This window comes from Biomphalaria glabrata, chromosome 1 (assembly GCF_947242115.1).
Source record: "Biomphalaria glabrata chromosome 1, xgBioGlab47.1, whole genome shotgun sequence".
Lineage (NCBI taxonomy): Eukaryota > Metazoa > Mollusca > Gastropoda > Planorbidae > Biomphalaria > Biomphalaria glabrata.
Window position 1 is genome coordinate 13,644,601 of NC_074711.1, and position 288,358 is coordinate 13,932,958.

A 288,358-nucleotide genomic window follows, 5' to 3' on the forward strand; every position below is an offset into this window, starting at 1 on the left:
TATTGAACTGAAAGATAAGAAAGTGAATAGATTTATAAAACGCAACAAAATAATCTCCCCTGCCTCTTTCTTGCAGACGATCAATTGCTGTGAAGGTTTTAATATTTCATTCTGTCTGTCAGTGACGACCGTCCAGGGGACGACAATCAAAAGTTAAGAGTTGGCAACTCAGGTAATGTCACCGTGGCTGACACACGGCCAGCTCGTGGGGCAGATAACTCTAATGACTCATTTCGTTTTGTTTGTTTGTTGCTGGCCTTTCCATAGAAGCAATATATTGCCTCCCCTTATCTTTATAGCTTTTCCAGTTTTCAGGTGGAGACCGGAAGGGGGGAAGAAACAGGGGGGGGGGGAAGGGGGGAGGGCGAAGGTTAAGTGTGGCAGTGGGCTATGAGAGGGGCGGGAAGATATCCAACACTTAAGATTTGCACTCTGCTAATTTTGCGTTTGACCCAAGTTATTGTTTTCTTATAATTCAACTGTTGCGAAGAGAAACCCGTCTGCGTGTAGCTTCATTCAGTCTGTGGTCAAGTGATTACAAGGACACAACATTCACAGACACGCCACTGTGTCACAACATTCACGGACACGCCACTGTGTCACAACATTCACGGACACGCCACTGTGTCACAACATTCACGGACACGCCACTGTGTCACAACATTCACGGACACGCCACTGTGTCACAACATTCACGGACACGCCACTGTGACACAACATTCACGGACACGCCACTGTGTCACAACATTCACGGACACGCCACTGTGTCACAACATTCACGGACACGCCACTGTGTCACAACATTCACGGACACGCCACTGTGTCACAACATTCACGGACACGCCACTGTGACACAACATTCACGGACATGCCACTGTGTCACAACATTCACGGACACGCCACTGTGTCACAACATTCACGGACACGCCACTGTGTCACAACATTCACGGACACGCCACTTTCACACCGTTTTACGAAAAAGAAACAATGTATGGTACCTGTTTGATAACTTCCCACAAGCAATGAGTTCCCTGTATTATTATTGTTATGTTATTATTATTATTATGTTAGAAACGAACGTGTATTCATTCTCTGGCACTGCCACCAGTCTGCCAGGGTCGAGTTTCGTTAAAAAGAAACAAAACTCATTATAGTCCTTTAATCATTGTCCACTGAAGAATTTTATGGTGATTTGACATGTCTGCAGCCATCTGACAGTCAACGAGAATCTTATGAATGTTAAGGGCCTTGAAGGTATCTGTGAGCTCTGTTGTCATTATCCCCTCTAATGAAATAACAATTTATTGTTATATTAAATAACTTCCATAAACGCTTTATCTCCAAGCCTAAGTTCACACGTTTTATTTGTTTTACAGTTCAGTTTTGCTTATATTATGAGACAGTGGTACGGCAATGTTAATGATGGTAGCGTTTTGTTTTTCTTTTATCAATAAACAGCAGATCAGGGCGATTAAAATCCACCGTTTTTTTTTTCGGTCAAAATAGGCCTATCCCAGTATAATAAGTGATTAGTAGATTCTAGAACCTTTTTTGGCGAGCATTTGTAATAAGGAAGAGAATCCTTAAAGATCAAATTATTTGTATTATTATTATGATCCCAACTCGGAACTTTTGCGTTACCCCACCTATGTCATATCACAGCGCTATATACGATTGCTAAACTTTAAAATCTAAGTGTTACTAGAATCAGATTCCTTTTGTTGAATGACCAAAGACCAACTTAAAATGTATACATCCATCTATTCATGCCAGTGGCGCTACAGCCAAGGGAGGGCTCTAGCAATTCAATCAGATCTCTCTTGAGCTTTTCGTCTCCTTGCCCTAACTCTAACTTGTTGTGTATCTGCCTCTACATCGTCAATCCATCGTATTCCTGGTCTGCAGTAGCGGCCTTAGGGTGTGGCAAGTGGGGCAACCGCCCAAGGCCCCGCACCTGAGGGGGGCCGCGCGATAGGAGATTCCCTTGTCACAGTCAGGTTCGAAAACCAGACAAGTTCTCATAAACATGACATTTTAGGCTTCGAAATACCGTTCAGTTTCGGTAAAGACAGCATCTTATGACCTGTACATTCTAATCGTCTATCACTGTTTAATTAACAGTTCAACTTGGCATTAAAGAAAAACAAAAAACAATCGAAATGATTTATTCCAAAAATAAAGAGTCTTACAGTACTGTTATGTTAATAAAATTCAGCATTCAGTAAATTACCTTAAAATGTTTTGAATGTTTCGGATGTTCCTTCAGATTTGAAGACAATCTACATCCTAGCCCTAATCTCCCGCAAGACAACGGGAATGGCAGCGGGCAGGGTATGAACCACCGAGACTACAGAACAAAAGCCAAGCGCGCATATGTATGTGTCGGCATGGTTGGATTAAGCTCTGAGAATGTTCAATGGTAGCGCAATGGATGACTTGATGCTAGAACAAAGTAGAAAAGAAAAACTGCATGGGCGTGCAGTCTTAGCAAGAATTATTGCAATCGTTTACAACATTCCCCCCCCCCCTCCAAAAAAAAAACACAAAAAAAGCACAAAAACACCCGCGTTTCGTGGGAGAACAGAGAAACTTAATGCGCCTAACAACGGTCAGTTTTTTCAGCTTGCTTTGAGACAAATTCGACCCCAACCATGCAGAAAGAACATCTTCGGCGAATTATGAACGCCGAGGCTCACGACCAGTACCTTTAGTATAGGATTCAAAACGAACTCATAGACCTGATGGCATAATATGCTGTCATCCTTGACTGCACGCTTGATGATAGACACAAAGAACATATGTCTTTTATATAGCGTTTTGTGGACGTATCAGATCCAGAAGTTAAAGTAGAGAACCCTTTGTGCTTGTATAGCTAAAAAGCCAATAGAACAAACTTACTTAAGATAGTATGTTTTGTAACAAAAATAAGACTATCCATTCATCAGTCACCAGATTCTATGAGCGTAGCCTAGATGGGTTTGTGTTTAAAACAGCGGAGTTTCCAGCTAGAAAATACCTCTTCAATACAAAAAAAGCAAATTACGCACTCAAAATAGCCAAAGGGGTTTAAAGTTCAACTCCCCTCTAGCGGGGTTTGAAGCTAAAAAATACTTCTTCAATATAAAAAAAAAACAAATTACTCAAAATTCTATGAGCATAAATTTAAACCCCCTTTCAGAGGGGTTTGAAGCCAAACAATACCTCTTCAATATAAAAAAAAAGCAAATTAGTCAAAATTCTATGAGCATAAACAAAGGGGTTTTAAGTTTAAATCCCCCTTCAGCGGATTTTGATGCTAAACAATACCTCTTCAATATAAAAAAAAGCAAATTACTCAAAATTCTATGAGCGTAGCCAAATTTTTTTTTTTTTTTTTTAAATCCCCTTTCAGCGGATTTTGATGCTAAAAAATAGCTCTTTAATAAAAAAAAAAAGCAAATTACACACTCAAAATGAGTGTAGCCAATCCAAGGGAGGTTTTGAGTGTAAACCCCAACTCCCCCGCCTCCAGAGGGCTTTTTTAAAAGTGTAAAACCCCTCCAGATGGAGGATCTAAATAAGTAAGAATAGAAGATTAGGTTTTTGAAATAAAACTTTTTAATAACAGGAAAATGCATTGTAGATACCTCAGAATATGCATTGTGTTGGCTTTTAATACCGGAAATAGTGCTTGGCGGCGGGGCCCCGCCCCAAACCCCGCTGGGGAAGCTCACAGCTCTCCCCCAGACCCCCTTGCTGCCAAGGACGGGGAGTCTACAATTTTTTCACAAACTTCAGGAAGAACCTACAATAAACGTCTTCCTAAAGAATGAAGGGTTAGAATGTAATAAAGATTAATTAAGTGTGTGTGTACACATACACACACACACACACACATATTTTTTTTCCGGGCTACGTCCATGTGTACTAGCAATTTAGACAGAGTAAGCTGGTATAAGTTTTGTAAAAATAAACATTTCTAGCAGTCTTATTTCTTCCACACCTAATACAACTGTCGTTTCGAGAAAGTCGCTAAGATATGTGAAATGTCTTTTAAAGTCAAGATTCAACCTGAGACATTCATCCCCCCCCCCCACCTTTAATTTTAAATTTCTTTTTTTTTCTGCAAATGCTCTTTAAACTATTCAAGTGTATGTGAGCCCCAGTCATCATTAAGCACTAGGTAAGAATTGTTGAAGTCTCTCCTTAGGCTGAACTATATCCAATCCAACATTTTAACTTCTTTTTTAATGACATTACAACTAGACTGAATAACAATCTTTAAAGATAAAATAACCTTTTAATTTAAATCTTGATATGATAGTATCAAAACGTCATCTGGATATTTAGACCTAGCAAGCACATATCTATTTGACAATCGGCACAACTAACTGCAGAATGCGATAAGATTTTTCAAAAATAAATAATACGTTTGTTTAACGAATTCTGATGAATTTTTATTTCTGTAAGGAATACTTACATTCGATTTTCATTTTTAGAAATGAGCTTGTATAGACACGGTCTTTAAAGATAAAGTTACTTTCAGTTTACTGAGTCTCTTTGATCCCTCCTTTCAAAACAATAAAATAATCTATTAAATTCCTCTTTAGAAGTCTTTTGAAATAAAAAAGTATGCAAGGTATGAAAACGTAGTCACGTGTTTGAAGAGGTTGGGACATTTTTAAGCGGTTTAACGGTTATGTCCTTTGTTCTCTGATGTCAAAGGTAATGACAACGGTACTTAGGGGGGAGGCAACCAATAATTTAATGGTTCCTAAAGGGAACAGCCACTATTGGAAACATTGTTTATATCCAACTCAAGTGGCAATAACTGAGTTGTTCTTTAGCACAGCTATCGACTAATTCTGATTACTGAGCTCTCCTCTCGCTCGCCGCTCTCTTGGGCCCATTTGTAGGCCTGTATTTTAAATGTTTTTCATTTCCCGCCATTTTTAATATAAAAAAAAAGGTTTTGGCTTCAATTGCGTCATGTCTATGCCACTGTCGGTAAACTAAAGAATTTAAGAAATATAATCTTTCTTCGGCTGCCAAAAAGATTGTAACAAACTGATGGTTTCTTTAATGAAAGAATTTTTCCATGACAATAAATATATGTGGAAATCTTTTAATAAAAAAGAATAAGCTGTATTGCTGAAAATGTGCCTCAACATTCAAAATACATTATATTATAAAATATTGTAATAATAATTTTACTAAATAAAGTAAAAAATTTACTAGGGAGTTTTTGAATATTTAATGATTCCAGAGAAATTATAGTATAAAAATAATGTATGGTAAATGTTTAGATCTTAGATAAATTGAGATACACACAGTCTCTGAAGTCATATAGGGCTAATCGATAAATATAAATTTTTTATTTTTTTTTTAGTAAGTCCGGTCAACAGAATACGGCAATATTGATAAGCGAAATATTTTAATTAACCATATGCTTTAAAAAAAAATAGCTCTGTAGAAGCAAATTTCTAAACCCTTTCGTCTGCAGCACAAAGTGATTTTCACTATTTAGTTGGCAAGAGTGATCTTTCCCTATGGCGTCCTTGACATTTTTATTTTTTGTCTATTTTAAAATCTCTCCCGATATTTCTCTCTTTTACATTGTCTTACGTTTTTCTTAATGGTTCCATTATATCGTCATCACATGTCTTCAAATCGCTTTCTCTTTTTTTTTGTCTCTTACTGTGTTTTAGTATTTAATGAACGCAAATAAGATCTTTAAAGACAGAAGGAACAAATGACTGCGATGAAATTTTAGTGCTGAAACCACAATAGCTCATCACCTTACATATTTTTAATATTGTTCTTGATTTGAATCAGACAAATTTATTTTTTTAAATAATAAGACGCTAGAGAATTAGTTACAATATTTCATCTTTTTTGTTTGTTTGTTTCAATGACAAATTATTTCTCAATCTAAATAAAACGAAAGACATTTCGGACATGCTATGGGCATGCTTCATAGAAATTCGAACATTCATTAAAATGTATACATTTATTTGTTAACTTTTCAACATTTGCTTACAAATAAAACCAGAAATGATTTTCAGCAAAGTGAGGATAATTGTGTCTATCTTTGCGCTCTACAGATTTAGTGTTCCATCTGTATGAGACCTTGGCTAATATTAAGAAATATATAGTTTCATTAAAAATAAAAATAAAAATAAGGGAATTATTTAGTTAACACATTTTTCACATTATCCTTTTATCCTCGCTTGCCGACTCTGCCATCTGTCTCTCTCTGGATATATGTTAATGTTAATTAACTTTCCGTAAGCATACTTTCGTGTTTGTAAGAGCCGGGAATAATAATGCATATCTTTCCTTTAAAGAAGGAAAACAAAATCGCTCCAGCAAAAAAATCAACATATATTTCAACTATTTCGACGTATCCAAGCACGGGTATCACCTAGTATATATACTTTAAATAATGAAAAACTTAAACAGTTGGAAATCCATTCATTTAAATGTATATTTCAAGGAGTAGATTTGTAGAAACGAAACAAATTTTCTGTAATTCATTATTTCGATACATGGCTAAAGCTTCCTTAGCAACACAGCCATATTGTGGACATTTCACGGGGCGCGAGGCGAGTGCCGAGTTTGATCTCACGGCGCCGTAAAAAGATTGGCCTCGCGTGTTGGGCACGTGCCTGCTTAGCAACGAGGGGACGCCACAATCTGTCGTTAAGGGAGGGGGGGGGGGGGAGAAAACACTTGCCAAGATTTTTGTTTGAAGGAGAGGAAGAGCAGATAACCACGACTGCGCGCCCCATGTACACAGCTCCTAGATTATCTCAGCGGGCGGTCTGAAACACCTCCTGTCTAAATGTGCGTGTACTATCGCTGTATTGCGCCCTGTCACTCCCGCCCTGGCCATGTGAGGGGCAGTAAGTGGCTATTTGTTCACTGTGGGAGTTATCAGGTCAGTGTCGACACAAAAGTTAAAAGTTAAAAAGTTAATTTGTTTAGTCACAATGGAATTTTAGGGGGGGGGGGGGAAGGAAGGTTGTAAAGTGGAGGTGGCCAAGAAGAAAAAGCGAAAAAAAAAACAACTAAAGAATTATTATGATATACTGTATGACTTTGTTACACGCAAGGCTCGTAAAGTAATTCTGTACGTAGTAAAGAAGGAATAAAATGCAAAGACGAATTTATTTTCTAATATAAGCTCTTAAATTTCACTTATTATCCGCTTCCCTACCCAAACTCGGCCCCACGAAATCCGTTTCGAATCCCCACAATGCCTAAGTCCGGCCCTGCTATTTAGTGTTTGTAAAATGTTTGCTTGTAAAATGTTTTACATGTTTCGGATGTTCCTTCAGAGTTGAAGATTGATAGTTTACTTTTTAGTCCAAACCTCCCGCAAGATGAATGGGGATGGGAGCGGGCAGGGTTTGACAGTCCAGCGCGCAGCCATCCATAGCGACGTTTGAATACCCACGTGTTCTCCCCCCCCCCCTCATATTTTCTCATGAACTATCTGCAGAAATAAAAGTGATTTTTCCTTTACTCCTTTTCTCGTTTAAACTGTTGAGGGAAGAAGAGAATTATATATAGAGAAGATACATATTTCCAATTAAGATCAATAAAGCGATTCGTCTTAGTCTTATGTGACCAGATATTGGGGAGTGACCACGGGACACATGTCCATCAAGGGACGTAAAAAAGACAGATTCAAATTTTTCCGAGTAATATTTGAATAGCACGATATTACAAAACATCACAATGTACAGACACCAACACATCTTACGCACAATGTAGGCCTACACACACAATAATTTAAATAATCGCAGGCTTTCTGAAACGTTTTCCAAGATAGATCATCTTTCTGTACGATCTATCTGTAATCGTTAGCCGTCAAATAGGCGGCTTCTCTCTCTGAAATAATCGGCACAATTTTCGTAAAAGTTTACTATTGTGGCTTTTAGTAACCAACTCGCTTTATCCAAAAGTTAGTCACATGCGTACTTCTTTACGGAAGAATACTTGACTTATCAAGTTATCATGCTTATTTTCATGCATTTCTAAACCAATTCGTCAATGGCAGAAGATCCTTCAAGAGCACTGACATTCTGTCCATCAAGAAACTTCTGCATGGAATATGTCTGAAGGCTGTGTACAAAATGCAGCCAAAATTCAGCACACGGGTTTTCAAAGAAACTTCTCTTGTGAAAAGAAAAACGATTTTAACTCTTTCTCTCCTAGCTCACGATACCAACGTTGATTCTACCAGAATGTGGTAAATAATTACGGAGAGAAAGAGTTAAAGCAGGATATAATTCAAATAGTTTCTCCACCGAAGGCTTCAGAACTAACCACCTGGTCTGTCCATAGCCTGAAATTCTGCTATATTCTAAATTTACGTTTTTTTTAGCGGTCCCCGAAAGGGGAAAAGACGCTATTAGTTTTGTGCGAAATGTCTGTCCGTCCGTCCCGTTTAGATCCCGTAAACTAGAAAAGATATTGAAAATCCGACATCACAATATTTTAGACCATTCAAAGTTCTGATGCAACGGCTATTTATTTTTTCTGAAAGCAAAAAATCTAATTTTTAAAATCAGTTATGCAAGCAGTTTTTAAAAGAGAAAAAGCTAATTAGTATGCATTATAAGTTAGACCTAGTTTAAAATGAATAGTGATCTTATAGATAAACTTCATTTTTCTGAAAAGTACAGACGTTAGCAAAATGATTGTTCTTTTTTTTTTTGAGGATTCGAATAAGAGATTGAGCCTTTTCAAAACAATTAGATCAATTATAAGACATCAGTTAGGCCAGGGGAGGCGCGGTGGCTGAGCGGTAAAGAGCTTGGCTTCCGAACCGGGGGTCCCGGGTTCGAATCCTGGTGAATACTGGGATTTTCAACTTTGGAATCCTTGGGCGCCTCTGAGTCCACTCAGCCCTAATGGGTACCTGACATTAGTTGGGGAAAAGTATAAGCGATTGGTCGTTGTGCTGGTTACATGACACCCTCGCTAACCGTAGGCCACAAAAACAGATGAACTTTACATCATCTGCCCTATAGACCACAAGGTCTAAAAGGGGAACCAGTTAGGCCAGGTTCACATTTAACTTTACATTCTCTTACACATATCCTTTGATCTGCGGGACCGTTTGGGCACTACACAAGATCTGTTAACCTTCTTTCTCCATTCTTATCTCTCATTTGTCTTTGATATAATTTCATTTGGATGTTCTTTCTGAAAATATTGAAGCCTGCCTGGGTGGACCTCTTCGGGGGCCGATTTTGAGTTTGTGTTTCCACACAAACTGTCTTTTGTAACCTTGTTTTTCTTATAAAGATTCCAGCGAAGTGTGGCGCAAAGAATTGTATCATCAGGGGAAACAAGTTCACTTTATTGCGGGCTCGAAGCACCCGTCAACGCTGTCAGAAACTGGGCATCACTAAACCTGCTACTTGACTTTGTTCATTATATAGGCACCAAACATTTAGTGTTGATTACTTCTCATTGGGTGGAAAAACTGTTATTATGGAAAACTGTAAGATGGACAGAATTAACTTGACCGGCTGCGAATTTATCTTCGATCTATTAACTATTTCAAGGCTGGACAAGTACCTTAATGGAGGATTACAAAATTAAAATGTTTCTATAACAAAAGAGTGATTTTTTTTTTATGAAAGCGGGACAATTGCTGTTCCGACCGGACATTCTATGAAATGCGTGACAGACGGTACAAAGCGGTACTGTCACGCCTCAATCGGGACGTCTGGTCACCTAATCAATATGTCTTCTGGTTCTTGCCCAAACAGCGAAAGTGACAAAGAAGGTGGTTCAGATCTAGATCAAGTCCTCCTCCTTTCTGTAGAGTTCAAAGGGAGACTATCTCTTCAACTAAATAGAAATAAACTAAATAAATGGGGGAAAAAAATTGATAGTTTCATTTATTTATTGGCTCAGATTGGTCAATTTTACTATTACTATTAGCCCGCCACCCCCCGAAAAATACAATTTATACTTATTATTATTGAATTTAAGATTCGCTCATTATGCTACACTGTACACCGCGATTCTTTATCATGTGACACACCGTGACACTTTATCCTGCGACACATCGCGATACTTTATCCTGCGACACACCGCGATACTTTATCCTGCGACACACTGCGATATTTTATCCTGCGACACACCTCGATACTTTATTCTGCGACACACCGCGATACTTTATTCTGCGACACACCGCGATACTTCATCCTGCGACACACCGCGATACTTTACCCTGTGACACACCGTGACACTTTATCTTGCGACACACCGCGATTCTTTATCCTGCGACACACCGCGATTCTTTATCCTGCGACACACCGCGATACTTCATCCTGCGACACACCGCGATACTTTATCCTGCGACACACCGCGATACTTTATCCTGGGGGCTGTGGTACACCACGACACTTTATGAAAACCATCTTCTTTGGGAAAGATTTTATTTAGATTTAAAAAAAACGCCTGGAGTACTAATTAGTTCTGATAACCTCGCGGGTAAAATCAAAGGTAAGATGTCTCCCGACGTAGATTCGGAGAGTTCCATCGCTCCACGCTTTTGTCGGAAGTAGCCTAGTCGCCATTTTGCAACGCGAAATCCACGAAGCCTAGAACTCTGTCCACTTCGGATCGTTTCTTTCCTAGATACTTGTACACGTTCTTATACCGGCACCACTAGTGTACTAAGCAGTTGTGTGTTTTAGTAGACCTCTAAGTCGTATATATATATATATATACACAGAGAGTGAAAGAGAACAAAATGTATAGAATGTAATTATAGTTGTGACATAGCTCAACTTATCTAGAGGAAAGTCTGAATATGGGACTTGGATAGTGAGAAGAAGAAATAGAAGGAGAGAAGAAAGATTGCTAGAGAGAAGGAGAGATTGAAAGAGAGATTGAAGGAAAGAGAGAATGATTTAGAGAAATAGAGATTGAAGGACAGAAAAAAAAGATTGATAGAGAGAGATAAAGATGGATGGAAAGAGAGATGGATGGAGAGCAATAGAGATTGATAAATGGTAAGAGAGATTCAAGGAGTGTAAGAAAGATCAAAGAAAAGACAGAAAGATTGATACAGAGAGAAAGAGATGGAAGGAGAGAAATATGAATTTATGGAGAGAAAGACAAATAGAGAAAGGGAGCTTGAAGGAAAGAGAGATTGATGGAAGGAGAAATAGAAGGAGAGAAAGAAAGATTATATAGAGAAAACGAGCTAGTTAAAGAGAGAGACAGAAAAAGAGAAATCCATGAAAGGACTTTTTGGTCTCACATTCTTTCCTTCTGTTATTTCCTTCCTTCAATTGAAACATGTTTCTGAACATATGGAGACAATGCCAGTATGTGTCCACTATACAACGCGGTAGCGGTCAAGTATATTTGGACACCACTGAAGTGTCCATCGCTTCCTCACTCTTGGGTACTCCAGACGTACACCATCGGGAGGTCAGTAAAGTGACCACTCCACATGATAAAAAAAGGGGTCTGGCGACAACAACAACAGTTCTCATGTTCTATCTTCTGTCCCCCCCCCCCCCAACACTCGTTGAAGTGATAATAATAGGTCGTGCGATACGGCCAATAAGAGAGGCGTGGACACTGACTAATAGCCCTCGTTTCCGTGACCGCGGGTCGTCAGTGTTGGCCCCCGCCCCACGACACCCTGGGGCTGCTTCTTCCTTTTCCCCTCATTCTTGTGTCTTTCCCCCAGTTTAATGTTTCCGATTTTAGCAAGAGGGCAACCAGCCGTCAGTTCAACGGGGCTCTCGGCGCCCTAACACCTTTTGGACGAGCGTAAAACTAATCCCCGACACCTCACGCCCCTTTGTTGAGCAGCGTCCACCTTCACGCCACTTTAAAACGTCACACCATGTTTACTGACCTCTACTGACCAACTGACCACACATAAGGCACACACCAGTTGTGTATTTAATCTTAAAACCTCTGACTTTTGGTAACATTCTGAATTTCAATCTTTATCTAAGCTGATGCAAATGGGTTGCCATTGAGAACAGAAAGAAGGGAGGGGTCATCCAAGAGTACTAACCAGTAGCTGACCAGCTGACCTTCTTATGTCCCCCCACACCAAAAGTCCGCGGCGCCTTGAAGACGAACTAAAACAATGCCGGGGTTACCAAGGATCATACCTAATTTTCACGTCTCGCATTCTAAGAAAATCAATTTATAATATTTCACCCAGCCTGAGAGGGTGGGAGGGGGGCGTGGCGCGGAGGGAGGATGTGGCAGGGCAAATACTGACAGATGGGAGCAGACGTGGGCCTGGCGGAGTTTACTGGCTACTACGATTATTTGCATAATAACTGGCTTTACTGCGCATGCGCGCGTGAGCAAAAAAAAAAAACAGTATGAAGATGGAAATGGTTTTAAAAACTCTTGCTCACGACAGAAATAGTTTGTATAAAGTGATCGGCCACAGGGAGCAGGACATGCCTCAAGCTTTTTCTAGCTAAGTTTTTTTTTTTTTTAGAACTTCATGTTTCATCACTAAACAGAAAAGTCACACTTACACTCTGATGGATGTATACTACTAGGTCACGTGATTACAAGGAGTTCATGTCTGTAGAGTTTATTTAAAGCCTATAGGGTCTATGTCTTTCATAAATTGATGAATAAGTACCATTGGTCATCGCTGTAATGGTGAAGTTGACCATACAGGTCTATTAGATTAAGTTGGAGTCATCAGCTGATCGAGACACTTGAACGACAGTAAGTAGGTATGTAACCTTTTTTCCCTAATGTTGATATTTTCTTGTTATTATTTTTCGTTGTTATTTTTTGTTGTTGTTGCTAAAGAACAGAAACGCAATTGAGATGTTTGTTAAAATATTCAGCACTAATATTAACTTTATTTTTTCAGCATTTTTGCTACCGATAACTGAAACATAATGAATATATAGATGAAAATATGTATGATTATTAAAATTAGTGTCCTGTTCAACTTATTAGTCAACTGGATAGTTAGTGCATTTATTAATTACTTTTTTTTTGTTTGTTTGACGGTTTCTTAAATGTACGTCCCATTGGGTGCCGTCTGAAAGGTTTGTCAATGTATTCATTAGTTTATGTGTGTGTGTGTGAGAGAGAGAGAGAGAGAGAGAGAGAGAGAGAGAGAGAGTGAGTGAGAGTTTATAAAGAAATAAAAGGAAACTATTTGTATTGGACATTTCACTAAACATTGTCAAGGGCGCTAAATCAAACTTCAAATGTTAACAACTAGTGAAACAAACTAATTGAGCTCCAAAGAGTTTAGAGAACTCAACTCTGTAGTGTTAACTCAACTCTGTAGTGTTAACAAGTGCATGACACTCGTCCTATACATTAAAAACCCATAGGTTACCGCCGCTTCCTTTAGTCTGTACACTGGAGACACCAAAGAGCTACCTATTTATTGTTTCCCGCCATAGATGAACAGTTCGCATACATAGTAATTAGAAATATACTTCAGCAATCTGAATGGCTAGACAACTTACTAAGTTTTTGTAAAGATGTATTTATTGCGTAGTTACGCTTACGGAATTAGTTTTTACTGGTAGCACTCGAAACACTACGTGATATAATATATATCGAATGGTTATATTATATAATGATATATACACATACATTAGAAAAGTATAATGTAAGTTCTAGATACAGTGTTAAGTCATTTCCCTTACACATCCTTCGTGTGCATGTCATGACGATCAGGGAAAACAAAACATTGAAGATCAAAGAAATCTGACTAATACCTTGCCAGGATTTAAAAGTTGACAGTTGACAAATAAAGCTGTACGATTAATTGATTCTGAAGAAGAGAATAGCAAAGAGATTAGAATACATTCATCCTTATTTGAAAGTATTTCTTCGTTAGAATACATTCATCCTTATTTGAAAGTATTTCTTCGTTAGAATACATTCATCCTTATTTGAAAGTATTTCTTCGTTAGAATACATTCATCCTTATTTGAAAGTATTTCTTCGTTAGAATACATTCATCCTTATTTGAAAGTATTTCTTCGTTAGAATACATTCATCCTTATTTGAAAGTATTTCTTCGTTAGAATACATTCATCCTTATTTCAAAGTATTTCTTCGTTAGAATACATTCATCCTTATTTGAAAGTATTTCTTCGTTAGAATACATTCATCCTTATTTCAAAGTATTTCTTCGTTAGAATACATTCATCCTTATTTGAAAGTATTTCTTCGTTAGAATACATTCATCCTTATTTGAAAGTATTTCTTCGTTAGAATACATTCATCCTTATTTGAAAGTATTTCTTCGTTAGAATACATTCATCCTTATTTCAAAGTATTTCTTCGTTAGAATACATTCATCCTTATTTGAAAGTATTTCTTCGTTAGAATACATTCATCCTTATTTGAAAGTATTTCTTCGTTAGAATACATTCATCCTTATTTGAAAGTATTTCTTCGTTAGAATACATTCATCCTTATTTGAAAGTATTTCTTCGTTAGAATACATTCATCCTTATTTGAAAGTATTTCTTCGTTAGAATACATTCATCCTTATTTGAAAGTATTTCTTCGTTAGAATACATTCATCCTTATTTGAAAGTATTTCTTCGTTAGAATACATTCATCCTTATTTGAAAGTATTTCTTCGTTAGAATACATTCATCCTTATTTGAAAGTATTTCTTCGTTAGAATACATTCATCCTTATTTGAAAGTATTTCTTCGTTAGAATACATTCATCCTTATTTGAAAGTATTTCTTCGCTAAGAACCCACCCCCCCTATTCCCCCGTCTCCCGAAAAAAAAAAAAATGGGATTGGAGTAAAAGAATAATATTTCCTTTCTTGTTCATGAATGTCAGAGTGGAATGAAAATGTTTCTTTAGTTAGAAAGTTATCTTCAAAGAGTTTGACAACATTAGGACACTACAGCACGAAGACATTTGAAACATTAAAAATTCACATAAGATTTTTACACATCTTCTTTCAATGGGAAAAAAAGACAATAAGAAAGAATACCACATCTAAGCAATTCACAAAGTCTCAAAGTGTAGCTTAAGTTCCAAACATTAAATGTTAGATATTTTTTTTATTGAGAGTCAAACGAAAAAGAAACTAGTATAGTCAATGGATAGCGTCACTCTTTGAATACTATTTGACAAGGAGATCCCTAGAATGATGTCATGCCAAGAAGAAAACAATTTTTTCTTCTTTCACTTTTGGCCAATGAGAACACGTTATTCAATGCTATATTTAGCTACGAAAACATCCTCTTTCTTATTTGCTTCCCCAATACCTAGAAAATCATTTACTGGAACTTCTTATAAAATGGAGGCGAACTCGTGGCAAAGTTCTAACATGTACATCCAGTCAATAGAGTACGGAAGTATGGAGCACTAAACACTTTTACAACCTTGGATAGAGTTGTGTACTCTTTTATTTGAAAGCAATGTAGAATTCAATGAAATTAAAAAATAGCAGACATCGTAGGTCTAGGAACATCTACAATAAACTTTTTGATATGTATTTAAGACATTTGAATCTTGCTTAGATATTTTTTTAAAAATTATTAAATAAATTTGGATGCAGTAATTTTTTTTAATTGTGTAAGATAAATATTTTTTTTTGCCTTTTGTTTCTATCTACTATCTTGTGGATAAACTAGTTTATTATTAGTCCACATAATCCGTCCACAATTAGCACTTCCGATTTATGGGGCAGATGATATAAAGCTCATATATTTCTATGGCCGACGGTTAACGGGGGAGTCATGTGGCCAGCACAACGACCTACTTTACTTACCAAACTAGTGTCAGCTACCTATTAGAGCTAAGTTGACTCAGGGGCGTCCTAAGAATCCTAAAGTCTGAAATGCTTCTCGACTCTCGCTAAACACTCGGTCACCACGTTCCATCCCCTCTACCACTCTACTCTACGTTTTGTCTCGCCAAGTCAAAGAAAACAATAGTCCTTTAGTCATCTCAAGTTTTTAGAACAAATACATAAAAGAATTGTTCTATCTATTGATACTGCATTGTTGTCCATTGTATTCTTTCTGTGATCTATACATTAGGACGTCACATAGTTATAATAAGGTTCAAATCTTGGCGGAGACTGGGATTTTGAATTTCGGTATCTTTAGAACGCCCTGATTGTATTCAATGGGTATCAGACATTAGTTGGAGAATGTAGAGGCTGAAAGTCGTTTAAAACGTTAATACAGGAATGTTATATTAAACTCGTAATTCACTAAATCAATCATGATGAAAAAAGAATATATTTGTAGAATCTAAAATACTCAAGGTTAGGTTTAGGGTTACTTTTAGCTTAGAGTGCATTACGATGTTAGCAGCCTCTTCCCAGATGGTGTCAACTGCTAAAGGCAGTCAAAGTCAAAACAGTCAGTTTTAGCTCCAAGTTTATGATCCAATGTAGGAATGCAAATAGGACACTATATTTAGCTCCTTCATCAGGCTCATTGCGTTTGAAAAGACTCAACTGTTTTAGTGTGCTGACTTAGATTATTCCAGAGAAAAAGAAACAATTGTGAACAGAATAGAATGATTATAGGAAAATATCATATCTGATTATATTTTTTTATATAACATTTTTAATGTTCAACAAAATTTTGTTATTCCAGAAACAAAACAAACAAACAAAGAAACAACGGTGAACAGAATGTTAAATATTTGCTTATGGGAAAATATTGTATCTGCTTTTATTTTTTGTTCACAAGAAAACTTTCCATGTCGAACTGAATGTAAATATTGGGGACAGAAATCTGCCTAATCCAATGAATTGTTGATTGTTGTGTCCTCATGAAGGTGAGAGTAATTAGACGAAATTCCATTAATGTTAATGAGAACGTCCTCCAAAGTGAGTCACGGGCAGGGGAAGGGAGTGGGAGGACAAAAGGGCGGCGGCTGGTGGGACAAGGGCCGGCACTGCGACACACAGTACAGATTTTTTGTTCCCCTTGTCTGAAAATTAACTCCCCCTCTCTTGGGAGTTGCCATTTCGATTGCGCCCCCCTCCCCCACTTTTGCATGCGGACATGGCGAGTGAACAAACGACACAAATAGAAGTCTTCTGAAAAACAAAATAAACGCGATCGTGAATTCTGAGATTAATTTTTTAATTAATTGCTAAACCCAGTCACGTGTTACCGTTGTAGGCGCATAGGGCTACACTAAACCCTGACATTATCAGGTTTTAATTTGCAAATTGGTAACAGAAAAGAATCATAGATTAAAGTGATGCAAGAAAGACGCGATTTCCAAACACGAGCCGCGCTATTTGTGAGCTGCAGAGAAATTTAAAACAAACAAATTCGACACAAGTCTGAACTTTTTCTTTGATAGTTTCCGCTCAAACTTTTAGCCTTCTACCACCACCAGTGTTATACTTTTAATTTTTTTGGGGGGCTATTTATGCTACAAGAATTTCTGTTCTTACCGTCCTTACCCAGAAAATAGCGGCGCATATCTTGTGGGAGAGAAATCACAAGGTGAATGTCTGCACAGTCGCCAAACCTTTCAACAAGCAAAATATATATATAAAAATACTTTAAAACAAAAAAAAAATTATGTAAGTGAAAGGACCGTGCAATTACTGTCATTTCTATTAAAACTGCTATTTTTTTCTTATTTTTCTATATAAAACAATTTTTTTTTAAATTAAAAATAATTAATTAAAGTCATTTATTAAAGTGTCTAACATTATAGACTATGCTATATACTGTGTAATGATATGCGGTGCTAATTTTAGATTGATTCACTCATGTTTTATTATCCACAATGAATAATGGTGCACAGTTTCAACCTGATCCGAGAATAAGAAGTGGGAGAAATGTACAAGATTTGTACCAGGTCACGTTGATATTAGCCTTGTAAAAAGTTATCAGGTAATACACAGTGCAGTAGTTTCAAACGCAAGACAAATGAATTAAACCACAGTCATTTACTTCATTACATAGCTTATATCAATTCACTCTGTCTATCTGCGCCTAAATTTGTACACCTTATATATCCCATACCCATCGTAGTATCAATTGTGTATGACACGCGAAAGTATGAAAAACTACTTAGTAATTGTTGTTTAATAGTATGTTCCACTTATATGTATATTAAATAGATTTTTTTTGTAAATGTAGTTTGTATGATAGAACTTACTTATTGTACGAATAAAAAAAAATATTTTTTGACAAAAAATAAAAAATGTTTACATAACTGTGTTAAAAATATGGTAAATTACTATCACTCTTGCTAAATAGCCTCCCGTGTTTGTAACTATTAATAGTGAATAGTTGTAAAAATGGTGTATTTTTATGAAAAAAAAACTGCTTGCATAGTTGGTTTTTAAAATTAAATTTTTCGATTTCAGAAAAGAAAAAAAGTAGCCGTTGCATCAGAACTTTGAAAGGTCTAAAATATCAGGATGTCGGATTTTCTAGTTTACGAGATCTAAACGTGACGGACAGACGGACAGACAGACAGACTACAAGAAAAATAAAAGCGACTATTACCCTTTTGGGGACCGCTAAAAATTAAGGGCTAGTCAAGTTTCATTGGTAATCAATTATGTTGATTGATACCAAAAATGATAGTTGAACCTTCGTTAGTATAGATATGGCTAAATTTATAGGATTTTGTCTCATTAGATAATTGTAAGCTATTTCTCTCACACCCATTCTCGGATTAAGTCAAAACTTTACACAATTATTTACTGTACCTAAAAAAACACACGAATTAATAAAAAAAACAAACCCAAAAAACAATTAGCCAATTTATTACTGATAATTAATGAATTTAGCTGAAGACAATTAAATCGTTTTGTATAAATGGATATAGCTATAATAATAATAATAATAATAATAATAATAATAATCTTTATTATACATGTAAAGTTGTCTCCCTTATTCAAACTTTATTTACTTTAAAGGTTTTTTTTTTTTTTTTTTTTTGCGAAGTTCAATTTCATAGTCATATTTTATTTGTATCGATGAAATCTCTGGTTTTGTTAGTAGACTTAACAGTAAATAGAATTAAACCTATACCTTCAAGTCGTGTACAGACGTGAACTATGAAATCAATTTTATGTTTTGTTTACTAGTGAGTAGGCAGAGTTATCATTATATTACCTCCCTTTTGTTGAACTTGCACGCACTAGGTGACGATGCTGTGTAGATGTACAATGAACCAAGTAGGTCTAGTACATATCTTTTTGTAGACTAACTTGACTTATAAAGCTTTAGAAGATAGTGTTGTGCCGAAGACTGACCTTTAACCTTTTGGTTGGCATGCCTAATAAAATATGTGTGTGTCTTCGTTTGAAATGTCTGTATGTGTTTATGTCAGAACATGACTTCTGTCTAGCAGACGTATCTTTAAACCAGATGATAAAACTCAATCGGATCGTCTCTATCTACTTGTCAGTGTCATCTGTCACATAGTCTTGGCAATGCAGCGCCTAAGCAAAGACAGGTGCATCTGGACGAGTTGGTGCGTGTGTGCGTGTTTAGTGGTGTCTGTAAAGAAGATTTTTTAAACTTCTGTTTTCATAAAGTTTAATAGAAAGTGAGTTCTAGGAACAACACAAAAATAAACAACTTAACAACATATAAATAGAAGTATACTTATAGGGAACAAATTACGAAATAAATAAAAGGAACAAATTAAAGAAAAAACTAAAAGGAATAAAACAAGTAAACAAGAAAAAAAAGAAAGAAAAAAAAAGGATGAAAAAATAGAAGGAGAAAAGGAAGAAAATAAAGGGAGGAAAACAAAGAATGAAAACAAATTGCAAAATAACAAACAAAAACACAACAACCACAAGAACAGGCCAATAAATAATTAGTAACACATTTTGAAGCCTTTTATTAAGTCTTCTAATTTGACCAGGTCATTCCCAATAACGCCATACATAATTAAATTTTAAATACACAAGTGTCCCACAAGACAATCTTTGTAAGTCGTACGATATTCCCAAACAAAGAAAAGCTTACAATTTTACTACCGGGCATTAAATAGAAAACAAACAGTTTTGACACCAGAGGGCGTTAGGTTAGAGCTACACAGCAAATGAACTATTCTTATCATGGCTAAAGAAGGTTTGGGCGCGACAAAAAATGTGAAGAGATTGTCTTAATCCTCATCGATCCAGGTGTAATCCAGACATGTGACACAATAAATCCCGTGTCAACATGACAAGTTCATAAAGAACTGTCCAATACAACTCCACAAAAACACTTAGTCGCGGCACAATGCTGGAAAGGTACAGTATCTTGGACAAAAGAGAAGTAACTCCATCATACAGAAATTCCACGGTAGTTGCCCTTTTATCTGTGAGAGTTTAAAAAAAAGTATGTGGGGGAAAAAAAGGGGGGGGGGCTTTACCAGGTAATTTAGCTTCCGCCGAGAGGCCGAGGCTTTCAGGAAATGTCTCGGGGTAACCGCAATACAGTTCAGATATGATGTCATTGTATTTGTTTATCAATAGTTGGTCTTTTAAAGCCTGTCTTTTGTCAAGTTTCAGATCGATAGTTCTACTTTTTATCCCTTGTTTTTTTCTAGAGAATTTTTTGTTTCATCCACATTTAAAAATATTCCCCCCCTCTCCCCCAGTATTTCTCTTTTTGAATCAGAGCCAATTTAGATAACACAAAATACAGGGCTGCTGGCACCTAGAAGGTTGGGAGAAGGACAAGAAACATTTGAAAACTGTTTAAACATGAGAGATTGTGTAATAGCCATCATCCAAGAGATGGTACAATATTCGCAGTCTCTTAACAGATATCATCATCACAATGACAATCATCAAAAGTAAAATTTAAATTTACGAATTAGACAGAAACATAAGGTTTAAAGTATTTCCTTTCGAGATACCATATCTTGTTTTATGTGATGTTAAGAAATGATTTGGTTGTGAATTTTGGTGATAAATATATGCCACGTTAAAGGCTAACCCTAACTCCATATCAATGGAACAATGATTGGTGCCAAGTTTGATAGAAGCCATGTTAAAGGATTTCCCTAATTCCATTTCAATAGAACAATGATATACACTTAAGTCTTTAGATCTTTATCCTAACCTCACGTTTGTCACTTAAGGGAATATTAGCTAGATCTAATTCTTATACTTCTGACTCATCTCCAGGTGAACCAGAGATGCCGATAAAATCTAGTGACAGTGACACTGACGTACTGTCACTGTCAGATCAGTTCATTGACATCTACGACGATGATGACGAAGAGGAAGACGATGAAGACATTTTCTCGTCAGAACCGGATGACTTGCCGGACTCTACCACGGGGGAGGACGGGAAGACTCACAGGGATAGGAGCGGCGAGGACACAGGCTCGGACGCTGGCAGCACCAGGAAAGGTGACCAGAGCTCTGGTGAGGGCGGCGGTCAAAAGAAGAGGGGCCCCAAAAAGAAGGCTCTGACCAAGACTAGGCAGGTGAAGCTTCGGGTGAGAAGGGTCAAGGCCAATGCAAGAGAGAGGAACCGAATGCACGGACTGAATTCCGCCCTGGATGAGCTGCGAAACCACGTCCCTTGTCACTCCAAGACTCAAAAACTGTCCAAGATTGAAACGTTACGACTCGCCCGGAACTACATTCACGTATTGGCTGAGATCCTCAAGTCGGGCATCAGACCGGACAGTGTGACGTTCGCCAAAGCTCTGTCCAGAGGTCTATCCCAGAACACCATGAACATGGTCGCAGCATGTCTTCAGCTAAACCCTAGAACACTTCTGCCAGAGTCCACCTACTCCAAGCCTTTTCAATTCATGTACGATAACTCTATGGACTTTTCAGGCAGGTTTCCGCAAGATCCTTACGGCATGTTTGCATTTCAACCTATTGGATGCAGCCCTGACCTTACAATGGTGGGCCCACATCAAAGTTATGGACCATGCCAGCAGATTATGCCTTTCGCTCCTGTGCCAAGTAGTTGCTCGCCAACAGCTACTATCCCATACCAATATCCGATGATGGACCATACAAGCCCCTCCTTTCACAACAATAATAACGCCAATGCATTGATGGGAAATGTGTGTGCAAATCCTTGTCAGAATCCAAATTTTTTGACATGCGACATTCGGGAGTCAGAGAGTTTCGTTAGAGCAAACTTCAATTCACATCCTGGGATGGACAAGAGGAGACAATCTCCACAACAATCATCAGCAGCAAACGCATGTTTATCTCCCCCTGCACAACGTCTGGGAAGTGAGGCACAGATGTCTACATGTTCTCATTTTATCAGCAGCACTGCAGACATGCATTCAACATCTTTAAACCAAGTGCGCTCAACTGCGCCCAGCTGTTTTGCCGATCCATCAATGTCTCAGCTGTCACCTCATAGAGTTTCCAGCAGTGTCCAGTCTTCCTGTAGACAGCTGCAAATAAAGACAAGTCCCAGATACCCGAACACGGTCAATCGATCTAATTCATCGTGTGCCCAGAACGCTCCACACACGGTGCCCGAAGACTTGCCCCTGGACACGGAGTGTTCAATTGAAAGTGATTTGGCTATGATCACATCTTCAGACAGTATTTTTCAATTAAACTTGCCCTGTTGACTATAGACACAAGTCAATTCCACTAGTAGGCAGATAGATGTAGCTCAGTATATGAGATTTATGATCGTTGTGTATTGGAAGGATGCATTCGATGAACGAAATATTGCATAAAACACACAACGTACCCCCAGCACTCCGCGCTTTTATCAAGTCGAAAGCAGAAAACTATTTTACAGTTAGAGAGTAAACTTAGCAATTTGTTTTATGTTAGCAATTTGTTTTGTGTTATAGAGACGTCTTAGTAAAAATAGCAGTTCACTTCTTATTTTCGTATAAGACGAAAGTGTGCAATAAGCGAATGTATCGTAACGAATAAGAAACACTGTAGAAGGGTAGAACCAAATGTCAACATATCTGGCAATGATCTGTACACACATAGTCACAACGTATTGTTCGTAAAATGTTTGCTTGTAAAATCTTTTACATGTTTCGGATGTTCCTTCAGAGTTGAAGATAGTTTACTTCTTAATCCAAACCTCCCTCAGGACGACGGGGGATTGGAGCGGTCAGGGTTTGAACCCTCGACCATCGATAAATCCGAACGACAGTCCAGCGCGAAAACCGCACGACCAGGCAGCAAGTCTACTCCTGGTGGCCTGACATAACTTTCTTAAAGCATTGCCTCTTTTAGTCACACTAACAGATAGAACAGTTCAGAGTTTGTTAGTTTTATATTTATTGTGATTCCTTGTAGTTATCTTAAATATACGTTTAATATTGACGGTGTAAAATACATAAGTTCATTCGAACATTAATGGTAGTAATTATTGTATTGTATTGCAGGTTATTAATCAAGCTTTTCTCACAGCTGAAATTCTTTTATCCATTTTTGTAATAGCTGCGCATTTGGCAGGTTAAACAATGCGTGTTTTGGGGAGCATATGTCTGTGTGCTTGATTGACATAAAATACGCTCTCTGTGGTGAGCTGTTTAAGGACACACATAACTTTCACATTTTTGTTCTTCCCATTCTGACCTAACAATATTATACAGTACAGTGTATGCAATTAGGTCTCTATCTGCATGGTCATTAGAAATGTTTGATGACCTACAGTATAGTGTATGCAATTAGGTCCCTACCTGCATGGACATTAGAAATGTTTGATGACCTACAGTATAGTGTGTGCAATTAGGTCCCTACCTGCATGGACATTAGAAATGTTTGATGACCTACAGTATAGTGTGTGCAATTAGGTCCCTACCTGCATGGACATTAGAAATGTTTGATGACCTACAGTATAGTGTGTGCAATTAGGTCTCTATCTGCGTGGACATTAGAAATGTTTGATGACCTACAGTATAGTGTGTGCAATTAGGTCCCTACCTGCATGGACATTAGAAATGTTTGATGACCTACAGTATAGTGTGTGCAATTAGGTCCCTACCTGCATGGACATTAGAAATGTTTGATGACCTACAGTATAGTGTGTGCAATTAGGTCCCTACCTGCATGGACATTAGAAATGTTTGATGACCTACAGTATAGTGTGTGCAATTAGGTCCCTACCTGCATGGACATTAGAAATGTTTGATGACCTACAGTATAGTGTGTGCAATTAGGTCCCTACCTGCATGGACATTAGAAATGTTTGATGACCTACAGTATTCATAACTTGTACATCATGGTTCTTGTTGTTTACACTTGAAGTGCAATATCCTCCACTGTGCAATTGTTTACTCAATCTTTGAGTTTACTTTATACAATCTTTGTTTCTTTCATCATTCCAATGAACATATTTTAGATGGAATAATATTTTTACTGTTTTTTTTGTGTGTGCCTAGATTTGTTTACTTTATGCGATTGTGTGCGAAAGATTCGTTATTCATTGACCATTTACAAATCACAATAAACATTTGTGGTCAACTGTTATATTAGAGATCGCCTATTTGAAAACGTTTTTTTTTGTGTATTGGAAGTGTTTAATTATTATGTTTTATTAATAGTTTTATTCATATATCTAATTATGTCTGTTAAGCCTTATACAAAGTGATGTTCAGTTTCGGGACGCTGGTAGAGGTCTACGCTAGAAGTGAAATGAATATTTTATAACTGCAGCTAATCTTTGAAGTTTTGGTTCCAAGTGTTTGGTTTTTAAATGTCAGAACATTCCAAATAAGTCCTAACCTTTAGATGACATGAACCAATCTATGGAAACATGTATTATTATACAAATAAAATAGCTTAACAAGGAGAAGGCATTCAATAGAAAAGCTCATATGGAGGGTGAATAAGTTTTACTAAAAACAGATTTACCCTTGCGAGCTCAGACTTACATATACACTGTGCCCATTATTATAAATTAGAGATTCATCCGCGACTTTACAGCTAGAGGTTCTGGGTTTGGGTTAGCGCTGCGGTCACTAAAAGATTTCCTGCATTAAGAGCTGCAGAAATGTATTATTTAGCAGAAAAATATTTGCTCTGGGTATATATTAAGTAAAGTCACGGTGCCTCTTAAATCTTGAGGCCCCACAAACACGACTTTCTACACTCTACGAATGTGTTATATGAATCAAGTCCATTCAGAAATATAGAAACGCAAGAGACATATCGAAATTTATAATTTTGTTGATATTTATAATGCAGGACAAAGCAATGCATACTGTTCAAATTCATTATATTTGTTATATTTACACCAACTTAGAAAAACTTAAATCTCTTGTGTGTTGATCACTTTTGCCTATTTTCATTGTTGCTCTCTGAAGACTACATGCTGCATGCCAACTGAGAACTGAGCGTTAAGTGCTTAAGGTTAGGTGTTAGATGTAGAGGTTCTACACTAAGTGAAGAATTGAAAGGAATATATGATGGAATTCTATTTATGTCTCACGATGTACTCTACGAATTGATTGATGTGTACATTTATTAGTACACAATGTAAGTCTTGTGCAATAGAAAGTGTTTGTAGACCTAGCTTTTAAAAAAAAAATTGATGGCTTGTAGATTTTTGTGATTTAGTTAAGGATAGCCAAGTGTGGACACATTATTTACAATTTTAAACACACCTGCCATCTACATGTGCAATTCATTCAATACATGTCCCCCATATGTATCATAAATGTATTCCCTACCTTGATTCAGTTGCAACTTGACGTGTTATGTTGTTAGCGACTATCTCCTCTTTGATGCCTGTAATAACCCGTGCCTGTGGTGAGTCTAAATAAAATCATTGGTATTGGTGTTGCTAATTTTCATTTTCATTTCCTGGTTGTTTGACAAAATTGTAGAGAGTTTATTCACATTGTTTGGTCTCAAATAAAGCTGACACAAAAAATTAACATTCTTGTGTTGTTGAGTTCAACTGAAAAATCTCTAATATTTTATTTTTACAACGATATGTAACAAAAAAAAAGTATATTCACCTTTTCCAGATGCGACGATTGTAATTTGTATTTTAGCTTTATTTTTTTTATACATTCAACCTATGGAGGATCAAAATAATCTGTATTATTTCCTTCAGAATTCAAAATAACTTTTCAATATAATCTGATGCTAGTTTTTTAATGGAAGTACAATATACTTCCTCTTTTGTCTATAATCTAAAGAAAGAATAAATAGATCTCTACCAATATTTAGATATGTTGGGATAGAAAAAGGCAGTGTCGAGTGTGGTAACATTATCTTGTCGCCATTGGAGCGTAGCAGCTGTGAAAGGCTAACAATTAGTAGTCTCCCTTGCCAGTACATAGCTCTCAACAGCAAGTCCTGTGCAGCACCTCCTCGTGGTGATAGATAGAAACTGATGCTGTGAAGCCCCAGGCCAATCTGCAAGGGTGTCGAAGGAAGCTTGGCCCGAAAATGTAAGGCAGTCATAGCCCTTCGGCGTTCAGACACGCCCTGCTGTCCACAAACCAATATCTATGGGTTAATAATCCCAATACCTTGCTTGTGTCTCTGTAAGCACTGTAATGCTAAGGGAGCAAACCCTAACAGAAAATCCGGTTTTGGATCCCCATATGTGGTAAGACCGCTGGCCTCAAACCAATTCCTCCAGCCACCTGACCCCAAATTCCGATGGTTTTCCATCCCTTTGGACCCGGTCAGTATGGAAGGAGGCGAATGTTGACGTGTGGGCAGCTTAGCACTTCCAAATTTCCCGTCAAGGCTTTCCCCCAGTAATGGAAAGGTCACCCCATCACTAGCAGTAATGTATCGGAAAAAAAAAGGAGAGAGTTAGTTTCCGGTGATAAGTTCCTAGCTGATTGGCGTAACCTGGAACGCTAAGAAGACACTTGACGGTAGAAGGGGCTTTTAAGCTTCATTTGAAAGCTACTGCCTGACCTAGGCTGGAACATACGGACAATGAGTCTTGGCCATAATACTGATCCAAACCTCTTTTCTTTTATGTGTTAAACAGCTATTCTTGACAGATGGCTAAATGTTGATGTAGCTTGTCTGCAGCCAATCAGACTGGAACGTATTGGATCTGTTACAGAAAGTAATTCTACTGGCAAGGGAAGACCCAGAATAATAAGAAACACCTTCCTTCCTTGCTTTGCGATGTTTCCCATAGGCAATGAAGGGATAGTACACATGAAATCATCCTTCCAAGGTAAAGTAATTATCATCTGTGCCTACTAACCAACCCTAGCTGTACCGGAAGAGGACAAAGGTTCCTCCAAGCTTTGGAGGAGGTCATTAAAAACATCACAAAGACCGAGCACGTCTAAATTAATGGAGATTTTATTGCCTGAGTGGTTGCTTATAAAAAAGCGTGGCCAAAATTTCTAGGTCCTCATGGAGTTGTCAAGATTAAAAAAAAAACGGCTGAAGTCTATTTCAGTTCTGTAGCTCTCATAAACTATGCATAACAAACGCATACTTGTCTGGCAAGGACTGTCAAAATGTCTCTTAGCAGAACCCAGCTCAAAAAAGGTGGCATCAGCTTGACCTCTGCATCACTCGGAGGATGGATCTGAAAAGTATCATTCGCAACCGCTAATACCATAGTGCGGACTGTAACTCTGACGATTCGCTAGTGTTAAACAAGGTAAAACTAAAGAAGGTCTATTGCCACTTCTTAAAACCAAAATCTAACTTATGAAATAATTTGTTGGCTAGGAAACATTTCATCTAAATTGTTGCGCCGCTTAAACAACCTTATAAAAAGAGCATCTTCCATCTCCAATGCTTACGGAGCAGTTTTTAAATAAGGTGGCAAGATAAGATAACAATGAAGAAGCGTTGCGGAAAGCAAGGTGCCAGGTTATCGGCGCTGTTGTCAGCAGTAGACGCATTGGCTAGCTTGGACATATTCACAGAATGCCATGGGGACATTCTGTATGTTGACCTAATCAAATGCAGGAGAGCTGCGGGTCGCCTGCTTTTAAGGTATACCGATGTATGCAAACGCGACATGAATCTTTTCAAAATTATCACCAACAGTTTGGAAAATGAGACACTGGATAGATCCAGATGGATATCAAGCATTAAGGAAGGACACTGGATTGCAGATGGCGTACACATCGGATGTTTAAACGAAGGGTGGAAGTGCTACAGCGTCTAGTGATTACAGATGCCCAACCCATGACGCAGTTGTGTATTAAGGATTGGCCTCTTTAGTCTTTAGTCACATGAGAAGTCTAAGTCTCCAAGTCTAAGTCTCTAAGTCTAAGTCCCCAAGTCTGAGTCCCCAAGTCAGAGTCCACAAGTCAGAATCCCCAAGTCAGAGTCTCCAAGTCTAAGTCTCCAAGTCTAAGTCTCCAAGTCTAAGACTCTAAGTCTAGGTCCCCAAGTCTGAGTCTCCAAATCTAAGTCTCCAAGTCTAAGTCTCCAAGTCTAAGTCTCTAAGTCTAAGTCCCGAGAAGTGAAATGTTACAGAGTAAGAAAAAAAATAATTCTACACCATAAATAATTACTACTTTCTTCGAAAATTCATGCCTATAAAATAAAATCTATCAATTTATCATAGTAATAGCTTCAATAATTTTTTTTCAAGCATATAATAACAGTACTTTGTGACAAAAAAATTTACCAAGGGACTTAAGTCAATACATTTTTATAGCTACATTTTTCATATTCATCTCCCTTGATATATTTATGTTACGCTAGGGGCTGCAACAGTAGATTTCCCCTCCATCCTTTGGTATATTTTTACATTTCGTTTCAGATTAGCTATCAAATCTCCAGATATATTGATATTTTGTTGATTGCTAAAAGGTAAAAAGTTTTAACATAAATCATAAAATATATAGAAACATACATATTTATTTACAATATCAAGAAATCTCAGACTGTCTTACTGCTGACTAGTGCTGACTATGAATGTTTACCATCTTTTCTAGCTAGGTTACAGTGAATATATACTATTCCAAACTATCCACAAATTATAGTCAGACAACACATGCTTGCAAGACATGTCTATTCTAATCAAATTTATAACTACATTAATTGTATTATGTAAAAATGACTCCATTAATACGCGTGTGGAACGAGGTTATTAACAACATTTGAAATTCTATAAAAGTGATGCCCAAACAACGATCAGCGGGCCATATCTGACTCGAGACTCGGAGCTATCCGGTCCACTCAAAACTTGTGCCCAAAATGTGTGTGCGCCAGCCAGACTAGTCAGTCTTGAGCACTGTTCATCATTTTGTTTACGTTACAGTATTACAATTAACTAGTTAGTTAAAAAAAACTCGTAGAAAACAAAGGTTAGCTTATTTAAAAATATTGACATTACAATAGAATTATTTCCAAAATTAAACTATAAAGAATCATAAAGAAATGAATAAACTAAGACAATTGTTTAGAGCAAGAGTTTAGTAATATATTTGTAAACTCTATATCTAGATTAAACCAGTGGACTAAACAATGAAGTACAAAAAAGGTTGGCCTATCTTCTTCTTCTTCTTTATATTACAGAGCATTGATCAGTGTAGTAACAACATGTACCGTGTGTCCGAAATAAATCTAGTAAATTAGATTCAAACTATTCTATAGCTTGGATTCGATAAAAAAGTTTGTATTTCAGTGGTACGTCTAGTAATACCCGTGCGGTAAGCTAATTTGGCTGCAAACGGAGAAAAGTGAAGCACTACCGTACTGTTCCTACAAAATGATCCACATGATCTCCTTCATCAAAGAGCTTACAACTCCGAAAATTGGAGCACAGTAATCACAGGGGCAGAGATATTACAGCATCATACAATATGTACATATTATGTAATCTGACAACAAATGAGTGACTGTACAACATGTACATCATGGTCTTAACAAAAATAACAACAAAGGTAGCAGTATTGGCATATAACTAATTCTAAAATAAATGCTCAGTATTTATTGTTGTACATCTCAAAATGTTAAAATAAACATTAAACGTGTGCATATCACTAAAGAAAGTAAGACGTCTGGGCAGTAGATTGACACTAAGGAAGATCGAATGTGACCAGGGGACACATAGTTCCGCGCATCGACACATCGCCTACTCTCCACACGCTTGTTTTAAATCAAATGAGATATGAAGCGGCTATTGACAAAATAAACATGAGATCTATTTAGTAGTCAAGGTACACTCACCGAATGTTAGGTATACTTTTAAACTTGAAGGTACAAAATGTTCTTAAAGTCCCTCTCAAAAAGCATAACAAATAACCTGTGTTCAAGTGACTATAGTATAGGTACCATACGTAGAGTAACCTTGTTCAACTCAACAGTCACCAAGCCATATTGAGATGGTAAAAGCTACAACAAAAAAACGGAAAAAACAAACAAAAAACAAAACAAAACAAAACAAAACATGGGAACCTTGTGAAATGAGCCAGTCGCTTGTATTACGTACATGAACAGAGGTGTGAACCCAAACCTTGTCTCTCATGTTGCTAATGTACAGGCCATAGAGGTTCACGCTGTAAGGTGAGAATAGAATCCAAATGGTGCTGACACGCAGATGTTTATTTTGTCCATTCATTTACAATTTTAAAACGTGTTTCATTTTTATTTATTTATAAATTCTTTAAAAAATAAAACTATTTCAATAAAAAAAAAAAAAAAAAAAAAAAAAGAACCACCTTCTGGTAACATAACATTGTGTAGGCCCTAATAGTAATACAGATAATTGGCCATCTGGTAGTGTGGTCTGCGCTTAGGACCGTCGCTCAATGGTTCGAAGCTCCCGGGCCCGAACCCTGCCCACCGCTATCAACACTCATCGTCCGGGAGGTTTTTGAGGCTGCTTAAATCCTTAAATCTGATTGAGGGAGAGTTAAAGAGTTAAAAAAAAAAAAAAATGCCATTTATAAGGGACATAACCTAATATTTTGTTTTCATTATTCACTGCCAACATTTTCTTGATTTACTTCCCTTCATCCTCCTACCGTCTACTTTCTCTCTCTCTCTCTCTCTCTCTCACACACACACACTCTCTCTCTCTCTCTCTCTCACTCTCTCTCTGACTTTCACCCTCTCTCTCTGTTATTTAAATTATTTATTATTTCATGTGATAGTTTAATTGCACTGTTAAGTTGGAACATGAATCATCCATTTAACGCAACAAATGGTTCTATTGCAACGGAGTGTATACGCACACTCTGGATCCACGCAAGGAAAACTATTGTGAACATATTAATCTTTGAAGGAGTATCTATAACATGAAAATAAAAACATAGCGACTATAGAATAGCTTTATCATGTTCTGCTTTGATTGGTTATAAACATAGACATATATATATAGACAGGACGATAAAGAACAAATTATTATCGGAAATATTTGGGAAAAGATAAGTTTGTAGATCCACATCACAAACCTATATATATTTGCCTATGTCTATGATTATAAAACAAAGACAAAATATTGGGAATATGGCAGTTTTGCACTTTTCAAAACTAAAGATCAAAGGTATATATTGGCTGAAATGTTAGTCCTAGAATTTATAGCTCAATCGCCGCCATTTTTTTTTCACATAGATATAGTACATAAAACATATTGACTCCCCCCAAATAAAAATAACTTCCTACTTCCAGTCTATATTTATTTATGTCTATGGTTATAAATCAATTATCTCCTTTCACTCTGTGTTCAACTCGGTGTGCATGCAAATGAAAATAATTCCAGTTCGAAATAGTTCATGAACTGGAAAGGGAGATTATCATAAGACGTATTTATACAATTAATTTTGTTCATTAACAATGACCAGACTTGACGCACACCAAACAAGAATGAACAAAGATGGCTGCCTGGTCGTGTGGGATGGTTTTAGACTGTCGTTCTGTCGTCTCGATGGTCAGGGGTCGATACTCTGCCTGCTGCCATCCCCCGGCGTCCTGCGGGAGGTTTGGACTGGGAAGTAAACTCTGAAGAAACATCCAAAACTTGAAAACATTTGACAAACATTTTGTAACCACCAAGTTGTGATATGGTCGTTCATAGCACCCTAGTTAGTATACCATCGCATTAGACACCAGTCGACAGAGACTTCTGAATGAATGACTGAGGAATTCTTCTTCTTTTTCATTCCCATAGTCTATGTTGGACCTCTGGGGCACCACACATGACCTGTTGACTGTCTTCATTCCTCTCTGACTTTCGTTCGGATAGGAATCTATTCCTAAGGGTGCAAAAAGGGCAATTCTTTGTTTCGCGTGTTATTTCGCTTTTTTAATTAGAAAACAAACAAAATATGTATTCAAGGCAGTAAACATGTGCACTCTAATTGTTAATGTCGTAATTATTTACAGAATGAGAACAAGGAAAAAAAAAATGTATTAAAATTTTATGACAAAAGTTTGTAAACTAAGGACAGTAAAAAATCCTGCAGAGATTTATATTTCTTTCTCACCCACTCTTTCTCCAGCTTCTCTGTTTCTATGTCTCTCTCTTTATATCTCCTTTTTTTCTCTCTCTCTCTTTCTTTCTCTCTCCTTCTCTTACCCACTCTCTTTTATTAACAAACATACAAACAAAAAAAGAATTAATGATCTCTTTCATAGGCCTAATGATTGTCACGTTAAAAGAGGAAATCCTTTCGTTTCATTCCATTTTTTTGGCACATTTCTAAATTTTGAAAAAAAAAAAAAGAAAACGATTAACATAGCTCGTGCTGTTGGGCGTGTCGTCATTGATTTTTTTTTGTTTCAAAACATAAAAGCTTTTCGGTGTCATCATTCCAGCTTCTTATTATATGTATTTCTTTTTCAATAATGAAATTTTAATTAACTAACGAAATTTAAGTTGATTGTCTAAGTCCTTAAACAACTAGCTTGATAACGTTTTTTTCTTACACCCCCCACCCCCCAAAAATGTTGCCAAATCACGTTAGATATAATGAGTTTACAAGTGCGAAGGTTGTCTGTTCAGCAACAACCAATAAAAATTGTAGGACAGCTATCATTTTTATTTTTGGGTTTCCTTCCAGGAAATGTTTTATTTCCCCCCACCCCCCTTTTACTTGATGCACATAGAAACAATGAAAAAAAAAAGTACAAGTCAAAGATCTCAGGTTGCATGTTAAGTTGAAAGCTAAAGAAACGCTAAGCATGTCCCATCCTTAGATTTGATTCCAACTGTGTTTTAAATACCTCCATGAACTGAAGTCGTTGAGTACATTTCATCTGATTACAATGAAACGGATATACATTGTAGAAACTTTGTGATCATTTCAAACATTAGGTTCAACCCAATGGTGGGCTGTGTGAATAATCAACCCTGGCATTATAATACAATCTGCCCCACGCTGGGTGCTGTATGGTGTGTGCTGCATGGTGTGTGCTGTAAGGTGTATGCTGTTTGCTGTATGGTGGACATCGAATCGGAACTTTCGTCAAAATCTGTAAATCATTATGCAAAGTTTGTAAAGTATGTAAAGTTGGACAATTTACTGAACAAAAAAAAAACCCAACAACATATAGAGAAAAGGCATGCAAGCATGGTTCAACGTTAAGTATTGCAATTCTATAAGTCAGTACGCTAGGCTGGTTAGCTTTATGAATAATGAATTACACGATTGCTAAAGTATTTAATATTACTACAAAAAGTAAATCCTAACTTTCACATGTGTGTGTATTATGCCACGCTTGACAGGACAAATAACGGCTGACAAGTAGTAGCCAGTAGTATTAGGTCATATAGAGTGTACGGGGGATAATTCTGCAGATTTTTCTAAAAGAGACATTAATTTGCAAAAATTAGAAAAAAAATGAAATGACGGGAAGCTAATAGTACTTTCTAGCAGTATCAAAAATTATCCTGAAAGATCCATATAGGATACTATATGAATGTGAAACAAGCTATCGCAATGGTCAGTCAGTCGTTGTTCACGGTCAGTCGCTAGCCATCAGTTATTGTTCCAGGTGGATTATTTAGTGAGCTTATTCCTAAATGGATTACTTTGGGTTCGCTTGTACCTTTATTGTGTTTTATTTCAACTGTAAGATTTTATTCAAGTATTTTGGAACCAATTTTATTGAATTGAATTTGAAAATGTCAAACTCAAGAAAATTATTCAATGTAGTCATACTATAGTCCGGTGGTGTGTTGGTTAGACTCTTAGATACCTCCGAATCCGCATAAGTCGGATGACTGTGGAGACAATACAACTTCTTCAAAATAACATCCTGACAATAACATTTGAAAAGGAGTTCTTGCTACTGTGTACATTAACATTTCTGAGATATCCGCTACCCACATTCATAATACAAAAAGATCACACTTCAAAGCTAATGACTGCGTCCAAATGTGTTTGTAGAACAGCAATATGGGCAGCCATCAACACCAAACCTTTTAGGTGCCCTGTTTCATGATGGCCTACACCCTATTCTTTACAAACGTCAACGTGTAGAAACTTTTTCTTCACAAGACAATTTAATGACAACTACTGTCTGCCAATAAAAGCAACATCTTTCCAATTCTGTAGCAGAAGTCATCCTTTGTCTCCTCCCTTTATATTCATTTTTAATCCTCGCCATTTTCTAAGGCAAATTAAATTCAATGTCCAAATCTTTAGCCTCTATTCTTTTAGAATTCAATTCCCCCAAGTCGTCTGCTACGTTTTGTGTGTCTACATCTAGAAGTCTAGACGTTAGTAAATGTGAAAGAAGAAAAACTACCATTCTATTGTACGCTAAGGTACCGTGTACTTTTATCTCAAGTTAATTTTAGTTCAGATGTTTTAAATACGATGGAGATAATGAGGAAAGACGGAAGAAGTGAACGAGAGAGAGAGAGAGAAAAGAGAGAGAGATTTAATGAGACATGAAAAAGAAAACACACAAAAAAAAGAGCTTTGTTAAAAAAATCGTAGACAAGAATCGAGATTTAGATCTATATACATCTCGTTTTACTGGTCGTATTGGCTTTATTTTCACAAAAGAAAGTAGTATGTTTCTCTTAGGACCAGGCCACTTGCCAGATTCACTCAAAGCTGGTGATATCTAGACAAAACTTGATGCCTGGTTGGAGTTTGTGCAAACAGAAAAATTGACTTCAAGTATAGAAATAAGGACTGCAGAAGATATCGGAAATGTGTTGGCGTTGATCAGGAAAGAACTTCATGAATGCAGACACACAGACAGACATAGAGACTGACAGACGAGTTAACACAAAAAAAGGTGAAGAAAGCATTAAGACAGGAACCAGGTCTGTTCATTAATTGAATCAGTTGAACCCGAGTCCGGCATATTCTTTGTATTGACCGTAACTAGCCACGTAGATTCTCTCTAACTAGCCATGCTTCGTCAATGTCAAGGTCGGCCTTATTGGTTGACGTCTATTTTGGGCAAGACAAACAGGATTGTCTGACGTTTGGTATATTGAGACAAAGAAGAGCAACTCTTGCTTCTATGTAAAGCGTTGACCTACAAAAGTGAAAGTTTTCTTACATTTACTGCAATAACGGAATTTATTCCAAGTTTACACTTATATCAGAGATAGTCCTTCTTTAGGAAAATACAAAAAAAAAAACAAAGTTACAAAGACAGTTTGTGTGGAAACATAAAACTTAAAATCGGCCCCCGAAGTGGTCATCAGGATTCGAACACGGGACTTCTGGTTCCAAGTGCTTTACCACTCAGCCACAGCATCTCCATATATTCATTTAGCGTACAATTATATTTTTTAAAATAATAATTATTAACCTTATCAATACATTCAAAATTAATAACATGTTACATGTAATAAAGAGAAATTAAAAAAGATTTATTCTTCTAACAAAATTAGATAAATTGGCAACACGAAAAAAAAAATTCTTGACCTATTTTAGTTAGGTAGTTAGCTAGTTAGAAATGACTTGAAAGACTTGGAGTAGGTCTACTTGGACCAGATATTCCCCTTGCAAAATAAAAATTAATATCCCCATTTTAATTTGTCATACAAACTAGACATAGATCTAGCTAGATCTAGACCTAGTGTTAGATCTAAATCTAGATTCAAGATCTAAGTCTAGTCTAGAACTAGATCTAAGTTTAGATCTAGATCTAAGTGTAGATCTGATTCTAGATGTAGATCTAGAACTAGATATAGAATCTTGATATAGAATCTACTATATCTAGATTAGAACTCTTATGAATTTACACGTTTAATCATAAAATTACTAGACCTATGCCAATGTTATGATCATGAATAGTAGGTCTTTTATTACCGGGTAATGTCATTACTAATGATGTACTATGCTGTTCGTATTAATTTCTTAGTGTGATACTATTGTTTACATAATAAATAAATCTGCACCCCTAACCTGTCAGAAGATAAGTTATTGCCTTAATAATTACATTTTTTGTTCAAATTATAAATACATTTATTATAAATAGATCTAGATCTGGGCTCTATTTAGTCTTATTTAGACTGTCAAGTGTAGGCCCCTATAATGAGGATATGTCAAAACTGCGCGCTATAAAAGTAGTTCGTTATTTTTGAAACTTATAACTAAAAAGAAGTTCGTATCAAAATTCTTTTTTAAAACAACATTTTAATCAGTATTCTATTCAATGAGTTCGTTAATAAATGGTAAATATATATTATAATGAACCATTGACACTTTTACCATTGTGACATTAGATGCAATTTTTTTTGTACCAATTCGCGAATCTATGAATGAAGATTGACTTATTAATGAAGAACCCTATGATTTTTTTTTTAAAAGTTACTTTCCCTGAAGTTTTTCTGTGAAAAGTGGTGTAATTTTTTGAAAAATCTGCTTGCATAAATAATTTAAAAAATTAGATGGTTCACTTTCGGAAAAGAAAAAAGTAGCCGTTGCATCAGAACTCTGAATGATCTAAAATATCACGATGTCCGATTTTCATGTTCTCTTCTAGTTTCTGAGATATAAACGGGACGGACGGACAGACATTTCGCACAAAACGAATAGCGTCTTTTCCCTTTCGAGGGTCGTTCGGTATGCGCGCTGAATGGTCAGTTGGTCGTCTCGATGGTACCGGGTTCAAACCCTTCCACTGCCATCTCCCGTCGTCCAGTGGGAGGTTTGAACTAGGAAGTAGATTATCTTCAACTCTGTAGGAACATCCGAAACATGTCAAACATTTTACAAACAAAGGTCAACCTAAACAACGTATCTCTTGTTTGTATTACTTTACAAACTACCTGAGAGGTCTGTGAGTAGCTTGCTACAATGTGAACTTGCCTGAGTGATACACAACTTAGTGACCTTCTGCCAGCTGTGCTAACCGGCCCCTTGAAACATCTACCCACAGTGCTAGAAAAAAAATTATTGAATGTATATGTCCCCCTGTGCTAAAATGGTTAGGAACCATTGTTCTATCTTAAATATTTCATTTCTTTAGAAATAAGCTACAGAGTTACAATTCGTCAAGTTTTTACAAAGCTTATATCAACTCTGTCTGCCTTTCTGTTTGGTAAAAAGTGTGTACACGTTATTTCTCCCACACACATTCTCGCATCAAGTTGAAACTTCGCACAATTATTCATTGGAATTGACAAAACGAATCAAGAAAAAAAAGAACTAACCGATTAGTCAATTAATGAATGGTAATTAATTATTTGATTTGATACTGACAAGTGAAATTAATCCTCCAGAATCAATTTAAAAAATTAAACAATTAGTCAATTAATTATTGGCAATTAATTATTTAGTTTGATATCAAATAAGGAAAATAACTTTCACATTACCGATATATATATATATATATATATATATATCTAGTTGTACGTGCGGATAAGCCGTCTTCTTTTAAAAAGGATTTGTTTCTATTTTGCTTGTAGCTAGATCTAGATTTTATCTTTACACACTTTGATTGACCAGAACGAAGAAGACTAGAAACGTGAAAGCGAGGAGCTACTATTAAGTACACGTGAGTCCAAACGAACAAGCCGGAAGCTATACATTTATACTTTTCCTAAACATGCGTTTCTGACAACACTGCAAGAAGTGGTCGTGTCCAATAGGGATGACCCCTCTGCGGCAATGCGGCCAAGGAGGCTTGTAATTGGCTAGTGAGCACTGAATTGAGTTTGGCGAAACATGTCTCCTTGTATGACATTTGTATCATGATATGTTGGTGAAGACTTATACTGGAAGCTTAAGGTCTATTGGTATGTGCCAGTGTTGTAAATCTAGACACAAATACTGAAAAGAGTCAAGGGAAATGACGATGTTGATTTCTACAATAATGGAAAGAGGATCAGTCAAACAAACACGCACTCATAATTGTTTTGTATATACAGAGAGAGAGAGAGAGAGAGAGAGAGTGAGAGGGGGCGGGGGAAATGAAGAATATATACTAAACATATTAAATGAAAACCTGATGTAGCTCCGTTGGCCTCTATTAGATAAGAACAATGTAGGTGATTATGACAAGTCAATTAAGGATTCATAAATAGATGAGACAAATATGAATAGATCTTCCTTACGGTGAATAAATGAAATGGTTTGGAGACGTCGTGAGATATTCGAGACCACGGTTGAGACGACCGGCCAAGACTCATACAGAAGTGAACGCCACAAGAATAATTTACTGAGATGATTTATTGACTGTCAGTAACTGTTGGTTCCCTGGATTGGAGAAGTGGGGAACCTTGGTTGCGTACAGCGTTGCAACACCCCCACGAGGCAGATCAGGTTTCCGAACTGAACAAAGATAAGGTCACTTCTGGCTATTTCACACATACACATTCTCAACTGACCCAAAGCAAACGGACAAACCTTGATGTAGTTTCAGAAACACTTCTACATAGCAATAAATATATGGAGAGCCCAGTTGTTTGACATTGTTGTCCATCTGAAAAACAAAAGGCTGATGTAATAATCAATTTATGTTGCATTTCATAGAGATGCATCTCAATACTGTATGTTTGAGAGCTTGTGTTTCTATCGGAATAATTCAGTTTTCTATGAGGGGGGAATATATTTCTAAGCAGCTCCGGACAGACAGAGATAATGTACAGCCCAGAAATACGTCTTGCTTCTCTCACAAATCTAATCAGCGTCACATTAAAAGAGAGAAGAAAAAAAAACTTAAATAATTTATACAACAAATTGTCTAGACATGTCCTTGAACACAGACAAAACACATAACATGTTCTGTGACTAAACAAGGAATATCTTTAAACTATATTGATAATAGCTAGATGTGATAGAAGCACTTTTATTTTCTTTGAATGAATGAGACTGAAAGGAAGATGTCTTCCATACCATAGTCCTATTTCTGTTTCAAAGAAGATGAATCGCTTAATTTACTCCTGTCTTCCTGTTATTTTGTCTTCTATTAACGGCCGCTAAACAGAATTCAGAAACATTTCCTGGAAATTTAAAGACATTTATACGAAATTCTTTTATCTGTACCTTAAGTATATTCCTGGTAGTTGGTTGACAAGGTTACCACGTGACCAGCACAACGACATTTACAATTACACGAGCCATGGCAGAGTATTTATTTCGAATTGATTGACTTCAAGGTCGACCTACGCTCGCGAGAATTGGAAATCACCCATAAAAGTCATAAAGAGGCTGAGCATGTTTCAGCCGCACTAGCTTAGAAAGATCCTCGGAATAACATTCTGACATTATGTCAACAATAGAAAAATGTTCTCCCCCACGGACACTTGCCCACTACTTGCCCCCTACTTGCCCACTACTTGCCCACTACTTGCCCCCTACTTGCCCACTACTTGCCCCCTACTTGTCCCCTACTTGCCCCCTACTTGCCCACTACTTGTCCACTACTTGCCCCCTACTTGTCCCCTACTTGCCCCCTACTTGCCCCCTACTTGTCCACTACTTGTCCACTACTTGCCCCCTACTTGCCCCCTACTTGCCCACTACTTGTCCACTACTTGCCCCCTACTTGCCCACTACTTGTCCACTACTTGCCCACTTCTTGCCCCCTACTTGTCCACTACTTGCCCCCTTCTTGCCCACTACTTGCCCACTACTTGCCCCCTACTTGTCCACTACTTGCCCCCTACTTGTCCACTACTTGCCCACTACTTGCCCACTACTTGTCCACTACTTGCCCCCTACTTGCCCCCTACTTGCCCACTACTTGCCCCCTACTTGTCCACTACTTGCCCCCTACTTGCCCACTACTTGCCCCCTACTTGCCCACTACTTGTTCACTACTTGCCCCCTACTTGCTCCCTACTTGCCCACTACTTGTCCACTACTTGCCCACTTCTTGCCCCCTACTTGTCCACTACTTGCCCCCTACTTGCCCCCTACTGGTTCACTACTTGCCCCCTACTTGCCCACTACTTGCCCCCTACTTGCCCACTACTTGTCCACTACTTGCCCACTTCTTGCCCCCTACTTGTCCACTACTTGCCCCCTACTTGCCCCCTACTTGTCCACTACTTGCCCCCTACTTGCCCACTACTTGCCCACTACTTGTCCACTACTTGCCCACTACTTGCCCACTTCTTGCCCCCTACTTGCCCCCTACTTGCCCTCTACTTGTTCACTACTTGCCCCCTACTTGCCCTCTACTTGTTCACTACTTGCCCACTTCTTGCCCCCTACTTGCTCCCTACTTGCCCACTACTTGTCCACTACTTGCCCACTTCTTGCCCCCTACTTGTCCACTACTTGCCCCCTACTTGCCCACTACTTGCCCCCTACTTGCCCACTACTTGCCCCCTACTTGTCCACTACTTGTCCACTACTTGCCCACTACTTGTCCACTACTTGTCCACTACATGCCCCCTACTTGTCCACTTCTTGCCCCCTACTTGTCCACTACTTGCCCACTTCTTGCCCCCTACTTGTCCACTACTTGTCCACTACTTGTCCACTACTTGCCCCCTACTTGCCCACTACTTGCCCCCTACTTGTCCACTACTTGCCCCCTACTTGCCCACTACTTGCCCACTTCTTGCCCCCTACTTGTCCACTACTTGCCCCCTACTTGTCCACTACTTGCCCCCTACTTGTCCACTACTTGCCCCCTACTTGCCCACTACTTGCCCACTTCTTGCCCCCTACTTGTCCACTACTTGCCCCCTACTTGCCCACTTCTTGCCCCCTACTTGTCCACTACTTGCCCCCTACTTGTCCACTACTTGCCCCCTACTTGCCCCCTACTTGCCCACTACTTGCCCACTTCTTGCCCCCTACTTGTCCACTACTTGTCCACTACTTGCCCCCTACTTGTCCACTACTTGTCCACTACATGCCCACTACTTGCCCACTACTTGTCCACTACTTGCCCCCTACTTGTCCACTACTTGTCCACTACATGCCCACTACTTGCCCACTACTTGTCCACTTCTTGCCCCCTACTTGCCCCCTACTTGCCCTCTACTTGTTCACTACTTGCCCACTTCTTGCCCCCTACTTGCTCCCTACTTGCCCCCTACTTGCCCCCTACTTGCCCACTACTTGCTCCCTACTTGCCCCTAAATGAAGTGAAGAACGAACATCGTATGAGAATCGCAGGACATACTTTCAGACAATATATGAAAAGATAACCTTGACACGAAGGCCTAAAAGAGGCAAGTGAAAACAGGGCATCCACGTTTAACATGTCGTCTTAGAAGACCTAAAATCCAAGGGCACTGGCTGGGCAGAGACAGTGCAAGTCTCCTTTGTCCGATATCTGTGAAGTAAGCATCCCGGGTTATGCGCGGCACGTCACGGGATGGTGTACTCAAGTCTGTTTCAAATCCATAATGTTTTGTTGAGTGACACGTGTCATAAAAGTGTCACAATTGAAAATATTTTTTTTTTTACTGTTTTAAGAAGATCTTTTTTCTTTAATGTCACCCTGTGAAAGTTTCATCTTTAATTTAAAAAATGTTTTAATGGAGCACCCCATTAACCTCGTCCCCATTCCCCCCTCCCCTCCACCAAGACACACAGCAACACCATAGAAGCTATACTGATTTGTTCTATAGTTTCTAACTATAAACGTTTAGTTTTGATTGCCAGATTGGGACTGGTAAAGTTTCTTGTCAGCTAATACCCTTGAGACTCAAACCGCTGCAAAGTAATTCTTCAGATGTGCACTTCTGGGCTGTGATTTCAGTAGACTTAAGCAAAGCTGTGACTTTTTCTTTGGAAATGTGGGGGGGGGGATGTCTGGGGCACCAGCAGACTTTGAACTTTGCACCAATCAGGGACTTAAGGAACCAGGTGACGTTTATCCTTAAAGCCGCCAGATAAGAATGAGAGAGAGAGAGAGAAGAAAGAAGGATAGGGAGATTGAGAAATGAAGAGAAAGAGAGAGAGAGAGAGAGAGACAAAAGCACAGAGACAGGGCACTTATGTTGGAATATTTCTTCTTAGAAACACAATTATCGGTTGGTTTCAATTCATGAAATTATTTCAACACTAAGTCTCTCTCTCTCTCTGTCTGTCTCTCTCTCTCTCTCCTATTCCCAGACATAAGAAAGGTAATACAACTGCCTAACCATCTGGATTTTATTTGTGTGCTACCCCATGACTTCCAAGGAATAAACTCTCACAGCGGGTACATCACTTATTCCTAATTATTGCTAATAGTCTACTACAGAGTTCTAGAGGCAAGGTTAAGGATTTACAACCATCGCCGGCCCTGGACATAAGGTCTAGTCAAGCCAAATTTTCCCTTTTCTTTTTTTTTTTTACTTTGAAAAATTATAACGGTCAAACTAGAGTTTTCCCCATGTGGCCAACGAGCTAATAATTCTTTTCTCAGCAATATACATCAACTGTTAAATTTCTAGGAAAGTTGATTTTGAAATCAGCTGTCTACCCACCCACCCTGGTTCCTCCACTAAGAAGTGAATTGTATTGTAAAAAATGTAAGGATTTCCAGACAATGAGTCAATATGTAGGTCTTATATCACTCGTAGTCAAGTGAAAACACATTTTAAATGGTAACAGAAGAAAAACAATGTGTCGCACATCTCTTTTAGTATTTCATAAAGGAATCAATCAACATATTTATATATAGATAAAGAGAAGAGGGAAATAAAGAAAGAAAGAAAGAGAATACGACAGAAGTGAGAGAGAGAGAGAAAGAGTGAGAGAGAGAGGGAGTGAGAGAGAGAGGTAGGGAGAGAAATGAGAAAGTGAGAAAGGAAGAAAAAGAGAATAAGAGAGAAAGAGATTTAAAGAAAGAGAGAGAGAGAGAACAAGAAAGATCAAGAGAGAAAAAAAAGAATGAAAGAAAGAAAAAGAGAGAAAGAATAAGAAAGAGAAGAGGAAACAAAAATGCAACTGTAACATTTCTTTTAGCTTTTCATAAATAAACGGATCAATCAACACATTTATAGATAAAGAAAAAAGAAGGAATGAAAATGAGAGATAGAAGGGAGAAAGAAAGAGAGAAATAGAGAATAAAAGGAGAAAGAATGTGAGATTTAAAGAAAGAGAGAAAGAAAAAGAAAGGAAAGCGAAAGAGCAAGAGAGAGAGAGAGAGAGAGAAAAGATAGAGAATGAGAGAAAGAAAGAGAGAAAAAGAAAGTCAGAGAACAAAGCAAAAAGAGAGAGAGAAAGTGAAGAGAAAGAGAGGGGAAGAGAAAGTGTTTTACGTCTGCATTGGATCGTTCCCTACATTGCCACGTCACGTCACAAGAGTTCACCTCTCTATTCCATGTAATGTAATCTACAATAAGTAATGTCTTCTCCGTATTTGCTCTCTGGGACAGAGCCGTCTCAATCATCACATGACCTTCTTACGCCCTTCCACTCCAGTAATCACTCCGCCAAATACAACTCTATTCCTACGCGGCTCACTAGATCTTCCCATTCATCCGGAGACCTCGCTCGCCATCACAAAAGAGTCCAGGAGATCAGAATTATAGGTCAATTTGTCCCACTGCCAGGGCACGGCCAGAAGATTTGTTTGATCGTCTCGTTGACCTGTCCTAGATATAAGCTTACATGAGCAATGGGAGGGTCCAGAATGATCATAATGCTGGCGGTGGCGGTGCAGTAGAAGAATAATGATCTACTACTTCAGGGCGTATCAATAATGAAGAAGTGTTTTTGAAGACCCCTACGATGTTCGCAGTTCTTGCTCTATGTCTGTTTCCTGCTTCAACTATAGGACGGATGCATCACTTCAAGATTAGCATACAACTGCACACACAACTGCACATATAAATGCACATACAAATGCACATAAAAATCACATATAAATGCACAAACAAATGCACATATAAATACACATATAAATGCACATACACATGCTCATATAAATGCACATACAAATGCACATATAAATGCACATACGACTGCACATATCAATACACAGACACCTGCACATACAAGTGCACATACACATTCACACATTCACATACAAATGCACATACAAATGCACATATAAATGCACATACATATACTCATACACATACAAATACACATACAAAGACGCACATCTTAAACATATTTGTACAGATGTCATGAACCGATTTTTCCGCTTAACCCAAAAGGACTAAACAATGGTCGTCTAACGTTTGTATACTATGTAGTGTAACAAGTAGATCTAAACACTTTTCAAGAAATTTTGAATCAAAGTAGAGCCCTGTGCGGGGCCCTCACCAATTGGAGGCCCTAGGCGGTCTCCTAGTTTGTCCAGGCCTAAGACCAGCCTTGACATACATATGCATATACAAATTACTTGCTACTTCGCCTAATAAATAAGACTGAAAACTGTGAGATTGTCAGTTCCGGTTTGGGTTTATACAAAATCATTTTTTCTTCTACCGCAATAGTCCTTTCAAGAACGCGATAGACCTTTCAATAATGCGATAGACCTTTCAAAACCAATGTTGGATCTAGACCTAGATCTAGTTCTCTAGCCAACTTTCAATTTATTTCTTTTTTTCCTTTGAAAATCTATAACGGTCAAACTAGAGTCTTTCTCTTGTGTCAGCGATAAAAATCAACTGTTAAATTTGAAGGAAAATCATGAGAGCCGTTTTTGAGATCCGTGTCCAGGTTCCACCGTTCACTCTCAAGCCTCCAAGTTCCATTTATTTCTGACTTGAATAGAGGTATTGCAAAAAGGTGAGATTCTCTGACTACATTTTGAGGTCTAAAAAAATTAAGTGCTGGTTTTAATTTATTGATTTCTTCGTTAAGACTTATTTTTAGTTGCCCGCATTGACTTCCTCATGTGATTGATAAGGCTAAAAATGGCACTTGTGTTCGCCTGTGTGTACATAGTTACTTTCGCACCAATCTCTCCTTTGTCTTTTGACATGAAACTCTCGTGATTTGAATGAACTCAAGTATCTCCACGTTTCTGTGGTACAGGGGAGATAAAGACATGCCTCGAGTCTTCACAAAATTAATTTCAAATGGTTTCATTGCCGAGAGAAAACATTCAAACTGCAATAAACGTTTATAGACCTTTAATTAGCACCCGATCAAAATGTTATTGAAAATTGTGTGCCTGTGTTAGCGTGCTAGTGTGTGTATGTGTGTTAGTTTGAGTTTGATTTTTGGGTTTTTGGCACATCGGCACAATTCAGGCCATGTCGTGCCTGTAATCCTTCAAGAATTACTCTCCTTTACAAAAGCTAAATGCCATACAGTTAAATCATTAGAAACAAGGTATATTCACAGTTAGTCTATTTGTGATTTGTGCAATAATATATTTTGTAGTTTCCTCTAAATAGATTATCATTTCGCCATTTTGTAGTTTGTCGACATTAAAATAATTCTATAATGTCATTAACTCCGAAAAGATGAGACCATTCATGCCAAAAATATGCAAATTAAATATAAAAAACAAAGAGATAGAATGTGAAATTGAATGGACAATTAGTCTAATATCTCATAATAATAATTTTAATTGCATCTCCTTTGAAGTCTTCAACAGAGTTTTGAGGGCCTTTCACAAAGTCTATAAAACCATTGCCCAAGGGTTGAACATGCACTGTATTCGGCAGACCATAGTCTAACTACTCTTTGATCTTTACTAGTTTACTGTGTTTCGTTATTTATTGACTAAAACCATGACATAAACACAAATCAAACAAATGAACTTATTCGATTATTGAAGTTGGACTCTAGCGGGATGTAATGTTTGAGTTTTTGTTAGTGTTGCGTTTGGGTTAAGGTCTGTTCTTCTAACCAACACTGTGTAAAGTGTAGAGCAGTGGTTCCCAAACCTTTTTGTTTCGTAGACCCCTTGTCATGTTTTCTGGTTTACGGTAGACCCCCCCCCCCTTGCTTAACTTGTATTGTATTTTTGCAGATCCTATGGATATTATGTTTCATATAGGTATTAGTTTTTCTGTGAAGTAGTCCTTCAAACATTAAATGTTAATTAATTAATTTGCCTTAAGTATCATTGTAAAAGTTTTCGCAAAGATTTTCTCGTATATTTCTTGATCTGTCACGTCTGGCTCACATAATGGATCCACGGTACTCTTTTCACTAGCAAGAGAAGGGCCGAAGGTGAGTTACTGGCGCCTAAACCAGTAAGCTTCGGCAGGAGAAATTCATTTTCCTTGACTTGCTACCCACCTATCAGAAGGAAAACTGAATTCAAACCTCTGCTGCCTTGCAACTATACCAAAATATGGGAAAGGATTCGTGGGTCAACCCTGAGGAAAAATCAGGAGCCGGCGACCTTAAGGCGATTTGCAGCACACAGCGCTACACCCTGTCAGAGCCTGTGACGTCGCTGATCCCAAACTGTATATGTCGTTTGTAAAGAATCAAACAATAAGCTTTTAATATTACAGCTTATACCACCGATGTGAAATTCGTTTAATAATATCGGACGTAGGCTTGTGTATTAGTTTTTGAAACTACTTCAACAGCTGGTAAAATAAATATTGTACCTACTGTTTTCCGTATTAGGCTAAAAAGTAAAAAGATCTTGTAAGAAGCTCACAAACCACAATCTTTTCTATATGATGGTAAACAGAAATTTTGTGGGTTTATTCTGAACTTTATCTCTGAGTGCTCAAAAGTTGTTTTTTTTACACCTGTATCTATTTTATCAGAGTGGCATTGTCTCAAATGATCCTCCAGCGTAATTAGTTTCATATCGTCATAAAAGGGACCTAGGAACCGCTTGTTTGACAAGGAAGGAATGAATCTTAATTTTAAATTATCAACGCTGTAAAATTTCTTTTTGTTAAACATTAGTTGCTCGCAGACAAAGTTAAGCAACTTAAATTAGTGCTGAAATTAAATAAAACAATATTTCGTTTCATAAGCAGGATAAATATTTAAAGGATTAACTAAAGAACTGCTTAATGAAATCCTTTATCGTAGACCCCGTGGACATTTCATGGACCCTCAATTTATTTTTTCACTTTCGTGGACCCCTTGAAAGTCTTCGTAGAACCCTAGGGGTCTATATAGACCTCTCTGGGAATCACTGATGTAGAGTATTAGTAAACTGCGTGGTACTCTACGTCACGTGTCTATGAACCAGTTAGTATTAGATGTGCATGATAGGGGGCTTTCATTGGATCATGTCTCCGGGCTATAAACGCAAGGAACAAAATGTAAACCATAAGGCGTTCTCACATTATGGTCCTCATTAGCCTACAGCATATTTATGTAATGGCCAGTCATAATATTTGTACTTATGTACATATCACGGTGATAATACATCTTCATTAAACCTTTTCTGTCCTTAAAAAAGATAGTTTGAAAATTGGTTTTCGGGACAGCGGGTCTAACCATATTAATATGTTGTTCCTAGCTCTATAATTTTGAGACTCACTGGTTCAGTCTTACAGGTCTTTTATCTTGTCTTTTCTTTTACGGTCTAACGCTCGACTTCATCTCTTAAGTCATCTCAAGTGTCATCTTACATTTCTTTTTCAATAACTGTTTTAGTTTCCCCCTTTGGCCCATCGAGAAAAAAAAATCAAGGGAACTAACCCTTACCATTATATATTGATCTTGTAGTGTTTGATTGAATTCTTATTTGAAAAAAAAAGTTGTCTTTTCTTGTATAGAGAAAAATGTGCAGATTTAGCGCTAATGTTTGCACTGTTGTTCATTTAAGATTCTGTTAGATAAGATAAGATAATTTTTATTGGTCCAAAACAAATGAAAATTCAGTTTAACTACAACTGACCACCTCAGCGCTACTGCTGTTGCAATAAGAATATTGATGCAAATCAGACGCATAGACTTATTGCAAATATATCAGCATACATACATTAACAACCAGCGCTTTATGAAGTACAATTACTTATTACTTCTCGGTGTCGACAAATGACATTGTTACACTCTGGCCAAAAGTGAGATGAAGGAGTTTTTAAATCTTTCTGTTTTAGTTCTAATGGAAAGGAGACGACCACTTCGTCCAGATCTGATGTAACAGTGGTTTAATGGGTGCAGGTTGTCTTTGAAGATCGTGTTTTATTTTGGAAAGGCATATTTCATGAAAAGGTTCTTCAAGAGATGGTAGCTGTGTTCGAGGGATATACGATGCTTTTTTATTAATCTGTTTAGTCTATGTCTTTGTGCCAGTGAAGTATTACCATACTAGCATTAATTGCACCAGACGATGCACGAGGGATATAAATATAGTCCATTTGAAAGAAGGCCTGTACTCTATCTGCCTCTCTCTGGATATCATTAAGTAGTTCACCAGTCTCCTACATTTCTGAAGGTAGATGATACAAAGGTCAAATACTTCAACGGCTGAATGATAACCCACCGCTTACAGTTTCCCCAACCAGGCTCCCATTAGAATCCCGAAATTTAAAATCCCTATTTACATCAGGATTCGAACTTGAAACCCTCAGCCACCTTCTTTAAACATCTCAATAGATTTTTATTTTGATTGCTCTTATAAACTTGGACTCTTCGTCCCTCTACTGGGCTAACCAAGTTCCATAACCCTGTCAAAGTTAAGCAATGCAGGTTTTTAAGTCTGGTCATTGAATACTGTAACATCAGATCATTTTAGTTTCTCAAAAGCTGGACACACTGCTGGACTCTACAAAATAAAATAATGTACTTTGACTATCAGCCCAATTTATTTTATAATTTATTTTTACAAAGCTCATATCAACTCATTCTGTCTGTCTGTTAAAAAGTGTGTACACGTTATTTTTCAAACTCTTGATCTTGGATTAAGTTGAAACTTCAAACAATTATTACCAAAGACAAGACATGAATCAGTAAAAATAATTAACCAAAACCTCAGTAATTAACTATTTTCTTTGATACCAACATGGGAATTTGATCTTTCAGTACTCACAGATACGGCTAAATATGCAGGTTTCGTCCCCTTAGATAACGATCACGTTAGTTTCCCCCCCCCCCCCAGTCTCACCCAGCCTCGGATCACGTTGAAACTTAAAACAATGAATTGTGTACCTATAAAAAACATAAATCTGTTAAAAAATTAACCAATTAATTATTTTTTTAAAATATTTCACGTGTATAAGTTTTTTTTTTCCTAATGTGGAGCTGTGTGTACATATATTTATCGATGTGTCATTGTACCTGTGTGTGTGTGTTTGGTTTAGAGAGCGGAGCTAAGCGCTATGCAATACTGTGACTCCTACATTAGGCAGGGCACAAAGGGAACACAGCTATAGAGAAGTTGAACTTGATTGGAACACTGAAAAGTGTTCGATAAAAATGGAGGAGCTCAATGCAAAGGGAGGGGTAATACTCCCACAGATCTCCCCCATACACACAACGCCCCTCACAGCTGTTTATAAAGTTGTTTTTTTAATATTGTTGTTCTTTTAATTTTAGTTCAACATTTTCACGTTAAAGATATGATTGTGATCTATGATTGTGCTCTATCATTGTGAGGAGTATTTTTTTTATTATTGTGCTCTCTCTGTCTGTCTGTCCTCTCTCCTCTCTCTCTCTCTCTACATATATATATTCATTCTATTATTTCGTTTATGATTGTAATCTATGATTGTCATTTGGATTTTTTTTCTATGATTGTGTTGAGATTGTGTTCAATTATTGTACTCTTTGAGAAAGGCTGTGAAATTGCCATATATTATTGAGTTATGCCATTGTGTTATATATAAACACAGTTTCAACAATTGTGCCATATCTACAGACAGGATCTGGACTTTGTACAATCTATTTCCAAATGGTCGCTAACGCTAATACATTTTTAAAATATAAAACTAGATCTCTGTTAACACGACGTTGGTGATTTAAAGAACCTTTGATAGTAGCATTTTCCGCTCGTTGGTAGGTAAGTACTAGTAAGCTCATCTTACCGTTAGTTTAAAACATTTACCTTACCTTTTCCTATCCCTTAGTCTGTTGGGGCACCAAGCAAGATTCGTCGACCGTCTTTCTCCATTCCTCCCTGTCTTTTGCCTTGTTTAGAACCTCATTCAATGACAGGCCTGTCCATTCTTTTATGTTGTCCTCCCATCACTTTCTCTGTCTACCTCTTCTTCTTTTTTTTTTTAAACATATAACATTACAATTACAAACTAAATTTTATTGAGCTAAAGAGTTTATTTAACCCTCCAACAGTCTAGTACCAAATAAACACCTGAAGTTTATCCAAAGACTTATATTTCCTCCACATATGAGCCTTCAGCTAAGCTGCTCCATAAACATGGCCCAATCTTTTCCATGAAGTTTTTTTGATTTCCCCATTCTATTTAGGCTGTATTTTCCCCCCCCAAACAAATGCAAATACTGGAGCCAATGACACTGTGTTCTGGCGTCAATGTCGCTATGTCTTTGGCCCCAAGTTTACTCAATATTCAAACTTGGCTTAAATATTAGCGTTTATCTCCCTTTGCAGGAGTATTTCGTCTATTTGCTTAGTGCAATCTCTTCATTATTACTATAGCTAGCAACAACTGTTCCGCAGATACAATAGTCTTGGTTCATACTAAACATTCACGCATAAAAACAGCATAAAATAAAGGAATAAGATAGCTCGGCCCTGAACTATCTGTTAGTAACGTTCAGTTTTCAAAATATTTATATGAACGTTTTATTTATATGTCTGTACATCTTTTTCAATTGATCTACGTAATCTGTAAAGAAAAAGTTCATTATCGTAAACTAACACTGCCACGATGGGATTAAACCCTCAAACTACAAGGGAACATTCTATAAAACTTGGTGGAGTATTTGTAGAACTTGGAGTTGCACCACTTGCCTTTTTTGTTTATTTAGCAATAGCCGAGGTGTGAAAACAAACGCAATGTTTATCAACTTCTTAAAAGCCATGTCTAGAACTTACATTTTTTTTTCACTAATACAGACCAAAAATAGGATAAAAAAAACCAGTTGAAATAGAAACTTACTGCAACAGAGGTAGATGTACCAGCAGATGTATTTGTAGTTTCTCTGGTGTTTCAAATACGTGAAATGATCCATATCAAGTACCTAGACTAAGATCTAGCTTCCGACCGGAAGTTCCAGTACCTGTATTGGAGCTGTACGATGGTATCTTTCAATGAGGCTTCAGTTATGTTACATTTCAGTCTTGTGTTTCAAGCCTCTAACATTATTGACAAGACACTGCCAGTCTTGTGTTTCAAGCCTCTAACATTATTGACAAGACACTGCCAGCCTTGTGTTTCAAGCCTCTAACATTATTGACAAGACACTGCCAGTCTTGTGTTTCAAGCCTCTAACATTATTGACAAGACACTGCCAGTCTTGTGTTTCAAGTCTCTAACATTATTGACAAGACACTGCCAGTCTTGTGTTTCAAGCCTCTAACATTATTGACAAGACACTGCCAGTCTTGTGTTTCAAGCCTCTAACATTATTGACAAGACACTGCCAGTCTTGTGTTTCAAGCCTCTAACATTATTGACAAGACACTGCCAGTCTTGTGTTTCAAGCCTCTAACATTATTGACAAGACACTGCCAGTCTTGTGTTTCAAGCCTCTAACATTATTGACAAGACACTGCCAGTCTTGTGTTTCAAGCCTCTAACATTATTGACAAGACACTGCCAGTCTTGTGTTTCAAGTCTCTAACATTATTGACAAGACACTGCCAGCCTTGTTGTGTAGATACGCTGGGACGTGTTCATTTTCTAAGCTTCTATAATCTGAGACCGAAGATTCCTCTGAGTAGCTTGAAAACCTTATTTCTTGGTATATTGTGTCAGTTCTTTTTGTGTTTTTGAGTGGAGCTTTAAAATTGTAATTTTAAAAGATACTATGTACTTATCAATATTCCGAAAAGGTATTATACATATTTTTTAAATATTATTTTGTGTAAGTATGTTTGTATGTGTGTTTGTGTGTGTGTAATTTTATGTTGTATTACAGTAAGAGCTTCACAAAATCAGGCGCGTAAAGATAACAAAAGATGGCATGCTCCTGGTAATGAGTTCATCAGTAGACCTACCAGTGATACTAAAATGTAAACATTAATTCAAAATGTCCTTTATATAGCTCTTCCTTCTTGTTCGAAGATGAGCACATTTCTAATTTCCTATGGACTCGAAGATGCTTCTAAAAAGCTGGCCGCATACGTGGCATGGGTGGGTTTGGTCAGTTGTAGATAGGCCTGCTTCTTCTCTCAGCTTTTTGTTGGTTCGGCGCTCTTTCACCCTGGCCACTCTTCTTGCTTCAAATCTTGAGACTCCGAGACTCACAGCTTCACGCCAAGAGGAGCGATCGAGAGCTAGTGCTTCCCAGCCGTGAAAGTCGATATCGCATTCCTTGAGCTCTTGAGAGTGTCTTTGTAGCGCTTGTATTGACCTCCCTGGGAGCGCTTTCCTGCACACAACTCCCCGCACAGAAGTCGTTTGGGAAGGCGATTGTCTGGCATGCGGACCACATGTCCCGCCCATCGAAGTTGGGACCTTTTTACTATCGCATTGATACTGTGCATGTTGGACAGCTTTAAGATTTCTGTGTCTGGTATGTGGTCGGACTAACGCACCTTATGATTACTCCTTAGACAGCGTAGGTGGAAGGAATTTAACTTTTTGATGTGGCGGGAACATAGGGTCCAGGATTCTGTTGAATGTAAGAGTGACGGGAGAACTAAAGCACTATAGACTTTCAGTTTTGTGGATAAGCTGAGTCCCCTCCGTTGCCTCACTTGTCCTTGTAGTCTGCCAAAAGCAGCACTGGCACGAGCAATACGGAAGTCTACCTCATCATCTAGGTTGGCGTTTGCTGATATGGTGCTTCCCAGATAGACAAACTATTGGCGTTTGCTAATTTCTGGCCATCTATGAGAAAGTCTGGTCCTGTGACAGATTTATATGGCTCCAAGCTAAATTTCCTCTATTGAATAACTGGCTATTTTCTTTTCGCAGATTTTAGCCTCATAATGACAATGACATAGTTCCGTCGTGGGTTTCAACCTTGCCAAATGCACATTTCCTCTGACAGCACAGTCGGGCTTTAAACTTTGCTAGATAAGCATTTCCTTAATGTTTACATTTCTTTAAAATTTACATTTAATAGTTATTGCTTCATGTATATTGATTTCGATTTGATAAATGTCACATCATTATTATAATTCGACCTTTAATAGTCTCGGGGTTCTGTGATGGTTGCGTGCAACAACATTCCTCCAGTCCAAAAGCATCCCCCCTAATCTGTGTATACAGGGACAGACCAGTCCTCATCTGTGTATACAGGGACAGACCGGTCCTCATCGGTGTATACAGGGACAGACCGGCCCACATCGGTGAATACAGGGACAGACCGGCCCACATCGTGTATACAGGGACAGACCGGCCCACATCGGTGTATACAGGGACAGACAGGCCCACATCGGTGTATACAGGGACAGTCAGGCCCACATCGGTGTATACAGGGACAGACAGGCCCACATCGGTGTATACAGGGACAGACCGGACACATCGGTGTATACAGGGACAGACAGGCCCACATCGGTGTATACAGGGACAGACAGGCCCACATCGGTGTATACAGGGACAGACCGGTCCACATTTGCAGTCCTGTTTTTATTATATCAGCTGTATAATTGAATACGAAACGCTTGGACCTATCTCTAAAATGTAGATCATGAAAAAGTAACAAGACATCTGATTTCCGGTGCAAGCTCTAAAAACTATCCAATCAAAACTCTTATTGCTTTGTCTGTATTTGTATTCGGGTCAATATTGAATAAAGATCATTTCGTGAATCCTGGCCAAGCCAGAGAGACAGTCATAGAAACTAGGTAATAGAAACTATGGCTGCTCGCTATTTTGTTGGTGAATGAAACTGACATTTAGGTCGCTAACTCTGTTTTTCTATGCTCTTTGAACCAGTGTGCGACTGTGTCTTGGTGCGTGGTCTCTGTATTGTTTTAACTAATGTAGTCGATTGGGAATAATAATAATAAGGCTTGTCTTCGAGTCCGAGAAGATCAGTGAGGAATGCAGTATTTCCCATGAATGCGCAGCCCCAACTGTGACCTACATATTTTGCCACATCCAGGGCAAGCATAACCATTGTCAGCAGGTGGTCGATTTAGATTTTCTTTTCGCAGTCTGCGTCTGTCCTCGGCAGCGGATTTTCTTTTGGTCTCCAATGTGTATCCCGCGGCCTTTGTGAGTGACCTCAGCACTAAAGTATGCAAGAAGGGCGCAGTCATCAGCTCTGTAGGTGCAGAACTGAATGTAGAGATCCTCACATCAGCTCGTTGCTTCATTTGTTGGAGTGGGCACACACTATGCTTGACGTATTTCTCTAGAGAAATGAGCGGTCAGATGACCTGTCTGGCTAAGGCCAACAGCGTTCATGTGAAATACTGCACCATCTTTAATGCTCGTAACTGAAGACCGCAATGGAAGACCTTGCCTGGTAGAGTATGTATTGGTGTTTGTTTTTATATTCCTAGTAATTTTTTTAAAATTTTGAGCATTTAGTAAGTAATTTTGGGTCCGGGCGACGTAGATCTGCCAGGATATTAAGGTAACTAGATGTATATTCAAAGTTACCATTGCGTCTGTAGACTAGCGGTCTAGTTTTTATGACATTTAGTTTAAAAGATTTAAGATTATTTTTAACTTCAATATTTAGATTTTAAAAATTTCAAGAATTTAGAACCAAATCTGAAAATTTCAATTGGTTACTCCTACGCGTGCATAATGTGGATGTGTAGATGCTTCGTGCATAATGTGGATGTGTAGATGCTTCGTGCATAATGTGGATGTGTAGATGCTTCGTGCATAATGTGGATGTGTAGATGCTTCGTGCATAATGTGGATGTGGAGATGCTTCGTGCATAATGTGGATGTGTAGATGCTTCGTGCATAATGTGGATGTGTAGATGCTTCGTGCATAATGTGGATGTGTAGATGCTTCGTGCATGATGTGGATGTGTAGATGCTTCGTGCATAATGTGGATGTGTAGATGCTTCGTGCATAATGTGGATGTGTAGATGCTTCGGGCATAATTGTTAGCATTTTTTTTAAATTGGCGTTTTTTTTTTATTAATTTCTTATTTTTTATTTTTTTTTATTACAATAATTTTTATAAGTACCGGTATTATTTTGATGCTAGTAAACAGTTTTTGTAAATGTTGGACTTTACTACGAGGATGTCTACAATTAATTTAAAATTGTAACGGCATTACTTTCCGTTACTTAAACTTGTAAATATTAACACGATACAATCACATCAGAAAGATCGAGTAGAACATACAAATAGTTAAAGAGTTTCATCATGTTTATTATATCGATGTTCGAACTGTCTCTTTGTCATCAGGTGCATCTAGTGACATCTGTAAAGGTTTCTCGACTGTCATCAGGTGCATCTAGTGACATCTGTAAAGGTTTCTTGGTTGCTGTCATTAGTCATTTCAGATATCGGAAAAGTTTGGCGTTGGGGGGCAGGGAGATAAAGGAGGAATGGGAATAGACTTGAGGTCGTCTTGGAGTCTGTACATCTGAACTGGAAGCAAACTAAATATGTCAATTGCGCCAGTGCATCTGAGCAGATGTAGATTAGGGTGTCCATTGAGTCAGTGTACAATTCTGGGCTGTCATGGTGTCTGCACATGTTGCTTCCGTTCAATATTCGTTCCTAAAATCATAAATAGATATACATTATCCATACAGTTGATTTAGATCTAGTACTGGAGAAAATAAATTTTATGGCAAGCTAGATGTGTTGAAATGTAGTATTCTATTGTGCACTCCATTTGATATTAAGGATTGGTCCCGTCGAGAATATTGCTGGTATAGAGGGAAAATTACTATTATACTAGCTTGAATTAATTCGAAAAACCCACAAGATCATTGCTGTCTAACTTAAAACTATTCAGCTCTCACAATCATCGGCTAAAACTGATGGAACCTCATAGGTGGAAACGCTTCTCGAGAACAGCTGTAATGATTTTTTTTTTAGAAATTTGACTGTTGGGAACAAAATTACTAGCTCGTTGGGCACACTGGGATAATAGTTTGACCCTTAGAGTTATTGAAATAATAAAATAATTGGCAAGAGGACTAGAAAAATATGGACAAGATGATGTCATCAAGTATTTCCGTATTCATTAATACATTAATGTTCAGTGACATTTTTGCGCACAATCTTGTAAGTCTAGTCTAATATAAAGTCTAGTAGATTTATACATTCGCTTACAGATTTTCCTCCGTAAATGGAATTGTTTTGTTTATCAAAAAAGACATTTCTATTGCTCGTTTCATATTAGGGAGGCTATAAGAGTCTTCAATAATTTATATCTTCACCTAGTAGCTTTATTTAAAGCATAAATTAAAGTCTAGACAACATACAACAAAAATGACAGCAATCTTGTTTCTTCAGCCATATTGTAGACCTAGAACAGCCATCTTGTAGACATAGATCAGCCATCTTTTAGACCTAGATCAGCCATCTTTTAGACCTAGATCAGCCATCTTTTAGACCTAGATCAGCCATCTTGAGACCTAGATCAGCCATTTTGTAGACCCAGATCAGCCATCTTTTAGACCCAGATCAGCCATCTTGTAGACCCAGATCAGCCATCTTGTAGACCCAGATCAGCCATCTTGTAGACCCAGATCAGCCATCTTGTAGACCCAGATCAGCCATTTTGTAGACCCAGATCAGCCATCTTTTAGACCCAGATCAGCCATCTTGTAGACCCAGATCAGCCATCTTGTAGACCCAGATCAGCCATCTTGTAGACCCAGATCAGCCATCTTGTAGACCCAGATCAGCCATCTTGTAGACCCAGATCAGCCATCTTGTAGACCCAGATCAGCCATCTTGAAGACCTTGGTCAGCCACTTTGAAGACCTTGGTCAGCCATCTTGTAGACCTTGATCAGCCATCTTGTAGACCTTGATCAGCCATCTTGTAGACCTTGATCAGCCATCTTGTTGACCTTGATCAACCATCTTGTAGACCTTGATCAGCCATCTTGTGGACCTTGATCAGCCATATTGTGGACCTTGATCAGCCTTTTTGTGGACCTTGATCAACCTTCTTGTGGAACTTGATCAACCTTCTTGTGGACCTTGATCAACCTTCTTGTGGACCTTGATCAACCTTCTTGTGGACCTTGATCAACCTTCTTGTGGACCTTGATCAACCTTCTTGTGGACCTTGATCAACCTTCTTGTGGACCTTGATCAACCTTCTTGTGGACCTTTATCAACCTTTTTGTGGACCTTTATCAACCTTTTTGTGGACCTTGATCAACTTTCTTGTGGACCTTGATCAGCCATCTTGATCTTGATCAGCCAACTTGTGGACCTTGAGCAGCCATCTTGTAGACCTTGAGCAGCCATCTTGTAGACCTTGAGCAGCCATCTTGTACACCTTGAAGAGCCATTTTGAACGCAATCTTGTTAACCTTGATCAGCCATCTTGTTAACCTTTATCAGCCATCTTGTTAACCTTGATCAGCCATTAGGAACTTCTAACTTGTTAACTTTTATATAACATTAACATTCGTATTTACTAGCCATATTGTAAACCTTGATCAGACGTCTTGTAGACCTTGATCAGGCATCTTGTCAATCTTGATCAGCCATTTTGTAAATGATTAGCACTTGAGCTTTCAATTTGTTAACCGTGATACTGATAAGGCATTGATAACCTTGATATGCCATTTTTATCGTATTTAACTTTAGTCTAGTTCCAACTCTAGACTGACCTTAATTACCTAGTCAATCTAGATCTAGAATTTTAGACCTTGATGTTTAACCTCTACATCTAGATCTAAATACAATAATTTACTTTAGAACCAGATCTTAAGTCTAAATCATTTACTCAACAAGATCTAGATCTGGAGTCTATAGCTTACAATGCTTTTACAGATAGAGCAACAAGATCTAGATCTAGATGTAGATTGGCCAATCCAAGATAGTATAATTTGATATAATCCCTATTTTCTAGATGTAGATATAGATCTAGATCTAGTTTAATTGATAAACGTGCATGGCTAGATTGACACATGAAATGTTTAGGACTAATTTTCTTTTTCGAAGTAACGTCTGTAATATAAAAGATAAGATAATCTAGAATACTATATAGATCTATATAGAATATTAGAATGTAGATCTAGATCTAGATTAATCAAGATTAAAAGTTTTTGAACAACTTGTGCTGAAGTATAGATCTAAAATTTAAATTTAAAAAATTACCTTAATAGCCTTCAGAAGTCAGCGTCGATCATGTAGTATACTGGGTCCGTCTAGCTGCATCCGCACGTTTTCTTGACCTGTCCACAAGTAGAACACTTGGGTGGTGGTGGAGGGCAGGCAGGCTCTTTGGGTGGGCACTCAGGCGGTGGGCAGCACGCTGGAGGTGGTGGGCAGCAAGCTGGAGGTGGTGGGCAGCAAGCTGGAGGCGGTGGGCAGCATTTCTTCTCAGGGCAAGCGGGTGGATCCCGGCAGCCGGTGTTACATGTAGACATGATGAAGATGTGGTGGAGAGATTTCTCTTTGAAGAAATAGCAGGAGATGATCTTCACTGCTCCGAAGGCTATGGAACGACTGAATGTTTGGTTACGAACTTGGACGTTTTAGCCCCATAGCAACTTGAGTTTAGAGAGTAGTGAGCAAAAGCTTTGACGTAAAAGTGTAGAGAATAAAATCAAATCGACATCTTCTTAGTTTACTAATTTTAGATTTTAGCGCGTAGTCGTATTTACGGTAAAACTCCTAAAAGGCTGATAATTTATATTCTTTTATATTGTTTGTAAGTGCGCTATTACAAATTTGTTTCATGAATCGAACATTACGAACTAGATCTAGATGTATTACTCCATACAATTGGAATTACGTCATATCGTGTTTTCATTTCCTGTTCCGTTATGTTTATTATTATTATTTTATTTTTACAAGTACACATGGTCAAAATAAGCTATACACATTTTCTAAAAGCAAATTGATAGATTTTGTTTTTTGAGAACTCAAACTCAAAATACCTACAGGAAGAGCACGAGTCCAATTAGATTAGAGTAACCCCATTAGTAGAATCATTAAACTTAGAGTCACTTCAGAACAGAAGGATAAAAAGTAAAGTAGCTATAATACATAAAACACTAAACAATAACTTACAAATAGAAAAACAAATGTAATGAAATACTCAGAAAGACACAAAGATAGAGGCACATTTCTTATTCCATGCGCTGGAATAAATTCGTACAAGTGCTCCTTCTTCCCGAGTGCCATTAGAGAATGGAATGGGTGGCCTGAATCAGCCAGGAAAACCAACAACTTAGCAGAGTTTAAGTCGTTGATTAACAAGCATGACAATATTGACATATAAAGTGCGTAGAACTTACTGTTCCTCTGTATTGAAGTAACGTCTGTAATCTATAAGATAAGTGAGAGTTGGTGAATCTACTATATATTTGTATGTTGTCACTCACTGACATACCACTGGCCCAAAATGTGAGACCGAAGGCCCATTTTAAAGCGGGTCTTTCCAAATCAAGACTATGTGGGAGAAATTATGATGCGCAGGGAAAGGGGGTTCCAGAGAGCGAAAGAGAGAGAGAGAAAGAAAGAAAGAGAGCGAGCCGTGAAATTCATTGTAACAGATACACTTATTCACGGGCTAAAATGTATGTTGGGTTAAGCGTTAAAATGTGTCTCGTTTATTAAAAAATAAAGGCTGTTCCAGTCGTAATAAACAATATAAAGCTTAGGAACAAATCAATGGGCGTAGCCGGTGCGTACTGTTAGTTTACTTTGTATGGAAGGAACACTTTGTAACACCAGAATATGTCTGTATTTCATAAGATAAGGCTACTTAGCTCCTCCTTCGTGGTTGAAGATGATAAGATAAGGCTACTTAGCTCCTCCTTCGTGGTTGAAGATGATAAGATAAGACTACTTAGCTCCTCCTTCGTGGTTGAAGATGATAAGGTAAGACACTTAGCTCCTTCTTCGTGGTTGAAGATGAGTACATTTCTCATCTCCGATGGACTCGAAGATGACTGTTAAGTCCAATGCCTGCTTTAAAAAGCCGGCCGCATAAGTGGCAAGGGTGGGTTAAGTCAGTTGCAGATAGGCCTGCTTCTTCTCTCAGCTTTTTGTTGGTTCAAAGCTATTTCGCCCTGGTCACTCTTCTTGCTTCAAATCTTGAGACTCCGAGACTCACAGCTTCACGCCATGAGGAGCGATCGAGAGCTAGTGCTTCCTCCGTGAATGTCGATATCGATAAGATTAGATTTAAAGGGAAGAACAATAAATAACTAATGCCATGTAGAAGTGCGTTGCACAGTCATGTCAAAGTAGTGTCCCTCTCCAACTGTTCCACGTTAGGGGCAAAGCTTTAAGTGTATGTAAGAGCATTAACATTTAAAGTTTAATTTAAAACGTCCTCCTATCAGACATTGCGATCTACAGGGCAGATGATGTAAAGGTCATCTTTTTCTGTGTCCCACGATTAACGAGGGTGTCATGTGGCCAGCACAACAACCAACCACTTTTATTTTTCCCCAACTAATGTCAGGTACCCATTACATGTGGCCAGCACAACAACCAACCACTTTTACTTTTCCCCAATTAATGTCAGGTACCCATTACAGACTCAGATGCGCCCTATAGATTCCGAAATTAAAAAAATCCAGTCTTCACCTGGATTCGAACCCGGGACCCCGGTTCGGAAGCCAAGCCAAGGCAAGCGCCAATGTTCAGACTTTGTTTCAACAGGCAGAACAAGACATGGATAGAAGCTGCGGTGGCTTTGTTCAAATCTTAAACGAATTGGTTTGGGACATTCAATTTTCAAGCATACTAAGATAGGTCGGGATTTAGCCAGAGGGTAATGTCCATACAAGTCAACTCCCCTACCCTTATTTACTAAAATTTAGATCATTTCGCGCCGTTCGACTTATCGGGCGGCAAGTTGTCACCATAAAGATCTGTCACTGTCTGAAGAGTCCTCCCACCTAGTGTCCACTCCTCTGAGATCCTCCATGAAAATGTGGCACCAAGTTAAACGAGGACCTTCCTGTTTGCTGGTATTGGTCTCCATGCCATTACAACTCATGGTATGCGTAATTCATCCGGTTGGAGGACATGCCCCGCAAACCTCACGCGGCACTCGGTCACAATATTATTAAGTGTTCGAGTCCCATAGGATTTCTTAGCCTGAGACCTTATCTCTGTAACTGACTCCTAAAATCCGACTCAGCTATTTTTGTTGAGCCCCAACACACACATCACTACTTCGTCTCAGAATCAGCTTGGCACTATAAACCACCACAAGAATCAAACTTTTCGAATCAATTGAATGTTCTTTTTTTTTTCGCTTCTATTGTTATTATAATCTACACATTTTTTAATGACGTCATTTTACGTTTTCATTTCCGCTATCTTGTTTTAATGAAGTAGGTCCGATAGGACTAAACAAAAACACTTAATAAAAAAAAAGGGATATTTCCTTTATTTTTTTTTTAACTATTGCACGTTCGAATGTGTAGACAATATTATTACATCTACTAATGAAAAAGCATCTTTAGCATATTAGTAGATATTAAAAACTGTATTTTCTAAGGATTAGATATAGATTTACATCTAGATGACAGTTAATTGATTAATTATAAGAATGAACAGTAGTTCCTATTGACAGTTTTATTCTAAAGGGACATGGAGGATTTGGTACTTATAGAGCAGTGGTCTTCAACCTTTTTTGGCATACCGCCCCCTTTTCATATTTTTTCTATTAAAACATCCGCCAGCGCCTCCTCTAAGAAAAACACTTACAAAGAATCTTGAGAAGGCAAATATGAACAAAATGTCATCTATTTATTAATTTGTATGGTGTCAGTAACACTTATACCGAATGGAAGACGTCCGCATACAAAAGGCGATCTTCTTTTGCGAGCTTACAGTAGGTAAGTGCCATAAAGATCCACTCAGGCGCCATTTCGCCCTCACTGGCATAGAGGAAAGTACCTGGCAGCATTGTCTGGCATCAGATGGCCTCTGAGAGAGGCAGTTGGAGAACTCTCACAAAAGCTGCGGGACAAACATTTGAGAATCAAAGAAAAGCCATTATTGAAGACAGGCGCAAAAGACGGAAAGAAAATATTAAATAGACCGATAGCAGACGGCTTTGTCTGCTTGAAATTCGGGATAATATGCAGGTCGCAAGTGGGTTTGCGTCGTTATGTGAAACACTGCACCCAGCCTTAATATTCGTAATCGAAGACATTGCCAATATTATCATTATACTGTTGTAAACTTTATCCCCCCCCCCCCCGACTGACCTTTTGTTTTCCCACGTGAAAAACTTTTTGAGTTGTGTTTGTGCTTGGAGGGAAACTGACAGGAGGGCTGTGTTGATGTGTTAACGGGGGAGTTATGAGTTTGGATTTCTGGATTGAGGATTTGTTTTTTTTCTATTGTGTTAGTAAATAGGGACATGTAAATTCGATTTGGAGATTGTGACATTATTTCTTTTGATCGGGGATATTAATTGATCATAGTTGGATTGTGCTTCTGCAATCGGAGAGATACCAGCGACCCTGAGAGCACGGTGAGTTATTTACTTTCGTTCAATCCCACGTCGTAACAGTACAAAAATTAGAAATTTCAAGATTTTAAATTAGTCAAATCAAGGTGAAGATCTCATGTAGTGGCCACATCCGGCCTATTTCTTTGCTTATTCATTAAGTTTGTTACCCACTAAATCTAGGTTAACCATGTATGTTGATTGAAAAGCTAAAACATCATTCCACTTTCGACCAAAGTTTTGAAATTTTACTGAAACATTCAAATGCAGCCACATCTCTGTTGTGCTTCCTGTGTTAACATTCTTTTAAACTGAAGACATAATTTTGTAAACCTTTTTTTTCCTGCAACTCAATTTGAACATCGGTAACAGATGTTTAATAATTGTCATTTAGATTTTTTTTTGTTTAGTTACATCCTAGAAGCGAATCGTAATTTCTTGAAAGGGCATTGCTATGTGAATTGCAGATATCTGTGTCTTTAGGCAGTAATTCATTTGTTAACAAACAAGTTACATGAGATTGTAAAACTATTTGAAGTAGATTTAATAGATTTTTATATCTCTATAAAAGAAACAATGATATAATCAGTGAAAGTCCATTTCTGTCCTAGCATTCGGAGGTTGGTTTCATTCATTTGCGTTCCATAAAAAAAAAATAGTTTTTAGTCTGCGTTAAGTTATCGCCAACCGTTAAATCTTCCTGTTTCTCAAAAAAAAAAAAAAAATATTTCTAAATTGTATTTAAGAGCTTAACAAAACGAGCAATAACAAATCCCTTTCAAAATCCATCGAACTTCAGTTTACAATAAGCAGTAGCGGCCTTAAGGGGTGGCAACTGGGGCAACAGCCCTAGGCCCAGCGCCTAAAGGGGATTCACTTGCCACCGTTAGGTTCGAAAACCAGACCAGTTCTCATAAACTACAACCTGTTGCTCAATATAACTGGGCATTTATATACCAATTACCTTTTAAGTTCTTAACACGACATTTTTGGTTTCGAAAAACTGTTCGGTTTCGATTAAGACATCATCTTATGACCTGTACATCACTGTTTAACAGTTCACCTTGGCATAAAAAAATGACAAAAAAAAACAACAACAAAAAACAAACAAACAAACAAACAAACAGCGCATTTCGTAGCAGAACAGAGAAACTTTATGCGCCGAACAACGGCCAGTTTTTTTTCGCTTGGTTGAGGTGCTTGACAAAATTGACCTAACCATGCAAGAACTTCGACGAATTAAAATGCTCACGACCAGTACCTCGGATATAGGATTCAAAACGAGCTGATGGACCTGATGGCATTACTTCCCATCATCCTTGGCTGCACGCTTGATGTTAGCCACAAAGAGCAGATGTCTTTTACATAGCATTTTGTGGACTTAATAGATTCAGAAGTTAAGCTGGAAAACATTTCAAGTTTATGTAGTTGAAAGGCCAATAGAGTACAGTACTGACGTAAGACAGTATGTTTAGTGACAAAAAAAGGCCTTCAGTGTTAGTGGCATCTTTTTCATCATTGTTTTTTATCTAGTGGCAATTCACTAAAACTTTTAGCAATATTCCATGACATACCAGCGAGTTTTCATAACACTGTCAATGTTTTTTGTTAAAAAAATATTAAATTATTCTAATTGAATGTTAGCTTCAACGTTTTCCTAATTAACATTTACATATCAATAAATTAACATATGTTGATAAAATAAACTTTAGTCTAAAAGGTGTATTACCTAGTTTGTTTATCAAATCATGAACGTTTTTACGCGCAAGATCTAAGGACACTAGTTACCCTCCGATTACAGCAAAAGAGTAAGAATTTAAAAATAGAAAATGGGATTCCCGAACTCAATTTCTAACGCTAAATTAGAAGCAAACTAATTATAATTTGTCTATATTTAGTTTGCCAGCTTTAATTTTGAAGAATTTTTTTTATTTGTTTTATTTCAGTGCACCTTTAGTTTCTTCTTTCTCCCTTTATGCCCAGCGCCCCCTTACCTCTCCCTATTGTGCCCAGCGCCCCCTACCGCCCTTTGGCTTCCAGCGCCCCCCAAAAGTTCGAAAACGCCCCCCTGTTATAGAGGAATGTCACAATTTATTGGTATAAATATAAACCCATTGAAAACTAAAATGATTTATATTTAATTTTCATGAAATAAAAACATTTTTCATCCTAGCGATTCAAGGGTTTGGGTTAGGGTATATAACTGTAATATAACATTTAATGTAAAACAAAAACTTCAACAAAACATAGGGTAAACTATTTAAAACATAATTCAGAAGTCAACACTGAGTTCTGACCAGATAATCTGATTCTACATTTTGGAATTCGGGTTACTTCACTCAGGTTGATACGATTTGGTTCACATTAGTTGACAGTTTTTCTCGTCATTCTGTTCTGCTACTAGGTTTTTGATCCCAACCAATATGTTTAGGATAAATATTTTTTTTTAAACTAGTGCAGTCCTTCATGAGCTGTAGTGATCCAATGGACCTCCCACCGTACACCCGTACAACAAGTTACATTGTGGGCTCCCAGTCTGTGCTACAAGAGGGAAACATAACACAAGCTAAGGTAAAATTTAATAAAGCGTTCAATTGGAATCAGGTGTGTAACTAAAACTGTCTAGATTTGGGGGTCGGGAAGGTGTTTCGCTACAGCATCGTCCTAACGTCCTCACTTTGGCCAAAGTGGACTTTGTGTTAGCCACACCGTTTGATGGACGTTGTATGTCTTTCTTGTACAAAATAAAAAGTCTACATATTAAATCTAGTTGTGGAAACCTTGAAAATATTTAAACTCTAAATCGAATAGTCGGAGGATGGTGGATGGAGGATGCGGTTGGAATTTCGAATTTCGGGATCTTAAGGTCAATCCAACTTTAATGGGTACCTGACATTAGAAGTTACCAGACATTAGAAGTTACCAGACATTAGTAATTACCTGACATTAGTAGTTACCAGACAGAAGTTACCAGACATTAGAAGTTACCAGCCATTAGAAGTTACCAGACATTAGTAGTTACCAGACATTAGAAGTTACCAGACATTAGAAGTTACCAGACATTAGAAGTTACCTGACATTAGTAGTTACCTGACATTAGTAGTTACCAGACATTAGTAGTTACCTGACATTAGTAGTTACCAGACATTAGAAGTTACCAGACATTAGAAGTTACCAGACATTAGTAGTTACCAGACATTAGAAGTTACCATACATTAGAAGTTACCAGACATTAAAAGTTACCAGACATTAATAGTTACCAGACATTAGTAGTTACCAGACATTAGAAGTTACCAGACATTAGTAGTTACCAGACATTAGAAGTTACCAGACATTAGAAGTTACCAGACATTAGTAGTTACCAGACATTAGTAGTTACCAGACATTAAAAGTTACCAGACATTAGTAGTTACCAGACATTAGAAGTTACCAGACATTAGAAGTTACCAGACATTAGTAGTTACCAGACATTAGTAGTTACTAGACATTAGAAGTTACCAGACATTAGAAGTTACCATACATTAGAAGTTACCAGACATTAATAGTTACCAGACATTAGAAGTTACCAGACATTAGAAGTTACCAGACATTAGAAGTTACCAGACATTAATAGTTACCAGACATTAGAAGTTACCAGACATTAGTAGTTACCAGACATTAGAAGTTACCAGGCATTAGTAGTTACCAGACATTAGAAGTTACCAGATATTAGTAGTTACCTGACATTAGTAGTTACCAGACATTAGTAGTTACCTGGCATTAGTAGTTACCAGACATTAGAAGTTACCAGACATTAGTAGTTACCAGACATTAGAAGTTACCAGACATTAGTAGTTACCAGACATTAGAAGTTACCAGACATTAGAAGTTACCAGACATTAGAAGTTACCAGACATTAGAAGTTACCAGACATTAGAAGTTACCAGACATTAGTAGTTACCAGACATTAGAAGTTACCAGACATTAGTAGTTACCAGACATTAGTAGTTACCAGACATTAAAAGTTACCAGACATTAGTAGTTACCAGACATTAGAAGTTACCAGACATTAGAAGTTACCAGACATTAGTAGTTACCAGACATTAGTAGTTACCAGACATTAGTAGTTACTAGACATTAGAAGTTACCAGACATTAGAAGTTACCATACATTAGAAGTTACCAGACATTAATAGTTACCAGACATTAGAAGTTACCAGACATTAGAAGTTACCAGACATTAGAAGTTACCAGACATTAATAGTTACCAGACATTAGAAGTTACCAGACATTAGTAGTTACCAGACATTAGAAGTTACCAGGCATTAGTAGTTACCAGACATTAGAAGTTACCAGATATTAGTAGTTACCTGACATTAGTAGTTACCAGACATTAGTAGTTACCTGGCATTAGTAGTTACCAGACATTAGAAGTTACCAGACATTAGTAGTTACCAGACATTAGAAGTTACCAGACATTAGAAGTTACCAGACATTAGAAGTTACCAGACATTAGAAGTTACCAGACATTAGAAGTTACCAGACATTAGAAGTTACCAGACATTAGTAGTTACCAGACATTAGAAGTTACCAGACATTAGTAGTTACCAGACATTAGAAGTTACCAGACATTAGAAGTTACCTGACATTAGTAGTTACCAGACATTAGTAGTTACCTGGCATTAGTAGTTACCAGACATTAGAAGTTACCAGACATTAGAAGTTACCAGACATTAGAAGTTACCAGACATTAGAAGTTACCAGACATTAGTAGTTACCAGACATTAGAAGTTACCAGACATTAGTAGTTACCAGACATTAGAAGTTACCAGACATTAGAAGTTACCAGACATTAGTAGTTACCAGACATTAGTAGTTACCAGACATTAGTAGTTACTAGACATTAGAAGTTACCAGACATTAGAAGTTACCAGACATTAGAAGTTACCAGACATTAATACTTACCAGACATTAGAAGTTACCAGACATTAGAAGTTACCAGACATTAGAAGTTACCAGACATTAATAGTTACCAGACATTAGAAGTTACCAGACATTAGAAGTTACCAGACATTAGAAGTTACCAGACATTAGTAGTTACCAGACATTAGAAGTTACCAGACATTAGTAGTTACCAGACATTAGTAGTTACCAGACATTAGAAGTTACCAGACATTAGTAATTACCAGACATTAGAAGTTACCAGACATTAGAAGTTACCTGACATTAGTAGTTACCAGACATTAGTAGTTACCAGACATTAGTAGTTACCAGACATTAGAAGTTACCAGACATTAGAAGTTACCAGACATTAGTAGTTACCAGACATTAGAAGTTACCAGACATTAGAAGTTACCAGACATTAGAAGTTACCAGACATTAGTAGTTACCAGATATTAGAAGTTACCAGACATTAGAAGTTACCAGACATTAGAAGTTACCAGACATTAGAAGTTACCAGACATTAGAAGTTACCAGACATTAGAAGTGGAAAGTAAAGGTGTTTGGTGGTTGTGCTGGCCATATGACACTCTCGTGCCATAGAAATAATTGAACTTTACATCATTTATCCCATAGATCGCAAGGTCTGACAGGATGCTAGGGAGTTTGTATACGTATGTTTCTATGGTGACGGTGAGAAGAAAGCAATTGGTTGGTGGCTATGCAGTGTGAATGATGCAAAGTAAACGGCATAGTCGTAAGCTATCTTGGTAGGCCTGACGACTTCAGAATGCCCAAGTGAAAAGACGTGTTTTTGTTGTGAGTTAGATTTTGTTTAAAATGCCATTTTACATCATTACTGAAGCCTACTACATTTTTCTCATTTCAAGTAAATTAGTCTATATTATAAAGAGTTTCCTCCAAGCGACTTGGATCTGAGCGAGTCTCTCCAACTGTCCCCAGGTTTAATTGCTTTCGAGAAGTCCAGAGTTAAAACTAGAAGCCCAACAGCGCAAGACATTTGTGTCATTTTTGGTCATTAGGTCAACAAAATGTCACGCTTGGTGAAATAAAGGTCACCAGTCTCCAGTGACTTTTTTTTAATGATTTGACACAGACTCACGTTTGTAACTGAAATCGATAAATGTTACAATCAATGTGGGTCCATATTTGAGAAGCAGTTTATGTCTGGACAAGTGAGTTATCAGAACAAGGGACTCCTCCATTGCATGATAAACATTTTCATTTCAAGCAAGAATTTACACTTAACGTGGTACTCGCAAACAGAACTGAACTTTACTATTTTAACTGTGAATAAACCTTGATTTTAATGATTTAACTGTAGAGAATTTAGCCCTTGTTATGTAGAGAGAGAGAGAGTAGTCCTTAAGGGACTGCAGGCACGACATGGCCTAAATTGTGCCGATGTGCCTAAAAACAAAATCAAATCAAATCAAATCAAACTGAATACAATAAACACAACACTGAAGGAAAATTGATAAAATAAATTCTATTCCGGAGGGTTTACCGTGTATGAGTGATAGGAAGAGACCTACTTTTTTTTCTGAGAACCACTGATGACGTGATAAATCTCCAGACGATAGTAAAATATACTCTCGCTACCAACGTTTCCATTTTTTATGTCATCTTGCGTGTCTTAATAAAAGCCGATGTCAACGTATCTTGTCCTTCAATTTGCTCTCATTATTTAGCAGGAGCTGCAATTTCCTTGACATCGCTTCCCAGAGAACATTCCAGACCATCGTGAGGGGGGTGGTTACAGCTCTGTCGGTCAGTTGGATTGCGTGGGCTTTGTTACAACGCCCCTTCCTATTCTAGTCATCCCTTGCGAAAGACCGGTGAGCGTAAAACGGTATTTGGTACTAACAGCAGCAGACTATCATAAACGGATTTATGGGTCATGAAGACATTGAATGAGAAACTGCTTTGTCCCTGACCCGAAGTCTGACACACTCTCTAGTACAATTTCACTTTTTAACAGTAATTGTTTAAACTAGTTTGAAAGTATCGATATAGATAAAGAAAAATAAATAACGGGAAATCATGCTGGTGTAAATGAAAGCATAAAGGCTCAGGCCACAGGATCTTCGTCAGCCGCAAAAAGAAAGAACACAAAATAAAGTCAAAACAAATCCGACTTCATTGATTTTAGAAACAAAAACTTTGATATGATTTAAACTCCTACCCCAGCAGGAGTAATTGTGTACCTGTAAAATGCTTTAATTCTACTGAGCACACAAATTATTACATGACTAGCATTACTCACCGTTGACGTCAAGCTGTATTTTTATTTATTTTATTTGAGCAATTCTAATAAAACTATCCGCTTTTTTTTTTATTGCCCTTGAATTCTAGCGTCTATTAGGTTGACTCTAAAGAAGCACCTTAGACACGCTTGAAATTACTTTTATTTATAGACCGTAGAGATTAAATATCTAAACACTAAGAAACTTAATTTGACAAAATCCCCCCCCACACACACACACACATATACATATATGTATATATATATACTTTTAATAGGCTCTTACATTCACTGTGACAATTAAAAAAAAAACACCTTATCAACACATCCTATATTTTGTACACCTGAGATGAACTCCAATTGGTGACAAGGCAGGGAGACCTAGATATTTTGTACACCTGAGATGAACTCCAATTGGTGACAAGGCAGGGAGACCTAGATATTTTGTACACCTGAGATGAACTCCAATTGGTGACAAGGCAGGGAGACCTAGATATTTTGTACACCTGAGATGAACTCCAATTGGTGACAAGGCAGGGAGACCTAGATATTTTGTACACCTGAGATGAACTCCAATTGGTGACAAGGCAGGGAGACCTAGATATTTTGTACACCTGAGATGAACTCCAATTGGTGACAAGGCAGGGAGACCTAGATATTTTGTACACCTGAGATGAACTCCAATTGGTGACAAGGCAGGGAGACCTAGATATTTTGTACACCTGAGATGAACTCCAATTGGTGACAAGGCAGGGAGACCTAGATATTTTGTACACCTGAGATGAACTCCAATTGGTGACAAGGCAGGGAGACCTAGATATTTTGTACACCTGAGATGAACTCCAATTGGTGACAAGGCAGGGAGACCTAGATATTTTGTACACCTGAGATGAACTCCAATTGATGACAAGGCAGGGAGACCTAGATATTTTGTACACCAGAAACACCAAAATAGCTATTAATAGTTATCCCCCGTAGATGGGAATCTCTACGAATCATTGCTCCAAGTTTTGAGTTGAGCTTGGCACGGAATGAAGAGAATCATTGCTCCATGTTTTGAGTTGAGCTTGGCACGGAATGAAGAGAATCATTGCTCCATGTTTTGAGTTGAGATAGCACGGAATGAAGAGAATCATTGCTCCAAGTTTTGAGTTGAGCCTGGCACGGAATGAAGAGAATCATTGCTCCAAGTTTTGAGTTGAGCTAGCAAGGAATGAAGAGAATCATTGCTCCAAGTTTTGAGTTGAGCTAGCACGGAATGAAGAGAATCAATGCTCCAAGTTTTGAGTTGAGCTAGCACGGAATGAAGAGAATCATTGCTCCATGTTGTAACTTAGAAAATACACATCACTTGTTTATAAACAGATCTAAAAGTAACTAGACAAGCCATCGATGGCTCAGTGGATTTAGATTAGGGTCTATAAAGTGGCATCTCAAACCGAGATCGATCGTCAGTGCCTGAACACTGACCTGTGACGTGGCAACCTATAGTCGGGGGGAGACCATTATCTTGTTGCCACGTCATAGGTCTCCACTTCCCACTGGTTGCCACGTCATAGGTCTCCACTTCCCACTGGTTGAGACGTCACAGGTCAGTTTTGATGCCTACTACAACGACTGGTCTATGTCCAACCAGAGCCGGGTAGAGAACAGATTTCATGGTTTTGATGTGACATAGAAACACATTATTAATCTAGTTTTTTTATGATGGGCGCCTAATTGGTTCTTATAACATCCTAGTACGTTATGGTTCAATCACTTTCGACATGTGAGGGGGAACGGGAGGTATCTGGAAGAAGATTTCTTCGACGCTCGACAAGAAAAACACAGCTCGAGTAAAATCTTAATTTTAAAAACGTCTCATTTAAATAATGAGTTTAACTAGCACCCGCCCTTTTTCCTTTCTGAGTTCTTCAGTTAAGTTTTTTTTTTCACTCTGCCACATATTCAGATATTTCTTTATTCCGATACTAGCCGGTTATGACCTTGAGGGCCTTAGTTTGGGTAGTACTGATGTAGTGGATTGAATTTAGATCTATGTCAAATTTGGAGAATGTTCCCTTCACATTTTTTTTTTGCCATGAAAATAAAGGTAGAGTGCGAAAATAGGTTTACCCTTTCAGCAAACATTCAAAACAATATAAAATTGTGTTAAAACGGGTTTACCCGATTTGTTAAAACGTTTCGTACTTTAATAGAGTTACAATTAGGTACTTTTTGTCTATTTTTTAGTGCCCTCCAGTTGTGGAAGTAGCATTAAATATAGACCACGGTCTCTGCCATGCAAGGAACATTTATGCCGAGTTTTATCAAGATTGACCAAACGTTTTGATTTTCACTCGGGACATACATACACACATACGCCTAACTTTCTGCTTAACATGGTATGATAATCGTTCATACTGTGGGTTTGTTAGTTAGATATAATCGTTAGTTAGATATCAACGTTTGTTTGATATGATATGATAGTCATAGAAACCCTTTCTGTTCAAAACGTTTAATTCATTTGAACCATACCGTGATTTGTTTTTTCTTTCTTTACTTTTTCCTTTCCCAGGCTCTAAGTTTGTCTCACGTACCATCTCAATCACTGTCTCTTCCTGGCTGAAACTCTTTCACTGCTCTCTTTAATATCTTTCACTTTTTTTTGTTGAGTTCTCTCCCTTGAGAAACATTATGTCTGAGCGTGGGATTACTAGAAAAAATAAAACAGCACATATACAAAATGTGTGACTGAGATAGAAAACTTGAGTTTTTGTAAGGCAAGAAACCAATAAAACACCAGACGGCAACTAAACAAAAACTTAGGAGCATTTATTAACAATAACAACAAAAAAAACCTAGATCTCTGATGAAAACACTAAATGATATAATGTTGTGCTCCAGTAAGCAACCATATATTTACACACACACAAACAAAAATGCCCTGGATTATTTGTTTCCTATTTTCTTAGGTTTATGAGTTTTATTCGCAGGAACTGGGGAAAAAGGTTTTCCAGAACTGGGAAGTTTATGAGCAGAAAAAAAAAATCCCTCTGATTCATAGACTCACGCTCAGCTGACCCCTAACTCCGTACAATAATAAGAAAATATGGGAGTCATCAAGAAAGAGACTCTTTCGATTGATAGCTAGAAGTAACTTGATGTTGATCTCAAATAGACTATAATATGTAGCTATATATGTACGATATATATATACCACATACAGCAAATGAGAGAGAAAGAAAGGCAGAGATACCGAGTGAGAAAGAAAGGTAGAGATACTGAGAGAGAAAGAAAGGTAGAGATACTGAGAGAGAAAGAAAAGAAGAGATACCGAGAGAGAAAGAAAGGTAGAGATACTGAGAGAGAAACTAAGGTAGAGATACTGAGAGAGAAAGAAAGGTAGAGATACAGAGAGAGAAAGAAAGGTAGAGATACAGAGAGAGAAAGAAAGGTAGAGATACTGAGAGAGAAAGAAAAGTAGAGATACAGAGAGAGAAAGAAAGGCAGAGATACTGAGAGAGAAAGAAAGGCAGAGATACCGAGAGAAAGAAAGAAAGGCAGACATACTGAGAGAGAAAGAAAGGCAGAGATACCGAGAGAGAGAAAGAAAGGCAGATATACCTAGAGAGAAAGAAAGGTAGAGATACTGAGAGAGAAAGAAAGGCAGAGATACCGAGAGAGAGAAAGAAAGGCAGAGATACCGAGAGAGAGAAAGAAAGGCAGAGATACCGAGAAAGAGAAAGAAAGGCAGAGATACTGAGAGAGAGAAAGAAAGGCAGAGATACTGAGAGAGAGAAAGAAAGGCAGAGATACCGAGAGAGAAAGAAAGGCAGAGATACTGAGAGAGAAAGAAAGGCAGAGATACTGAGAGAGAGAAAGAAAGGCAGAGATACTGAGAGAGAGAAAGAAAGGCAGAGACACCGAGTGAGAAAGAAAGGCAGAGATACCGAGAGAGAGAAAGAAAGGCAGAGATACCGAGAGAGAAAGAAAGGCAGAGATGCCGAGAGAGAAAGAAAGGTAGAGATACTGAGAGAGAAAGAAAGGTAGAGATACCGTGAGAGAAAGAAAGGCAGAGATACCGAGAGAGAAAGAAAGGCAGAGATACCGAGAGAGAGAAAGAAAGGCAGAGATACCGAGAGAGAGAAAGAAAGGCAGATATACCTAGAGAGAAAGAAAGGTAGAGATACTGAGAGAGAAAGAAAGGCAGAGATACCGAGAGAGAGAAAGAAAGGCAGAGATACCGAGAGAGAGAAAGAAAGGCAGAGATACCGAGAAAGAGAAAGAAAGGCAGAGATACTGAGAGAGAGAAAGAAAGGCAGAGATACTGAGAGAGAGAAAGAAAGGCAGAGATACCGAGAGAGAAAGAAAGGCAGAGATACTGAGAGAGAAAGAAAGGCAGAGATACTGAGAGAGAGAAAGAAAGGCAGAGATACTGAGAGAGAGAAAGAAAGGCAGAGACACCGAGTGAGAAAGAAAGGCAGAGATACCGAGAGAGAGAAAGAAAGGCAGAGATACCGAGAGAGAGAAAGAAAGGCAGAGATACCGAGAGAGAGAAAGAAAGGCAGAGATACCGAGAGAGAGAAAGAAAGGCAGAGATACCGAGAGAGAAAGAAAGGTAGAGATACTGAGAGAGAAAGAAAGGCAGAGATACCGAGAGAGAAAGAAAGGCAGAGATACCGAGAGAGAAAGAAAGGCAGAGATACCGAGAGAGAGAAAGAAAGGCAGAGATACCGAGAGAGAGAAAGAAAGGCAGAGATACCGAGAGAGAAAGAAAAGGCAGAGATACCGAGAGACAGAAAGAAAGACAGAGATACCGAGAGACAGAAAGAAAGGCAGAGATACCGAGAGAGAAAGAAAGGCAGAGATACCGAGAGAGAAAGAAAGGCAGAGATGCCGAGAGAGAAAGAAAGGCAGAGATACCGAGAGAGAGAAAGAAAGGCAGACATACTGAGAGAGAAAGAAAGGCAGAGATACTGAGAGAGAAAGAAAGGTAGAGATACCGAGTGAGAAAGAAAGGCAAAGATACCGAGAGAGAAAGAAAGGCAGAGATGCCGAGAAAGAAAGAAAAACACACACAGAGAGAGAAAGAAAGGCAGAGATACTGAGAGAGAGAAAGAAAGGCAGAGATACCGAGAGAGAAAGAAAGGTAGAGATACTTAGAGAGAAAGAAAGGCAGAGATACCGAGAGAGAAAGAAAGGCAGAGATACCGAGAGAGAAAGAAAGGCAGAGATACCGAGAGAGAAAGAAAGGCAGAGATACCGAGTGAGAAAGAAAGACAAGAGATACCGAGAGAGACAAAGAAAGGCAGAGATACTGAGAGAGAAAGAAAGGTAGAGATACCGAGAGAGAAAGAAAGGCAGAGATGTCGAGAGAGAAAGAAAAACACAGAGAGAGAGAAAGAATGGCAGAGATACTGAGAGAGAAAGAAAGGCAGAGATACTGAGAGAGAAAGAAAGGCAGAGATACAGAGAGAGAAAGAAAGGTAGAGATACTGAGAGAGAAAGAAAGGTAGAGATACTGAGAGAGAAAGAAAGGTAGAGATACTGAGAGAGAAAGAAAGGTAGAGATACAGAGAGAGAAAGAAAGGCAGAGATACTGAGAGAGAAAGAAAGGCAGAGATACTGAGAGAGAGAAAGAAAGGCAGATATACTGAGAGAGAGAAAGAAAGGCAGAGACACCGAGTGAGAAAGAAAGGCAGAGATACCGAGAGAGAGAAAGAAAGGCAGAGATACCGAGAGAGAAAGAAAGGCAGAGATGCCGAGAGAGAAAGAAAGGTAGAGATACTGAGAGAGAAAGAAAGGTAGAGATACCGTGAGAGAAAGAAAGGCAGAGATACCGAGAGAGAAAGAAAGGCAGAGATACCGAGAGAGAGAAAGAAAGGCAGAGATACCGAGAGAGAGAAAGAAAGGCAGATATACCTAGAGAGAAAGAAAGGTAGAGATACTGAGAGAGAAAGAAAGGCAGAGATACCGAGAGAGAGAAAGAAAGGCAGAGATACCGAGAGAGAGAAAGAAAGGCAGAGATACCGAGAAAGAGAAAGAAAGGCAGAGATACTGAGAGAGAGAAAGAAAGGCAGAGATACTGAGAGAGAGAAAGAAAGGCAGAGATACCGAGAGAGAAAGAAAGGCAGAGATACTGAGAGAGAAAGAAAGGCAGAGATACTGAGAGAGAGAAAGAAAGGCAGAGATACTGAGAGAGAGAAAGAAAGGCAGAGACACCGAGTGAGAAAGAAAGGCAGAGATACCGAGAGAGAGAAAGAAAGGCAGAGATACCGAGAGAGAGAAAGAAAGGCAGAGATACCGAGAGAGAGAAAGAAAGGCAGAGATACCGAGAGAGAGAAAGAAAGGCAGAGATACCGAGAGAGAAAGAAAGGTAGAGATACTGAGAGAGAAAGAAAGGCAGAGATACCGAGAGAGAAAGAAAGGCAGAGATACCGAGAGAGAAAGAAAGGCAGAGATACCGAGAGAGAGAAAGAAAGGCAGAGATACCGAGAGAGAGAAAGAAAGGCAGAGATACCGAGAGAGAAAGAAAAGGCAGAGATACCGAGAGACAGAAAGAAAGACAGAGATACCGAGAGACAGAAAGAAAGGCAGAGATACCGAGAGAGAAAGAAAGGCAGAGATACCGAGAGAGAAAGAAAGGCAGAGATGCCGAGAGAGAAAGAAAGGCAGAGATACCGAGAGAGAGAAAGAAAGGCAGACATACTGAGAGAGAAAGAAAGGCAGAGATACTGAGAGAGAAAGAAAGGTAGAGATACCGAGTGAGAAAGAAAGGCAAAGATACCGAGAGAGAAAGAAAGGCAGAGATGCCGAGAAAGAAAGAAAAACACACAGAGAGAGAGAAAGAAAGGCAGAGATACTGAGAGAGAGAAAGAAAGGCAGAGATACCGAGAGAGAAAGAAAGGTAGAGATACTTAGAGAGAAAGAAAGGCAGAGATACCGAGAGAGAAAGAAAGGCAGAGATACCGAGAGAGAAAGAAAGGCAGAGATACCGAGAGAGAAAGAAAGGCAGAGATACCGAGTGAGAAAGAAAGACAAGAGATACCGAGAGAGACAAAGAAAGGCAGAGATACTGAGAGAGAAAGAAAGGTAGAGATACCGAGAGAGAAAGAAAGGCAGAGATGTCGAGAGAGAAAGAAAAACACAGAGAGAGAGAAAGAATGGCAGAGATACTGAGAGAGAAAGAAAGGCAGAGATACTGAGAGAGAAAGAAAGGCAGAGATACAGAGAGAGAAAGAAAGGTAGAGATACTGAGAGAGAAAGAAAGGTAGAGATACTGAGAGAGAAAGAAAGGTAGAGATACAGAGAGAGAAAGAAAGGTAGAGATACAGATAGAGAAAGAAAGGCAGAGATACTGAGAGAGAAAGAAAGGCAGAGATACCGAGAGAGAGAAAGAAAGGCAGACATACTGAGAGAGAAAGAAAGGCAGAGATACTGAGAGAGAGAAAGAAAGGCAGAGATACCGAGAGAGAAAGAAAGGCAGACATACTGAGAGAGAAAGAAAGGCAGAGATACTGAGAGAGAGAAAGAAAGGCAGAGATACCGAGAGAGAAAGAAAGGCAGAGATACTGAGAGAGAAAGAAAGGCAGAGATACCGAGAGAGAGAAAGAAAGGCAGAGATACCGAGAGAGAGAAATAAAGGCAGAGATACCGAGAGAGAGAAAGAAAGGCAGAGATACCGAGAGATAGAAAGAAAGGCAGAGATACCGAGAGAGAAAGAAAAACACAGAGAGAGAAAGAAAGGCAGAGATACCGAGAGAGAGAAAGAAAGGCAGAGATACCGAGAGAGAAAGAAAGGCAGAGATACCGAGAGAGAAAGGAAGGCAGAGATACTGAGAGAGAAAGAAAGGCAGAGATACCGAGAGAGAGAAAGAAAGGCAGAGATACCGAGAGAGAAAGAAAGGCAGAGATACCGAGAGAGAGAAAGAAAGGCAGAGATACTGAGAGAGAAAGAAAGGCAGAGATACTGAGAGAGAAAGAAAGGCAGAGATACCGAGAGAGAAAGAAAGGCAGAGATACCGAGAGAGAAAGAAAGGCAGAAATACTGAGAGAGAAAGAAAGGCAGAGATAACGAGAGAGAAAGAAAGGCAGAGATACCGAGAGAGAGAGAGAAAGGCAGAGATACCGAGAGAGAAAGAAAGGCAGAGATACCGAGAGAGAAAGAAAGGCAGAGATACCGAGAGAGAAAGAAAGGCAGAGATACCGAGAGAGAGAAAGAAAGGCAGAGATATCGTGTGCGAAAAAGATGGAAAAGAGTAACACAGAAACAAAACAATAGAGGTGAATTAGTTGTCAGGGAAAAAGTAGCGAGGGTGAAAGAGAGACGAGAGGACAGAAAGAGAGACGAGAGGAAAGAGAATGTGTTGGAAGAAAAGAATGGAAAGAGAGAGATAAAGAAAAGAGGAAAACAGAAAGTGGAAAAAAATGAAAAAAAAAGTTAAGAGAGAGGGAGAGATAGAGGGAGTAAAGATAGAGGGAAAAAAAGAACGGAGAGGTCCACGGAGGACGGAGAGAGTGAGAGAGCTGAAAGAGGGAGAGGGATGAAAGAGAAGAGAGAGAGAGAGAGAAAGATACGAATACAAAGTAATAAGATGACATCGGTGAGTACAGCAAACAATGTCCAGTCTATCTAACTGTGCACGAATTTTGAACCAACATTTGCAATAAGCTTTTCCAAACACTACATACATTTTTGTTTCGGACTCTGGTAACTATTCACAGGGCCGGCCCTAGCATTTGCAGGGCCCTATGCGAAACGGATCGCGCGGGGCCTAGTCTGGGTAGGGATAAGCATAATGTTAAAATTATTATTTTTTTAATTAGAAAATAGGCCTACTTTCGTCTTTGCAATAAATTTTTATCAAATGAAAGCTCGCAATGCCACTTTTTATTTATTGGCACCCCAAAATGTCAATTTCGTCTATTCTTTAGGAGATTTGAATAAATTCAAAAAAGTTCAGGACTTTATCCTATATTTTGCCTTTTCATGAGATTTCCTGGAGGCCCTGGAAAATCAGGAGGTCGCGAAAACACTGTTATTTTATTTACGTTATAATGGTTTAATTTAATAATGTACACTTAGAATTAGCGCGGGGCCTATGAAAGCGCGGGGCCCACTGCGACCGCATAGGCTGCAGTGGCCTAAGGCCAGCCCTGACTATTCCTATCAAATTGAAGACAAGACGACCAACAACAGCCTCAAGTAACTCTTCCTTCCAATTAGACATTCATCTTTATAGTTCATCTTCACTATCTGTGAGTCCTAGTGCTTTGTGTCATTATTTCACTACTTCCAGAGTGACTTACATAAATGTATTTCATTGATCAGCTCACACAAATATTGGATAGCCCAAAGTCTTCTCCTATAGCTATACAAGAAACGGTCAGTACAGAACTTCTTCTGTAATGATTCATCTCTAGATCTCATGATGCTACAGCAGAAACCGAGCCCTATGTGACTACAGTTTGGGTAACAAAGTTGAATTCCATTGCTGGAGCCCATTCAAGTCTCATGGACTGCAGGGCTGGACTAATGGTCCTGAAATCTTTGGCTATTCCGTGACTCTTGTATGACCTGTTACATCCAGTTAAAGAAACGCTTGGTCACTTGTCACGTGACTGGGAAGGATTGTCCTAGTTACACAATAACAATTGGCTGAATTTCCCAATAGCATAAAGAGAGAGACAGTCGCTGCAAAAGAAAAAAAAAGAAATTATAATTTAAAGCACAAACCACAAATTAGGAGAGAGAGAGAGACAGAGAGAGAGCGAGAGAGAGAAAGAGCTGTTCTTTGGAAAGTATTGTAGTCAATTAAAATGAAATATAAGAGAAGTACAAAAGATTCTATTTGATTGACGAGATGAGTCATCGAACTTGGCATTTATCAGAAATATGTCCGTTTTCTTGGTACAAATGATCTCATCTGATTGGGTTTTTTTTTAAACAAATTGAAACCATTAAAGGAATATACTTCTATCATGCTACTATTCATTAGCGTTTGGCTCTAGTGTGTACAGCCAGTTCGTTGTGTGCTCGTAGTAGACACTTGACACATATAATAGTCTTTGTAAACAATGCCAAAAGCTAATTTAATGTATAGATTTATAGTTCATGTATATCATAAAGATTATTTTCACTATATATCACTTTTTTATGGTTGAAGAAATGATTTTAAACTATCATGCTTTAAATGTTCTAATTTATATTTAAACTTTTCTTATATTGGGCTCAAGGAGTGAATGGCGCCTACTGTAGGTCTACTTATAAAGATAAGACAGCTCTGACGCATAACTTGCAGACAATGAAACTATAGTCGACGTCCATTTGGTAATATTACAATAATGTCCTTAATGTGTATGTCATTATACTTTAAGAAACTGATACGCCATAGCACATCTCTACTAGGCTTCTATTGCTTCACGTACGCTGCCTATTGTCCTGACAAAATTCGTTGTATTCCATTTTTAATTTAAAACACAAAATCTCTACGAATCCCAGGGATGACATATACGTGCTGAGTTAATTGTGACTTGGATTTCAACAGAATAGAAACAGTGTACAACTTTTCCCCCAACTACTAGAAAAAAGAAAAACTCGTACAAAAACATAGACTGTCTAAGCGCTAAGATGTTTTGAATCAAGATTTTTTTTTAAAAACTACAGCCAGTCGACATGTGTATTGTGACACCTATTGTATATTGTTATAAATAATTTTTTAAAGACTTTTATGCCTATCAGATTACTATTTAAAAAGCCTGCGGATACTACGATCTCACAATGTGGCCAGTAAACAAAAGAAAACTTACAAGGGTCACTTGAAGTGAAAAGGTTACCGAGTTCTGAAGAAGCCGTAAGAAAACACCCATTGACCAAGTAGGTCACAGAATTATTGGGACCAGAGGCCTGGTGGGGAGGCATTCAGGAGTTAGAAAGGAAGAGGTTTCAGAGTTCGATGAACTAAACAATGTCAAACAACATTTGATCTGTGTCAGAGGTGGATGTAGTCTCACTTAGTCCTAGACTTAGAACATTAAACCTATTACGATGTTGTGACGGTGGGTGGTCAGAATGTATTTGGAAGTTCATACACGTTGGAAAATAAAGAGATTGACACACATTCGCAGTATTTTTTTTTTTTAGAAAGAGTTGAAATGTACTTAGCACCAGTACTCAGAACTCAGTCATTCATTCTCCCTATCTCTCTCTCTCTCTCTCTCTCTCTCTCTTACTTACTTAAACAAGGATAAATACACACGCACATATTTGTAGGTACGGGTTACGGGTGAATTATCCGTCATTCTGAAGAAAATCATTGCATTAGTAATTTGCTCTTATTTATAACAATGTAACATCTAAACATTGTTCTACTCATTAATTGGAACAACTTGTGTAAACTATTTACAGACATCTTTTTTAAAGCCCCAATGTTCATTATAGTCTTTGTTAAATTAAAAGCTCTCCAGTCTTCAGAAGCTTATCTTATCTTATAAAATACAGACGTTACTTCAAAAAAAAAAAAAAAAAAAAAAAAAAAAAAAAAAAAAAAAGAAGACGATTACGCCCTACGTGTCATGTATCTAGTCATGCATGTTAACCAATAAAACGACCTACCTGTCAGAATGCTGTCCGAAATGTCAATACTTTCCAATTCATTGGACCAATAAGACATTTTTGTTATCTCTTATCTCAGGTTAGGTGGATTTTTAAAAAAAAATAATTCTTACTATTAGCTTGTAAACTAATTGGGGGGGGGGGGCTCTAACAGTTTTCCTAGAAATTTAACATTTTATGTATAACTGTGAAAAAAGTGGCCACACAGTGAAAACACTTGACAATATTCACATCTAAATACAATTTGGCTTTCGTCTTTTGATTGTAAACACAACTTCAGCTTCAGTAGGAATTCCTGCCCTCGACTCAAATGTTACTTCCGGTAAGAATTTATATCAACAAATAGACGCAACTGAACATTTTACGCACCGTGTCCAGTCCACATGTCAAATCATGAACTGAACTGTTAATAGAAGAAGCTGATTGTGTACAACTCTTTGGAAAGTGGCCAGACACCTTGCAATAGTGAAACATGTATAACTGCTTGGGTTTATTTATTGAGACTTAAATTTAGTAGAAATACTATGCGATTATTTGGCAATCAACTTTCCATCTGATTCTGTTATGAGGGAAAAATTGGAAATTAAAAAATGTCAACATATACGTTCATTATAGACCAAGCGACTAATTCTGTATGACAATAGAATTCATTCCAACATTAGATCTGTGTACACTCTCATAGTTTTCTAAACCAATGGACAGAGTATTTATAAACTCCTGGAAACTGAAAGCTACTTAAAGAAGATATTACACTTAAGTGAGACTTTTGTCTAGGATGTAGGTCAGTAGGTCATTAGGAGACTGTTATTAACCGAATCTCCAGCTCTCAACATCTTAGTTTGTGTATTTGTGAATAATGTAACAACTGAAACGAAAGCAAGCCAGGGGGACAATTGAAATGACTTTGACATTGGCGCCCCTAAGGAATTCCGAAAGGAGGGAGGGGAGGTAATGAGTGCTGTACCTGCATGTGCGTGCTATTCTTATTGGTTTAAGATTCTCATTTCAAATGTGTTAAGAATTGAAAAGAAATGGCCAGTGTTCAGGCAAGTGAAAAGAGACTGGCCAATATGACAGGTGCATGGGAAAGTCTGCGATCAAACTGATGAATCATTACATAACTATCTATTACAACAGACAAAATGGCCGTCTTTTTATATTTTATTATAATAGTTCACGTTTATCGTTTCTGGTAAATTTAACATTTATTACTATCATCTTCTGATAATGATGAAATTTACCGTGGATAGCGCGGCCTTCGACCGCTTATAGCGAGAAAGTAATTATTTATAGGTATCTTCGTTCCACGTATCTGATCTGCACACACTCTTAAGATCTAGTCTAGATCTAGATCAACATCTAGATCTAGAATATAGACCAAATCCACATTAGATTGACGTAAAAATATAAATAGGTCAAAATATAAGCAAAGCTTATATAAACTTAAAGTAACTTTAAATTTAATATTTAAAAAAATTAGTTATCAGTACACTACGCCATGTTTTCTTAATCTAATTTATAGCCAAATATAAATTTATTTCATTTTTTATTTGATAATTAATAACGGTCAACGATCTAGAATTATTTTTTTTCCAGCGATATACATCAACTGTTTAGCGCCCAGGTTCCGCCCTCCATGAAATTATGACTTGAATAGAGGCATTTTAAAAAATGGATTGAGGTTGGCGTGTACAACTTGACCGTTGTGAAAAACAAACAAACAAACAAACACTCACAACTCGTTGGTAGTTTACCGTTAGTGCCAACTTTTTCCAAAATCAAAGGTCTTTTCTGATACCATCAATAGATAACAGCTGTTGTTGAAACGTAATGTAACGCTAAGTACTATCTATCAGTATGAAAAGCAATTGTCTCCTCTAATTATACAGATCTTTATGTTCCTAATACTCATGATGACACCAAGACCATTCATTTGGAGAACATCATGGCTAAAAAGATTTTAGAAATAAAAATCACCATTTGGGTCAGGATGTCGTAGTTTTACCCTCAACAAAAGAGATGCAAGACACCCGATAGCAAAGACAAACAAACACAAAAACGCTTTTTTTTTCCCCCTGGCAATCAAATCATTAAATACAATTCAACTATCTGATATAAACATTTTACATGTAAATTATGAGTAAGTCCGGTATGAATGTACATTTTGGTTTTATATAGTTCATAGACTTATATATGCTATATCTAGACTGGACATGGAGATTTTTTAGTACTACAAAAATGTCGTGAAACAAGGCGTTGTTTTGTAAAGTAGTTATAAGAAGTTAAGTTGTTTTTTTTTAAAACGTAACCTATGTAACATATAAATTAGTTTTTAGATCTAGATCTAGTAATTGAATATCAAAAATAAGAGTACTGTCGTCCCATAATTATTATTTTGCAATTTTTAGATACATAATCTAGAAAGATCTAGGTAATCAATGTATTTAAATGTACATAAGATGATTAAAATCAACAGACATGAATTATTTCGATCTAGGATTTTTAAAACATTATCTCAATGGAAACTAACAGGAAATGGCTTTGTTTCATATATTAGCGTGGATATATAGTTCTGTGATTAATAGACTATTCTAAAGAAAATCCGAGAAATGATTTTGCATTATTTCTAAATTTTGAAAACTACAGAACATTATTTTTCTAAGACCGAAAATCTTGAAAAAGAGTTACGTACATAAAAATCTATATATATAGGTCTGTGAATCGATCAATCACGGATAAGAATTAGTTTCCGGTTTCCAGTCTAGATATTAATTCAAGTCTATGATATAGTTATAATGTTTTGTTTAGTGTAATGCACAAATTGTAAGACTAATTTCCTTATAGATAATAAAGATTATTATTATGCTAGCAATGAACGAGAATTCATTCTCTTGCACTGCCAGGGTCGACTTTCGCTAAAGAGAAACAAAATTCATTTTAAACCATTTATCAGTGTCCACACAGGAATTTTCTGGTGATGTGGCAGGTCTGCAGCAGTACTGCCCTCTGACAGGCAACGAGTATGTTCTTCTTCTTCTTATTATTATTATTATGTTATTATTATATATTAGGTTGGCAATATACATCACATACTGATTTTTAATGCATATTTTTTTGTTTATTTCGTTGAAATACTGTGTATTAAAGATTTTAGTTATTTAAATCTGACATCAAATGTTATGACGAGAGAGCTCATTATTTCCTTTGCCAACCAACTTTTAAAGAGATTAAAGGATTACCTCTGTTCAGGGGACACCCACACGCCCACAACTACACTATGTCAAAAGCAATAGAGTGAGTTGACATTTTATAATGGCACTTTAAAGGCAGGCGATTAGCACGTTGTCACGACAAGAGGTTGGCACGTGCAATAACAGCTTCTATCGCGCCCTCTGTTGGTCAGCCAGTGGTCCTTGTTGTCCAAGTACTGTGTCTGTGTGTGGGAGGGGGGGTGAGTGTTTCCTGTAAAATTGATAGCAAGGCCATTCGATAAGATTGGTTTGTCTTAGACAATTGTGGGTTTTTTAGATTTTGTCAGACATATTGGGAGGGGGCGGCATTTTATTCTTACAGACACTGGACCAGAGAAGAGTATACCTATGAGGACGCTCTCAAGGTGAAATTAGACGCCATTTTGCCCTCATTAGAATAGAGGAAAGAAGCTGGCAACAGATGCCCCCTGAAAGATAACTGGATAACTCTTATGAAAGTCAAAAGGCCACACACTCGAACCGAAAAAGAAGGGTCCGAAGACGACGAAAGGAAAACCCCGCGGATAACGGCTTCGTCGGCACAATTTGTAGCAAAATATGGAGGTCACTACTGAGTTTGCGTTTAAATGCGAATTATTGCACTCATCCTTAATCTTCGGAATTAAAGCCAATGTCATATTAATATTTGCAATATCTCTATTCAAGTCACACCTTTCAAAAATGGCCCTAATGATTTTCCTAGAAATTTAACAGTTGATGCATAGCGCTGAGAAAAGAATTACTAGCTCGTTGGAAAACTCTAGTTTGACCGTTATTTTTTTTTCAAAGTAAAAATAAATAAATGCGAATTTCGCTAGAGACTAAATCTATATCTAGATCCTACAATAGTTTTTAATAGAAAAACAATCGCTCAATAAGTTGCATAAAGGAGGTATTGTCTTTTTTTTTTTAAAATATTTTTAAGGTTTTACTTGTTTTTATTATTATAGGCAACTAGACATATGTTACCCGCGACCCGCGGGTCTTTATTTGCGCATTACTGTCGATATAGTCACTGAGAGTGTTTTGTAAACAATTAAACGAAATAATAATGTAATAAGTAAAGCGAATGTGTCAATGTAAAAATAGTGTGAATGAAGCTATCAAATCAAAATAGCTAATAGGCTTAAATCCATTTTTTTTTCAAATTAAAACATTTGCTTGTAGGCCTACATATATTTGATTAAAATTTGAGATGAATAGACTAAATTTCGTATGTTCATGTGTATAAAGTATAAAATAGATCTTGAGGTAGACATAGATCTAAATCTACACTAATCTAGAGTTAAAAATTGGCTTCTATAGAGTTCATTCTGTGCTGTGCATGCGTGAATTTTTTTTCATGAATGAATATAGGCCTATCTCAACACGGCTACGCAGCTTTAGCGAACAGCGAACGAATGTATTAAAAATGCTTTAGAAGAACAAATTTGAATGTTAATTTGATTAAAATATAAAATGAATGGTCAATAATTTGTATGTTTATGTGTTAAAGCATAAAACTATCTTTGCGAAAAGAAGTTTTATCATCTTAGAGTTCAATAAGAGTTTTAGACCTAGGCCTAGGAATAGACTCAGAAGAGATGTGTTAATGTGTAACCATTTGGTAATGTCTAATGAAAGAATGTTCGCCAGGAAATCTGTAGTCACAGATATCAGGAACTAATTTATGTAAAAAATGCTTTTGAATAATCTAGTGGATTGGATTTAGATATATGTTAAACTTAGCTAATGATCCTTTCACGTTATTTCTCTTTCGCTACGAAAATAAAATTAGGTTTGCGAAAATGGGTTTACCCGAAGTCGATACATTCTTATCTATTAAAAACGAAAAGAGCGATAGCTTTGTTAAATGAATGGGATTATAAAGTGACCAATTAAACGAAATAATTTTTAGTACGCGATTCATGAATGAATATAGATCTAGGCCTATCTCAACTCGGCTTCGCAGCTTTCGTAAACGAATGTAGCTTTAGAAAACCAAATTTGAATGTTTATTTGATCAAAATATGAAATGAATGGACTTTAATTAATATTTTAATGTATTAAAGTATAAAACTATCTGTGCGAAGAGAAGTTTTATCATCTTAAAGTTGAATTAGAGTTTTAGATCTAGGGATGGGATTAGAAAGTAAACAATTAAACGAATTAATTTTTAGTACACGATTCATTACGGTATTGTCTAATGAAAGAATGTTCGTCAGGAAATCTGTAGTCACAGATATCAGGAACTAATTTATGTAAAAAATGCTTTTGAAACACAAAATTGAAGGTTAATTTTATTATATAATGAAATCAATGGATCTTCTTTTGTATTTTCATGTGTCAAAGTAAAAAACTATCTGCGCAAAGTGTATTTCTTAAAATTAGATCTAGGTCTAACTCCTTTCGATCTTTTCTCATGTCAACATTGTTAACCATGGCCTAGATCCATAAAATACTATAGCTGTAATAGAGTCGGACAACTTTATTTTTTTTTGAGGGTCTTAAGTTTGTTTTAGGGCTACAATACATACACTACGGTCTAAGCTGGTTCCCAAGGAACATTCCTGCCTAGTTTTATCAAGATTGGTCAAGCGGTTTTGATGTCTATAAGTAACATACATACATACATACATACATACACCTCACATTCTACTTTATAATATAGATAACTGGATCAAATATTTTGCTATGTAAATATCAAAGTAAAGAAATTATTATTATAGCTTTTATATAGCACTACTTTCATGCTTATAGCATGCTCATGCTCACAGCGCTTTGGTCCAATCTCATTTGTGGACCGGTGGGGGTGGAGGGGGTATCTAGGAGTTGGTTTTCCGTGCTGCCTTTAGGCGCTCAGTAAACGCAACTCTGCCCGAGTCGGGTGTCGAACCTCGAGCCCCCTTCTAGGTAGCCAAGACAAGCGCACTAAGTTAGCGCTCTCGACCACGCTTCCCAGAAATGTCTTAACCAATGACTGTATTCGTTTTCTCTGCTTCACTGCAGAAACAAACACACAAAAAACGAAAAGAAATAATCAGTAGTTGGCATTCACTAAGAAAGCATCTCTACTCATCAGCGCAGAGAGCGTAGTAAAATCAAGCTTCAGGGCAAAAGAGACCTTGAAAATGGTGGCTTGACAAACTAAATGCGAAATTACAAAATCTTACGCTTCACCAAACGTTACATCTAGAAACAGAATGTCTGCAGCATCGCCCCCCCCCCTCCCTCGCAGTTATCAAGTAAAAAGGAAGTCTTTGTAGATGAAGCTAAATGAGAAATATTTTTCTCTCCACTTGCTAAATCAATAACGGAAATGAAGTGTAATACTTTACCCAGCTCCTTCTACACATAAATCATAGACCTCAAAGTATTTATTCAGAATAGAAAAATGTGTTTTGATGTAAGAAGACAATTACTCCAGAAATCAAATTGAACCAAAGACAATGCAGTCTGCTGTAATAGTTTCCACTTGATGCCCTCAAAATCCTTAATGAAAAAAAAAATGGGGGAGAGAAAAAAAAAAGAGTTCTAAGGATTTTTCTTTAGCGTAATGTTTCTGTTTTAGATTCATTTATTAAGACTTCCGTCTTATGTTGGGGAGGAATATTACAGACGTTCTGCTGCTAGATGTGCTAGAGTGTCTACTTTCTCTTTCAGTCAAATCACCATTTACTGGGAGGGCGGGGGGGGGGGGGCAAGAGGAAGAGTCAGGCAAAAGAAGCGATGGGAAGACAACATCAAGGAATGGACGCGGGCCTGTCAATGGAAGAAGCTTTAGCCCTGGCTAAAGATAGAGAGGAATGGACGCGGGCCTGTCAATGAAAGAGGCTTTAGCCCTGGCTAAAGATAGAGAGGAATGGACGCGGGACTGTCAATGGAAGAGGCTTTAGCCCTGGCTAAAGATAGAGAGGAATGGACGCGGGCCTGTCAATGAAAGAGGCTTTAGCCCTGGCTATAGATAGAGAGGAATGGACGGGCCTGTCAATGAAAGAGGCTTTAACCCTGGCTAAAGATAGAGAGGAATGGACGCGGCCTGTCAATGAAAGAGGCTTTAGCCCTGGCTAAAGATAGAGAGGAATGGACGCGGGCCTGTCAATGAAAGAGGCTTTAATCCTGGCTAAAGATAGAGAGGAATGGACGCGGGCCTGTCAATGAAAGAGGCTTTAGCCCTGGCTAAATATAGAGAGGAATGGACGCGGGCCTGTCATTGAAAGAGGCTTTAACCCTGGCTAAAGATAGAGAGGAATGGACGGGCCTGTCAATGAAAGAGGCTTTAACCCTGGCTAAAGATAGAGAGGAATGGACGCGGCCTGTCAATGAAAGAGGCTTTAACCCTGGCTAAAGATAGAGAGGAATGGACGGGCCTGTCAATGAAAGAGGCTTTAGCCCTGGCAAAAGATAGAGAGGAATGGACGCGGGCCTGTCAATGAAAGAGGCTTTAACCCTGGCTAAAGATAGAGAGGAATGGACGGGCCTGTCAATGGAAGAGGCTTTAACCCTGGCTATAGATAGAGAGGAATGGACGGGCCTGTCAATGAAAGAGGCTTTAACCCTGGCTAAAGATAGAGAGGAATGGACGGGCCTGTCAATGAAAGAGGCTTTAACCCTGGCTAAAGATAGAGAGGAATGGACGCGGGCCTGTCAATGGAAGAGGCTTTAACCCTGGCTAAAGATAGAGAGGAATGGACGCGGGCCTGTCAATGGAAGAGGCTTTAACCCTAGCTAAAGATAGAGAGGAATGGACGGGCCTGTCAATGGAAGAGGCTTTAACCCTGGCTAAAGATAGAGAGGAATGGACGCGGGCCTGTCAATGAAAGAGGGTTTAACCCTGGCTAAAGATAGAGAGGAATGGACGCGGACCTGTCAATGGAAGAGGCTTTAACCCTGGCTAAAGATAGAGAGGAATGGACGCGGGCCTGTCAATGGAAGAGGCTTTAACCCTGGCTAAAGATAGAGAGGAATGGACTGGCCTGTCAATGGAAGAGGCTTTAACCCTGGCTAAAGATAGAGAGGAATGGACGCGGGCCTGTCAATGGAAGAGGCTTTAACCCTGGCTAAAGATAGAGAGGAACGGACGGGCCTGTCAATGAAAGAGGCTTTAACCCTGGCTAAAGATAGAGAGGAATGGACGGGGGCCTGTCAATGAAAGAGGCTTTAACCCTGGCTAAAGATAGAGAGGAATGGACGGGCCTGTCAATGAAAGAGGCTTTAACCCTGGCTAAAGATAGAGAGGAATGGACGGGCCTGTCAATGAAAGAGGCTTTAACCCTGGCTAAAGATAGAGAGGAATGGACGGGCCTGTCAATGAAAGAGGCTTTAGCCCTGGCTAAAGATAGAGAGGAATGGACGGGCCTGTCAATGAAAGAGGCTTTAATCCTGGCTAAAGATAGAGAGGAATGGACGGGCCTGTCAATGAAAGAGGCTTTAACCCTGGCAAAAGATAGAGAGGAATGGACGGGCCTGTCAATGAAAGAGGCTTTAACCCTGGCTAAAGATAGAGAGGAATGGACGGGCCTGTCAATGAAAGAGGGTTTAACCCTGGCTAAAGATAGAGAGGAATGGACGCGGACCTGTCAATGGAAGAGGCTTTAACCCTGGCTAAAGATAGAGAGGAATGGACGCGGGCCTGTCAATGGAAGAGGCTTTAACCCTGGCTAAAGATAGAGAGGAATGGACTGGCCTGTCAATGGAAGAGGCTTTAACCCTGGCTAAAGATAGAGAGGAATGGACGGGCCTGTCAATGGAAGAGGCTTTAACCCTGGCTAAAGATAGAGAGGAATGGACGCGGGCCTGTCAATGGAAGAGGCTTTAACCCTGGCTAAAGATAGAGAGGAACGGACGGGCCTGTCAATGAAAGAGGCTTTAACCCTGGCTAAAGATAGAGAGGAATGGACGGGGGCCTGTCAATGAAAGAGGCTTTAACCCTGGCTAAAGATAGAGAGGAATGGACGGGCCTGTCAATGAAAGAGGCTTTAACCCTGGCTAAAGATAGAGAGGAATGGACGGGCCTTTCAATGAAAGAGGCTTTAACCCTGGCTAAAGATAGAGAGGAATGGACGGGCCTGTCAATGAAAGAGGCTTTAGCCCTGGCTAAAGATAGAGAGGAATGGACGGGCCTGTCAATGAAAGAGGCTTTAACCCTGGCTAAAGATAGAGAGGAATGGACGGGCCTGTCAATGAAAGAGGCTTTAACCCTGGCAAAAGATAGAGAGGAATGCACGGGCCTGTCAATGAAAGAGGCTTTAACCCTGGCTAAAGATAGAGAGGAATGGACGGGCCTGTCAATGAAAGAGGGTTTAACCCTGGCTAAAGATAGAGAGGAATGGACGCGGACCTGTCAATGGAAGAGGCTTTAACCCTGGCTAAAGATAGAGAGGAATGGACGCGGGCCTGTCAATGGAAGAGGCTTTAACCCTGGCTAAAGATAGAGAGGAATGGACTGGCCTGTCAATGGAAGAGGCTTTAACCCTGGCTAAAGATAGAGAGGAATGGACGCGGGCCTGTCAATGGAAGAGGCTTTAACCCTGGCTAAAGATAGAGAGGAACGGACGGGCCTGTCAATGAAAGAGGCTTTAACCCTGGCTAAAGATAGAGAGGAATGGACGGGGGCCTGTCAATGAAAGAGGCTTTAACCCTGGCTAAAGATAGAGAGGAATGGACGGGCCTGTCAATGAAAGAGGCTTTAACCCTGGCTAAAGATAGAGAGGAATGGACGGGCCTGTCAATGAAAGAGGCTTTAACCCTGGCAAAAGATAGAGAGGAATGCACGGGCCTGTCAATGAAAGAGGCTTTAACCCTGGCTAAAGATAGAGAGGAATGGACGGGCCTGTCAATGAAAGAGGGTTTAACCCTGGCTAAAGATAGAGAGGAATGGACGCGGACCTGTCAATGGAAGAGGCTTTAACCCTGGCTAAAGATAGAGAGGAATGGACGCGGGCCTGTCAATGGAAGAGGCTTTAACCCTGGCTAAAGATAGAGAGGAATGGACTGGCCTGTCAATGGAAGAGGCTTTAACCCTGGCTAAAGATAGAGAGGAATGGACGCGGGCCTGTCAATGGAAGAGGCTTTAACCCTGGCTAAAGATAGAGAGGAACGGACGGGCCTGTCAATGAAAGAGGCTTTAACCCTGGCTAAAGATAGAGAGGAATGGACGGGGGCCTGTCAATGAAAGAGGCTTTAACCCTGGCTAAAGATAGAGAGGAATGGACGGGCCTGTCAATGAAAGAGGCTTTAACCCTGGCTAAAGATAGAGAGGAATGGACGGGCCTGTCAATGAAAGAGGCTTTAACCCTGGCTAAAGATAGAGAGGAATGGACGGGCCTGTCAATGAAAGAGGCTTTAACCCTGGCAAAAGATAGAGAGGAATGGACGGGCCTGTCAATGAAAGAGGCTTTAACCCTGGCTAAAGATAGAGAGGAATGGACGCGGGCCTGTCAATGAAAGAGGCTTTAACCCTGGCTAAAGATAGAGAGGAATGGACGGGCCTGTCAATGAAAGAGGCTTTAACCCTGGCTAAAGATAGAGAGGAATGGACGCGGGCCTGGCAATGAAAGAGGCTTTAACCCTGGCTAAAGATAAAGAGGAATGGACGGGCCTGTCAATGAAAGAGGCTTTAACCCTGGCTAAAGATAGAGAGGAATGGACGGGCCTGTCAATGAAAGAGGCTTTAACCCTGGCTAAAGATAGAGAGGAATGGACGGGCCTGTCAATGAAAGAGGCTTTAACTTTGGCTAAAGATAGAGAGGAATGGACGGGCCTGTCAATGAAAGAGGCTTTAGCCCTGGCAAAAGATAGAGAGGAATTGACGCTGGCCTGTCAATGAAAGAGGCTTTAACCCTGGCTAAAGATAGAGAGGAATGGACGGGCCTGTCAATGAAAGAGGCTTTAACTTTGGCTAAAGATAGAGAGGAATGGACGGGCCTGTCAATGAAAGAGGCTTTAGCCCTGGCAAAAGATAGAGAGGAATTGACGCTGGCCTGTCAATGAAATAGGCTTTAACCCTGGCTTAAGATAGAGAGGAATGGACGGGCCTGTCAATGAAAGAGGCTTTAACCCTGGCTAAAGATAGAGAGGAATGGAGAGAGACAGCTGACAGATCATGTATTGTGCCCAAGCAGTCTAACTGACCAGAAAACTGACTTCAAACAGCTGACCATCATTAAGTCATTTCACCTATTCTACTAACTCAACTCCCCATCTCTCATACGACCTTATTTCCGGTCAGACATAATCCGTGTTCACTAGTTACGTTCCGTGTTCACTAGTTACGTTCCGTGTTCACTAGTTACGTTCCGTGTTCACTAGTTACGTTCCGTATTCACTAGTTACGTTCCGTATTCACAAAATTCTTCAAAGTCCAATGAGGTAACTAGTTTGTCCGTGACAGAATTATGATGAGATAGAAAATATGACCTACGTACACCTAACCTTAACAAAACTATTAAAAGTATCCCTTCCATCTACTTAGACCATGACCGCTGCAGCCCAGACTCACAAGTATTGGACTTCTACTGTTTCTTGACATTTGATTTCAAATGTTGACAAGAACTATATTTCTTACCAAGACGTCATTAATCATTGTGGACTCCGTTTTCGTGAGTTTCTAGAAATGATCGTCTTGGAATTTTTGATCCAACCGTTGAGGCTGGCAAATGACACCCGTAGGAAGCCCATTAATCAGTTGATCATTTAGTTTTAAAACTTGTTTTCAGTGACATTATTAAATAACTGGATACCAATGTTTTCTCTTTAAAAAAAATAAAAATCCTAGTCTACACATAAATTAATAGACTGATGACAACTTCCGATCGGGTTCGCCTTGTGTAATAAATAAAACTTCCGTAAAATAGAGAAAAACATCACACTGTTCATGACCAGGCATTGTGTGACAGTCGAAGCTCATGTGTTACATCCAGTTAGTGGACAACTTGTTTTGAAATAAGTTTTTATTCAGTTTTAAGTCCAATGTTTCCCCAATAATGTAAGTGTTATGCACTTGAAATGAAGAGAGAGCTAGAACCATAAACATTTGATTCCGCAGTGCTAAAAAGTGTGCTAAATGAATAAACACCTTTAATAATAGCTTATCAAAACTTCCTTTAGTTTGTACACCAAATAGAGTTTTTTGGTGCCCTATATGATCATCTAATCATGGAACTATACTAATGAGAGTTGAGTGGAGACTTTCATACGTGGAAGTGAATCCATACATAGCAAGCTTTCTGGTGTATCCGGTGTACAAAACGGAAGTCACGTGACGGGACGGAAGCGTTGATAAGCAAGTATGTAAATTAAAATTATAATTTTGTTGCACTTTTCAGCCTTGTAAAATCAAATGTCTCGCTTATACCACAAAGTCATTTCTTTTATTTAGCTTGCAACGATGATCATTCAAAATGGCGTCCTGGACATCTCTGTATTTTGTCTATTGATTTCAAAATTGAGGTCGATCTTCCTTTTGTACATTTTTTATGTTTTTTTCTGTAGGTTCTATTACATCGCCACCACATTTATTCCAATCGATTGGCCTTCTTTTTATCTCTTACTGTATTTTATTTATACGGATCTTAAAAACCAAAGTGTAAACAAAGAGTAGATTACTGCGATTAACTTTGAGTGTGAAAGTCCCCAACGAGGTTTAACCTCGATAATCGTTCCTTCAATTTGTGTTGCCTCTTTTTCGATTTTATGATTAAACTACTATTTGTTCTGATACGTTGATCATTCTATGGTTGAAATTGGAATGTGATGGATATATAAAAAAAAACTTTAAAAAAAAAAAATTCCAGAATAACCTGCAGATAACGGATAAAGATTTCATTTCCTTTTCCGGTATATTATTTATATAAACCCATATCGATTCATTCTTTCTAATCATAGAATCAGAAGAAAAGAACTAGATTCTATTTGTCCTAGGTAATAGATACCAAGAGGTAGTCCAACTGCCAACTTAGAACCAGAAACTAGACACAATGTACTTTTGTCCAATCTCCTAATAATCAAGGAAACTAGGCTAGGTAACGGAAACGAAACATCACCGGAAGTGACGCCATGAGTTGGTGTTAATTGAATATCATATTATTGGCGACGGTACCAGGGTTCACTAACATAAGAAGCTATGGCGTGAGTAACAGACATTGGCTTTGTCTATGTCAAGCTAAGGTTACATTTTGAAATAATGAAAACAGCAGGATCAATTAAGATTTAGTAGACAGTATATTCATAATATTGATAATAATAATGTATTTATAATAATAATGTATTTATAATAATAATGTATTTATAATAATAATGTATTTAAAACAATAATGTATTTATAATAATAATGTGTTATAATAATAATATTCTATTCGGTACTACGAATCCAAAAGAAAAGATAAAGAGGAAAGAGGGAAAACAAAAAGAGAAGTTAAGATGAAAAAAAAAAGATATAAATAAGAAAGGAGAAAAGAAGGGATAGAGAGAAGGATAAAAATAAAAAGTGAAACGACTGACAAAAATATGACAAGAAAGAAAGAAAGTGTCAAAGAGAGGAAGATACAGAAGTTTAAAAAATAGAAACATTCACAAATACCTACACGGAGAGACATACACACATACACACAAAAAAAGAGTCAAGCCCCAAGTGGTCCCACATTCCTAGCTACGACACGGTTATTATACCCATTTTTTTTTCTGAGACATATCTGATAACAGTCTCTGATGTATATTTAAATATTTTTAGCGGCCCCCGTAAGGGGAAAAAGCCGCTATTAGGTTTGTGCAAAATGTCCGTCTGTCCGTCTGTCCGTCTGTCACACTCAGAACTCGAAAACTAGAAGAGATATGAAAAATATTATTTCATCATTGAATGCGGCTTGAAAAGTTTAGGTGCAACGGCTACTTTTGGTTTTCTAAAAGCAAACCGTTTAATTTATAAAATTAATTATGCAAGCGATTTTTTCATAAAAATACACCAATTCTAAAACAATTACGTAAATGTAAGGGAGGCAATGTTACAATATGCTAACAAAGATGGACAATTTTTGTGTATTTTCAGTATCACCAAGTCAAATATATTTTAAATATGTACAGGAAATGTTCACAACAAATATAAATAATAGTTAAAGATGTTTTTTCTGGTCAACTAGCTGCTTAAATTAAAAGAAAACATTTCTGTTTGTTTATAAATGCTAATAATGCATTTTGTATGTAAATATCACGCACATTTTTTTAATGGACTTTTTATGCAGCGATTTTCGTGCAGTAGCGTAACGTCGCTACATGACCAGGTGCTAAACCAATTCCTTAAACTTTAAAAAAAAATCAGATTTTATTTATTTTTTGTTTAGTGCCCCATCCGAATAAAAGAATTTTTTTTTGTGCGTTTTGTCTGTTGGTCGGTCTGTCCGTCACGATTAGATTAAAAAAACTAGAACTCTAAAAGCTATTGAAAATCTGATTTACACTTTAATGTTCCTCCCGTAACATCTCAATAGTTTTAAGTATCTAAAAATTGATTGTTCCGGATTTTTTTGTGCAAAACTAATCAACCCCAACAAATTTTTGTTTGCTCTTCCAATTTATATTATATTCAATTTCCATGCTTAAACGTTGCAAAAACACATTATCAATAATATGTTGTTCCGTTTTTTATGTAAATAGCATATTAATGCTAAATCAAAATCTCTATACTGACTTATATTTTATTAAGTGTAAAAATGTTCCGGATATTGTTTTATAAAACATGAATTATGCCTAATGATTGTTTGAAATCGCATAATTTACTAATATTACACTTATATTATTTGACAATGCGTCACTATAATTTGGTTATCAATATCAAATTGTTCCGTATTTTCATCTTTAAACAAATTTTTAAAATATCGACAATAGGTTGTTCAGGGCTTTAAAAAAAAGTAATTTACTAGAATTGATTACTGAAAATTACTTTTTAGACATTTAATTTTTTTGCTAAAACATAACATAGAAATTTTGTAATCGATAAAGAAAGTTCCGGATTTTGTTTCTTACAAATCGTCGCCAGAAATTTCCGAATTTATTTAAAAATCTACTAACGCCAAATAATTGTTTGAACTCCCTCTTCTAATTAATAAACAAATAATCTTCTCATTTACGAAATAATGTTTTTACGGATTTTTATGAAAAATATTTTAACTCACCAAAGTAAGGTATGAAAATCTCTCCACATGGCTGTAGTACATCTAATTTTTATACGAGACCATCCAAAAAATTTAATTAACGGTATTTCATTTATCTGAAATTCTCTTTTTCTTTTACTATTTATACAAACATCCGGAACAATCTATTATATAAACTTTTCAATTGTGTTCATACCTAAAAATTATTGCGATGTTTTGAAACGTAGAATAAAGGTTAATCAATTTTTAATAACTTTTAGTTGTTGTTTTTTTTTATATCAAGATGACGGACAGACCGACTGACAGACAAAACGCAAAAACAATGCGGCTTTGATCCTTTTTAAATAAATTCTATTAGAACTCAGTGCACCAATGTCTATGAACCCTCGTTAAATATCTCGTGTAAATAAAGACATTTTTTTTATGGTACCGGTACTAGCCTATTGTGAGGTAATGGAATTTTTTTTTCTTTGACGTCATATGAATGGACTCTTTAAATGTAATGTTAAAAGAACGCACTCGGTGCACCAATGTCTATCAACCCTCGAAAAATTGCTTGTATTAATGAAAACATATTTTAGTCTAACTAAGCCGTGTGACGTAGTGTTTTTTTTTCTTTGACGTCATATGGAATGAATTTTTTAAAAGAAATGCTAAAAGAACGCACTCGGAGCACCAATGTCTATTAACCCTCGAAAAATTGCTTGTATTAATGAAAACATATTTTAGTCTAACTAAGCCGTGTGACGTAGTGTTTTTTTTCCTTTGACGTCATATGGAATGAATTCTTTAAATGAAATGCTTAAAGAAAGCACTCGGTGCACCAAAGTCAATGAACACTCGATAAATGGCTCGTATCGATGAAGGCGATTTTTAGTCTAGCTAGGCCGTGTGACGTAGTGTTTTTTTTTCCTCTGACGTTATATGGAATTAATTCTTCAAATGAAATGAAAAAAGAACTCGGTATAGTAATGTTTATTAAGCCTCGTTATGTGACTCGCGTTTAAAAAAGGAATGATATCTTGATTTAGATCTAATCTAGATTTTTTAAACTAGATCTAGATTTTTATTACAGTATATCTAGATCTGGAATTATATTCTAATTTAAATTATTTTAGAGTCTATATCTAGAATTTCTAGATCTAGTTTAGACTAAAATAGACTAGATTAAGATGTAGAATTTCAATTTCTAAACTTAAAGTGTAAAAAAAAGTGCAGATTTTCATTTCCAAACGTTTTGATCAATATTGTAATGTTTTAATATACTAAAACTAATCTACTATTTTTTATTTAATTTAAATTTAAATTTACGGCAAATGAATCTTTGAAACATTATTACTTTTGACCATCGGATGGCTGCCTGGTCGTGCGGTTTGCGCGCTGGACTGTCGTTCAGATTTATGGATGGTCCAGGGTTCAAACCCTGCCCGCTCCCATCCCCCGTCGTCCTGCGGGAGGTTTGGACTAGGAAGTAATTATCTTCAGCTCTGAAGGAACATCCGAAACATGTAAAACATTTTACATCAAAATTAAATCACCTCTTGAATATTATTTGCGAATATGCAGATCCGACAGGGATCCGACTTCGACGGGGGCCGCCTCTGAGTTTGTGTAACACAAACTCTCTTTGTAATCTTGTTTTAGAAATGTTTTGACATCAATTTACTTGAAATAAATTATATTCACTATGACCAATGGTTTATGTTGTCTATATTAGAACTCATGGCCCGACTTTTTGAACAGACACAATGTGTTGCAAATAATTAAATGTCGACATGAAGTTTAACTGTTGTAGATGTGTAGACAGGGCCACAAGGTTAGTCGTAGGTTGTTGCAGCATCGTACCGGGATTTGAAACATCAAGTTTACTGAGCTCTAAGACGAACACTAATTATTTATTGTGTGCAGAAAATATTTAAATGTTCAATTCTCAACGTGAATCGTCAAAGTACAGTAGACACACTTAGAATAGACAACACTTAGTGAATAGGGCAACAAATATTTGTTCAGCATTTAAATAACACAGTCATGTGATGTCTTGGTAGCACAGTGATATCAGTCATGTGATGTCTTGGTAGCACAGTGATATCAGTCATGTGATGTCTTGGTAGCACAGTGATATCAGTCATGTGATGTCTTGGTAGCACAGTGATATCAGTCATGTGATGTCTTGGTAGCACAGTGATATCAGTCATGTGATGTCTTGGTAGCACAGTGATATCAGTCATGTGATGTCTTGGTAGCACAGTGATATCAGTCATGTGATGTCTTGGTAGCACAGTGATATCAGTCATGTGATTTAATGCAATCCTTTCTGTCTTTCGAAATTCATGATATTGAATATACTTGGGCATCAAAACAATAAATGGAAATTCATCATTCTGACAATGAATGGAATTTCATCATCTCTTGTACTTTGTTACGATTCTTGAATCCGATGGACTTCTAATTAAAAAATAAAAAAATAAATAATGTTTTTATTTCAGCTTTTTTTTTTCCAAAAGATATAAACAGGCAAAAGTTTAGGTCTAAGTTTTCTATGTTTACATCGAACGTCCAATAGATATTGAACTAATGAGTGGGCGTAACCATGAGTAGGGCGCTGGGAACGTCAACAATGTGGTTAAAGGAAATCAAAGGATGATGGAAAAGAGACCAGGGCAGATCTTGATCTCAGACTCAAATACAGTCATTTAACTTTGACATTTGGCTAGAGAAACATCTAATGTATAATGCCATCTCCAATGTTGCTCTGATAAATAGCAACTAGTTAATTGTCATCGAAGATATACAGGCAATGCGTGACAATTTATTTTCTTTGTTGGGTTTTAGTTTCTCTAATCTCCATTATTTCGTCATAAACAGTTATTATTCATATCATATATACCTTTTTTTTTCTAAGGAATTCTTTATTTTTAGCTGAAATTTTGAAAAGTAACAAGAAGCAGAATGCACACCACATACAATACATTTAAAAAAAAAAGAAAAAACCTCTTTTATACAACTTATAGAGCGATAACGTTTCTCTCAATAACTAATGAATTGTAGATTTAAAAAAAAATAATTTTATAACCCTATTGGCGGCGCGATAGGGTTAACTGTAGTTTCAGCTGACACACGTGAACTCAGCCAAATCACTCAGGTCAACGGCTGGCGATGGACAAGGGCAGGGGCGGACTGGCTGTCAAAATCGGCCCCGGTATTTCTAAACCATTCGGCCCAAAACTTGAATATCATAAAATAGGCATCCAATTCTAGTTCTACTTGTCCTAAACATCAATTTGTTAAGTTTGATGATGGATGAAGCCTACTACGGGTGTTGGCTATTAGATTACATTATTTCGGAAAATGTGATAAGATAAAAGTAGCACTATACTGTAAGAGTCTGTTAAAGTTGTTTTTTAAACACGACGCTCAGATGGTCCCTTTTGCAACAGAATGCTATAAAACCTTTAAAAATTTATTACGCTCTATAGTGACATTCGTGAGGCCCTTTAGGTGGCTCTACTGGCCCATTAAGGTACCGGCCCACCGGGCATTTGCCCGAATGCCCGTATAGCCAGTCCGCCCCTGGACAAGGGACAGTACTGCTATCACACGCATATATGACCCGTGTTATTGTCATGTGGTCGAACCCTGCACGGACGAGAGACAGTGTGTGAGAAAGGACAGTTGAGTCCAGGACAGCAGGGCAGTAAGGACAGTGTGGTACAAAGTGAGTCCTCGAGAATGTAGCTGTACGAGTCTAGAAGTAGACAGAGAGAGACCTGTAGGCAGTTCTATTGTGTTAAAGCATTTGAAGTTAGGGTAGCCAATAGTGTATTATTGGCTGTTGATGTACTTGTAATGGACCTCATTCACCAATCGTAAACAAACAACATTTAGCCACGTGGTGCTCTATCTCTTCTATATAATTTACGATCTCATGTTTAATTCATGATTGTTGTCACGTGACAGTTTTTTTCGTTGTTTTATCAATAAGATCACATGACTAAATGTTGTTTGTTTACGATTGGTGAATGAGGTCCATTAAACCGCCACATTGTTACTGGAAACTCGTGTTGTTAAGTTCTTGTGTTAGATGTGCTGTGTTGTGTTTAGTAGCGTTTACAGAAGGCCTGATAGGGAAGAACGTAACATTTTTTTTACCTCGCCCCATCTACTCCAACCCCCGAGAAATAATCAAGTTCAAACGAATGTATAGATCTACTAGACTAAATACTACTCCAATGATAGTCATTGAGATCTAGATTTAGAAGACGATGTGCTAAATGTTGCTGAACATTCATTTATTAAACTCTTGAACAAATGCGGAATATCCGAAGACGTCTCTTCATAAAAACTATGTTCTCGTTCTCTAGCCTAATTTAAATTAACATAGTTGTTTTACTTTGAAAAATTATATCGGTCAAACTAGAGTTTTTCTAGTTCGGTCAAAAATTAACCAATTAGTTAATCAATAAGGCGTAATTAAATAATTTTTAATACAGAAAAAGAAAGCTTATTTCTACAATGTTGAAATATATGACAGTGGTTGTGCGTTTTTTCCCCTTATATACTCTTTGTTTAAATTTTTTTTTTTTATTTTGCTCGTTTACTATAGCCTTGTTTTAGAAAGAAAAATTTCTTTGCCCTTCATTCCTCTACAGGACAAATGCATCACCAGAACTAAATGTGACTCTATGTACAGTAGACAAGGTTTACAAAGTAAAAAAATAATTAAAATTCTAAACTTTGTTGTAACAATATATGGTTAACATTGTGATCAAAGAGCCATGAGATCTTTATTAAACAAGAGTCTAAAGAGAGTTGGTATTATCGCATAGTCTCAGAGGCGGTACCCACCAGATCCGCCTACGGACGAGGAATATTCAAGTCATTGACTTGTTTTGATTGTCTAACATTGCAAAGACACTGTTAAAGTTGTTTTTACACTTGACAACACAATGAAACACGTCTAAGAAGAGCAATGTCAAGGACTTATTTGGTGTGTTGTTTTTCACAATTATTGATCACGAGATTTCTAACTTATATTTACTTTTTGATTTTGCCCAATACCTTTTCTAGTTTTTCGAGCTTAATGTGACAGACCGACAGACAGATAACACAAAACTAATAGCGGCTTTTCATCTTATGGGGACCGCTACAGAAATAAATACAGAATATTTGACATTTTTGTGTGGACTAGCCTAGCCCACCATGTACACGGACGGCACGCCACTGCCTGAGCCTCGTGGAATTATTTTTGGATCTTAGATTTGATTTTTGGCACATCGGCACAATTTAGGCCATGTTGTGCCCTTAATTCTGTAAGGATTCCTTCCTTTATTTATTGAATACAGGCCGGGCGCTAAAAGTTATACAAATTATTATTAAAAACAGTTTATTCAAAGTTCAAATATTGGATCTTAGAAAATGAATTTTTCCACTTCTGCCAGATCTAGAACTACAAGGAACATATTTGGTCCGTTTGAATTTTTTTTTTCAATTGTAACATGCATGCTATAGCAAAGATCAAATATTGGTTTTTGTTGACCACTGGGGTAAGGGGTATCTGGGAGAAGGTTTCCTTACTGTCTTTACAAAAGTTAAAAAAAAATACATATCTGCTTAAGTCGGGATTCGTATTCGTAACACTCCCCCTTTTTTCCCCCCGATAAGTAGCTTATTGTTAAAACTTACCTCCCTTGAAGTTTTTCATTTAAAAAGTGTATTTTTAGGTGAAAAAACTGCTTGCATATTAAATTTAAAAAATTTAATGGTGTGAAAACTTGCGACCTACAAAGTTTGCCATATGATCGTTGTTTGCTTGTTATATCTAGCTATGTCTATATTATGAATAGTGTTTGTGTGTAAGGTCCGTGACGAACAGAAGGACTGTTGATGACGATCCCTACTTTAAAAAAATTACTATAATGGCAATGTCTTCGATTACGAAGATTTAGGATGAGTGTAAATCCAATAGAGACCTGCATATTTTTTTTTTCACTTCTGATGAGACCAAGCCGTTGTCTGCTGGAGGTCTATTTAAGTCTTCTTTTCGTCTTCTGCGCCTGTCTTCAATATAGACTTTTCTTTGGGTCTCAAATGTGTGTCCCGAGCCTTCGTGAGATCTCTCCAACTGTCTCCGAGGCCATCTACTGCCAGCTATTTTCCTCTTTACCAGTGAAGGCCAAATGGCGACTGAGTTGATCTTTATAGCGCTTCTGGGGGACACCTTTGTTACGCCATCCTTCTTTAAGCTCAACAAAAAGGTCCGCACTTGTTATGCCGTTGTCCTCATGCAGGATAAGTATGCGCCCCAAAGCAGCTGTCAAATGATTAGTAGTCTTCTATATACGCCTATTAACTCTGTATATCTTTATGATGTGTGAGGTCGCTATATGTCTCACAGTATGGTCTCCACAGAAACATAAACATTCCGCAACCTTCCTTAATCCTGGGGCTAGAAGACAAGTCCGTTTCGTGCTTTTTTTGTGTGAATGTGCGTGAGTGTGCGCGCGCGAGTGGTGCTGGTACTTATTATCTTCATTGACTTTCTTGTGTTGGTAGAATGAATCAGACAGAATTGCATTGACTGGTACAAATAGATAAGATCATTTACATAAAGGCCACCCGAGGAGCAGGGCACCATTTGTATCTGAACGAAACACTTTGCGCGCTCTCGCTTTTCTACAGACATGGCGGCAGTGACCTACTGGACTATGGCGAACATCAAGGGACAAATAGATCAATGTCAACGAACTGAATCTACGCCGCCTGTGGGAAATAAGCTTAAATGAGTCGGTACTAAAGAGTTGACCCCCGTCCATTTGCACTGACCTCCAACATTTCTGAGTGCTGGTCAGAGAAGACTGTCTAACATTCACAGCACTAGTCGACAATATGGAATATAATCGCAAACCCAAGCATTTAACTTTAGTAGGTCCATCCAGGGTGGCAATTCAGGGAAAGGGGCGCCCAAAAATAAAGGAGGGGGGGGGGTCGTTAATGGTAGGCTTGTAGCTCCAAAAAGCTTGTACAACTAAACCGATATATGTAAAAAAATATTTTTTAAATAAATTAAATTAATAATTAATTATTATTACTTCTATTACAGTATCCACAGATTTAACTTGAAATGAAATATAGATCTAATCATTGGCGTAGCCAGGATTTTTTTTCGACGCTCTGTCACAACCTTACTAAGGGGTCGACTCCTAGTTCGGCATAGGATTTCCTTGATTGAGACCCGATCTCTATAACTCTCTCCTAAAATCTGTCTTAGCCATCTTTGTTGAGCCACATTTAGTCTTTTTCAATTTCGGCAAATGACTATTCACTTCACTTTATTAATGGAGCTCAGCCGCTGGTAGAAATGTGTAACCTCTCTTGACTACGCTCTTGGAATTAGGTGACTGTAGTTTGCTTTAGATTTTATATCAAAAGAAAAGTTTTATACGTCAAAATCATTTTTCGGGGATTTTAAACTAAAAAATCTGTTTGTTTGTTTTTTAAATTCAAAACCCCCTTAATAAATAATAAACCCCCTGTATAAATTGAAGACGTATTTTTTAGCTTCAAACCCCGTTGAAGGGGGTTTTAATCTCTAAACCCTTTTAGCTACGCTCATAGATGTTTGAGTGTGTAGTTTGATTTTTTTTATATCGAAGAGGTGGTTTTTAGCTTCAAAACCCCGCTGGAGGGGGGTTTTAAAGATAAATCCCCTCTTGGCTACGCTCATAAAATCTGGTGACTGGTGTATGGATAGTCTTATATTGAAGATGGGGTTTTATCGTAAATTTCGGTGGGGGTTTTAAAGTCAAAATCTTCCTTAGCTAAGCTCTTGGAATTTGGGAATTGTGGTTTGCATTCTTTTCTTTTTTTCTATGGAAAAGGGGATTCGACTGCAAAACCCCCTAGTAGGGGGGTTTAAACTCAAAACCCCATGGCAGCGCTGTGGCAAGTGATGGTTTAGTGTTAAAATCTCGTTAAATAAACGGAATCAAAGCAAAAAATCAGTCACTTAATTCCGATCTCCCCTTGCGGGGGGGGGGGGGGAGGTTGAACTCCAACCATGGACCTAATAGTAAATTGTCTGATATTTAAACAATATGTAACTCACAAAAAATGCGCTTTTTTTTTCTAGTCTCTAGATCATCTCAACATTTGCATCACGAGAAATCATCAAGTAATTTCATCCTCCTCTATGCATAGCCACCAACCAAGCTCTCGTCCCGTCAAACAGAACACACACACACACACACACACACACTCCATAACAAGAGAAAAGACTAAAACAGGGAAAAAAAGTTATTTCAATTTTTATTTCAATTTTACAAATTTTATCAAGTCACTTTTCAACTACTTCATTTTCTTTCAAATGAAAGTGTGCAAGTCTATTGTGTTGAAGACATCTTTTTTGTGTTCTTTGGATCCCTAATAATTGTATAAACATTGTATAACAAACTAGGAGGACCCCCCCCCCTAAACTCAGCAGCCCCTAATAAGGATAAGCCAGTAATGTTTTTGTGTTGTCTGCCCGTCCGATTCTCACGTTTAAATGTAAAAGCTAAAAGCTCTTTTAAAATCCCTATCGAATGCATGATGCTCGAAACAGATACACCGGCTACTTTTGGTCTTCTGAAGAATATGTTGTTGTTTTCTTTTTAATTTAAATGCAATAATTGAATTCTTATACATGCATAGATCTACTTACGCATTTTGAAACAAAATTTCAGTATTATATACAAGCTTTTACGACACAGCCTAATACTCTACACATGATTAATAAATGTATCCATAGATCCATCTAAAGAAGATCCACATTACCGAATGAGCTTTGAATAAATATTTAATGAACATGCCTAGATAGATACAATATTATAGTAAACCTTTTAACCTCTGGTTCCTGGTTCACAATTTTGTGTTATGAGCATTTTAATACGCATTCTATTTTTTGTAGTTTTTTTTTTTCTGTTGTGTACTGTGAGCAAGATTGTGTTTGACTTCACTGTGACTTGCTTCAGTCAACATTTTTTTTTGTTAATTGATATGAAACATACACATTCGTTCTGAATATACAATTTTTTTTTTCCTATCGAAATATGATCTTTCAATTCACATTCAAGACCTGTTTAATGAGCCAATAGTCCTTAGTCCTTAACTATAGTGTTAGATCAACCCATTTCAGGAACACACCGAAGGGAATGGTAGAACTATATATTTTTTTTTATGTTGGCTGCCAAATCTTCGCTAAAAAATGCACTAAAATTTAATTCAATCATATTAAGGATGTGGTATTTCACGTCGCGAGAGACGACCTCTTCTCTTTGCGGCTTATCGAGTGACTAAAGAGGCCATTAGATAGACATCAGCAATCACAGGTTAGGCGTGTTTTGTAATCAACAGACATCGTTTTGAGTCTTCTTTCTACTTCTAGTGTGTACACTATCTGCAAGCCAATACCTCTCCGTTTTGCTTGCCCTTAATGTAGTTCTATACTTTACTTCTTTCTCCCAATTCGGTGTGTGCCGGATGGCTGACTGGTCGTGCGGTTTGCGCACTGGACTGTCGTTTGGATTTATCGATGGTCCCGGGTTCAAACCCTGCCCGCTCCCATCCCCCGTCGTCCTGCGGGAGGTTTGGACTAGGAAAAAAACTATCTTCAACTCTGAAGGAGCATCCGAAACATGTCAAACATTTTACAAACAAACTGTTGGTGTCGATTCTGAAGAGCTTCATGTCGGACTTGTATCTTAGTGTATCTTAGAAGTGAACTACTTGCAGATTTCCTGCCTGCTATTCCATCAACATACAATGTATCTTGTTGGAGTCGATCTTATGGCATTCAGTGAACATGTCCTAGCCAGCCAATGATCGCCACATTTTTTAAAATAGAAAATCTGCCTCAAGCACCGGAAGTGGAATATATTTTGCTTTTTTTTTCTTGCCAAGAGTAGGTGGACCATGTTTCACTATCGTAGAGGTGAGTACTGAACACAGGTCCGGTAGACTAGGGCTTAGGTCTTAGGAGCTAAGTATTGTGATAACTCTAAGGAAAGCAACTCAACAAGGTACCCAGGAGAAGATAATGATGTTTAACAACTATTAAGACAGATGTGAGCCATTACACAGCCATTTACAATTAACTGAAACAGCGACCGTCAAGCCTTGGGTTTACACACAGCCTTGGGTTCTTACTTTTACGTGTCCTTCCCGTCAGCCCACTGCTCAAGCAACACTTGCAGTGCAGCACCAAAACAAAACACATAGTGTTCACACGCCAGTCGTCAGGCAGGACGAATACTGTATTTCCTTCTTGTCGCTTCAGCCGGATATGAACTCACTCATCCGTCAAGTTTTTGTCGTGTACCATGAACATGACAGTAGAGCTAAGAGTTATTGCACTATTGTAGAAATTTTGTACTGTTCACTTTATGAATGACTTAATCTCGTTGGTATTCTGGACATGTACGATTATCTCTCATTGACTTTTGAAAGTTTCTTTAACTACGCTTAGCTTGGGTAAATGGATTGATTAACACTGCCAATATTTCTAAAGATAATCGATGTCCAGAACAATGTCCTAATGCATTGAAATTTTCTTAACATAATGTGTTCGCCTGGTCAAATATATTTTCAAAGTCGGAGGAAAAAAATATTGACAGTACAGATGAAGACTCGAACCCAAGTTCTCCGTAACAAATCAAGACATCAACCTGGCGCAAGCGATTTCTTTAGTCTATCACGTCGAAGAACAGAAATATAATCTCAGTTCATCAAATATTCACTTCTAGATTTCTGCCTTGACCACCTTAATACCACAGTTATTTCTCCCACAACATCCATCAATTCTTCTTTGCCCACCGAACGGCGCCCACCAAAAATGCCGATCTCACATGTATGGACAAAGTGAATCAAAATTCGTCTCTGCTCTCATTTAAGCCTCACAAAGTCCCGCTACTCAAAGCCTGCGCAGCAGACATTCTTACAGTGATCTCCCCTTTTGCTCTCGCCAACCTTTTGGACAGTCCTCCCCACCCCTTTCTCTCTCTCTCTCTTTCTCTCTCTCTCTCCTTTATTTGTGTAAGAGAATCAACTTGAAAGGGATTATTTCAATGGTAGATTCAGGAGGATGTGAAACTGTGGGGCAATCCTGTTGTGTGACCGTCATGTTAAAGTAATTTCAATCACCCCAGCCCCCGTATGACTTGCTTTGGTAAACAGGGAATCAGCGGCGAAACGAAACATAACTCAAGTTTTGCAATTCTGGTTTTGATTTTTAATCGAAGTGGTCAATTTGAATTCAAAGGAGGTCTCATTGTTTCAAATTCATAAAGGTAGGGGCCTAATTATTTTTTTATTACTATTATAGATCTAGTATATTTATCCTGGTTTTATTAGGCCTATTATTATGGATTTTGTTTTTCAATAATTTTAACTTCTTTAGTCTTTGACTCTTATATTTCTAGAGCATATGTGCGTGTGTTTTGTGTGTGTGAATGTGTGTGTGTGTGTGTTTGTGTTAGCTTTCGAGAATGAACTTCGCTTACTATTGATTTTGACGTTATCATAATTCAAATGTCCTTTGTGTTCCCATTAAACATAGAGCCTCCAGAAAACATGTTGCTTGTTTTAAATTGACTTCTGACACCATTATTGTAAATGAGACTATTATGTAAATGATGACACTCTATACGTATACAAGTCACATTCTTTACCTCACGGATTTGATTAAAATATACATGATACAAGATTCAATGATCCAAATGATCTGATCACATTAAATAGACTTATGACTTAATGACAATAATTCTATGTTCATAACAATATAACACAGTCAGAAAAGTCGATAATAATCCAATAACACACATTTACAATACATTATAGAGCCATTCTTTAAACCTGGTACTAATTCCCTCTGTCCATTCTACCCAAAGAAGCAATGCACAGTAAGATTGAGATCCGGCGAGTCCCACTGATAGCTGCTCTAGCATTCACTATCAGGCGAGTCCCACTGATAGCTGCTCTAGCATTCACTATCAGGCGAGTCCCACTGATAGCTGCTCTAGCATTCACTATCAGGCGAGTCCCACTGATAGCTGCTCTAGCATTCACTATCAGGCGAGTCCCACTGATAGCTGCTCTAGCATTCACTATCAGGCGAGTCCCACTGATAGCTGCTCTAGCATTCACTATCAGGCGAGTCCCACTGATAGCTGCTCTAGCATTCACTATCAGGCGAGTCCCACTGATAGCTGCTCTAGCATTCACTATCAGGCGAGTCCCACTGATAGCTGCTCTAGCATTCACTATCAGGCGAGTCCCACTGATAGCTGCTCTAGCATTCACTATCAGGCGAGTCCCACTGATAGCTGCTCTAGCATTCACTATCCGGCGAGTCCCACTGATAGCTGCTCTAGCATTCACTATCCGGCGAGTCCCACTGATAGCTGCTCTAGCATTCACTATCCGGCGAGTCCCACTGATAGCTGCTCTAGCATTCACTATCCGGCGAGTCCCACTGATAGCTGCTCTAGCATTCACTATCCGGCGAGTCCCACTGATAGCTGCTCTAGCATTCACTATCCGGCGAGTCCCACTGATAGCTGCTCTAGCATTCACTATCCGGCGAGTCCCACTGATAGCTGCTCTAGCATTCACTATCCGGCGAGTCCCACTGATAGCTGCTCTAGCATTCACTATCCGGCGAGTCCCACTGATAGCTGCTCTAGCATTCACTATCCGGCGAGTCCCACTGATAGCTGCTCTAGCATTCACTATCCGGCGAGTCCCACTGATAGCTGCTCTAGCATTCACTATCCGGCGAGTCCCACTGATAGCTGCTCTAGCATTCACTATCCGGCGAGTCCCACTGATAGCTGCTCTAGCATTCACTATCCGGCGAGTCCCACTGATAGCTGCTCTAGCATTCACTATCAGGCGAGTCCCACTGATAGCTGCTCTAGCATTCACTATCAGGCGAGTCCCACTGATAGCTGCTCTAGCATTCACTATCCGGCGAGTCCCACTGATAGCTGCTCTAGCATTCACTATCCGGCGAGTCCCACTGATAGCTGCTCTAGCATTCACTATCCGGCGAGTCCCACTGATAGCTGCTCTAGCATTCACTATCCGGCGAGTCCCACTGATAGCTGCTCTAGCATTCACTATCCGGCGAGTCCCACTGATAGCTGCTCTAGCATTCACTATCCGGCGAGTCCCACTGATAGCTGCTCTAGCATTCACTATCCGGCGAGTCCCACTGATAGCTGCTCTAGCATTCACTATCCGGCGAGTCCCACTGATAGCTGCTCTAGCATTCACTATCAGGCGAGTCCCACTGATAGATGCTCTAGCATTCACTATCAGGCGAGTCCCACTGATAGCTGCTCTAGCATTCACTATCCGGCGAGTCCCACTGATAGCTGCTCTAGCATTCACTATCAGGCGAGTCCCACTGATAGCTGCTCTAGCATTCACTATCCGGCGAGTCCCACTGATAGCTGCTCTAGCATTCACTATCCGGCGAGTCCCACTGATAGCTGCTCTAGCATTCACTATCAGGCGAGTCCCACTGATAGCTGCTCTAGCATTCACTATCAGGCGAGTCCCACTGATAGCTGCTCTAGCATTCACTATCCGGCGAGTCCCACTGATAGCTGCTCTAGCATTCACTATCAGGCGAGTCCCACTGATAGCTGCTCTAGCATTCACTAAGAATAAAAACTTAATAAGGATGCTCCCTTAAAACAAATTACAATGGTTAGTTCTGCACGTTATTAGTCTCTAATCTCAACTGTCGTCATTTTATCTCTCACCCGAGCAACTCTTTTGGTTCCAAGATTACCACCCACAAATAAAAGTAATATTTAATTATACTAATTGAACCCCTTAACACCTTAGTCTCTAACTGACAGAAGACGTTACCATGTCATCTTAACTACATCTGCATTCTAGTGACATTGAGGGGCAGGGTGCGAAGTTCCAAAGTTTGCATGGTTGTAGCTTCATCTTCAACTTCTTTTTGACATGAATACACTTATATGTCTGTGTTGAAATATCATCTGACGATTTGGAGTGTAAAGTATTATTGCATTACTATATTTTTGTTTACTATGAAGCACATGTTGGATAAGGTCCGTTTCTGTGTAAGATTTCAGGGCGGAAGGGTTTTATCTGTCTCTATACTTTGGAGCCTTCAGCTAAATATTAATGCTTTCAGATTGGAGTTGAATATTTTAATTTTATATATGCTAGAGGCGCGAGAACACTTGCATGTTGACTGAAGGGGAGAGAATACCTGTCGCTCTTTTTTTCGTCGTCCAATGTCTTCCACTTTTTCATATAAATGAGACCTGACTGATAAGGTCAATTCAAGTTCATTTCTGAAATTTAACATTTTGATGTTACGCTCTCTCTGTTCTTTAGTTTGTAGTTAATTTATTTTTTTAACATTTTGTACATTTTTCTTAAAGACTTCGACCTTTTTTTTCTGCATTTATGAAATAAATGTTATTAGGTTTGAAATATTATCTGCAAGGAATGGGAGATTCATGCAGAATGAAATGTCCAATACAACTATAGTTTTAAAGATGTGTATTGTTAGAGTTCGCGACAAATTCATTATTTACCGTAATGAATACCAATGACGCACTTAATATCATAGATAACATGATTCTTAGTTCACACAGATAACATGATTCTTAGTTCACACAGATAACATGATTCTTAGTTCACACAGATAACATTATTCTTAGTTCACACAGATAACATGATTCTTAATTCACAGGGCCAAATGTCCTCTAGTGTAAAACCAACATTTCTAGTCAACACAAATCCTCTGTCACTTCAATAAAACTGTCGCGTCATTAGCTTCTGTCATATTTAGTCTAAACTCTTATGGTCTTACATTACCGTCAGAGATATCTTTGCATTCCAACACCGTAACCTTACAATATACATTTATGTTTGTGTTTAATTAGTGAAGTCTTTCTGTTGTGTGCCTTGTTCTGGTGAACTTACAGATCTATCTTGACCGAACATATTTTAAATCTCCACAAAGAATGATTGAATGGTTTATATATAATATATATATATATATATATATATATATATATATATATATATATATATATATATATATATATATATATATATATATCTACTATTACGTAGCAGTACTTTGGATTAAAGCAAGTAAACTGTCTCAAGATGTGATGCTCTATAAACAAAATTTGTGTATTTTGTAGCAACTTGACTTGTGCTGGTAACGCGAATATCTACTTGTAAATATATTGTTATGTATTTTCGATGCTTATTCTAAATGTCAACTGGGCTGCCTACAGACATATGATGTATCGAGCAAGTTAAGTCTGTCTCAGGGGGTTCGTTCCCAGGGAGGCGTCTATGCTAATATGCCTAAATGTGTAGGCCTATGTTTTTTTTTCTCTGTCAAACACATCCTGCCTGATAAGTTATTTCTATGACAAAGTTTGTCTATATTAAGAGCTGTAGGTATATGTCATTCTCTTTCGATTCTCACATTCTCCCCTCTCTTCCTTACTTTCTCTCTCTCTCTCTCTCTCTAACTCTCTCTGTCACTCTCGTCTTCTACTCTCTCTCTCCCTCCCCCACTCTCTCTGTTACTCTCTCGCTTTCTCCTCGATCTATCTCACCATTTCCTCCTCTTTCTAATTCTCCCCCTCTCACTCTCTTAGCTTTTTGCTCTTTGCATTTCTGTAATATTCTGCTTTTATTCTACTCTGAATACAATATTTCCACACACAATTACACCAACAGACGTACACCACACAATTACACCAACAGACGTACACCACACAATTACACCAACAGACGTGCACCACACAATTACGCCAACAGACGTACACCACACAATTACACCAACAGACGTACACCACACAATTACACCAACAGACGTACACCACACAATTACACCAACAGACGTTCTTACATACAACAACAAACACAACATGCGCGCACTGAGAACGTCTGGTCCACATCCCTCAATTATCCATCTCATTCCACCTCACAAATTGATATCAAGACTCAGAACGAGACTAGGGTGAGTTTTAGTACACCTGTGTTAGCCCTCACACGATATGCTATAGAGTAATGAAGAGTTTTATCACCCCTCTTTTACAATCCATCCCCCCCCCCTTCCCACACACACATACAAACAATGGCCGTGTGAATTAGTTTTAAATTCAGACAGGTCACCAGGTTCACTGCAACAAAAATAAACAACTTTATTGCTGAACTATTACTTACGTTGTTTTTTTGTTGTCTTGTTTTTCCTTTGGTTCACGTAAGTGCTAGCTTGAGGTCTGGATTGAACTTTGGACAATTAATCAAAACCGTTCTTCTTCCTTCATGTCATTCCGAATCTTCCAACTATTTCTTCCGTAGTAAAATTTTTTATCCATACCAATACTTTTTCTCGTTGTAGTAACTTTCGCTCGTAATACCTTATCCGTAGTCATAACATATCGGTCTACGAAAGAATAACTCATATGGACTCTGTGGTGGACTGGGTGTCGGCCTTGGCATTGCCTTACCATAGGATTTGGCCCATCAATTGTTGCCCTATCAATAAATAATCAATTGTTGCCATATAAATAAATAATCAATTGTTGCCATATAAATAAATAATCAATTGTTGCCATATAAATAAATAATCAATTGTTGCCATATAAATAAATAATCAATTGTTGCCATATAAATAAATAATCAATTGTTGCCATATAAATAAATAATCAATTGTTGCCATATAAATAAATAATCAATTGTTGCCATATCAATAAATAATCAATTGTTGCCATATAAATAAATAATCAATTGTTGCCATATAAATAAAAAAATCAATTGTTGCCATATAAATAAATAATCAATTGTTGCCATATCAATAAATAATCAATTGTTGCCATACAATGGACATCTATTTGTGTTTGTCCTTATAATGTGTTCAGTTCAATTATGCATCGAAAACTGAACACATGGCTGTGTGGGCTTAAGTAACGCATTTTATTGTATATCTTTAGGCTGGTAGGCTAGTGTCATCTCTTATTATCAAACTCCATTTTCAATTCACCAAACAAGAAAAACATTTAAAAATACTTTTAAAAAAAACGAAGTGTAATTGTACCAATTACTTTCTAACAGTCATCTAATTACATTTGTAATAGATCTAGACTTAATATTCTAGACCAAAAACAATTAATCTGTGTGATTAATAATATTTTTACCAATTGCTTTTTGTTTAGCGTCATTTCATGCTTTTTGCTTTCTCAAAATGCATTTTAAAAAAAAGGGAACGACCTGAATTTGAACTTGTGGCTCACACCTCCTCGGGCCGACGTGCTAACCGCTCTTCTTGTGAATTACTTATGAAGATTGCATAGTTATATATTGTTTCAATTTAGAGCGGCAACCTGTAAAGGGGACTAATTCAGCTTAAACCACCCTTACAATTTAACTTCAATCAAGTACCATTTCTTTCCCTTGTTCGATATACCAAATAAAATAATACATTACCAATAATTAATTTACTAATTTGTTATATTTTTAAAATTGATTATTGTTTTGTCAGGTAAAAGAAATAATTGTTCAAATTTCAGTTTGATCCGAGATTGGGTGTCCGAGAAATAACGTGTACAAACTTTTCGATAAACAGACAGACGGACAGAGTGAGTTGATATAAGCTTTGTAAAAAAACAGCTCTTTATTTGGTCTTTGTGTATTTTGAATGGAATACTTGACCTGACTCTGGTCACACTCAAGTAATTTGATATGACTATAAACTATAAATCTACATGCCTTACATTTTATTAATCAGTTAGTCTGAATAAGGGATTGTAGCTTACCCACCAAGTCCGACAATTATTAATAAGTAGAATCAGAATGAAATGAAAGAAAATAATGATGAAATATTAATGATCAGATTTACAAAAGAAGCTGTCAGGGGGGAAGCTGACATGTTAATGAGATTGGTCAAGTGAAAATCCATTGAATGTTTGAAAGAATATGATCAACTTTGTATTTTTTTGATCGCTATGACTGGAACTCACACATACGCACCACGACAAATGACCAAACGTTTGGTGACCATTAAATGGTCCTTCGGTAATGAGGTCATTAGTGCCTAAAGTTCGGATGTTCTAGCGGGTGTCAGTTCTAACAGTGTTAATGACGCTATTCCAGGGGACAGACGGCTGGTAGTCTCATAACTACTTGGGTGTACGATGGGGAGTCGTTGACCACTGGTCACGTTTAGTGCTCACTCTGACCCTTCTTGTAGGTGATGAGTGACCGGAGTCTATTAATTATAGACCTTTGTCCATTTTATAGTTCAACTGAAAACCTAAAGTATATACTCGTATTAATGAGACATCCCTGGACTTGTATGTATCAGATATTAAACACACACAGGACGATGTCTTCTTTGTAAGCTAAATGTCCGATTCCTTTCTTTGAAAACATACTTATGTGTAATGGTTGATAAGCTGTGTACAATTATATTGTCTCGTAAAAAAAAAATAACTGAGATCAACTGACTACCGTGAGACAGTGACTCGATAGGTAGGAATCAAATTATTAAATGGACATCTAACACATAAAAAGTTAACTGACTTACGTCATCATCATCATCATCATCATCATCATCATCATCATCATCATCCTCTGTTCCTCGTCGTAGAGCGCTGTGACAGCGTAATCAAACCTCTCCACTATTTCCGGTCAGCAGCTGCTCTTAGCAGGATCTCAAGCAAGAGGCCTGTTCATTCTTGGACAGTGTCCAGCCAACATTTCTTTATATTTCTTCTTGCTCTCTTCACTGACCTTGAAGAGTAAGCTTTGACATTGAGTCATGTCTTACTGTGTGACCAAACCAACTCAACTTTCTTCCCTTCACAGTATTGAACAGTTTCTCCTTTTCGATGGTCTGAGTGTTGAGGTCTACAACTACAAACTCTTTTGTTTCCATTTCCTTGTATCTGATATCCAGCAGGTGAAAAGAACAAACTCGCAATTGTTTGTATTGGGAAATGTTTGGGAGAACGTTGAACTAGACGCACCTTCATGCCGCACCTTCATGCCGTACCTTCATGCCGCACCTTCATGCCGCACCTTAACAAAAGCTTTTTTAAAGTCTATGAAGTTGTGTACCGACAATGTTTGCATTGGTCATAGAATCATCATTTAGTAAATGACCCCAATGAGGGAGTTTGAGGAAGCGGGTCAAAGTAATTGAAGGTAATTGGACCATATTGTTATACATGCTGCCTGAGAGAAACAAGCACTGGCTTGATAGGAACTGGGATAACAATGGTAAGAATCCATTGTTTTGTAAACGTGCCTGGTAGAAAAGTGAATGAGTGATATCCTAATGAACAGGTGGAATTAAAAATGTATTTAAGAAAAAGAGAGAGTGAGAGTTGTGTATAGTGCTATATATTATAGAGTTGTACTGACGGGCCTGACATTGAAAGAGATTCTAACCAAGGCAAAAGACAGAGAGGAATGGAGAAAGACGCTCTACAAATCTTCTTTTGATGCCCCAAAGTTTTGACCTAAGTTCTTAAATTAAAAGACAGATGAGGGTGAAAGAGTGGTCATACTAAATGTTGAAGTTGTAACAACGAATTAAAATCTTTGATTTTGAAAAATAAAATTAAAAAAAAACGTGCCCCATACCAATTAGCGACACCAAAAGAAAGAAGAAATGCTTTATAGATACAGACATTTAGAATATTGTTGACGAGCTTATTGATTGATTTCTTCATTAAGATAATGAGCTAGTGGTCAAACGATGTTGTTATGGTAACCTTTGATACTGACAGAAGGCATGTGGAGAGTTGTTTAAAGGTAAAAGGTCAGGGAGGTCACGTGGCGATACTAGCAACTCGGCCATCGTACAGCTATCGCTCATAAGATTCATTAACATGCAATTTGCCGTGGATCCCATGTTTCATGTATGACTTAAGTATTTACATAATGTTATAACCCTGCTCCCGCACCGACACTGATGGTGCGCACCAGCACACCGTTCAACACGAGGGATAGACGACAGATTCGAGAGGAAGGGCTGTTTCAGATCCGGCTGAGGCGATCTGCAGGTTATGGAAGTCTGGGACTGTCCTTCGTGCTACCACTGAACTGTATTGTGGACCTGGAGAGACACTGGGAAGTGTGTCGGTGGTCTGTACTAATGTTTAGGTAGAAAAGGACTTGTAGAGCTTCAGACTCCCTGTGACTTGATAACTGAAGTCCATGTCTCACCGTCTATTCTATAGCTGTAAATACATACATTGTCTATTATTACCTACTTTCGTAGGGTGTTTGTCTTAGATTTACTACAATAATTATTCTTTCTATGGTCTGTATATTTTTGTTGTATAGGAACTGCGTTTGTACAATGAAAATAAAAAGTTTTCGTCCAGTACCAAAATATGGTGGCTATTGGTTTTCATGTGGTAGCTAGGTGGTTGCTAAATATTTTGTGGACCATAAAAAAAGGAGCTTTCTAATGAACTCAGTCACTAGAAGCATTAAGATATCTAATGTCAATATTAGGACGCCGACATGCAGATAGACAAATCAAACCAAAGCACCACGCAGAACTGTTCTTTACTTTTTACAAAAGAGAGATTTATGTAATCACTCCAGGGGAGATAAGCCTTGTCGTGAGGCCAGAGTTGTTGTTCTTAGTTGTTGTTTTCTTTTTTTTTGTTAAAGTTTACTAGCATTGGGGCATTCGAACCAAGGGGACTCTCTATCCGGCCTATCAAAGTCTTGCTGGCTTATCAATTCATAACTAATAAATGACAAACTGGAGATTACAGGATCTGAATGATTTTTGTAGTTATTGTTGAAAGTCATGTAGTCTTTTATTGTATTGTATCGACAGCCATTGTTTAGATTTTGACTCAAGTATAGATAACTGTTCAATAGTTCCTGGTCTGCTATTTACTTTAAATCTTGACATAAAACAAAGTAAAGAATCAGACAAATGTTGCATATAATTTTAAGGTGTGGCTTAAGTTGTACAATGCAATGTCGTAAAATTTAACAAATTAAATATATATTTTGACAAATACTTTAAAAAAAAATACCACTTTGATATTGAATTAAATTAATTTAGAAATATTTGATCACTGCGTTATGGTCCAATTACTGATGTGGACCAGTGTGTGTGTGTGTATGGGAGTATCTGGGAGAAGTTGTTTTTCCGTGTTGCCTTATTAAAAGCCATTAAAAAAAAAGTTGCTCAAGGCTAAATTTGAACTCGAGTCTCCGTGATCGAAGGCCGACCATTTTGCCACTGAGCTATTCAAGTACTTATAAAAAATAAGGTTCTATAGTTAGTTTAACATTGTTAGCGCACGACCTAATTCACTACGAGAGGTCTATCTCTCCTTAGCTTAGTACATATGTTGTAGAAACGAAATAGACTAAATACGAAACTAATTGGTTAATTTTTAAAAAAATCAATTCATGTGTTGTCATTGACAACAAATAATTGTGCAAAGTTTCAACTTGATCCGAAAAGTGGAAGAAATAACGTGTACAATATTCCACCCAGACAGACAAACAGACGGAGTGACTTGATATGAAGCTTGGTAAAACAATTCACTATGAAGCTCTGTACACATAGAATCATAAACTAAAAAGACACGTTCAAAGTGGGACAACATCGGGTTTCGATCATTTTGATCCTAGAACCGAGTGGTTCAATCAACTAAATTTAACAGTGTAATAGGATTTGTTTCGCTACTTTTGGGTCCAATCCTAAAAATGTGTCTGGTCCAATGCACCTGGTTTGAATCTCAATACAGAAAGAGAGAAAGAATCAGAAAGAGATAGCAAGAGAGAGAACAATAAAGAAGAGATAGGGAAAGAAATAGAAAAAGAGTGAGAGAAAGAGAGAGAGAGAGAAAGAGAGAGAGAGAGAACTAATATTCTAGATCTTTAGGGTGCACCAATTAAATTACCCTGAGATCTAAATAATGTAGAATATGCTTATGCCTCAGACCTTATTTCTACTTATGTACCCCTCACACAATTGTCCAAGTGTTGTCAAGCCCTTCACTCCTGTTATCAACTTAGCTCTCTTTGCCATGGACAAACTCCAAAGGCACACATGAGCTAAGCAACTGATCCCCTGTATTCATGCTTTATCTCCTTGATTTATTTTGGAAGACATAAATTGATTTCAAACCTAAATAAGGAATGAAGACACTGGCCTATAAAACTCCATAAATTGTAAGCCAGGATCGCTGGTGCAGACAGAGAAGACGCGAGGGTGTTGTCGGGGTCTGCAGGAGACTGAAATGAATGTTGATGTCAGCTGACCTGCCTCTAACGTGGACAGATGGAATTGAACAATTTTACATTTCACAAAGAGAAATATAGTGTTGAGTTTTTTTCTATATTTTACTTTACACACACAATGCTAGGGCGATGGTTTATAGCAACTAGTTTGAGGCATGTATTGGGTTGTCTATAACTTTCCATGTATTGGGATGTCTATAACTTTCCATGTATTAGGGTGCCTATAACTTTCCATGTATTGGGGTGCCTATAACTTTCCATGTATTGGGGTGCCTATAACTTTCCATGTATGGGGATGTCTACAACTTTCCATGTATTTTGATGTTTCTATAACTTTCCATGTATTGGGATGTCTATAACTAAAGTTCTAACTATTCCAAAAAAGACGCAGATTATCTCCTATTTTTTCTCCTATTATCTAAGTAACTGGAATCTTGGTCCGTTCCCCATTATCAGCTTTCACTTACGCATACACAAAAATATACAAATAGATGTCCACTCTTGTCCACCTACGCATACACATCCCATTCCTGTTCTATAGACTTTGCATTGTCTTGTAGAATATTCAGCAGTTCGTACTCTCGTCTCGTGCTGGCCTTAACGAGAGTTCATCTCATGGTCCGCTATAAAAGAACGTTTATAGCTTGCACACCCATGTCTACAATCAAACACATTTTAAAAACATTTATCGCACCCTGATATTTTGTATCCCAAAGCTAAAATGATAAGCAAAATGAAGTCCTGAATTATGTTACCATGTTACCTTGTCGTATATGACTTCAAAACCATAGACTCTTATTAAGACTATCCTTCAGATAGCCACATCAACAAAATGTCTTCCATGAATCATTAGAGTTCTGGTTGAGGACAGATCCGTTGAGGAAAATAACAAAAAAAAAGAATGAACATCTCATCTTCTGTACACTGACCTTTACCATCCGATTGATCTTTGCAATCAGACTGACCTTTGCACTCGGTTACATATTAGTCTGTATTCAATGGAGAGCGTCACAAACTATGTAAGCCAAGGAAACATAATGGACTCAGAGCTGTAGTGTACACCGCGGTCAGTGGATATATTAGATTTCTATCATGATAGGACTCAGTATGAGATCTTATGCCTGCTTTCAGACAGCTGACATTCCTTTGAAAATAGTTTCAGTTTAAACACATTTTTTGTTCTCTTGTTGAATTAATTTATTTGGCTCTTTGCGTCATTTTCACTTGGACTGCATTATTGTAGCGTTTTATAATAATTATTAGAATTGTATTTTTTTATTATAAAATTAATAGCGCTACTCTTTCTGCTTATCTAGGTGTGATAACAAAGAATAATTATTTTGCCATCTCCATAATGATGAAATTAAAAATGAAACAAAGCATTTGGGTTTATTAAAAGAAATTTCTACAGGAACATACAATTAAAAAGCTATTTAACCTTGGTTATGCCAATATTAGAATATCCATTCTCTGTTTAGGACCCCTCAACCGAAGAAAACATAAAAATACAAGAACAGTCGCAAAATAGAGCCGTGAGATTCATAACAAACGCATATTACCATTTGATTAAAGTAACACCATTAGTAAAATATCTTAATTTAGAGATCCTTCAGGACAGAAATCTATAAAAGCAAAGTAGCAATAATAGGCCAACACAAAACACAATCATAATTTACAACTAAAAAAACAAAAACCAACTAAATAACTAAGAAAGACACAAAGATATGATCACTTTTCTTATTCCATACACTAGGACACGTGCACAAGTGCTCCTTCTTCTTAGAGCTATTGGAGCATGGAATGGGCTGCCTGAATCAGCCACGAAAACCAACGACTAGTTTTGTTAAGTCACTAGTTAACAAGCATGACTAGATTGACTCATGAAATGCGTAGGACGTAATTGCCTTCTGTTTTAAAGTAACGTCTGTAATTTATGTAATTTACAAGATAAGATAAGATAAGATAAGATCTTTACAAGTGAGAAGCTGTTGATGTTGTACTTGACTCAGAGGCGCCTTCACCAGGATTCGAACCTCGATTTGGAAGCCAAGCGCTTTACCACTCAGCCACTGCGCCTCCAACGTAATACTGAAGTCAACAAAACTAAGTCCTGTTTAAAGCTTACAGGGCGCCTTGACCACTGTATCAAAACTACATACTGGCCTTTTTACTGTTCAAAACATTAAGGAGTCCTGCACTTCAAAGGTCGAATTGTAATTATCCAAACAAAAACGTTACATTTTATATGATACAATTTAATAGAGCGTGAATATACTCTCATGTGGATTGAGACATAGGAAATTAAAATATTTACAAACCATTATTACAATCTTACTTTTTTTTACATTTTAGGTTGAACTTTATAAAATTAGCTTACAATTAACGATACAAATTGTATCATATAAAAACATAAAAAATATCACTTCCTATATGTCCTTATACTATTATATGATATACACCCTGTATGTTATTATCGTTTTGATTATGTATTGATGCATCAATTTGATGTTTACAAGCTGACTACTCAGATCTACAAGCTGTCGATTGTTGTTTGCAGATTTGTATGGAATGAACTGATAAAAAGACTTGACCTAGTCTACCAATGAATGAACAAGCTGTTTCCCCCTTGTTAGTGATTGTATAGTAATTAACATTGTCAGATGAACCATTCATATTATTTCCGAAGAAAGTCTCAGGGGGAGATAAATCGAACCGTTGATTTTTGTCCAGACGATATTGATCGTCTGCAATGTCGAGTCAAAAGATTGGGGGGGGGGGGGGAAAGAGAGAAAACGAACGTTCCTTGTACTTGACATGGTCAACGTAGTGGCAGACAACGTCAACAGACTGTTTTCATTAAGTAACTGGCCAGGACTGGAGATGGAGTTATCTAATTAAAAGTGCGTGACTACAAGTAGCACTAGGCAGTTGACGTTTCATTGAAATTTTCTAAAGTAACCAAAAATTAAATAAGCCAAAAAAAAAACATAAAAAAGTACTTTTAAACATACAATACCTCCTGTATACAACTTATGATAAGTCCGGAGACTAAAGGCGAGCAAAATGATTAAATATTCTTTGTTTCTTATAGAGCGGTTATTTTGCATAGATTGGAAAAATGTTTATTGCGTCATCAAAACTTAATGCTCATTAGCAGACGGTGCGTAAAATTATTTTTTATTGAATTAATAATGCCTTACATTCGCAAATTTCCGAAAGCGGTAGTCCTTTCAAAACGCGATAGTCTTTTCCAAACCGATGCTGGATCTAAATGTAGATCTAGTCATGATCTAGTAAAAACAAAACGAATGGACCTCATTCACCAATCGTAAACAAACAACATTTAGCCACGTGATAATATTGATGAAACAATTTTAAAAAACGTATCACGTGACAACCTTTATGGATTACGTAATTTATATAGAAAAGATAGAGAACCAGGTGGCTAAATGTTGTTTGTCCACGATTGGTGAATGAGGTCCATTGAAATGTCTGTATTTGTATACTTTTATACATTATATACTTCAAAATAGGGTTTTCCCGTTACGGCCAACGAGCTAGTCATTTATTTTTTCCGTACAATATACGTTAACTATAAATGGATAGGAAAATCGTAAGAGCCGTGTTTTGATATCTGTCTCCAGCCAGGTTCCACCCACCCGGGTCTCTTTTGGAGGTTCTAGCTTGAATAAAGGTATTGTACAAATAAGTTAAAGAACTGTAACAGTCCAATGCTTCAATTTCTAATCTTCATTTTCATTCATAATGGTTAGGACATAATTAAGAGTTTTATCATCTAAAGACATAGCGTTCCACTCGGCCCCATCCCCACCCCCTTTTTTCACACACATTATCCTCCTCCCCCTTTTTTTTCTGTTTTTTTTTTTTCATTCATTTTTTTGGGGAAAATATATAAAAAGTTATAAAAAGTTGTAGAACTTTGGTGATTATTTCAGCGTACATAGACATAAAGTAGTGAACATCTAATCTCGTTCTCGTAGGATTACTTATAGAAAAATATTATCGCCATTATCCCTTATCTTAAATAAATAATAGAAATTATTAGAAAGCTTTTTTTCGGTGATTGAATCACAGGGACGTAATTATATTTGAAAGAGGAAATGCAAAAACAAATGCATTAATTAACATAAAAATATGTTCTCGCTTTCTCTCTCTCTCTCCCTCTCTCTCTCTCCCCTCTCTCTCCCCCCCCCCCTCTCTCTCTCTCCCTTTCTTCTCTGCTGTGGGCTCTCCAAAGCTTCCTTCCATTCATTGTTTTATTATTTTATTTTTGTGTAACTACTTCCACAAACTCTGCCGAGTCAGAAACCCCATTGACAACGAAAAACATGCTGAGAATTACTCCCTTAGAGCACGTGAGAGGAAGCGAGCAGTGAGTCTTAAGGTTGTCTTGTCCCCGTACAAGGACAACCTCTGTGTCGTACATGAACCAGTATTTTCTCTATCTATAGCTTGTCCCAATCGTCCTTCGTGCAGAACTCTGCATTCGTAAAGAATGTGTTCTATTGTTTCGTCGTCCTCCATGCAGTGGCGACACCGTGTGTCGTAGTTCTCCTTCCATCGTCCGAGGTAAGCACCAATTGGACAATGGCCGACCCGGAACTGGGCTAGGACTGCCTGTTCCGCACGATTAAGTTGCCACCATGCATCCCTTCTGTCTGGTCTCCTCATTGCCCGATAAAGCTCACGCCCCTTGTCCGAAGAATCCCAGCCGTCGTGCCAAAGTGTCAACATGCGCTGGTTGACTAGGGATCGTACACTTTCATATGAGTACGGTTCATCATTTTCGAGCGCCGTTGCGACCGCGGTTTTCGCGAGCTGGTCAGCCAAATCGTGGCTGACCACCCCACAATGGGCGGGCACCCATTGCAAAGTAACGTTCACGCCGAATCGTAGGAGACGCCCTCCGACCGTTAGGACGTCCCATACCCTTCTAGCACCTTCATCCAGCCGTTCTATGGCCTCCAGTGCGGCCACCGAGTCCGTGAAAAGAACTATGTCGTGCGCTGACGCAGTTCCGTTACGTACCATCGTAGCCACCCAGTCCAGTGCTTGGAACATTGCTTCGAGTTCAGCCTCGAGGCTGCTTTTCTGCTGACAGGGACCACTGAGCTCGTCACTTTCGGGATTGCCAGAGAGTCGAACTACCGCTCCGTACCCAGCTTTCACAGTTCCCTCGAGCGTCCGCACAGAACCGTCTGTGTAGATGGTGGTTACTCCGGCTGGATATGATGCGATAGTCTCTCTGGCTGCTTGTAGTAGCCGTGTGGTTGGACTCTGCTTCGTCACCACTGGGTCAAGTAGGCTCTTCCGTATCGTCGGCATGCCGAGAGCCTCCATCGGAAAGATAGAACCGGACGGGGAAAGAGCAGCCCGCTCCACCGGCAGATTCGCCTCTCTGACCAGCCCGCGTGCCACATGCATGAAACAAGGCCGATTTTTGAGGCGTCTCCTACCCTCCCAGTTGTCGACCAGACTTCTGAGTGGGCATCCATCTTCCAGCCGCATATATCTCTCGTGAGCTAGTATGACGGCTCGTTCTCTGCGCAATTTCAACGGTGGGATGTTTGCCATAATCTCGCCAGCGGCAATTGGCGTCGTCCTAAAGGTTCCACAGATTAGTCTTAAGGCTTGGTTCTGAACAGAGTCTAGGCTTGCTAAGGTCGTTTGCGAGGCCCAGACCTGAACAGGAAGACTGTAGTCCATGTGAGAGCGTACTGCACCCATGTACAGTCCTCTCAGCACGTCAGCTCTCGCTCCCCACTTCGTTCCAGCTAGTTTCTTTACGATATTCAGCTTCTCGGAAGCTGTTTCTTTTACCTGCTGAATATGATCGCACATAGTCAGTTTCTGATCGAGAATTACTCCAAGGTACTTGGGCTTTTTATCCCATTCCAGAATCTTGCCATCCATTCTAAGCTCGACAGGTTCCTTCAATATATCACGGCCCAGCGTAAACCATGAGTAAACCGACTTCGAGTGGTTTACCTCAAGGTTCCACATTCTGGCGTAGCAGGATATAGTTGTTAATGCCTGCTGGAGAGTGTCAATGAGTTGTTGACGGTCTCTCCCTGACTCCCACAACACGATATCATCTGCAAACAACAGCTTCTGACATTTCAAAAGAGCCGGCAAGTCGTTGATAAAGACCAAAAACAGCGTACAGCTGAGTGCCGATCCCTGCGGCACCCCCTGCTCAAGTGGAAGTTTCCTCGACAAGTGCTTACCAACACGAGTCTGTACCGTTCTTTCCGTGAGGAAATTTTGGATCCACCTAAGCATATATGAACCGACACCTAAGTTCATCAGTTTCAACAACAAGCCGGGCCTCCATACTCTGTCGTAGGCCTGCTTGAGATCGATAAATACCGCTAGCGTCGACTGACCAGGTCGATTTGTGTTGCCCCACTGGAAGCCATCCGCCACTTTCTGCATGAATAACGTCACTTGATCGATCGCATTTCGTTGCCTCCTGAACCCGCCCTGTTCAGGAGCAATGAGACCCTTCGTTTCTAGAAACCATGTGAGCCTTCTGTTGACCATGCGTTCGGCCGCCTTCCCGACGTTGGACGTCAACGAGACGGGTCGGTAGCTTTCTGCACGATCTGGGATTTTCCCCTTTTTGAGCAGGGGAACAATCGTTGCCACTCGCCAAGCCTTGGGGAAATCCCCCTTAGTCCAAGTACGATTGATCAAATCCAACAGTTTCCTTCTGCCTATGGGACCGAGATGTTTCAGCATTTCGTTGCTGACCCCATCTGGCCCCGGTGCCTTTCGCAACTTGCACTTCCGAAGTGCAATGTTTAGCTCTCCGTAGGTAAAAGAGTTGATGAATGTGCTCGTCTCATCCTCACCATAGACATATCTGCGTTTCGCTTTCGCCTTCCTGATGCTGTCTAGAGCTTTCGACACTTCGCTCCTCTCACCCGTCCTAGAGATAGCCGCAAAGGCATGGTTTAGAGCGTCCGACCGTTTAGAGTCAGTGACCACCAAGCCTTGAGCCGTTTGCAGGGGCGCAGCTGCTTTTGGTTCTTTCGCCCTGGTTAGGTTATTGAGAAGTTTCCATGCCTGTCGTCCGTCCGCAAGATCCAGGTTAGCACATGTCTTCGCCCACTTCTGTCTCGTACCCTCCGCAATGGCTTCCTTTACCTCCGCCGTTAGCTTGTTGTAAGCTCTTCTGGTTTCATCGGTTTTTCTACGACTATGCTGCCTGCGTGCAGCCCGCCTTAGTCGGATTAGGCGTGCCAGTGCGGGAGACCAAAAGTGACTAAACTTGCGCCCCCCGTAGGACCTCGGGATAGCTTTTCGAGCAGCACCTAAGATGGCTTTGACAAAGAGTCCGTAAGTCCGGTTAATGCAATCTGCTTGAATATCCAATCCGTCCAGAGCTACATCCGATGCACTCCTAAACAGATCCCAGTTAGCACGTTTATACACCCATTTTGGTTCTGTATATGGGGTACTCACGCTGAGCTTTCCGAGTTCGATTGTGACCAAGACCGGCAGATGATCACTACCGACATCGTTGAGCACGTCCACTCTTGACTGTGACCTTAAGTCAGCTGACACCAGGGACAAGTCTGGCCGCGACATACCCCCATGCCCGGTGTGCAGAAAGGTCGGGGGGCTGTCTTTGCCCTGCAAAACAACCAGATTTGTTTCGTCACATATCTCAAGTAGCCGGCGCCCTCGGACATCAGAGTCCGCGCATCCCCACGCTGGGGACTTAGCGTTAAAATCACCCGCAACGATCATCCTTGTACCAAAAGGCTCTTGCAGTTTGAATTGCAACTCAGACTTAGGTGGATTGTATAAGTTTACGCATGTGAATCGCTGACCATATTTGTACACCTCCACTGTCAAAGTGTCAGTCCCACCGGGTCCCGCAGGGGCGCTGGATTCCACTACTCGGGCTGTAAGCGTATTACGTACGAACGTTACAAGTACCTGGCACCTCGAGCAGGAACACCGGTAGGCTGTGAAGCCGTAAAGAAGAGGTGGCCCCTCGTCTGAGCGTAAAGTCTCTTGGCACAGTAGGACATCTGCCTCATATTGCTCTGCTATCGTATAGACCTCAATCCGTTTCAGCGAGAACTGCCGATTCAGATTGAGGTGGATAATTCGTAGCTGTTTGCTTCGGTCGTAACCGGGTGGGGGGGCACCACTCCCCCCTGCCTTGCCTCCTGGTGCGTTCACCTTTCGGGTTCTGGTGAATGAGGGTGTACCACGTCCTCTAGCTTTGCCTCCTGGTACGGTCACCTTTCGGGTTTTCGTGGGGGGCACAACTCCCCCGTTTGTGCGTGAGGCCATCGTGGCGCTCTGGGCTAGTGGGCTGGGCTCAGGCGTCGTACCTGAGGGATGCTGGCCACCTGTCTCACATCCTATGGTATTGCCGGTCTTTTGGTGGGGCACGACTCCACCGTATGTGCTTGAGGCCATCGTGGCGCTCTGTGTTAGTGGGCTGGGCTCAGGCGTCGTACCTGAGGGATGCTGGCCACCTGTCTCACATCCAGAGGAAACCGTTTCCTCCCGCGTTTTCTTGTCCGATAGTAGCACATTTTTCGACCACAAACCTATCGTTGCCGTTGTGTGGTCGGAGCCTGTTAGACCGGTAATGCTCATACCCGCGTTTTCGACACTTGACTTGACTTGCATAGATAGAGAGAAATTTTGCCCCGGGGGGGGCGGACTGGTTGCATGTATGACACACAGGCTGTCCCATCGTTGAGACAATAGCTGAATGTCCTGGACTGGTGTCCAAGACCGCTAAACCCATTGTCGGCACTGCGAGCTTGCCCTCGAGAGAGGGGAAATTTTGGAGACCGTCTCTTTCAACGTTCGTTACCAATGCCGTCGGCGTGGCGGCTTAGTGCGATGCCGGTGTCTCCGGAAACACTGGCCCCGAGGTCCCCCAACGTTTATGGCGCGCCGTATCGTAGCACGCTGGACTCCGATCTTTTCACCCCCGTACTCAGCCTTGTGAGCCGAATGCAGTGGCTACTAAGTTAACCATGCTCCCCCACTCGGTGGGAGGCGGAGACGTGTGGCTGTTTTTATTTTATATTGATCACCTGGCCTTTAAAACCTGTAATCAAAAACCAGTTCCTCTTGGCCACCCCCACATGGGGTGTTCACGCGACAACCACGATGAGGTGGGATCTGGAATTGCCTCGACAAACTCTGCCAAGGTTGTCTCTAAGCTCCAGTCCTCAGAAGCAGAAAGTAATCCAAGCGATGAGCCTGTCTCTTAGTTTATCGTTTTGTTTTTCCTTTTGTTTAAACGTTCATGAAGCAAAATTTGTTTAAGCTAGTTACTAGAACAGTTTCGTATTTCTTCCTCAAGTCACTGGATGTTCGATCTAGTCCAGTAGTAGGCTAGGATTAAAGAGAGAATTGTTCAGTTTATTTATCTGTAAAATGCAATGATTGAAATGAACACGGAATAGAGATAGAGTTATGTCGTACATTCAGCAGTAAGCTAACGCCAAACATCTCAATCTCAGTAAACGTAACACACCAAGATGTGTAGACAGGAAACACTTGCTCTAAAGAATATGTTATAATATATGTTTGATATATAAGAGGATGTGGACAAATCACACGTAGAGATAGTGTAAAAGTAAAAAGTAAAGTTCCCCTCTCAGACCTTGTGGTCTATAGAGCAGATGATGTAAAGGTCATCTGTTTCTTTAGCCAACGGTTAATGAGCAGGGTGTCATGTGGCCAGCACAACGACACAACCTTTACTTTCCCCAACTAAAGTCAGGTACCCATTAGAGTTGGGTGCACACAGGGGCGCCCTGAAATTCAGAAATTCAAAATCCCAGTCTTAACCGTGATTCGAACCCAGGATCTCGGGTTCGTAAGCCAAGCGCTTAACCACACAGCCACCGTGTAGTGGATTGAAAGTCACACGTATAAATGCAGATGTGTCTTCATTAAGCCATTAGTTGTCCAGCTATCGGTCAGTTGATCCACATCGGTCAGTTGGTCCCCATTAAACATTTAGATGTCTAGCCATCGGTCAGTTGGTCTACATGAAACATTTAGATGTCTAGTTTCTGTCACTTTTGATTTAGTATTCTATTTGTTTCGGAAAATTTTTTAAATTCAATTTACAACACGATACAAAATGAAACTTCTGCAAGAGAAACTAACGGCAGTTTCTCTATTTATTTAGTATCAAAGTGTTTTACTTTTGGCTACCAACTAGTCGTTGTAAAATAGCTTCTGTCAAATCTATTTCTCTCTTTCTCTCCCAATTTCTCTCTCAGATTCCCTCTCTCTTTCACTCTCTCTCTCTCGGTTTTGCTCTCTCTAAGAATGTATATTTTATTAGGCATCCCTGCACACGAAGACCATATGTTGAGGCAGCAATTAAGAAATGAAAGATGTGTCCATAGTCTTTTGTTTGTAGTAGGTTTTGTTTGATTTTTAAAAAAAATCTACATTAGGAAGTATGAGATTCTCAGAGAAGGATAAAAAAATGGGTAGGGAGGGGGGATTAGTAGCATTACAAGATATTACAAGATATTACAAGATATTACAAGATATTACAAGATATGATATTACAAGATATTACAAGATATTTCTTTATGAAAGGTACAAGAAAAAAGACTTATTAGAAATGGGAATCGAATTGGAGCATGTCTTTCCACCCAGAAAAATGTCAGTTATTAAGAGTAACAAAAAAAAAAAAAAAAACTAAAACAAATTAATTCCACTTATCTTATTCATGGTAAACCAGTAACACAGACTAAAACCGCAAAATACTTAGGTGTTATAATAAATGAAAAAACTGTCATGGAATCCCCATATTGACGAAACTATAAAAAAATCAAACAAAGCATTAGGGTTTATTAAAATAAATTTCTATAATCAAATAAGAACATAAAATTAAAATGTTATTTAAACTTGGTTAGGCCCATTATATAATATGCATTCTTTGTTTGGGACCCCCCAACTCAAGAAAACATTAAGAAGCTGGAACAGACACAAAATAGACCAGTGAGAGTCATAACATTTGACTAGAGTAACACCTTTAGTAAAATCACTAAATTTAGACAGCCTTCAGGACAGAAGACTCAAAAGTAAAGTAGCAATTATACATAACACTGAACCAGAATCTTCAAATACAAAAACAAAATTTAATAAAATACTCAGAAAGACACAAAGATAAAGGCACATCCCTCGTTCCATATGCTAGGATAAATTTGTACAAATGCTCCTTCTTCCCTAGTGCTATTAGAGCATGGAATGGGTTGCCTGAGCTAGTCAGGAAAACCAGTGACTTGGCAGAATTTAAGTCATTGGTTAATATGCATGACTAAATGCATGACGCGTAGTGCGTAATCATCTTATTTTTTGAAGTAACGTCTGTATTGTATAAGATAAAATAAGATCTATACTGGCTTATCTATTAACTTATCTATACTGAATTATTTAAAGATTAATTAAACTATGGTCATGTTAAGTGACGCTTAAACATATTGCTATTATTATAGTATTAAAGCAAATCTAGACAACAATGGAATAGGTTAGGACAAGGACATTTAAGAATATTTTCATTAAAAGTTCAATTATTTAAAAAACCAAATCGGTTTTCTGAAGAATCCTTCGAAACAAAAGAAAATCAATGCATTCGATATTAATTTTACAAGCTCTTTAAGCAACGTAATAAGCAAATTATATACAAAACACATCCATTTAGTTGACATTTTGAATTTTTAAAAAGTTCCCCTTTCAGACCTTGCGATCGTTAGAGCAGATGATGTAAAGTTCATCTGTTTCTGTTCCCGAAGGTTGACGAGGGTGTCATGTGGCCAGCACTACGACCGACCGCCCTTAATTTCCCCAACTAATGTCAGGTACCCTCAAGAGCTGGGTGGACTCAGAGGCGCCCAATGATCCCGAAATTAAAAATCACAGTCTTCACCAGCATTCGAACCCAGGACCCCGGTTCGGAACCCAAGGGCTTTACTGCTCAGCCACCACGACTCCGGGATTAAATGTCTCAAACTGTACGGCACAAATTCTAGACCCGATGGAGACTAACATTTTTTATTTGAGATTTTAAAAGTTTTTTGTTTTCTTGAAATAGTGCAACAATGTTTTCACTGAGAGGAGATTGGACCAGGTCGATGTTGCATGTCAAGTTGCATGGAGTCGAGGTTTCAAATAGCAAGGAAAAAAAAATTGAAATTCTAATAAACACTAATCGTGTTTTTACCGAAAAAAAAGGATAAGATAAGTAAATACAATTTTATTGTTATGAACTATTCGAAATGAAGTTTGTCTACAATGGTCCACTCTATCACTACTACTGTAACGATAGTGATATAGATTTTTTTTAATAGAAAAAAAGCTATAAAGAAATGACATACCACACAAACACACACACAGATCCAGCTCTTGATGAATGGGGCTCCTATGTACTTCTTGATGAATGGGGCTCCTATGTACTTCTTGATGAATGGGGCTCCTATGTACTTCTTGATGAATGGGGCTCCTATGTACTTCTCGATGAATGGGGCTCCTATGTACTTCTTGATGAATGGGGCTCCTATGTACTTCTTGATGAATGGGGCTCCTATGTACTTCTCGATGAATGGGGCTCCTATGTACTTCTTGATGAATGGGGCTCCTATGTACTTCTCGATGATGGCATTGAAACACTCTGGCTTAAAATGAAAGAGAAGATTTTTAAAACCACTTTTAAATTTATATTTAATAAAACATGATTATTTTAAATATTCGTTGGCTAAATTACCTTCCCTTCTCTCCAAACATTTTTGTATGTATCCATGATCAACAAGCTAATAAAGCAAGCTTAACCACATCATGTGACCCAGACAGTCTGTATATTATCATCTATTGTCATTCCAAAGCTGTTCATATCCAGAGTTAAAGTGTTGTAACTGTTCTCTAGCTCAGAGCTAAAGTGTTGTAACTGTTCTCTAGCTCTGACTATTATTCTTGATTATTGGCTATTACGTGATCATTTGTCTTCATTATTGTATATTTTTATTTTTAATGTCCGCCTTCACACGACTGAGATTCAGAAAAAAACAACAAAAAAAAAAACGATTTCCTATTTCTAGCCTCCTGACTGTCTCGTATTCTTGGACTCTGGAAGTTCTCTTAAAAAAACTGTCAAGTGCGTTTTTTGATTTTATGTTTTCATGAGCATAGATCAACTGATCCCAGTTAGAAATGTTTATTTTTGTTTATTTTGACTGAAACCACATTTTTTTTGTCAATCCTCTGTTGGAACGTTCCAAATTATAACGCCCCTCTCAAACCACAGACTATTCGACCCGTACTTTGTAGTAGACCTTAAGATTGAAGCACCTTGGCCTTGCTCTTCTCATGGACAGTCGAAAAGGGAACATTTGGTCCAACTCTCCACACAAACAAAATCTTTTTGATTCATCAGCTGTAGTGGAAATGGAAAAAATAAACTTTTAATGTGTAATAATATACTTCTATTATAATTCTATTTACTCCTATATCTGATGTTATGTTATTTTATTTTAAAAAATTGCAGATGTTCCTTCAAAAGTGAAGATAATTATGTCCTAGGCATACCCATGTGCTAATCTTGTTGATGGTTAATTTGGGAGTCTACTAAGTCATTGCTTGTCCTGGCTGATTCAGGCAACCTGTTCCATGCTTTAATGACACTAATGATGAAAAAAGCACTTTTACGAATATATTCTAGCATATATAATAAGAAATTCGCCTTTATCTTTGTGAATTTGTCACTATTTGATTATGTTCTGTTTTCGTACTTATAAGTTAGGGTTTAGTGTTTAATGTATTATTTTGTAAGTGTCTAGATAGTTTAGAGAGTACATACGTTTGAACATAATAATTGTGCAATTTGGTTAGCGAGAGTAAGAGTAGTCACGTGATCGCACAGACTTATGACGTTTTAGAAGTACACAAAGTAGAGAATAGGTTTTGGGGGTTTTGAGCAAGGAGCATGGAGACTTGACTGCTAGGAAACTAAAGACGGATTTACAGACAAATGACTCTCATCCCATTATGTGAATAAATATAGTTGAAGTCTTCAATCAGCTTTATCAAGTATGTCCTTTTACCTTCAGTGTTAATAGATGAATGTGTTGGATTCATGTTTAGCAGTTATCAATTCAATGAAGTCAATTATGTTGTGTGGTCAAGTCAAGAACATCAAACATATGAGTACATTCATCCGCACAATGGCTACTTTATTATTTCGTCCTCTGTCCAAGAGTGTCTCTAGTCTTAGTGAATCTGCTAATGGTGTTACTCAAGTGAAATGTGAATATTCTTTGGTTATAAATCCTACCGCTCTTGTATGTCAAACGTTACTAACAGATAATCTGAAGACAGCGCTCTCAGTCTCCTCACACTCCATTGCTACTTGTTACAATTGTATTAGGACGACACCATTCGAAATAGAAAGCTTCAAGACTGACCTGCGAACGTCGCAACCTGTGGGCAGTGGAGACCAATAGCTCGTTTCCAGGTCGTACAGACCTGTGACATGGCAACGAGCTATTGGTCTAAACTGCCCACATGTTACGACCTTGCAGGTCAGTGTTCAGGGCTTCTATTACGCATGGTCTCGGTTAGGAGAGGTTAACATTGTCTCCACTTTTACAAGACCCTTGTGTAAGTCGTGTAACAGTGTTTATATCGTTTAGACTTGTCTAAATTGTCTTGCTTCATGTGGACATTTTTATCTGTGGCATTTTACGTCTCGAGAAATGATCTTTTCCCTTAACAACTTCTTGTGTGACTAAAGAGGCCAATTCTTGATACACAGCTGCGGTCGCAGGTTGGGCATATGTAATCATCAGGCGCCTTTTCATTTTCACCCTTATTTTTGCTTCTGTTGTGTATGGCATCTGCAATCCGAGACCCTTCCTTTATGCTCTCTCTCCATGGGGATCTATCCAGTGCCACTTTTTCCCGGCTGTTAGTGTCGATTTTGAAGAGCTTCATGTCGCGTTTGCATACATCCATATAACGTAAAAAACATGTTTATACACGGCGACAAATCCACAAATAGCTTTTTGGTTGTACAAAATAAGTGAAGTATTTATAAGCTATGTGTTTTTTTAAATTAATTTCTAATTAAATGATAATTTGTTAGCACTTTTTTAGCCCTGCAATTTCTCTAAGTTCTAAGCATTTAATTGTCCTTGACATAGTTTAGTTTATCTTAAGAACCCCGTGAACGTGATTACCACTTATACATAGGCCTCTAAGTCAGCCTTCTCAAACTAGTAAACATACGGCCTAAGTCAGCCTTCTCAAACTAGTAAACACACGGCCTACGTCAGCCTTCTCAAACTAGTAAACATACGGCCTACGTCAGCCTTCTCAAACTAGTAAACATACGGCCTAAGTCAGCCTTCTCAAACTAGTAAACATACGGCCTACGTCAGCCTTCTCAAACTAGTAAACATACGACCTACGTCAGCCTTCTCAAACTAGGAAACATACGGCCTACGTCAACCTTCTCAAACTAGTAAACATACGGCCTAAGTCAGCCTTCTCAAACTAGTAAACATACGGCCTAAGTCAGCCTTCTCAAACTAGTAAACATACGGCCTAAGTCAGCCTTCTCAAACTAGTAAACATACGGCCTACGTCAGCCTTCTCAAACTAGGAAACTTACGGCCTAAGTCAGCCTTCTCAAACTAGTAAACATACGGCCTAAGTCAGCCTTCTCAAACTAGGAAACATACGGCCTAAGTCAGCCTTCTCAAACTAGTAAACATACGGCCTAAGTCAGTCTTCTCAAACTAGGAAACATACGGCCTAAGTCAGCCTTCTCAAACTAGGAAACATACAAGGAGAATTTAGCGTTAAACTTGTTTTTAAAGGACAAAGAATATTTTATTTTCCCTCCAAACATTTCAACCTCACCTTTTTGTTTTTCAAAGTTGCTGTGGCTGGTACGAGCCCAACAATAAATAATGGTAGGTATCAATTGGCAACATCCTTCCTGGACATCTGTGTTCTTTTTATTTATTCCTAGTGGACACTCAGTCGAGCAGACAGTCTAATGGTAGCCTGAGGTCATATCATAGAGGAGGAATACCGGGCTCTACATTAGCACAAGGCTGTGGCAGGAGTGCTGTTAAATCTACCGTAGAGCTCTCAGACTTCTCACACTGATGAATACAGTCTCAACTAATTAACGCATTTATTATTAGTTTCGCTATTATTTTTGTGTTGTCTTTTCTTTCAACGGTCGGTCTGTCCTGTTTAGATGACATTGACTAAAACCCAATTTGACAATTTGATGTTAACATAGTGTGCTAAAAGTGATGCGACAGCTATTTTTATTTTTTTTTGTAAGCAAACTCTTTTTAAAAATTAATTATACATTCTCTAATTTTTTCAATCAAAACCAGATTTGAAAAACAAAATTAAAATAATAATTTTGTATTATACTAAAAGTTGTAATAGAGACTCTAACAAGGCCGAAGATTAAGGAGGAGTGCAGTAGTCCAGGTGGAATGAAGGATATACTATGGAACTATACTATACTCAGTCTCACATGTCAAGTTTTGACGATTGTCAACATCAATGGTGAATTTACAGTAAATAGAAATTATTTTGCACTCTTACTTTCGGTAAATCAAAATTATTGTCTAAGCTTTCGAATGGGAAATGTTGAATTGAACAAATGAAACGTTTTATTGATGATCTGGTTGTACAAACTTTTTTAAATATTGGAACGGCAAAGTGAGGCAAAAATTTTTGTCAGGAAAACTAATTCCTAGTATCTCCTGATATTACAATACAGTTTAAGATAATTTTTACGAAAATTGTTATATACTGATTATAATTCTTAGACTTCAGGCAATTTCATTCATTCTATAGCCTTTCATCTCTCTCTCTCTCTCTCTTTTGTCTCGTTTCTTTCTATGTATCGTCTTCTTTTGTTTCGTTCTCTCTCTGTATTGCCGCCTCTCTTTATTTCTTTCTTCCTTTCTTTCTCTTTTGTCTCTTTTCTTTCTCTCTCTATCGTCACCTTTCTTTCTCTCTCTCTCTCTCTCTCTCGTCTCTTTTTGTTTCTTTCTCTCTCTGTATAGCCTCCTCTCTTTCTTTCTTTCTCTCTGTTCATTTGTATTTGGTCTTTTTCTCTCGGCCTTTCTATTTCATTCTCTCTCTTGCTAACTTCCCTTATTTTTTCTCCCTCCCTCTCTCTCTCTCTCTCTCTCTCTCTCTCTCTCTCTTTGTCACACACATACACACACACACACAACTCAAATTGCTTGAATAGTTTTTCTTCGACTTTCATTCCTCTCTCGCCTTTTCTTTAATTTTTCTCTCTGCCAGTTTGCCTTTCTTTCTGGTAGAAGTCGTAAAATACTCAAGTTACCTACAAGCTTTAATCAAGCGCCAACTACTGCTTGAAGACATTATTTACTGATGATTAAAACTTTAATGGCAGATTGACAAGCGGCTGATGAAATCTCGTCTCTACCAGAGCAAGTATTACGTCTGGAGTTTTTCAAAGTAGTGATGAAAGTTTGTACAATCAGTAATAAAAAAGGAACTACTTTTTTTCAGCGTAAATGTAGAAATTATGTTGGTAAGGCGCCGAACCATTCGACAGTGTTTGCGTCATTCGATAATCCTTTTGATGGTGCAAGAGGCCAGGAGGAACAGCAAATGGAAAGAAAATAAACTTGGCTTTTAATGTGAGCGGGAGGAAGGAAGAAGACGTTTGAAAGGGCGCAAAGTGGTGGCTGTGTGGAGCGTGAACCACCTGGCACGTCCGTCTGTCCAACACATGGGTGAGTCTGAGAGTGTCAGGGGATCCGGGATTTTAGTGAGTCTAGGAGAGTGAATGAAAAAATGAGATTGAGAGAAAGAGAGAGAGAGAGAGAGAGATTGAGAGAAAGAGAGAGAGAAAGAGATTGAGAGAAAGAGAGAGAGCGCGATCGAAAAAAATGGAGAATGAGAAGAGAGAGAGAGAGTTTAAAAAAAAAGAGAGGCATGAAATAGAGAGAGAGAGCGAAAGGGAGAGGAGAGAAAAAAAAAGAGTGAGAGAAAGAGGAAGAGAGAGGGAGGCGAAAAATGAGAGAGAAAGTGAGCGAAAGAAAGAGTGAAAAAGAGAGATAGACCAGTATTTGTTGTGGTGGCTGAAGAGACTAAGCCCCCAACACAATATGAATGTGAGATGTAGACCCAGGAATGCAAAGCTAGCAAGCAAATCAGGGCGTGTGTCTGGACTCGTAGTTCTATGTTAAATGTCAGATGAATTCATTTTCTTTTTAACATCTTGATTGAGATCTTTCAAGATATTTATTTTAAAACAGAAACTTTAAACAACCTTCACCATCTGTTCGCATGTCACTTTGACCTGAGCGCCATTCCTTCTGTTAAAATGGAAAAAAAAAACTCTAACGAAATATTGTTGTAAAGAGCCTCAATCCGCCAGAGAATACAAGAACTGTCAGCTCATGATTTCAATAATGATAATACATTTGAATACCCCGAAGGAAATACGCTTTACAATGTCAATTAAATACAAACATGAAATACATTGTGCATTCGGTACATTGAAACCTTAACATTTCAAAATATATTATGTACGGAATTGCCAAGGGAGATAAACATTGTGGCTTTTGTTTTGGTTTTTGTATTTGACTTGTATGGGGTTAAAGGATACAATTGACGTCACAACGTTCTTTAGAACTTTCTTTGAGATTTTATTTTTAATTTAAACTACAAGATTCTTGTATATGAAAGCTTAAGATTTGCGATTTATCTCCCATATTTGTGTTCTTTCATTAGCAACTCCAAGATAATTATATCCAACAATAGAAAAATGTGTCTGATTCTATCATATAACGAGACATAATAGTAATAAACAAAGCGTATCTTTGGGGGAAGAAGTCCACATGTACAGCTATATCTCTCATTAATGTAGCAGTTATTTCCATTGTCTATATCAAATTTTAAAAATGTAAATTGATTCATGTTTTGTTAGGTACTATAAAATAATTGTTTAAGGTTTCAACTTGATCCGACAATAGGCGTGGCGGGAGTGACATGTAAAATTATGTAAGGGAACAAAAAACCCCATATTTAGCCATATCTCCGGATACTGAAAATATATAAATAATTAATTACCATTAATCAGATTACTAATTGGTTAATTTGTTTTTTAATGATTCGTGAATTGTCTTCGTCTATGAATAATTGTGCAAAAGTTTCAACTGGATCCGAAAATCGTTGTAGAAGAAATAACGTGTTCAAACTTTTTACCAGACAGACAGACGGACAGACAAAGAGTGAGTTGATATATGTTAGTAAAAAGTAGTCGAATCAATTAATGTACATGCACTTTTTAGAATGATAAGTTTACGCTCAGAAATGTACAATTTATTAACTTACAACATTAAGCTATATAAAGTTGTATGTAATACTCATAAGAATGTATGATGAGGAACTGGCAACTCCGCGACATAATCGTTAATCTTATTATTTTAAAAAGTTAAAGCTCATTTCAGGTGTAAATATTTCTAACTTGAAAGTCTTCGAGTCCAGAGATTAGGGATGAGGAAAGTGTTTACATGCAAACCACTTGCGACCAGCATGAGCCATTGCGCTGTTAAATGAGACTTGATAGATAACAATATGACCCAAGAATCTGATGAGTGGCTCTTCGACGGTGACTCCATAAACCATGAAGCTGTTAAATGATTTTTCATACTTAAGTGCATGAGCCATGAATGTATTGAAAGATGAGAAGAAGAACTCCATGAGCCATAGAGTTGTTCCACTTAAAAGTCAACGGAAAAACCTGATAAGTTAAAAAAAAAAGTATCTTTTCATTGAATGTCTTGAGTTCTCGAGCACCCGTCAAAATGACGGAAACAAGTTGATAGTACATTTGATTTTTTGAAACCATTAAATTGTTGGAAGTATCAAGTATCTAATGTCTATAACTTATATAAATGTCTGTCAGAAAAAAAAATTAATAGATGTCCGGGGATAGGGTGGGGGCAGCTGTGGTTGTGGCTCACGGGAGGGAAGGCTGCAATGTATTCGGTGTTAATATCTCATAAGTAGGCTATTCATTTTAAAAGTATTTCTAATTGTTGAAATACAAGATTTGACATCAGACAGACACAAAGAAAGGATTCTGTGGAATGTCCACCATCGCTGAGATATTCTTGAATGACTTGGATGTAATCTCGAGTCTGTCATTGTTTCTAAATGTCTCCAGCACCTCGACACGCTCTACCTCTACTTCGTCCACATCAGCTCTGGGTTCAAAGTTTCGTTGAATCAAATTATAGTCGATACCAACCTAATACTTGAAAGCCTAGATCATCAAAGTCGTGGACTATATCACGATTCCCCAGAGTATCGATACTTCGTGTTAGATTTGTTTGAATAGTTGCCAACAATCAAGTTTATTTGCTTGTATCTCCTTTTCCCATTAAAATTAAACTTTAAAAAACCCAAGGTTTCCCTTGAGACCTTGTGCTTTACGGGTCAGACATATAAAGCAAATGTTTCTGAGACCCAGAGGCCGCCATGAAATACAAAACAATTTTTGCGTTCTCTATGAGCCTATGCTATTCATTATACGTGTCTGCTTTAACTCAGGTTTGAATTTATAACCGTCGGCTCCGAAACCCAGAAGTATTAAGTTCTTCTTCTTCTACTAGCTTCTTCCCGCTGAGCTGTAAGTATTAAGCTCTTCTTCAACTAGATTCTTGCTGCTGAGCTGTAAGTATTAAGCTCTTCTTCAACTAGATTCTTGCCACTGAGCTGTAAGTATTAAGCTCTTCTTCAACTAGCTTCTTGTCGCTGAGCTGTAAGTATTAAGCTCTTCTTCAACTAGTTTCTTGCCGCTGAGCTGTAAGTATTAAGCTCTTCTTGAACTAGCTTCTTGCCGCTGAGCTGTAAGTATTAAGCTCTTCTTCAACTAGCTTCTTGCCGCTGAGCTGTAAGTATTAAGCTCTTCTTCAACTAGCTTCTTGCCGCTGAGCTGTAAGTATTAAGCTCTTCTTCAACTAGCTTCTTGCCGCTGAGCTGTAAGTATTAAGCTCTTCTTCAACTAGCTTCTTGCCGCTGAGCTGTAAGTATTAAGCTCTTCTTCAACTAGCTTCTTCCCGCTGAGCTGTAAGTATTAAGCTCTTCTTCAACTAGCTTCTTGCCGCTGAGCTGTAAGTATTAAGCTCTTCTTCAACAAGCTTCTTGCCGCTGAGCTGTAAGTATTAAGCTCTTCTTCAACCAGCTTTTTGCCGCTAAGCTGTAAGTATTAAGCTCTTCTTCAACTAGCTTCTTGCCACTGAGCTGTTAGTATTAAGTTTCAATTTCCGTTGTTCTCGTGACCCTTTTACTCATTTCAAAATGAAATCATTTTTATGATCTTGTAAGAATGTCTACGTAACGATTATGCTTAAATGGAATTATTCATGCTCCCCGAAACCATCATTCCATAGTACAAAAAAAAAGTAATCCATTAAAGAGTTATCTCCTATTAGCGCAGCACATCTTCTATATAACACAAAATTAATCAATTACTACTAATTGATTAATGATTGGTTAGTTTGATTTATCTTGTCATCGACAATGAATAATTGTGCTAAGTTTCAACTAGATCCGAAAATAGAAAGTATGAGAAATAACGTATAAAAGACTTTGACCAGACAGACAGACAGACAAAGTGAGTTTATATTAACTCAGTAAAAATTTAATATCATTGGTTTAAAGACAAGCTGAGAAACTCTGTTGAAATAAAACTTACTCTCATAACAAGGTTACGGTAAAAAAAAAATATAAAGCATAGAATGTTGACATAATCTTCAGATGTAGAATATGTACTTCACATTTTCGTATTGAGTATCTCTCGAGGCTGCACTTTTTCAGCATAAAAGTAGTAGGATATTTGAAGAAAACAACAAAAAATACAAAAAAAAATGATGGACGTTTTGAGAAAATCGTAGCTACTTAACGGCAGCCGTCCTATTTCTTCGCCTCTGAAAGGGTCAATTGACCTCTCTAAGATCTAGGGTTGGACACAGATCTATCACCCCCTCCTCCCTAGCAGTCTCTAGATTACAAAAATAAAATAAAATAAAGACTCAAGTCATCGCTTCAAGTTATTTTATTTCATTGGGTGAGAGTGACAGGGGAGATAAGATGGAATACAAAAGATATTTCTGAATTATATTGAGAGATCTGCCAAATTATCTCCCTTGAGGGAAGTCTGTGACATATTTAAGAGAAATCTGTCTACCAGTAGTCACGTTTGGTAATATATAGCATGGGCGTAGCCAGGGGGGGGTTCTTGGGGTTCAAACCCCCCCCGAAATGAAATCCCCCCCCCCCCTTGGGGGGGATTCGGAATTTAGTGACTGATTTTTTGCTTTGATTTTGTTTATTTTAGGTGAGATTTTAATACTAAACTATCACTTGCCCTAGCACAACCAAAGGGGTTTTGAGTTTAAAATCCCCTACCAGGGGGGTTCGAGTTTAAAAACCCCTACCAGGGGGGTTCGAGTTTAAAAACCCCTACCAGGGGGGTTCGAGTTTAAAACCCCTACCAGAGCGGTTCGAGTTTAAAAACCCCTACTAGGGGTTTTGAGTTTAAAACCCCCCACCAGGGGTTTTGAGTTTTAAACCCCCTACCTGGGGTTTTTGCAGTTAACTCGTCCTCTTCTATAAAACAAAACAAAAAAAAATGCAAACGAAAATCCCCTAATTCCAAGAGCACAGTTAAGGAAGATTTTGATTTTAAAACCCCGTCTAAAATTTACGATAAACCCCCTCTTTAATATAAAAAAAGCTAATTACGCACTCAAAATGTTATGAGCGTAGCTAAATGGGTTTTTGACTCAGTTTTGAGTTTAAACCCCACTTCAGTGGGGTTTGAAGGTAAAAAATACCTCTTTTTAATAATAATAAAAAAAGCAAATTATACACTAAAAATGTTATGAGTGTAGTCTATGGGGTTTTGGGTTTAAACTCCCCTCCAGTGGAGTTTGAAGCTAAAAAGTACCTCTTCAATATAAATAAAAGAAAATTACTCACTCTAAAATCTATGAGCGTAGTCAAAGGTGTTTTTAGTTTAAACCCCCCGCCATCTTCAGTGTAAGAAAAAAAGCAAATTACGCACTCAAAATGCTATGAGCGTTGCCGAAAGGGGTTTTGAGTTTAAACCCCCATTCAGAGGGGTTTGGTGCTAAAAATACCTCTTCAATATAAAAAAAAAGCAAATTACACACTAAAATTATTTGAGCGTAGCCAAGCCAATCGGGAGTTTTGAGTTTCATCTACAGGTGGCTTTTTTTTTAAGTTTAAAACCCCTCCAGATGGTTTTGAGTCTAAGATCCCCCTACAGAGCATTTTGAGGTGGAAAACCTCCAACAGAAGATTTTGACGATAAAACTTCTCTTTTCGATATAAAATCTAAAGCAAACTACAGAGCGTATTCAAGAGAGGTTACACATTTTTACCAGTGGCAGGGCTCCATTAATAAACTGCAGTGAATAGTCATCTACCGAAATCGAAAAACACTAAATATAGCTCAACAAAGATGGCTAAGACAGATTTCAGGAGTCAGTTATAGAGATCGGATCGAATTCAAGGAAATCCTATGCCGAACTGGAAGTCGACCCCTTAGTAAGATTGTGAGAGAACGACGCATGAGGTTTGCGGGACATGTTCTCCGACAAAATGAATTACGCATAAGAAGAGTTGCAATGATATCCTAGTACAACTTGACGCCACTCATTCATGGAGGTCCTCATGGTAGGTGGGAAGAGGCTTCAGACATTACCAGTGACAGATTTTTATGGAAACTGCTTGCCGTCAAATGCTCCGAACGGCGTGGGAGGGTCTAAGTCAGTAAGAATAGCACATTAGGTTTTTGAAATAAAACTTTTAATAGCATTAAAATGGACTGTAGATACCTCAGAATATGCATTTTGTTTTCTTTCAATACCAGAAATAGTGCTTGGCGGCGGGGCTTCGCCCCGCGCTGGGGAGCTCCTGGCGCTCCCCCAGACCCCCTTGCTAGTAATGGCGGGGAGTCCACAATTTTATGGAAAAAGCTTGATGGCAAATGCGCCGAACGACGAGGGAGGGTCTAAGTCAGTAAGAATAGCACATTAGGTTTTGAAATAGAACTTTTTAATAGCAGGAAAATGCACTGTAGATACCTTAGAATATGCATTTTGTTGGTTTTCAATATCAGAAATAGTGCTTGGCGGCGGATCCTAGCGCTCCCCCAGACCCCTTTGATAGTAATGTCGGGGAATCTACAATTTTTTCACTAACTCATGGAAGAACCTATTATATTCTAGGGCACAATAAACGTCTTCCGAAAGAATGAAGGGTCAGAATGTAATAAAGATTATGTACACACACACACACACACATAAATACATATAATTTTTTTTTCGCGGGGGATGGGGGGTCGGGGGGGGGATTCACCCCCCCCCCCCAAAACCCTCCCCGAAAAAAAATCCTGGCTACGCCCATGATATATAGTCTACCTTGTTTTCATTTACACACACACACACACACATAGTTTTTGAACTTTTCAATGGACTTGTCCCTTAGACTTGCTTTTAGATATTCACACCATCTCCACAGTACAACTTCAAAATAAAATATAGAAATAATAAATTGTAGCTCACATCTACCTTCACCTATCCCATAGTCTATTGAACCGTTGGGGCACCATGCATGACTCGTCGACCGTCTTTATCCATTCCTCTCTGTCTTTTGCTTTAGTTAGAACCTTTTTCAATGACAGGCCCGTCCATTCATTTATGTTGTCCTCCCATCGCTTTCTCTGTCTGCCTCTTCGTCTTTTCCTGGTACTGTTCCCTGAAGGAAGGTCTTTGCGAGTCCCGAAGATCTTGTAATATGACCATAGATTTTAAGCTTGCGTTTTTTTATTTACGATAGCAGGTCATCATGGTGTCCAATCTAAGTATAGGTCATCATGGTGTCCAATCTAAGTATAGGTCATCATGGTGTCCAAGCTAACTATAGGTCATCATGGTGTCCAATCTAAGTATAGGTCATCATGGTGTCCAATCTAAGTATAGGTCATCATGGTGTCCAAGCTAACTATAGGTCATCATGGTGTCCAATCGCTACAGTAACCCTGTCTCTAATCTCTTGGTTTGTGATGTAATACCTAGGATCCTTCTGTAGCATCTCAATTCCATTGCTAGGATCCTCCTCTCTAGCTCTGCAGTCAGCGTCCAAGACTCACAAGCATATAAAAATGTGGCCATGACCAGGGAGCGCATCAGTGTGATTTTGTTGCCGAGGGCTAAGCCTTTGTCTCACTTTAAGCTACGTAATTACTTTATGTATATACCGTACAACATGACTGGTTCAGAGGCATGGACTATTTCATAAATAGAAAAAATTCCCCCCCCCCCCCTTTTATGAAACTAGTGGGGGCTTATCATTTCTTAGTATTACAATACCTCTATGGAAGTCGCACATTCAGGAACTGATTCATTAGTTATTAAGAGTTAATCGCTCTGTAAGATGTATAAAGGAGGTATCGTCTTAATAAGGGTATTTTTACAATTCCTTTATTCAAATCACGTGTGATTTCCTTGAAATTAGACAGTTGATGTATATTATTTGGAAAAGAATTACCAGCCACCCTGGGGAAATTCTAGTTTGACCGTTATAATTTTTCAAAGTATAAAAAAAAAATAATCTCAATTTGGCTAGGGAGCTAGAAAATCTTTCTCTTGAACAGACTCTACGTCTCCGGGTATTTCCGCATGTAGACCTTATTAGTTCCTAGTTGAATCAATGAATGTTCAGGAATAATTTGCGCACCGTCTTCTAAGTCTAGATCTATAGATCTATCATTAGAATATTATTAAGTCTAGTAGATTTATACATTCGCCTAACCAGGAGTCCTTCTCGGGGGGGGGGGGGGCGGAATAAAAAATTCTCCATTTTTTTTTAAATCTAACATTCATTAGTTGTGTAAAGGAAGTAGGCCTAATGTCTTTTTTTTAAAGTTTGTTTTTTTTATGTTTTTCTAGTTTGTTTTCTTATTTCTTGTAATGTTTCTTTAGTTCGAGGAGCCTCTTTAGTCAATGTTTCTTTAGTTCGAGGAGCCTCTTTAGTCAATGTTTCTTTAGTTCAAGGAGCCTCTTTAGTCAATGTTTCTTTAGTTCAAGGAGCCTCTTTAGTCAATGTTTCTTTAGTTCGAGGAGCCTCTTTAGTCAATGTTTCATTACTTCGTGGAGCTTCTTTAGTCAATGTTTCTTTTGTTCGAGGAGCCTCTTTAGTCAATGTTTCTTTTGTTCGAGGAGCCTCTTTAGTCAATGTTTCATTCCTTCGTGGAGCTTCTTTAGTCAATGTTTCTTTACTTGGAGGAGCCTCTTTAGTCATTGTTTCTTTACTTGGAGGAGCCTCTTTAGTCAATGTTTCTTTACTTCGAGGAGCCTCTTTGGTCAATGTTTCATTACTTCGAGGAGCCTCTTTAGTCAATGTTTCTTTAGTTCGAGGAGCCTCTTTAGTCAATGTTTCATTACTTCGAGGAGCCTCTTTAGTCAATGTTTCATTACTTCGAGGAGCCTCTTTAGTCAATGTTTCTTTAGTTCGAGGAGCCTCTTTAATCAATGTTTCATTACTTCGAGGAGCCTCTTTAGTCAATGTTTCTTTCTTTCGAGGAGCCTCTTTAGTCAATGTTTCTTTACTTGGAGGAGACTCTTTAGTCAATGTTTCTTTAGTTCGAGGAGCCTCTTTAGTCAATCTTTCTTTGCATTCATTAGAGGCTTGAGAAAATAAAACAGATTTTCTTACGTGGCGAGAAAACTAGAAATAGCTAACTTTTTGGTGTCTCCGGGTACAAAATAATCAAGTGATCCTATTAACAGTGAAACTGAGGATTTCTTTATAAGACGGTGCGCAATGAAGTACCGGTAGGTCTAGTGGCCAGATTTGTCACGATACACTAATCAATGTTAAGAACTCTCATTTGACCTTGACTGTTGCCAACTAAGAATTGAACTCTAACTTTAACACTACCGAAATGGCTCTGCTATACTACCGCTTGTTAGATACCCATTTATATTCAAATAAATTTAGAATGCCTTCAGGAGAGAAGACTCAAAGTTAAACTAGCAACTTTCTTTTTTTTTTTTTTCGGACATCGGATACACCTAAAAGCGAGCTATTTATAACCTTTTCCGCCAGGTAGGAACTTCTATTTTATTTTCTCAAGTCTTTATTGAAGAAACATTTCAATCGTGTGGTGGAATTCTGATGAATGTCTTTTCAATTTTACAAAAATAATTTTAAGATGATTATATTTTTAAAAATTATAAGGCAGAATCAGAGTTGTCCCTGTGTGGCCAATTAGGTATTTATTTTTTACTCCAAACTGTCAACTTTCTAGAAAAATCATTAGCCGCCCAGTGTTCAGGTTCCAGCCAGTGTAAAACTCATTGACCCCTTCCAGAATTTGTGAACTGATAAGAGGTACTGTAGCCATCAGATCTCCCTCACTTTAAATACACGTGTGAGGTTGTTGTCATGGAGGAGCTCTGTTATCCTTCAACGTTACCGTTGTCTATTTTAACATTTAATTTCGAGCACATCTTGTGTTTTAGCGCCCCCCCCCCCCCCGTTTCCCGCTCACACACTGGCGCCCTCTTCTCGGTCAAAGGTAAAAAAAAAAGTGACATTTTTGTTGTTTTAGTTTTCAGGTTACACGTAATTAAGACATAAGAGAGTCAGCGGAAGTGATGTAATAAAAAAAATTGGGTCAGATTTTATTGCCCACGAATATTAATAAGATGTATGCATCAGAAGTAAAACATTTGTTGATAAAATACAACATCAGAGAGAGAACAGGTCAAACCAATCAAACATTTGGTGAGGACAGAACATATTTATCTACTTTCTATATTCATTCTTTCTTTGTAAACTTTTAGAGAATTTATATTTAGTGTTAGTCAACACACAGGGACAATGATAAGAAATTTAATTTTATGGGTTTAGAGCTGATGGCATTCACACACTCATACACCCATCCTAAATGTTATAATGGATGTTAATCTTCTAGATTCTACAAAACATATTGGTACACAGAAAGGCAATATATGATCTCCAATAAACATTTTCAAAGAACTATGCATTGAACTTTATCCTGACAGTGGAACGAGACCTTGGTTAACTAAAGAAAATGTGTTTTTCTGTTAAAACTTTAAAAAGTTAATAATTTTAGAGTCTGAAATCTTTACACATGAATTAATCTCAGTAAAAGTACAGCCAAAATTTATCTGTAATCATTAACACATTTAAAAACATGGTCAGCAAAGAAAACAAAGTTATTTTTATTTTAAACGAACAAATAAGGTGGACAACTAGTAATTAGCTTACTCTGATAGAATTCTTTCCCTTTGGTACTTTGAATGTACACCTCACTTATCGCCAATGAAATAGTTCAGTTAAAACATGAGTCATTCAGTAAATGCAATGGTTCTCTAAATGGGATTCGAGCTGAACAGCCTGAACAGACTTAACAAATTACTGTTTCATGAACGGAACTCTATTTTCCTTCTAACACCAACTAGATGTGGTTAACCTTCTTCGGTTTATGAGCCAAATAAATTTCAGACTGTTGCGTCATGGAGAAGCCTCCGCTTAAAAAGAAAGTCCAGTACAACTAAACTAATCGTCTGTGGCTTCTCTGTGGACTGAGGCTTTGATATCCGTACCGAAGACTGTGGAACGAAAGACCATATACGAAATTTCATTAATAAAGCTAGGAATGCTTGGACCACTTTCCAACGTATCTGGCGCTCTAAGGCCGTGTCTTTACAGAACGAGACCGGAATCTTCAAGAGCAACGTTTTTAAGGATACTGAAATGACATGGGAGCAGATAAAGAAAGCTGCTCAGAACCGAGTTCGGCGGAGAGGTGTGGTTTTCAGTCATATTCTGCACAGGATGAAGTTTAGTAAGTCATAGCACTGCGTGGCAGGTCGGATATGTCTCGTGGACCACAGCTTGAGGATCACTGATCTAAACAGATGTTAGATGTTCATACATGTGTCTTTGAAGCTGTAATGAAACCTCAATCACCTTTAGGGGTATAGATGGATCAGGTTGAGAACCACTGATCTGAAAGTAATAAACACCTACGTCTAGCGAACACATGAAAGTACATTGGGAACATGTTGGTACATCATCTTCTCAATGTCTGCTGTTAGTGAGGGCGGGAAGGGGAAAGGGTTGCAAATGGTTGAAGGGTGCTTCTTATTCTCCCTGTAGACACTATCAGTTCGCAAGTAATACTTTAGTCTATTGTAAACTTAAACTAAATAAATCTCTGATTCTCATTGATCTTTGGTCTGTAGAGGGTTAATGTGAAATGTGGTGGACATTGGAATTATTTTTTCAGAGCAGGCTAATGTTTCTGACACCTCCAAGCTCTGGTGTGTAACAAAACTATTTTGAGTTTTCCACTATTTCCCTAGATGACAATGAGTCTTTAGGAACTATGATGTAGGACCTACAGACGTCAAATATTGTATAAAATGTAGGGAATGGTCATCTTTAGTAACTGCATTGGCTGATAGATGCAATTGGACGATTTATGAAAATAGCTTGTTTTTTTTTTTTTTTTTTTTGGTTAATGGTTACTTATTCGCTACTTATCTATATCGGCGGTAAGAAATACCACTGAATGACTGATTGACTTATTTATGTATCTAAAGATGTTATTATTATATAAAATACTTAAAATACTTTAAAATACTTAAATTATCAATACGCATTTAGTTTCACCGGATGCACCACAAACTTGATGTTTGCTCTCCCTTGTATGGAAATCTTCAACAGTCTTTTAAATTGAGCACAAAGAATTCTGGCTCCAAAAGATCAAAACTTCGTTTTAAAATATCGCCCGTGACTTTTGTATATAAATGGCGTGTCCCGCACAGTTAGCCTGGTATAGAAAAGGAAAATAGCGGGGTCTTAGTGTACGCGGTCTCTTGCTGTGAGTCTGACCCACCAGTCAGACAGAACAGTGTATACTTTTCTCATTCAGGCCGGTGAGAGGGAGCACTTGTTCACTTTTGCTGGTCTAGAGTTCCAAGAGCCGAAGGCTCAACTCTACCTGACAGTTTAAGAAGAAGAAGATACATTGCATGCAACCTCTCTCATTCTCTGTCTCTCTCATTCTCTGTCCCTCTCATTCTGTCTCTCTCATTCTCTGTCCCTCTCATTCTCTGTCTCTCTCATTCTCTGTCTCTCTCATTCTCTGTCTCTCTCATTCTCTGTCCCTCCCATTCTCTGTCTCTCTCATTCTCTGTCTCTCTCATTCTCTGTCTCTCTCATTCTCTGTCCCTCCCATTCTCTGTCTCTCTCATTCTCTCTCTCATTCTCTGTCCCTCCCATTCTCTGTCTCTCTCATTCTCTGTCTCTCTCATTCTCTGTCCCTCCCATTCTCTGTCTCTCTCATTCTCTGTCTCTCTCATTCTCTGTCTCTCTCATTCTCTGTCTCTCTCATTCTCTGTCTCTCTCATTCTCTGTCTCTCTTTCACTATCTCCCACCCTCCTAACGTCCCCAAACTTTTCCTAAATCTCTTGCTATGACTTTCTCTTGTATTAACTCGTTCTCTTCCTAATTATTTTCCCACGTCCTGACAGAGTTGTTCACACGTGTACATTCCGCCCTGTTAGGATGATACTTCAATAACATTTGTGTTTGTCATCAGAAAACGTTTGACTTTTGGTCTACAATTATAGGAGAATGTGTGCTCTTCTTATAGAACACAAAGTATACTTTCTAAAACCAAAGATTAATTTCACTTGATGGGGTCAAATCAACGGTGGTATCGTTAATTAGGAGAGAAAGAGTTCCATGTTAATTTTGGGGCTGGGAAATGAAATGAAAATGTAAACAAAGAACGCAAAACAGTCATGAAGTTCATCTCGAGCAGACGCCAAAAGACAAATCTTATTCATTGAGTTGTGAGAATTACTTTGTTTTTTGTTACTCCTTGCTAGCTTCGGCTTCTTCTAGTTCGCTTGTCTGTTGCTGAGCTGTAGCCTCTTTGGCAGTCTGTTCTTAGGAATACACTTTTTCAGTTGTTCAACAATGCAACACATAGTGTTAGTTACGTTGGGCTGTAGTGTGATGGTTCCTGTGGTTTAAAATGGGACATTCAAAGAGAATATTATTCATAGCTTCAAAAGGATGGGCGCAGTGTCTACACATCTTATTCATATAGTTGTACAATTGTTTTTAATCTTTGCAACGACAATTTTGTCAAAAGGTCAAACACACCAACATTACAAAATATTATTTAGCTACCTATGTAAGTCTTTTATACTTTTCTAAAATAAGACTTGCAAAGGAATCAGGAATCAATTTGATCAAGGGGAGCTAATTTAAAACACGACATTGGGTAAAATGTGAATCAGGGGCAGATAAATAGAGAGAAACAAAGGGCAGATAATTGACACCAGACCATTGCTCTATTGCGATACAGGCCATGAAGGTGTGGATGTTCTTGAAGAAAAGTTGGAACACAAAGGTTCTGAAACTAAGTTAGGGCAACCTTTCTTTCAATAATTTGTTTAGCGTCCAATTAGATTTTTAACTTAACTTTTTTTTTTTTCATTTTCGAAATCCAGACACACATACATGATACATACTATTATTAATCAAATTAAACAATTACCGATGAGATTATTGGATTGCATATGATCTGTATTTCTTTTATTACAAGCAGTTAGGACAGTCTATAGCTTTCTTTTGGCAGAGTGGATGATAATAAATATTGTATGCTGCTATTGGCTGTGTCTGTGGATGTCTGCCTGGTAATGTGATATATGCTCTTGTCTATAGTCTCGATGGTCTCGGTTCGAACCCTGCCCACGCCATCTTGCGGTAGGTTTTGGCTGGGATACTAAAATTTTCCATTTCGAAGGAACATCCCAAACATTTAGAACAAACAAGTCTATACGTCTGGTGTTTCAGAGTGTCCACTCTCTTTCATGAAGATAACACTGTATTGTAGAACACACAAAAAAAATTATAGATAAGAAAAAATATTGACATTATTTTTCATAGGTCGTCTGAGAGGTGATCCAAATACCTCATAACAGGTAGACATTAGCTGCATGATAAGCAAAGCGTGGGTCGGACATGACAAGCATCGCCGCAGAAAGAGGAAATTAAACAGACTGAAGCCTAGGAAGACTGGACCAACGGAAGAGCAACAGAGTGTAACGTTCTATTCTCACCCGGAACTACTGGCGTTGGAAAGAGTGCACAGAAACTGGCCAATCAAAGTTCGTGTTGGAAAGAGTGCATAGAAACTGGCCAATCAAAGTTCGTGTTGGAAAGTGTACACTGAAACTGACAAATCAACGCTCTAGCTAGAAAGAGTACTGTTAAGACACAAGACTCTTCCAACAATAAGTAGACACTGTCAGGTTCTTTTTATAAGTACTTTACTATTCTTATAAGGAATGTTCTCATAATGTTGGAAACTATGTTCATGTCCATAGTTTCCGGTTTCCTGTTTTCTCTGACGTCCCTTCCTTTCAATATCTCGTTCGTAACATCTTACATTCTCCCCACGCTCCACTCCGACGGTAACAAGTGCACATATAAACTGAACAATCAACACCCGTATATTACATATACACAAACACATACACCTGAACTGTGCATGAAAAAGAAAAATTCGATTCTGATCAAATATTCTGCGGTACTTCAAGCTTCCAACGAAAACTATAATTGATATTATTACTTTGATGGTAAAGCCTATTGAGAGAGAGAGAGACAGAGAGACAAAGGAAGAGATAGAGAGAAATAGAGAGAGAGAAAGAGTTATTTCTATTTGAAAGAACAACAAACTATCAAAGTATGTGTTGTTGTTTTTTTTAAAAGTCCCCTTTCCCAACGAGACTAACGACGGGTCGAGAGATAATGAGTAACAAGAGTACTTCCGCTGGAGGTTGAAATAAATATCTTTTAGTTCCAGTAAGTTTAGTGCCGGTCATTTGGAAGTCTTTTAATGCATTGATTGAATCGCTACTTTTTATGGTAATCGTGAAGTTTGGGAGAGTTGGAGAGAGAAAGAGAAGAGAAAGAGAGATGGAGAGAGAAAAGGAGAGAGAGAGAGAAAAGAAAGACAAATAAAGAAATACAATAATAAGGGGATTGACACTGAAATTACAGAGAGATGTCTCTAATATTTACTGAACTCCATCCATGCAAAGGATTTTAATAAATCCATCGTATTTCAAACTTAAATTATTCAACAGAAGTTTAATTGGGAACTCATTGCAAAGAAATTCTATCAAGCTAATCAATCGGTGCAAAAATTGTATTGGGCAAATCAGTTCTTAGAAATTGTATTGGGCAAATCAGTGCTTAGAAATTGTATTGGGCAAATCAGTTCTTAGAAATTGTATTACTTCCATTTTTTTCTTCTGTTTCAATTTGACACTAAAGATTAACGATTTAAAAAAAGAAACATCCATTATATTTTTTTTGGAAGGTAAATCTGTTTTTGATATTAAGTGTCCATTTGCACTCGCGCAACACACACACTCACACCCACAAACGCACACACACACACAAGCACACACACACCTTTTCCACACACATTCATGCTCACCCCAAGCAAGCACTAATCTACATTAGACATTTAATCTAACACTTCTGTTCTGATTGACGTTATTCACACTAATTGCTTTGTTTACACTGGGCGTGCACTGGCATGGTGTTGGGAGGGGGCGGGGGAGGAACTAACTGCATCGGCAGGTTAAAGGTTGTAGGTCAGGCCGGTCAAAAATCAGCAAATGCTTGTGCTACTCTTTTAAGTAGGATGAGGTCATCTGTTGAAATATGTTTTACTCAAAAGTCTTTTTTTTTCTTTACCTTGTCATAATAATGACAGACAAATGACATGACATATCTGACTATCTGAGGTAACATCGTACTTATCTTGGACAGACAAATGACATGACATATCTGACTATCTGAGATAACATCGTACTTATCTATGACAGACAAATGACATGACATATGTGAATATATATATGTGCCAAAGCTTCGGAGGTGGAAGATATTCAGCTTTTTTTTCCTGCCAAGAGTATGTTGACAATGTATCACACAGGTCCGGCAGACTAGGGATTCTGTATTCAGTGTAAAGCTCCATCATTCCATAATGCAGAAATTCAATCAGAGAGATAGATCTTAATGACAGGCTTCTTGAATCGTTATAAGTCTCCACACATATATTTCTTTCATCATTAGCAACACCACACACACACACACATTTATATATATATAATATATATATATATATCCATATATATATGTTATTGTAAACTGTCGACTATATCTACATTTATATACATAGATCTTATTTTAAACTGTAGACCACTTCCTCTGTAGTGGCTTGTTATTGTTTTACTAATAGATTTTTTTGTTCAAACCAACAAACCCCCAGCTGTTGTGAAGGACAAACAAAGTTGTCTATCACTCGACGGCCGTCTGTATGTCAACAAAAGAGACTGTAGACTCAATGTACTTTCTTCCAATGTACGTCATGTGACCTTCTCAATGTAGAGACAAACTCGAAGTTATTTTTTACATTTAGAGTTTGTAAGTATCAAGATGGAATATTGATTGCAGGTAGATGTACTCCGTTATTGTCACTGGCGCTCTACAGTCTCTGTTAAGTCTTATTATCTTATTGACCAACCATACGCTAGTAAGCGATACCAGTCTAACCTATAATATGTACTTCAGAGAGAGAGAGAGAGCCGCAATAAGTGACCATTGCCCAGTTCTGTGTTTTCTGATTCATACTTCCGCTCGCATTCAGTAGCCTATACGTCATTGTCAATATAATTGACCAGTCCACCTATAAAAGTGCCCCCCCTCCCACGAGCGGTGTGTGCGTGTGTCTGTTTAACTTTGCACTGATGAGCAATAGACTTGGAGTCCATAAGAAATCAAGAGATCGTCAGGAATACGACGTGGTTCTTATCTCTGGACTCTCGTCCTGTCCTCCTTTACGTGACCGGTCAAGTCTGAAGAGCGATCTGTTATCACTGATCAATCCATTATGACTGGCGTCCTAGGTTCAATTAAGTCAGGACAAATTGCATGATTATTAGAAGTCAAGATTTGCTGGTGAAGTTATTTCTTTGCACGCAGACAAGGAGGATTTAAAAAAAAAAAATAATTTCAAGTTTAATAGGAAACGAGTCAGTTAGTTTTGGGAGATTTTTGTGTTCAAACTCCTTTGGCCTTCTAGTACTTCTACCATTATGTTTTAGGAGGTCCACTGTGGAAGTAAAAGTTCGTGATTAATAAGGTTAAATTCTCATCTCTTTGGCTAAGTGACGTCACGTGGATGCTAATCTAGCTGCACAGCAAAGACTTTCGTCAAAACAGCTTCCGCTTTTGGTAACATAACTTCTGCTCCATGACTCGGTGGCGGGAAAACCAATTTCACAAATGCACTTAAACTTGAAGTCTTGCAGACGTCTGTTCATGCTTTTAGCTGAATTTTAACCTTATTCTATGGCTTCAATAAATATTGCAGCGACTTGATTTGTATTAACAAAATAATTTTGGCACTTTATTTATATATACATATAGGATTACATTTCTCCATCAACATTAATCTTATTAGGAGATCAGCTGCTAGATGTACAATATCCTGGTCACCTCGTTTTCTAAAACATGAAATTTATAAATGAACCATTTGAGATTGACATTGATCTTTTGGCGTAACAGTTGACCTTCGTATCAAATTTTCTTTGTTACTGCTAGTTAGTTGTCCCATATGTTTTTTAATAAATATTAAGTCTTAGAGTGAATCTCCAACATATTACATTTTTTGTGACACAAAGTTCCCCTTTCAGACCCTTGTGGTCTATAGGGTAGAGGATGTAAGAGTCATCTGTTTCTGTGGCCTACGGTTAACGAGGGTGTCATCCGGCCAGTACAATGGCCAACCGCCTTTACGTTTTCCCAACTAATGTCAGGTACCCATTAGAGCTGGCTGGACTCAGAGGCGACCAAGGATCCCAAAATTAAAAATCACAGTCATCACCAGAATTCGAACCAGGGACCCCAGGTTCAGAAACCAAGCGCTTTAACGATCAGCCACCGCTGCTCCGACACGAAAGAGCTTCAAAAATTTGATTGAAAAGCAGGGGCCGTCTTAGGGGGTGGAGAGTGGGGCAACGTCCTCCAGGTTGTTGTGGACGGTCGTTGACTTATAGCACCATACTGCTGGTAGACATTTAAACTGCTGTAGGCGTATTATATTTTAACTTATAAAACTTGAAATAACTCGAATAGCTTCTTTTTATGAACAAAACTAGATAGAACTTTGATCACAGAATGAAACAAGTTTAACTTGAAATGAAATGAATGTAGTAGACTTTAGTCAGAATAGAAAAGAGTATTCTAAACAAAATCTGACTCACTACAATAACCACTTACTTAGTCTCACGTTCTGGAGTTGTCTGTCCTAACTAAGACCAGTGACGACAATGCCACCAATCTTGCATCATTCAGAACCAATCGTGAACTTCTTCCCACCGTCACTATAGAAACACACACACACACGCACGCACTCCATAACACAGGCCCCATGTCTTAGGAAAAAGGGGGTGGGGGCGCAATAGAGAGAATCGTTTGTCAACGTCAGCCCATCGTACAAAGGAGGAAATAGTCGTGGCCCGCGCACTGGCATGGCCGCCTCTGGTAGAACGTGCACTTTTAATATATATATATTTATATATATATATATAGCAATGCACTTGGTCGAACAGAGTTCCTACCTTATGCCCATCGTATTTTGAGATCAAATTTCGCTTTAAGCTACGAAAGAGTAACGAATGCGAACATAAATCAAGATACAAAACATTCTCTTTTTAAAACAAAGTCAATGAAATAGAGATTTATAACGTCCATACAATTGCTCTGAAGAAAAGAACATTTTAATAACATTTTAACATTTTAATAACATTTTAACATTTTAATAACATTTTAACATTTTAATAACATTTTAACATTTTTATAAGTTATCTTCGTTTTCAGACTAATAAGATAAGAAAATAGCACAACACAAAAACACAAAAACTGTACGGACTCTTTGAGACACTTCATCAATAGAGAAGAACTATAATTAGCTTAGTCTTTTTTTTATCCGTAGCGGCCACCGAAAGGGGAAATGAAGCTTTTAGTCTTGTGTGGCCTGTCTGTCTGTAAGTCCCGTTTAGATCTCAGAAACTAGAAGAGAAAATGAAAATCGGACATTATGATATTTTAGATCATTTAAAGTTCTGATGCAACGGCTACTGTTTTCTTTTCCGAAAGTGAACCATCTAATTTTTATTTATTTATTTTTTTTACATTTTTCTTAATGCTTGAATCGCCTCCACATTTCTCAATATCGTGTTCCCTTCTTTCTATTACTTTATTTTATTGCTAAAAGAATGTAAACCGAATCTGATAAACTAAACAATGTTAAGGACGCTGAATTGAAAGTCACTGTTGCCAACTAAGTACAAGAGAATTGAGCTAAGATTTTAACACTACCCGGTATCTCAATACGTGATATTCGTATCAAATCTTCATTTTTAACCGCTAGTGAGTTACCCATTTCAAGAGTTTAGCTCAATCTTCAAATAAAAATACAAAATCTAATAAGATACTCAGAAGACACAAAGATAAAGGCACATTTCTCGTCCCATATGCTAGGACAAATTTGTACAAATGCTCCTTCTTCCCTAGTGCTATTAGAGAATTGAATGGGTCGCCTGAGCCAGCCAGGAAAACCAGTGAGTTGGCAGAATTTAAGTCATTGGTTAACATGCATGACTAGATGCATGACGCATAGGACATAATCATCTTCTTTTTTGAAGTAACGTCTGTATTATATAAGATAAGATAAGAATAAATCCTTGATATTGAGGTAATATGCGCTATAAACACACGAGCTTAGAAAACTTGATTCTGTATTGCTAAAAAGTGCTCAAACATTATCCTATAACTTAAAAAACAGCTTATCTTGTCATCACTTTCTTAGTTCTGTACACAAGATACACAGAAAAGTGACCTATAGATAAGCCCTAGTTTCCCTCAAGCATGAAAATCTACAATTTAAGAACAGGTCAGAGGTCAAAGCATTTCAATGCTTATCGGAAATGAAAGTTGAAAACGAGTTCAAGATTAAAAGTGCCGAACAAAAAAAAATTTCCGTGACATAAACTGGACACTGCTAGTGTAAGAAATGTTGGGTTTTTTTTATTTCGTTTCTAAAGACTTGAATGATACATTGAAGTAAAAATGAATCTTTCTGTGTGGGAGGGGGGTATCCGAGAGAAGGTTTCGGTGCTGCCCCTAGGTGCTCAGTTATACATAACTTAGCTCGAGTCAGTCGGGATTCGAACTACAGTTCTCTTGTTGGGTAGCCTAGTGGTATGTGTTACTCATCCATTATTTTCTGAAGTCTGTAAAGTTTTCGTATTCTGCTAGTGAGAATTGTATATCTTTACAGCCAGACACGGTATTATAACGTCTGGGGTTATAAATCTATGTCATGTTGTTTTCACAAATATATATATATATATATATATATATATATATATATATATATATATATATATATATATATATATATATGAGGCTTATTTATTCTCTTCTTAAACAATCACTTCTCAGATAATAGACTTATTTTAATGGACTACTGAATCTAACTCTAAACTAGAAGAACTTTATGTTTTCAACCAATCCGGACGCTTCAAATCTTTCATCTCATCTCAAGATTGAACCGACCTCTACAAATCCCTTTCTTCAACAATGGAGTCAGGAGCAAATAACTCGGTCGGATTATATTTCAAGGGAAGATAACTAGCGGTCGTGTGAAGCCCACATGTCTCTTCCCTGCCGTAGTTGTGTGGACCCAACAGAAGTACGTGCTGTTCAGCCCTCTGGTTTGAATGTGAGTTTATTCTACAAAACAACCCTTACAATAACAGCATTGAGTTTTGTATTCTGAGCATTGTATTTCTAAAAGGTAACCTTACTATTAGAATGGCCTTGTGACGGTCCAGGTGTTACAAATACGACTCCAGGATTTCCCCCAATGTTAAAAAGAGGTTTTCAGAGGGGAGGTGGAAGGTGGGGTCTACTTTGTGTCTGTCCTGTTGACGTCAGTCCAATCACACAGCGTAGAAATGAATCCAAGTATTATTTGTAATTAAAGGTGAGTACTGAAATAATCCCCGAGTCACCAAAACATTCACCCACACATTTTGGTAGGACGGGTGACATGAAATGTGCAGAGACAATTTTAGAGTCATGAGGAAATGAATATTTTTATTCAAATTTGTAAAACCATAACACGAGCTTCGTCTTCTCTTTTGTTTTGCATATAGTTTAGCAAAGCTCGACTAATAAAGGGAGCTTATCATTGTCACAATATGCTAAACAACATTCAGTTTAATGACTATGAATTCTACTGATAAATGCTAACGTCGTCTGCTATTCTGGAGGTGGTTTTCCCGCACAATTTGTTTGTTTGTTAAATGTACATGTTTCGGATGTTTCTTCAGAGTTGAAGATAATTTACTTCCTAGTCTAAACTCCCCCAGGATGACGGGGATGGCAAGCGGGCAAGGTTTGAACCCGGGACCATCGAGAATTCTGAATGACAGTCCAGCGCGAATACCGCACGACCAGGCAGCCATCCATAATATATTTATTGCAATGATATGCAAATAAATAAATAAATACTAAATAAATACCAACAAATAAAAGTTGACTTGTTCTATATGTTCATATTTGAATTTGTCTATGCCTCAATTTTCTTTTTTTTTAATAAAAAAAAACAAAAAACATTTTCCACAAGAATCACATTTTTAGTCAAGAAATGATCTCTATTTACTGTACTATACCCAAGAAGCTATTTGTGGACAGGTCTCTTCCAACTAACAGTTCCAGACCGACAGTAAATCAACACAGAGTACACCAACATGATCTAATTACATTCAGATCCAAAAATCAATCGTCTTGGCAACTGTTTTTTTTTTTTTTTTTCGAACCCCTGAATCCCTAAAGCTGGGTTTATGAAATGTTTACACTCATTAGGCACAAAAATAAACAAAGCCGAAGTATTTATGTTTATATTACGCAAGATTTATGGGCTAACATCTTTATTGCAATTCGTTCAATTTTGCCAGAAGGAATTTCTGTTTGACTTTTCTGGATTTGTATTAACAAAGTCAAGGTCAAGGAATGGGTTTTTCTTGTATATTTTTGTTCGCCATTTGTTACCTCCCTTGTACTCCCCTAGACACTATGTACTACTAGAAAGTGCTTTAAAGACGAGATGATTGCACTTGCAGTACAGTGTGTACGCAATGGTAGATTCTAGTGGCAGGACCAAGGTCTCACAGTTGTTTTTTTTTTTACAATGCTCACTCTGTCTGTCTGTCTGGCCAAAAGTTTGTACACGTTATTTCTCCCACACCCAATCTCGGATAAAGCTGAAATTTTGCACAACTGTCTTTTTGACCTGACAAAACAAGAATCAATTTTAAAAGAAAAATAATTCATTAATTGATTAGTGGTAATTAATTATTTTCTTAGGCATCTTGAACAAGAAAAAGAAATCGTACTTGACAGATGTTTTGGTATAAGCTGAATTAGTCCCCTTGAGGACTAACCCTGAGTGATTAATTATTTTTTTTTTTGCATTTAAAAAACGATCATGTTAACATTCATCAAGATACCCCCTTCTTCCCTCCACCTTTACCAACTGGTCCAGACAAGTGATAAGATCATAGCGCAGTGAGAAAGCTAAAAGCTAAACAAAAACAACTGGTAAAAATATTTCTAACCGCACATATTTATTATGTCTACGTCTATCATATATATAACTACAAGTCTGATCCAAACTAATGGATACAATTACTTTTAAATTAGCTTTGCTTTTTTAAAAAGTATTTTATGTTTTTTCTTGTTTTTAAATCTCGCCGATGCGAATCAGGTTTGAAATACATCACTGATATAATATAAGATAAGAAAGAAAAACTCGATCGTTAGTTTAAATACAAGCTATAAATCCAGAAACTCAACAGATACTCAAAGTGTAAGTGATTCAATGTAAGGCAAGTGTGTTCAGTGATTCAATTGGTACATTTGATAAACAAATGTTTGTTAAAATGTTTTACTTGTTTTGGTTGTTGAAAATATTTTACTTCCTAGTTCAAACCTCTTTCAGGACGCCTGGAGATGGCAGCGGGCAGAGTAATGAAGCCAGGACCATCGAGACGACCATCGCGCATACCGCACGACAAGGCAGCCATCCCAGACATCTAAATCGTAGTCCTCACGCCGTCTAGCCAACTCTAATGCTTTATATTACCACTATGCAAACTTCCAGAAGCTACAAAAAAACATTCATATTTTCGAGACCGCTCTATTTATAGTTTTATGAATTTCCGTTTTCCATTCTCTGTATCCCTGTCACTAATATGTGTGATACTTGAAATAACAAGTGAACATTTGGATCGACTTTTGTAAATCATGTTTACATAAGATTCAAAACCAAGATCACGTGACGTGATGCTTTTGGGCTACAACATTTTACAAAGCTTATATAAACTCATTTCTCTGTCTGGCTGGTACTAATTTTGTACACCTTTTTTTTTTCAACTTTCCTTTCTCGGATCAACTTGAAATCTTGCACAATTGATCAAAGTCTATGACAATAAATGAATCAATACAAAAACTTAATCAATTAGTGGAAATTAATACATTTTATTTTATATAGAAAATGGAATTGAACCTTGCAGTATTTTTTTTTAAGTTATTTTTATTTATTTTTTAAATACTGACTATAATGTGAGTGACGTTGTACTGTTGTAAGGATTAAGAGAAACAAGCTTCACTGGGTCATGACATTCTGGTAAAACAAGATTGTGGTTTGCAGAGTGAGAATCGGACAAAATTATGGAAATACCAGAGACAGCTTTAGCGGAGCTTAGAAACAGAAGGTCATTGCTGCTATGTAGTCTGCTGCCACGTACAGTGCTGCAATGAAAGACCAGGAAACGAGTCACTCTCCAAGACTGTCCAAGAGATATTGTTGTTTAGCATATCTAACTTTATACTGCGTGCACTAGTTCCAGTGGTTCGTAGAAACATTCATTAATATTCCTTAGGCTCTCGATTGTAACAAAATGTCATAATTAATAATAATTTTAAAAAAGTTACATTATCAGATTTGCTATGGAGTGTGTGTTTCTATAGTGATGGTGAGATGAAGTTAGCGGTTGGTGGCTAGGAAGTGTGAATGATGCTTGACAAGTGGAGTTGTTGTACGCTGTCCTGGGTAGGCGACACGACTCAGAATGTCTAAGTGAAAAAAAAAAGTGTTTTTTGTAGTGATCTAGATTTTGTTAAATACCATTTTATATTCGAAGTGAAGTCCACCACAATTATTTCTTTTTATCTCATGTTGAATTCGTGTATGTCGTAATAAAAATGACACACGAGAACATAATAGTCTTTCAAGTTTTGTAAGCTTAGATATAATACACCTACAGCTGTTTAGTTGTCTACTAGCAGTACTCTACCACAAGTCCAAGTCCATCAACAACACGCATCGAATTTAGCTTATAATATACAAGGGAGAGAACCTGTCCTATTCTTTCCCTATTATAAGGGACATAATTAATAAAAATCAATTTGTACTAAGCTTTACACTAAATATAACCCCCTAGCGCACAATTGAACGAATTAAACGGGATCGGTGATATTCAGTGACAGATTTTAGTAAGCAGTTATTTTGTTGACGTCTCTCTTCAAGATTGAAAATAAATGCACTGATTAATATTGTTACGAGCAGATGAGACTCATCTTACACCAAACAGACTCATATATATATAGTATATTACGAGGACATGACTGTGGGAAATATCACAGAGCAGATATTAGCCACGTTTACATGCCTCCATTTCTAATCCTTCCCCTTTCAACACCCATTCGCACCATTCCACATTCACACTCTGCTGCGCACGTAACAACTGTCCTATTTAAATGGAAAGAAAGTATTAGTCAATGTAATATCATCTTCCTTCTGCTCAATTATATCATAGGCATGCTTTGTTTTCTAATATTTCACTAATGCGGAGACCTCTGGTAGAGTCTTCTACTGTGGTATAGCCTTGCACTGTGGTATAGCCTTGCACTGTGGTATAGCCTTGCACTGTGGTATAGCCTTGCACTGTGGTATAGCCTTGCACTGTGGTATAGCCTTGCACTGTGGTCCGGCCCTGAGGAGATATGATCTCAAATCAAGCTGTTCAACAACAACAGTTAGTCAAAGCATCGCAGGTCTATAATTTCTAATTATATATAATAGTCAAAAGTCATTTCACTGTCTTAAGAATGAGTAATGTAGATAACTAGAAATGTGGGTCAGCAATAATAAAAGTCTCCATTCTCCAAATGTACAGGCTGTCAGGTCTGTGGCTCCTTGTCTCTCCTCAGGCTTAATTCTCAACGCTCTAAGCCCTCCTCTCCTAGTACAAGCAAGGCTTAGACAACTGATTGAGGCTTTTACCAGTTAGACACGGGTACACACAAATACACTTACAATCGCACTTCGATACATACACATTTACACACACATACACGCAATCGTGTACACTCACACCTACAGCTCTCACACGCACACCTTCGTATTTCATCCAAAGGCTATATATAGACCCACATAACGTTGTCCTGGTGTAAGACGATACCCTTGTCCAAACACTTCTAGTGCTGACTGGGCTCCTTATAGCAACCGCACAATACAAACACACTCTAATACACTAAGACACACGAGCCCACGGGTATAAAAACACACACCCTTGTATATTATGCAATTCAAACCTCTTACATACCATGTTCATTTCTATTTACATCAGTAACCAAGTTGGAATGGAGAAAGTACTAGGAGAAGGGTTATCCAGTACAATGCGGTTAAATCACATAACAAATTATTGTGTTAACTTTCACCATACTTCAATAAGATTAATTGAAGTATTCATTTTAAATGGACAAAAGTTAATTCTAGAATATTTGTTACCATTTGGTACTTATTTGTCAATGTTAGTGTAGTTTGGAATCATAATAATAATGATAATAATCTTTATTGTCCGTATGGAAATTTGTCTTACAATTTGTGCATTACACCAAACCAAAAACATTATAACTATAAGAAACCAAAGTGTACATTCACACCAGACTCACTCATAATTTACATGAGACAAAGTTTATACCAGGTTGTTCTTATTTAATGATTTGATTACCAGGGGAACAAAAGAGTGTTTGTGTCTGTTTGTCTTTGCTATCGGTGTCTTGTATTTCTTTTGTGATGGTAAAATCACAAAATCCTGACACAAAGGGTGATTCTTTATTTCGAAGAATCATCTGTTGTTTTTACCAATCGGTATTTATCTGTTATTATTAGTGTAATTTGGAATCATCTATTGTTTACTCTGGAGATGATATCACTTTAATTGGTATTATTAATATTTATAACGAATATTATCTAGCTATGTTACAGGAGTATTAAAAGTACATGTGATTGTGTTCATAGGTTGTTGATAATAGCAATAATTATTTTAATATTTAGAAGAAAAAAATCCAATAGTCATTGGCATGGCGGTACCACCAGCCCACAGTATAAGAAAAACTGAAAATGAAGAAAAGAACAAGAGATGACAACTCAAGTTTAGAGATCCCTAAGAAGCTTCTCGTTAGTTGTCGAAGGGCAGTACAGTTGCAGACCTGGCACATCAGCAGAAAATACCTCAATGCACATTGTTAAGGGGAGACTACAATGAATTTGTTTGTTTCCCTTTGACGAAGTTGGACCCTGGCCGTGCCTTGATGACGTTATTGCCAGATATGTTGGTGTTGAGAATTTTATTTACTCTTTTATTTTATAAGGAAGGATATTTTCTTTTTTTTTTTTTGTTTATCGTGGCATTCTGGTTTAGTCCAAGATATTTATAAATAGTAGCACTATTATTATTATTATTATTGGGAAGCGCGGTGGCTTAGCGGTGAAGCGCTTGGCTTCCGAACCGGGGTCCCGGGTTCGAATCCTGGTGAAGACTGGGATTTTTAATTTCGGGATCTTTGGGTGCCTCTGAGTCCACCCAGCTCTAATAGGTACCTGACATTACTTGGGAAAAAGTCAAGGCGGTTGGCCGTTGTGCTAGCTACATGACACCCTCGTTAACCGTAGGCCACAGAAACAGATGACAGAAACATCATCTGCCCCATAGATCGCAAGGTCTGGAAGGGGATACTTTACTTACTATTATTATTATTATTATTTATATTATTATTATTATTATTTATATTATTATTATTATTATTTATATTATTATTATTATTATTATTGAAGAAATTAACTAATATTCATTCTCATGCACTGCCTAGGTCAAGCTCTGTTAGAGGTAAACAGAATTCATAGTAAATCTTTTATTACTAGTACATCTGTTATGACAAGATACAGTTATTGAGGGATTTTCATATAACGAGTGTTACGTTCTTGATTACCTGATATCATAACATACGATTTCTTTTGTGAAATATGTGATCAAGTCTCAACCATAAAACAGTTGAAACAGATATCCGCCAGACAATGATCTTCAAATCTAGATGCTAGAGCCATAGACATAACCCACTTTCGAGATAAGATGACGGCATTTTCAGCAAGGGCAATAACTCACGTCTCTAAATGATTACACGCAATCGAAGGAAATAGCCGGAACAAGATGTAAATATGAATGTTATTTCGTTGTATATTTATTTTGTATTGTGTCTTGAGGAACACGGCCTGTTTTAGTTGAGACGTCTTTTGTATCCTTTCTCCTTACTATACCCTAAGAACGAGATTATGGTTCGATTCTCTTGAGAGACACAGAGAAAGCTGGAGGTTAGAAAAGAAAAAGGGATCCTGTCTGCTACTTAATCTACCTCCCTCTCTCTATCTGTTTTAGCTCTCAATTCTCTCTTTCTCTCTCTCTTTCTCTCTCAACACAATGACAAATATTTTAAGGATGAAGCCAGATCTCAGCTAGTTCAATAAAACATACATCATTGGTCTGTTTGATTGACCTTCACCTTACTACTTCACAAGCCAAGAGACCCAACGAATCCCATGTTGACACTCCCTGTTGCCGAGTATTTACATACTGCACTAGTTTCTACCCTCCCTTACATACTTACCACTGTCAGCCTCCCCTGGGCCAGCTCGTGCCAGTTCAGCCACTCTACCTACCATGTGTTTGTTCTCCTTGGCCTTGCCTGCACTGTCTTGGATGTATTCAGAATAATTGATCACTTCCTTCTATTGGGCTGTATTGAATTTTGGTGGTATAGCATAGACTTGATGGCCGTAGCGTGATCATTCCTTTTAGATCGAATAAGAAAATAAGAAAGAAAAAATGAGAACAAACATAACATTGAGTGTTTCCTGCACTACATTAGTTTAAAGGACTTAATATGTTTTAGTGGGATTGAGAAATAGTATTCTCAATCAACACACACATATATATATATATATATATATATATATATATATATATATATATATATATATATATATATATATAAATGTTTGATCGAAATACTTCTCTTCTACATTACTTTATAGATAAAAAATTCGGAAACTTGCCAAAAGTTCGCCCTTTCTTCTAGAAGTTATAGCTGAGAATCATTTATTTCCGTTGTTCGTCCCTGACGTCACATGAAACTCTGTTGGTTTACACACCTGCCAACTTTGAGCTCTTGGGTTCCAAGGGCAGAGCAGCTGTCCATTAATATTTGTATTTTCCACTAAAAAAATGTACCATCTTCTTAACCTCATTCTCTTGGAACGTCAAGAAGGAATGACATCATATAGAAGAAACGTAGCTACCGTTATGGCCTGATTCTTCTCCACAGTTTATAACAATTTTACCAACATGAAACATTTCTATTTTCTTCCCCACAGGAAAGATCCTTCTCGGTAATCCCTTTGTTAAACGTCAATAAAGTGTTGCTGTTTCGAAAAACCCTCATCTTACAAGATAATAAAAAGGCATGGATTCTACATTCCGCCTCACAGAACTATCTATTGACTCACAGAACTATCTATTGACTCACAGAACTATCTATTGACTCACAGAACTATCTATTGACTCACAGAACTATCTATTGACTCACAGAACTATCTATTGACTCACAGAACTATCTATTGACTCACAGAACTATCTATTGACTCACAGAACTATCTATTGACTCACAGAACTATCTATTGACTCACAGAACTATCTATTGACTCACAGAACTATCTATTGACTCACAGAACTATATATTGACTCACTAAACTATCTAATGACTCACTAAACTATCTAATGACTCACTTAACTATCTAAAAACTCATTAAACTATCTTATGACTCACTAAACTATCTATTGACTTTCTATCTGCTGCCCGAATATTTCCAGGGTTCACATAAATTAAGATAAGATTAGCTGTTGGTGAAACGGTTTCTGGTGGTGAATACGCTTTGGAATTTTCAGAAGTTGCAAAGGGAAAAGATCTTCTCTCGAGACGTAAAATATCACATAACTCTGTATTGACTCACATAACTCTGTATTGACTCACATAACTCTGTATTGACTCACATAACTCTGTATTGACTCACATAACTCTGTATTGACTCACATAACTCTGTATTGACTCACAGAACTCTGTATTGACTCAGAGAACTCTGTATTGACTCACATAATTCTGTATTGACTAATATAAGTCTGTATTGACTCACAAAACTCTGTATTGACTCACATAACTCTGTATTGACTCAAATAACTCTGTATTGACTCATCGAACTATGTATTGTCTCACATAATCTGTATTGACTCACATAACTCTGTATTGACTCACATAACTCTGTATTGACTCACATAACTCTGTATTGACTCACATAACTCCGTATTGACTCACAGAACTCTGTATTGACTCACAGAACTCTGTATTGACTCACAGAACTCTGTATTGACTCACAGAACTCTGTATTGACTCACATAACTCTGTATTGACTCACATAACTCTGTATTGACTCACATAACTCTGTATTGACTAACATAACTCTGTATTGACTCACATAACTCTGTATTGACTCACAGAACTCTGTATTGACTCACATAACTCTGTATTGACTCACATAACTCTGTATTGACTCACATAACTCTGTATTGACTAACATAAATCTGTATTGACTAACATAACTCTGTATTGACTCACATAACTCTGTATTGATTAACATAACTCTGTATTGACTCACAGAACTCTGATGAGCCACCATCCAATGGTAAGACACGGATTCTAGTGTTAATGAAGACCCAAGAAAACTCTGCACTTGGAAATAGAATAATTTAATTTTCCAAGTTGAAAATGTAAAATGATAGAACACTCACTGCACTTTATATAATAACTAGCCATATTTTACCCGCGGCCCGCGGGTCTTAAATTGCGTATCACTGTCGATATAGTCACTGAGAGTGTTTTGGAAACAATTAAACGAAATAATAATGTTATAAGTAAAGCGAATGCGTGAATGTAAAAATAGTATGAATGGAGCTATCAAAATAGCTAATCGACCTAAATCCATTTTTTTAATAAAAATATTTGCTTGTAGGCATACATATATTTTATTTAAATATGAAATGGACTTTATTTTGTATGTTCATGTGTTTTAAAGTATAAAGTAGATCTATAGATAAATATGGATCTAGAGTTAAATATTGGCTGGGATAGATTTCGTTCTGCGCTTGCTTGGAGCCTTCGCTATGCGCAGTGTTGACCTTTCTTGTTAGAAGTACGCAATTCATGATTGGAACTAGATCTAGTAAATGTTTGTCAACACGGTTTTGCAGCTATAGCGAACGAATGTATGAAAAATGCTTTAGAAAAACAAATTTGAATGTTAATTTGATTAAAATATGAAATGCATGTGTTTAATTATAAAACTGTCTTTGCGAAGAGAAGTTCCATCATCTTAGAGTTGAATTAGACCTAGGAAAAGAGAGATGTGTAAAATTTCGGTCTTATCTAAAGTCTAATGAAAGAATGTACGTCAGGAATTCTAAATTCGCAGATATAAGGAACGAATGTATGTAAAACTGCTTTTGAAACACAAATTCGATGCTTATTTTACTAAATAATGAAATCAATAGACTCTATATTATAATTTTCATGTGTCAAAGTAAAAAACTTTCTGTGCAAAGTGTAGTTCTTAAAATTAGATCTAGATCTAGATCTTTTCGACCTTCTGTCATGTAAACATGTCCTAGATCGATGAAAAAGTTACACTTTCATAGAGTTGGGCAACTTTATTTTTGTGGGTCTTAAGTTTGTTTTAGGGCTACTATACATACGTCACGGTTCCAGTTAGTACCTGAGGAACATTAATTGCAAGTTTTCTCATGTTCGGTGTGGATGTTTTGATTTCTATGCGAGATATACATACATACGCCTTACTTTCTGCTTTATAGTATAGATAGACTATAGAATTAAATATCAATTATAAATTCACTGTAGTAGACTTAACATGAAGTTTCCAACTTGAGACTTAATGACTTAATGGACGGATTCTAGCATTGATATACATTTTTTATAACCTCGTCTCATCTATGTATTATAGTTTATTCCTAACTCAGAAATCGAAAGTTTTCAAAAGTTTTGGTACAAGAAACGAATTATCTCCCTTACATTATGTATACTCAATTGTGGAAACTCGAAGCTACCAGAATCCAATATGTAAAAATAAAACTTGTTTACACTTCTCTGGTGATCTTGAGGCTGACACTGTTCTACATGGTGTATAGGTACAGTACTTTCTAGCCCAGTATAAAACTTCAGTTCTAATCTCGGTGCTGATAAGGTTTTTACTTGGTCTTTGTTTTTATTTTATTTTATTTAGAAACACCCGGGAAACTTGTCATTATTGACTTCTTAGGAACAAGACTGCAACCTTGCTTCAGGCTCACATCCAGGTCATTATTGGCTTGTTCAGGATAAGGCTGCGTCTTTGCTTTAATTAGGCAGATAAACTCTGCCTAACCCTAACCCTAGCCCTAACCTATGGGCCTGAAAGGAGTATTTGATTCACGTACTATTTCTGTCCAAGTGTGACCTTGAGTATTGAAGCTGTGACTAAGTCTACTTCCTGTCAAGCTCATCTAAGTTTTTTTTTTTTTTTTTTGAGACTTTGTTTGAGGACAGTCAATGAGATTTTTCCCCTGTCAGAGATGAGTGTTAAGTTAAGGAGCGCCTAGTTGATTTTGGGTTACCTAAAGGTAAACATTGCAATCCATGCGATATTTTTCTAAAACTTATACCATGACCAAAGTTTTTAATTCGTTATGTAGCCTATATCTTAGTAATGTTTCACAAGTAAGATTTGACTTACACTTGACACTGCATCAGTAGCTTTAAGCATTTAGAAACTTCTTATTTATCTTACTGTATGTGTTCTCGTCCTAAACCTAACCCTCACCTTCTTTCTGTTTCTTTAATCATTCTCTATCCAATACAGCCTCCCCTCCAGCCTTTCTCTCTCTCTCTCTCTCTCTCTCTCTCTCTCTCTCTCTCTCTCTCTCTCATTTTACAGTACCACTGTCCAGAATACCAGATTAATCAGCTGGAGAGCTCATGTCCAAGATTGTGAACTTGAAAAGCTGCTACCCAATCCCAGTGCTAACTAGTGGATTATAATATTCACAAACATTGTGTATTGTTTTCTGTGCGCACTCAAGTAGTTCAGATATCATTGTGACTTGATCCTAATCATTAGTACAGCTGAACTGACACACTGTAATTGGAATATACGACCAGGTTGAACTGCAATGTACAACAGAGTGAATGGGGGAGGGGGGAGGTATGAGAGAGGGTAGGGTGAGGGCGAGAGACTGCGAAAATGGAGGAAGAGGAAAAAAAAGGAAAAGAGTTAATGGAGGTAGAGAGAAGGGTGGGAGAGAGGTGGGGGCAGGAAAGGAGGAAGAGAAACTGAGAGAGAGAAAAAGAAAGGAAGAGACAGAAATATATACAGAGGGAAAGAGAACGTATCTACAGTAGGAGACTATCATAGCAGGTAAATGTACTTACGGCCTGTAAAAGAAAGTATTCCACGAGGTCTTTTGTCCTGTACAGGGCACTCCACAGTCAACATGACCTCCCCCGCACTGCTCCCTTCTTGTCTACTCCGTCCTCAATGACCTGGATTGATCAGATCGGGTGTACAACTCAACCCAGTCCTACATCAGTTAGTCACATTTCCACTCGGTACGGGAAATCTGTTTTTCTCTGAAACAACTTTTTTGTGCCGTTGTGACATTGTAAAGGGACATCACTCTATGTGATGATACTCTAGTACAAAGGCATGTTTACACCATGTACTATCAGCTCTTGCTATCTGATATAATCAAGTAAGAACTCAGAGGAGAACAAGTAGATCTATATATGTGTGTTCAACTCTTTGGTTCATTTGTACATGAACACTAAAGTGTACATCTACGTAACGGTCTGGCCTATCAGAACAAAGTCTTGGCTTACGTTGTGGAGGAAATTTAAAATATTTCATCTGTAAGTTGGAATTTTCGTTCTTATAGTTTAAGACATTATTTTTAAAAGTTTATATTTTATTATTAACAAAATAAAATCGTATTTTTAATTTCTCAAGATATCTTATAAATATGAATTGGCGTAGCAAGCTAACTGAAAGCTCGGAATAAAAAACAAACAAACTAGAATTTGGAATGTGAAAAAATATAAAGTCATCCTGTATAATTGATTTTATAAAAATACATTCCAATCTATGTATCACCATTCTACCGCTGTATCATTCTTACTTTTGTTGCGCCTTCAGACCAGTAAACATGTCACACCTCTTAATGCACTTCTTCTTTAAACTAATAAACGACCATCTTTCAAAGGTCTCTCGGGGTCACTATTAGTCACAGGCCCGGGCACAATGAATCCCCTGTGCGACATGGTCGCTTCAAGAATGTTAATTCGTACAATTAAAGAGAGATTAGAATCAAATAAACTCTCCTCCCCCCCCCCCCCTCCACCCGAGACAGAGTCCTGGTTAAGCAAATGTATTCATCTACTAGACTATTACAATTTCATGAACAGACGTTTAGGTCGAGACTTAGGACACGATGACCAAAAATGTTTTTGTGCATTCATTTTATTCAACTCTGGAATGAATAATGCCTGCATGCGAAAATAGCCGAAGACTTTAGATATTTTCTCGATCTCTCCAGCCAAATTTAAATTAATTTCTTTTTATGCTTTGAAAACTTATAACGGTCAAGCCAGAGTTTTCCTAGAGTTTTCCAACGAGCTAGTAATTATTTTATACACGATATACATCAACTATTAAATTTATAGGAAAATTAAGAGCCGTTTTTGAGATGAGGGTCCAGGTTCCACTTTCCCCCCTGTACCTACCTACCCTGCATGAGGTTCTGACTTCAACAGAGGTATTTTAAAAAGCTTTTTTTAGGTACTTTTTTGTATAACCTGTTTCCCTAACCCTAACCCTTTGTAGAGTGAAAAAAAAAAGAAAAATTCAACATTTTCACATTTTCAAAAAGCTTTTAAATATTTGAGCTATAAGCACAAATTATGATAATTCCAGTCTTAGAATCACGAGTTCTATGCATATTATATATAGCAATCTGAACATTAAAAAATAAAAATAAACTTCATAGCATCATAAATGCTGCTGGTAAAGTCATTGGCGAATACCAAACCCCATTTAGGCAGCTGTTTGAGATAAACATCCATAAGAAAGCTAAAAAGGTTCTAGAAATAAACAAGATTACAAAGAGAGTTTGTGTTACACAAACTCAGAGGCGGCCCCCGTCGAAGTCGGATCCCTGTCGGATCTGCATATTCGCAAATAATATTCAAGAGGTGATTTAATTTTGATGTAAAATGTTTTACATGTTTCGGATGTTCCTTCAGAGTTGAAGATAATTACTTCCTAGTCCAAACCTCCCGCAGGACGACGGGGGATGGGAGCGGGCAGGGTTTGAACCCTGGACCATCCATAAATCTGAACGACAGTCCAGCGCGCAAACCGCACGACCAGGCAGCCATCCGATGGTCAAAAGTAATAATGTTTCAAAGATTCATTTACCGTAAATTTGAATATAAATTAAATAAAAAATAGTAGATTAGTTTTAGTATATTAAAACATTACAATATTGATCAAAACGTTTGGAAATGAAAATCTACACTTTTTTTTTTACACTTTAAGTTTAGAAATTGAAATTCTACATCTTAATCTAGTCTATTTTAGTCTAAACTAGATCTAGAAATTCTAGATATAGACTCTAAAATAATTTTAATTAGAATATAAATCCAGATCTAGATATACTGTAATAAAAATCTAGATCTAGTTTAAAAAATCTAGATTAGATCCAAATCAAGATATCCCTTTTTTAAACGCGAGTCACATAACGAGGCTTAATAAACATTACTGTACCGAGTTCTTTTTTTCATTTCATTTGAAGAATTAATTCCATATGACGTCAAAGAAAAAAAAACACTACGTCACACGGCCTAGCTAGACTAAAAATCGTCTTCATTGATACGAGCCATTTATCGAGTGTTCACAGACTTTGGTGCACCGAGTGCGTTCTTTAAGCATTTCATTTAAAGAATTCATTCCATATGACGTCAAAGGAAAAAAAAAACACTACGTCACACGGCCTAGCTAGAATAAAAATCGCCTTCATCATTACGAGCCATTTATCGAGTGTTCATAGACATTGGTGCACCGAGTGCGTTCTTTAAGCATTTCATTTAAAGAATTCATTCCATATGACGTCAAAGGAAAAAAAAACACTACGTCACACGGCCTAGCTAGAATAAAAATCGCCTTCATCATTACGAGCCATTTATCGAGTGTTCATAGACATTGGTGCACCGAGTGCGTTCTTTTAGCATTTCTTTTAAAGAATTCATTCCATATGACGTCAAAGGGAAAAAAAACACTACGTCACACGGCTTAGTTAGACTAAAATATGTTTTAATTAATACAAGCAATTTTTTGAGGGTTATTAGACATTGGTGCACCGAGTGCGTTCTTTTAACATTACATTTAAAGAGTCCATTCATATGACGTCAAAGAAAAAAAATTCCATTACCTCACAATAGGCTAGTACCGGTACCATAAAAAAAAATGTCTTTATTTACACGAGATATTTAACGAGGGTTCATAGACATTGGTGCACTGAGTTCTAATAGAATTTATTTAAAAAGGATCAAAGCCGCATTGTTTTTGCGTTTTGTCTGTCAGTCGGACTGTCCGTCATCTTGATATAAAAAAAAAAACAACTAAAAGTTATTAAAAATTGATTAACCTTTATTCTACGTTTCAAAACATCGCAATAATTTTTAGGTATGAACACAATTGAAAAGTTTATATAATAGATTGTTCCGGATGTTTGTATAAATAGTAAAAGAAAAAGAGAATTTCAGATAAATGAAATACCGTTAAGTAAATTTTTTGGATGGTCTCGTATAAAAATTAGATGTACTACAGCCATGTGGAGAGATTTTCATACCTTACTTTGGTGTTTGGATTCTGTTTTCCTTAAAAATCGGAACATAATATTAACGATAATTAGATTTTTTAATGTTTTAGGTAGAAAGTTAAATGTACTGTAAGAGAGTAGTGAGTTAAAATATTTTTCATAAAAATCCGTAAAAACATTATTTCGTAAATGAGAAGATTATTTGTTTATTAATTAGAAGAGGGAGTTCAAACAATTATTTGGCGTTAGTAGATTTTTAAATAAATTCGGAAATTTCTGGCGACGATTTGTAAGAAACAAAATCCGGAACTTTCTTTATCGATTACAAAACTTCTATGTTATGTTTTAGCAAAAAAATTAAATGTCTAAAAAGTAATTTTCAGTAATCAATTCTAGTAAATTACTTTTTTTAAAGCCCTGAACAACCTATTGTCGATATTTTTAAAATTTGTTTAAAGATGAAAATACGGAACAATTTGATATTGATAACCAAATTATAGTGACGCATTGTCAAATAATATAAGTGTAATATTAGTAAATTATGCGATTTCAAACAATCATTAGGCATAATTCATGTTTTATAAAACAATATCCGGAACATTTTTACACTTAATGAAATATAAGTCAGTATAAAGATTTTGATTTAGCATTAATATGCTATTTACATAAAAAACGGAACAACATATTATTAATAATGTGTTTTTGCAACGTTTAAGCATGGAAATTGAATGTAATATAAATTAGAAGAGCAAACAAACATTTGTTGGGGTTGATTAGTTTTGCACAAAAAAATCCGGAACAATCAATTTTTAGATACTTAAAACTATTGAGATGTTACGGGAGGAATATTAAAGTGTAAATCAGATTTTTAATAGCTTTTAGAGTTCTAGTTTTTTTAATCTAATCGTGACGGACAGACCGACCATTAGACAAAACGCACAAAAATATCTTCTTTTATTCGGATGGGGGCACTAAACAAAAAATAAATAAAATCTGATTTTTTTAAAAAGTTTAAGGAATTGGTTTAGCACCTGGTCATGTAGCGACGTTACGCTACTGCACGAAAATCGCTGCATAAAAAGTCCATTAAAATAAAATGTGCGTGATATTTACATACAAAATGCATTATTAGCCTTTATAAACAAACAGAAATGTTTTCTTTTAATTTTAGCAGCTAGTTGACCAGAAAAAACATCTTTAACTATTATTTATATTTGTTGTAAACATTTCCTGTACATTTTAAAAATATATTTGACTTAGTGATACTGAAAATACAAAAAAAATTGCATATCTTTGTTAGCATATTGTAACATTGCCTCCCTTACATTTACGTAATTGTTTTAGAATTGGTGTATTTTTATGAAAAAAATCGCTTGCATAATTAATTTTATAAATTAAACGGTTTGCTTTTAGAAAACCAAAAGTAGCCGTTGCACCTAAACTTTTCAAGCCGCATTTAATGATGAAATAATATTTTTCATATCTCTTCTAGTTTTCGAGATCTGAGTGTGACAGACGGACAGACGGACATTTTGCACAAACCTAATAGCGGCTTTTTCCCCTTATGGGGGCCGCTAAAAATCACTCTTTGTGTCAGGATTTTGTGATTTTACCATCTCACAAGAGATACAAGACACCGATAGCAAAGACAAACAGACATACACACTCTTGCAACCAAATCATTAAATAGATTCTAATATAATCTTTTTGCATGTACATTATGCGTGAGTCTGGTGTGAATGTATATTTTGGTTTTCTATAGTTATAGTTTTCGTTTGGTGTAATGCATAAATTGAAAGACACATTTTCTTATGGATAATAATACACAGTATATATATATATATATATATATATATATATATATATATATATATATATATATATATATATATATATATATATATATATATATATATATATATATATATATATATATATATATATATATATATATATATATATATATATATAATACAGCACAAAGTTCTAAGCCTATAGGTCGAGTTGAATTATGTCATTAACAACTGAGAGTGAGGTACAATAGTACATGAATTTTAGAAATTCAGGGGACAGAACTAGGCGAAGCTATTGTAGGTATTCAAACCATCAAGACCATACGGGGACAGCTGTGAAAAAGTTAGGGTTTTATTTTATTAACTTACATCACAAGAGGGTCAAACCTAACTCACGGCAGGTGTATTTTTCAATGGATGTACTCACACATAGAAGACAGCACAGAACTCAGGTAGACTTTGTCTTGAGTTACGACGAAAAAGCTGTGGAGAGTTGGAGGTGGGTTCACAGCTATTCAGATCGTGTAACAAAGAGAACAGGAATTAGACCCCCGTGGGTTTGAGGTCAAAGGTTCCAGCAGTCCTTTAGTCCGCATGTTTTCTATTGACTGACTGACGTTAATACTTTTCCCTTGACCTCCTTTGTTTGTTACTTTACAAGTTGGAAACATGTTTGTACTCAAAATGAACCACACAGCGCTAAAACAGAAGTTTGGATCAAGTAGACATATATATATATATATAAGTAAACAGACATTTTAAGTTTGTAAGACCTTTTTTTTTTCTTTTTTTGTTTTAATTCTTGAACTTGAATTGAACTTATGATTTACATAAAACATACATGAATGGGGGGGAGGGGAGAAGTTGGGGGCGCCAGCTCCCGCTTTCTTATTAGGGCGTCTCTGTTTTACATTTAAAAAAATAGCCTGGTGTTAATGTGTTTAAAAGAAACTGTTCTTTTATTTCTTTCCCACAAGAGAGTGCTAAACCTTTTTTTTGGCTCTTCAAACACAGCTGTCTTCAGTAAATGAACAAAACTGAATGTCAGATTTATAAGACACTAAATAGCCAGACATGTAAGAATTCTGCGTGCATCAAGATTTGAGTAAAAATTGTTGTTTTTTTTTAAAAGGTAAACCTTTCTATTGTATACTTATGTTCGTGCGTGTGTGTGTTTTGTGTGTGTGTGTGCGTGTTTGATTAAGAGTTAAAGACTGGAAAGTGTGAAGCGCGAATCAATAATGAAAAAAAAAATATTTATCCTGTAGCTTTGTCTGCCTAGATCAGGGGTTCTCAACCTGTGGGTCGCGACCCACTTGGGGGTCGAATGACGATTTGCCAGGGGTCGCCTAAGACCATCGAAAATTGTCTACTCTTCTATTGCTGTATGTGTGTGTGTGGGGGGGGGGGTCACGGCAGAATGGTGGATTGTAAAAAGGGGTCACCGAGCATAAAAGGTTGAGAACCACTGGCCTAGATGAATTAACTAAGAGATTTTTTTTTTTTTTGGGGGGGGGGGGGGGAGTCATAGGCCACATCGTAAGAAAATGCATAACTAAAAAAATAATTAAACAATATCCGTTGAGTCATGTTGATTGTAGGCTATAGTCTGATAAACCACTTATAAGAGTCCCGTAAATAAGTATATTCACCTGTAGGTCTCAGCTTCACTTTCTAATAATCTCCTGATTGGTATGTGTATTGTTTTGTGCCTCGGTGACACTGAATAGCACACAACTGTTTCTAATTGACATTAATGGCCTACCAACTAAAGTCAGATTATTTGCAGACCATTGCATAATATAAAGAACAATAAAATAAAACACAAGAAATTGAAATTTTACTAAGAGAATTAGATTAGCTACAGAAATGGGAATCAAATTGGAGTCTGTCTTTCCAACCAGAAACATGCCAGATAAGAGTAACAAAAAACTAAAGCAAATAAAACTATTTATTTTCTGTCTATATCAGGCTAGTTTTATCATGCAGTGAAGGAGAACAAGACAGATTTTGAATATATAGCAAATTTCGAATTCTTTCCCCCAGAATTCACTACATTTAAATGTTTCCAGAATGTGACAGCTCGCATCACCAAAAAGAAAATGTTAACACAGAAAAGCGTGATAAAATAAAACTTTACGAATACTAGGTACAGAGTTGAGCAATGGAGATACTAATTGTAGAACAGAAATGTTTCTTTTTCTCACAGTGATTGTTGTGTTTAACAATGGCTCCTAGTTGACATTTTCATTTATTTAATTTTCTTTTATTTAGAGATGGCGTGATAAAATTTATGTGTCATTATTTTTTTCTTCAACTTTGACATTAATACATTTCTATAAATAAATTTGAAAGTGAGGCAGAATAAAACAAAATGTTGAAAACTTTAACAGTAAATAATTTTTTTGTCAACCCCCAATCAAATATTCAAATAAAGGCCTGCAACTGTGCTTAATGCTGTGACTTTTTTTTTCTAGTAAATGAGCATTGTCAATTCTGATTCGCAACTTTCTGTTGTATTGGGATATCAGTTGTTCGAAGTTTATGGAACTAGCTTTAGTAGTTTTCAAGATATCTTGACAGGAACATTTTTTAAAAATATTTTTTAGCTAAATTTTTTTTATCACACATTAAGTTGAAAGTAAAATTAAATAAAAAATGTTTTTCTTGCTTTCATGCCAACACATATTGTTATAATACATAATGCTTTATTAAACAAAATATATAAGATCCACACTGTATATGGGGCAGTGTTATATCATTGTGCAACGTACTGTGCAATTCTGACCAGCAGGAGCTGCCCATGAGTTCGTGTAGAGCACAATCTCTCTCTCTCTCTCTCTCTCTCTCTCTCTTCACTCTCTCTCTCTCTCTCTCTCTCTCTCTCTCTCTTCACTCTCTCTCTCTCCTCTTTGTCTTGTATTTCTCTGAGTATTTCCTGGACTTGGCATGCTGATCTAAGAACTTGACACTATTACATTAAAGTCAATGTAAGACAATTGTGAGCGGTGACTAGGCTACAGCGACTATTGTCCGCTAAGGGGAAAACCAAATAAACACTCGTAGCCCGTAACAATAAAGACACGTAAATACTTTCAGCCGGTGCCAAGCCACAGTATAAATTGAACATTGGTCAATCCTTGGCATTTAGGAAGTCGTAGGAGATTTTAACGGGCAATTATTTGAGTCCAACCTGGCATAGTCTTCTTAGTGTTATTCTCATTTTATGTTTTGGAAGTGTAGGCCAAAATCTACAATAGTCTTTAATGTGACTTTTATGCGTGTTTTCTATAAGTAAACAACATGTAGACGGAGTTCCCCAAATTTTTACAAACACCTGGCTGACCGACTCAATAGTTGATGGACTGAATTATACACACACTAAGATTACACGAATGTATGAAATAAATGATCTTGACTTTCAATTATTTTATTGTTCTATATTACAAAGCTTCTATCCACTCACTCTGTTTGACTGATACAATTTTCATACTCGCTATCCCTCCCACACTCTTTCTGAGATCAAAACATTAAACAATTAGTTTATTATTGGTCATTAATTATATTGTTTGTTATTGAAAAAGGGTAATAAATGTTAATTATTGAGAGATGCTGTATATGGGAAGTTATTTCCCTTGCTACATTTTGTACTCCTACTTCCCATTCTCGGATCAAGTGGAAAGTCGCCGTAATTCTCCATAGTCGATGGCAATGTATGAAACAATTAGAAATACCAATTATAAATGGATTTGTGGTAATGGATTCTGGTTTATATAGAAAAAGGGATTTTATTCCTACAATATTGAGATATGTTGCAGAGATTTTAGCAATACTTTCCCTCAGATAAGCTTTGTTTTTTTAAATATTTTTTTAATATCTTGCTGGTATTTAGCTTAAATCAGCGTTCATAGCTTAAAGTTATGTTAAAATTACATGACGCTTTATTTTTCTATCGGGCAACTGATGTAACATTACGATCTTCAGGTTCAGGGTAAGTATGTGTCGGTGCCATCATATCGGGCAACTGGTGTAACAGTATTATCAGGTCATATTTGGTGTGTCGTTGTCATCATCTCGTCCAACTAGCTTGTCGGTCACATTGACCCTGTAACAATGTTGGTGTATTACTCTTTACAAGTCCTGCTTTCTTATTTAACCTATTAGATAAAGCATTTACTTTGACTTACAGATCTGGTTAAAGGCAGATCTTTAACAAAGTCGAGCTTAGACTTTCTTAGTCAGTGATCTCTTCTCCTTTCTCCTATTTAATCAAAAGTAATTGCTACTAGGAGTATATGCCTAAAAAAAAATGTAACCCTAAACAATGTAACTAAATGAGTGTGCTGACTCAGAAGTACGTAACGAAGGCTGAAGACATTCTAGAACAATGGCTGTCAGCACAAATCTGTTAAACAAGCACCGAAAGTTAAACTTAAGCATTCTAGTTCCTTACAAAATCTATACAAATACTTCTAGAAAACGTCCGCCTTTGATTAGTCTATTTACTCACTTTACAGTTTTATAACACAGACAAAAGGAAACTGTACAAAATAAGAAGAGTTCCTGTTGGCCAAACTGGACAGATTTTTCTGTAATCCAAATGTGATGCTCTGAATTTCTAACGCTCGGGTTTATGTGTTTCTTCCCTGAATACACCACAGCTCTATCTGGCAACGTTCAAAGGAGACGGACTCATTCCATTTTTTTTATCGTGTTAGTTCCTTGTTCTGCTGTTAATGACCTTGTACCTGTGACCCTGACCTTTTGTAGCGCTTCACTTTTTGACTTGATCCGTCAATCAGCGCCGTTAACTGCAATAGATTTGAACAGAACCTCATAGGTGTCAAAGGTTATTTGCTCAGACATGCTGACAGTGAAATATGTGTAAAGATATATGTTCTAAATTATTTTAAATTTTTGAATTTATTATACTTTTAAAGTATTTTCGTAATTTCTTTACTGCTAATGTTGACGCCAAGGTTTGTCTTCTGTAACATGTCTCTGGCCTCCAGTTTACCGGAAAATAAGTTTAGTCTTCTGATACATGTCACTGGCATCCGGTTCACAGCAAAATAAGTGTAGTCTTCTGATACATATCACTGGCATCTGGTTCACAGCAAAAAAAGTGTAGTCTTCTGATACATGTCACTGGCATCTGGTTCACAGCAAAATAAGTGTAGTCTTCTGATATATGTCACTGGCATCCGGTTCACAGCAAAATAAGTGTAGTCTTATGATATATGTCACTGGCATCCGGTTCACAGCAAAATAAGTGTAGTCTTATGATATATGTCACTGGCATCCGGTTCACAGTAAAATAAGTGTAGTCTTCTGATACATATCACTGGCATCCGGTTCACAGCAAAATAAGCATTGTCTTTGGTAACATGTCTCTGGCCTCCTGTTTACTGCGAAATAAGATTTATCTTTGATAATATGTCTCTGGCCTCCAAGACAAAGCATTCTTCATGAGAAAGTCTGTGGATTTACCAGACAAACCTGTACGGTAAGATGAAGCGAAAAGACGTACTATTTTGTTATTGGAAAGAATATCAGACTGTGATAAGATGACCGACTTACAAGCCTCAATAACCAATCTGCCTGATAAATGACATGTGTACCATGTTAGGACATTTGCCTGTGGGACAAGATTTGAATGCAACATATTTTAGTACATTATTTTTCAACACGACAAAAATAACAAAATTATTTTTTTAAAACCTATAACGTAGTATCAAATTTCACAACTTACGCTAGTGACTCCACTCATCAGGGCCTGATTTACGACAGTGGGAAACTGTGGAGTTGACAGGGCCTCGCCCTTAAAGGAGGGCCTCCACAATGCCAAATATTCATAGTAATAAAAAGAACATAATGGATATGGGATTGAATGTACACTATCTCTTTCTTCACAGCTTGATATTCTTTAGGATTGATTCACACTGTAAGTGCATTAAATATTGAAGCTTAAAAGGGTCTCCACAAAAAACAAATCAAAGGGACTCTTCTTACTAAACTTACCGGCACTGCACATATCATGCTCATTATAATTCCTTTAAAAAAAATACCAATTTAATGTTTGTTTTTTAAAACGTTCCTCTCTCACACCATGCAGTCTTTAGGACCAGCACAACGACCTTTACTTTTCCCCAACTAATCTCAGATACCCATGAGATATGGTTGGACTCAGAGGCACCCTAAAGATCTCGAAATTAAAAATCTCATTCATTTCCAAGATTCGAACCAGGGACCCTCCGGCTCGAAAGCCAAGTGATTTACCACTCAGCCACCTCCCCTCCTTCTTGAAGTGAAATATAATATCTTTTTTTTTTAAATATTTATCTTAAAATTGGTATTGGGTCAGGTGATGAATACGAAAGTTTTAACTTGAAAGCTCTTGACCTATTTGAAGTTCTATGCAGACAGTCCACAAAACCACTGGGCTATCAGAATGTGCATTAAAGAGATTGCAAATGGCAGGTGATACTTTGGCCAACTTGTCAATTATAAGATAACTTCAGTCTACCAAAAACCTACATTTTCCAAGAATGACAGAATACATCTTTTATGTTGTTTTTCAACTTAAGTGCCCAGTTCCGAAAATGCAAGAACAATCTCTGATAGGTTCTTGTTTTCCAACTTAGTTCATTTTCCGAGAATACAAGAAGGCACTCCCAGTGATTCTCAATCTTTTGTTTTGTCAAGTAACTTTTTTATTTTGGTACCCTTGTATGTACTTTATATTGCACTTTAGTCGAATTTATTTATTGTGATATGAACTAAATCATACGAAATCTCTTGACTTGATTCGTGTGTCTACGAATGATAAAATGTCTTGCAAGCACAGGTTGAGAACCACTAAAACATGCCAACTCTCGAGCTCCATCTGAGTAGCAACAGTACAGAAAACATTGTCTTTCTAAAGACTGCTTCTTACATGTGTCTGTGTTTGATCTTGTCATAGAAGTTAAAGAACATGATTATCTTCAGTCAGTATAAGATACACACACGCACACCAAACACACACCACACACATACATACATACACATACACACCACACACACACACACAAACACATATGATTGTGAAAAGGTGTCAAAATGAGCCACTCTCACCCTGCACTTCAGATAAAAAATAAAAAAAAAGTGTCACCTTGTTGGTCGGCTCAAGATTTGTTCAGCTTTGCAATGTCGGTCTTACTATATGTCTTATCATTACACATAGTGAGCATCTGAGATTTCACTAGATGTAAGTAGACACTGATAGACCAATTAGATTGTTTCAAAATTTACTAGTTTAACCCTTGACTAATTTGAACCTCGACTATTTAAACCTTTGACAAGTTTTGATTGTTTCAAATTTCACAAATATTTCTTATAATTTCTTTGAACGAAAAGAATTTTTTTAATTAGTTTGACGTGTAAACATACTTGGCATGTGTGTGTGGGGGGGGGATGCACTGCACAACAATGTGGAATAGGTTTGAAACAAATCTCATGCATTTGCTACAGGAAGACAGAAACAGATAGCGAGAGAGACAGACGGACAAACAGGAAAGGAGAGACAGCTAGAGAGTTGTCGGTAAGCGAGATACAAAATACATTTAGAGTCTAGACAGACAAAGAGATAAAAAGAGACATAAAGAGAGAGAAAAAAAGAAACGGTCGAGAGGAAGTAATCTAGAAAAAAAAACAAATAATATAAAAGTTGTTTCATTTTAAATGAAATTCTTACTTTATGTCAATCTAATTCAGACCAACCGCGGTGTATACATATGAAATGCATACTTTATATACACATGAATAAAATAAAAAATTGTGTCTAGCGTGTTGGCAGCTATATGCATAAGAAATATTACTGATACTTAGTAAATAGAAGAATGAAATGTAATGGTTAGTTCCTATGAGTCCTGAAAAAAAGACAACTTTTCAATGAATTCGATAATTTATTAAATGATCGCTCTGAAACTTTAATAAAATGTCATGCACCTCGAGCTTATGTGCACAATTTTCGATCGATAGCAGAATGAAAAGTTGTGAGAATAGATTCGAGACATTCACCTTGGTTCAACTAGGACAAAAAGTGTGAGTTCATAGTAGGACTAGAGCAACTCGTTTACATGATCAATCTATAATATTACACTATGTCCTCCACTTTATAACTATTTAATATTCTATTGGATATCTTGTCCTTGTCGGTCAAGGGCGTTGTATGCAATTAATGTATTCTCTACCACTGATAAAAACATCATCATAACATCTAAACTGTAGTGAACTTTTAGTACTAAAGAAACTCATATTAAATAAATCTTAACAGTTAAATTACTACAAAATAACTAAAGCTATGGCATCAGTAAAAAAACAACAACTGTTATTAAATTAAATAATCATTGATCGCAAAATCAATAAAATGTAAAAGTGTTATTTTTTTTACTAGTCTTGCGTTTCATAAGTTAATCTGGTTTAACTTCAAGGAATTATAAAGGTGGCAGAAGATCAATAAGCCATCAGAGTTAAACCTTGTTAAACATCGATAGACTAATTTGTAGCAAGGCCTGCGACATTTTCTCCACTGCTTCCTATGACGACAGGCTTAAGTTGGGATGTCCTACTACTGAATAGTAATATAATATAATAATATGAGACAGAGGTTTAAGTTGGGATGTCCTACTACTGAATAGTAATATAATATAATAATATGAGACAGAGGTTTAAGTTGGGATGTCCTACTACTGAATAGTAATATAATATAATAATATGAGACAGAGGCGTCGCTAGTGAGAGTGCGAGAGGTACGGCTTGCACGGATGACACTAATCCTAGCGACGCCGCTGCTATGAAATGCACTCTAAGAATGCGTTTAAGAAATTGTCTCAACACTGTTTTTTTTACAGACACAAAAAGTCATTTCCATTGTCTGACATTGTCACTTCAGTGCTGTCTATGTCTGCATTAAATGATGTTGGTAATATATTAATCTCTTTGCATGTTATTTCCACGCGACAAGTTTTACAAGGCTATTAGCTAATCCCAGGAGACACGCCGTAACCACATCGTCGCTTTCCAGAAACGTATTGAAGTTGAATACAAACATTTAAAAAATCATCTCAAGCCTAAAACTATTTTATATTAATTCAATAACAAACATGTTATGTTCAATTTGGGCCTCGTTTTCACATCATTGCGTCTCTTCCCAACAATTAATTGCATAATAACATATTTTTATAATTTATTTTTTTTTTTTAAATGAAACTAAATTAATCTCTGGTTTTAAAAACATGCCTTGGACCTCCGGCTCATTGTTTTCTTTCATCAAAAAGTAAGTTTAGCTGTCTTTGCGTTTTCTTGATTTTCTCGATAATTAGTTTATTTAAAAACAAAAAAAAAAGATTTGATCACAGTAGCGAGCTTTAAAGATTTTCATACACGCTGGTAAATAGCAAAGCTTTTTCGATTTGTTGTCTATACTGTAGTCAAGCCTGTTGTTAAGTGAAAAATTGTGAAATGTTTTACATATTTCGAATGTTCCTTCAGAGTTGAAGATAATTTACAACCAAACGCGGGATGGGAGCGGGCAGGGTTTGAACCCGAAACCATCGATAGTCCGAACGACAGTTCGGCGCGCATATTGCACGACCAGGCAGCCAGGTATTGTAGTACTTCGTGCACATCAATGTTGTTGTTTATTTTTCAGTCTTGTAGAAACAAATGTCTAAGCTCTCTTGCTTTTAGCAAAAAGTCATTTCTATCATGTAGTTGGCAGCAGTCATCATTGTATATGTCGTCCTTGACCTTGTCTATTATGTTGATTAATTTCACAATCTCGTCAGATCTAGCACTTTCATTTCTCGTCTGCTGTTCTTGAACTTCCATTACGTCGTCACCACATTTCTTCATATGTTTTATGATTTGCCTTCTTTATTCCTCTTTGACTATCTTAATGAACGTTAACTGGATCTTTAGCATCAAAGCTGCTACAAAGCAGTCAATTAGTTAATTAATCAATGAATTATTGGTCATTAATTACTTTGTTTGAGCTCGAAAAGGGGAAATATCGTCTACATTATTGAGAGATATACTTGTAAGAGCGGATTTGTTTCCCTTAGATAAGCTATGTTGTTTTTAAAGGATGTTTTACAAAGCTTTTATCAACTCACTCTGACTGTCTGTCTGTCTTTGTGTGTGTCTGTCTGCCTGGCCAAAAGTCTGTACACCTTATTTCTCCCACACCTAAGCTCAGAACAAGCCGACATTTTGCACAATTATTTATTTTACCTGACAACACAAGAATCAATATAACAAAATAATTAAACAATTAGTTAATTAACTATTGGTAATTAATTACTTTGTTTCATATCTCAAACAAGAGAAAGAAATATTACTTGACTGAAGTGGTGGTCTAAGCTGAATTCGTCCCCTTTATAGATTGTCGACTAAGGCTTATTACAAATTTAATTACATGACTGATCCAAACTAATTAATACACTTCATAAAAGCTTTGTTTTTTTAAAAGTCTTTTTTTATTTTGCTTGGTATATTTTACTTGTTACTTTTGTAAGTGATTAATTACCTTTCTGTTTTTTTAGGCAATTCATTGAAGATTTGAAATGTGAATACGTCTTGTGCATGTGTGGGTACATTTGTAAATAATATTTCGGGGCAAATTACTTTATTGGCGCCCCTTCACCATTTTCCATCAAATATAGGCTAATAAATAAAACTATTTAATAGCAATATAATACTAATAACCTTAGAATGTATTACCTAACTAAAATATCCACAATATTTTTTTGGCGCTTCTCTGCGTGTGGCGCCTCCCCTGAAGGTGGGTCCCGCGGCATCGTATACCCCTTGCCCCACCTCACAGTGACTCTGTAAGAGTGACTGCACTGACCTGGTCAATGATTTTCCCCGAGGAAACGACATCATTTTGTCTGGACTATCCATGACTATACGGTACTATACCTAATAAGTAAGTCAATTAAAATCAAATATTTATAATAAGTTGTTTACAAAATGAACACATAATGAACAAATAACGACATTAGGATGACAAGCCGTTCCTATGATTTTAATGGTCGGATAAAATTAGTGCACTAAGCTCCATCTGAAATTTCGAAAGTTAAAAAATCAGAATTACTCGTCATAAAGATTGCGAAATATCCAGTACAGCATGTTGGTCAATGTCAGTTTCATCATCACTTGTAAAAAAACCATAAAACGAAACAATTAATATGTTTACGACAATGATGCTTTAAAACAGACAACAATTGGAGCAATATACAAATATACCTTAAGAAAAACAAGGCTTATATTAAGTGTAATTGTATCAATAAGTACGGATCAATCATGTAATTAAATTTGTAACAGATCTAGATTAATTATAATGAATCTGTGCGATTAGAAATATTTTTACCAATTGTTTTTATTTAGCGCAGTTTCATAATTCTGCCTTTCTCAATGCGCTATTATCCTATCATTGTTAGGACCAGTTTAGTATAGAAGACTCTAAAGTAGCAATCATACATAAAACACTCAATCATAACCTTCAAATACAAAAAAAAATCTAACAAGGTTACAAAGACAGTTTGTGTTTCCCGAAGTGGTCCACCCTGGCAGGTAAAAAGGCAGGTTTCAATATTTTCAGAAAGAATATCAGAATGAAATTCTATCAAAGACAAATGACAGAGAAGAATGGAGAAAAAATGTTTACAGATTTATTGTGGTGCCCCAAGCTGACTACACACATACACAAAAGAATATGCCGCCCTCCCTTTTTTAAAAATAGCCTTACGTTCAGTAAAACAAATGCTTACAAGATAATTTCATATTTTAGCCAAGCCTCTATGTATTTAGTCAATAACTTTGTCGTCATGATATTCTGATGACGTTGAGTGCAGTTCATTCATAAATGCTGTCATCATAACGGTGGTGAATTTCTACTGCTTGAGAGAAAACATTCATCATTTTACTACATTTTTTTTGTTTGCTCAGGATTCCAGCAACAGTTATTACTTATGCTTCTTCTTTTTCGATTCTTTTTGCATTATGAATCTAATCATCACTTTTCAACACTGTTCAAGATAATAATTGTGATTTGTGAAGGATTTCGTAGCGGGGCTAGCTCCAGATCTTTACCAAACCAATAAGAATTAGTATGTGACTGGACATGTCACCTATAATACTTTGAAATACTGAATTCCTCATTAATCTTCGAACTCGAAGACAAGCCTTATTATTATTATTATTACCAGTGGCGTAACTAAGGGGGGGGGGGAGGGGGGGGAGAAATTTAAAATCCCCCCGGGCCCCCACCTAGGGGGGGCCCCCAAATGGGTGTCCGAAATTTATTTGTAAATACATAAATTAATATATTTGATTGACAAATAGTGTCAACGGGTGTCTTTTTTTTCAACATTTATGGATTAAAAATTTATCACAAAGACTAAACCTAGATCTAGGTCTATCAGTACGTTGACTTTGTTGACATTTTAAACATATTTTTTCCCACAGAGATTAAAGTTTTTTTTAAAGTTAGTTTTACATTTTAAACTTTGTTGCCACGAATAAAACTGCATGATATATAGCGAATTCCAGGTATCTTGTTACCTTTACTAATAATAGATCTAAATGGCGAGTATTTTATGGCTACACTAATTAACCTTGAAGCAAAATTTACAGAATCGAGTATAACAGATCCAAAAGTTATTCTTAATAATGCAAGAATAGTCCATTATTCGGGTTTGGCGTCTATAATTTCAGAATTAAACTTCACACTCGAGTTATTACCCTTCATCAATCCAATGGAAACTCTATTTTTATTTCCATCTAATCCTTTTGCTTTCGCACAAAACATAAACAACAAACAATAACGTAATATCATATAATATTAGCACATCCTTCCTTTTGAAGTTATTATCACACCCTTCCTTTTAAAGTTCTTAAGAGTGATATCTACCATTTGGGGGCCCTATGCAAAACTGATCGCGCGGGGCCTAGTCTGGGTAGGGATAAGCATAATGTCAAAAGTTTTTTTTTTAATTAGAAAATAGGCCTACTTTCGTCTTTGCAATACATTTTTATCAAATGAAAGCTCGAAATGCCACTTTTTATTTATTGGCACCCCAAAATGTCAATTTCGTCTATTCTTAAGGAGATTTGAATAAATTAAAAAAAAGTTCAGGACTTTATCGTATATTTTGCCTTTTCATGAGATTTCCTGGAGGCCCTGGAAAATCAGGAGGTCACGAAAACCCTGTTATTTTATATACGTTATAATGGTTTCATTTAATAATGTACACTTAAAATTAGCGAGTGTCTTATGAAAGCGCGGGGCCCACTGAGACCGCATAGGCTGCAGTGGCCTAAGGCCGGCCCTGTCTAGTAGGAACTTTAACAATTCGTCCACTTCTGGTTGTCTTGACTGGCACAACAAGTTCTCTAGACGTTGGTCTATAACTGTCTGTTTCGTTTGTTCCAACAGTTTGCAGTTCATTGTCTCCATCGGTATCATAGTACCCAGAGATGTCTTCATCGAAACTCTTATTCAAAAAGCGTTGATTTCTTCTGTATGTTTTTCCGTTTGTCTTTATGATGTAAGATCTGGGTGCTGAATGTTTTTTATGACATCTGCTTTCTGCCATGTTTGACCTAGACGAACTCTCCGACAGAATAATCTTTAGGTAATCTTGCTTTTGCATTGTATTTCACTTTGCTTTTCATCTGTCGTTCGTTGAGTAATGTCTCTGCATTTTCAGCTACCGATGGTTTCAATAGTTTGGGATCAGTTCGAATGATTCCCTGAGTCTTCTACTCGTCAGAAGTTGTGATTGTGAATACGGCAGTTCACTTATCGGAGTATTTCTATACTCGAGCATAACGAGATATGGATCTTTCCCACTTTTGTATGCTCTGAATCCTTTTGCTTGCGCACAAAACATAAACAACCAACAATGACGTAGTACCATATAATATTAAGACAGAATCTTCTTCATGCAGTGGAAAATTAAGAATTTTTTGCCTATCTTGAATTCTGGTCAAAGCTCTTGCTCCCAATTAATATAGTTCGGAAGAAAGAACAAAGAAATTAGTACCCTTTCATGCTTTCTGCAAAATGATGAGAAACTGACAAAAACCCATTCCATCAAAAAAGCAAAAGAAGGTAGTGAATACTATGGATTCCCTGTAATCCCTGTGGGAAGCGTGGTCGAGAGGCTAAGTGCGCTTGAACTTGGCTTGTCTTGGTTACCTAGAAGGGGACTCGAGGTTCGACACCCGACTCGGGCAGAGTTGCGTTTACTGAGCGCCTAAAGGCAGAACGGAAAACCAACTCCTAGATTGGACCAAAGCGCTCTGAGCATGCTATAAGCATGAAAGTAACGCTATATAAAAGCTATAGAAGAAAGAAAAGACTTGATGGGAAGTTGAGTTCTAATGTAGGACTGTCAATAGAACTGCAATTCAAACGTGTTGCGACAGAAGTGCTGGACAGATTTCATAGGGCAGATTCCAAAGGCTGGAAAGAAAATGGATACCTTTGGGTTTCTTCTTGAACCAAGACACCTGTTAGATGAAGACCCGCTTATGACAAACTGTGCTACTTTTCCTGTTTGTATGCACGAGCACTTTTCATCAACAAACCAGTAATACAATCACCAATAGACATATTGAGGAAACAGGCTTCATATGGTAATTACGTGTGCTCAAACTTTGCAACCTCCTCCGAATACCGCTAACTCAGGCCACTTCCATTACGTCATGTGAGAGATCATTCTCAAAGCTCAAGTTCATCAAAAGCTATCTTAGGAGCACAATGACACAAGAAAGGCTTATCATGGCTTTAATGTCAGTGAAGTCACAAATACTAGAAAGTATCGATGTAGTTGATGTTATAGATGTCTTTGCTGCACAGAATGCACGGCGTGAAGCGATATCAATTGAGATTTGTCACTTGTGCATTATTTAACTAATAAACAAAGCTTTTATTCATTAAAATAGTCTTGATTACTTTTTGTTAAGTTTACTGATATACTGAACCAATTTGATTTGGGGCTTATATACTTTTGCGTACATTATTCCATGTCATATGTCGAATGTCAAAATGCAAGGGGCCCCTAAAGAGGTCAATCCCCCCGGGCCCCCAAATCCCTAGTTACGCCCCTGATTATTACTATTATTATAGTTTTATCCAAATATATTCACACTAACGTCGATCTCTATAAGAAATAAATGCCTTAAGTTTCTTGCTTGTCGTTTAGTGACGTCTACTAGAAGCACTGTATACGGATGAAGGATATTTACGATAATATTTTAGATTAGTATTAGACATTTAAAAAGTGTAAAAGATATTTTTTTAAATCACGACCTCAAAGTATTGCTTTTAAAGAGAATAATATAAATCTTGAAACAATTTACTGGCATTCATGCTGCCCTTTCGTTGGTCCTACCGGCTCAATGGAGTAACGGTCCACGGGGCATTTCCCCGAATGCCCATATAGCCAGTCCGCCCCTAATTGAAGTCATTGCTTAACATGCATGACTAGATGCATGACGCTTAGGACGTAATCATCTTTTTTTTTTGAAGTAACGTCTGTATTTTATAAGATAAGATAAGACAGTGATCGCTTTTTAAATGCATTTTTTAAAAAGTTGCACGACTTGAATTCGAACTCAAGGCTCAAGCTCCTCAAGGGGAATAAGGAAACTTATACCACCACATCTGTCAAGTACAATTTCTTTCCATTGTTCGATACCAAAGAAAATAATTCATTACCAATAGTTTATTAACTAAAAAGTTTTTTTTTTTATTGATTCTTGTTTTGTGAAGTAAAAGAAATCATTGTTGCAGAATGTCCACTTGGTAAGAGAATGAAGAATACAAATGTTCTAGAACTATGACACTTGGTAAGAGAATGAAGAATACAAATGTTCTAGAACTATGACACTTGGTAAGAGAATGAAGAATACAAATGTTCTAGAACTATGACACTTGGTAAGAGAATGAAGAATACAAATGTTCTAGAACTATGACACTTGGTAAGAGAATGAAGAATACAAATGTTCTAGAACTATGACACTTGGTAAGAGAATGAAGAATACAAATGTTCTAGAACTATGACACTTGGTAAGAGAATGAAGAATACAAATGTTCTAGAACTATGACACTTGGTAAGAGAATGAAGAATACAAATGTTCTAGAACTATGACACTTGGTAAGAGAATGAAGAATACAAATGTTCTAGAACTATGACACTTGGTAAGAGAATGAAGAATACAAATGTTCTAGAACTATGACACTTGGTAAGAGAATGAAGAATACAAATGTTCTAGAACTATGACACTTGGTAAGAGAATGAAGAATACAAATGTTCTAGAACTATGACACTTGGTAAGAGAATGAAGAATACAAATGTTCTAGAACTATGACACTTGGTAAGAGAATGAAGAATACAAATGTTCTAGAACTATGACACTTGGTAAGAGAATGAAGAATACAAATGTTCTAGAACTATGACACTTGGTAAGAGAATGAAGAATACAAATGTTCTAGAACTATGACACTTGGTAAGAGAATGAAGAATACAAATGTTCTAGAACTATGACACTTGGTAAGAGAATGAAGAATACAAATGTTCTAGAACTATGACACTTGGTAAGAGAATGAAGAATACAAATGTTCTAGAACTATGACACTTGGTAAGAGAATGAAGAATACAAATGTTCTAGAACTATGACACTTGGTAAGAGAATGAAGAATACAAATGTTCTAGAACTATGACACTTGGTAAGAGAATGAAGAATACAAATGTTCTAGAACTATGACACTTGGTAAGAGAATGAAGAATACAAATGTTCTAGAACTATGACACTTGGTAAGAGAATGAAGAATACAAATGTTCTAGAACTATGACACTTGGTAAGAGAATGAAGAATACAAATGTTCTAGAACTATGACACTTGGTAAGAGAATGAAGAATACAAATGTTCTAGAACTATGACACTTGGTAAGAGAATGAAGAATACAAATGTTCTAGAACTATGACACTTGGTAAGAGAATGAAGAATACAAATGTTCTAGAACTATGACACTTGGTAAGAGAATGAAGAATACAAATGTTCTAGAACTATGACACTTGGTAAGAGAATGAAGAATACAAATGTTCTAGAACTATGACACTAGGAGAGGAATGTCACACTGGTACTCGGACGAAGTGGACTTCAATAAATGAAGACGTCATTTACTGACCTTCGAATAGCCTGGGGAGTTTGTGTCTGTAACCAATTTTGGCACAACAAAACAAACCAAAATAAAACTTCTGTCTCTGACTGGCTTGTTTTTTCTTTTATTAAATGACCGTATTGAACTTTTATAGAACATAAAGGTTTGACTTCATTCAATTTCTAGTCAGTTTTTTTTTTACAAAGGTTATATCAACTCACCCTGTCTGTCTATCTGGTAAAAGGTTTGAACATGTTGTGACCCATTTCCCATTCTCCGATCAAGTTAAATCTTTGCACAATTTTTCAATGAACCACACAAATTAAAAAATTAGTTTATTAATTGTTAGTGATTATTATTTTGTTTGATATCAAAATAAGGGGAATAAATGATACTTAATGAGAGATGTGAATGTTAATATGGATTAAATCTCATTATTACCTTTTGACACTTTTTTTTCCACTTCCTAGTCTCGGATCAAGTTGCAGGTGCAGGGAGGGGAGAGAGAGAGGAGTGATACTAGAATTCACTGGACAAAAGTATGCGTATCTGTTTGGGAGTGGGCGTTATAAAGCAGGTTGTGTTGTTAATAGGCGAGACATTTTAGTGGAAGTGCCAACAAAAAAAAAAAAGGAGGGAAGGTTTGGGCCCAAATAAAGAATATGTTGCCAGTGCATGCTAGTCTTAAATTCTAGCAAAAATTACCCTATAGAACTACATTGTACTGCACGAGATCTACTAATAAATTTAAAAAAAAAGCGTATTTTATCGCAGTCTATACCATTATGCCAAAAGATATATAAAATAAAATTATATTATTGCATTTTCTTGAGATTACTTAGTTTTCAGTAGATAGACTTTCTCACCGGGTCTGCTGAGCTGAAGCATAAGACGAGGAATGAGATGCACCACAGAAGTCAGGCTAAATTACGAAAATGCTCAAAACTCGTGGCGAAATTACTCGTCTTCACGTTACAAGTCACATCAAGTAACTTACGTTTCATTACTTCAACAAACTTGCAGTTGTGGGTCTATTATAGCTTTTAAATATATATATTTATAAACGTGTCTAAGTGGCCGTCATAGATTTTTAGATTCTTATCTTATCTCATATAATACAGACGTTACTTCAAAAAAGAAGATGATTGCGTCCTACGCGTCATGAATCTAGTCATGCAGATTAACCAATGATTCAAATGTTTAGAGAAAATCTTTACAACCAAATGCCAAAAAGATTTCCATGCACACTATTTGCCTGCTATTATTATTTCCAAGGGTTTTTTCTGACATTTAATTTTTTTGTAATTTGCGTTTATTTGAATTAAAAGAAAAGATATTTGATACAGCGACGTTACATGATCAATTGACACCGAGTTTGTTTTTGTCTGTTTGTTTTTATTTTGTTGTTGTTTTATTGTGCAACTGGACAAATCCAATAAAACAAAAACAAGAAATTCTTTTTAATGTTGTAATGCTTGCAGAAGCGTAGTTAACATTTCTCTGTAAGGAGGAATTCATCTTATTATATGATCTGAAGAGTTTTCTAATGTTAAAACTTGTATTTATCGCATCGGACTTTCTGTTATTTAGAAATAAGATTCGGCGCAATGGGGAGGGTGTTTCTAGACTTTCTGAACCCTACCTGATAGTAACACTTTTGATAACGGTCGAAATTAAGAATATAGATCATTGAAAGATTTCGTACAATTCAATGACTTATCGTTCAGCTAAATTATTTGTTTGGACTCATGATTTCTAGCGAATTTATTTTTTAAACACACAAGCATCAATTTCTAAAATGTACATTGCACAGTCCCCTTCCCCCCCCCCCCCCATTTATAAAAGGTGCATACACTACATTCAGAATTAAAGCAAGGAAAGGAAAAAAATCCATGGAATATTTTATCATTACTACAACATGGATGTGAGCAGTCTCTCAAATGTCCATGTTTTTGGCGATGTGGACATTTTGATGTGGACATGTTGATGTGGACATTTCGATCTGTTGCTTCGGACGACGACTAAAAGACTGAAAAAAATTGACCTTTAGGTTGAAACTTATGCCGTGTGTCCAGCTGGTTAGGTGGGCAGCAAGATGGGTCATTTTAATAAACTAGTTTTGTACTTCCTTTTTAGCCTCTTAACTAATGGTTACGCCATCGACTACTCTATTACAGACCTGACCTACATAAGAACTAGATATGAATGACAGTTTCAGACTTGACATATAGATGGAACAATGTAATGTTCTTTGTGACATTAAATCCATCTGTTGTTTTTTTTTTATTGTATCCCAAGCTTGGGTGTTTATAGCTTGTTTTTAAAGTAAGTAAAAACTGTTTCTATCTTTATAACTATGGATATAAACAGTTGGACAGTGTTGACAAGTTCGTTAGCTAAACTAGAAGACGAGGGATAAAAAAAAAGTAATTTGTGGATAATGAGGGAGATGTCCCAACATGGAGGGTCCTTGAACTACTAGAACTGGCAGACGTAGAACAACACAGCATCGGACAAATGTGGTAGTACCGGCTCATGTTCTATCCTATTAGAGTTTGCGATTGGCGGGAACATAGGTCACGTGGCCGGCTTTGTTTTGGGTCGCATATTTAACATTTTTAAATCAGATGAAAATGTCATGCTTTATTGTTAAACAATTAGAAGAGAAATGAAGCAGGGTGTATTAAGTTTGTATTGTGGTGACTTACTTTTAGACAAATTTCTAATCAGAGATTTGGTTCTTTATTTGTAATTCTGTAAATTTAAATGTTTAATCCTTACAGTCTCCTCCCCTTCTAACATTTTGTTTTTGAAAGGGCTCTACAGCCTTCGTACCTGGACTTAGTAAGACGGGGAAGTGGGACTAAGCCAGATTGTCTTTCAGTAGGAATCAAATGTGTGTGTGTGTGTGTGTTTTGAGTGTTGACAGAAGTAACAAAAAAAATGAAATATCTTTTTTTTAATAACGTAATTGTTATCAGAAGTCTGTTTCACATAAGTTTTACAGTAGGTGCAGGGTGTGACTTAAGACAGATCCATACTTGCATCTCTCACTCTCTCTCTCTCTCTCTCACTCTCTCTCTTTCTCTCTCTCTCTCTCACTCTCTCTCTCTTCTCACTTCCCCCTCTCCCTATAATCTTTTCATTGCATTTCATCCTTTTAAAAAAGGGACATAAATGTTCCAGAAAATATATCTATAATTAAACAATGAACAAAAAAAATATTTTGTTTTTACAAAATCTCATCTTCCTCTTCTTCTGCTTCCTTCTCATATGAAAATACATTTCTTTTAGTACTATTAGTGGGTGGCGTTTATTGACGCTATCACCCTTTGCTTACTTGGTATCTACTTAGCATTTAGGTATATAATTGATTACTATTTTTAGCGGCCCCTGGAGGGTATTTCTACAACATTAGTTGTGTGCAGTCTGGCTGTCACGTTTAGATGTCTAATACCAGAAAAGTTATTTAAAAAATCTAATTGAATGATATTTTGAAACTAGTAAAGTTCTGGTTTTAAGGCTATTTTTTTACTAAGCTTATATCAACTCTGTCTGTCTTGGTGCATTTTATCAAAGTTTATTTCAACTCTTTCTGTTTTGTCTGTCTGTCTTGTCTGTCTGTCTTGTCTGTCTGTCTGTCTTGTCTTGTCTTTCTGTCTTGTCTGTCTTGTCTGTCTGTATTTTATTAAAGATTATTTCAACTCATTCTGTTTTGTCTGTCTGTCTTGTCTGTCTTGTCTGTCTTGTCTGTCTGTCTTGTCTGTCTTGTCTGTCTTGTCTGTCTTGTCTGTCTTGTCTGTCTTGTCTGTCTTGTCTGTCTTGTCTGTCTTGTCTGTCTTGTCTGTCTTTTATCAAAGTTTATTTCAACTCATTCTGTTTTTATCTGTCTGTCTTCTCTGTCTTGTCTGTCTTGTCTGTCTTGTCTTGTCTTGTCTGTCTGTCTCATTTATTCCCTATTTTAGGACATATTCGTAGAAGTGTTCATTCTTTCTGCACGACTAGATTAACACTTGCATACCCGTAGACGTATTTTTTTTATTTTGTATTACTTTGAATGAACGTCTGTAAGTAAAAAAAAAGAGATAAGGTCAGCTCTGAACAGACTTTAGTCTTGCATGTCATTAGTTTGCTATATGGATGTTTGTCCTAGTGGAGTTGGGGACAAATACTGAAATAGATTCTGGGCACTAAGATCCTAAACCTAGATAGATCCAAATTTGACCTTTTTTCTAATATCTAAATATTGGGGAATGAGGTTAATATGGCATAATTGAGTTCCACTCTTCTTTTTTGTAATTCAACAGGTCATTTTTTAAACGTAGCGGTTTATCGAATTTAAAATAAAATCAGTTAACTAATGTTTTTTTTGGTTCTTAAGTTGTTGCCTCTCACGACTATGTGAGTAAAACTAGTACCAGTTGTTTACTGTTGTAAATCGATGCATGAAATATTTTGTTACCGAAAATAACTCTTGCGCGTCCTTGTTAACTCTGAGCAGAAAACAATGTTGGGTTGTCGTCCTTGGCGACGACATCATGTGACCCTCCCTCCCCACTACCCCTTTAAAAAAATATCCATCATGTTTTGAAAAGACGAATCTATTGTTTCAATAGTTCTTGTTCTACAAGTCTGAATGGAATCCATGAAGTAATCAGTCGGCTAAAGGAAATACACTGAGTCTTTGATGGCGTGCAGGTTCCCTGAAAGGGGAACAGGTTACTCGTCATGTTTTCTTTTATGTGAACATGCTTGGTTCCTTGACAAACAAAACCGCATTCATTCAACAAGGAATAGTTCCTGGAATGAATAGGCGAAGCCCGCCCACATCACTGTTAAGCCAACAATAGCAGGTTAGGCCAAGAATAGCAGTTGGAAGTATTATGCTCAGTACATAACATAGCCTGTGTTGTTTTTTTTTTTTTTTTTGGCTTTATTAGGAACTGGTGTACTCAGCGAGACAAAATTAAAACACAAATATTTATTTATTTTAAAATGATTATAGGTTGTTTTAAAAGGGTTAAGGTGTAAAGGGGGTGGGGTAACAACCGTGACCATCCACCTAATAAAATTTCTAAATTCCGCCCTTATAACACACAAATACACACACAAGTTGTCGCTAACGCCTTTGTGTTTGGTTATTTTAGTTTTCAAAGGCAATAGAGCGTTGGTTTTGTTAATTTTAGGAGTTTGTCTGTACATCAAGTTATTTGACTGAAAAATGATTTATAGTCTGTCAGGGGATATGAATGCCATAAATGTCAAGAACTTATTAAAGATTTATGACCTTAAACAACTAGAAATAGTCAAACAATAAATAATCTCTTAAACTACACAATCCACCTGGATAGATGATCTGACTCTTATCACTTTTAATTTAATTTTCATATTGGTCAAAAAAATGTTAAACTGCATTTGTCTTTTTCGTCAATAATTTGTTGTTGTTGTTTTTTTCAGTGATTCAACTATTTTTGTCCAGCATTCTTCAATTTAATGACGTGTCCTTATGACTCGGCGGAAGAACGCATCGATCATTTGTAGCTATTACAACCTCTTTTTTTTTTTACTCTTTGTTAAGACTGCCAATTACAGACAACTTCAATTTTATCCTGATTACATATGGGAATTCGGTTGAGATTGTAAATACTTACTGGTTTTATACAGCGCTCACTAGTACCTGGCACCTCATTATGATGCTGGAGTCAGTTTTCGTTGTTTTGGCCATGTAACAGTAAACTAGAAAACAGTTTGTGTTACTAGCGCCCCCTACAGGCATTCTTTTAATTCATGTGGAGACAACGTCTACTTATGTTTGTACTGAGCTCAAGACCACGTGATTCACTTTGTAGAAAAACAAATCTCTCTAGATTATTTATAGAACATTGGATCCTGTTAGATTCCAGCCAGTCACTGACCAATACAAAACATGATGTCCCACAAGTCCACAGACTTTGTTGATGTTTTGGTTCATGCCGTGCTGGACCTTAGGCCATCTTTCTGTCCAAACAATTGACTAATAAGACTGTCTGTAACTATGCGTCCGACTAGTTCACTTAATTGCTTCTGTAAGGAGGAAGTCTGGGAGAGGGAAGAATCCAATTCTAATGATTCACTCTCTGAAGTTTATATCTGATTCACTCTCTGAAGTTTATATCTGATTCACTCTCTGAAGTTTATATCTGATACACTCTCTGAAGTTTATATCTGATTCCCTCTCTGAAGTTTATATCTGATTCACTCTCTGAAGTTTATATTTTATCTTATCTTATAAAATACAGATGTTACTTCAAAAAAAAAGATGATTACGTCCTTATCGTTATGCATCTAGTCATACATGTTAACCAATGACTTAAATTCTGCTAAGACATTGGTTTTCCTAGTTGTATCAGGCAACCAATTCCATTCTCTAATAGAAACTAGTGAAGAATGAGCATTAGTACAAATTTTTCCTAGCATATGGAATAGGAATATGCCTTATCTTTGTGTCTCTTTGAGTATTTTATTAGATTTCGTTTTTGTATTTGAAGTTCAGTGTTCTCTGCATAGTTGCTTTTTTACTTTTTTAAAGTCTTCTATCCTGAAGGCTTTCTAAATTTAGTGATTTTACTAAAGGTGTTACTCTAGTCAAATGTGAATATTCGTTTGTTATGAATCTCACTGCTCTATTTTGTGTCTGTTCCAGTTTCTTAATGTTTTCTTGAGTTGAGGGGTCCCAAACAGAGGATGCGTATTCTATTATTGGCCAAAAGTTTATATTTTATTCACTGTCTAGGGTTTATATCTGATACACTCTCTGAAGTTTACACTGTTTAAATTTTATATTTGATGCACTATCTTAAGTTTATATCTAATTCACTCTCTAAAGTTTGTATCTGATATATTGTCTGAGCTGATATCAAATATATCGTTGTAAGAGAGTACTACAAGCTGTGTGAATGATAATGTAGAATGTAAGATTATTGACTCCAACACTATCAAGGAAAGAACGAGTGTGTGGGATATTTGTAACAAAACAAACACAAAGACCGATCAAGACAATGGAGATCCAGCTATAGATATATTTGTATCATGAGACGATCACATTTCGGACAGAATTATGCAAACATTGGTCTTTCCATTGCAATACTGTAAGTAAATCAAATGCAAAGACAATATGTTGGCGTAGACAAATACTAAATACAACAACTATTGGGGATTCAGTCCGTCACTGTTAGATCAATGTCTCAGCTAAGTCAGGAGTTAATCATCTAATTTTAGTTGATCTGATGCAATCAATCATGGAGGCAGTAGAAAACTGTAGTTCGAAGTCAAATATTGAATGTGCTCCACCGAAAAACAGTTTTGAAAATTAAATGAGTAAAATGAATAAAGTTTAGGTTTTGTGGCACGTCTGTTTTCACTTCTTCGAGGAAAAAAAATGAAACTCCAACATCTCTGGTCTAGTTTTCTTTTCCTCAAATATCATTTGATCTTTTTTTTCCCTCTTTTTTTTTGTTTTCGATTTCTTTTTGTCACTCCTATCTTCTCCTTTCTTCTTTCCTTCTCTCTCTCTCTCTCTCCCTCTGTCTGTCTGTCTGTCTGTCTGTCTCTCTCTCTCTGTCTGTCTCTCTCTCTCTGTCTCTCTCTCTGTCTCTCTCTCTTTCTGTCTGTCTCTCTGCCTCTCTCCCTCTCTGTCTCTCTCTCTGTCTCTCCTTTTTCATTCTCCAAGTCTTTTTGTTTTACCTCTGCTTAAAGAGAAGCACGCCATCTTTCATACTTCATTTCTTAGTGTTTCATTTTGTGTTTTTGTTGTTCTGATAATACTATAGACAGTGTACCACATCCCTTGACTTCCCAGACAGAAGGAGTCATATACCTATACATATACCTATACATATACCTATAAATATAACACCTATACATATACCTATACCTATACATATACCTATACATATACCTATACATATACATATATCCATACATATACCTATACATATACATATATCCATACATATACCTATACATATACATATACATATACCTATACATATACATATACATATACCTATACATATACCTATACCTATACATATACCTATACATATACCTATACATATATCTATACATATACCTATACCTATACAATGTTTGATACTTCATACAACTATTAACAATTTTTTAATCAAATAAACGAATTAAACCATCAAAAAATTCCTCCAAAAAGTGTTCAAGTTTGTTTTGTTCCCAATCATTTGCACACACACACGTTCTCCTGACATTGTTCAGTTCTTGTATTACTTTCGAAGGTTTCTTGTCAAATACTTTGATAATATTGAATTCAACTGAAAGGTCAATTGTCAAATGGTCTGATTACTTGGAGAATGACAAGGATCCATTGTCAAATAATTAATTTACATCAAAGGATCTATTATCAAATTATTCGATTACATGAAATATCTCTCTCTGTCTCTCTCTCTGTCTGTCTCTCTCTCTCTCCAACGTTTTAAAATAAATACATTTAATAATTCATCACGGAAACCTTCCCCCAGATGTCCCCCTTCTTTCCCCCCCCCTCACTCCTTTCCATGCTGGTCCACACAAGTCATAGGATCATAGCGTAGGATCTTCTTTTTTTGAAGTAACGTCTGTATTATATTAGATAAGATATGATAGCGTAGTGAGAAAGCTAAAAGTGTGAAATTGCGCTAAACAAAAAACAAAAGAAAAATTTAATCGCACGGATTAATCATTGTTAGTCTAGATCTATTACAAATTGAATTACATGACTTATCCAAACTAATTGGTATAGCTACGCTTAAGATACGCTTTGTTGTTTTAAAGTATTTTTTTAATTTTTCTTGCTTTACCACAGACAGCTCTAGATCTAGGTACTAAGGGGACACAACTTGAAACAAATAAAAATTAAGATTTTGTATTAGAAAATAAATTCGTCTTTGCATTTTATTCATTCTTTACAAAGTACAAAATCATGATAAAATTTTACGAGCCTTGCGTGTAGCAAGGTCATACAGTATATCATCAAAATTCGATATCTTACATAGATAACGCTCAATAGCGAGAATTGCCAAATTGATCAATCCATTTTGGTGAGTTGTTGACTTCAAGAACTTCTTGATTAGTTTGAGGCGCAAGAAGCTTCTTTCGCCAGATACTACAATTATGGGAATTGTTAAAAATATTCTGAGTGAAACAAAGTAGTTTGGGAAAGCAGTGTATCTTTCATTAGTGGACCGATAAGCTAAAATTACAATTATGCCTATTTTATGAGTTTTCAGAAGACTTTAATAATTACAGGAGATTCCCATGACTTTTTCGTAAATTTTTGCTATTTCAGGAGAGTTGCCCTCACGTAAACAAGCTGTGTCGTAAGTGATGCGTGTAAACAAGAACACATTAACATATACACACAGACACAATTTTCTTTTCCTATTCATTTAGGATTTGGCGTGAATATCTGCAAATTAACATCCAATTGACAAGCTAGAGAGAAGAGAGATTTAACCTAATACAAGAAAAGAGAAAGGGACATAACCAAAAAAGAATATGTATTCTGCCTTCTCCAGGCGGTGAATATTGTTCCCTGAAGATTTTACTCTTTAACAGACTTGCATAAAAGAAGTGAAATCTGCTACGTCATCTTGGCTACGAATGCAGGAAATGTCGTTACAATGTGACATTACCTCCCCTACCTCCCCCCCATTTTTTATCATTGTTCGTTGTTCTTATTTTCGTCCGTCCATTCCGACGGGTTATGTTCGTGAAATGGAAGAGCATCGTATGATTCTATTACTGTCTATCTACATCTTAAAACCCAGTTAATGCGTTTGCTGGACTCGCCACGGATTACACAGAATTCACATCTACAATAGGAAAAACAGACCTGTGTCCCCTTGTGTTACAGAACAATCTGAGCGACTCAAACTGGTATATAGACGAATAAAACATATCAATCATAAAAACAGATAACATTTACAAATGTGTGATGAAAATCTCACAGCACCAATATAAGTGCTTCAGGTTTTAGGAGATGTAGTTAGTGCCCAGCACCAATATAAGTGCTTCAGGTTTTAGGAGATGTAGTTAGTGCCCAGCACCAATATAAGCTAGAAAGTGCTTCAGGTTTTAGGAGATGCAGTTCCACAGCACCAATATAAGCTAGAAAGTGCTTCAGGTTTTAAGAGATGCAGTTCCACAGCACCAATATAAGCTAGAAAGTGCTTCAGGTTTTAGGAGATGCAGTTCCAAAGCACCAATATAAGCTAGAAAGTGCTTCAGGTTTTAGGTGATATAGCTAGTTCCCCAGCACCAATATAAGCTAGAAAGTTCTTCAGGTTTTAGGAGATGTAGTTCCCCAGCACCAATATAAGCTAGAAAGTGCTTCAGGTTTTAGGAGATGCAGTTCCACAGCACCAATATAAGCTAGAAAGTGCTTCAGGTTTTAGGAGATGTAGTTCCCCAGCACCAATATAAGCTAGAAAGTGCTTCAGGTTTTAGGAGATGCAGTTCCAAAGCACCAATATAAGCTAGAAAGTGCTTCAGGTTTTAGGTGATATAGCTAGTTCCCCAGCACCAATATAAGCTAGAAAGTTCTTCAGGTTTTAGGAGATGTAGTTCCCCAGCACCAATATAAGCTAGAAAGTGCTTCAGGTTTCAGGAGATGCAGTTCCACAGCACCAATATAAGCTAGAAAGTTCTTCAGGTTTTAGGAGATGCAGTTCCACAGCACCAATATAAGCTAGAAAGTGCTTCAGGTTTTAGGAGATGCAGTTCCAAAGCACCAATATAAGCTAGAAAGTGCTTCAGGTTTTAGGTGATATAGCTAGTTCCCCAGCACCAATATAAGCTAGAAAGTTCTTCAGGTTTTAGGAGATGTAGTTCCCCAGCACCAATATAAGCTAGAAAGTTCTTCAGGTTTTAGGAGATGTAGTTCCCCAGCACCAATATAAGCTAGAAAGTGCTTCAGGTTTCAGGAGATGCAGTTCCACAGCACCAATATAAGCTAGAAAGTTCTTCAGGTTTTAGGAGATGTAGTTCCCCAGCACCAATATAAGCTAGAAAGTTCTTCAGGTTTTAGGAGATGTAGTTCCCCAGCACCAATATAAGCTAGAAAGTGCTTCAGGTTTCAGGAGATGCAGTTCCACAGCACCAATATAAGCTAGAAAGTTCTTCAGGTTTCAGGAGATGCAGTTCCACAGCACCAATATAAGCTAGAAAGTTCTTCAGGTTTTAGGAGATGTAGTTCCCCAGCACCAATATAAGCTAGAAAGTTCTTCAGGTTTTAGGAGATGTAGTTCCCCAGCACCAATATAAGCTAGAAAGTGCTTCAGGTTTCAGGAGATGCAGTTCCACAGCACCAATATAAGCTAGAAAGTTCTTCAGGTTTTAGGAGATGTAGTTCCCCAGCACCAATATAAGCTAGAAAGTTCTTCAGGTTTTAGGAGATGTAGTTCCCCAGCACCAATATAAGCTAGAAAGTGCCTCAGGTTTTAGGAGATGTAGTTCCCCAGTACCAATATAAGCTAGAAAGTGCCTCAGGTTTCAGGAGATGTAGTTCCCCAGTACCAATATAATCTAGAAAGTGCCTCAGGTTTCAGGAGATGCAGTTCCCCAGTACCAATATAAGCTAGAAAGTGCCTCAGGTTTCAGGAGATGCAGTTCCACAGTACCAATATAAGCTAGAAAGTGCCTCAGGTTTCAGGAGATGCAGTTCCCCAGTACCAATATAAGCTAGAAAGTGCCTCAGGTTTCAGGAGATGCAGTTCCACAGCACTAATATAATCTAGAAAGTGCCTCAGGTTTCAGGAGATGCAGTTCATATTTTGAAAACTTTTTTTTACGAATATTACGTCTTTGCCACTACAAAATGCATTGACCAAAACCTTTATAACTGACATTAGATGACAGGACAGTTTTAATGTTGTTATAATGATGTGGTTTTTATAAAGGTACGGTATTAAATGAGTTAAATCATAGTAAAAATAGTTTACAGAAATGTACGTTAAAACAATACGATCTAATAGGATAACAAGTTTCAGCACTTGCAGAGTTTAGGTGTTTGCTGGAATCGCTACGGCTTACACAGAATTAACCGATTTGTCTTGCCTTACAATACGACTGCCTATAGACTTTAATAAGACACAATTAAATCCATCGGACATCACCCATTATTCCAGCCATTGTCAACCTTTCAATCCGTGGAAAAAAGTTTACAAAACTAGAAATGAAAATTACATTTTAATAAATCTAATAATGATTCTAAATTTCTTTATTTCCAGAAACTGAATCCTATAAGGAGTATGAACTTCACTAACCAGTCGTATATTTTTGAAAGGTACAGGCCTATAACTTCTATGTTTGAAGAGTTTTCCCCTGTCGGTGTAATGGCGGAAAAGATTTTGCCACCAGTTTGGTACATCGCTGGCTTCATTGGCAACCCAATCTCGGCCTTTATCTGGCTAGGGCAGCGCATGCGTAGGAACAACTCGTCTGCCGTGTATCTCGGCTTCCTGTCGTTGACGGATATGATATTCCTGATTCTCAACCTCATGTATCTATTGCACACCACTTGGGGCTACAAGGTATACAACGATCACGTGTCCTGTGAGATATTTCTGCTGGCCTACTACGTACCCCAGTATCTGTCCACGTTTTTAGTTATGGGCTTCACCGTGGAGCGATACGTAGCAGTGTGCCATCCTTTCATGAAGGAGAAATGGTGTACCGTTAGGAAAGCTCTGATCATCATCCTGTTTCTCTCCACCTTCTCATTCCTTCTGGCCTCGGCACACAGTTACCTCTGGGCCTACCACACTGACATGGACGTATGCTCCCACCGTCAAAACGTCGATTCTGACTTCATTACTTGGTGGATTCTAATCACGGACGTGGCCGTATTCGTGCTGGTTCCGGTCATCGTGCTGATCTTCAATGTCATGGTCATCAGGGAAATCAGTAAAATTTCCAAGAACAACGTTGTCCACCGACAGCAGAACCGCAGAGGAAATGGGGTCACTTCGACGGTAACGCTTCTGGCAGTTTCGTTCTATTTGATTCTAACTCAGATCAGCGCTACCGTGGTGGGTCTTTTGCATCAAGCCTTTCCATTCGGAGATCCATTCATGTCTGATGAAGACATTCGCAAGGATCAGACATGGTCCAGATTCTTCACCTTCCAGGATGTTAGAAAAGTTGTGGAGGTCATCTGCCTCTCCCATTACGCCATCTATTTTTTCATTTACTGCGCCACGGGGAAACACTTTCAGAAAGAGGTCCTTTATTTACTGACGTTGCAAGGGAGGCTGCCCTTTCTCGCCACCATGCTGTCCACAAAACGCAGAAAAGAACATTACACTATGGTCTCAACCAATGGATGCGCAGTGTCCGAGATGTACACGACCAATATGTCTACCACTATATGAGCCCATCCTGCAGTTTGACCAAGAAGCAGACACCAGCAGCATATTGCCCTTAAGGGGCAATGGCGACGTTACTGTACGCAAGCTGGAGAGTGGGCGCAACCAAATCATGGCTCAAGCCGAATGCATTGCCATTCGAGTGACCACAGTGTGAGCAAAACTTGCTAGACATCCCCCCACACGAGCATCGAGGCATGCAGGTAGAGTCACTCACGGGAGACAATGGAAGCTCACATCAATCTCTCAACCTAATCATATCAATCGTCAGATGTACACGTATGATGTATCAAAGATGGAGTCACTAATGTGATCTACTTTACTTCGTATGGATCTATCAATCTATAGAGCTATGTAATAACACTGTAGCCGAATGTTGAATGTATATATTATTTATTTAGTTATATTTTCATGTAATGGAATTTGTATATTTTTAAACATATACTGTGATAACTTTGAGATTACCGTTACTACATTCAAAATTGTAGATCAATTTGTAAATAGTCTGACCAAGAAAAACCCTAATTATATTGAACACATCATCATTTTTGTTGGCAGCCAAACTTCTGGCAGAAGTAAAACAATTTTTCTATCGTCTGGCGTCAGCTCAATACAGAAATTTTAATGTTCTGTTTATTCAATAGTCTACTTAAAATAGTGTGAATCTATTGATCTTTCAATATTTATAATGTTCACTCAACAGAATTAACAGTTTCTTGTGTCCACTCAATAGAGTCCTACTATTGGTACTGTCCACTCGATTGCACACAAGTTTTTATATTTCGTAATCTCCTATCTCAAAGGGACTGGAACTAGATATAGCAGTCCTCAAACACAACTACAATTCGTGAAAGAATATGTCTAGTCTCACTAACAGTCTAGTCTCACTAACAGCAGACGTCTATTTCAGTGTTTCCCAAACTGTGTTCCCCGAGACCCTATTTATTTCCACAATAGTTTCCTGTGATATGAAACTGTCAACCTGAAAGCTGTAACATCTTTACACAGCTGAATCGTTGTGTTCATTCAGATGTCTGTTATTTGAAATGGACTTGATATTTTTATATAACGTTTCGCATTAAATGGAATACATTGCCTATCATTTTATTATTTGTATCGGTGTTTAGAACCAACTTTTTATTTCGTCCCATTACAGTTTTAAAATATACATTCTCAAAGGAGGCCAGAACGTAACAAAAGGGCCACACAATTGAGAGGGTAGGGCTAAAGATGTTTTAGCGCGTATCTTTTAATTTAAACAAGGTTACAAAGACAGTTTGAAGTTTGTGTAGTAACACAAACTCAAAATTGGCCCCCGAAGTGGTCCACCCAGGCAGGTAAAAAGGCAGGTTTCAATATTTTCAGAAAGAACATCATAATGAAATTCTATCAAAGACAAATGACAGAGAAGAATGGAGAAAGAAGGTTGACAGATCTTGTGTGGTGCCCCAGCGGTCCAGCAGACCAAAGGATAGGTGAAAGTAAATGTGAAGTTAGATGTGAACCTGGCCTAACTGATGTCTTATAGCCTAATGAATATCTAATTGATCTAATTGTTTTGTAAAGGGTCAATCTCTTATTCATCAAGAAAAGGACATTGCCGTAAAAAAATAAAAACTCCCTGCTCTGTTCTGTGCATCTGCAGTTCACGCGATAATATGAAAAAAAAACTACTTATTAATTGTTGTTTTAAATTATGTCCAACTTATATGCATACTAAAAATATTTTTTCTATTTAAAAAAAAAGTAAACATTTTTGTGTGTAAATGTATTAGTATAACAGAACTTATATAACTTAGCAATGCAAATGTATTTTTTTTTTTACAAAAAAATCTAAAACCGTTTGCATAAATGAGTTGAAAACATGGTAAATAGCCAGCTCCGCTACTAAAGAGCCTTCCGTGTTTGTTACTATTAATAGTGAATAGTTGTAAAAGTGGTGTATTTTTATGCATAAGGGATTTAAAAAATTAGATTTTTCGTTTTTTAGAAAAGAAAAAAGTAGCCGTTGCATCAGAACGTTGAATGGTCTAAAATATTATGATGTCGGATTTTCACAATCTTTTCTAGTTTACAAGATCTAAACGGGACGGACAGACGGACGGACGGAGCGAGATTCGTCACAAAATAAAAGCGTCTTTTCCCCTTTCGGGTGGCGCTAAAAATCCAAACATACGAGAAACAAGCAAAGTGACTTAATATAGGTGTTGTTAAAAAAAAGAAGGTTTGATAGAATCGGAATTCGAATTCGAGCCTCCATTATGGGAGACCAACTTGCTTTGCCACAGAGCTATTCAAGTGTATGTAGGCTATATATAAAAATATAAGTTTTTTTCTCCAATGTTAGTTTCAAATTTATTTATTTTTTATCTACAGTAGCTTTCTGTTGTTAATTTAGTAAATTTTCTATAGAATACAATAATTGTGCAAAGTTTCAAATTGATCAGAGACTGGGAAGTGGGTGAAAAAAAGTGTAAAATATTTTGACCAGACGAACAGACAGACGGAGTGAGTTAATATAAGCGGGATCATAAACAAGTTGAGATAGAACGCGGGACCAAGTAGCGGGTTGACAGTTTAGTTCTGGTCATTATAGGGAGAATTGACGTATTACATAGACTACGTTTGAGTCACACAACATTAATAACATTCTTACAGTTTAGTGACACCAGTCTACAGACTCAAATTACGCACTTCCTTACATTTGACGAAACAATTCTATTACAGAAATATTGTTTCAATAAAAAAGTTTCGTGATGAAAAATTCACTGACTTTAAGTTTGTTACTTATGTTTAAATGTTTTGTATTGAAGGCTTTACAGTTTGTACAGCCCAACGGATCAACGCAAATCAATCCACCGCAATCTAAAGCTCCAGGACCAGCAAGTAGAGCTCAGTCATCAGAATAAAGAAGTCTATGACATTCATTTTTTTAGTAAGACAAGCACAAACTGTTGGCGAAGTAGAGTTGAAGTATCTTCCTTACGAATGTCATGAAAGAGTCACCACCTTCTTGTTAGCACTGTTTCATTGAATTACATCATGACAGATTTTTTTTTTTAAATTGCAGTTCTACATCCAACAACGCCACTACACTTTTCCTGGGGCTAGTTCGCATCCCTTGAAACGAGTACACAGCTCACTGGACTATCGCGTATCACTGCTTCATACATTAAGTCTACAGAGATGATCAGAGAAGTTAGCGTTGTGTTCAATCAGTTGATTTACAACCATCTCAAGCTAACAAAAGAAAAACTACCATAGTCGAAATCAAATCTGACATTTTCAATAATTAAAATCTTCACAAAGAGCTATAAATCATGCTGTTGTAATCTAGGTAAGCAACTCAACGAAAGGGAGCCAGGGGGATGATGACGTTTGCTTACACAATAGAGAATGATGAAATTAAACACACACAGTGGCTCGCCTCCGTAACACAGTTCTACACTTGGGCAGGGTGGGGGGAAATAAGTGATAATAGAGCTCAAGAGACAAAAGTATATGTTTGGCGGGGGGGGGGGCGTTATAATGAAGGCAGTTACAATAGATATGTTAGTCCGGGGGGGGGCGTTATAATGAGGGCAGTTACAATAGATATGTTTGAAGGGGGGGGCGTTATAATGAGGGCAGTTACAATAGATATGTTTGGCGGGGGGCGTTATAATGAGGGCAGTTACAATATATATGTTTGGCGGGGGGGGGGGGGGGTCATAATGAGGGCAGTTACAATAGATATGTTTGGCCGGGGGGGGCGTTATAATGAGGGCAGTTACAAAAGATATGTTTGGCGGGGGGGGGGGTCGTTATAATGAGGGCAGTTACAATAGATATGTTTGGCCGGGGGGGGGGCGTTATAATGAGGGCAGTTACAATAGATATGTTTTGCGGGGGGGGGGCGTTATGAGGGCAGTTTCAATAGATATGTTTGGTGGGGGGCGTTATAATGAGGGCTGTTAGAATAGACTTGTTTGGCGGGGGGCGTTATAATGAGGGCAGTTACAATAGGTATGTTTAATGGGGGTGACTTTATAATGAGGGCAGTAACAATAGAACTAACAAATACTTAAAATTATGTTATTGTTCTTTTTAAAGCCCTGAGGATAAGAGTACTTACCGGTACTAACATTCACAGGCCAGTAGTGAGTATGTTTGTGTGAGCGTTTTAAAGCGGATCGTTCCAACTAAAGGAAAGATAAGGCATAGGCTACTAGAATTCAACTCTACCAGTAAGACAGTTGCCTTCAGGTGCTCCTCTCTCTACCAGTAAGACAGTTGCCTTCAGGTGCTCCTCTCTCTACCAGTAAGACAGTTGCCTCCAGGTGCTCCTCTCTCTACCAGTAAGACAGTTGCCTCCAGGTGCTCCTCTCTCTACCAGTAAGACAGTTGCCTTCAGGTGCTCCTCTCTCTACCAGTAAGACAGTTGCCTCCAGGTGCTCCTCTCTCTACCAGTAAGACAGTTGCCTCCAGGTGCTCCTCTCTCTACCAGTAAGACAATTGCTGCCAGGTGCTCCTCTCTCTACCAGTAAGACAGTTGCCTCCAGGTGCTCCTCTCTCTACCAGTAAGACAGTTGCCTCCAGGTGCTCCTCTCTCTACCAGTAAAACAGTTGCTTCCAGGTGCTCCTCTCTCTACCAGTAAGACAATTGCTGCCAGGTGCTCCTCTCTCTACCAGTAAGACAGTTGCTTCCAGGTGCTCCTCTCTCTACCAGTAAGACAGTTGCCTCCAGGTGCTCCTCTCTCTACCAGTAAGACAGTTGCCTCCAGGTGCTCCTCTCTCTACCAGTAAGACAATTGCTGCCAGGTGCTCATCTCTCTACCAGTAAGACAGTTGCCTCCAGGTGCTCCTCTCTCTACCAGTAAGACTGTTGCCTCCAGGTGCTCCTCTCTCTACCAGTAAGACAGTTGCTTCCAGGTGCTCCTCTCTCTACCAGTAAGACAGTTGCCTCCAGGTGCTCCTCTCTCTACCAGTAAGACAGTTGCTTCCAGGTGCTCCTCTCTCTACCAGTAAGACAGTTTCTTCCAGGTGCTCCTCTCTTTACCAGTAAGACAGTTGCCTCCAGGTGCTCCTCTCTCTACCAGTAAGACAGTTGCTTCCAGGTGCTCCTCTCTCTACCAGTAAGACAATTGCTTCCAGGTGCTCCTCTCTCTACCAGTAAGACAGTTGCCTCCAGGTGCTCCTCTCTCTACCAGTAAGACAGTTGCCTTCAGGTGCTCCTCTCTCTACCAGTAAGTCAGTTGCCTCCAGGTGCTCCTCTCTCTACCAGTAAGACAGTTGCCTCCAGGTGCTCCTCTCTCTACCAGTAAGACAGTTGCTTCCAGGTGCTCCTCTCTCTACCAGTAAGACAGTTGCCTCCAGGTGCTCCTCTCTCTACCAGTAAGACAGTTGCTTCAAGGTGCTCCTCTCTCTACCAGTAAGACAATTGCTGCCAGGTGCTCCTCTCTCTACCAGTAAGACAGTTGCTTCCAGGTGCTCCTCTCTCTACCAGTAAGACAGTTGCCTTCAGGTGCTCCTCTCTCTACCAGTAAGACAGTTGCCTCCAGGTGCTCCTCTCTCTACCAGTAAGACAGTTGCCTCCAGGTGCTCCTCTCTCTACCAGTAAGACAGTTGCCTCCAGGTGCTCCTCTCTCTACCAGTAAGACAATTGCTGCCAGGTGCTCCTCTCTCTACCAGTAAGACAGTTGCCTCCAGGTGCTCCTCTCTCTACCAGTAAGACAGTTGCTTCCAGGTGCTCCTCTCTCTACCAGTAAGACAGTTGCCTCCAGGTGCTCCTCTCTCTACCAGTAAGACAATTGCTGCCAGGTGCTCCTCTCTCTACCAGTAAAAGCTGATGTCTGACATCAAAAAGAAAGCCACAGCTAAAAGAAGAGCAAGATGACGAAAAGAGAATCATTCTCAATAGCAACCATGCTTCCAAGCACTACAAACATTGTGTATGAACTACTATAAAAAAAAAAACAATTATAAAAAATACTTATTTTAAAAACAAAGTCTATATTGACTGAAATTGCATAAATTATTTTGAATCAATCATTTAACTAATTTTGAACAGATCCAGACATTAACAACTATAATAAATTTGTGAATTTGGAAATACTTTTATTAATTGTTTTTGTTGAGCTCAAGTTTCAATCTTTTAGCATGCTCAGGGGTCCATCACTTTTGTGGAGCGGTTTAGGGGGTGGGAGATATCTGGGAGAAGGTTTCCCTGCTGCCTTTTCAAAAGTATTTTTTTTTTAAGTTGCTCTAGTTTGAATTCAAACACGACTCTTGAGACTCATGACGGTAGGCCAATAAACTAGCCACTGAGCTATTGAAGTACTCATATAAAAAAAGATCAATCTTTGTTTTTAAATTTAACCCTAAACCATTTTGACAAGTCACTCTGTCTGTCTGGCACAAATTTTGTACACACTATTCACTTCCCTTTCTCGGATAAAGTTAAAACTTCGCACAATGATTCATTATACCCAACAAATCATAAATCAATAAATATATATATATATAGCTGTAAATGTACAGTTCTTTTCTTAATATGCTTATCATAACATAACTTTGTTGTTTTTTAAAGTATCTTTTATATTTTGTTTGTTTTGTTTATTATGTTATTTGATATCTTTATGTTGTTTATATTGAATATGTACACCTTCTTTTCTTTAATTGAAACTGTTAGGTTTTTCTTTGTATCTCCTAGATTTTGATTCTTCTATTCAACTAAGAACTGTAAATATGTTTCATCATCCTATTGTAATCCTTTGAAAGAGAATTTCTTAAAATTGCAATCAATACTCTATTGTTGGTATTTCAATACATTAAATCCAAAGTCTTACCAATGCAAACATTATAATGAGAAATCTCCACAAAGTTATGGCAATATTTTATTACTAATAATCACATAAATGTGTATACAAAATTAAAAAAAAGTATATTTAAATAACAGAAAGTAATGATTATACACAAGAAATAAATACATCACATATTGATCACTATGATTTTTTTAGCTGATGGAAGTTATGCTGGATACAGATGTGGGAGATAACTTCAATTCTACTATCTAAATTTTCTTTCTTGTTTACTCTACTTTATTTATACTTTGTCTATTAAATTAAATGAAGAATGTTTTGTTTTTTTACTTCATCTCTTAAAAAAAATGTAGGTTTCTGAATGGGCTTCATCTTGAAATGGTAATGGGTAAAATAATGCTTGTACTGGAATGTATGTCAAGCAATAAGTCACTACATGGTATCAAGTCACCAAGACAACCTCTAGCTCGAATCTCATTTTCTTGTCACCGTTGCACTTCTCAGCATTTGCTTTCTTTCCAGATTAGCATACAGTTGTGCTTCCAGAACTTTCTTATCAAAGGTGTCAGACTGGTATTTCTCTTTAATGTCATCACGCAGAGTCTGGCTTAACTGGGCCATGGCTCGGGTCTAAACAAAGAAACATGTTCACTCTATTAAAAAAGATGTCCATGTATTTCAGCTAAACATAAACTCAATTTTCTTTCACAACATTTAGTCTTTTATGTCACAACATACTTCAATCAAGACTAAAATAAAATATCTTAATACTTGAAATGTTGCAATTTTTATAAAATGTGATGCATCTTTAATAGGTTACATGATACTAAAATTAAGTAGACCATAAGGTCAACAATGAAAAAATGTCTATAATAGATCAGTATGTGATAAATCTGTGATAAAATTTTAATTAGGTCAAAAGATCACTTGTGTTAAAGGTCTTAAGAGAATAGGTCACCTGTGATACAAGCTTTTCTTTTTCTTCTAAAAGTTCATCAATTTTTCTGTCTTTCTCCAACAAAGATCTCTCCAGAGCTCTCCTCCATTTTTCTTCTTCTTTTTGTAATCTAGTTTAAAAAGAATAAATTTGTAACTAAATATTCAGTGTTGACTGTCAATAGCCTTCCATGCCAATGGAGTAATGTCAATAAATAAATAAATTATATGTAATTAAGTTAAGCTTTTTTTTTTTCAATACTAGAATCAAAAGCTATCTTTCTAATAAAAATTGAAAGCAATAAAAAAATATTAACTTTATAAGCATTTTCATTATATTACTAAGTCAAAAACTTTCACAACAATTCTAACAGCATAGCAACAGAATCATTAACATTTGACAATGACCATGGGGACAACAAAACTGTGTAAAGTGTATAGAGCAATGGTATATAACAGTGATGCTCAACCTCACTCAGACGGCGGGCCATTTTAATATCCGTCACTTGAGTAGCGGGCAACAAGAAGAAAAAGTGACAAAAAAGGGAATTATACAATAAACCAATTTTTATTTAGAAACCTGTGAATCTAGTATTTATATTTATGAGAAGTTTATCCTAAACTACTTTTAAATATCCGGCTGCATAGTTGAGATACCAAGTTGAAGAACTGAATCTAGAATTCTAGATGTTCGTCTAAAAGACGACACGATTACATAGAATCAGTTTCGCACGATTCATCACTGAAAAAGTTTGTCCCCACTAATAAGTGATTGTAATTATTGGGAGAAGATGAAGAAAACTGCTCAGAACTGAGTTTGGAGGAGAGATGTTGCAGACCTATGCTCCCATGAGAGTTCACAGGATTAAGTCAGTAAGTCAATTATTGTGATTATCCATAACACTTGTTTTTGGAGATATCGAAAAGGTTATGCAAGAAAGACGGAGTAGAAATCAATATGTATCAAGCAAGGGTGTCTAGTTTGTAAGTCTATCAGTTTCAGTTGTAGCCCTGTCTGGGCAATTGACACATTGATGGATTTTGAATAATTCAGCAAGACCACAGAGACTCAGTTCCATTTGACCTCTAAAAACTATTGTTGTCAACCATAGATTTGGCACTATCAGTTGAAACTTTTTGTCAGTGCTTTGCCACTGCCGATCCATGCATGCTCCAAATAGCTACAAATTTTCTGATTTCAAAACTGTTGATTTTATAGCGAATAAATAACAAAATTTTGAGCAGTACCAGATATGTCAGTAGACTCGTCAGCGGCAACAGAAAATAGACATACATTCATTGTTTTGTAAAATATTTTACATGTTTCGGATGTTCCTTCAGAGTTGAAGATAGTTACTTCCTAGTCCAAACCTCCCGCAGGACGACGGGGGATGGGAGTGGGCAGGGTTTGAACCCTTGACCGTCGATAAATCCGAACGACAGTCCAGCGCGCAAACCGCACGACCAGACAGCCATTCGACTCATTTTCTTCCCTTTTAGATAAATATTCTCATCAATCCACCACTTTAGGTGTATCTAACTATTGCGTCTCAAACCAAGAATATTGCCTTATTTGTTTGATTTCCTAAAGCTGTTTAAAAAGAGCCACTCTCTTTCTTTATAAAACAAATATGTTGGCTTACTATCGATACCAATCCATTTACTCTATGTAGTGAAAGATATTTTTTAAACTTTTTATTAGACAATGAATTTTCTACACTTTGTGCCAACATTACGGCAGACCGGATAGAAACACGTATTTTGGGCATCACTGGTGTATAACGATCCTACAAACCTAGACAAATTTTTTTGATGTTCAATTTCCTTCTCTCTTCTTTGTTTCTGAGCTAACAGAGCTTTAAGCTCAATGCTTCGACTGACTGTTTCCAACGCCCGAGCTTCAATCTAGTGAGAAAAAAGCAATTTATTATTATTTTTATTATATTAGAAATATTCAACAAAATTTTAATACTGAAACAATATTACGTAAGAAATTAGATTTTGCATTTCATATTTAATGAAAAATGTTTTGGTTAAAAAAAAAATACATTGTGTGTGATCTTATTGAAATAAACTAATCAAGGGTAAACAACTGGATTTAAAAGTAAATTCTGAAATAATTTTTATCACATTCTATCCACATGCTTTAGAAAAATTTAAAAAAAAGAAACTTGGATTTGGCCTAAATGTTGTGTTGCTCTAGTAATATTTTTTTTTAATATATAATGCATCAATCCACTGTATGATCTTTTAATGTAAACAAATTAAACACGCCATAAGAATATTATCACTATGCTACTATCCAGTGAACAATTTGTCAGTGAACTAATTGTCAGTGAGCCATTTGTTGTGTGAACCAATTGTTGGTGAACCAGTTGTTGGTGAAAAAGTTGTCTGTGAACCAGTTGTATGTGAATGATCTTTTGGGTGAATCAATCATCGGGTGAACAAATAGTCAAGTGAATGAATTGTCAGGTGAACTAATCGTTGGGTGAATGTATTGTCATGAACAAATAGTCAAGTGGATGAGTTGTCAGGTGAACTAATGGTTGGGTCAATGTATTGTCATGAACAAATAGTCAAGTGAATGAATTGTCAGGTGAACTAATGGTTGGGTGAATGTATTGTCATGAACAAATTGTCAAGTGAATGAATTGTCAGGTGAACTAATGGTTGGGTCAATGTATTGTCATGAACAAATAGTCAAGTGAATGAATTGTCAGGTGAACTAATGGTTGGGTGAATGTATTGTCATGAACAAATAGTCAAGTGAATGAATTGTCAGGTGAACTAATGGTTGGGTGAATGTATTGTTATGAACGATTTGTTGGTGAACAAATTGTCTGTGAAAGATTTGTCATGGAACAATAAAAGGATCTGCCTGAAGTGAATTTTAAATTGGGGAATTCAAAGAAGAGTCTAAAATGTTTGTTTGTAAAATGTTTTGCATGTTTCGGATGTTCCTTCAGGGGGGATAGAAGCGGGCAGGGTTTGCACCCATGACGATCGATAAGTCAGTTTGAGCTACCTTGTCTACAGAAGGGTTGGTGTATGAGTTTTATTCTGCCAATATTCAACATATCAAAATCTGACTTACTTTCACATACTGCAAATAGAATGATAAACAGAGAAAGCTGACTTGAAAGAAAGGGGAATTTTTTTCTACTTATTTCATTGACATACCAATTTTTTATGTTCAAGCAAAGTCAATCCCAATTCCTTGGATTCTTCTTCAGATCTTTTATGAGCAGTTTGAGCTCTTTTAATTTTGGCCTTCTCCTGGAGCCTGATGAAAAAATGTATTTAAATTAATGAACTGCTATGTAATTATTAAATAATGTGTTCAATAATTTTTTTATGCCTTTTATTAAATCAAACAGAGACAACCAAAAAATATTTGTAAAAAATGGGAAGTACTCACTGATACTCTTCTAATAGTCTCTTTCTCTCATTTAAGATTTGGTCTAAATTTGCTTCTGCCTGATTTAGTCTTATTTCCATTGATGATCTTACTAAGTCCTTATTTTGCCTGAAGTAAAAAAAAAAGTTATTTGATGAATAAGTAGTCCTACATAAATTTGTAGAATATTAATAATAATAATAAAAAGCTTTTCCCCTTGAGCATTGAGTGCAGTAAGTCAAGTCTTGGTGAAAGGAAATTAGCCTGATGTAAAATAGACATCACTTTGCCTTAAAAAAATAATTTTAAAATATTTTGACATAAAAAAATGTAAGACCTAAAATAATGAAATAAACATAAGTTAGTTAGACTTTTATTTTATTAATGCCTTTAAACATTTAAAGTATCTATCACTTAATTTTGTAGAGAATCATGATATTGGCTGAACAGATTTTAATTAAACTAAAATAATGAATTTTCACTTCAGATGCAATATAAAGATTAGCATCACATTTCACTCTTCTGTACCAGACTCATTCAGGGCTTATAAGATCTAAAACACTATAATTACTATCTTCATGTCTTCCGCATATGATTCACAGTCCTTTTCCTCTAAACTTCATCACTTTTATTATCAGAATTATCAATAGAATAAAAACTAATATACAAATTGTGCACACCAAAATTTGTATTTCTAGTTGAAAGCATAAAGACCTTTCTTACTTGATTGAGTTTGTAACTACATTACATAGAGAAATGTAAGAAAAATATTACTAAAAAAAAATTCTTGTTTGTTTTTCTGACTTCCATATTGTAAAAGCTTGAAGCAAAGTAAAAACTCAAATTGCTTTACAACAAAATAACTGAAGTTAATATTTCCAAGCAACTACAAAAGGTTACTTTTTGAAGCAGCTTCCAATTACTAACTAGTAGGAAATATTTATCTGTAATTTTAAACAGTTAAATAATCCTTCATTAAAGTGTGGATGTTAAGATGCAAACTATAGCCAATGTTCAAATTATGTTGCACAAAATGCAAATGAAAAGAATTGCAACGCAATAAAGGAAAATAATAATGTTTACTTTTCTTGAAGTTGTAAAAATTTTTTTCTTTGTTCAAACTGTTCTCTTTCTTGTCTGTTCTCTAAAAACTTTCTCTGAAATAAAAAGAGAGTAAAAATTGTTTCTAATATACAATTATGCCCTTGTTATAAAAATAGCATTATTTAGTCTTGCTAATATACAAAAATGTTCTAACTCTAGCTATCTAAAATATGTCCTGACAGCACACTATTAGTTCATTATTTTTTTCCTAGCTAATGGCCAACTTCCCTGACATTGATTAAAACCACTAAATATTGACCTAGCATGCTTATCAAATTCTACCACTATAAACTAACAGAAATTTTACACCACCCAGTGACTCATTCGGAACAACCCCATTTATAATATTGCATAGAAGCTTTTGGTATTAGAATAACACATCACTGAGGAAATTTTAAAAAAAAATTTTTTTTTACACAAAATAGTAAGAATTCAGTGATATATCAGAATTATTAAAAGTAAGATTCAAAGAATGGGTAAAAGTTTATTTCCCAAAAAAAAAAATTAGGAGCCTGAGTAAACTGGCTGCCTAGCATGTGAACTGTCATCTTGATGGTCCTTGACCCTGCTCACTACCTCTCCTCTCCTGGGCTAGGATGTAATAATCTTCAATGCTGAAGGAATATCCAGGTAAAACAATAAACAAAAATTTGCTTTAGCTACATTATATGATAACTAGGCCCATCAATTCATTCTCAGGCTTTATAATGTTTATTATGGCCGGAATGCTCCCTCCTTTTCATTCTGTGAAATTTCAATAAATGAGATCCATTTTAACAATCCCCCTAACATACTTTTTAGTAAGTGAATTAGTTTATCTGTTACAATGAAATTCAAAAGACCGCTCTCTATCTCTTTCATTTTCTCTTTCATTCTCTAACTCTTTCATTTTCTCTCTCTGGAACCCACATTTTGTTTCTTTTAAGATTTTTTACCTCTCCCCCCACCCACAAACAAAAACTTGAGTCCTATGAACAATTTCTGACATATCTTCAGCTTCTCAATTCAATCTACATTCTATTTCCACCATGAACAATTTCTGACATATCTTCAGCTTCTCAATCTACATTCTATTTCTACCATGAACAATTTCTGACATATCTTCAGCTTCTCAATCTACATTCTATTTCCACCATGAACAATTTCTGACATATCTTCAGCTTCTCAATCTACATTCTATTTCTACCATGAACAATTTCTGACATATCTTCAGCTTCTCAATCTACATTCTATTTCCACCATGAACAATTTCTGACATATCTTCAGCTTCTCAATCTACATTCTATTTCTACCATGAACAATTTCTGACATATCTTCAGCTTCTCAATCTACATTCTATTTCCACCATGAACAATTTCTGACATATCTTCAGCTTCTCAATCTACATTCTATTTCTACCATGAACAATTTCTGACATATCTTCAGCTTCTCAATCTACATTCTATTTCCACCATGAACAATTTCTGACATATCTTCAGCTTCTCAATCTACATTCTTTTTCTACCATGAACAATTTCTGACATATCTTCAGCTTCTCAATCTACATTCTATTTCTACCATGAACAATTTCTGACATATCTTCAGCTTCTCAATTCAATCTACATTCTATTTCTACCATGATCCACACAACCAATTTCACACTTCTCAACACATTTTTATTACAATGACAACCTTTAGCTTTTGAATAATTCTCCGATTGATCAACCCTTCAGCACACACACACTTTTCAACTTTTGAATTCTGTAATCTTTGGTTAGTTTTACTTTTTTTGCATCCTTTTAGTCTAAAAGCAAGCTATGTACAGTATTAGACATTGCAAACATTCCTTTAAGCCATCGGTTTCAGGCCTAGAGAAAAAAAAATGCATTTCTAAAGTCCCCTATTGAATGCCACATTCTTGTTCCCCACTCTACATTTATTTTGACATTGTGTCCTCAAAATAAAAAGTAACATCAATTTGGTTTAGGATTACTTGTTTTTTTTTTAAATGTAGTCACAGCATCTATAGTGAAGCAGAAAAGAGGTAAGTCAAGTCACTATTTTTTTTTTGATTCACTTAGGGGAAAGAAAGAAAATACAGGAAACCCTATTTTTTAAATCTATTTCCATTTATACTTTATGTATAGAATGCAGTCTTTTGGGGAAGTACTAAAAATAAAATACAAAGGTTTGATAGAAAGCTTGTGGTTTTTGGTCAATTGCTGTGGTCAGGTTGCAAAACTATCAAAACTGTGTCATAGTGAGTGCCTAGGAGGTTAAAGGAACCTGTGTATGAAATTTCATGCGAATCCATATGATAGTTGATGAGATCTGTTGATACACAGGTCAGTGGTAACTTACAAATATATAGTTGATTTGTTTGTTGTTTGTCTGTTTTACTTGTTTCAGATGTTTCTTCAGAGATGAAGACTCTACGTCCTAGTCCGGACATGAACAAGGGACCATTGAGACAACTGAATGATAGTGACATACTGCATTACCAGGCAGCCTTCTCTTAATATAGACAGATACTGGTTAAATTAGTCAAGTAGCTATCAAAGTTCAGGTGTAGTCTTTTTTCTTTGGGTTTTAAAACAAATTCCACCAAGTGCTTACCAAATGTTCCTGGTGTATTCTGACATCTTTCTTCTCAGATGCAGACTCAAGGTCAGAAATTTGTTTACTTAATAACATTTGAGCTATCTGATCAGCTTTGAATTCTGCACTCATCTGATTCAGTTCCTGTAAGGAAGACAAAAAAAAAACATTTTTCCTTTCATTTGAAAAAATGTCTATTACTATGTGAAGGTATTATGTTAAATAAGACTTTGAATCTTGATTTAAAAATGATATAAATATGTAGGACTATTCTTAGGATAATATTTAATAGTAATTTGAGTTTTAAACTCAGAACCAGAAGGGTAGATAGAATAAGACAAGAAATATGATAAGCTTAGAGAGGCTGGAAGTAGTGATAAAAGGACTCCATAGAGGACTGAATAGAGGAATTCATACAGGACTCCATGACTATTTCCCTTGTAAATAAATGTTTAAAAGGTTGAGTAAAGCATTATTAAGTTATTTGGAGAGCGTCTGAGAAGCCGAGCAGCTGTGGGGACTTGCATGTGATTGAAAAGTCTTGGTTAGAGCACAACACTCTTTATGCAGAACCAACTTGAATGCTTTATTTTTGAAAAAGGGGTTTGTGTTCAGAAGATCAAAGTATGATTTTCAGTGCTTTTAGTATTTGAGATTTAAAAGTAACCATAGCAGCTTTTTCAAATGGGGACCTATAAAAATCTTGTAAAATTTATTACATAAAATATTAGCTTAGTTTTCTTTTGTTTTTTAATATTTATTCTATTACAATTTTTGCAAAATAATAAAAATTAAACAAAATAGGGGAAGATTAATTCAAAATGAAAAACATCTACTTTTAGAATGATATTTTTTAGACCACATTATGGCAAAAGATTATACAAAGAAAAAAGTTACATTAGATTTGAAGGTTTTTGGGGAGGCGAATTGATGCTGCCAATTCTTATTATATTAACTTTTATAAATTATAATTTATAAGTGTTCTTTTACAGAAAAGATCAGTTAATCAGGAACCAAAGAATTTTATATATATATAAAATATATATATACCAGGCTTTTTTTGTGACGGTACGCACTGGTACGGCGTACCGGCACCTTTTTGAAAAAATTATTACTTTTCTTGTATTTTAAGGTATATTATTACTTTTAGTAGTTAAAAGTTAGGCAATCAACTACTGAGTACCAGCACCTAATCACTGAGTACCAGCACCTAATCACTGAGTACCAGCACCTATTTTATTTTACAAAAAAAAGCATATATATACTCTACAAATTCAATGGTTTTAGTTGTTTATATAGGTAGTTGTTCTTTAAAGATACACAGAGATAAAAACTATTTTATTATATTTCAATCCAAGCATAAGGAATAGAATAAATAGTCATGCTTTTGTCTTTGTAACTTTTTATTAGCTATGGATGTATCATTAATACACTTCATTTTTCCTGTCCTTAGAGTATCAGAGTTCAAAGAATTTATCAAAGGTCTTACAGTTGTCAAACTTAAAATGCTTCAAGTGATAAATCTTTCTTCTCTATTTTAAATATACCTTAGTATCTGGGTGTATTCCTGACAAGAGGACTCTGTAAATGATTGTATATTCTAGAAAAGTTCTTAATAATTTAAAATTATGCATTTTTATTTACATATTCTTATTAGATTTTAATAATAATTTTAGTAGACCAAATCATTTTGTTTGATTTTCTAATTATTTCATCAATGTGGGGAATCTATTAATTTTTTATTTAATATAAGTCATTAGTGACTTTAAAATAATTCATTGGTTTATCATGAATACTAATAGAAATGTTTACATTTAAAAAGGATTGAACCTTACCTTAATCTTATTAAGCCTTGATTGTTTTCTAATTTTGTCAGACAGCTGAAGTTCCTGAAATTTTCAGTTAAAAACTTTGAATGTCAGAATTAAAAAAAAAACTTATAAAGGGTGCTTCAGTTTTAACAATTGCTATTGCTGGTTGTTGACTAGATATAAGCTCTGTACAAATACTATATCACATTAAATTGCCCTATAAGCTAATACATACAAAAGGGCTGATGACAAAGTATTTATAAGCTAGCGTAGCTAACAATTTCAGACAAAATCCTACATTTATGAAACATTTTGTCTAATTCAGATTTAAATGGACTGGTTAGAGCAGACATAAATGTTAACAAAATCTGAAAGAAAAAGATTCACATTAAATTAGATAAATAAGAAATAAATTGTAAATTGCAATCTCTCTCACCTGTTTTCTCAACGTATTCATTTGTAACAATTCTGTTTGGAAGTCAGACTCCCTCATCTGCAGCTGCTTCCATTGTCTTTCAAAATCCTCTTCTTTTTCCTTAGATTCATTGGTTTCCAACTATGATAAACAAACACGAAAGTATCATAACTGTTCAAAGTTAATACAAATGACATTATCTTATCAAGATAAAATATGTAACAAAATAATAAAAGAGGTAATTACTTTGTGAAGAGATTTTAATCTTTTTTCCTCGGCTAGTAACTCACGTCTTTTACTTTCTGCTGTTATTTTAAATATTTTCTCTTTTATTTTCTGATCTTCCCAGATTTGATGAGTTTGATTGATTCTAGATAAATTCTCTTGTTCTTTTTCTCTTCTGTCTTTCATCAATTTTAAAATTTTCTCATCCTATTGAGAAAATATATAGAGAAGTACTATGATGAAATGTACAATCTACTCCTCACATATCATACTGGTAAACATTTAGAAATCTACTTTAGATCTTTTCAGCTGTTCTGGCATTAAATTTTTCATGTATCAAATATTTATTCACTAACCCGTGCAGGCAATTTGACACTACTCGGAGCTGATCCACTTCTGTATACTACTTTAGTACCTAATGTCACTGAAGGACTGCATCTCTGAGTTTTTCTTTCTGCTGACTGTGGTCGCTTGCTGTTAGATATTCATTACACACAATGCCAAAAAAACTATGTTTGCAAACATTAATAAACACTGCAATATTTTATAAGCAATTGTATTGCTGCTACTATAAGTTTTATCTTTAATTTATGGTGTAATTAGTGTTGTTGTTTTTGAAATATTGTAATGAAATTTTTTTCTCTTTTAAATTTTAATAAAATATTATTTATTATTTATGTATTATCAAAGACTATTTCCTCATACTAATTGAAATAAAAATATTCTAATTACAATTAGCTACCTTGAAAAATTTGTCAGTTTTGAACATCGAGATTCTTTTTTTGAAACTAGTTCTCTGTGAAGTTTAGCACTTTCTTTATCTTGTGTTTGTAACCTTAAAACATTTATTTTAAATTTTGTTAAACAGAAATACTAATAAATAATAAATAAATAAATTATGGCTTTTGTATAATGCTACTTTCATGCTTATAGCATGCTCGGAGCACTTTGGTCCAATCTCATTTGTGGACTAGTGGGGGGAGAGGGGTATCTGGGAGAATGTTTTTCCGTGCTACCAATAGCTGCTCAGTAAACACAACTCTGCTCAAGTAGGGTGTCGAACCTCGAGCCCCCTTCATAGGTAGCCAAGCCAATCCAAGTTCAAGCGTACTTGGCCACTTGACCATGCTTCCCACATAAAATATAATGCACAATAATAAAACGTTTCTCAATAAAATTGTATAATTATGTAGAATAATGAATTGTTAAATATATTGCATTTAATAAAAAATAACTTAGGTATGATGCAGGGAGAAAATTGTTTGTCAAGGTTATTATTATTATAGTGTCTATAGTCATTAATTATTTATTTATTGTTAAAGGCCTACTACAAATGGTGCTTAATGAAATAATACATAAAGTGCATAGGTTGTTAGAATCATTTTAAATGACAGCTTGGGGGGTCTTATGACAAAACCTGAAATACAACATGTACATCATATATATTATTTAGGTCAATAGTTTGACAAACTGCAAATCCACAAAAATAAAACAAAACATCATTTTATTTTCTTCTCAAAAGTAGGAGCATCTTGACCCAGACCATAGCAATTAACAGAGTAAGGACCCATTCTGAACTCAAAAGCTGGGCCAGTAACTACGATAAAGATCATATCAAAGTTATAATCTTTTTATCTTTTTTTTTTTAATATCTTTAGTCACACATTAAACTAATATATAATCAAACATGATATTAACCTTGAAGTTGAATTTTCTTTTGAAATGACTCTTTTCGCCTCTTTCTGACTTGACTTTTGCATCAATCTTCCATGACGAGCAGCATCTTTGAAAAATAAGTTTGTCCCTTTTTCTGACATTTGTTATGACTAAATAATGAAAAGAATATCATCAATATTGCAATAAAACTTCTAAATTATTTGCATCTTACCTGACTGTGTATTACTTTCAACTTTAATTCCCTTAAGTTGAGTCCCTTCCCTAATTAACCTACTTCTTTCTTCTCTGCACAACTGTAATTTCTCTAAAAACAAACAAATTAGAATATTCAAATTATACAAATTCATTAAATATAAAAATGCCAATAATAAAAACATTTCTACAAAATTAGACTAAAGAAATTATTTTTTAAATTGAATTTCAATTAAATTTAACAGAATTACTTTGTCTTATATGTTCTCTCTCATCATACAAATCATAAATTGTGCTCAATGGAACATCTTGTGGTAGCAATTCTTCTTGGAATTCAGCTAACGGTTTATACAGCAGCTCAACTGGCTAGAGAAAAAAAAGGAAAATAAAAATTATTCAAAACTAGTAAGAATGTGACATTTAAAAGTGATAATTTTTTGGATGTATAGTAAACCAAACAAAATACCTTAACATATAATCTTGAACAAGCTTCTAATGACCGAGGACTTGTCAATACGTATTTGCTGCTTTCAAATTTGACGTCTTCAAGATTATTTAAATCAATATTTATTCCTGCAATAGAAGATAAATAACTCTTCTATATTTAAGTTTTGAAAATACAAAGCATATATGAGACATGGAAGTTATTTGCAAAAATCAAGAGAATACAATGGCTAAAACAGGTTTTAAAGTCACTTACAGAGGGGCACTTACAAAGAAATCCTATGACAAATAAGCACTTGACCACTTAACTAGTCCAAACAAATCTAAAATATTTTACAAACATTTTTACAGTTGACAATACCTCATGTGAAAAAGATGTCCTAGTACATACATATGAATTAACTAGTATTTTAAATGCTTTCAAATATTGCTGCCAATATGATACAATGTGAAGACAAAAATAGTTTGGTTGGTAAACACGAGGATCTCCTCAATACTCTAAAGCAGTAAGAACTGAGATTTATAAATTTATACTGCATAAATTATATATAAATCCTTGGCTATCAATATTCTTCATAGTATAGACTACAGAGGAAGCAGAACAGAATAGAAGTCTCTTGGTGCACACATTTATTGGATTGTTTTTGATAACACTGGAAGAAAAGGCCCATGGGACGTGACACTCAGCATGTAGAGGACACCCTTGGAGATGATGAGCAATCTAGGGAAAGGTGTAGAGAATAATTACTAACTTGTACTTTGCTGATGACATAGATAGTCTGGTAGGAACAAAGGAAAAGCTAGCTGTGTAGGAGACAAGACAAAGGTTAAGACAATATATATATATGGAAAGACAAGAGTGTTGTGAATGTCGTTGTGTTATGAATGGGTGTCTGAGTTCATCCTTAAGTTATTCTCTTGTGTACAATGTCCAGTATTTAAAAGAGGCCAGTGTGTTAGGATGAGTGGATGAAAAAGGGGGGGGGGGGACAGACTGGTTATGTTCAAAGATGGTGTTGGAGAACCTGTAATGGTTGAATAAATGAATCAATGTTCAAAGACTATATGAAGAGTTGACAGTGTGACTGTAGTGGTTTTATACTTTTTAAATAGCATCACAAAGAGCTTGTCTCTATGTGTGTGAAGCCTGAACTAGAAAGAAATATAATATTTTAGCCATGGAATTGAGATGCTACAGAAGGATTCTATATAGGCATCATATATACAAAGATCATATTTAAAGAGTGTAAATTTGAAACAGCATCAAAATGGCACTCATCCCCATGACGACCTGAACACTGTTAAAAAATGTTAAAAAGACACGACTCTATGGCCAAATGCTTTTAAGGGGGTAACAGTATCTTATTAAATCGTATCTTACATACCAGGGAAAATAAGGAGAAAAAAAAAAAAGAAAGTGATGGGAGGTCAACATTAATGAGCTCTAACCATCCAAAAATATATTAAGTTGAAAGATCAGCTGTGGTGTCCCAAGGTCCAACAATCCAGGTCTAAGGGATTAGTTTTGTGCACACAATTCACACATCATAAATTGTCATAATCTCATAATGCCAGGCCAATAGTCCTTTATTGTTTCTGCTATCCTCTGCTAACTTACAAGGAGGTTCAGATTAGAAAGTAATAATCTTCACTTCTGAAGATTCGCATGAACTCTGAATTATGTCAAGCCCGACATGTTATGACAAGTTTACACTTAAATAATTTTAGGAGTCTCAATTATTAAGTCTAAGACTAAGATCTAGTCTAGACTAGAACTAGATGTAGTCTAAAAAGATATTATTATTAAGTCTCCACGCATTTCAATCTTGATTCCATACAAAAAATGTGAAATCTCGTTAAGACAAAATTGAAATCAATATAACGTACCCGTCTCCATAATTATGGCTAAAAGCGCTGTAGCGAACGAAATATTACGATTTAACATTTAAGAACCAAAATATTACGAGAACGCCATATTTCAACAACAGTTTTTACAAAATGTTAAATAGTTACAACAAAAATTCACTACGAGACAAACTTATAAACAAATTAATGTAAAACATAATTTATTCATAGATCTTTATTTTATAGATCTTATAAATCTAAATTTGATTAAATGTGTTAAAAAGCTATGCAAATGAACATTTTGTTTACTATTATATTTTTACTGTAAAAGGTTTCGTTTTATATTATAATTTATTATATGTTTACTTTTAAATATATTGCATTGAAATATATATCATTCTGTTCTTTCGCTATTGGGTATTTTTCACTAAATCTGTGTGTGATTTTTATAGATAGGCACAACGGCGAGGATTTAGTATCAGACCTTGGAAAAAGGGGGGGGGGCAACTATTAAAGGCGGCACAACGTTTCGTAAAATCTTTTTGAAAGTTTTATTATAAAATCCAATATTTTTTTAAAAAATGCGATTTTCTTCTCTTAGATTTATGACTGAAGTTATTTAGAGCTAGATTCTATATAAACTATAAGTAATATGTAAGAAAATATGCGTCTAGATCTATATATTCTTAATCTGGGTACTTTTTTAATGGGTAAATCTAAGTTCAAACATGAAGGTAGATGTTTTGCTTCCGTTTTCACTTTTAGAAGGTCAAAGCACTTCTCTTAGTTTATAGACTAGATATAAATGTTTAAATGTGTTTTTAGACAAACATTGACTTCAATTCAATTGTACGCATGAAGGCATGCGAATAAGAATCCGTCGGCGCATGCCTACATCGGCCTTAGTAGTTGTATCTATTGTTGGAGTGATTGGGGGAATCTATATCTGGCAACCAATACTAATAAACCACTACAAGAATTTTAAGAAAGATTTGCCAGGCACAGTTTTGCCGACACAATCAGATCCCGAGACTTTAACTTTAAGTGAACCAGCTCATATTAAAGCAATTAATATCAACAGAGAGGACAAATAAAACAGATTACTCAATCTTCAAGTCACCGCAATCAGTAATATATACCTATTATATGTGTTAAAAAATAATCATTAATCATATGTGTTCATTATTTCCTCATTTAGCCAGGGAAACTCTAGTCAACTTATTTTTTTTTAGTCATAGTGTACTGTAATATTAGTAATAATAATAATTAGTCTAATAATTAATCTAGAAATAGATGCAATAACTAGATCTAGATTTACTCACTAGAATGCTAAATATAAATATATTATTATTATAGTGACTAGCTAGGTTCCATTACTAAATGAAGGCCTAAATTCAAATAATGAAATCAGGGGCATTCAAGGCTGAGTGTGTTTCCAAAAGAAAAGCTTTAATTATGCTGACAAAAATGATTAAATTCTTGATTCCTTACGCTCTCCTTATCTTATCTTATCTTATATAATACAGACGTTACTTCAAAAAAGAAGATGATTACGTCCTACGCGTCATGCATTTAGTCATGCATATTAACCAATGACTTAAATTCTGCCAAGTCACTGGTTTTCCTGGCTAGCTCAGGCAACCCATTCCATGCTCTAATAGCACTAGGGAAGAAGGAGTATTTGTACAAATTTGTCCTAGCATATGGGACGAGGAATGTGCCTTTATCTTTGTGTCTTTCAGAGTATTTTATTAAATTTTGTTTTTGTATTTGAAGATTATGGTTCAGTGTTTTATGTATGATTGCTACTTTACTTTTGAGCCTTCTGTCCTGAAGGCTTTCTAAATTTAGTGATTTTACTAAAGGTGTTACTCTAGTCAAATGTGAATATTCGTTTGTTATGAATCTCACTGCTCTATTTTGTGTCTGTTCCAGTTTCTTAATGTTTTCTTGAGTTGAGGGGTCCCAAACGGAGGATGCATATTCTATTATTGGCCTAACCAGGGTTAAGTAACATTTTAGTTTTATGTTCTTATTTGATTTATAGAAATTTCTTTTAATAAATCCTAATGCTTTGTTTGATTTTTTTGTAGTTTCATCAATATGTGGATTCCATGATAGTTTTTCATTTATTATAACACCTAGGTATTTTGCGTTTTTAGTCTGTGATACTGGTTTGCCATGAATAAGATAAGTGGAATTAATTTGTTTTAGTTTTTTTGTTACTCTTAACAACTGACATTTTTCTGGGTGGAAAGACATGCTCCAATTTGATTCCCATTTCTGTAATTCATCTAATTCTCTTTGTAAAATATCTGTGTCTTGTGTTGTTTTTATTGTTCTATATATTATGCAATCGTCTGCAAATAATCTGACTTTTGTTCCTGAACTAATGCAATTTGGTAAATCATTTATGTAAATTAAAAATAGTAGTGGACCCAAGACTGTACCTTGAGGTACACCTGAGTTTACTGTTATCGGTGTTGATTTAGAGCCATTTATTATTACAGTTTGTTCTCTCCCTATCAGAAAGTCTTTAATCCACTGATGCAGTGGACCATTAATGCCGAAATATTTTAATTTTTTAAGCAAACTATGGTGGTGAACTTTGTCAAAAGCCTTAGAAAAATCTAGTAAGATAGCATCTATTTGTTCACTATTATCTAAACCTTTTGAAAAATCATCAATTAGTCCTATTAGTTGTGTTTCACATGATCTATATTTCCTAAAGCCATGTTGGTATGGTGTGAGGACATTATGTTTGTCTAAGTGGTTTATGATGTTGCTACATATTATGTGTTCTAGGATTTTACATGTGATGCTGGTAAGTGATACTGGTCTGTAGTTCCCTGGGTCAGATTTTTCTCCTTTTTTAAATAGGGGGGTGACATTAGCTTCTTTCCAGTCCTTTGGTACTCTGCCCTGGTTAGGTGAAGCCTGAAAGAGTATTTTGAACACTGGGGCTAGCTCATTACTTAGTTCTTTGAGTAATCTAGCTGGAATACCATCAGGTCCAGAAGCTTTATTTGGTTTGGTGTTGGCTAATAGTTTTTGAATTCCATTTTCTTGTACTACTATATATATCTTCTATGTTGTCTACTTGGTTCAAATTCAGTAATATGTCCTTCAACACATCTGTTTGTTTTAAAAAATAACTTCACAGCCTCAGAAATCAGAATAAAATATATTTTTATCTATTCAGCAAAAGCCCACCTTTATTTTAGAAACAAGTTCAGTGGCTAATTAGGATTATCTGCCTGAGAAAAAAATCTTCAAAGTGTTTGTTATTAGTGATTATAGAGGATGCCAAAGCTTTCATGTTAACAAAATCATTGCCAAATGACAAGAACAGCATCATTCTAACCTATTCTAGAAAAGGCTACTATGACAAAGACTAAAAGTGTAGATATTTTGACAAATATACAAAATATAACTTTTTGTTGTGTTAACTTTAGGATTGATGCATTTCGTGAATGTTACGTGGTTAATAATCTTTAGTCTTTCTTGAGTTGATTTCTTTATAATTAGGAAACAATACATTTGCCCCTAAAAATACACATTTCCATTTTGGCATCTCTGCATACTGTACCCATGAGTGGATGGGTTCAGGGTTCAACCTCAACCTGCTCCAGCAGAGCTAAAGTGGATTTTGAGGTTAAACCCTCCCTCCAATAAAAGATGATAATAAATCATGGAAAGAAATGGTAGTAAGCTTTATTAAAAATGCAAGCAAATATGAAAGTCAAAAATACTTTTAACACACTGGAAATTCTTTTTTTTTTAAAGTTCAGTTTCATTTTGAATTAATTTCTCTCTCGATTATCTATAATTGTAAAATTTTTAAGCAAAGTCAATTTTTTGTCTTACTACCCCCCCCCCCCCCCCTCTCTTGAGATTATTTATAATTTATATTGTGCACCCTATAACATATATTACAAGCCAATAAAAAATAAATTTTATCAATATATGAAAAAAAAAGTCAGATTATGTACTATTAGAAAAGGTGTTTTCAAGTTGCTGTAGGAGAAGGATGTACATTTACTCAGTTTAGTCCTGAAATTCTATTTCAGTTTTTTTGTTTTTTTTAATACAGATTGGTCAAAATGGCTCCAAAAATTTCACCTAAGCTGACATACACAGTTTTTGGTCTAGCAGCATCAGCCACACTTTACATCTTTGGCCTGAAGCCTTATCTTGACGAGAAGAAAATGAAAGAGTTTGAAAGTGAAGCAAAAAGAGTCTATGAGATGAGACAAAAGAGGACAGAGCAACCTGTACAATTCAAACATGATATTACTTACAAATAAACTGTTATGTACTTGATTTATCAATCTTATTATTAAATTAGTTGATGTCTCATAGTGAATAAACTAATGTTATATATATATATATATACTTCTACTTCTTTTTAGTTTCATTTTAACTTCACTTTTAAAAATTTAAAGGCTGAAAACTGAAAAGTAGTGTTCTAGCTATTTAGTATTTTAAGTATTGACAGGGATCAGTTTGCATATTGTTTCAAAATTAAGTAGAAATAAGTGACCCAACAAGCTAGTAATAAAATATTTTTATTTTTGCATTTATGAAACCAGAGCATACATCTCCAACCAGAACTTGTTTTCCTATAAATAGATCATGCATCACTAGGGGTCACATCTATCTGTGGAGTAGAGTCAAAAAATTGCATGACATATTTTTCACAAAATGAAAATATTTTAAAAGTGTTGAGAATTGAACAACGAAAATAATATTTATAATTGATTTTTCTTTTTTTTTTCTTCCCTCAAAATAACCCATTCAAAATGTTAACAGCATTAATAGGCATGTAATTTTGTCAAAAGCCACAAACTTCAACAGCAAAACATACAATTAAATTTGGTCTATTTTGGACACTCTTCAATGGGAATTCCTGCACTAGAGCGAAATATTTCTTAGTGTTCTAAACAAGCTTCAGTGTTAATCCATGCACCCGACTAAAATGTTTTTTTTTTATCAGTAAAGAGTTGAATAATCAGATAGACGTAAATGAACATTTTTGCCACAGCTGGACTGTAACAGAATAACTAGACTCTGCAAGCTCACCAAAAGACTCCTTTCTATATTGAAGCATTACAAGAAGAAATGAATTCTTTTTTAACAATTTTTTTTTGTTACTTGTTTGCATGATAATTTTTCTTCTCCTCCTTTACACTTCTTTTTTAAGTCCTGTTAGGAAACATAATTTAATTGTTTCAGTTAATATTTGTGATGCGTGAATTACTTTGTTGCAGGGAAATCCTTGGACCAAGTAGACACTCACTATATGTGTCAATTTTGGTCACACTGAATTTATAAACTACCATAACCAGTATGATACTAACCCATAATACTGGGAAATTCACTACCAATTTATAAGCTATGTATGATACTAACCCACTATACTGGGAAATTCACAACCAATTTTTAAGCTAAGAGTCTCATTATATAGATTTCCCAGAGTATGTTCACACTGCAACTTCTATAAAAAGGCTACACAAAACTTAAATTCTGTTTAGTTTGTTAATCCTTTAATAAAGGATTGAAACTCACCAGAAGGCTATAAATGAATTGAATTGATTACTACGGAAAATTCAGCTAGTAAAGATCTTTAAAAAAAAGGCAAGGAGAGGACAAGCACATAACCTTCATTCAAAAACCATTTTGCAGTCACACTGGCCCACCTAGCATTGGTCAGACTGCCCATATAGTCAGCCCATCCCTGCTGCCAATACCTCTCTTGCAGCAGCAATATTTATTAATAAACTAATAAAATCTCACCCTAAAGACTCCTGTCTTCTTCATCAAATTTTTTTCCATAGTATGGGATTTTAGTTGCAACTACCTTCCAATCTGTTATATATAAGCCAACAACTGCAACAGCTGCAGAATAAATTGCAAGTGATGTCCCCCTGAAAATGAAATGTATACAAATTTACTTATGTACCCTGCCTAGTTCTTGTCAAAACATTTTTTTCTCATTCGAGAATCATAGTAACAAATAAATAATACAGGTAAAGACAGATTTGTGGTTTATAAATAGTAATAAAATAGTGTAACGAAAATAGTAGCAAGGCCTTATAATGTATTAAAATTGAGTTTGTTAAAAATGTAATTGATAGTAATAAAGAAATTTAAATGAACACCTATTTACACAAAGGCCATTCTATGACCATATTTTATATCAGTTTTTGTCCCTATTTAGAAGCATGATTTTAGATAGAATGTCCTAGAAGAAAAAAGTGACATCGTCATACCAGTGCTCTTTGAACCCAAGTAAAACCCTTGTTTTTCAGAGTAAACAAAACTAAATGTATCTTGACTATAAAGAAATGGAACATGGAATAAAAAAAGTGGACTAGCTCCATCTCATAGCTATCAAAATAAAGGTTCATTTTAACAAATTTAGTGTCTGTGGGGTGTTCGTTAAACGAAAATAACTGTAACTGGAATCAAGATCTAGACTAGTAATACTAATACTACTAATAGTAATACTCTATAAAAAGTCTAATCATGAGATTCTGTCTTAAAATTATCAAATCTGTCTATAAAAAAAATGACAGTAACTTTTACTGAGTAAAACTTTTACTGAGTAAGTCTGAGTAACACTAGTTAGTAACATTAAGTTAAGTAACTCAACTGAGTAAACTTAAGGACTTAACTGACTTAAAAAGTACTATATTAAACTAAAAGTTAAAGTCAAACTCAAAGTAAAGTGAAAATAAGTTAAGTTGAGTCACCTCGACTTGACTCTTGAGTACCAGTAACGAGTTTCGTTAGTCACTCTTATAGGTACTTTGACATCCCTACTCTACTGACCTATAAACTGCTAGACTAGCTGCTGTATAGTTTTGAAACACCATGGCTAGACTTCCAAAACCATGGTGTTAGTAGATTGATTGTTGTTTTTACATTTGCTTCATGTTTTAAAAACCCTCGTGCTAATCTTAAAGGAGGATTCCTAAGCTTTTGAATGATACCACATTGTCAACAAATGAAATTTTTAAGTAAGCTTGGAATTTTTTTTATTGAATTTAGACCTAGATTTAAATGCTAAAAGTTTGTTATTTCATTATTTTTTAATGAAATTTTCTCCTCCAAAATTAAAAAAACTTCCCCTCACATGCTATAAATGATGCCAAATTAGGCTATTTTTTCAAAATGGGTAAGTGGAAAAATTATAACTACCATAACAATCTATGACTATATATATATATAGTATTAAAATCAATATTTTTATTATAGAGTAGTGTTAGAAATTTTTTTTTTCTATACTTAGGTACATAAAATATAAAAGGAAATCAGCTAATTAAGGCAAGTTTGGGCCCATCCTGATGATGTTAAATGAAGTCACTCCATGATGCAGCGACATGTGGCGCCAGACATTAGTAATTCTTGTGGATAATATGAAGTATAAATGATTTATGCATTGTTTAACAGCTTATCTTTGATCAACCTAGTGTAGAGAATGCTATCAAGGTGTTATTTTACATTATATTTATAAATATTATAAAGCTGAGAAAGTTTCTACCAAACGGCATTCTAGAAAAAGGATCAAAGTCAATTTTCAAACAATTGGATTAGCTGTGAATGAATGTTAGCTGCATGTGAGATGAAACATTCAAATTAAAAATCATATAATGGGGTAGTTATGTTCCAAATTTCAAGCTTTTATCTATTATGGTTATAAAGGCTAAAGGTATGATGAGATAAAGACGAAAATTCATTTTTTCGATCACAGCTTTTTGGACATTTTACATTTTCTATTTAATATATTATATAAATAGTCCATTTTTCTACACATAAAACGGCATAACATTGCTCCTATATAACATAGAAAGATAAATGTGGTATCATAGTAACCCTCTCAGCAAGCTCTACATAACTAAATAGCTTCTGTTCATATCTATAATTTATTTTGAATTTTTTTGTCTAAGTGACTCTAAGTAGTCTAAGTTACCTTTACTCTTAGTGACCGTTAGCCTATCTCAACTAGATCTATCTAATTGTACTTCAACGACATTCTCACCAATTTTTCAAAAAACGAGAAGAAAATTTAGATATAGCTGCAAGTTCTTTAGCTCCACTCATCGTTAAACGCTTTGCTAGATCCCCAACACACTTGGACTAGATCTAGTCTAGTTGCTAATCTATATTAAGTATATTAAAATGAAGGTTACGGGAAGTTGCGACTATGGATTATATTTGATCTTTAGTAAAGGAGATTGTTACCTTTTTTCACTGACCTGAATAAACCTACATTCATGTATAGTTGTAGATGTATTGCAAGATCCCCATAATCATATAGTTAATATTATAATTTTATAGCCTCCATAATCCAGAATGTAGATTATTAGGCCCCTACATGTCCCTTTTCAACGACCAATGATCCGCGAGACATAAACAAACTATTGTGCTTTTTATCCAGCCTCAGTTCTTTCTTCATTGTTCATGTTTTCTTTTGCCTTGTAAAAATGTTGTAGACCTACATACATGTTTTGGGTGTTCTGCATCCTAGCCCAAACCTCCCGCAGGACTTCGTTTTTTTTTAAATGTTCAATTACAAATAATTATGGGTTTGCTTCTTCCATTTTATTTTGCCATGTTTGTGACTTCATTACCCAGATAGATGAACTCAAGACCATTGTACATAGATCTATAAATGTGGGAGTTCTTGAATGTTTTACCCAGTTCTCGACCTCAATGATATATTTAACATAGGGGACCTATGCTTCTTTTTACTCACGGTTTATCAGTATATAAAAAGTATTATATATAAGGGAGACAGTAATTTATGAGAACGAAAAATGTGGATTAATAGGTTTCCTCCCTTTCTTAGACAAAGAGTCGAGTTACATGACATTGTTAGAGTTAGTCTAGTCTATATATTTGCCATAGAGTAAAACATTTAATTTGTTCCTTATTCTTAATAAACTAAAAAAAAAAATAAAGTGTGTTGTGTAGATGACAATGGCTTTTTGATGATCGCGTTTAATGGTTTGTGTTCTGTTTCAACTGTTATTTGACCTCCATACATATAATAATGGAAATGTTCAACTCCGAAAATTATTGCAAGCATTGTGCATTACGTTTTTCACAGCCTGTAAGAGATCTTGATGCGTAAGCCACCGGCCTCTCATTTTGAATTAATACAGCTCCAAGTCCCTCATGTGAAGCATCTACTGACAACGTGACTGGCTGTGAAACATCATAAAAGCTAGACCATGGTCTGTTTTTATCATATGATATTAGATGTTGATTGCATTCTGTTGTTCCAACCACATCCATTCATTATCTTGTTTAAGTAACTCCCTCAAGGGGGCAGTAAGATCAGACAGATTTTGTATGAATTTAAAGATAATTTATCATGCCCAGAAATCTTTCTAGTTCTTTGCAGTTTGAAGGAAATGGTATAGACTATAGAGTGTATTGTTTCAATCTTGGAGTTGTCAAGCTTGATTCCACTATCTGACTCTGTAATGACGTGTCCAACGAATTTTACTTCTTTACTCTAAGGCGGCGTTTTGATAGTTTCAATGTGATTCCTTCCTTTCTTGCTATGTCAAGGACTTACTTAACATTCTCGTCATGTACTTCTGTCAATATTTCGTCCTTGTTGGTTTCAACACCTTGAATATTTTCAAAAATTTTGAGAAATCTTTTTGCAAATACTTCCGCAGAAGAGTTTAAACCGTAGAAGCTTATATCTACCAAAATGTGTTTTGAAAGTTGTGAGATCTGTGCAGTTCTTATCTAGTTTGATTTGCCAAAAGGCACTGGTTGAATTTAATACAGTAAACCTTTGGCTGCCGAGGACAGACGCAGACGGCAAAAAGAAAATCTAAATCGACCACCTGCGGACAATGGTTATGCTTGCCCTTATTATTATTAAACCTTTTGGCTGCCACTTAGCCGACTGGCTATTTCTTCAATGGTAGGTAATTAGTAGTGTTCTCTTTGAATGGCAGTGTTGATGTCTCGTTTATACAAGAAAACAAGTGAGTTAACCCATGCGGTGGGTTGATCAATTTTTTGATGTCATCCTCATCTTCCATTCGTCTCAGCTCTTTTTTTTTTTTTAATTCATCTCGAAGTGCCGCAGGAACGTTTCTTGCTTCATGCAGCACTGGTCTTATGTTGGGATCAACTTTTATTGTATACTCTTCTTTTAATCATCTAAGGCCAGTAAGAACATCAGCATAGCTGTTTAATGTTTCATCTTCTAAAAAAAATCTACTCTCTGAATAAAATTCATCTGCTGGCAACCTGGTAGACCCCAAATTGGTTTAGAGTGTGTATCGAGTATCTACTAAGTGAAACTCTGTTATTGAAGGTTTTCCTTTTAGTGAACATTTAATTTGTGCTACACCAACAACCTTGAAATGTTCACCAATGTACGTAGTAAGTCTGGATAATGACTTCTGGAGTTTCTTTCTTCTCGATTCATGAAAATCCTATAGGGAAGAATGTTGACCTGTGTTCCTGTATTCAATGTAAATTTTATTTGTTTATTTTCTAGAGTGATAACTGTATTCCATCCATTGCACTGACTTTGTGAACCTATACTGCCAATTAGAGAAGTTAAAGTCTCGCTATCGTCTTTAGCTTCAGTCTTGTTATTGATGGATTGGATGTCATTTGATCCACATACCTTAGAAAAATAGTTTATTTTGTAGCATTGTGACATATTTTATCATATGCTGACCATAGCTTTGTTAAATGTTGTCTGCCACAAATGCTGCAGTTTAAATTTGTTTTCGTTCTACTAAAGTTATTTGCAGTCATTTGGGAGAAAAAATTTAATACAAAGATTTAATAAAAAAGCTTGCGATATTTCGTAAGTTTCTGCGCTCGTATTGCGAATTTATCAAAACTGTTTCTTAAAGAACACCCAAAAAGAACCTCTCTATAAAATTTCATGCAAATCCGTTAGACCGGTATAAGAGATCTTTTTGATGAAATCTGTGAATCTCTTTGTGTTATTTCGCAAATATATAATAGAGTTTTACAAATTCATTCTCGACTGTCTTTTTTTGTGTGTATCAAAACATTTTAAAAATTTAGTAGGTGCATAGTTATATATATATATATATATTTATTTATTTATATATATATATATATATCATCACCCAGTAGGCTATTTACAACGACGTATTAGATAAGTTAGACTTTGAAATTACACTAACTCTAACAATTGAAATTAAAGGGCATTCAAGATGTAAAACCATATTCAATGATTTGAGCATACTATTTCTTAAACCCGAGGAAGTTTTTACGTTAAATAGCCTACTGTCATACACTGAATAATACTAAAATACTTGCTTTTTACTACTTTGATTTATTCCATGATACTTTAATACTCACGCTAGTAGCCTACAGTTGTTTGATAGTTCAACAAAGCGGCTATACTTCGTATAATTTACCCTAGTTTAAGGTATCCGGTGTTCATAACACAGAAGCATTGATAAGCGAAATATTTTTAAGTAAAACATATAGGCCTAAAAGTTTAATTTTCTTGTCACTCTTCAGCACTTTAAATTTTTAAGCGCTTTCTTTTGTAGCACTGAGTAATTTTTTATTATGTAGTTGGCAACACGGATATTTTGATATGGCGTCCTTGACATTGTTTATTTTGTCTACGTATTTAAAAATCGTCCCCGACCCTCCTTCTTTCATTTTCTTGCTTTTTTCTTTAGCTTCCATAACATCGCCTCCGCATTTTTTCATCTCGTTTTGTCTTCTTTTTCTCTCTTACCGAATCTTATTTCGTAAAGAACGTAAACGGGACCTTAAAAATCAAAAGTGTCAACAAAGAGCAGATTACTGTGATTCACTTTTAGTGTGAAAAAAACAACAACAACATAATACGTTATGCAGTGTGTGTGTGTGTGTGTTTCCAAGGTGATGATGAAGAAAGGGAGCATTAATTGTTAATCTTGTAAATGATGCAAGTTAAGCGGCTCTGTCATAATCAATGTTAAGAACGGGAGACGACCCAAAGAAGTGAGAGTGTAAAGACGTGTTTTTGATGTGAGTTTAAATAACAGTTTATTTCATCTCACGTTGAATTAGTCTACATTGTAATAAATGTTATTAGTTTTGTTCACAAAACAAGTTTACCCAATTTTCCAAGTTATTCCAAGTTCTATAATTTAAAATACAATACGCCTACATCGGTTATGTTGTTTACTAGCCATCTGGTGCTATAAGTCAACAACCGTCATCAAAATTGTACATTTGCTCTATAAGTCTAGTGTCTAGACTATTGAATTACTTCATGCTTTCAGGTTTAAAACATTAACAAAATGTCAACAGATAATCGTGCCTTCAGCGTTCCCCTTTCCCCTTAGTTTTTCTCTTGTGTAGTATTTTATTTTTCTTACGTTTTTTTCACATCCTAAGTCCTTGTCACTTATTTGAACGTCCAAGCCATCCATTGCCCCCAGGCACACACTGATGGTAATAGCATGGGGCTGTCTATGCATTGAACGACTTTAACTTGAGTAGACCCGTGGTCACTAGAAGAGGTAGCCATTGAGGGTAGTAAATGGAAGGGGAGTGCAGGAGGTTCCTTTTTTTTTTCTTCTCTTTTTCAGAAATTGTATGCAAATTACATTACCCGCGTTCCCAGGGGAGGTAATCTGTTAATGCGGATGTAGCATCCTTCGGATAAAAAACAAAATATTGTTGGACTAGACATCAGTGGAGTTGAGTTTAGTACAAGTCTATTCCTTCGCTAGCACTAATTCATCAATGTTAATACTTTATTACATGTTCTCTAGCAAGATAAATATTAAATAAATATTGCACTGTTCAAAATCATATTGAAACAAATGTAAGTCTCTGCGTATGCGTTCCTTCTAAGATGAGACTCCTTTGCACAGTACATTAACAATAAAACAACAACGTCCTCGTTTATAACTCATTTAATTTCCATGAACACTCGAACACTATTTCATTTCTATTTCTCCATTTTGGTTCTCCTCTCCTTTCAACACGCATACGCACCATTTCACATTTACACTAACATGCGCACGTAACACCCAACTCAAATATTTCTTTAAGAAAATACACTTTTGTCCAACATTGCCAGGGATAATAGTTACACGCACATTTCACTTTTATGTTGTCATTCTCGACACGAGACGCTCCTACTACCTTTTTCTATTTTTTAATTATTTTTTTCTATAAATCTTATAATTCATTCATTCTGTCTGTCTGTCTGTTAAAAAGTTAAATTTGTACTCGTTAGTTCTCCCACACTTAATCTCAGATCAAGCTGAAATTTCGCACAATTCTTTCTTTTACCTGACCAAAAAAAAAAAGAATCAATTAAAAAAATATTAACCAATTCGTTAGTTAACGATTGTTGATTAATTATTTTTTTAGGTATCCAACAAGGGAAAGAAGTTGTACTTGACTGATGTGGTAGTATAAGTTGAATTAGATAGAAATAGGTCGCCGCTTTAAAGTTGAAACTAACAATAGATAACTATGAAACTTTCTGTTTTCATAAGCACTCCCGTGGCACAGTGGTTGGTGTGTTGGCTTGAGGAGGCTTCAGTTCGAATTCAGGTCGTTCAATTTTTTAAATGTATATTTATTTAGAAAGCGATCACGGCAACATTCACAAGATACCTTCTTCTTTCTCCCCCCACCCATTTCCCAACTGGTCCAGACAAGTGATAGGATTAAATTGTATTTGAAAAGCTTTTTCTCTTTTTGTTTCTCTCTCTTTTGCTCAGGCTTCCCTCAGATGTTGCTCGGTCGTTGGTTCGTCATTCAAACAGCTAGTACAACTAAACCGATCTAAGCGTGTTATAGTTTTAGCATAGAACTTTAATTAAACTTGAACAAACGTCTTGATGAAATAAAATCTAATATAAATTTTATTAACAATATACACAGATTCAACTTGAAAGTAGATGTCTGTAGAAACAAGTGAAATGGTCATTTAAACAAGATATAGTAAATTTCCCCTTTCAGGGCAGATGACGTAAAGGTCATCTGTTTCTGTGGCCTACGGTTAACAAGGGGGTCATGTGGCCAGCACAACGACCAACCGCCTTAACTTTTCCCCAACTAATGTCAGGTACCAATTAGAGCTGGGTGGACTCAGAGTCACCCAAAGATCCCGAAATTAAAAATCAAATTCTTCACCTCACCCCGGTTAGGAAGCCAAGCGCTTTACCGCTCAGCCACCGCCTTTCCCCCCCCACTCCCATAGACTATATGAAAAATTTGCAATCAATCTTTTTTTACCTATCATGTAAGCATAATGAAACTTCCCTGTCAGTTATTGTATCTTTCTATTTATATTCTCTTGATGAATAATTCTTAAAACTTATTTGTTGATCCATTCAAAGGTCGCCTAGATATTATATTCTGGCAATGTGTGATTCAATAAACCAAAAACTACTTTAATCCGTAGACGCCCCAGAACTGGAAGAAGCCCCAATGTTTTCGAAAGCTCTGCATTGTAGTTTCTTGTTAAGCTAAACCACCACTGCATATTCTCCAAAATGTTGGCCTTAGACAGCTAATATAAATAGATCTTCATTTCCAATAATTGCCTCCTTGAACTGATCTCACATCTGCAGTGTTAAGAAATAAAGACATCAAAAAATCAAACATTTCAAGTATAGATTTCTTCATCTTTAACGCAAGAAAATACACACACACATTTAAACTGAAAACGAGGCTTGGACCAGAAGGGTGAAACGTGTGTGTCATGTGATGAAAGGCCATACGCCTTGAGCTACAGTAATAATTATCCCATCAGCTGAAGCGGGGGTAATTTGGAAATAACATTACGAGGGAAAATATAGATCTCATTAATTCTTATTCGTGGGACATTGTTTTAAGAAAATTACATAGAGCCAATTACTAAATCAATATTTTTTTTCCTCTTCTGTTGTTTGGTTGCTAGATTCCATTTTAAACTTTTGTTTACCTCCAAATGTTACAGAACTAAATGTAATGACAGTTACAGAACTAAATGTAATGACAGTTACAGAACTAAATGTAATGACAGTTTAGAACATAGGATTTAATACATACGTGATGGGCCTAATCCAGGTCTCAGGCAAATCTATTTTTTGAAGCTCCAAAATAATAGGCATAGGCATTCTTGCTTTCTGCGTGTGTGTGTATATACTGTGTATTTGTGAATGTATGTGTGCAGAGAGGAGAATATGTGTAGATGTGGTAGAGTCACACAGCGGCTTCAATAGCGTGTTTAGTTTTTACACTAGTTTGAGATTCTTCTATAGCAAGTCTACTTCTCTTGTCATTGGCTAGCGCCTTTACGATACAGTTTCTATTGTTAGCTACAGGGCCACAGTGTAACAGTCAGGAGACAAATAGCATTGTTAGTGCTTGAGATCGAAGACTCCTTCATGTATATTACTTTTTTTTTAAAGCATTGGTCAGGCTAGGTAAGCCGATATCATCGTCCGTCTGAATTAACAAGGGAATGTACTGGCCTATTGGTGAACACAGTAAGGTTTATTTATCTCCCCTGAAACATACATTTCAAAATAGCATTCAATGTGGTGGTAGATCCATATCTATAGGAGATTGTCATAATAAAGTAAATAAGCGTCACATTCTATATATTTACCTTTTTCTTTATTTTTAAAGATCATTCAAAAGAATTTCTTTAAGTAAAATCGGGTCGAATTCAAGTAAAATTAGGCTACTACACTTTTTCGAAAGCTTTTAAAAAAAATCCACCTATCAATAATAATAATTTTATCATAAATAATTCTATATATTAAACGATGGCGAAGTAGGCTCATGTTGTGGCGCTATGCTCCACTGGGAGTCAAAAAAAGAATTAAATATATGTATATTCTCTGACTGTAAGAACTATTGGCCTTATGATACTTGATAATCAGTCAGTGTTTTTAAAGAGAAATGTGGTCAAAGAAGTCTACGATAGTTCGTGAAAGAAAATATGCTAGGCACTCATTCGGTGTCCATGGACATATGTCCACAGGGCTAATGAGCCCCTCCCCCGCCCCCTGCCTAGAATAATTTTCATTCAGTCATAAGTTTAACATTGTTACTTTGTGTAGAAAAGAGAAAAGTCAGTTGCAGCTATACTCATCTCGATTCAAGGGTCAAGGACTATCTACCACGTGGAATGTTTTTCCCAGCAGTTACCTCTCAATAAAACTAAAAAATGTGTCAACAAGAGCGTCTTCTCGCCTGGTTATAATTATTAATTTATCTAGGTCCTTTATTTATTGAACGCAAGTAGTATTAAATCACTCGAGCGAGGCAATGTCAAATCTCGTGATGTAACCGAGCTACTTTGCATATGTCTTACATAACAGACAGCATCATGTTTATTATTCTTCTTCTAAAAAAGTTTAATGAATGCATGTTGTGGAACTAAGACCAACTGTTTGGTGCGCGAGGTTCTTTTTACTCTGCTACAGTGTTCAATAATTCAACAAAACAAAAACTATTTCAAACAAATAAGACAAGAGTGGAGGACAAAAAAGTAGGAAATGTTATTTAATCAAGATTGATGAAGATTCTGTGTTCACTTCTGTACAAAAATGTGCCGAGCAGAAGACAAAAAAGTAAAGTAAAGTTCAATTGGTTACACTGGAGGAAGCTGGCAGTGTTACGTTGATTTTGATTGGTTGAACGCTCGCGGAGCGTTTCTTCTCTATTGATTTTATCTGTGGAAAGAGAAATGAAAACAAAACTTTAAAAAAAAAAAATGGAAGGGACACAATAATATTTAGATTAACCGATTGAAACGAATTGTTTTATAATTGAAACCATGGAGCTGTGCTTTGTAATGAGGTGATAACTCCGTTTAGTCAACAACAGTAGCAAATACAAAGGGAGGCAATGCGGGATGCTGGTGGAACTCTTGTTTAATAGAGACTGCTCTTCTTTTGATTCTTTTAAAAAAGAAAAAAAAAAAGGTCCCTCAATAAAACCTAGATTAAGATTCGTAAAAAATCTGTCGACTGTAACTTTACTGGCTGTTTTAGTTTTTTAAATTCCTGATCTAATATAATCCAAATAGAAGACTTCGAGTAACATGTGCGCCCAAAGAAGGACATGACAGAATGAAGGACAAAGCTTTATGAAGGTTAGCAAAAAGAAAAAACAAATCTTAACCAAGGGGAAGAACCACAAAATCACCGCCATAGCTCTCAATACTGCAAGGTTTAACTTCCCTTTTCAATATGAAAGTAATTAATTAATTACCATTAAATTTCTTTTCATTGATTGGTTTGTTGTTATCGACAAGAAAAAATTGTGCAAAATTTTCAATTTGATCCGAGAATTGGAAGTGGGAGAAATAACGTGTACAAAATTAGTACCAGACAGACAGACAGACGGAAGGAGTTAATATAAGCTATGTAAAGACGAAAAGTAAATTTCAAAATGGGCTTACAATTTAACTGATGAAACGTCAGTAAATCAAAGGCTGAAAAAAGATTATATTAAGCATCCTAGTTCTCAGACAAAGAAACTTTAAGCGGCAGTTCTTCATTCGTGCAAAAAGAGGTATAGAACATTTACTTCACAATGTCTCTGACTGGGTCAATGGAAAGTATTTTTCTCTCTTTTGTTCACTGTGTCTAACCCTAACTTCTTTTTTTTTTATTTTGTAAGTGCTAAACGAATTTTAAAGAAAAAATGTTTCAGACAGTCTGTAAACATTACTATCGTTCTATTATTGTTACACTTTTTAGCCTAGTCTCGAGGCAAACTGTGTTTTAAAAAATCTTATAACTTACAAATTCGAAAGATGAGTTTTTAAAACACAGTTTGGGAGTCGGGAAAACCCAAGCTAAAGGCTTTATTCATAGGCTCATTATAGCCCCAAGCAAATCGAAAGAGGAAATCAGAAAGCTCCAATCCTCAATCTCTCTCTCTCTCTCTCCCTTTCTCTCTCTCTTTCTCTCACTCTCCCTTTCTCTCTCTCTCTCTCTGCTCTTATTTGCCAAACGTGCTACATTGGCAGCCCCTAAAGACGTCACTGGCCCAAGGAAGTGGATTAAGTCTTGATAGTCTCACGCTCACAAACTGATGCCAACGACGCGTTTAAAAATCAAGCAAGCAGAAAGAACGTAGGTCTAGAGCTAATATCTTACATCCAGTGGCGTAGCATCATACCCGTGGGCCCGGGTTCAAGAATATATTGGTGGGCCCCCTCCCCCAATAAGACGAATACAATGTATGTCAAAACAATTGAGTAATCTTAATGTATCGGTACATTCCAAAAGACATTCCAATGCAAGTAGAGTAGCTTTTAAATCATCTTATTACGTTTGACTCTGTTAGAACTCCAACACGAATTAAAAGTCAATGTTTGTACAAGTTTTTGAACAGAATGAAACGATTCAACACATTTACATTCCTAAAACACTTTAGGTGTCACGCTTTCAAACAATGATACAAACTAGTATCTAGTTCAAAGTCCATTATTTAACAGTAAGTAGGTCGAATATTTATTTACTGAACATTTACTCTGGCCTTCTACGTAGCAAAGTAAGAAACCAGTGCATCTGTTTCTTAATGTGCGAGCGGCTTCTTCTGATGAAACAATGCCCAAAAGCCATTCTAGTATCCAATCATGTTGGAAGCACCTTCATACTTAAGCCTAGTAGTTTATTTAAGGATAAATGTTGTTTTTTTAATTACTTGGAGCATTGTTCAGCAAATTCTGCTGATGTTTGATACTCACATATATGAAAACCTAGAAAGTACTAATTTCTATTTCTTTTGGATGTTCCGTCAACGGAGATCACTGAACAGTATCAAAAAAATAATTCGAATTTGATATCAACTTTTTATTTGTCTTGAGCGCTGCCACCAACGAAAGAGACAAATGGTACAGAATTGATATCCTATTATAATCCTACAGTACCGGTATTTTTTCCAGAACTGCATTGCTCAACAGATCTATTATCTCGTTTTGAATCTGTTGGGCTTTGATTTCCTGTCAAATTTGAATATTCATAGCAATTTTCTGATGTTTTTGTATAAATATATGGCGTTAGCAATGAACTAAGTTTCAACCAAATACTAAGCATTGGTCAGTGAAAGGCACTATTCCATGATACATTTAGTTACCTGTCTATCTTCTAGGTCTTGTTAAAAAACTGCCCCCCCCCCCCCCAAGTCGGTTTCCTCATTCATTACAATAACACAAACCTATTTAAATGTAACTATTCCTATGTTAACACTCTGATGTTTCTTTGATTTGCTAAATGTTATTTTAATTTTGTTTAGATTTCATCTCCTCTTTATTAGGTATGATATAATGATTACATTAACATTTTGTATACAATACAGAAGACAACAAAACAATGCGATGAAGACTTTCGAGGACGCATCGTCTTGATTGAACGTCTTACACTATTTCACAATGGAAACTTCTTCGGATTCAATAGTTTGTTTTTTTTTTAGGTCAGACTAAATTTTTTTTGGTCAAACTACCAGATTATACTTTCACTTACAATAGCACACAAGACAAACAGGTTAACGCATCCACGTTGAGCAGTCAAGGTTATTGAGAAGTTGTATATAGTTCCTGATCATTTACACTGTTCAAACTAATCTACCCGCTGGAGTTCATCAATTATAAATTCATGGTCGTAGATATACGAACATATAATACTATTGAGCAGTCAAGGTTATTGAGAAGTTGTATAGAGTTCATGATCAAATACACTCTTTATTGTAATATACCCGCTGGAGCTCATCAATTATAAAGCCATAGTAGCAGATGTAGGAGCATTAGCGAGTGGTCAAAACAAGATCAGATTTTCATGTTCATTACAAAGAGCGAGGATCCAAAATTGTTCATAGTTCATGATTTTGTAGGTGCGTTTACCAGCTGACGGATCAGCCTGAACGCAAAAATGGAAAGAAACGAAGGAACTAACAAGAAAATTTTGCTATTACATATTTTAAATACAAAACAAAATAAAAACATATTGAGCTTTGAGAAAATTAAATAATTTTCAGCTGTATCGAAATTTTAATTAGTGACAATCAGGACTATCCATCCCCCCTCCATTTTGTAATACTACCAATGGTTTTATGAACAGACAAGGAAAAAAAAAAGAATGTGACGATATGGAAACGATTGTAACCCTAAACGCACGGTTAGGGCAAGCCACCATTACAAGTTACAAAACCTGATGCAAAGCAAATCCTTACATTAAAGTTTCAAACACTGGTTTTGAAGTTAATATTAATTTTAAATAAATACAACGTTCATGAAATTTTGAGGAAGCTTTTTAAATTCTATTTTTTAACGGTTTTTACAAAAGTGAATTTAGTTTTTCACTTTGGTGTAATCCATACGTTCTCAACAAGTCAAGAGTCATGGCCCCTAATAGTCGTGGGCCCGGGTTCATTGAGCCCCTTCGCGCCATGGATGCTACGCCACTGCTTACATCCTTAAACTTAAAAATGTCTGGCTGGTCATGTGGTATACGTCTGTCGTTACCATGGTTCTCAAGCCCTACCCGCTTCCATTCCCTATTGTCTGCGGAAGGATTAGGCTAGGACGTTCTTGAAAGTTCGAAACTTGCACAATAAACATTTCTATACATTGTTTCAATTAATCAATTAGATTAGGACCACTTTAGGACCTTGGACCACTGAAAGACGTAGGGCCACTGTAGGATGTAGGACAACTGTAGGGCCTAGGACCAACGAAAGACGTAGGACCACTGAAAGACGTAGGACCACTATAGGACCTAGGACCACTGAAAGACGTAGGGCCACTGTAGGATGTAGGACCACTGTAGAACCTAGGACCAACGAAAGACGTAGGACCACTGAAAGACGTAGGACCACTATAGGACCTAGGACTACTGAAAGACGTAGGACTACTGAAAGACGTAGGACCACTATAGGACCTAGGACCACTGAAAGACGTAGGGCCACTGTAGGATGTAGGACCACTGTAGAACCTAGGACCACTATATGACCTAGGACCACTGAAAGACGTAGGACTACTGAAAGACGTAGGGCCACTGTAGGACGTAGGACCAGTGTTGGACGTAGGACCACTATAGGACCTAGGACCACTGAAAGATGTAAGACTACTGAAAGACGTAGGACGTAAGGGCCACTCTAGGTCCAAGTCTCACAATAGTGTGATAATATGTGGCAACTAAAAAAAAAAAATAAAGCAATCCAACGGTCTGACTTCTAAAATGTTCACCTTTATTTGTGTAATAATTTTTGTCCAGTTTGTCGGAGTCTTGGTGATTAATTGTGTGCGTCCAATGAGTTTTGTCAGCTGAAAAAAAAAAGGCAATGTCATAAGTAGAATTAGAAAAGTTTAAATCTTATAGACTATATATCGAACCTCTAGTTAAGGCTACAATTTTCGGATACAGGAATATTATGTACTTTAAAACCTAAAAGACAGACAGACAAGTAGATATATAGAAATATAGACAGACAGACAGACAGACAGAGATAGATAGATAGATAGATAGATAGATAGATAGATAGATAGATAGATAGATAGATAAATACATACATACATACATACATACATACATACATACATACATACATACATACATACATACATACATACATACATACATACATACATGTATAGATACATAGATACATAGGTACATAGATTAGAGAGATGGAGAGAGCGAGAGAGATTTCTCTACATCGGTACTACCTACCTCTCTTCATACTTGGAGAGCCTGCAAACAAACAAAAAAAGTTATATTTATACAGGCCATCAATAATCAATATCCAAGCAAAAATCACAAGTAAAATGTAAAAACAAATCTGTATATTTATACAGATGTATCATGTCTATCCATTTCAAATTGATTATATATATATCTATAAAAGAAACAAAACAATGGACTCCTAGCTAAAACGTCATTTATAGTATAAGGCTTCAAAGAAATGTGTTTATGTGTGACAGCGCAAGAGTGCCTGAGAGGTGGTCTGATTGAGAACATAGATTTGAGTGTATATAAGTTTATATATTTGTTTGTAGCCGTAACATATTTAAAAAGGAAAAAAAGTGAAAGTTGGTCAGAAAGTAAAACATTGAATCAAGCTAAAATTTCGACCATAGAAGTAGGATGGGTAGTTAAGTTGATAGAGCGTCGCGCTAATAACGCGAAGGTCGTGGGATCGATGCCCATAGAGTTAATGACGAACATCAGTGAAAGCCCATGCCCTGTGTCCGATGGCGAAGAACTGTTGTGACCCTGTACTCCACTGGGAGTACTGTTGTGGCCCTGTACTCCACTGGGAGTACTGTTGTGGCCTTGTGCTCCGCTGGGAGTACTGTTGTGGCCATATGCTCCACTGGGAGTCAAAAGGATTGAGTAAGTGTCTTTTTGCAAAGTTTCTATCAACTCTGTGTCTTTTTTTTGGGACAAATTTGAGGAAGGGAAATAACTATACTCGCCAATAATTTAATTTCCCCTAATGGTACAAGTTACGTCCCACTGATGGCCCTCATTTCCAATTGCCGTTAAGCTCTAAATAAAACAAACGTTTAGAGACCTGATACCACTGTCAGACGTAGGACCACTGTAGGACCTAGGGCCACTGAAAGACGTAGGACCACTGAAAGACTTAGAGCCACTGTAGGACCACTGAAAGACGTAGGACCACTGTAGGACCATGACGTAGGACCACTGTAGGATCACTGAAAGACGTAGGACCACTGAATGACGCAGGGCCATTGTAGTACCACTGTAAGACGTAAGGCCACCTTAAGACGTAGGACCAGTGTAGGTCTAGGACCACTGAAAGACATAGAGCCACTGTAGGACGTAGGACCACTGTAGGACGTAGGCCACTCTAGGTCCAAGTCTCACTATATTGTGAGTATATGTGTACCTTTTTCATTTTGAAAACTGTGATGGTCCTCATTTCCAATTGCCGTTAAGCTCTAAATAAAACAAACGTTTAGAGACCTGGTACCACTGTCAGACGTAGGACCACTGTAGGACCTAGGGCCACTGAAAGACGTAGGACCACTGAAAGACTTAGAGCCACTGTAGGACCACTGAAAGACGTAGGACCACTGTAGGACCATGACGTAGGACCACTGTAGGATCACTGAAAGACGTAGGACCACTGAATGACGCAGGGCCATTGTAGTACCACTGTAAGACGTAAGGCCACCTTAAGACGTAGGACCAGTGTAGGTCTAGGACCACTGAAAGACATAGAGCCACTGTAGGACGTAGGACCACTGTAGGACGTAGGCCACTCTAGGTCCAAGTCTCACTATATTGTGAGTATATGTGTACCTTTTTCATTTTGAAAACTGTGATGGTCACAGTCCAATGGTGTTGCTTGTGGAACAGGTAGAGAAGCTCTTGTTTAGACAAAGATCACAAATCGTGGGTTGAATTAAAATACAAAGCTTCAAAGTCCTAATTAATTAATCAAAGTCACTCATAGTCGCTCAGTTCAGTTGGTCTTTCCCTCTGTTCTTGAAAACAACTTTGCTACCTATAAACTAACCTCTGGTGCTACTGGTGCTACTGGTCGCAACTGTAGGAGATGCTCTAACCAAGTGGACAACGCGTTCAAAGAATTTGTAAAAAGCTCTTTGTGTGTGTGTGAGTGTACTTTAGTATTTAGGACATTAGTACTTCAGGTTGTAAAGTTAGTCCGAGTGATGTCTGGCAGAAACAAAGGTCGAGAAACTCGGTACCTAAACAAAGATCAGAAAGTACTATTTGACCTATTTATTTGACCTATTTAATTATGGACTAGTTTCTGAAAGAGACTTTGTTTTTTTTTTCATTTTTTTTACAGAGGAACTTGAAATTAGAACAACGTGTAGTTTCATTTCAGTTCCGTCATTCCTTTCTCCTTTTCAATCAAACATTGGTAGTCCATCTCAAAGGTTTATCTGAACAGTTTTTGTAGTTCAATAACTACTTTGTTACTTTGGTTACAAAAAAAACAACAACTTTTTTTTAAAAGTATCCACACCATCTCTTAATATTGATGAAATAAAGTCTAAAAACTAGCAAACCAAGGGAAGTTTCAACAAAACAAAATATGTTGATAAAGAGAGTTTGTGTTGCAAATGAACTCATAAGCGGGCTCTGCGGGTCAGCTGTCATCAACAAGTTGCATGCTGACCCGTTATAGTACACCACACGGTAACAGATTTACAAAGTTCTTTTACATCTTATTTTAAACTGTTTGAACACTATATATTCTGAAACACTATTGAAAGCTTTTGATAGACAATAAGTAGCTTGTGTATCAATAAAAGATATTGGGCATGTCTGCTGTGTTACGAGTGACTAATATGTTACATAGGAGAAAACTGTATCTTTTTTTGTTCCTTACCTCATAGCACTGTACATTGTACATTGTATCTATAGAAGACTTTTTGTTCCTTACCTCATAGCATTGTACATTGTACATTGTATCTATAGAAGACTTTTGAACCTTGTTTTCGACATTTCATCTATTCCAGATAGTTCTCACTATTTCTATTTATTGACATATTTGTGTTCTGCCTCGCCACTCCATACCGAACTTACACAAAACGAAAGAGAATATGAAACGACTCAGAGATAAGACACATTTGTATTTCCTTTTTTTTTTTCATTTATTTCATTTTTTTATTCTTATTTTATTTCTTGTTCTATTTATTATTTCATTTCTTGATTTAATGGACTTCATTCGCCAATCGTAAACAAAAAACATTTAGCCACGTGATAATATTGATAAAACAACGAAAAAAAACTGTCACGTAACAGCCTGTGTGTATTACGTAATTTGTGTAGAAGATATAGAGAATCACGTGGCTAAATGTTGTTTGTTTACGATTGGTGAATGAAGTCCATTCTTGTTCCATTTCTTGTTCCCTTTCAAGCTTCAACTAATTTCTTTCTGTCAAAGAGCACTTCCACTTGTTTCAAGTATGAAAAGGCTTGCCTGAATCGGTCATAAAAACCAATGACTTTGCTTTAAATGACATGAAAGACACATGGCTAAGCGTAGAACCGTAGGACGTAATGAGAATCTTTTTTTTTAAGGACCGTACGTAATTTATAATAAACATTCATCGTTGAGCTCTTATAAACAAAGTTGCATCCTGAAGTGGAGTCATTGGTCCAGAGTCAACAGTTTCCGTCGTGGAGTCTGTCGGAGTTTTAAAAAAATCTTATTTTGTATTTACGACTACCTTTTGTTGACGGGCGGAGAATACAAAAGTGTGACCCACTTCTTCATTTCACAAAGAATTATCTTCAGTATCACAACGAACAACTTAGATCTGCAAACTTTATGAATAGCATTGCAGGCCAAACCATTGTCGCTTGTGTTCAGAGTTTATAGCTCGTAAAATGCAATTGCTAAAATAATTTTGTATGTTTTGTCACATTGACACTTTTTAGATCTTGTCGTTACGAAAGTATGAAAAACCAAGTACTATAGACTATTAATTTTTTTTTTTTTTTTTAAATCAAGTCCTACTAAAAGTTTAAATAATATGGCCAACAAAACATTCAAATTTTGTTTGTAATTGCAAAGTAAGCTGTGTAAACAAGAAAAACATTTTAAAAAATACTTTTAAAAAAAGCTTTTATAAGGTGTAATAGTGTTAATTAGTTTGGATCAGTCATGTAATAGTATCAATTAGTTTGGATCAGTCATGTAATTGTATCAATTAGTTTGGATCAGTCATGTAATTGTATCAATTAGTTTGGATCAGTCATGTAATTGTATCAATTAGTTTGGATCAGTCATGTAATTGTATCAATTAGTTTGGATCAGTCATGTAATTGTATCAATTAGTTTGGATCAGTCATGTAATAGTGTCAATTAGTTTGGATCAGTCATGTAATAGTGTCAATTAGTTTGGATCAGTCATGTAATTGTATCAATTAGTTTGGATCAGTCATGTAATTGTATCAATTAGTTTGAATCAGTCATGGAATAGTGTCAATTAGTTTGAATCAGTCATGTAATAGTGTCAATTAGTTTGGATCAGTCATGTAATTGTATCAATTAGTTTGGATCAGTCATGTAATTGTATCAATTAGTTTGAATCAGTCATGGAATAGTATCAATTAGTTTGAATCAGTCATGTAATAGTGTCAATTAGTTTGGATCAGTCATGTAATTGTATCAATTAGTTTGGATCAGTCATGTAATAGTATCAATTAGTTTGGATCAGTCATGTAATTGTATCAATTAGTTTGGATCAGTCATGTAATAGTGTCAATAAGTTTGGATCAGTCTTGTAATTGTATGTATGACTGACCTAGACATAATAAATCTGTGCGATTAGAAATATTTTTACCATCGTTTTTGTTTAGCTTTTAGCTTTCTCACTGCGCTATGATCTTATCACTTGTCTGGACCAGTTGTGAAAGGGGGAGGGAAGAAGGGGGTGTCTTGGTGAATGTTTACATGATCGTTTTTTTAATGCATTAAAAAATTTTCACTTAGGTCTTAAGAGTCCTCAAAGGGACTAATTGAACTTATACCACCATATCTGTCAAGTACGATTTCTTTCTCTTGTTAAAGATACCTAACAAAATAACTAATTACCAATAGTTTAAATTAAATAATTAATTAATTAATTAATTAATTGATTTTTGTATTGATTCTTGTGCTGTCAGGTAAATGAAATAATTGTGCAAAATTTCAGCTGGATCTGAGATTGGGTGTGGGAGAATTAACGTGTACACACAGATAGACAGACAGAGTGAGTTGATATAAGCTTTGCCAAAAGTGTCCGACATTCAACTGGCCAGAAATAATTATTGAGTCCCCAACAAACCTTGTACTTCCACCTTCACCCCTGCCATCTGCGCCCTCTCAGTGGACCTGCAGAGGTAAACACCGGAATCCCCGACTCGGACGTCCTTGATGTCCAGCTTGCTGCTGATTGACCCCATCCCCTGGCTATTCACTGTCATGGTGGTGTAAATACTGAATCGCTCATCCTTCTCAGCCAGTAATGGCTTGCCATCTAAGAAACATGCAGAGAAATAAACACAGAAGCCTTTAAGTCAAGTCAAGCATTAACTCTTTAAACTCTAAAAAAAATAATTAATTAAGTAGAACTTTGACACCTCAACGGAGCCTGCGTTTTTTTGTTTTTGTTTTTTTTAAACTTTTGTCTGTCACAAACACCAGACGTTCTTATCTAAAACCAAATGACCACATCTGATACAATATCCTTTAAGTGATATTGTTGTAATGTTTTTAATTCATAACTTACATTCAATGTGGTCGTAGTAAAAAAATAAATACAAATCATGAATCACTTATTTGAAAACTTCTGATTTTCCTATCGAGCTGAAATTCTTCATCTACTCATGCTGCATGATAACAAATCAAATCACTTCATTAATTATTAAATTGATTTTCGAAAAATATTTACTTTGGAGTTTGCTATGTAAGCTATGGAACTGATAGGAACTAAGTCTTATATTTTTTTTTTTTCTTGTTACTGAGTATCAGTAGGCCTAGTATCTTTTTTGGATATGGCCGCCCCCATACGAAATTAAGACAATCTTTCTTTTATTAATATGTATCTTAAGTATATATTTGATTTGGTCTGCGCAAGCCAATTATCAATTAGAAAATACTCAGCGCAGGCTAGAGGTAATGTAATACCTATGGCGCCTACTGTCCCATACCAAAACACTCTGCTTACAGTCTAGGCCAGGGGTCGGCAACCTTTTGAGTCGAAAGAGCCAAAAACGACAATTTACCAAATTTTAAAGTTTTTAAAGAGCCGCCACAAATTTTTTTCTTGTCAACAATAAATAGTATTCACACAATTAATTTTTAATTAAAAAAAAACGAATAGATTAATTCATATATACGTTTTTTCCACACCAAATAAGATAATATATATATGGTTTTATTTGATAATTATTTTTTCTTTCGGTAACAACTAAAGCAGTTAAACATTTACTTACAACACTAACTTGTACTTCAATAACAAACAATTGCGAAAATTCAATGGGAGGTTGACTTTGCATGGTTTTAGAAAGTTTGGATACGATACATTTGGTTCATAAATTGTTTTAGTTTCAAACACGACTCTAAATTTTCATTTGTTTGTTGACTTCTTACTGTACTTTTATTTATATATGAATATAACACTTGCACGAATATGTCGATCCGAAGATACTCAGTACTTCAAATGCCAACTTCACCTCACTCTAGCATTCTGGAAGACTATTCCATGCTTCGAATATAGGCTCAACTCGAGACATTTCTTTTAAAGTAGTCAAATTTGTTGCGTAATGTACATACATTTCTGAACTTCCAAATTTTCCAACTTGCTTTTTGACTGTAAATTTTCCACTCCACAAAGCTTCACTTTTTAAATCGATCCATTGAATTTCTAGAGATCTAGTATCAATTTCGAATGGCTCAATGTGGATTTCGTTACGATTTGTGTTGAGAGGATTTATTAGGATTGCTAGCATATTTTGTTGAACTACTCAAATCTGTCAAGAAATTCATCTTTGATTTTTTTTTTATAACTGTGCTGAAGTAATTTGTGTCAATAGTTGCACTGGTTTTATCGCGAGACTGCTTTAGACATTGAAAATGAAGTAAGTGCATATCTTCTGCAAAAAAAAAATAATATTTTTTTCTTCAAAATAAACTAATTCTTCTACCAAAACGTAGTCTGGGTTTTAATTTCCTTGTAGTTTTAGATTCAGCTCATTTCCTCTCGCTCTTACTTCCACCATATAGTACAATTTTTGCAACCATTAGTCGTTCTCTTATTCAGGGTGATTAATGCTTTTTCATTTAGGAATGTATTTATTTCATACACGCACAAAGCAAAATGTTTCAAGCCATCGCACTTCATTGTAAAGAAGGATCTCGGAATACTGTGTCTCCATCTCGTTAAAGAGTTCTTTTAAATGAAGATGGTAGAGTGCAATTGATAAGATGATGTTTACTATCTTGATTATGAAATTTATGACTTCAACTATTTCGGCCATAAATGTTTGGGCACAAAGCGCTTCTTCCTGTATGTGAAATGTAAGAATTTGGTGGTTTATTTGGCTCGAAGAATCGTTGTTGCTCCTTAACTTTTCCTGTCATACTTCTGGCTCAATCAGTTGCTGCTTAAACGATTTTATTTAACTCGATCTTATTGTCTTCAAGGCATTTCTGCATGGCATTCGCTCTATCTTCCCCTTTAGTTCGTCATGAGAGTAGCAATCCTGGAAGATCTTCTTTTGGACCTTAAGGAGACATTTACCAGACAAAATGGGCAACTTGTGCCGTGCCTTTTAGGCCGCAAGACTAGCAAGTGATAAGGCAGAAGAAAGTTGAATATCTTCCACCTGGAAATATGTTGAAGATATTTTAGCTATTCTATCTTGTACTGTTTTAGCGGATAGTGGCATAGCTTTGACTTTTTTTCAAGGTTTCTGTTTTTGTTGTATTTTTGAAATCACGAAACTGTTCTTCAGACGCACGTAGGAAGCAGTCTTTGACATACTCACCATCTGAAAATAGTTTGCCTTTTTGTGCAATTTCTATTGGTACCGCAAATCTTGCCAGATTAGCATAACTTGTAGATGTTTCTAACTTTGAAAAGATCATTCGCTTCTAACTCATTGACTTAAAACAACAAACTATACGTCACAGCCAAAGCACGTAGTGAAGATACCGTTTCGTCTTGCGTCGAAAGCGAATTAAAACCTACATAGAAACATCTGACCATGGCGTCATTTGAGAGCTTCCGACAACTAACGACACTTACGACGCGTGTAATGGGGGGTGGTATAAGGCTGAGAGATAGAATCGTTGCCTTTTCTTAGTTAAAAGATTCAGAACTATTTGAAAAATGTTTCGATAAAATAAATAATATTTGCGTATGGAACTAAAGAGCCGCATCTTCACGTCCAAAGAGCCGCATGTGGCTCGCGAGCCGCAGGTTGCCGACCCCGGGTCTAGGCTAGTATTCCGGTATTTTTTTTAGATCAACCTTAAAAAAAAACAACAAAAACTAATGCAATTAGATTTGACAAACTAGATCTCTGTTGTTTTAGAAAGTAAGATAAACAGGATTAGAGAGCGGTAGGCCGCCATGTTTACTTTCCACTTAACAAGTCAACATTTTAAAGTGAAGTATTTGTTGTTCTGTCTAACGAAATACAGCAGACGTTTTACTGGAAACAAACTTAGGGCATTATGGGACAGTATGAAGTAGATCACGTGACTTGGTAATGGCGTAATAAACACGTTCACAAACACAATGGCACTTAAAGACGCGCAATTATTTATAACATTTATATTAACATAATTTTTTTATGAACTCTGTTTTGGCTCATGATGCGCACCTGTTGAACACGAGTTACCGACCTGTTGATACAAGAATAAGGACTGCTTAGATCCGGCTGAAGTGATCAGCAAGAGATAGGAGTCTGAGCTGTCTGGAGCTAAGAGCTGTCCTTCGTGCTACCAGAGAACTGGATAAATGATCTGGAGCGACACTGGGAAGTGTATTGGTGGTCTTTACTAAAGTTTGGGTAATGAAGGACTGGTGAAACTAAAGAAAAGACTCCTTGTGTATTGGGGGTCTGTACTAAAGTTTGGGTAATAAAAGACTGGTGAAACTAAAGAAAAGACTCCTTGTGTATTGGGGGTCTGTACTAAAGTTTGGGTAATAAAAGACTGGTGAAACTAAAGAAAAGACTCCTTGTGTATTGGGGGTCTGTACTAAAGTTTGGGTAATAAAGGGCTGGTGAAACTAAAAGAAAAGACTCCTTGTGTATTGGGGGGTCTGTACTAAAGTTTGGGTAATAAAAGACTGGTGAAACTAAAGAAAAGACTCCTTGTGTATTGGGGGTCTGTACTAAAGTTTGGGTAATGAAGGACTGGTGAAACTAAAGAAAAGACTCCCTGTGTATTGGGGGTCTGTACTAAAGTTTGGGTAATGAAGGACTGGTGAAACTAAAGAAAAGACTCCTTGTGTATTGGTGGTCTGTACTAAAGTTTGGGTAATAAAAGACTGGTGAAACTAAAGAAAAGACTTCTTGTGTATTGGGGGTCTGTACTAAAGTTTGGGTAATAAAAGACTGGTGAAACTAAAGAAAAGACTCCTTGTGTATTGGGGGTCTGTACTAAAGTTTGGGTAATAAAAGACTGGTGAAACTAAAGAAAAGACTCCTTGTGTATTGGGGGTCTGTACTAAAGTTTGGGTAATAAAAGACTGGTGAAACTAAAGAAAAGACTCCTTGTGTATTGGGGGTCTGTACTAAAGTTTGGGTAATGAAGGACTGGTGAAACTAAAGAAAAGACTCCTTGTGTATTGGTGGTCTGTACTAAAGTTTGGGTAATAAAAGACTGGTGAAACTAAAGAAAAGACTTCTTGTGTATTGGGGGTCTGTACTAAAGTTTGGGTAATAAAAGACTGGTGAAACTAAAGAAAAGACTCCTTGTGTATTGGGGGTCTGTACTAAAGTTTGGGTAATAAAAGACTGGTGAAACTAAAGAAAAGACTCCTTGTGTATTGGGGGTCTGTACTAAAGTTTGGGTAATAAAAGACTGGTGAAACTAAAGAAAAGACTCCTTGTGTATTGGGGGTCTGTACTAAAGTTTGGGTAATGAAGGACTGGTGAAACTAAAGAAAAGACTCCTTGTGTATTGGGGGTCTGTACTAAAGTTTGGGTAATGAAGGACTGGTGAAACTAAAGAAAAGACTCCTTGTGTATTGGGGGTCTGTACTAAAGTTTGGGTAATGAAGGGCTGGTGAAACTAAAGAAAAGACTCCTTGTATATTGGGGGTCTGTACTAAAGTTTGGGTAATAAAAGACTGGTGAAACTAAAGAAAAGACTCCTTGTATATTGGGGGTCTGTACTAAAGTTTGGGTAATAAAAGACTGGTGAAACTAAAGAAAAGACTCCTTGTGTATTGAGAGCTGAAGTTCATGTCTGTGTGTTTTGTAAGTTGTAACTGTTAATAAACACATCAACTGATATTTACTTCCTTTGGTATTCCTTTCCTTGAGTACTTGCCACAGATTTAAAACAATATTATCTATAGAAATAAAAATATTTATTTATTCATAATACACACCTATTGATCAATGCTTTCTTCCCACCCCCCTTTTTTTTTTTAAATTCAATGTGGGCGAGTATCAAGGGCAAACTGACCTAATGGACAAACGGCTGATAAGGTCTCCGCGATAAACAAACGACAAAAGGTCTAAATTTCTTACAGACTTAACGTTTGTGTGAGCTATCAACATATTCGGATGAATCTATCAAGAGACCAATAACAATTTTCCTGATGTTATGGGCTAGTATCGTGTACAGTAGTGTATAGTTCCACTTATATCGAAACTCTAAGCTGTGTGTGTGTGTGTGTGATTCAGAGGTGTGTAACGGCGATTTTCTATATCCTTGATCCTTCCTATAATGGAACATGCAATGTAGCCACTATTGTCAGACTGCAGGAGGCACACGGTTCCCATTAGCTTAATTTCATTTTTGTAATGAATTCAGCAATGATAATAGGCCCTATTTATAAAAAAAATAAATAAATAATTTACAATAAAACCTACAAATAGTAGGCCTACTAGGCAGAGCATCGTCAGTGACTTCTCAAGAGCATGCTCAGACTTTGGCCTTACCATTAATACAAACAAGACTGAAGTCTTATATCTACCTGCTCCTGGGAAAGCCTACTCGGATCCAAGCATCACTATAAATCAAGGGTCTCAAACTCATTTCAGCATGTGGGCCACAGTGGAAAGTAACAACCATTCAGCGGGCCGCACCACAAAAAGAGAATGTTTTTTCATTAAATTTTACGAACACTACTGTCACTGCAGTTAAATGCTAAAATAAAGTTTTTATAATTATTAATTACATTTAGTGTAGTTTGTTACATGCACAGGCAGGTTAGTTTACCAAAATAAGTTAAAACTGTAGTCCCCCCCCCCAAAAAAAAAAAAAACAACTATAATTACTAGGCCTACTGCAGATTGCTCGTCACTCATGTTTCTGTCCACTCAGCTGAGAGCGTTTGGCAGAGACCAGACCATCGACGTTAGGCCTGAAGTCGCATGTAGTGGCAAGCCGCAAGGTTGCTCTCAGATGCTCATCAGTCAGTCTTGATCGTAATGCTGTTTTGTTGATCTTCATTCTAGAGAAAAACTGTTCGCAAACGTACGTACTCCCAAACATCGCTAGAATTCTAGCAGGTGCGCAGAATAAGTTTGGAAACTTCTCTCTGGGAAGACACTGGTAGAAATCTGGAACATCAACATCAGCGTATTTTTTACTTCTGAACAGTGTCACACTGCAGGTCCAGTAGTTCCATCAGGACTTCCTCTGGAACGTTTTTCATTTCAACTGCGAACGGAGTGGAAACAAGGAAAAAATGTTGTTAGAGAGCAGTGAATTGCTGAAAGCGGTGTTCAAAATATTCCAGTAGTCTGGAGAGGATGTCTACGTAGTCTTTCAGATGCTGTGGTTCAACCGTAATGCTCTGTAGAAAATACAAATGAGCCATGTCTGCCAGCTGAGTGGCCCACAAAGTCGGCTTGCATCTGAATGATTTGATGCGGTCAAACATCACGGTAATCAGCTGCTTTGTGCCCTGTAGTTGTGAATTGAGTGCATTGAGATGCTGCGTGATGTCAGTAAGAAAAGCAAGATCCGACAAAACATTGGGTCACTAAGCTATGTCTCCGTCTTTCATTGCCATGAACAATGCTATTTCCCGTCTCAGTTCGAAAAATCTCTGCAGCACTTTTCCACGATTCAACCAACTGACTTCCGTATGATAAAGCAACTCTCCGTATTCCGTTTCTAAATCAGCTAGAAATGACACAAACTGTCTGTGGTTGAGACTCCGTGCACGTATGAAGTTCACCGTCTTCACGACAACATCCATCACGTTCTTCATTTGTAGACTTTTGCCACAGAGTGCTACTTGGTGCAGAATATGCTGTATGGCTGCAAAAGGTCCCGCCAAGCTGAGCTGATTCCGTTTCTCTACCATTAATCCAACAACACCAACCTTCTCTGAACAAATTGCTGGTGCACCGTCTGTAGACACTGAAACAAGCTTTTCCCACGGTAGCCCACACCTGTCAAAACAAGCTTCCAGTTTTTTAAACACGTCGCGTCCAGTCGTCGTTCCTTTCATGGGGAGTAAGTCCAATAGCTCTTCAATAGTGTTCAAGTTTTCGTCGACCCCACAAATGAATACGGCACAGTATGCGGTGTCTGTTACACCAGTAGACTCGTCCAGTGCAATGGAATATGCTACAAAGTCTTTTGCAGCGGCAATCAGTTGCTGTTGAACATTTGTCGCTGACTCGGTGATCCTGCTTGCAACTGTGTTCGCAGACAAGAGTTTCTTTTTCTCGGGGCAGATAATTTCACACGCCTGTAACATACACTCTTTTACAAACTGGCCTTCAGTGAATGGTCGTGATGCCTTTGCTATCATCTCGCTAACAACAAAGCTTGACTTCACAGAATCTTCGCTTGCAGTGGCGGACACTTCATTTACAGATTTGTGCAGTTGTTAATCATTTCACGGCTTATATGTGGTCATTGTAAATTTTATCTTTTTTTTTTAATTCGCGGACGTGGCCGCGGGCCACACAAAATTGTTTCGCGGGCCATGGGCCACGTGTTTGAGACCCCTGCTATAAATGGACAGGATATAAACGCAATGGACAAATTCACATATCTTGGCAGCACACTCTCCAGAAACGGAAAAATTGATAGTGAAGTCGACCTGCGTATCGCCAAGGCCAGTGCATCCTATGGCAGACTGTCTAAAAATGTCTGGAACAGACGTGGTATCACCACAAATGCAAAGCTAGGGATCTATCGAGCTGTCATCCTCCCTACATTGCTCTATGCCTCAGAAACTTGGACAGTGTACAGAAAACATGCAAAGAAACTGAACCACTTCCACATGACATGTCTGAGAAAAATACTAAATGGCAAATGGCAAGACAAAATACCAGGTACTGAAGTTCTTCGAAGAGCGTGTCTGCAAAGCATCCACACAATCATGATGCAGTTCCAGCTGCGATGGGCAGGTCACGTCTACAGAATGGAAGACCACCGCATCCCTAAACGACTTTTGTATGGCCAACTAAGCGAAGGAAAAGCGCTCGCAAGGTGGTCAAAGAAAGCGCTTCAGGGACACCCTCAAAGCTTCTCTGAAGGCGTTCAGCATAGACCCAGGCACCTGGGAGACAGAGGCACATGACAGAGCATCATGGCGTCGCGCTGTGAAAACTGGCGCACAGGTTGCTGAGGAAAAAAGAACAACGCTGGCAGAAGAAAAACGCCAGAGAAGAAAAGCAAGGCAAACGACACTAGCTCCAGCTGGAATAACCTGCCCAGTGTGCGGCCGAACATTCCGGGCTTACATTGGTCTCACCAGCCACATGAGGAGGCATAAAACCCCAGTGCAAAGCCCTCAGCCCCCTGGATGACAAAGTGGTCATCATCGAACCACGATGGACGAACTATATATATAACTTAAAAAGGGACTATTCAAAGGATTTGAAAGAAAGTCTTGACAATGAGATTAATATCTGTGTAATCACTGCAAATATTTTGAGATCATTTTGTATAATAGTTATAAAATTAACGATCTATTATTGACAAGGTGAAAATTAATAAATAAAATTGTATACAAATTTGCCTTCTCAAGCTTCTTTATTCGTATATTTCTTAGAGGGGGGCACTGGCGGATATTTTAAAAGAAAAAATACGAAAAGGGGGCGGTAGGCCAAAAAAGGTTGAAGAACACTGACTTATACTTTTAACTAACGGAACATATTCTTCCTAAAGACCTTGAGCGAGAAATTGGTCGTTTAGAAAACCATCAATGAGATAATCTGTCAGTAACATCAGTTTAGCTAGTTGCACATTGAATCATATTGTCTAGTACAGTCTGTTCATTGAATATATATGAATATTAACAATGTAATAATAATGGCATGTAACAATCTCCATATCCTGCGGTACCATATCGTTAGTCGGCTTAACATTATATAGCATCGGCAAAATTTTCGATATGTACATATCTTTTCTTTTTGTATTGGCGGAGATAGGGTTTGGGTTGTTGATAGGATTTTGGTTGTTGATAGGGTTTGGGTTGTTGATAGGATTTTGGTTGTTGATAGGGTTTAGGTTGTTGATAGGATTTTGGTTGTTGATAGGGTTTGGGTTGTTGATAGGATTTTGGTTGTTGATAGGGTTTGGGTTGTTGATAGGATTTTGGTTGTTGATAGGGTTTGGGTTGTTGATAGGATTTTGGTTGTTGATAGGATTTTGGTTTTTGATAGGGTTTAGGTTGTTGATAGGATTTTGGTTGTTGATAGGATTTTGGTTGTTGATAGGGTTTTGGTTGTTGATAGGGTTTGGGTTGTTGATAGGATTTTGGTTGTTGATAGGGTTTGGGTTGTTGATAGGATTTTGGTTGTTGATAGGGTTTGGGTTGTTAATATTATGCAGTTCAAAGCTTCTGATATTCTTGCTGAAAATATTGAAACCTGCCTTTTTACATGCCTGAGTTTGGGGGATGATTTTCACACGAACTATCTTTGCAACCTTGTTTATAGTAAATTTATAATACACGATATTGCCCGTTGTTACTTGGAGGAAAGTATACTTACTAATATCTTAGAAGATATTACATGCTACGCAGTTTAGAAATATTCATGCCAAGTTTCCAACACCTTAAGCGTAGGCGTTTCATTCTATATTATAACCACTTTCTGACACGAAGGCCAGGTTGCACCACAACTTTTGTAAATGTTAAGATCATGTCGTCGTATGTGTGTGTATGTCTGTGTGTAATACGCATACGTGAATAATGGAAACGCGTTTGTCATAAATGCATATTGTCATTCTATTTGTTTTCTGTTTGTCTGTTTACTAATAAACAGTTTCTGCAAATATCTGTGTTTGAATCCTTTCCACATGACGCATCAACGTACTATGTAATTATGTTTACATTTGTGGGCAAGCTTTTCTTTACTCGACACATAAACCAAGCTACTTAGCCCAAGTCTATATTTAAGTTCTAGTTGGATAGCTATTTAACAAATAAGGGTTGAATGCCACGCTCTCAACAATTTTAATGGACGATAATTTTTAACCAAACCCCCCCCCCCACCCCCAACCTTGTTTTACAACTTCTCTTATTCTAGCGTACTCGCTCTTTCTCCATCGTCCTCTCTCGTAATCGCTCTCTCTTTCTCTTTCTATATATCTCTCTTTCTCTCTCTCTCTCTCTTTCTCTCTCTTTATCTTTCTCTCTCTTTCTATCTATCTTTCTCATCTCTCTTTCTCTCTCTCTCACTCTCTCCCTTCCAAAGAGCTACCATGGTCTCACCTTTGAGCCAAGTTATCCGTTCACTACTCACGTCTACCAAAGTTGCGTTGCAGGTAAGTTGAAGTGTCTCACCTGACCTCAACAGATTTTCTCCGCCAATCTCAATACCTGAAGAGAAGATCTCTTAACAAGGGAAAATTTCAATCAATGGACATTGGACACTGGTTAGTGCACACAGAAACAAACTAAAACAACAGTAACTTTTAATTCTTATACAAATTGTCTAATATTTTGGTAATATCTATCTAGTTGGAGATAGAGCCCAACAGAGCCTCTATATGGTGAGAATATAGAGGCCCCTCTAGGGTAGTGACTGACTTTAATTCAATGTGACTAAATGACCAAATCAAAATGAGTTGTTGTTTTAAAAGAAAATAAGGAAGAAAGTTATTTCCATTGGATAAACAAAACTATGTTCAATATTAATAATGTGCATCTATTTTTATATTGAAAGCGTCTCGAAAATACATATAAAGAAAAAGATAAAAAATACTTTTTTTTAAAAAGCTTATATTGTATCAAATAGCTTATATAATTAAATTTGTAATAGATCTAGACCAACAATAATATTTGCAATATAGAGGTAGTGTCTACAACCTTTCAGTGATAACTTTAATAATGTATACAACTAGAAATACTTTTATCTATTGTTTTTCTTTAGCGCTATTTCATGCTTTTAGCTTTCTCACTACGCTATGATCCTATCACATATCTGGACCAGTTGGGAAATTGGCGAGGGGAGGGGGGAGAATTTAGGGACATCTGGATGAATTCTACTGTAATCGTTTTTGAAACGCATTTATAAAGGGGAACGAAGCGAATTCGTACACGTGGCTCACGCCTTCTCGGACAAACGTGCTAACCCCTCTGCTAGTGAGGTACCTATAAATAAGGAAGACTGTATACTTATATATTAAATCAAACAAGGCATTAGGATTTATTAAAAGAAATTTCTATAAATCAAATAAGAACATAAAACTAAAATGTTATTTAACCTTGGTTAGGCCAATAATAGAATATCCATCCTCTGTTTGGGACCCCTCAACTCAAGAAAACATTAAGAAACTGGAACAGACACAAAATAGAGCAGTGAGACTCATAATAAACGAATATTCACATTTGACTAGAGTAACACCTTTAGTAAAATCACTAAATTTAGAAAGCCTCCAGGACAGAAGGCTCAAAAGTAAAGTAGCAATTATACATAAAACACTGAACCATAATCTCCAAATACAAAACAAAATCTAATAAAATACTCTGAAAGACACAAAGATAAAGACACATTCCTCGTTCCTGATGCTTGGACAAATTTGTACAAATGCTCCTTCTTCCCTAGTGCTATTAGAGCATGGAATGGGCTGCCTGAGCCAGCCAGGAAAACCAGTGACTTGGCAGAATTTAGGTCATTGGTTAATATGCATGACTAAATGCATGACGCGTAGGACGTAATCATCTTCTTTTTTGAAGTAACGTCTGTATTATATAAGATAAGAAGATATTTTTGATTCAATTTAGAGCGGCGATCTATAAAAAGGACAATTCAGCTTACACTTCAGTCAAGTACAATTTCTTTCCCTTGTTCGAGATACCAAACAAAATAATTAATTACCAATAGTTAATTAACTAATAGGTTAATATTCTTTCATTGTTTTACAATTATTCTTGTGTTGTCAGGTAAAAGAAATAAACCGAGATGAGGTCTCTGTGATATAACATGTACAAACGTTTGACCAGACAGACAGAGGGAGTTGATAATATACACTTTGTACTAATAAGTTGTGGTTACTAGGCATGTTGAAGCAGTTAATTTACAACGTAAAATCTTATTTGAAAGATTTACAACAAAACAACATGAAAGTAACTACAGGCAGAACAGGAGGAAAATATAAACTGCTCACACTGTTATTTATAAACTGTCTTTCTCTGTCTCTTATAAACCATCTACTCTATCACTTATAAAGTAAAAGTTCCCCTTTCAGACCTTGCGATCTATAGATTAAGGTCATCTGTTTCTTTAGCCAACGGTTAATGAGCAGGGTGTCATGTGGTCAGCACAACGATCAACTGCCTTTATTTTCCACAACAAACGTCGAGTGCCCATTAGAGTTGGGCGCCCTAGAATTCGCGAAAATAAAAATCCCAGTCTTCACCGAGATTCGAACCCAGGACCCCATGTTCAGAAGCAAAGCGCTTAACCACTTGGCCACCGCGCCCCAAAGTATTATAAGCTGCAATCAGTGTCTATAAATGATTTGTTTGTAAGCGAGACAGAGATGCAAAGAGAGAGAGAGAGAGAACTTCACGGAGAGGTAGAAGAGAGAGAGAGAGAGAGAACTTCACGGAGAGGTAGAAGAGAGAGGGGGGGGGGGAAGAAGAGAAGAGAAGCGAGGGTGACATTAATTAAAACCTGAGCAGTCATTGTATTAGCCACACCGAATCATGGTCAATAAAAGGAAATGGAGAGGAGCGCATTGTCTGGCATCTTCCAAACCAATAATATGTACCTAGGTCTCGAGCAGCACGCCACGTCATGACATTAAACACACGAGGACATGAATATCACATCGATTTTCTCCTTCTACTGTCTCCCCTTGCTCCTCATAGACATTCGTACAGTAGAACAATACACAAATAGGAACTAGACAATAATTACAGAGACACGTTAGAACAATACACAAATAGGAACTAGACAATAATTACAGAGACACGTTAGAACAATACACAAATAGGAACTAGACAATAATTACAGAGACACGTTCGAAAAATATGAGGGGGGAAACAGCTTTTGAAAAACCTAGACATATTGCATACTATTAGGGAAAAAAACTGTAAAAACTTAGACAAGTTAGATCTAGGTGGCCGACAGAGATATATTGGTTTTGAAAATATTTAAACTCAGCTCACAGGAAAATCGTGCAACTCCTGCAGTGAAACTCGCAGTAGATATGCTTCAGAGTTCTTAAAATAGACACAAAATGATATTCAAGATGTCAGAAATACAACAGAAAGGGAAATTAATTATTTCGAAATCACAATTGAACTTATTGAATGTTATTCTTTACTTATTTAGACGCTACACTTCCCCCCACCACGCACACACACACACAAGCCTAAACAATCAATAAACTAATCGAATTTTTTTTTTGTTCTAATTCTCTGGTGATCGCTTTATAAAGTAGGTGAAAAAAAAACATGCTGCTGCTATAACAGTGAATTCCGCTCAACGGTATTACGCATTATTGCACAACTCACTTATTCGTATAGCATTTGAAAAAAAACGAATCCATTCTTCTTTAAACAGACTTTCTTTAATAGCATAGTTCGGTTAATGGCATAAGCAGACTTGATCGACTGCTCTACTATTAAGCGGATCCCATTGTGCCCTCCTCCCTCCCACCCCTCACCTCCCTGGCCTCCTATTTTCACTGGGTATGCATGATAAGGCGCCACAATCTTCCCTTAACTACCTAGTCAGCCATGTTTCCCATTCATTCAATGCTGTATAGAAATGTCTTTAGTTCATGGGGAAAATTAGCGCCCTGAGCAAGAAACAAAGTCTGTGAGAGAATAAAGTAGGACCGTAACCTGGAAGTAAGAAGATGTCTCATTGGCTACAGCAGCGGTGAAGACGTGGTCATTGGTTACAGAGCAATCTAACGAAGGAGAGAGGGGCATGGTAAAAAGATTTGGTATGATAACAACAAAACAGGTTGCAACCAGGGTTATACGTTTGTCTTTTATTACCACCAACTCATTGACTAAAATGAAGCATACAAAGAATTTGATCAAATCTTAAGTTCAGAAATAGCAAAGCAAAAAATAGAATCTTATCAAATACAGACGTTACTTCTAAAAAGAAGATGATGGCCTTAGGTAAGGCCCTAGGCGAAGTGAATAAGAAGGCACTAGGCGAAGTGAATAGGGTGGCCCTAGGCGAAGTGAATAGGGTGGCCCCGAATGAAATAGAAAAGCAAAAAAATGAAGACTGAAAACTACGTTATGTATCTAGATCTACATCAACAAATAAGTTCAATATACATATAGCGTCGATGGCCCGAATGCACTTCATGGACGATTCCTGATCACCAGACTAGAAATAACGTTTCGACATTTCACCAGAAGGAAGAAACAATGGTCTTCTAACATATGTACTCTTACAAGTAGATCTAAACCAGTGATTCCCAAAGTGGTCCATATAGACCCCCAGGGGTCTACGAAGACCTCCAAGGGGTCTACAAAAGTAAAAAAATAAATTGGGGGTCTATGAGATGTCCATGGGGGTCTACGGTAATAGATTTCATTTAAGCAGGTCGTAACTTAATTTTCACATTCCATTAATGTAATTATTTCATACACTAATATATGATTTGTACCCGAGTTAATCCATTCAATATTTACCCTGCTATTGAAACGAAACATTGTTGTATTCAATTTCAATACTTATTTAAATTGCTTAATTTTGTCTACAAAAAGAAATGTAGACTGTACAGCGTTAATTATTTAAAATTGGGATTCATTCCTTCCTTGTCAAACAACAGTTGCCAGGGGACTTTTATGACGATATGAAACCAGTTACGCTGGAGGATCATCTGAGACAATGCCACCCTGACAAAAATTAAGATTTGAACAACTTTCGAACACTCAAAGTTCAGAATAGACCCACAAAATCTCTGTTCGACATCATATAGAGAAGATGATGGTTTGTGAGCGTCTTAGAAGATTTCTTTACTTATAGCAAAATACGGAAAAAAGCAAAGGTCAATAATTGTTATTACCTTTTTACAAAAACCTACATCTGTTACTATTAAAAGAATTTCTTTAAGCGATAATACAGTTTAAGGTCGCTTCGGTGGCAAGAGTTATACCATTAAAACCTTCTTATGTAAATCTTTGCAAAAGATATAAATATAGTTTGGTCAGACAAGGTGTAGTGCTGTGTGCTACAAACTGTCTAATGGTCACCATCTCATCTCATCTATGCCTGTGGTCCTTTCTGGGCATAGGCCACCAACCAGCTTTTTCCAAGCATCTCGGTTCTGGGCGAGACTCTCCAACTATCTCCACGTCTTCACCATCTGCTTGGCATCTGCTTCCAAATCGTGGTGCTATTGTAAAGCTCAAGCAACCTGCCATCAGCTGAAGAACACCTGGGGATCTAGGGGAAAAAGCACCACCACCAAGATTAGGCTATGTAACACCATTGTTAAGCCGATACTACTTTATGGAGCAGAGACCTGGAGAACCCCATCACCACCATGAAAAAAATCCAGATATTCATCAATACCTGCCTGAGGAAGATTCTTATGATCCGCTGGCCAGACAAGATCTCGAACGAGGAACAGTGGCAAAGAACAAAGCAGCAGCCCATTGAAGTAGATATCCTTCAGAGACGCTGGAGATGGATAGGTCACACCCTTTGCCAGCCGGCATCCAGCATAACAAGGCAAGCCCTAGCCTGGAACCCACAAGGAAAGAAGAAGAGGGGACGGCCCAGGGATACATGGCGCGAATGGTGCCGTCTCCTTATATTTCCTTAAGGTTGACCCACGAGACCTGGTTTAGGCTGAGACAGTTACTCGCCTTTGCCCCTCTCCTGTTAATAAAAACAGTTCCGCAGATTTAATATTTGAGCCACACGTGAAAGATCAAGAAATACACGAGAAACTGCTCTTTGCGAAACCTTTTACAATGATACTTAAAGCATATTCATTAATTAATTAATTAATATTTAATGTTAGAAAGATTAATTAATAGAAAAACAGATTTATGTATAAAACATAATATCCGTAGTTGTGTAGTTTTAAATTACTATTGCACTCTTCAACGCACTACAGTTAGAAATTTGTTTAAAAATAATGTTGATGAATTTGCAAAAATTTGCAAGTTGAGTAGGGGGTCTACCGAAAACCAGAAAACATGGCAGGGGGTCTACGAGATAAAAAAGTTTGGGAACCACTGATCTAAACAATGGTCTTCTAACATATGTAGTCTAACACGTAGATCTAAACAATGGTCTTCTAACATCTGTAGTCTAACACGTAGATCTAAACAATGGTCTTCTAACATCTGTACTCTAACACGTAGATCTAAACAATGGTCTTCTAACATATGTAGTCTAACAAGTAGATCTAAACATTCGCGAATGAACTTTGAATTCTAGTAGAGACTTAGTGCTAGGCTATATAGAGTCATACAGCTCTGCTAGGTTTGAGATTTGATCCATGTTTTTCAATGTCTCCTCTAAAACATTCTTTTGAGTCCAATCGGAGGCCCTAGGCGGCAGCCTAGTTTGCCTAAGCGTAAAGCCGCCCTGCTGTACATCTATTTAATTTTATATGCCTATGTTAGGCAGTTTAATTTTTATGTATATTGTACTATTTCATAGGACCCTATGTGGCCTGCTTGTACAGGACGGTTGCATGGTCGTGCGGTTTGCGCGCTGGAATGGCGTTTGGATTTACCGACGGTCCCGGGTTCAAACCCTGCCCGCTCCCATCCCCCGTTGTCCTGCGGGAGGTTTGGACTATGGAACAGGATACGCGCCACTTTGAAGGAACATCCGAAACGTAAAACATTTTACAAACAAACATTTTACAGATGTACTTTCTTGTTAAAAATCTTGAAATGAGCATGGGCGGTCAATTAATAATTGACATGAAATCTTACTTTAATAAAAAAATTACTCTAGCCTTTTCTTTCACCACCATTTCCCACCCACCACTTATGTTATAGCTCAGAGCAGAAAACCTTTGAAACAGAATTGGTTTGAATGTAAACATTTTGTTATCCCCCCTTTCAACAAGACATTGCCCTTTGCTTTAGCAAGGACATTTTAACGCAGCTAGTTGCCTTAATCAGGCAGAAAAATTAAAAAAATATAGTTCAAATATCTAAAAAAGTGTCTTGCCTAACGCGTCGATAGAGGAACTTTAGCCGCCCCATTTACCGTCGCCGCTGCTTCTTAAGTCGTTCGTCAATATTTTGTAAAGCAAAAGTACACGCCTCTGCATATTATTTTATTTTTATCTTTTTATTATTATTCTTACCTCCCTTAGATACGTATTGATACGTTTAGAATTAAAAGCGTTTAAAATTAGGTACAATCTAGCACTATTTTAGTCAGTACAATAACCGGTTGTATAATGAAATGCTAAACTATGGAATGGTTTTCAATCAATACAAATACAATGGCTGTTTAATTGTAACGCATTCATTATGATATTTAAGCATGTATCATTTCTCATATAATAGATTTGGTTTAATTTAGTGTGGGTTTTTTTTTTTGTTGTTTTTTTTTTACTGGTTCATTGTCTACTGAACTATAGTGCATTTCCCTGTGAACGGACTAAAGTATCAACGCAAAAACATTTAGCCACTTGTACACGTTCATTTTTCAATTATAATATTTGCATATATATATATATATATATATATATATATATATATATATATATATATATATATATATATATATATATATATATATACTATGGGTGCAATTTAAAAATATAACTCATAAAATATCTTAATTTATTTCTATAAAGTTCAGTACAAAAAGTTAGTATGACTATGTATCCAATTGAATCGGGTCACGATGACCTATGTTTCCTTTGTATGAGAACATTTCTACGTTTTGCTGGCAGAAGAGGTTTCATTCAAATCAAGTAAGAATATCCAAGACAGTAAGGCCTACTTGAGCCAATAGACCTACTTTGACCAGTACCTTAGAAAATTCCTTCAAACAGCACCGGAGCCAATACCTGAGCCAATACCTTAGCCCAGTGACGCCCAAAATACTTGTTGAGGGACATATCGGATTGGTCACTCAAGTGCTATCCTGCTAACCGAGAGTTCTGCCTGCTGTACATAATGTAGTCACAGAGGTTTGGCTCCCTTGATCTTGATTTTTTTTTGTACGGCATTGTATATGGCCCCAAGACCGAAAAAAAAGTTTGGCTCCTACATATTGTATTGTTAGTTCCAGAAGAATTGAAGAAATTAATTGTAAATAAAATAAATGAGAAATGGACGAGCTCTCATCCAAATCACAAGAAAAATGACGCTTACTATAAGCTATCCCGACAAGATCAACGTCTAATCTTTCGACTCAGGACCGGACACAACAGAATGCGACAACACATGTACCGGAAGCTCAAAATTGGAACCAGTGAAATCTGCCCATGTGGATTATCACCAGAGAATGCCGACCACGTCCTCCAAAACTGCTCTCTTTACCTAGAGGCCCGTATAAGACACTTGCCCCAAAATACCCCAATAGAAAGAAAACTATTGTATAAAGTATTGTTAGTAGTGTAACTGTCACATAAATTTAAACAATAAATATAAATAAATATATTAATATTGGCAGATTTCGAAGTCAATGTTCTATAGATTAATGTTCCGTGATAAATATATACTTTCGCGTTCGCTTGTTAAATGCCATAGTCCTACATGTGAGTCTTCGCCTCTGAGACCCGTGGAACATCCAGGAATCAATAGCTGATTATAGTGTTAATACCTAAGTAACATCTGGCACCGACCAAGTAACGCTGTAAAATATTTACGCACTGGCTTAGTCACGTGAACAACAAGTTGGTAAGCCCCGAGGGGAGGGGGAGCTACAGTGAGAGCTGGGTGTGTCGTGGTGCGCGAGTAGGTAAACAAATACGAGAACATGATGAGACCTCTTCTTATGTCGCTAAATAAGTATGAAGGAGAGAAAGAGGAGGAAAAGAATAGAGAAAGAGAGGATAATAAGAGAGGAGAAAGACAGTGGAGCGAGAAGAGAAAGTGAGCAGAGAAAGAGAGCAGAGAAAAAGAGCAGAGAAAAAGAGGAGATCAAAGGAGCAGAGAAAGATAGGAGAAAGAGAGTGGACAAAGAGAGGAGAAAAAGTGAGTAGAGAGAGAGAGAGCATATAAAAAGAGCAGAGAAAGAGAGCAGATAAAAAGAGCAGAGAAAGAGAGGAGAAAGACAGCGGAGCGAGAAGAGAAAGTGAGCAGAGAAAGAGAGGAGAAAGACAGTGGAGAAAGAGAGGACAGAAAGTGAGCAGAGAGAATGAGAGCAGATAAAAAGAGCAGAGAAAGAGAGGAGATAAAAAGAGCAGAGAAAGAGAGTAGAAAGACAGTGGAAAAATAAAGGAGAAAAAGTGAGCAGAGAGAGAGCATATAAAAAGAGCAGAGAAAGAGAGCAGATAAAAAGAGCAGAGAAAGAGAGGAGAAAGACAGTGGAGAAAGAGAGGAGAGAAAGTGAGCAAAGAGAGAGAGCAGATAAAAAGAGCAGAGAAATAGAGGAGAAATACAGTGGAGAAAGAGAGGAGAAAGACAGTGAGCAGAAAAAGATAGCAGAGAAAAAGAGCAGAGAAAGAGAGGAGAAAGTCAGCTGAGAAAGAGATTAGAGAAATAGAGCGAAGAATGAGAGGAGAAAGAGAGTAATAAGAATAATTGAAACACAAGAAAAAAAAAAGGTTTTATAAACACTCAATCCAGTTTACACCCAAACAAGAGGACTTCACGTTAATTAACTTTAGAATTTTAGAATCTAGACACCCCTTAGTTTTGGCTTTCATTAGAAAGGGCACTGACCATCAAAATCTCTACATTTATAATCTAGAGGGCAGATTGTGTGGGGGAGATCTGTAGTGCCAATATTGTGTGGATTGAAGAGGCATCAGCTTAGCTTTAGATTCATTAGACCATGATCTAGTCCTAAGCTCACAATAAAGTCCTCATCAAGGATGTATTTTAAGAGTCTGTTTCTACAACAATTTGGTTGGTTTTTTTTGTCTATTTCCTTTCTATCACATGTCAGGATCTTATGCACGTCAACTCATTCTACACTTCCATACGTGCTACGCATTTACATAGTGAGTACAGGGCCGGATTAACCTCTAGGCATAGCAAGCTATAGCAATTAATTTCTGGACTTCAAAAGGGACCCAAAAAGGTCCCGTCTCTCTAATAGCCTTTTCTAGTCTAAATCCCCGCACTGAGTACAATGTTACTGAGAGAAATTTACAATATACTTACGTGGGAGTTGTGGCACTGGTTTAGCTAGATAGAACAAAGATAGAATAGATAGATAGAACAACCAAATTGATTTTTAAAAAGTCTTAAGATCATGTCCAATACACAAAAGAACATGAGTATATTGATAACATGAGTATATTGATAACACCAGTATATTGATAACATCAGTATATTGATAAGCAGAAGGATATAACACTAAAATAACATTTCTTCAATAATAGTCACGTAAGAATGAATTTGAGAGAAAAAATCTTTCGCTTTTAATAGCCAATCTGTATCCTATAACATGACGTTGGAGGTATTTTCTCTGACACTGTACACAATATGTGCACTAAATTATTTTTATGTGTACACTAGCCTGGCATTACCCGCGGCCTGCGGGTCTAAGTCTGTGTTTACTCATGTAGTGGATTGGATTTAGATGTATGTTAAACTTAGCTAATGATCCTTTCACGTTATTTCTCTTTCGCTACGAAAATAAAATTACTTTTGCGAAAATGGGTTTGCCCGAAGCCGATACATACATATCTATTAAAAACGAAAAGAGCGATAGATTAATAGTACAATTAAATCGGGTTTACCCGATGTGTTAAATGAATGGGATTATAAAGTAAACAATTAAACGAATTACGGTATTGACTAATGAAAGAATGTTCGTCAGGAAATCTGTAGTCACAGATATAAGGAACTAATTTATGTAAAAAATGGTTTTGAAACACAAATTTAAAGGTTAATTTTATTATATAATGAAATCAATGGATCTTCTTTTGTATTTTCATGTGTCAAAGTAAAAAACTATCTGCGCAAAGTGTATTTCTTAAAATTAGATCTAGACCTAAATCCTTTCGATCTTTTCTCATGTCAACATTGTAAATATGGCATAGATCCATAAATACTAAAGCCTTAATAGAGTCGGTCAACTTTTTTTTTTGAGGGTCTTAAGTTTGTTTTAGGGCTACAATACATACACTACGGTCTAAGTTAGTACCCAAGGAACAAGATTGGTCAAGCGGTTTTGATTTCTATTCGCCACATACATACATACATACATACATACACCTCATATTCTACTTTATAATATAAGATAACAAATGTTTATCTTTAACATAATCTGTCTAGTCGTATGGTTTGCGTCAGGAACTCTTTAAGATGGTCCTGAGTTTGACCACCGCCCGCAGCCGTCCCATGCTGCAGGAGGCTTGGACAAGGAAGTAATAATCTTAATTTCTTAACAAACTTCTGAGCCCTGTAAAGTAATACTACCTGTTTACATAATGGACACCAACTCTAGCATGTTTTACCTGTGTACGTCACATGTTTCACCTGTGTATACAAAATGTTTTTATGTGTACATAACGTGTTTACCTGCGTACAATAGAATTACACACAAATTGAATTACCTTTCACTATTAAAGACACCCGATGTCTAAGTTGTGACTTTCGTTTACTGACATGACATTCGTATTGACCTGCATCTGACACAGTGACGTTTTCAACGACCAGATTCCACTGGGAGCTGTTGGGCACGTGCTCGGAGTGAATCCTTTTATCTCTGGTCCAAGATTTAGAGCCAATGGTCAGTGGAGCAGACTGAGGCAGTTTACGCCACACTACCTGGGATTGAAGCTCAAATGTAAAACTCATTGTCAGACATAAGTCTAGCCTAAAACTAATTTTATTACCATGTAAGAGAAAAAAAAGAGAAAAAGAGGGAGAATAAGAGAGGGAGAATAAGAGAGGGAGAATAAGAGAGGGAGAATAAGAGGGGGAGGGATAGGGAGAAATGTGAAACAAAAAGGAGGGAAAGAAGTTTGAAGAAAGGAATTTTGAGGAAGAGAGAAGAGAGAATAATGAGAGAGATGCGGAGAAAGAACAGGGAAAGAGATTTAAAGTGAGGAAGAGAGAATGGAGGAAAGAGAAAGAAGACGAAAAGAATGTGGGGGGGGGGGAGAGAAGACAGCATAGGATTTTGGTTATTCTTACTAGAAAAACCACGCAAACTATATATTTTTAGTTATTGATTGTACTAGTAGTAATGTTTAACTAAAACACTTATATGTCTATGGCAACACTTATAAGGAACATCTAGGCTAGATATGTATACATCCATATAATGACAATAAAAAGTATGCTATTGAGGACAGAAATAGAAAAGTTTTTTATCTCCAATATTTTCTTACATGTGTTACAACCAAGGGAGATTAGACCTTCACATTTATTGCTTTGGATAAAAAGCGATAGTTCAGTAAAAACATTTTTTTTATTTTCAAAACGTATACTTCATTTATAAAATTGCCTAATCGAATTCAGTGTTATATATGTTGTTCATTGGCTCAGGGCTGTGCAATCCCTTAAGCTGACATTGCATTTGTTTGTTTTTGTTTCTATTTAGGCGATGCATGCAAAGATAAGACGTACAGAGCTCAATGCTGAAGGTGATGGGAGAGGGAAGGAGATGTGATGAAATGGGTGGGTGGGGGTCATGGGCGTAGCCAGGATTTTTTTCGGGGGGGGGGGGAATATTTGTATGTATGTATGTATGTATGTATGTATGTATGTGTGTGTACATAATCTTCATGACATTCTGATCCTTCGTTCTTTCGGAACACGTTTATTTTGCCCTAGAATAGGTTATTCCTGTAGTTAGTGGAAAAATTGTTAAAAAAAAATTGTTAACTCACAGCCATTGCTAGCAAGGGGGTCTGGGGGAGCCCCGCCGCCAAGAGCACTATTTCTGGTATTGAATGCTAACAAAATGCATATTCCGAGGTATCTACAGTGCATTTTCCTGCTATTAAAAAGTCATTTAAAAAACCTAGTGTACTATTCTTACTGACTTAGACCCTCTGGCGCCGTTCGGCGCATTTGCCGTCAAGCTGTTTCCACAAAAATCTGTCACTGGTAATGTCTCAATCCTCTTCCCACCTGCTCCGAGGACCTCCATGAATGTGTGGCGCCAAGTTGTACTAGGATGTCATCCCATTTCTTATTATGCGTAAATCATTTTGTCGGAGAACATGTCCCGCAAACCTCATACGACGCTCTGTCACAATCTTACCAAGGGGTCGACTCCCAGTTCGGCATAGGATTTCCTTGATTGAGACCCGATCTCTATAACTGACTCCTAAAATCTGTCTTAGCCATCTTTGTTGAGCCACATTTAGTGTTTTTCAATTTCGGCAAATGACTATTCACTGCACTTTATTAATGGAGCCCCTTGCGGAATTTATTTATTTTTTATTTTTTTTTTGAGGATTCGAATAAGAGATTGATTAAGTAGCTAACACTTGAGCATTTATTCTGTGGATTACTTGTGTTTCTGTGGGGGGGTTTTTGTGATTCTGTGGATTTTTGTGTTACTGTTTAGAGTGGATGGCGCGAGGGTTGTGTAGTAAAGTACTGTGTAGTTTGTAGTGTAGTTATCGTCTCTTTTCTGTCTCTGTACTTGTGATAAACCCGTGTAAAAATGTCAGTTAATACCTTTTTTATTGAAAAAAAATGATCTAGATGGTGGACTTGTCCACGCCCCAGGTACCTTGCTTCTAAAGCTGTCAGGCCAAGGGGCTGTTCAGCAGGGGCGGACTGGGTATCAAAACCGGCCAGGGCATTACCATATAAACCGGCCCACAAATGTCATGTCATATATTTTCGGTGTGTGTCTGTGTGTGTGTGGGGGGGGGGTTTAAACCTCTCCGCAATATATATATATGTATATATATATTAGTGTGTGTCTATATGTAATTAATCTTATCTTTCATTCTTTCAAAAGTTTTTTCTACACTAGAATACTCTCTTCCTGTAAATAGTGAAAGGCAGTATACACCGCCAAGCACTGGCGGATCCAGAACTTTTGAGTGGGGGGGGGCGATTTTTTTCCAAACCCTAACCCTAATGCCCAGTAAACCCTAACCCTATGCATAAACGTGCGTATATATATATATATATATATATATATATATATATATATATATATATATATATATATATATATATATATATATATATATATATATATATGAGAATTTTTAAAAAGCAGCATTTCTCAACCTTTGGTGAAAAACAAAACAACTGGGGCATCGCTATAAGGTTTTCAAGTGGGGTTCGGGGCAAAGCCCAGACGACAAAAGCGTTTTCTTGTTTTTTTCACTGCAGTATTCTCCTGACATCTACAACTCATTATTTATCAATGGAGTTCGGGGCGAATCCCCGACGACAAAAGCGTTTTCTTGCTTTTTTCACTGCAGAAAAGTATTCTCCTGACATTTACAGCTCATTATTCATCAGTGGAGTTCGGGGCGTTTTCTTGCATTCTTCACTGTAGAAACGCATTCTCCTGACATCTACAACTCATTATTTATCAATGGAGTTCGGGGCGAAGCCCCGACGCCAAAAGTGTTTTATTGCATTATTCATTGCAGTAACGCATTCTCCTGACATCTACAGCTCATTATTCATCAATGGACTTCGGGGCGAAGCCCCGCCGCCAAAAGAGTTTTCTTGCATACTTCACAGAAGAAACGTATTCTCCTGACCTAAAACTCATTATTCATACTATTAAAAAAGGACCTTTTGAATTATGTTTTACTTGAAAAATATTCTAATATGAATTTATAGGCCCTTAATACGATTTGTTCCTTGAAAAGATAAGATACCCCACATATTTAGATTTTGGCTTTGAGGATCTCCGCCGAAAAACAATTATTCGATAAATAATATTCAATAAAATCAAAGTATAAATTGTGAGTTATAGTCCCAAATTTATTTAACTAGAAAAATATCAGATTGAGTAAAGGTTAGAAAAAGGCGACTATGAAAAAATGATTTGGGTTTAGAACTCATCTCAATCGTGACTCTTATACTGAAAAATTTCGTTTGAATTCTAATTTTTTGAATGCAAATTCTTTCTTAAAATAGTTATGATAAATTCATGTGAAATTACATAAACTCTGTCTGGAAATGGGAGGGGCGGTAGAGTGAAAACGATTAATCCTCGCTCCTTTAATAATTTCTGCTAAAGATTGCATTTGGCATTAAAGAATAGGGGTGTGGCGACTCGATATAAGTATTTAATTTATAGTATATATAAATTATATTAGTGACAGATGTTTTTGTTTTGTAATTTCCTAACTGTAATACAAAAAAGAAAAAGTATTGGTTTGTCCGATGGGGGAAAGGCGATTGCATGAATCGCCCCTCCAATCTGGTACAATCCTTTTTCATTTAAATGTTACTAATGATAAAATTTGAGTTTAGAGTGTGGTACGACATAATATACAATGAGTCCACATATCAATAAGTAGTTTATATTATATAGATATTCAACTAATTTTGTTCACAAACTATGATTCTCCACAAAAATAGGACCGCCCCCCCCCCCACTCAGAGGGCTAGAGTGGGAAGGGCAGTACATGCAATTTCCCCCTCCCCCAACCTCACCGAAACGGTCAAGATACAAGAAGGCGAGCGACATAATATAAATCTATATATTAATTCAACTAATTTTGTTCACAAACTATGATTTCTCCATTAAAGTAGGACCGCCCCCCCCCCCTCAAAAGGTTTAGGTGGGAAGGGCAGTAGAGATAAATTGGCAAACAGGGAACGACATAATACAAAGATCGTTTAAAATATCAATAACAAGTTTTAATCACATAGATATTTAATTGATTCTGTTAGCAAGCTGTGATTTCTACAAAGAAATTGGACCGCCCCCCCCCACTCGAAAGTTTATGGGGGGGGGGGGGGCGGGATTGATACCATCGCCCCCTCCCGACCCCACCAAATCGGCCAACATACTAGAGGGGGGGGGCGAAATAATCTAAAAATAGGTTGAAATATAAATAATTAGTATATATTATTAACATAAGTAATTAATTCGTATACAAATTGTGTGAATTCTATACTAAAATTCGTCTTCGGGGGGGGGGGGGGGGGTCGGCCGAGTGGGGGGGGGGGCGATCGCCCCTATCGCCCCCCCCCCCCCCTGGATCCGCCAGTGCCGCCAAGGGACAGCTAGAGAGTCTGGGGGAGCGCTGAAAGCTGGATCCAACTCCAAGCATTATTTCCGTTATTTTAAGTTTAAAAAAATGCATATTTTGAGGTATCCACAGTGCAATTAGCCTGATACTCTTCCGTTAAAAAAAATCAAAAACTAAATCTTCTATTCAGTGGAGTCCAGCGACTGGTAGAAAAGGTAAAATGCTTTAGTTTTTGTATTGGAGGTGAAAGGGGGGGGGGAGGGAAACCACAAAACCCCTTTTGGCTACGCTCATGAAATTTGGTGACTGTAGTTTGCTTAAGTTGGCTGCACTGGGGAATTAAGTAAAGTTTCCCTTTCAGACAATGAGATCTGAGACCGGTGATGGTTTGAACTCCTCCCCTCTCGGCTACGCCCATGAGTTTTATCATAGGTGTAAGCCTAATAAAATATATAAAGTTTGATAACGCATCGAAAACTGGATGTATGCTTTCGTAGGCTTACATAATGTATTCTATTTATACATGTATGTAGTCTGAAAACTATAAACACCACAATAGCAGCCTTAATGAGTTTCAAACTTTTTGGTATTACTTATAAATTACAGACGTTTCTTCAAAAGAATAAAAATAATTAGGTCCTACGCATTTCACGTGTCAATCTAGTCATGTATGTTGATCTGTGACTTAAACTATGCTAAGTCATTGGTTTTCCTGGCTGACTCAGGCAACCCATTCCTTTAAAGTGGTATCACCACAAATACAAAACTAGGGGTCTATCGAGCCGTCGTCCTCCCTACATTGCTCTATGACTCAGAAACATGGATAGTGTACAGTTAACATGCAAAGAAACTGAATCACTACCACGACATGTCTGTGAAAAATACTGAATGTCAAATGGCAAGACAAAATACCAGATACTGAAGTCCTTCAAAGAGCGGGTCTGCAAAGCATCCACACAATCCTGATGCAGTCCCAGCTGCGATGGGCAGGACATGTATGCAGATTGGAAGACCACCGCATCCCTAAACGACTCTTGTATGGTCAACTAAGCGAAGGAAAGCGCTCGCAAGGTTGTCAAGAAAGCGCTTCAGGGACACCCTCAAAGCTTCTCTGAAGGCGTTCAGGATAGACCCAGTCACCATAGGAGACAGAGGCACATGACAGAGCATCATGACGTCGCGCTGTGAAAACCGGCGCACAGGTTGCTGAGGAAAAGAGAACAAAGCTGGCAGAAGAAAAACGCCAGAGAAGAAAAGCAAGGCAAACGACACTAGCTCCAGCTGGAATAACCTGCCTAGTGTGCGGCCGAACATTCCGGGCTCACATAGGTCTCACCAGCCACACGAGGAGACATAAAACCCCTGTGCAAAGCCCTCAGCCCCCTGGATGACAAAGTGGTCATAATCGAACTACGATGGACGAACTATATATACTCCTTTACAAGATAAGAGAAAGCAGAACGGTTAGAGAGGTACTTCTAAATGTGAAAAGCTCTTGTTTCGTCCTAGTACATTCTCAAAAACGCGATTTGTATATGAATATATTATTTAAAATATAAATGATGCTAAATCTCCTTTCATTAAATATCGGATGTGACAGCGCTATATAAATTATTGTAATTATTGTAATAATTTTCATCATCAATGACTTCATACTAAGCATAAGTTTGCCATTAATCATATAATCATAACGGTTGGAGTATCAATTTCGATCTAGATTTATGTTTTAATTAAGTAATATTTTTTTTTTAAGCCTTAAGTGTAGTATTTTTAGATCTATGTTATTACAAATAAACAACAAGAAACTTACTTTTTTCTTTTCAAATCGCAGAAAGTAGAACTTTATAAGATAAGGGTATATTTAGCTATGAATAAGTTGGGTGGTTTGCAATTTCGCGGTTGTGTGTATGTGTTTAAGTTAACTTCTATTAAGTTTTGTTAACGAGCTAATTGTCTCCCCTTTTGCCGCGTTATATCAATGTTTTCTAACTTAACCTCTCCCATCCCTCTTTTTCGTTAACTTTCAATGGAACCATAAAAAAAAAACGGGTGAGGGAAGGAGCAAAACAAAAATAGGAGTGTCATCAAAGGCCCATGCCGACCAGCTAAATCAGTGGTTCCCAAACTTTTTTGTCTCGTAGACCCCCTTACCATGTTTTCTGAGCTACGGTAGACCCCCCACCCCTCCGATTAGCTTATATTGCATTTTTGCAAATTTACCTAGTCCATTTTTTTTAAAACTTATTTCTAACTGAAGAGCAGTTTCTCGTGTATTTCTTGATATTTCACGTCTGGCTCAAATATTGGGTCCGCGGAACTGTTTTCACTAACAGGAGAAGGGGCGAAGGCAAGTAACAGTCGACTAAACCAGTAACTTCAAGCATGAAGTGCTCATTAGTCTTCGCTTGCAGCCTACCTAGCAGATGAAAAACTGAATTCAAACCTCTGCTGCCTTGCAGCTGTACCCAAACATGGGAAAGGTTTCGTGGGTCAACCCTGAGCGGAATTGAGGTGCAAAAGTAAAAAAATAACCGAAGGGCCTAACCAACTTTTTTTTATCAGCAGAACAAAACATTAAAATTGACAGAACTATTGATAACATTATTGATAGTAAAGGAGAAACTATACACGACCTGGACAAAATAACAGACACATTTACGGAACACTTTACTAATTTGTATGACAAGGAATAGACGGACGACAACGCACAAAAAGTATTTTTACAGAACTGCAACGAAATACCAATGACAGAACAGATAGAGACAGACGCTCCCTTTACGCTAGACGAACTGAGGGCTGCTTTAGATACAACACAAAACAACAAATCCCCTGGCCCAGACGGTCTGACGTTTGAAATTTTACAAAGCCTTTTTTCCCCAAATAGGACCCCTACTATTAAATCTATACAGCGACATGTTAGTGACAGAACAGTTACCTAGAGATTTCAACTTAGCATACATCACACTTCTACCAAAAAAAACAAGAAAACAACACCTCACCTAGCGACTTTCGACCGATCTCACTTCTAAACACCGACTACAAACTCCTGACAAAAATGATTTTTCTAAGACTAAAACCCCTCATACCACACTTAATAGGACAGGACCAATACTGTAGCAACCCAGACAAAAACATCGACGAACTTAACCATTTTTTAAGAGACATTATATATTACTGTAAAGACAAGACTTGAAAGCAGCCCTCTTTTCTATTGACCAGGAAAGGCCTTTGACAGAATAGACCATGACTACCTTTTCAAAATACTAGACAAGACGAAGACAGATGGAAGAATGAAGAAATACATAAAGCTAGTTTACACTGATGCCACAAGCAAACTCATAATAAACCAAACCCTTAGTGGCGGTATCCCTATTAGAAGATCTGTTAGACAAGGGTGTCCCCTTTCTCCCTTTTTATGCACCCTTTGCCTAGAACCCCTTTTAAAAACGATCAGGCTAGATAGTGGAATCACGGGGATAAAAATCCCAGGCCCCACGCCCGTAGTTAAAGTTAAAGCATACGCTGATGACACCACCCTTTTTCCCTCCTCAGAAAAAGACAGCCGCAATCATAGATAAGTTTATTCAATTTGGGAGGGCCAGCGGGTCAAAAATCAACATAAATAAATCTTGTATTATGGGATTGGGCAGGTGGGAAATCCCCTCAAACATCCCCTTTGTTAAGACCTCTGCGCGGTGTTGATTCTTGACAATCTGTCTAGTGTAGATCTAACTGTAGGTAACGCTGGACTCAACACTTCAGTAACACCGGCGAAAGGCCGAAACAATCAAATATGTCGTCGACGCTGATATGTTGTTCTAACAATATGTTTAATACTCAAAGGGGAATCGTCCGATGTCAATAATGCCGTACTCAAGTCTACTACTTTACAATAAGCGTCCTCCTTCTAGCGTCGTTTAGAGCGTTCTCCTTTTTAAAAGATCTGTCACGTCACTTGTCGCTAATTAAAACTTTACCCTATTCCCGAAACAAATAACTAATTCCTAACTACTTCCTAATCATGTCATAACAACTCCTCCCCCTCCCGCTAAAAAAAATTGCCTGTCAATTTTTAAATCTACTGTCTTAGTCTTACAATGTGCAAGGGCCAAAATGTAGGGAAACATAAAAGACAACACAACTTGAGTCTTGATTGCGATTTCAACTTCTCTTTCTGTGTCCACAATCAAGTTCCTCTGAACCCATATTTCCCTCAAGTGTCACTAACTGATACTGTCCAATGTGATGTGCCATAGGTGACCGCAGACATAGTTCGTTTGCTCTGACACTATAGGTGTGTCTATCTATACTTCATCACATCACGTTCCAGAGGTTACACCACGTTCCCTCACACGTCAGGACAGACAATTTACCTAATATGACAAATTGACATTTATTAATACTCGTTCTCCCACTATACACCTAACGTTCTTTCGGGCATTTACAAGTGTATTTTATTTCCTCTCTCCACTTACTTGTCCCCACACGACCTAACTCTTTACTGATGTATGATCATGATCAAATACAAAGAATAAATTATAAAACTTACTTTTCCTTGATGTAACTACATCGTCGCCTTATAAATGCCCTTTCTATTCATACCAACATACATACAATTCATACATACTACTCGAAATTAAATAATTAACATGAATCAATTTAATACTAACCCAATTGCATATCCATTATAACATAAATATCCTATTCAAAGATACCTTAACACAACCTAATACCCGTCTAGTTATGACTACTAGTTAGGTCAATTAATTAAGAATAAACAATTTAAATAAAATCCAACTTATTTACACACTACGGTCTCATAGTGCTTTGTTCCAACGGCTATCTACACGACTCATACATTTGTTCTCTCCAACTGGAGTTAACATCTCTTCTTACACCACTATAGCCCGCTTGTGGCTTTCTACCTCTGTATGACTTGCGATTACCGCTACCACAGTCATCTCTTCTATCATCACTATCGGATATAGACCTGCGCCTCCTATCCGAACTCGCAATCTTCTGTTTAGACTGTTCTGCCCTACTCCAACAATCTTTAGCGATGTGCCCATGTTTATGGCAGTTAAAACAAATTCTGTCATTTCTAGGTTTATTTCGCCTCATGTTGCCATACCTGCTTTTCCAACTTCTAACCTGTTTGTCAGAAGCGGCGCTGACACCTGCTACATTTCCAAGTAAAACATCTCTAGATAACCTCGGCATGGCTACCCCTTCGCAATACCCTGTGTATAATGGAGATCGAAGGAACACTTTGCATGCTTCGAACCTCTTAACTGCGCCGTCTGCCAATCTGACCGATTTGGTATAGCCTAAATAATCCTTAGATTTCACTAATCCCCCTCGAACCGCGAGTGTACTGCTAGCTGTGTCCCGGATCACATTTACCTGTTTATTATTTATCATACCCGGATATAATTTAAATCTATCTTCCCCACAATCAACGTAATTAATTTCTTCATCTGGTTCACTATGTCCACTATCACGATCCCTGTCTTGAATGCTCCTTACAAAATTAACCCTATCTGGTGGCCGATTATCCCTCTCTTGTCTACGGTTTCCTTGATTACCTCTCCTATCACTAGTGCCACCATTACCCTGAGCATTTCTATTGCCAGCTCCATTCCCTCTATGTTTCCTACACTGGTATGCCATGTGTCCCTTTTCCTGACAGTTAAAACATGTAACATCCCTAAGGTTTCTATCACCCGCTTTAGGTCTATCTATTCTCCTATCATAACTTTCCATGCCATTGTTTTCATTTTCCCAAGGTCTATCATTTAAGCCTTCATAACTATCCCGACCATTGTTCCCACGTTCCCTGGACCTATCATTTCTCCTACCATAATCCCTATCACTAACATCATTTCTCTTTACATAATTTACCAGGTCAATGACTTTTTTTTGGTCGCTAACTGAAAGTGGGTTGTTTGGGTAAGCATTCTTAAAGATCCTAATAATTTCTACCAAGTCTTCAATTACCTTAGGGTTTCTTTCTTTTACAAAGGACTGTAGCGGAGGGTCGCACTTATTGATAAAATTATCAATCAGAATGAAGTTCTTCAACCCCTCGTAGGTGTTCTCTACATTCTCGAATGCGAGCCATTTAGTGAAGAAGTCCTTCTCTGAGTTGATAGTTGTTTGTGGATCAACTTGGCTGGATGGGGTGTTTTCGTAATACTTCTTTCGGAATGTTGCCGCGTTGTGCCCGTATGCGTTTAGCAGTTCCTTCTTTAGCACCTGATAGCTGTTTTGCATCGAGTGGTCATGGTTTTGGCAAATCGTGAGGGCTTTCCCATGTACGAAGTCCAACAAGATTTCGGACCACTCCTTCTCCTGGACATTAAACTTTGCTAGTTTAATTTCAAAGCGTTTCAGATAGTCGCCGATGTCGTCCTTGTCTTCCGCAAAAGGTTGGATTTTCTTCTTCATCCATGCGGCGCTACTATGGCTTTCTATGTTGGCGCTATTGTTGCTGTTTCCTTCGGTGGGCACGCTTATACCAGCCTCTATCCTCATCTGTTCTACTTGAATTCTCACTTTTCTGTCCGCCTCTTCTTTTTTCTCCCTCTCGATGCGTTCCGCCTCTTCTTTTTTCTCCCTCTCTACACGTTCCGCCTCTCTAACCTTTTCCCTCTCCAACTTTTCTGCCTCTCTAACCTTTTCCCTCTCCAACTTTTCTGTCTCTCTAACCTTTTCCCTCTCCAACTTTTCTGTCTCTCTAACCTTTTCCCGCTCTATGCGATCTGCTTCTTCTTTTTCTTTTTCTCTGCCTCTAGCTTTCTCTCTCTCCAAGCGTTCTGCTTCTGCCGCCACCATCTGCTGTACATAGGCAGTTAGTTCTTTGCCGCGCAGTTCTAGTTCTGTCTTAGCTTCATGAATTAGTTTTTTTCTAAATTCTTCCAGGTCGTAACCTGAAGTAGCTGCCATATTACCTTTGTTACTTTACCTCGCTTTTTTTTTTTTTTTAAATTATCTTACACACAGGCCTAATAGCTTCTATTACCTATGTTCTATAAATCAAATTACCTTTTGAGCGTAACCTCGCTCCGCGGCTACCTAATACCTCTTGATTCAAATAAATTAAATTCGCCACTCTACCCTCG

The 288,358-nt window shown here is 37.0% G+C and overlaps 7 protein-coding genes and 3 long non-coding RNA genes across 21 annotated transcripts in view; 4 read left to right on the forward strand and 6 right to left on the reverse strand.

The window, feature by feature from the left end:
• Window positions 1–12,424: 12,424 nt before the first annotated feature.
• On the forward strand, window positions 12,425–25,836 carry LOC106052807 (neurogenic differentiation factor 1-like). 2 transcript variants are annotated; one of them, XM_013208265.2, is made up of 2 exons: window positions 12,425–12,734; window positions 21,128–25,836. In XM_013208265.2, the coding sequence occupies exon 2, from the start codon at window positions 21,139–21,141 to the stop codon at window positions 22,555–22,557; it is 1,419 nt and encodes a 472-aa protein (XP_013063719.2). In that variant the 5' UTR covers window positions 12,425–12,734; window positions 21,128–21,138; the 3' UTR covers window positions 22,558–25,836. The 2 variants fall into 2 exon arrangements, with proteins under 2 accessions (XP_013063719.2, XP_055879214.1); XM_056023239.1 differs by having other exon boundaries at window positions 12,425–12,726.
• Window positions 25,837–39,552: 13,716 nt separating this feature from the next.
• Window positions 39,553–41,364, forward strand: LOC129924296 (formin-2-like). The gene has a single exon (XM_056018550.1). It carries the CDS (start codon window positions 39,553–39,555, stop codon window positions 41,362–41,364), a length of 1,812 nt encoding a protein of 603 aa, XP_055874525.1.
• An 8,606-nt stretch (window positions 41,365–49,970) lies between these two features.
• Window positions 49,971–209,164, forward strand: LOC106075221 (thyrotropin-releasing hormone receptor-like). 4 transcript variants are annotated; one of them, XM_056023271.1, is made up of 2 exons: window positions 49,971–50,104; window positions 205,266–209,164. In XM_056023271.1, exon 2 carries the CDS (start codon window positions 205,287–205,289, stop codon window positions 206,406–206,408), a length of 1,122 nt encoding a protein of 373 aa, XP_055879246.1. In that variant the 5' UTR covers window positions 49,971–50,104; window positions 205,266–205,286; the 3' UTR covers window positions 206,409–209,164. The 4 variants fall into 4 exon arrangements, with proteins under 4 accessions (XP_055879246.1, XP_055879224.1, XP_013091618.2 ...); XM_056023249.1 differs by lacking the exon at window positions 49,971–50,104 and adding an exon at window positions 108,001–108,266; XM_013236164.2 differs by lacking the exon at window positions 49,971–50,104 and adding an exon at window positions 170,680–171,013.
• LOC129925042 (uncharacterized) lies at window positions 55,517–59,361 on the reverse strand. Its single transcript, XR_008776903.1, has 2 exons — window positions 58,462–59,361; window positions 55,517–55,891 (listed from the first exon to the last, which is right to left on the reverse strand). It is a non-coding gene; the product is annotated as an uncharacterized LOC129925042 (long non-coding RNA).
• LOC129925043 (uncharacterized) lies at window positions 62,051–78,706 on the reverse strand. Its single transcript, XR_008776904.1, has 3 exons — window positions 78,647–78,706; window positions 72,491–72,668; window positions 62,051–62,292 (listed from the first exon to the last, which is right to left on the reverse strand). It is a non-coding gene; the product is annotated as an uncharacterized LOC129925043 (long non-coding RNA).
• On the reverse strand, window positions 145,492–148,504 carry LOC106075220 (uncharacterized). Its single transcript, XM_013236163.2, has 2 exons — window positions 148,471–148,504; window positions 145,492–146,096 (listed from the first exon to the last, which is right to left on the reverse strand). Exons 1-2 carry the CDS (start codon window positions 148,502–148,504, stop codon window positions 145,492–145,494), a joined length of 639 nt encoding a protein of 212 aa, XP_013091617.2.
• A 4,096-nt stretch (window positions 209,165–213,260) lies between the features above and the next one.
• LOC106061992 (coiled-coil domain-containing protein 177-like) lies at window positions 213,261–227,982 on the reverse strand. Its single transcript, XM_056023297.1, has 17 exons — window positions 227,871–227,982; window positions 226,006–226,112; window positions 225,791–225,905; window positions 225,559–225,651; window positions 225,369–225,453; window positions 224,413–224,505; window positions 224,027–224,144; window positions 223,692–223,877; window positions 223,467–223,586; window positions 223,055–223,108; window positions 221,238–221,363; window positions 218,622–218,695; window positions 217,560–217,667; window positions 217,322–217,424; window positions 215,934–216,043; window positions 214,161–214,269; window positions 213,261–213,832 (listed from the first exon to the last, which is right to left on the reverse strand). The coding sequence occupies exons 1-17, from the start codon at window positions 227,926–227,928 to the stop codon at window positions 213,677–213,679; spliced, it is 1,815 nt and encodes a 604-aa protein (XP_055879272.1). The 5' UTR covers window positions 227,929–227,982; the 3' UTR covers window positions 213,261–213,676.
• A 568-nt stretch (window positions 227,983–228,550) lies between these two features.
• On the forward strand, window positions 228,551–232,213 carry LOC106061990 (uncharacterized). The gene is made up of 2 exons (XR_001216730.2): window positions 228,551–228,956; window positions 231,922–232,213. It is a non-coding gene; the product is annotated as an uncharacterized LOC106061990 (long non-coding RNA).
• Window positions 232,214–244,351: 12,138 nt separating this feature from the next.
• Window positions 244,352–288,358, reverse strand: part of LOC106052257 (zwei Ig domain protein zig-8-like) — a 142,709-nt gene continuing 98,702 nt past the window's right edge. For 2 of the 5 annotated variants that reach the window (XM_056023424.1, XM_056023405.1), the window contains 8 exons: window positions 276,660–276,873; window positions 275,260–275,283; window positions 265,234–265,356; window positions 259,840–259,893; window positions 254,650–254,841; window positions 249,545–249,565; window positions 249,061–249,138; window positions 244,352–244,537 (listed from right to left, as the gene is read on the reverse strand). In XM_056023424.1, the coding sequence (XP_055879399.1) occupies window positions 244,368–244,537; window positions 249,061–249,138; window positions 249,545–249,565; window positions 254,650–254,841; window positions 259,840–259,893; window positions 265,234–265,356; window positions 275,260–275,283; window positions 276,660–276,873 (876 nt within the window). In that variant the 3' untranslated portion in view covers window positions 244,352–244,367. The remainder of the gene's footprint in view (window positions 244,538–249,060; window positions 249,139–249,544; window positions 249,566–254,649; window positions 254,842–259,839; window positions 259,894–265,233; window positions 265,357–275,259; window positions 275,284–276,659; window positions 276,874–288,358) is intronic. The other 3 variants (XM_056023410.1, XM_056023418.1, XM_056023413.1) reach the window with 3 other exon arrangements.
• LOC129925051 (uncharacterized) overlaps window positions 285,049–288,358 on the reverse strand; it is a 3,702-nt gene continuing 392 nt past the window's right edge. Inside the window, exons 1-2 of one of the 4 annotated variants that reach the window (XM_056023396.1) lie at window positions 287,979–288,358; window positions 285,049–287,879 (exon numbers count right to left, since the gene is read on the reverse strand). The exon at window positions 287,979–288,358 is cut by the window's right edge and continues 392 nt beyond it. In XM_056023396.1, the coding sequence (XP_055879371.1) occupies window positions 286,077–287,879; window positions 287,979–288,182 (2,007 nt within the window). In that variant the 5' untranslated portion in view covers window positions 288,183–288,358 and the 3' untranslated portion in view covers window positions 285,049–286,076. Of the gene's footprint in view, window positions 287,913–287,945 lie in introns of all 4 variants that reach the window. The other 3 variants (XM_056023390.1, XM_056023389.1, XM_056023383.1) reach the window with 3 other exon arrangements.

Coding starts and splice junctions, on each gene's coding strand:
- LOC106052807 (XM_013208265.2), top strand. CDS start 21,139: ATGCCGATAAAATCTAGTGACAGTGACACTGACGTACTGTCACTGTCA.
- LOC129924296 (XM_056018550.1), top strand. CDS start 39,553: ATGTTCTCCCCCACGGACACTTGCCCACTACTTGCCCCCTACTTGCCC.
- LOC106075220 (XM_013236163.2), bottom strand. CDS start 148,504: ATGTTCCCAATGTACTTTCATGTGTTCGCTAGAC. Junction 146,097..148,470: donor CTTTCATGTGTTCGCTAGAC/GTAGGTGTTTAT, acceptor TATTTTCTCAAG/CCTCTAATGAATGCAAAGAA.
- LOC106075221 (XM_056023271.1), top strand. CDS start 205,287: ATGAACTTCACTAACCAGTCGTATATTTTTGAAAGGTACAGGCCTATA.
- LOC106061992 (XM_056023297.1), bottom strand. CDS start 227,928: ATGTTAAATCGTAATATTTCGTTCGCTACAGCGCTTTTAGCCATAATT. Junction 226,113..227,870: donor AGCCATAATTATGGAGACGG/GTACGTTATATT, acceptor CTTCTATTGCAG/GAATAAATATTGATTTAAAT. Junction 217,425..217,559: donor AGACTATTAGAAGAGTATCA/GTGAGTACTTCC, acceptor TTTTTTCATCAG/GCTCCAGGAGAAGGCCAAAA.